Below are 277,746 nucleotides of genomic sequence, written 5' to 3' on the forward strand. Positions count from 1 at the left end.
GAATGAATGGGCATGACGGACCTTCATCATTTTATTTCTGGTGTGTATATTGTGGGTTTATATTTACGCACACACATTGGCAAAAATGGGAAAACACCTTCAAATCTAGGTGAGGACAAGATCTTTCCTTCTTGACATCATTTCTTTATCTTTCTTGTTTAGAAGATAGTTTGAAAGTGTCTATCAGACAGTAGTCTTCTTAATGGAAAGTGACTCAAAATGAAAAAGTCTCAGTTCAAGGCCTCTTTTTTTTACAATCGATCTTAGCCAAAAGCCTGAGAAGCAATCAAGCCCTCTTTTTTTTTTTTTTTTTTTTTTTTTTTTTTTTAGTCTTACACAAAAGGAAGTGAGTATGAAGTTGCTTGCATAAACTTAAAGAACTGCAGAGATGAAACCCAAAGCAGGAAGAAACATGCCACCAATGTACTGGAGGGGAACACACTGTGTCATGTGAATAGACATGACAAAAACAGCCTTCTTTAAATTACTTTTGGCAATTGTGATTGCATTCATTTTAATTTTGCCAGAACATTTTAAGACACCAAAAGGTGAGTACATAATTATAATTTATCTTTTCTTTTTCTAATTAAAAAAAAATTATGATAGGTAACGGTTACAAGGAAAGATCCTCTCTTGGATACACGCTGCCTGGGCTGAAGTTCTATGTCTGAAAAGTTAAGAAAATGAGATTGTAATTTTAGTTGGCTGTTATATAGCACAGTAACCTTATTTGCAGTACTTAATTATTGTGGCATACCGTAGTGAAATAAAAAATGAAAAGAAATATCTAAAATGTGTAGTCTAGATTTTAAACATTGAGTTTACATTCATCTCACATGATTTTGCTCTTTGAAGTAGTTTCCTTCAAAACAGTTTTAAGTATGCTTTTACACTCTAGACTTATTTCACAAAGTGAGTTATATTTGTTATGTTAAAGGTGTTTGATTTCCCTCTACCACAGCTATTTCACACAAATAACTCACTGTTGCTTTTTGAAAAATAAGAGAATTTGAAATAAGATGGGTGCAAATTTCAGCAGGTGTGTGCGTATGTATATTTGTAACTAGAGAAAAAATGGAACAAAATGTCCTCTGCGGATATTTCAGGGATTTGTGATATGATTGTTGGAACCTAGGATAAGAAAATAAATAAATGTAAATTTGAACTATTTTTATATGTCAGTAAAAGATTTAAAATATATATAAATGTGCGTTCAGAAAATAGTTGTGCTCCCTAGCATTTAATAATAAGAAAAAGTAAAAAGAAAACACTATATTCTATCATTAAAGTTATATGAATTTGCTTAAAATCAGGGAAAAGCTTATATTTGATGACATTCTGCCATGATTACTGTTGCATGTACATGATACTAAGTGGCCAGATAACAATATTTTTGCTAAATTAACACTATGTGCAATTTTGTGAATGATTGAATTTTTCAAAATTTTCTTGGTTTTCTGGCATTGTGTTGCTCAGACTAAACAATCATAACATATATTTTTAATTCTTGATTCCACTTAGTGAAAATATAGAGAATAGTTAGAATTGGAATGGAGATAACTTATTTCAACTTTTAAGCCTTTTAAATAGTAAGCTGATTTGATAGTTATCTAAGGTAGGCCATGAAGATGGACCTCACATCTCCAAAAAATCAGGTTCATCTAACGAAAACCAAGTAATCAGCCTCAAAAAAGATTTCATAAACTATTTGCTAACTGTTGGTTACTGTGTTATGAGAACTGGTGATTGCCAGAGCATGTGAAAAGCTTTTCTTTCCTGGGCAGATGTCTTGACAGTAATCAACCATTAATGATTTTTGTGTTTTTACTTTCACAACTAATTACAATCAGCTCTCACTACTACCTATATTGCCTCTGCAAACTTAAAATAGCCACTTCGCTTTTCCTGGTCCAAGAACAGCACAGATAGATATTTCCTTGGACTCTTTAGGGGGATGGATTTATTTGGGAATTTTATTTCAAAGGGACCTTCCTTGGGGCCAACAAACAAAAATGTTTGAAAACCGTCATCTTATCCTGATGTCATTTTGTGGTAGAAGGGATTTTGCACACAGCCACCATAAACGAAAGGTTGATGATTGAGTAAAATATTTTACACATTCAATAGTGCACGTTTTATATTTTATAATGGTTTATGGATCACCAGGAACAAGGTCATATAGCTTCATTTTATCTAGTCTAATACAGATCCAACTAAAGGCAAATGATTATTTCACTTTTTTTCAGTAATTTTTAAATCACAGTTATAGTTGCCTTATGAAATAAGTTGACATCTCATATTTCATAAAATAAAATACCTGGTAAAAATTTTTAGATGTTCAAGAAGTGCTGAAATTAACCTTGAGATTCTCCTGTATAGTCCTACTCTTCTTATCAGTTACTTGTGGGTTTTTTCCCCCATTTTTTTCTTACATCCTATTCACTTTAATTTCTAAGATAAATATTATAAAATGATTTTTACTTATAAATTATTCACTGATACCACGTCGTTAACACATCAAATGAATTCAGAAGGAATCTTAATGAGGAATAATGTATTCATGAGGTTTAATAGATTTGATTTCAAAATAATAAACCCTCTGAAGGCCTAAGTTAAAAATAGAGAACTGTGTTTGATCATTTTTCATCAAGAATGTGTCTGAGTCTCTGAATAATCATTACTCAGAATATTCAATTATCATAATTACACAGTATAAGCTATCTAGTCTAACTTTATTGAAGAAGAGGAACTTCTTCAATGGTGTTTTGGACTTTTAATGAGTTTGCATTGAGCATGCACTGGCAAGAGAAACTATTTTAATACTTCCAGTTTATTTGAAAGACAGCTTATACTAAGATACAGTAGTTAATGTAATGATTTGCTACACTTACATTGCATGTAGATAGTGGAGATAGAAAAGGAATAGATATATTTTGATTCAGAGATGCTTGCAATTAAGAGAGCCTGGGTTGCCCCAAACAGGAGACTTCACCAACCAACTTTTATTGGACTTACAGTGTTTAAGAGAGAGAGAGACCTGCTTAACCCATATCAATCTCAGTGATCTTTTATTTATTTATTCCTCCGGTCATGAACAGTGCCTACCTGTGCTGGCTTCTGCAGCACATATACTGAAATTGGAATGAATAGTGTCTACCTGTACCAGGAACCCGGGGCTACAAAAACAACAGGCAACTCTTCCTTCAAGGAGTTTTCAGTTAGCGGGAGGCCTGACTGGTAAATAATTAAATACAATACTGTAATTACTGAAATAGCAATGTAAAAAGGTACAATGGAAACATAAAAGTTGTGCTTCCAGGCCGGTCTGGGGAGGATGTTCCTTCCATTTTTGTTGCAAAGAGATAACTGTCAGAGCTCTAATGATCAGCTAATATTTCTCCTTACCTGCTTGCACAAGCACTCTCTAAGAGAAGCAATTATTTTCAAATAAAATGTACTCATATAAATATCTCAGAAGTTCTTGAAGCCAGAAATTGTAGTCATACAAATGTCTTACTGATAATTCATGGCAATGCAAGACAGGAATAGCAGAGATAACAACACCTCAAACCTAATTTTATTTAGCTATTTGACTTCCTCGCTTACTTGTAAGAGCCAAACTGACATAAACTATGTTTACCAGCTTTCATTTTCCCTGGCATTTCACACTTTCTGATGGAAATGGTAGTATAATGGACCGTGAACTGCAAGAAAACAGTGGACAAAGGAACTTAACTTACAAAGTATACAAAGTATAGGATAAACCCTGAAGTATTCAAGCCTATGTACACATTACTTATGTCTGTATTATAAAGAACAGTGTTATCAAGAGTAACTGCAACTAATTTGCCTGAAAGTGTTCTTAGTTCTTAAAAATGGGCACTTAATTTTTCTCTCATTAATTGGCTCGTTAAAAAGTTAATCAACAATCCCCAATAAGGTCTGGGATATAGGCTAACAACTATTAAAAAAAATTTTTTAAAATGTAATAAATACTTACACATGTACCAGGTACTATACCAAGTACTTTTACAAGTAATAACTCATTCTGACACATTAAATACTTCATCTCATTTGTGGCAAAGCATCATTCTCAAGAGAGACTATTCTGAAAATATTCAGAAAGAAGGAATAAAACTAGATGGGTAGATTTACTTTGTTGTAACATTTTATTTCTTACGGAATTTTCTGAATCTTTATGGAATGCAAATGGCTACTGATCGACACAATATGTTTACAAATATATTGTAGACATTAGATGCTGGCAAAAAAAAAAAAAAATAGACACGGCTAAATAAAATGCTTTCCACTGCTTTGGCAGAACGGGTTTTATTCTGTTAGATTATATACAGCAACCCTTGCTTGGGATGCTTTCTATTAGGTTCTCATTGCATTGGTAGATGCCCTTTCTGTACACCTTTTTTGTTTTTATAGAAAGACAACTTTCTTTAAAATAATAATGCGGTAATATATCTTACCCTGATACTGCTGTTTCTTTTCTCCATAGCACTCATACCCTATATAACTTACTTATCGTGTGTACTTTTTGCTGTCTGATTTCTCCAAATAGAGCATAAACTTGATGAAAATGAGGTTTTTGTCTGTTTAGGTCATATTTTAAGCACTTAGGACAGTACCTGCCACATTAAGAGGCACTCACCAAGTATTTGTTGATGGAGTGAATTTTCTGACTCATACTGTAAAGGAAATAAAAGTGAAACATTCTTGAAGGAAGCATTTCTTATCTGATCATCATAACCACCTTTTGATTTAGGCAGATCGGGCACTATTATCCTCCTCTTGTATTTTTGAAGCAAAATTTTACTTCCCACCTAGAACTTTTAGGTTGTGCAATGTATGAAATTTATTTCACAGAATCTTTCACTTAAAAGATATGTGTCTGTTTACCCTAGGTTATTTTCCTACCATTTTTTTTTCCCATGGAGAGTTTCATAATGTGCATTTACTTCCCTATTTTGACAAGTAAAGTCAGCAATCTTTCTTATCTCCCACTGTTCCACATACTGTTACCATAAATTAAAAGTAACCCCAAACTTTGCCCCTTTTCCCCAAGAAATATTTTAAATTGTCTTTCCCAAATGTTCTATGAATAAATCCATATCCTGTCTAGACTCCCCTGTTCCTTACCTGGTTAACACCATCAATGTATCATTCATTTGCAACATGATGTATTTTTACCCTTTCCAACTCAATATTACTAGAGAAGCCTCAATTACTGAACCCAAGATGGAAATGTAATTATTTGAACTTTTGCTATTGAAATTGATACTCTTTGAGTCTATACCAGTTGTTAAAGAGGCAGACCTGTAACCAAAGGCAAAAAAAAGTATGTTAACTAATATCTCTGTAATTAGGCAGCTAAGCCATTAGCTTTTTTTCTCTCCTGGCAGCTAATATTTTTTTTAAGTTTATTTATTTATTTTGAGAGAGAGAGTGAATGGGGGAAGTTTAGAGAGAGAGGAAGAGAGAGAATCCCAAGCAGGCTCTGCACTGTCAGCAGGAGCCTGATGTCTGGCCTTGAACTCAGAACTGTGAGATTATGATATGAGCTTAAATCAAGAGTGGGACATTTAACCAACTGAACCACCCAGGCACACTAGCTAATATTTTTAAATTGCTGAATTATGATGCAGAATATCCAATAATGATTAAAGCTATTTAAAATTTTTTAAATGTTTGTTTGTTTATTTATTTATTTATTTATTTATTTATTTATTTATTTGAGATAGAGTGTGTGGGGGGAAGGGCAGAGAGAGACGGAAACACAGAATCCAAAGAAGGCTCCAGACTCTGAGCTGTCAGCACAGAGCCCGACAGCGATCATGACCTGAGCTGAAGTCGGACGCCTGAGCCACCCAGGCGCCCCTGATTAAAACTATTTAGAAACAATTGGAGGTGTTTTGTTTAGTTTGGCTATTTTTTTAAAAGCACAATTTACATACAGTAAAATACAAAGATCTTAAGTGTTCGGTTTTATAAATTTTGACAATCATATGTGACTATGTAACTACAACCCCATACAAAATACAGATTTTCATCACTCCCAGAAGGATTCCTTTTGCTCATTTCTGTCAAATTTTCTCCTATTCCCAAGGCAACTTTCTGACCTGTGTCACCATAGTTTAGTTTTATCCCTTCTTATACTTTATATAGACGGAATCATCACACAGTATCTATTTTTGATCTAGCTTCTTTAGCTTAGCATAATGTTTTTGAGATTCACCCATGTTATTAAGTGCATCACTAGCTCTTTTCTATTTATTGCTAAATAGTCCATTATACAAATATATCGCATTTGTCCCTTATGCCACTGGGTTGTTTCCAGTTATTGGCCATTATAAATGTGCTGCTATGAACATTTTTGTACAACTCTTCATATGAAAATATGTTTTCATTTCTATCAGCTAACTAGTAGTAAAATAGCTCAATATATTTAATTTGATAAGAAACTGCCAAATGCATCTCCAAAGTGGTTGTACTAGCTATGTTTCTGGTGGTAAAAATTGCTTATTTTCTTCAGTTTGTATTTCATATACTGAACCAATAACACTTAGAATATGTATTGTCTGAAAGAATCCATTCTTCTTCCAAAGTTCCTTGACAACTCGTTAACAGAGAAATAGCCTAGGTATTGGGAAAATATGACTTGACGTAGAGTAGTTTCTGGAGCTGCTCTTGTCTGTCAAACAATGAAGATTTTACTGTACATTCTCACTTATTTTTGAAGGTCAACAGAGAGTTGAGACTTCTATTCTTGCATTCAACCTTGAAAAATACTCTTGGCACAAAATATCTAAAAATGTGAGATAAAACATTAAAAACTAAAACATTAAGAACAACAACAAAATATATAGTTGAACTACTAACAAAATAAGAAAACTCCTCAAAGGTGGAAAATGATTATAAATTATGAATTCAGACTGGTAAGCAAGAGTAAACAGATTGGTCACCTGAGTGGCCTAGAGTCTGTTTCATGGGTCATACATGGTAGACAGAAGCCAGAGCTTAAGACTGGGACCCCAAAGGTGACGTGCTCTGTGAAGGAGTAAGGAATAATCTAGGGAAAACTTGTCTGGCTATAAGGAAATTTGTCTGCCTTTACCTAGGCCCTGGAGAGAGTAAGGAAAAAATTTCCCTTGAGAGTTTGTGAACACAAGTTGGCCATAGCTTGGATATTAATGATCATTGCCTCTAAGGTGTGAAAGGCCAAATCCAAGAATTAGGTCTTGTCTTTGTTTTTTTTTTTTTTCTTGTATAAATTTGACATGTGACATTGTTCCCTAGTACTTTGTTGAGGATTTTTACATCTGTGTTCATCAGAGATATTGGCCTGTAGTACTTTTGTGTGTGTGTGTGTGTGTGTGTGTGTGTTGTCTCTATCTGGTTTTGGTATCATGGTAATGCTGGATTCAGAATGAATTTGGATGTTTTCCTTCCATTTCTATTTTTTGGAATACTTTGAGAAGAATAGATATTAACTCTCCTTTAAAAATTTTTTTTTAATGTTTATTTACTTTTTTGAGAGAGAAAGAGAGAGAGAGAGAGAGAATGAGAGAGAGAGAGAGAGAGAGAAAGAAAGAGAGAGGAGGACAGAGAGAGAAAGAGGGAGACACAGAATCTGAAGCAGGCTCCAGCCTCTGAGCTGTCAGCCCAGAGCCTGACACAGGGCTTGAACCCACAGACTGCGAGATCATGACCTGAGCTGAAATTGGATGCTTAACTGACTAAGCCACCCAGGCACCCCTATTAACTCTTCTTTAAACATTTGGTGGAATTTGCTTGTGAAGCCATCTTGTCCTGGTCCAACTTTTTTTTGTTGTTGGGAGTTTTTTGATTACTGATTCAATTTCTTGGCTATTCACATTTTCTATTTCTTCCTATTTCAGTTTTGGTAGTTTATATGTTTGTATGAATTTATCCATTTCTTCCAGGTTGTCCAATTGGTTGGCTTATAGTTTTTCACAATATTCTTTATAATTGTATTTCTGTGGTATTGGTTGTTATTTCTCCTCTTTCATTTATGACTTTATTTATTTGGGTCATTTCTCTTTTCTTTTTGATAAGTCTGGCTTGAGGTTTATCAATTTTATTAATTTTTCAAAGAATCAGCCCCTGGTTTCACTGATCTGTTCTACTGTTTTTCTAGTTTCTACACCATTTATTTCTGCCTTAATCTTTATTACTTCCTTCCTTCTTCTGGTTTTGGGTTTTGTTTGTTGTTCTTTTTCTAGCTCCTTTAGGTGTAGGGTTAGGTTGTTTATTTGAGGGTTTTGTTGTTGTTGTTGTTGTTGTTGTTGTTGTTTTGCTTTTTGAAGTAGGCCTGTATTGGTATAAACTTTCCTCTTATAACAGCTTTTACTGCATCCCAAAGGTTTTGGATTGCTGTGTTTTCATTTTCATTTGTTTCCATGTATTTAAAAATTTCTTCTTTGATTTCCTGGTTGACCCATGCATTGTTTAGTAGCATGTTATTTAACCTCCATGTATTTGTGGTCTTCCCAGATTTTTTCTTGTGGTTGACCTCTAGTTTCAAAGTGTTATGGTCAGAAAAGATGCATGGTATGATTTCAATCTTTTTGTATTTGTTGAGGCCTGTTTTGTGGCCCAGTATGTGACCTATTCTGGAGAATGTCCCATGTGCACTTGGAAAGAATGTGTATTCTGCTGCTTTAGGATGAAATGTTCTAAATATATCTGTTAAGTCCATCTGGTCCAATGTGTCATTCAAAGCCATTGTTTCCTTGTTGATTTTATGTTTAAATGATCTGTCCATTGATGTAAGTGGGCTATTAAAGTCCCCTAGCATTATTGTATTATTATTGATTAGTTCCTTTATGTTTGTTATCAACTGTTTTATATATTTGGATGCTTACATGTTGGGTGCATAAATATTTACAACTGTTAGATCTTCTTGGTGGATTGTCCCCTTTATTTTGATATACTCCCCTTCTTTATCTTTGTTACAGTCTTCGTTTTATTTTTTAAAGTTTATTTATGTATTTTGAGAGAGAGAGAGAGAAAGAGAGAGAGAGAAAGAGAGAGCACGAGCATGAGAGGGGCAGATAGAGAGAGAATTCCAAGCAGGCTATCAGTAGTATACAGCCCAATGCAGGACTCAGTCTCACAAACTGAGAGATCATGACCTGAGCCTATCTCAAGAGTCAGGCACTTAACCAGCTGAGCCACCCAGGCACCCCTCCAGTCTTTGTTTTAAAGTGTAGTTTGCCTGATGTAAGTATTGCTACTTTGGCTTTTTTTTTTTTTTTTTTTTTGACATCCATTTGCATGATAAATGTTTCTCCATCCTCTACTTTCAATCTGCAGGTATCTTCAGGTATCTTAAGTCTAAACTGTGTCTCTTGGAGGCAACATATAGATAGATCTTACTTTTTTAATCCATCCTGACACCCTATGTCTTTTTGTTGGAGCATTTAGTCATTTATATTCAAAGTAATTATTAATAGATACGTACGTATTGCCATTTTATTACTTGTTTTGTTGTTGTTTCTGGAAATTTTCTCTGTCCCTTTCTAGTATTTGTCACTTTTGGTCTTTTCCTCCCAAAGAGTCCCTTTTAATATTTCTTGCAGGACTGGTTTAGTGGTCATGAACTCTTTTGGTTTTTGTTTGTCTGGGAAAATCTTTCTCTCTCCTTCTTTCTGAATAATAGCCTTGCTGGAGAGAGCACTCATGGCTGCAGATTTTTTTCCATTCAGCACTTGAAATATATCATGTCACTCCCTTCTGGCTTGCCAAGTTTTTGCTGAGAAGTCTCCAGTTAGCCTTATGGGTCTTCCCTTGTAAGTTAAGGACTTCTTTTGTCTGGCTGCTTTTAAGAGTCTTTCTTTATCACTATATTTTGCAAATTTAATTATGTCTTGGTGTTGCCCTGCTTTTGTTAATTTTGATGAGAGTTCTCTGTGCCTCCTGGATCTGGATGTCTGTTTCTTTCCCCAGATTAGGGAAGTTTTCAGCTATTTTCTCAAATAAATTTTCTGCTCCCCTTTCTCTCTCTTCTTCTTTTGAGACTCCTGTAATACGAATGTTATTATGGCTGATTGAGTCACTGAATTCCCTAAGTGTATTCTCATGTTCCATAATTCTTTCTCTCTTTTGTTCACCTTCATTATTTTCTATTACTTTGTCTTCTAGGTCATTAATTCATTCCTCTGCTTCCTTCAGCCTGCTCTTCATTGCATCAAGCCTGTTTCTAATCTCTTTTGCTACATTCTTTATCTCTGATTGATTCTTTCTTCACTCTTCTTTCTCTGTGGTAAGGATCTCACTAATGTCTTCTATTCTTTTCTCAAGTCCAATGAGTATACTTATGATTGTTGCTTTAAATTCTCCATCAGGCATGTTACTTATATCTGTTTCACTTAGATCTCTGGCTGTGGCCTTACCTTGTTCTTTTATTTGGCATGAATTCCTCCATCTTGGCATTTTGTCTAAGTCTCTGCCTTCTTCTCTGTGTTAGAAAAGGCAGTTATGTTTCCTTCTCCTAAAAGTAGTGGCTTTATGAGGAGGTCATGTAGTGTCAAGGGCCTGGAGCTTCAGGGAGTGTCTTTGGTGTATGCTGTGTGTGCCCTGCTATTTTGTTTTAGTTGCTCTATCCTTCAGGTAAGTCATTTGCAGAGGCTTTCTTTGCCTGCTGTGGGCAGTGTTTGGTCCTTGGTCTGAATGTGGCAAGTATTAACTAGGTGTGCTCTGGTCTGCTTGTGAAATGAGACCTGATACCACTTCCATCAGAACTGAGACCATGCAGAAATCTCTGGTCAGATGTGGTGTGGGCAGAGGTTTCTGCTGGTCTTCTAGGGGAGGGGACCCTCCATGCTGGGACTGAGGCAAGCTTGACTGAGAAGAGTAGTCTAGTCTGAACTCAGGGGACATGGTGTAAGCAAGTTAGGTAGCCAGTGTCAGTGTTATGCTGCCTCCTGCAAGTGGCTCTGTGTTTATGCTGAGGGGTGGGGAGGGAAATGGTGACAACCAGTTCCTTTGTTACCTGAGAGGCATTTCCACGAAGCTGCCTCTCAGGCATATGCTCTGAGAAGAGCAAATAATCTCCCCGCTGTGTGCCCCAGGCTCTCTTCAGATTATTGTTTCCATGCTGTCTGCCCCTGGGCTGTTTGCCTGCCTTCTCTCCCTGACCCCTCTTGGCTCTATCCCGGCCTAGCCCACTGACCTTTAAAACTCAAAACTTCAAGCCCCACTGGTTGTAAGATCTCAAAAAATACAACCCCTCTCATTTTCCAAGCCAATGGCTATGGGAAATGTTCTCCTTGTGTATTCCCCTCTGTGCTCCTCTCTCTCTCTCTCTCTCTCTCTCTCTCTCTCTCTCTCCCCCCCTTCTCCATTACCATGGCTCCCTCCCCTCTGCAGTATCTGTGATCCATTTCTCCCCTAAACCATAGCTCCACACTTTTTACCTTCTTCAATGTGGACTCTTCTCTCCCTTTGGTTGTGGAGTTTGTTCTGTCAGTCTTCAGGTTGATTTCTGGAGTATTAGGATGATTTGATAGTTACCTAGCTGTGTTCACGGGACAAGATGAGCCTAGGATCCTGGTCCTCCAACTCTGCCACCATCTTCCCTCTCTCATTTGACGTTTTTTAGATTTCACTTATAAATGATATCATATAGTAACTGTCTTTCTTGATCTTATTTTACTTAGGATAATGTACTCAAGTCCATCAATTTTTGTCACAGATGGCAGGATATTCTCCTTTCTCATAGGTGAACAATACTACATTTGTGTATATATAACACATTTTCTTTATTCATTCACCCATTGATGGGCACTTGAGTTATTCCCATATCTTGGCTATTGTGAATAATACTGTGATAATACTGTATGGGCATGCAGATATCTCTGTGAACTCCTGTTTTCATTTCCTTTGGGTATCTACCCAGAAGAGGAACTGCTGAATGATATGATCTATTTTTAATTTTTTGAGGATCCTCCATATTGTTTTCCATAGTGGACAGACTAATTTATACTCTAGCAGTATATAAGGATTCCTTTTTTACCACACCAAGAAATTTAATTTAAAGTGATTTTGAGATAATGTGGTATTAGATACCAAGCAGAGGTAAACAGCAATCCTTTCTGGAGGAAAACATCTTCAAATCAGATCTCAAATAATTTCCCAAACAAAATTCTAAGTAACATGAGCTATTGTCAAAAATCATAAAACACATGAAGGCTTATGGGCACCTAGCTGGCTCAGTCAGAGGAGCGTGTGACTCTTGATCTCAGGGTCATGAATTCAGGCCCCATGTTGGGTGTAGAGATTACTAAAAATAAATAAATAAATAAATTTTAAAAACCCCACATGAACAGACAATAGTCAACAGAGACAAAAATAGCAGAATCAGATCTTTAAAGAATTCAGATATTGGGGTTATGAGATATATCATATAAAGTAAATATTTAGTTTGTTTCAATAAAAAATGGTATCAAATGAGTATGAGTAAAAAACAAGACTATTAAAAATAATCAGGCAGATTTATGAATCACTATATTATATACCTGAAACTGAAATATCATGCAGATTGGAAAAAGAATAACTTGAAAGTCTAATTATGAAATTATAATAAGATGAAGTAGAAACACAAGGAATGGAATAAATGGATCAGACACAACTGAATAATGAATTGGAATATATATCTGAAGAAATTACTGAGAACACAACACAGAGAGCCAGAGAAAGAGCAAATATGAAATAGAGATTAAGAGACATAGAGAACAAAGGGAGAAATCTCTAATGAAGCTATCAAAGGAGAGAAGAGACAGAATGGGGAAACGACTATGTTTGAAGAGATGTGGCTGAGAATTTTACAAAAGTGAAGAAAGACATACATCCTCAGATTCAGGAAACCTAACAAGTCCCTACCAGAATAAATACAAAATTCTCTAGAACATGAAAAAAATAAAATAAAAAATAACCAGAGATAAAGACTGATTTTCTTCAAAGGAAAATTAGGTAGCTCATTTCTTGAAAGCAACCATGAAACTCAGAGGCAGTGGAATAAGCTCTGCAAAGTACTGAGGTAAAATTAATGTCAATCTGGAACTGGTGAGATGTAGATTTTCAGATGAACAAAAACAGAGTTTGTAAACAGCAGATCTTCAGAGAAGGAATTTATAGAGAATTAACTATAGAAGAAAAGATATAATCCTAGAAGGGAGGTCAAACATGCAAGAAATGACAGGGGAAAGACCCTCAATAATTATAACCATGTGGGTTTATCTAAATAAATCTTGAAAATGTTAACTGCATACAACAAAAATAACCACTGATTTGTGTGTCAATGAAAAAACAAGATAGAACTAATATGCTGTACAAAAATAGCATCCCTTTCAGAGGCTGTAGGTGAGAATCCATTTTCTTTTCTTTTCCAGCTTCTGGAAGGTTTCTGCATGCCTTGGTTTGTGTCTTAACTTCCATCTTCAAAGCCAGCAATGGCCTGTTGAGTCTTTGTCACGTTGTGCTATTCGGACACACTCTTTTGCCTCTCCTTTCCATATTTCTGATTATATTAGGTCCTTGGATAATCTAGGATAATTCCCCCCAACTCCCTTTTTTAAGATAAGTGCACCAGCTATCTTCATTCCATCTTCTGCCTTAATTTCTCTTTGGCATGTAATGTAACATATTCACAGGTTCTGGGAATTAGGATGTGGACATTTTTGGCAGGTTATTGTTTCTGTCTATTAAAACTGAATAACAAAAGATAGGCAGACACATTCAGTAATGTTAGGATTGGAAAAGGACACAGTAGAAATTTAAAATGTAATAAGAGATTACTATTAATAACTTTAAGTCAATAGATTTAAAATGTTAAGGACATATTTATAGAAAAATATAACTTACCCAAGCTTACTTAGGAAGAAATGGAAAACTGAAGAGTGGTACCACAATTAAAGAAATTGAACCAATGGGTTAATATTTGCTAAAAGAAACCCTAGATTTGGGTAATTTTACATGCATGTTCTGCCAAACTTTCAAGAAATAGGTTGAATAGATAAAAAAATTTTATAATAAACATTTCCAGAAGATAGAAACAGGGGAGTATTTTCCAATTTATTTTTTAAGGCTAGTATATATCTTGGTACCCAAACTTAACAATGATGGAACAAAAAAGAAAAACTTACAGGCCAATCTCATTTATAAACATTGATTAGGGGGTACCTGAGTGGCTTAGTCAGTTGAGCATCTGACTTTTGATTGTGACTCAGGTCATGATCCCAGGGTCCTGGGATTGAGACTCAGTCAGGCTCTGTGCTGAGCATGGAGCCTGCTTAAGATTCTCTGTCTGTCTGTCTGTCTCTCTCCCTCTGCCCTGTCCCCCATTTGCACTCTCTCTCCTAAAAAAATATTTTTAAATAAAACATTAAGAATCTAATTGGATAGGGGCACCTGGCTGGCTCAGTCAGTAGAGTATGCAACTCTTGATCTTGGGGTTGTGAGTTCAAGCCCCATATTGGGAGATTACTCAAATTAAATCTTAAAAAAAAGAATCTAGAGGGGAAGATGGCCGCATAGAAGGGTGCTGGGCTCACCTTGTCCTGCTGATCACTTAGATTCCACTCACATCTGCCTAAATAACCCAGAAAACCACCAGAAGACTAGCAGAATGGACTCTCCAGAGCCAAGTGTATACAAGAGGCCCATGGAAGAGGGTAGGAACGGCAGAGAGGCAATGCATACTACACGGACTGGTGGGAGGGAGCCGGGGCAGTGGAGGGGCAGCCTGCCCGGCAAGGCAGAGCCCCCGAGTCTGGCTTGCAAAAGTGGAGGGGCTGGACTCCGTGAGTTCTGACAGCCAGAGGGACTTAACATCTGGAATTTTAAAAGTCAACAGCTCTGCTCTCGGAGAGCGGGGAGGGCGAGAGGAATCCAGGAGGGAGAGTTGTTGAGCCTGGGAAGACAGAGCTCAGCTTGGCAGGGGAACAAAGGTGCTTTCAAGTGCCATCTCCCTCTCCCGTCCCCCAGCCTAAATCCCAAAGGGAACCAGTTCCTGTCACTGAACTTGCTTGCACCACGCAAACACCCAACGCTGTGCTTCTGTGAATCCATCCCTCTGATGGGTCTGCTTCCCTCCGGGTGCCACAGGGCCCCTCCCACAGGGGACCACCAATTGAAAGCGAGCTGAGCCTACCCCTCCTGCCCCTGTGCACCTTGCAGATCCACCCCCCTTAATACGCCAGATCCCATCAAAGCAGCACCACAAGCCTGGCAGTGTGGAAGTAGCCCGGACAGGGGCCACACCACTCCACAGTGAGTCCTGCCCCTGGGAGAGGGGAAGATAAGGTACACACCAGTCTGACTGTGGCCCCAGCAGTGGGCTGGGGACAGACATTGGGTCTGACTGCGGCCTGTCCACCAACACAAGTTACTCCAGACAGCACAGGAGAAGTGCCCTGCAGTTCAGCCCCACTCCAGGGGCTATCCAAAATGACGAAACAGAAGAACTCTCCTCAAAAGAAACTCCAGGAAGTAGCGACAGCTAATTGATCAAAACCAACTTAAGCAATACAACAGAACAAGAATTTAGAATAATACTCATAAAATTAACCACTGGGCTTGAAAAAAAGTATAGAGGACAGCAGAGAATCTATTGCTACAGAGATCAAGGGACTAATAAATAGTCATGAGGAGCTAAAAAATGCTATAAATGAGATGCAAAATAAAATGGAGGTGACCACAGCTCGGATTGAAAAGGCATAGGAGACAATAGGTGAATTAGAAGATAAAATTATGGAAAAAGAGGAAGCTGAGAAAAAGAGAGATAAAAAATCCAGGAGTATGAGGGGAGAATTAGAGAACTAAGTGATGCAATCAAATGGAACAATATCTGTATAATAGGAAGTCCAGAAGAGGAAGAGAGAGAGAAAGGGGCTGAAGGTGTACTTGAACAAATCATAGCTGAAAACTTCCCTGATCTGGGGAAGGAAACAGGCATTGAAATCCAAGAGGCACAGAGAACTCCCTTCAGATGTAACTTGAATCAATCTTCTGCATGACATATCTTCTGAAACTGGCAAAATACAAGGATAAAGAGAAAATTCCAAAAGAAGCTAGGGATAAACACGCTCTTACTTATAAAGGGAGACCCATAAGACTAGTGGCAGACCTATCTACTGAAACTTGGCAGGACAGAAAGGAATAGCAGGAAATCTTAAATGTGATGAACAGAAAAAATATGCAGCCAAGAATCCTTTATCCAGCAAGCCTGTCATTCAGAATAGAAGGAGAGATAAAGGTTTTCCCAAACAAACAAAAAATGAAGGAATTAATCACCATTAAACCAGCCCTACAAGCGCTCCTAAGGGGGATCCTGTGAGTGAAATGTTGCAAGGACCACAAAGTACCAGAGACATCACTACAAGCATGAAACCTACAGACATCACAATGACTGTAAACCCATATCTTTCTATAATAACACTGAATGTAAATGGACTAAATGCTCCAACCAAAAGACATAGGGTATCAGAATGGATAAATAAACAAGACCCATCTATTTGCTGTCTACAAGAGACTCATTTGAGACCTGAGGACACCTTCAGATTGAAAGTGAGGAGGTAGAGAACTATCTATCAGGCTACTGGAAGTCAAAAGAAAGCTGGAGTAGCCATACTAATATCAGAAAAACTAGACTTTAAATTAAGGGCTGTAACAAGAGATGAAGAAGGGCATTATATAATAATTACAGGGTCTATCCATCAGGAAGAGCTAACAATTATAAATGTCTATGCACTGAATATGGGAGCCCCCAAATACATAAGCATTGATAAGAATGTGGTAATTTCAGGAGACTTTAATACTCCACTTATAGCAATGGAAAGATCATTTAGACACAGTATCAATAAAGACACAAGAGCCCTGAATGATACATTGGATCAGATGGACTCGACAGATATATTTAGAACTCTGCATCCCAAAACAACAGAATATGCTTTCTTCTTGAGTGCACATGGAACATTCTCCAAGATAGATCACACACTGGGTCACAAAACAGCCCTTCATAAGTATGAAAGAATTGAGATCATACCATGCACACTTTCAGACCACAATGCTTTAAACTTGAAATCAACCACAGGAAAAAGTCTGGAAAACCTCCAAAAGCATGGAGGTTAAAGAACACCCTACTAAAGAATGAATGGGTCAACCAGGCAATTAGAGAAGAAATTTAAAAATATATGGAAACAAATGAAAATGAAAATACAACAATCCAAACACTTTGGGATGCAGCGAAGGCAGTCCTGAGAGGAAAATACATTGCAATCCAGGCCTATCTCAAAAAACAAGAAAAATCCCAAATACAAAATCTAATAGCACACCTAAAGGAAATAGAAGCAGAACAGCAAAGACACCCCAAACCCAGCAGATAAAGAGAAATAATAAAGATCAGAGCAGAAAAAAACAATATAGAATCTAAAAAACCTGTAGAGCAGATCAATGAAACCAAGAGTTGGTTTTTTGAAAAAATAAACAAAAGTGATAAACCTCTAGCCAGGCTTCTCAAAAAGAAAAGGGAGATGACCCAAATAGATAAAATCATGAATGAAAATGGAATTATTACAACCAATCCCTCAGAAATATAAGCAATTATCAGGGAATACTATGAAAAATTATATGCCAACAAACTGGACAACCTAGAAGAAATGGACAAATTCCTACGCACCCACACACTTCAAAAACTCAAACAGGAAGAAATAGAAAACTTGAACAGACCCATAACCAGCAAAGAAATTGAATCGGTTATCAAAAATCTCCCAACAATAAGAGTCCAGGACCAGATGGCTTCCCTGGGGAATTCTACCAGACATTTAAAGCAGAGATAATACCTATCTTTCTCAAGCTGTTCCAAAAAATAGAAAGGGAAGGAAAACTTCCAGACTCATTCTATGAAGCCAGCATTACTTTGATTCCTAAACCAGACAGAGACCCAGCAAAAAAAGAGAACTACAGGCCAATATCCCTGATGAATATGGATGCAAAAATTCTCAATAAGATACTAGCAAATCGAATTCAACAGCATATAAAAAGAAGTATTCACCATGATCAAGTCGGATTCATTCCTGGGATGCAGGGCTGGTTCAACATTCGCAAATCAATCAATGTGATACATCACATTAATAAAAGAAAATGTAAGAACCACATGATCCTGTCAATCGATGTGGAAAAAGCATTTGACAAAATTCAGCATCCTTTCTTAATAAAAACCCTTGAGAAAGTCGGGATAGAAGGAACATACTTAAACATCATAGAAGCCATTTATGAAAAGCCCACAGCTAGTATCATCCTCAATGGGGAAAAACTGAGAGCTTTCCCCCTGAGATCAGGAACACGACAGGGATGTCCACTCTCACTGCTGTTGTTTAACATAGTGTTGGAAGTGCTAGCATCAGCAATCAGACAACAAAAGGAAATCAAAGGGATCAAAATTGGCAAAGATGAAGTCAAGCTTTCACTTTTTGCAGATGACATGATATTATACATGGAAAACCCGAAAGACTCCACCAAAAGTCTGCTAGAATTGATACATGAATTCAGCAAAGTTGCAGGATACAAAATCAATGTACAGAAATCAGTTGCATTCCTTTACACTAATGAAGCAACAGAAAGACAAATAAAGAAACTGATCCCATTCACAATTGCACCAAGAAGGATAAAATACCTAGGAATCAACCTAACCAAAGATGTAAAAGATCTGTATGCTGAAAACTATAGAAAGTTATGAAGGAAATTGAAGAAGATAAAAAGAAATGGAAAAACATTCCATGCTCATGGATTGGAAGAATAAATATTGTTAAAATGTCAATACTACCCAAAGCTATCTACACATTCAATGCAATCCCAATCAAAATTGCACCAGCATTCTTCTCGAAGCTAGAATAAACAATCCTAAAATTTGTATGGAACCACAAAAGGCCCCGAATAGCCAAAGTAATTTTGAAGAAGAAGACCAAAGTGGAGGCATCACAATCCCAGACTTTAGCCTCTGCTACAAAGCTGTAATCATCAAGACAGCATGGTATTGGCATAAAAACAGACACATAGACCAATGGAATAGAATAGAAACCCCAGAATTAGACCCACAAGAGTATGGCCAACTAATCTTTGACAAAGCAGGAAAGAATATCCAATGGAAAAAATACAGTCTCTTTAACAAATGGTGCTGGGAGAACTGGACAACAACATGCAGAAGAACGAAACTAGACCGCTTTCTTACACCATTCACAAAAATAAACTCAAAATGGATAAAGGAACTGAATGTGAGACAAGAAACCATCAAAACCCTAGAGGAGAAAGCAGGAAAAAACCTCTCTGACTTCAGCCGCAGCAATTTCTTACTTGACACATCCCCACAGGCAAGGGAATTAAAAGCAAAAAGGAACTATTGGGACCTCATGAAGATAGAAAGCGTCTGCACTGCAAAGGAACCAATCAACAAAACTAAAAGGCAACCAACAGAATGGGAAAAGATATTTGCAAATGACATATCAGACAAAGGGCTAGTATCCAAAATCTATAAAGAGCTCGCCAAACTCCATACCCAAGAAACAAATAACCCAGTGAAGAAATGGGCAGAAAACATGAATAAACACTTCTCTAAAGAAGACATCTGGATGGCCAACAGGCACATGAAAAGATGCTCAACGTCACTCCTCATCTGGGAAATACAAATCAAAACCACACTGAGATACCACCTCACGCCAGTCAGTGGCCGAAATGAACAAATCAGGAGACTATAGATGCTGGTGAGGATGTGGAGAAACGGGAAGCCTCTTGCACTGTTGGTGGGAATGCAAACTGGTGCAGCCGCTCTGGAAAACGGTGTGGAGGTTCCTCAAAAAATTAAAAATAGATCTACCCTATGACCCAGCAATAGAACTGCCAGGAATTTACCCAAGGGATACAGGAGTGCTGATGCATAGGGGCACTTGTACCCCAATGTTTATAGCAGCACTTTCAACAATAGCCAAATTATGGAAAGAGCCTAAATGTCTATCAACTGATGAATGGATAAAGAAATTGTGGTTTATATACACAATGGAATACTACTTGGCAATGAGAAAGAATGAAATATGGCCTTTTGTAGCAATGTGGATGGAACTGGAGAGTGTTATGTTAAGTGAAATAAGTCATACAGAGAAAGACAGATACCATATGTTTTCACTCTTATGTGGATCCTGAGAAACTTAACAGAAGACCATGGGGGAGGGGAAGGGAAAAAAAAGGTTAGAGAGGGAGGGAGTCAAAACATAAGAGACTCTTAAAAACTGAGAACAAACTGAGGGTTGATGGGGGGTGGGAAGGAGGGGAGGGTGGGTGATGGGGATTGAGGAGGGCACCTGTAGGGATGAGCACTGGGTGTTGTATGGAAACCAATTTGACAATAAATTTCATATTAAAAAAGTAAAAAAAATTAATAAAAAATTAAAAAAAGAATCTAATTGGATAAAAATGATCAAACATGTATAAAGGTGTGTAAAATTATCCAATTAGATTTATACCTGGAATACAAGATGAGTTAGCATTAGCAAACCTAATAATGTAACTCACTGTATTAACAGATTAAAGAAGAAAGAACACACAATCATCTCAAAGTTCTTGAATGAGCATTGAATTATATTCAACAGCCCTTGTAACGAAAAACCATTAGCAAACTAGGAATAGAAGAGAGCTTCCTTAAACTGATCTCCAAAAATGATTATATGAAATATTATTCTCAGTGATGAAATGTAAGTATTCTTTAAGATCAAGAACAAGCAAAGATGCCCTCTCTCAACATGTCTATTCTTCATGGTACTAGGGGTCCTGGTAGTGCAATAAGTAAAAGAAATAAAAGTTATGAGGATTGGAAATCAATAAATAAGATTGTTTTTATTTGTAGTTGGTAAGCATATCTGCATAGAAAGTCCAAAAGATTTATGCAAAATAAAAGTTAATAAGGAAATTTATAAGTGGCAAAAAATAAAATTGATGTTCAAAAGTCAATTGTATTTCCATATGCCACTAACGAACCTAAAACACACCCCTAAACGATACTGTTGGCCCTAACAACAAAAAGTAAGGAACCCAGGAGGAAATCTAACAAAAGGTATATGGGGTATAATGTAGAGAGATCATTGAAAGATATGAAAGAAAGCCCAGATAAATAGAGAAAGGAAGGAAGAAAAAAGCGACAGGAGGAACTCAATATCTTATCTCTCTTTTCCAATGGATTTCAGGGTTCAAGTCAGAATCACAGCTAGGTCCCTCACTGATCTTAACAAGCTGATTCTAAAATTTATTATAAAGAGCAAAGGGCCAAGAATAGCTAAGACACTTTTGAAAGAAATGAACAAGGTGAGTGGACTTTTCCTATCAGATATAAAAGCTTTTTTATGAAGCAAAAGTAATTAAGTCAGTGTAATTTGCCAAGATAGAAAAATGGATTAATGGAACAAAATTGAGATCCCAGAAACACACTCATATATCCATGGGTACTTGATATATGTCAGAGGTGTCTTTATGGGTAGCGAGGAAAAGATAGTCTACCCAATAAATGCTAATGAAATTGATTATCACATATGGAAAAAATTAACGTGGCTTCCTACTTCACACTGTACCCAATTCCAGATAGATTAAGAACAAAAATGTAAAGGCAAAACTTTAAAACTTTTAGAAGTTCATTTAACTTTAAGGGAAAAGGATTTCTTAAGGCACAAAGCACAAATTATAAAGAAATGATCGATAGATTTGCTGCATTCAAATTTAGAGCTTCTTTTATCTAAAAGATCATAAAGAAAATGAATTGATAAGGCATAATCTGTGAGAAGTTATCTTGATAAAATATTTAAAGACCTTCTTAAAATTTTATATAGAAATTTTAAAGAACTCCCAAACAGTAATAAGAAAAAGAAAAACAACCTAACAGAAAAAATATGTCAAAATAGAAAAAACAAGAAAATACACTTTGAAACATAGTGAGATTCTAGTTAATACTCACTGAATTGGCAAAACTTGAAAGGCCTTGGCCAATATGTATTGTCAGTGGGAACCTTTATACATCACACAAAAGAATATAAATTGGTACAATCACTTCATATAACAATTTGGCATTTTCTAGGAAAATCAAAGATACACATACTGAAAACCCAGCAATTTTACTCAGTATGTATACTAGAGAAACTTCTGTATTTTTATACTGGCAGATATGTTCATCAACGTTCATAACAGCATTATTCAAACATAAAATTCACTGAGATAAGACTTACATATAATAAAATGCTCTAATTGTAAGTGTATAGTTCGAGGTTTCACAAATGTTCACACCAATGTAACTACCACCACAATCAAGATATAACACTTTCTAAAACCCCACAAAGGTCCCTCTTTCTCCTCTGCAGAAAAACCCTTCTCCCACTGTCAATATATTTTTCCATTTCCTAAGATTTCACATAAATGGAATAATAAACTATGTAATCATTTGTATCAGGCTTCTTTCCCTTGGCATAATGTTTTGTTTGGATCAGTATTTTCTTGCTTTTTGTTGCTGAATAGTATAGTCCATTATAAAGGTATGCCAGGAATTGCTTATACATTCACTAGTTGTTGGGCTTTTGGATTGTTTCCAGTTCATGGCTATTACAAATAAAAAAGCTGCCATGAAAATTCATGTATAGGTATTTTTATTTCTCTTGTGTAAATTTCTAGGAGTAGAATTATTGGGTCATATACGAAGTATATATTTAACATATAAAAGATGGAAATCTGTTTTCCAAAGTGGTTGCACTATTTTATGTTCCCACTGGCAATGTATGAGGGCTATAGTTCATAGCAGCATTATTCATAACAATAAAAATAGAAAGAATCCAAATGTTTACTGTCAGAAGAATAAACAACTTGTGGTATATTCATTCAAAACAATACTACAGACAATTAAATTAACTAAAGCTATATGCAGCGACATGACTAAAACATATTAAACAAAAAAGGTAAGTCATAGATGAATACATATAGTATATTCCATATATATATGTGTATACACACACACACACACACACACACACACACACACAAACACGTTTCCAAAATATGTTAAATGAAACACTGTTATTTAGGAATATGTACATCTTGGAAAGACTCTAAGATAAAGCAAAGGAGTGATAAACACAAAATTCATGATTGTGGTTAACCTCTTGGAAAGGAATATGTAGGGATGAGAAGGGATAGGGTGCTTCAAAGATATTGGTAATATTAATATCCTTAATCTGCATGATAGATACATGGGTGTTTGTTTATTTTTATCATTCTTCAACTGACACGACACATTTTACATATGCTTATATATGATAAAGCTTTATCATAAAAATTAAAAAAGAAAATAAAGGTAGTTGATGTTTTTATAGCCTTACTCTCTGGCTTTCTTAAAAAAAAAAGTTTGACTTGGGCATTTGTCCTATAGTGTAATGTATTTTTTTTTTTTAAGTTTATGTATTCATTTTGAGAGGGGGGAGACAGAGACAGAGACAGAGAGAGCAAGCATGAGTGGGGTAGGGGCAGAGAGGGAGGGAGAGAGAATTCCAAGCAGACTCTGTGCTGACACAGCGCAGAGCCTGATGCAGGGTTTGAACCCATGAACTGTGAGATCACGACCTGAACTGAAGTCAAGAGCCAGAAGCTCAACCAACTGAGCCACCCAGGTGCCCCTGTAATGTTTTTTCCTAATTCTACTTAATATTCTATATACTTATGCTGCGAGATTGCAGTCATAGTACTGGAGTAATTCTGGAATGCATTTCTATCTCTGGGAGTGAGAATTTAGATGTCTGACTGCCAGCAATATTAATGGCAGTAGTTAAATTCATATATCCTTGTTTATGGAGATGAGAAAATAGGCCACCTGATAACAAAAATGATTGAGTACAATTTAATATTTCTTAAAATTATACCAGGGAAGGATATATCCTCTATTTATTTCCTTTCCAATTGAATTATTTAAAACTAAGGTTTAAAAACCATCATAATTACCTCATAGTCATATATAAAGGATATAGCATTAATTCTAGAAAGCCTAGCTGGTCACTTATTGGATAAGATGATTGTAATATTGACAGCAAAAATTTCTCTATCTAGATTGAGATTTGTGTTCATAGGAACACAAATTCAAGAAATGGAAAATTTTATAAGATGAAAAATGCAAGTAAGTAAAATGGAAACATGGCAAGAGATGTTTTTGTGTCTTTTAATAGTATAAAAAAACTATAGGTTATAGTGTTCCATCAGATAGTACATTTCTTTTTCCTTCCTGGGACATTATTATTGAAGAAAATAGTTTTAAAAATTAGTTACAATTCAATCATAACATTGTTTATAAATATATTAACAAATATGTTAACAAAATTGTGGATTTGAGTAAAATATCATCTCCCCCCCCAAAAAAAAACCCTTTATAGCAATGCAAGTATGAAATGTGTTTATAGCTAGAAATCACATGTGAATCATTATAGAAACAATTTCAAATGTAGAGGACTGAAAACAAGCCTCTAATTTTATTAAATAATAAAAATATAATCATCAGTAATGAGACATGTATGGAATTATTATTTTTTTTTTAATTTTTTTTTCAACGTTTTTTATTTATTTTTGAGACAGAGAGAGACAGAGCATGAACAGGGGAGGGGCAGAGAGAGAGGGAGACACAGAATCTGAAGCAGGCTCCAGGCTCCAAGCCATCAGCCCAGAGCCCGACGTGGGGCTCGAACTCACTGACCGCGAGATCGTGACCCGGCTGAAGTCGGACGCTTAACCGACTGCGCCACCCAGGCGCCCCTGGAATTATTATTAAAATACAAATTCCACAAATAAAAAATTCTTTAATACCAATCGATAGCCTGGTTTTCTTTTAATATTGAGCCAAGATGTATGACTAGTAGTAATCACTGTAAGAATTGAAGTAATTCTTTCATCATACTCCACATTATTTAAAAAATTAAAACATTTATTTTGCCCTATGTGATTATATGAGAAATGGTAAAGAAAGTCACATCAAGGGACAATTGAGTTATTTTTTCCTACTAGCAAATGACTGTCACACTAGGAATACCTGAGAGAGAGAGGTTACCTATTCCTTACATGATCATTACTGCTAAATAGGGATTCTCAGTTTTTATATAGTGAGTTTTAATTACTTATGCGAATTATTTCACAGATAATTCTACCTTAAATGAAAGTTGAATTTTTAATTTTCACTTTGGAATATAGGTTTGAATTTTAAATAATATACATCTGTACAAATTTCAAAAGTGTTTTCATATGTACTATACCACTTGATGCTACTATAACCTGATGAGGTTAGCAGGATCTAGAGGTCTTATCTCTATTTTGCTGATAACAAAACAAGACTTACAGAGATTAAGTAAATTGTCCAAGTATCTTGCCTAATGACAGATATAGCTCTAGAGTCCTTGTCTTATTTTGAATACAATGTTCTTTCTTTTATACCATCATTTCCATATCTAATGTTTATCTTCAGGCAAAAATAAAAATTAGGATGTCACTCTGTTAAATGTCATCTTTGGAGGTTCAGATAGGTTGAATAATGGCTACCCAAAGATATCATGTGCTAATGCCTGGAACTTGTGTTAACTCATAAGGAAAAAAGGTCTCTACAGATATGGTTAATTTCAGGATCTTGAGATGGGGAGATTATCCTGTATTACCCTGGTGGAACCTAAATTCAATCACAATTGTCCAATATAACATGTTATAAGAGAGGCAGAGGGAGATGACACAGACAGAAGAGTAGAAGATAGGACAGAGGAGAAAGCAATATGACCAGAAACACGGAGACTGGAGTGATGTGGCCACAAGCTAAGGAATGCCAATGGCCACCAAAAATTGGAAGAGGGTGGCCAGAAACAGATTCTTCCTCAGAGCCTTCAAAGGGACAGTGGTCCTGCAGACACCCAGATTTCAGACCAATAAAACGGATGTTTGAACTTCTGGTTTCTAGAGTTGCAAGAGAATAATTTCTCTTGTTTTAAACTACTGAGGTTGTAGTAATTTGTTACAGCAGCCCTTAGAAACTAATACAGACTTACTGTTCAAGATTTTCATTCCCTGTTCAATTCTGTGCAATTGACTTAAACCTCTATTTTGGGACAGATGGATTTGGAGGAACCCAAGGTTTGTTCATTAAAACTTTCCCAGAAGAGAGACGGTTAAATGTTAAGGTTTCCAAGAATTTCTCAATTTCTCTTCCCTGAAAATTAATAGGGAATGTTGACAAATTTTTAAAGGAAATATTTAAATGAAATAGATGTTGTTAATTCATGTAAAAACATTCTTGTCACTGACAAGCTGAAATATACTGTGTCTGCCTAAGAAAAACCAGGCACTTGTTATGTATTTACTTGAATGACAAAAACTCAGGATTTCATAGTAAACACATTTTTTTTTCTTTTATAGGAAATATATTGGAGCTATCATGTCTGGAAGTGTGTTTACAACCTAATTTCAACTATTCACTCCCCTCTTTAAATTTTTCTTTTGTGACTTTTCTGAAACCAATAAGAGAAACTCAGACTATTATGGGAATCTTTCTAAATCACTCCAACTTTCAAAACTTCACCAGAATTTGCCAAGGCATCACGAATGAATTTAAAATGTGCTCCTCATGTTTGGCTTGTGAGTCCACAAAGCTCATGGATTTTATTTCTCAGGAACAAACATCAAAAGGTAAAAGTAAAGAGAAAGTGATAATAAAATTTGTCAAGGATAAACCACCTTATTCTGTTAAAAAAGTAATAAACCATTCCATTTTAAATCCAGTGGTATTGGAACAATCAGCAGTGTGGCTCTTGATGAGTGGCTTGCAGGGCTTTGGGACATTACTCGTTCTTGGTTTACTTTACCAAACCAAAATATCTATTCTTAAAATACATCAAAATGCCACCATAATTTATGTAATTTGATGGTTGAAAGATTATTTAGCATGCTTTCTTCAAAGGTATCGAAGTTTTAAAAATTAAAAAAAGTCTAAGTAAACCTATAGGTTCTCACAGTAGAATCAAACTTTGATTCCTTAAGGAGTCATTGAATCCTTGATACATTTGTACCTAGTCCTACCTAACATTTATCCACTGAATATGAATTGTCTTTTCACTTGCCTAACTATCCAGTGAGCCTCCTGATGCTGGAGACTTTGTCTTTGTTCACTATATTTCTAGATCTTAGCAGAATGCCTAACACTAGATGCTTAATAAATATTTGTTTAAAGAATGAAAAAATAAAAGAATAACTGTATTATGTGTAATGTTTAACTGAATCTCACATCTATTTTGAGAATGAATATATATTATTTAATTAAATCAAATCAACTTGTATCATTGAGAAATTAAATAATTCACTTGTAGTCATAAAATACACTAGTGGCCTCAGGCCCAAGCATCAGATTTATTATTTATACCTATTCAGTGACACTGCTGCCTGTATCTCTCCATATTGGCATTTTTTCTATTCTTTCAGAATGGGAATGAGATTTCTTGGTATTGACTTTAGATGAAGTATAAAAGAGGTATCTTTTTCTGGGTTCTTATTCAAGTAGTGCTGCAACTATTGCAGGATTCTAGGTCAAATTCACCAGAAAGCAAGTTGGGAAAACACCTTTATGGTGATAGAGAACTAAGAAGTGTTTTAAGGGTTGGTAACTCATAGATACTACTTCTCTGCCTCCTTGAAATGTCAAACAGTGCATTGATGAATTATTCCAGTTGCTATGGTTGTGGAACATTTTACCTCAAAACCCAGTGGTTTAGAACAACAGCAATCAATTTATTATTTTTCTTTCTTTCTTTCCTTGCATTATTTCTTTCCTTTCCCTTTCTTTCTTCACCCCCCCCCCCCCATTCCTCTTCTTCTCCTCCTTCTCCTCCTCCTTCTTCTCCTTCTTCTCTGGCTGACCAGGGATTCAAAATGGGCATAACTAGGCATTTCTCGCTTGGAGCATTATAATCTGTCGCACAAATCATCAGGGAAATGTTTGTATTTTCCTTGAGATGCCCCAATTCTACTTCAACCCAAATGTCACTGGTTTTCACAATCTTAAAATATGTAAGCACTTTAATCATTATTTTTAGTGCAGGGAGCTTCTCATTTCTACTTTGTTTGTAGAGGAAGTAAGGGATTTAGTTTTGAGTAGTGTGTGCTTTCTTACTACATATTACTATGTTGCAAATAACATTTTCCTAATCTCTTCCTAGTTCTTACCATGAAAGGATCAACGGAAATGAAGGCAAATGACTTTCATTCACCTTGTCGACATTTTAACTTCACTGTAGCTCCTATAGTTGACCACTTGGAAGAACATAACATTACATGTAATCTTAAAACCCGCACCAGAACGTCAGCAATTGTGGAAGAAGGTCCAAAGGAGGAAAAGTCTATGAACCATACTTGTAGGATTATGGAATACCTGAATAATTGTACACACATTTCTCTGCACCTAGAAAAGGATGTCAAAAGTATGTATTTAAGGAAGTTAGAGGGAAAGAGAATTGGATACAAACTTAAATAAAGGCTAACACATTAACTGCACTAAAAGTTAAATAGTTGAATTTTGTTGATGAAATAGTATGACTGGAAAGAATGTTAGCCCTTTTATCTGTTTATTTTTTGCTTTTCATGGGGTCTAGCAGTACCCAGAGGCTGAGGAGGCATCTGTGGGTTGTGATTTGAGGGGCACTAGAAAGACCTCAGAGTAACTTTGGACATGCCTATTAGCTGTGCTTGATGTAACACCACCACACCTAGGTATTAAAGGGTGAAATTTATTTTTAAAGGTAAACATTCATGTACATTGTGATGGCCTGTGAAAACCTTATTTTGAATTGACTTAACATGTTTTCTCCTAAAGTTGAGAATGAGGACTGGATAAAATCGGATTTTTCATGCAAAGCATGGAGAGAAGCAGGGTGCAGGTTAGGTACTCTGGGTCACTGGATGGCTCTGAGGGAAAGGTAGGAGTCCAAAAGATAAAACTTACACATATCTTACTTCCCTTTTAAGCTTATTAGCTTCCTAGGTACCCTATTCTGAATTGCCAGAATTGATCCTTTCTGCTAAGCAGTGTGCCCCACTTCACCCATAAAATCTACTTTTGAGAACATTTTATGATATAACCATTTAATAAGTGCCTACTGTATGCCAAGCAATGTGCTAACATTAGGGACACAAAAATAGATGAATGTAAAGTGGTCAAGCAAGTAAATTCAGTGTGACAGGTGCTATGGTAGAGTAAGTTGCTGTGCTTTTTGATATTTCAGATATATGGAAGCCTTTCATATTGCCTTAGAATGCTTTAAAAGCTTTAATTTTTCAGATATAATTATTTAGAAAATATTATATATATCTTAAAGCAAACACAACTATATAATACATATGCATTTTTAAAGTAAAATATGAGGCTTGAAAGGAATTTCTCTTGTGAGTTAGTCTGCAGGGCCCTACAGCCTCTGCAGTTAGTGGGTATTTCAAGATGTGTGTATAGGGTAAGAGAGAAGATCTGAACAGAGGCGTCAGTTCCCTTGGGTTCAGGAGTGAGATTGGAAGGTAGGCTTTAGAAGGACTGCATAACAATGATGAAATCTGAAAGATAAAGAGGTTTGCATTATAAATATTAAAAACATATTTCTTTCAATGTATCCATCTAATTGCTTTTTATGTTTTCTAAAACATAAAGGAAAAATAAGCACTTCCATAAGTATGATTTTAAGACAATTTTTTTGTGTTAATGAAAAAAATCGATAAATGCTAGTCAAAGTGAAATCATAGTTGACAACTTTTTTGTGTCCATAACTCAGCAAGATAACAGCGGTATACAAGTATGTAGTATTGTATTCTGGAAAAAGTATATCCATTTGTCATGCGTAGAAGATTTAAAATGCATTCATATTTTACTCTGCTGTGCAGAGACTAATTTGATCTCCCTTAAAAGCCCTATCTACCAGGGGGTGAAACTAAATTTAGTCCAATCTGGTAAATTTGTCTCTTCAGACTTTTTTCAGATTCCTCTCTGTTCCCCCTTGATCCTTTCCAAGATGACTGCAGGGATGGGGGGTAGGTGGGCAGCATGGGATGTGGGGAGACACATTCTTCTGCATTTGCACTGGAGCTTCGGTGGGTGTACAGGCAGGCTTGGCCCCAACTGTGGACATTCTGCTATTGTTATACAAAGTTGGTGAATGCGTGGTTCTTTTTTCATAGCTTGATTGGTGCCCAGTGACACCTTGGCCATTGGGCCCAACGTGGCTCTTGCTGGCACTGTAAGTCTTCCATTCCGGTTACCTGCATACTTTTACTTTGCTGAGCAAGGACTGCAAGTTTGCAGCTGAAGGGCTTGGGGTGATTTGGGGGGGGGGCAGTTGCTGAGGGCTGTTGTTCCAGTCAACTTTTATCTTTTCTCCATTCAGTCTCTTCTCTAAATAAATGTTGGATGACAATATAATGTACATCTGCCCATGGGGGTGGCCCCTGTGAGAGGGGTACCCATATCATGAACCTGAACCCCACAAGGGCAAACATCCAAGGGTATAAACAAGTTATATATCCTGCTAACTTGAGTAAGTACTGTGTTTTGTGTGCAAAGAGGAGGGTCTACAGGGTGGCTTGGGAAGTCAGTAGACAGCTATGTCTTGGACATGATGAGGTCACCTTCTGCTATGTCACCAATTCCCAGGTCGGTTGGCCAGTGTCTTTATGGCACCAAAGGAGATGGTGCTAAACTGTTGCTGGCTGGGGACTATCCTTCCCATGAGCCTCATTGTCATTTGAATGAACAAGCTTTTTTCTGTAGGCTAGGGTAACTATCTAATTAATATGTGCACCTGATCTGATCATTGCAGTGAAAGTCTGTGCAGAAAGGGGAGTCTGACTATTTATCTGCTTTGGCCTCTTCTTATATGCCCCATTCCAACCCTTTCTCTTTGTCTTTCTCTTTCTTTTCCATCTTCCTTACGCTCACTGCATCTTGGTCAATTTGAGGACATAATTTTTGGCTGCTTGGCCCAGGGTCACACCTGTTAATTACAAATGGCCCTGATACTGGGACTCTGCTTTTTGTGGTTTTAGCCTAGTGATAGCAACTACCTGGCAACTACTGCTGGCATAACCTCTAAGTGAAATTGAACCTAGAATTTTGGAGCTAAATGAACCCATGGAAGCTCCCTGGTCAAATTTCTTCATTTAATACACCCATTTAATATGTCAAGGAAGAAGTCAGGAGAGCAAATGACTCTGTAACAGTGATGGTTAGATATTTAGCTTTTCAGTTAAGGCTAGAATATGTACTAGAATACAACCACACCGCCATATGGCCTCTCTCTGTTGTATCATTTTATTGTATTTTTATGGCATTTTTTTTCTTTGCAGATTTCACTTGTTCCATGAAGATCACTTGGTATGTTTTAGTTCTAGTCGTTTTTATATTTTTGCTCATCCTCACTATCCACAAAATACTTGAAAGCCACAGAAGAGTGTGGAAGTGGCAGAGTAAGTATCGAGTAAATCTGTTGTCCGGCACAATTCATTTAGGGTCTCATGTATAGATTTACGTTCTTGAAAAAAAAATTTTTAAGGTTTATTTTTGAGAGAGAGAGACAGAGTTCTAGTGGGGGAGGGGCAGAGACAGAGGCAGACACAGAATCCGAAGCAGGCTCCAGGCCCTGAGCTGGCAGCACAGAGCCCGACGTGGGGCTTGAACTCATGAACCACGAAATCATGACCTGAGCTGAAGTCAGACTCCTAACTGACTGAGCCACGCAGGTGCCCCTAGATGTACATTCCTTTTAAAGTTCAGTTTGCCATTTATTGAGCACCCACTGCATGTCAGTGGCAGTTCTAGGTTACCCAAGGAAAAGAAGCATAAGTGAGACACAGTGTCAGCATTCAAGAAGCTTCATGTATCTTTCTCTACTCAGACAAGAGAATAGAGGGGAGGCGAAGCTAGGCAGGAGTTCAAAAGGGCTGGAGGTGGAGCAGAGGCTCAGTGGAAGTGAATGCAGAAGAGAGGTAGAAGGGTAGGGAGTGAGGATAAAGAATTTCAGAGTTGGAGATCTTGAGCAGAGTGGCTCTAGGTGATGAGTGTGTGAGTCACTCTTTCATAAGTAGAAGGGTGTCAGTAGATTTTTGGCTGGGCAAAGCTAAAATGTGTGATTGGAAATCAGGCAATAGGGATGATATTAAAAATATTTAATTTGGGGTGCCTGGGTGGCTCATTCAGTTAAGTAGCTGATTCTTGGTTTTGGCTCAGGTCATAATGTCATGGTTGTGAGTTCAAGCCCCACATCAGGCCCTGTGCTGGGTGTGGAGCTTGCTTGGGATTCTTTCCCCTCACCCAGGGCCCCTCCCCTACCTGCTTACACACACTCTCTCTCTCTCTCTCTCTCTCTCTCTCCCTCTCTCTCTCTCTCAAAAAAAAAAAAAATTTAGTATGACTCAGGCATCCGTCTATCAGGATGGACATTGACTGTAAACTGCTCAGGTAGCCCTAATGGCGTGAACTCACACATATATCAACGCTTCGGGTGTGTACCCATGCGTACACTGGCTCTTCTACTGTGTACCTGTGCATACACTGACACTTCCGGGGTATGTCCATGCCTTTACTGGCTGAATATCACGCCTGAGCGATAGTTTACAATATGAGTAGATGGTCTCTTAAAGACAGTCTAAAATGTATCATTATGAGAAGAGGCTTTGGAGATAGGTAGACAGAATAGAATGTTAGTACTGTCACTCATCAGATATGTGACTTTGAGCAAGGTATTTACTAGATCTAAACGTCCCCTTTTTCCCCTCTGTAAAATAAGAATAATCACCATTACCCCACAGGTAAGGATTGAGTTAAAGAGGTTCTAGAAGAAGTTTATCACAGTGTCTAGCGCACAGTAGTTCTCAATAAGGGAGAGTAGTATTGGGATGGTTGGAGTATTTCCTAAGACTCTTTTTTTTAATTCTTTTAAAGTCTATTTATATATTTTGAGGGAGAGAGAGAGAGAGGGAGGGAGGGAGGGAGAGAGAGAATGAGTGGAGGAAGGGAAGAGAGAGAGAGAGAGAAAGAATCCTAGGCAGGCTTCACCTTCACGTTGTCAGTGCAGAGCCCAACACTTGAACTCACAAACCGTGAGATAATGATCTGAGCCGAAACCAACAGTCGGCTGCTTAACCAAACGAGCCACCCAGGCACCCAAGACTCTTAAATTCTTTGCCAGGCAAGGCTGTGCTGGGCAACTCAGTAGGCAGAACAAATGGTTGCCCCTAGGTTGGGGTGAAGGTACCGTTATCTCTTTAGGCTACGTATTTGTCGCAGGTATTTCTGAAAGCAGTTTCATATCAAGTCTTACCATTGATACTGTAGTATATAAGGCTAATATATAATAATATCATCAACATTGTGTATTTGTAGAATAACCATTTTCAGAGCATTTTCACAAGCTTTTTTTTTTTTTTACTAGCTTCTCAAAGTATGTAAACAGGGTATGTACTATTATTTTCATTTACAGATGAAGAAAACCCTGAGCCTCAGAGAGATTAAACGGTTTTTCCAAAGTTATACAGCTAATAAAATATCAGAATTAATACCTAGGGTTTTCCTCGTTGTTATTGTTTTTTTTTTCTTTTTTGAGAGAGAGAGTGCATGCACACATGTGGGAGAGGGGCAGAGGGAAAAGGAGAAAAAGAATCTTAAGCAGGCTTCCATGCCCAGCGTGGAACCTGATGTGGGGCTTGATCTCACGATTGTGAGATCACGACCTGGGGCAAAATCGAGGGTCAGAAGCTTAACCAACTGAGCCAACCAGGCACCTCAGAGGTCTTTCTGGTTTTAAAAATATTATTTTAAATGAACATGTTATTTGCAAATAGTGCATGGTTTTGAGTTTCTTGATCTGCTTTTCCATATAACTGCATTATCGGGAAAGAGAGATAGTAGTAGCTAGATAGAGAAAATGTCTAGAAAGAAACCAATAGTAGGGAGTGAAAATCTTATGAACATCTACCCAAATGACAGGCTTAGTGACTTTTGAAGGCTTGTCTTACAAAACCAAGCATGTAAAGTAATGAAAAAATATCACACCATTTAGGACATTAAATATGCATTAAAGGGGTGCCTGGGTGGCTCAGTCCAACGTCTGGCTCTGGATTTCGGCGCAGGTCATAATCTCATGGTTCCTGAGTTCAAGCCCCACGTCGGGCTCTGCACTGATGACATGGGGCCTGCTCGGGATTCCCTCTGTTTCCTTCTCTCTCTGTGCTCTCTCTCTCTCTCAAAATAAATAGACATTAAAAAATCAAGATGCATTAAATATTCTGTACATATCTATGTATATATAATAATGTAAATAATAATAACATCCTATACATGACAGCTGGTGCTTTTGCTTAGAGGAGACGGCATGATGGCATTTATGGTAGTGGAGAAACCGCTTGCTTTAGAAAGAACCTGTATTTGCTCATGGAAAATAACTTAATAAGGAAAGCTCTTAACGTCTCGTGGCTCCCGACCCTGTTGTGAATGGCCCATTTTCCTTGGTAATCCTTTGAGTCAACATGGGGAACATATATTAAGAATGTGGTTGTTTATCACTTAAATATTTAATTTCTGTTCTTGGAATAGGTCATAAATACGAACGTACATTTGTTCTCTTAAAAGGAAAGGATTCTGAGAAACTGCGAACACTGAACGTGCAGGTCATTTCAGGTGAGTTCTATGATGTGCAGACAGAGCATGGCTTTGAAAATCCCAGTGCTTCACCATTCCACTGTAGACCCAAGATCGAATGATCTGAGCTCATTTAGATTGGCCTTGTATCTGGAAAAAAGGAGCTGTGGGCAAATGAAATCTAGTTTAATATGTCTTACTATCAGGGGACAGTCATGATCAAAACTAGCTCCTTAAATAATGGAAAGTTTGCCTAATTGGCAAGAAGAAATTCATGTGAGTAGGCAGAGGAGAGAAAGCAATAAGGAATCAGCTTCAGATTTATTTTTAAATGAGACAAGATACTATTATTCCTCAGAATTGCAAGGAGTAATTGCAGAGTGGGCATGGCTTTTGCTAGGGCTTTCACTTAGCAAAGGGTGTCATTGTGTAAAGAGAACTTCTAATAGCCCCAATTAAAAAGTCCCCTGTCCTCTCCCGAGAAACAGAAATGGAATAAGGGAACCCTAATTAGAGCGGCTAAGGGAGCTGTTAGCACAGACGCTGTGGTTCGATCTCCTAATTGTGAAGCCTCCTTCTGAATTCAAGCTGTCAAGTCATATTAAAAAGAAAGAGAGGGAGAATGTGAGATGAGCAAAGTCCTCTCCTTCATCAGGGAGACGTCCTGTCCTCGACTCTTGGAAAACCACAGAATCATGAGTGATATTTCTACAGCTCCTGGCGTATTAGCCAGTGAGCCGGCTGCCTCATACTTTGTGAGAAGTCAGATGAGGGGAAGCTTCAAGTCTGGCGTATAGACGGTTTTCAAAAATGAAAGGAAACTGAACAAAGCCTCAGGCCCCCGCTGCAACTGCATCGCAGCCACATGCAGATCTGTGCCCAGCATTTCCTGGGAACCGTGCTCCCGAGACTTTTCTTATCTACTTAGATTAGCATGTACTTGGACCCCTAGCGTGAGGAAAACTTGGAATGAATGCACCTAAAGAAGTCAATTAAAAAAAAAATGCAGACTTTCTCTTCTCGGTGTGAGCAGTAAAATACTAACCTATGGCTAATAATAAGCAGTTAGCTTAGTGATCATTTGATACTAACCAAATGTGGGTCAGTGTGGTTTGTGTGGTCAGTGACAATTTTGTTGGATTAATGAAATTAAAATCATAAGGTTGTTTCAGATGCCAAAATTCATTTTTATAGGAAGGAAATGGTATTTCCCCTGTTCTTCCTCTTAGGCGGTTCCCAGGCCTGACATTCATATACCAGGAATGTTTTAACCCAGTTCTGCGGAGCTTGTCAGGGGCCTTAGGAATCCTGGTTCTCACTCTTTTCAAGTCATAATTTTGAGCCGTGCAGTTTTGTCTGAGAAAAAGTCAATAGTCCCCCTGCCAACTCATATAATCAGGGGAATCACAAATTTAAAGTACTAGCTAACCACAAGACTAACCTCACAAGTTGTATTTATGAGCCTTTGATTTTCATTCACCAGAGGAAACTGTCTCAGGCATCCGTTCCCTTTAATAGCTCTCATTAAAAATCCTCTAGCTTTATGACCAGGTATATAATATTAATGTTTAGAGTGAGCCAGGGGGTGAAGGCCTTTTTAAAAAAAAAAAAAAAATCAAGAGTCCTTTTGAGGCTTAGCATCTTAAGGGCTGTTGGGGGAGGGGGGGAGGAGAAGCAGGTTCTTTCTTGTTATTTATAATCCTTTAGCCTAAATGCAATTTTTCCTCTCCTATTATAAGTTGCTCTTTCTGAGAGAGAAATGGAAAGGAAATAATGTCTCCCTTGAGTGCCGTTTTTAAGGCCTCTCTTTGTAATGATGGATTATAGGCAGCAGTGAGAATGCAAGGAAAAAATGTGCCAGCATGGTTCTCTGGAGAAGCAGTAACATGAGTAAAAAAAAAAAAAAGAAAAAAAAAAAAAGCAGATTATTCAAAGGGAGCAGTGACTACAGTCACATTTGGCAGAGCGGCTTGCCGTCGTGAATGCCTCTCCAGTTGTTCACGTAGTACAAAGTAAGCGTTGTTACACATGTACACACAGAGATAGATAGGCTCACACCCTCAAAAGGATGAGAGAGAAACAGAGAGAGTACCCAGCCCCTGGCATTGCACAGTGCCCGACCCGCTCTGGAGCAAACACTGGGAGAGTAAGCATATCTCATTGCTGTAGGAAGCGATGGCACGCAGAATCAAATCCTAAGCTTTTATGTGTCTCTAATATTTTCTTCCTGGCTTTGAGAAACGGGATGGCTTAGGTTGCCTGTCTTGACATCAATCTACTTTCCATTTTATTCAGTGGATTGTTATCTTCACACAGGTGATGACTCTCTTATTCAGCTTCGGATCCTTGTCCCTGACATAATATCTGGCACGTAGTTTGTGCACAATAAAAGCTTATTAAATCACAGAAACCCTGAGGGGAAATGAGTATGAAGTAGAAAGAGCAGATGAGCAAGAAATGAATCTTGGGGTTTGGGAAAGGTGAAGACAAAGTGAGAGTGATCAGAGGGCACATAATTCTACCTCATTAAAGAACATATAACTCATTCTGCAGCATTGCTAAGGATATCAAGGAATAATGAAATACATTGACCTTCTTGAAGAAGAAATTTTGAGAACTATGCAAAAGCAACTTTGAAATGTATCCCTAAAACAGTGTTTAAAGGGTTGATCACTGTCGGGAGACCAAAGTCAGGGGCAGGAGCAGTGGCCTAGGACCTGAATCATCAGAGGCAAACAATAGCAATCAACTTGGCTGGGTTGCCAGAAAGGAAACATATTGGAAAACCAGTAGGTAACCCCTAGAAACAACAGACGTGTTAGGCACTCAGAGGTTGCAAAATAGACAAGAGTTAAGGGAGGCCAGGCAGCCAAAAATACAGCCAAAGTCACAGTGGGAGTGGCCTGGTGAGCATGTCTCTGATCGGATCACTACCACTGAACACTCCCTCCGAGCTTCCAGAGCTACCCTTTGACCATTTCAGTTTTGTATCACTGTCCAGGATTCAAAGCCCCAAGGAGGGTTATCTGGTTGAATGAGCGCAAGCCACAGATTGGTACCCTGGAGCCAGGAAGCAGCAGTATCTGCCCTCTGGCCTCCTGCGTCTTTGAGAGCACCCCTGAGATGTCCACATGTTGGATAGCCGATAACTAAATATCTATGACACCAGGTTTCTAGGACTAGAGCTTCTACTCACTCCTGCTGCATAGGCCAGTGAGGTGGCCTATGTCATCTCCCCCTCTGTGACCATTGAAAATGGTGAAATCTTGGGGTACCTGGGTGGCTCAGTCAGTTGAGGGTCCAATCCAGCTCAGGTCATGATCTCATGGTTCATGGGATTGAGCCCCGTGTCTGATGCTGAGCTGACAGTACAGAGCCTGCTTGGGATTCTCTCCCCCTGCCAAATAAATAAATAAACATTAAAAAAAAAAAAAAAAAAAGAATATGGAGGAATCTTTAAAACTTGAAATTCTTCACCTTCAAATATTCAACCCAAATCTACTGAATACCGACTAAGAGGCATGTGTTATGCTAAGCATTGATGGGACAGGGGCACAGACCAGCAGTCTCTGCTGTCACAGAGCTGACAGCACAGTTAAGGAAATTCTACCCCTCGGTGCCTTAGGAGAAGGGAAACCTGATTCAACTATAAACATTTATCAGGCAACTTTCACAGACATCATTGTATTTCATTTCACAACAATGTCGCTTTTTTTCCTGATGAGAAAAACTGAAATTAAGAGGGTTTATGTAACTGACTTACAGGCAGTTCCTAGCAGAGTGAGGGTTCAAACTCAATTTTGTCCAGCGGGCTTTTTGGCTCACCACTTACTGACTATGGTGAACTGAGGAGTTGACTCCTGCTGGGTCAAGCCACAGATCACAACTCTCCTTGTGTTTTTATATTTAACACTGGAAACCGAGATGAAACATTTTCTCTACCCTGTATAAGGTTGTAGGAGCTTGTGTGTGACAGTGTGAGTCTCCCTCAAAGTAACATTTCAGCGTTAGTGATATGTTTTTTGCAGTTAATGTGAGTGGGTTCTTAGGGACCATGAAGGAAAGAAAATGGAATTTTACTGTGAAAGAGAATTACTAAATGCCAAAAGTAAGTGGATGACCCAGTAATTTGTATTACCCCCAAATAAAATGAATGGCAATGTAAAATTACAATTTGCAACATGTTTATGGCCAGCATAATAAAGACTAAGCAGCTTTCGATTTCCAGCAGAAAAGAAGATAAATTACTCGTGCCAGATGTCCAACAACCAAGCAAAGTAACATGGAAATTTAATTTTTACTTGCTTAACTGTAGCATTTACGACTCCTAAACTACGGGTTTGGGTTCATAAAACAGTAAAGGTTGCAGCCATCTGGCGGGTTACAGAATAGATCAGAATGCAGAAGATGACTCTACATGCAGGAAGAATTTCTTAAGTGTGAGGAATCTATAGGCAGAATAGGATGATTTATCTGTTCATCCATTGAATGCCTTTATGTGATAGCCTTTTGTGCTAGGTCTGGAAGAACTGAAGATAAAACACATGTAGATAAACATCTCCATCTTTGCACAAACTTTCCCTGCCTGAACTAGCCACTCCCTGCAGACCTCACCTCCTCTCACTGGCCCTTCCCATCTTGGCTCAGCTAACACCTCCCCAAGGAAGTCATATTGGACCTTGTAGACCAGGGCAATTCCCTATATCACACATCCTCGTAACGCCACAAATCTCGCTTTGTGGCAATGATCGCTATTGTTATTTTATATATTTGTGTTATTGTTTGAGTGATGTGGCTCCCATGAGCCAGTTAGCTCCCTGAGGTCAGGGACTCGACCTGATAATATTCATCACAGCATCCCCAGCTTACACTGTAGGTACCCAATACATATTTGTTAAATAAATACAACTCTACATTGGCTATGTTGAAAGAATGGCTGCAGCTGTCTTACAAAGACCTTTCAAAACCTTTTTCCCCCTAAATTATAACTTTTAAACACTTCATCAGTTTCATTCCTTGGAGTGTGAACAAACTGGCAAGTGAGACAATGGCTCAGAGTACTGGCAGCTGTCTGTTCTCTTTAGTTGTTAATTCTAGGTAATTTTGCAGTCATGTATTTTCCCCGTCCTCATTTGATTTTCACACTGGCCAGATTTGGAACAGCTGAGTGGTTTTAGGATCACTGTTAACAATAACAGATGGAGATTTGAACACAGTAGAGAGTTGGCTCCTTGAATAATGGAAATCTATTTTAAGCTACCATAATTGGTTCTATTAGCCCTAAAAAGCAACTAGCTATCTTGGGCTTGCACAAAAGTGCCAATGTTTTTATGTGATGAAAAGGTCAGAAGGGTGCATAGCGGTGCTGAAGTTCTGCATTCCTAGGGCAATAAAAAGAAATAGGACTGGAAGGTTTTCTCAGAGCCAGATTAGAGAACTGAATAAGAATCACCAAACCATCGGAGAACTTCCGCATCCATCTTGACTACAGTGATCTGTGAAGATTAACTTGCATTCCTTCCTTTCTGGAGAAGCTCCTATAAGGAAAGCAAGTACTTTGTGGATAACAGTTTAGACATTATTGCCATTGTCTCCACGGAGTCATGGCCGAATCTCCCAAAGTACAAGGAGGGGAAGGACGCCCCGAGGTCACCATTTCCAGGGTTAGCCATCCGTAGCCCACCCCTGCTGAGCAAAATGTGGTCCTATTAAATTCCAAGCCCTCTCAAGTGGGCTTGTAAAAATATTCTGCTTTGCACTTGGTAGTGCTTTCTATTTTTCAAAGTACATCAGAATACACCGTTATTACCTCCTTTACCCTTACCTTGAGTTTCTTCCTTTTAGCGTCAAGGCAACCACACTGGCTTTGATGAAGTCACGAGGAAGTTCAGGTGTGAGTACCCACTGCCAGCTGAGGCTGCATGCCTGCTCCACCCGCAAGGCAACCCAGGTGCCTCACGTTGGTGACTTTACCTGGTCCAGAGCCTTTCTTCAGGCCTGAAGGCTCAGCCTCCTGCAGTGGTGGCTCACAAAACAGGTTTATAAGAAGGCCAACGTATTGATTCACAATGAGTATTACAACCGAGAGAAAATACGGACCCAAACACTTTCGACAGCTAACGCGTGTGCCCTCTCTCCTTAGACAAAACCATGCTGGGAGTCAAATCACGGCCAAGGCTTGCTTGGTAGGTCTTAAAGCAGATTCCTTTGCCAACACAGCTTGAAAGGCCTTCTTCCCCATTTTAGGGATAGCTCAGCACTTTTAACATTTAATAGGCTTTGACCTGGGAATGATTTCTGAAGATAATGCTTCTGTTGTGGTTATGAGTTGATTTTATAGGCTAACTCTCAGAGGACAATCTTATTTTCCTTATCTCCAAGTTCCTAGGAGACACCCCAGAATTGACTTCTTGGACAGCTCGTACCCATGCACTTTTATTAAGAAAAATGAGGCACAAAGAAGTTAGACGACATTCTTTCAGTCATTCGACACATATTTTTACCTATTATGTGTCACACTGCAAGGTTGGTTCTCGGGAATATAACTGCATTAAATACAGTCTTTGCACACAAGGAGACAGACAAATAAGCAATTACAACAAAATTGGATAAATTCACTATTGGGGAAATAGAGGTCACAGAATCATATATGGTACGGATACCTAGTCCTGTTTACTATTCCTCGTTTTGTTTTGGTTTTAGCTATTTTGTCTTTCCAATTTCATAACCAAGGATAGCTGAACCGGTAGCTTTGGAAATATGAATATAAAAAATTGATGGGACAAATCCTCTAAGCAGCGAAGAGATCGTGGCTAGGATGAGGAAGTTTTAGAGGTACCTGCGCTGTGGGAGAAGTACCTTGTCTTTGACATGAAAATCATCAGGAACAAAGAGAAGAAAACACCTTGCAAGTTTCTGTTACTCAGTGGGAATCAAATATTACTTTGGAAGGATGAATTGAAGTTACAAACCAGATGTCATAGATATAAAGCACTTCTGAAAAGTGATAGAAATCTAAAAAAAAAAAAAAAGGAGAAAAAGAAAAATATCAGAGACAATGTGGACATTGTCATGGCCAGTGTGAGAAGGGTTTATTCAAGAACACAAGGCATGGAGTTTTATTTTTAATCCAAGTTTCTACCACTGGAAATCCATTTTGTTCACTAGATTCAGGAAGGCCAAAACCCATTCTGAGGTTCCTGAAAAAAGTCAAAGACATGTTTGGTTCAGACCTTTGACAAATTCATGAATAGACTTCTGTGAAGTTTTAAGATATTCCTGACTGCTTCTGCTGCCTTAACTAGTGTTAGTGAATTAATTTTGTTTGAAAGAAACTCTATTTCCCAGTGTAGAACTAGAAAAATATCCCACCCATCTTAGCTATTCTGAAGAAGGCATTAAAATGACATATATTCTACCTTTTTGCTTTTTTATCAATGTTTCAGAAGTTTTCCTATTAGCATATAAGTTACATGTCCTTGGGTACTAGGAGAAACAGAATATAATGTACCACTAGAGAGTTATTTGCAACTAGCTATCATTTTGACAGATAATAGCATTCTGTAGTAAATTACGGTTACACCGTATTATACAACATCAGCAAACCAAATGAATCAGCAAATGATGAATAGTTTGGCTTTCTAACCAAAAGAGCTCTGTTAATTTTCTTTGGTAATTAGTTAATTTCATGAATAGGTTCTTTTGATATTTTAACTTTAAAAAGAACTGTCTCCAAATCTCAACTTCTGAATAGTATCAGATGCTTTGTCAAAGATTGTCTAAGCAATTATCTGCATGGCAAGTTCATTCTGAAGTCTTAATGTGCATCAGAATTAATTTGGATGTCTGTAAAATTTCAGGCTCCTGGACCATTTTGAAGGGAGATTGTAATTCAGTAGATTTGGGACAGAGTTCTATTAACTGCATTTTATTTTTTAAAAAACTTTTTTTTAAGTTTATTTATTTATTTTGATGTGGGGCTCAAACTCATGACCTGACCTGAGCCGAAACCAAGAGTCAGATGCTCAACCAACTGAGCCACCCAGGTGCCCCTAGAACCTTCATTTTAAATCCAGGTTCTGGTGATTTTCAGGCCAAGGTTCTGTTGACCATTTTACTAATTTTCTCTTGTTGTGTGACAAATGACCACAAATTTAGTGGCTTAAAAGAACACACCTTTATTATTTCATTTTCTGTGGGTCAGAGATGTGGGCACAGCTTTGCTGGATCTCAGGGTCTCACAAGGCTAAAATCAAGATGAGAGGAGCCTGTATTGTCATCTGGAGTCTCTACTTCTAAGCTCATTTAGGTTGTTGGCAGAAGTCATTTTTTTGATGTTGTTTTTTGTTTTGTTTGTTTTGTTTTGCTTTGCTTTGCTTTGAGGTTGTTTACTAATGGCTCTGGCTTCTTACTGGCTGTTTACCAGAAGCTGCTTCAGGACCTAGAGGCCACCTGCAGTCTTCTGCTACCTGACCCTTTCCATAGTTCAGCATGGTGGTTTTCTTCTTTAAGCCTCACAAGAGATCCTCTCTGACCTCAGGGAAGGCCCCATCTCTTTTGTAAGGGCTTTTACTTCATTAGGTCAGCCTCACCCAGAATAGTCTCCCTTTTGAATAACTCAAAATCAACTGATTTGGAATGTTAAATACACCTGCAGAAATTTCATCTTTGCCGTATAATGTAACCTACATCCCATTCATGGTCCCGCCCACACTCAAGGGAAGGGGATTAAATGGAGCAATACCCCAGGGGGTGGGAATCTCAGGGACTATCTTAGAGTTCTGCCTACCACACCCACCTCTGAGAAGCACATATTTAGACAAAAATCACAGATTCAGTGTGAGACAAATGGGGATGATAGAACTAGCCCCATAGATGTGGTTGTTCTTATTGATAATAAGGTAAAAATAAAGGATGCTAACAGGGTCAAGTGCAATGGCCCTTTGAGGAAGAGAGCAAGGAAATGAGAGTTTTGTGTCTGTCTAGGTAAAGACTGGTCTCATTTTCTCACCTTTGTCCTAACCAGTCAGGAATGCCTTGTCACTTACCTTTTAGAAGGTTAAATACTCTATAAGAAGGAATTCTAGGGACACCTGGGTGGCTCAGTTGGTTGAACATTCACCTCTTGATTTCAGGTATGAACCCAGGGTCATGGGATTGAGCCCCTCGTTGGGCTCTGCACTGAGTGTGGAGCCTGCTTAAGATTCAATCTCTCTCTCCCTCTGCCCCTCTCCCCTGCTCACATGCCCTCTATCTCTCAAATAATATATATATATATACATATATATATATATATGTATATATGTATATATGTATATATGTATACATATATACACACATACACATATATATGTATATATATATATATACATATATATATGTATATATATATATTTTTTTTTTTTTAAAGGAGGAATTCTAACTTTGGCAGTTATTTTAGCATTGCCACAGGAATGGAAGGGTTGTTAATATCTGTTGAAATGGTTTAAAAAAGGCATCTACTCCTGTCCCTTAAAGAGTAGTTACTACTTTTTAACGTCTCTAATTAAGATCAATAATTTTCTAGAAAAATTTACAAAACCTGATACCAGAAGAAATAGAAAATCTAAACAAAACAATTATCATAGAATAAATAGAAAATTTGTCAGTTATCCCTGAAAAAGTAACAGAAGGAGCAGTTCACAGGGGAATTTTACTGATCTCTAAAAAATAGATATTTCCAATGGTATTTAAACTATTATTGACCATAGAAAAGAAGGATGCTTCTTAATTCTATTTTGAAATAAACATAGTAATATTTATTATTATTATCATTATTATTATTATTTTAAAATGTTTTTTATTTTTTTAAGTTTATTTCTTTTGAGAGAGAGGGAGAGAGCACACATGGGAGGGGCAGAGAGAGAATGAAAGAGAGAGAATCCCAAGCAGGCTCTGCACTGCGGGGCTTGCCACGGGGCTTGAACTCATGAACCGTGAGATCATGACCTGAGCCGAAATCAAGAGTGGGACGCTTAACCAACTGAGCCATTAAGGCATCCCAACATTAGTAATATTTAAAACTAAGAAAGATTGTGTCTAAAATGAAATCAGTGGGCAATCTTATGTATTTCTGTGCAAAAATTCTTTTTTTTTTAATATGAAATTTATTGTCAAATTGGTTTCCATACAACACCCAGTGCTCATCCCAACAGGTGCCCTCCTCAATGCCCATCACCCACCCTCCCCTCCCTCCCACCCCCATCCACCCCCAGTTTATTATCAGTTTTTAAGAGTCTCTTATGATTTGCCTCCCTCCCTCTCTTTTTTTTCCCCCTTCCCCTCCCCCATGGTTTTCTGTTGAGTTGCTCAGGATCCACATAAGAATGAAAACATATGGTATCTGTCTTTCTCTGTCTGACTTATTTCACTTACATAACACTCTCCAGTTCCATCCACGTTGCTACAAAAGGCCATATTTCATCCTTTCTCATTTCTGTGCAAAAATTCTAGACAAATATTAGCAAAATAATCGAGTAGCTCAGTTTTAAAAAAATATATGTATATATACATACATAAACACTTCTACTGTGATAAAGAGGAGCTTATTCCAAGAATACAGGAACAGTTCGCCATTAGGAGATATCTATTAATGTCACTCATAAAATTTGTTTGGTTATCTCCATACATCCTAAAAAATGCATTTGACACACAATAATGCCCATCCTTCATAAAACTCCCCAAAATAAAATAAATAAGTACTTCCTTAACATGATAAAATATATCTGTCTCAAAAACCCAGAATCATATTTACTAGAACACTAAAAGCATGCCTAGCTAAAGTCAGAAATTTTCAAGAATGTCCAATATTTTCACTTTATCTACCACCATCCTCAAAGTACTGGCCAACACAATTAGGTAAGAGACAGAAATACCTGGTTAACAAATTGGAAAGGTAAAATGATCACTTTGCGTACCTGGAAAATTTAACAGATTTCTCTTAAAAACATTCTTTAAAAATAAAATTCAATAGGGATAGGATACAAAATACAAAAAAATCTATGGCATTCATATATGTAAATACAACCAGTTATGCATTTAAAACAACCATAAAAAGATAAAATAGGAATAAAATTAATATAAACATATAAGATCTTTCTAAAGTAAACCTCAGAAAAATGCTCCTGAGAGACATAAAAATGACTTGAACAACAACAAATGGTCTACTATATTCTTGAATTGGAAGATGAATATATAAAGATGCCAATTTTTCCTAAATCATAAACAAGGTCATTTTAATATCCTGATGAAAAATAGGCTGTCAGTAACAGCCAAGAAAAAATTGACATGGAGTAAGAAAGAAGAGAAGTATCTGTTTCACCACGGTACTGGTACATAAGTAGAGAAAAATATCTAATGACAAATTAGAAAGTTTAGGACTTGAGTAAATGATAAAAGGGGCACATCTAATCAGTAGGAAAGAGAAGGGCTACTGAATGAAGGGTGTTGTGACAACTGAATAATCATCTAGAGAAAAAAAAATGTGCTTAATCCAGAGTTCACACTACTGCTAGGGTAAATTTCAAAAGCATCAATAATTTTAATGTAAACATGAAACCATAAAAGTAATAGGAGAAACAACAGTAGAATCCATTTATAACCACAAAGTAGTGCTTTCGATCCATGGCACAAAATTCAGTTAAAAGACTGATAAATTTGACTACAAGGATGAACACAGTAAAAACCGTTAGGGAAAAGTTATTTGCAGTTCATCACATACGATAAGCAATTTTTCCTGGTAAATAAGGAAGTTCTAATAATTAATGGAGAAAAGACCATAAACCAGTAGGCAAATGAGTAAAGGATAAAAATGGACTGTTTATAGAAAAGGAACTACAAATGGCTCTTAAATGTATGAAAAGTTGTTTGGCCTCATTCAGAATAAATTCTTTCAAAAGACTTTTTTTTTTAATTTTTTTATTTTGATGTCTACTATGTGCCAATAATGTTGGCCTTCTGGGTATAGGAGACACAGCAGTGAACCAAACAAAGATCTCTGTTGAGCTTACATTCAGGTGGAAATGAAAATTAAAGCTACACTGAAATGCCATTTTAATCTACCAGATTGGTAAAAATCCAGAAGTTTGACATCACCCTCTGTGGACAGAGGCAGAAGGTGCTCTGCACTCTTATACTTTACTAAGGTAAACCAAGAGGCTAATGTGCTACAACTGCTGTGATATGTAATTTGGCAATAACTATCAAAGTTACAAATGTACAAGCCCTTTGAGCCAGCAATTCTATTTCTAGGGATTTCTCCTATGGATTACTAATATAGGAGAGAAATGACATATATACAATATTTATCGCTAGTGTGTTTACAATACCAGATTAGACACAATCTGACAGGAAGGTGCTTTGATGATACATCCACACTATGGAATACCAGAAAGTTGTAAAAAAGAATGTGGAAGAATTTATGGGGAAAGATCTCTGAGATAGATCATTAAATCTACACACATGTGTATAGTATGCTATCATTTACATAAAGATAAAAATAACATACATACATATAAACATATAAATCTATGTATCTATGTATCTATATCATCTATCTACAAAAAAACTAAAATCCTTGGTTGCCTGTGGCAGAGGAAGGAAAGAAGGGAAAGAATTATGTATGTGATGTGGTAGAAAGTGGCTGTCTGTAGGAAATGGGGTAAAGGGGAATAATATCCCTAATATCCCTCCCTAGTTTATAAAATTTTAATCATGTGACTGTATTTTTTATTCAGAAAATTAAATACAAAAATAAGTCTTATTAAATTTTTTTCTAATTAAAAGAGTATAATTCTGACAGATGGTTTCACAGTATTTCTATTTCGGTAACCTATACCAGTGTTTAATCATCTTCATGGATAAGAAGCATCATAGTCTTTTTTTTTTTTTTTTGATGCATATGGAAATTTTAAAAAATTAAAAAAAATTTCCTTTGATAAGCATCATATTGTTGATTACACTTAAATCTTCCTTTTTGATTTGTCTTCTTAAGAAGCAGCTGCTCAAACTTCTCTTTAAATTATAGGTCACCTCATTTCCATTCATGTCCAGGGCTTTGTATAAAAAGAAGAGACATCTGTGAAGCAAAAACTACATGTATTATGTAAAACTCAAGTTTCAATATAAAAACCAGAAAAGCAAGACCCCAGATCCCAGTGGAATGAAAGAAAGACCATATGCCATGGGTCTGAAATTTCACCTCCTACCTTGAAGTCAGCTGAAGATAATATTAGAAGGACTTGATGTCACATAGTCCTAGAAAAGGAGGACAGATTAGAATTCATCTGATTTGTAACTTGGCTTCTTGCTAAAATTGTCCCTGAAATCAGAGATGTCCTTGATATTCTTCTTAGGGACCTGTTTTAACAAAATGCAAAGAAGGAAATGTTTGTAGTCAGTTTCCAACTAAAGTTTTTTTCTTTCTACTTGGCATTGAACGCTAAGAATGTTTTTCTCTACTTTGCTCCCCCTTTAACTATGCTGCAGGTCTTGTGCTCAGGAAGTGGGGGTGGGGAGGAGAAATGAAAGAAACAGAGTTGAGAGAAATGGGTTAAAGGTGTCACAGTTGTAGACAGGAAATCTAGCAAGTGATGGAAACTACCAATATCCTTGCTAGATGGAGGGCATGGTTCTCTTAGTACATTGGAAAATGTTGTATCTGTTTTTGCATTGCTATTGACTGCATACAGACCAGAACAGCTTTCCTTCTTAAAAAATAGGGACCAAGCAGAGACTGCCCTTGACTCCGGTCAAGAAAGCGCTTCCTCCAATACCAGAACTAGAAGTTACTTCCACGATGCATCTGCAAGATCAGTATACACGGTGAGTGAAGACTGGGCTTTACTGATGATTTGTCTTTATTCGTTATAAACATGAAAGATCCAAGGAGATGCAGTTTACCTCAAACTTCATTTCTATCTGGGTGTAGGAGACAGAAGGTGATGAACTTGCAAAAGTACTTCATATGAATTAGATGGCATGAAATAAAATCACTATTTTCTCCAAGGTCTAGGAAGGACCAATAAACTAATCTCTTAGTCTATTAAACAACATGTGCCCCTGAGATGTCAGCTCATCCCTTGGCTGTTTCCTAAGGTTGGATCATACATAATTCCAGGAGGCTAATCGTTCTTTAGTCAGAACATGAGAAAAGAGAGAATGTAAATTTATAAAGCCAGACTACCCACTGATCCTCAATTACTGAAATTAAAAACTTCCCTCAATATAGGATCTGATAATAAATCTAATGTACATTGATTTTCATGTGCTTGAATCCCAAACTATGGTCAGAAGTGCCTTCCAAATGTATATACAGTAAAACCTTGGATTGTAAATAACTTGTCTGTGAGTGTTCCTCAAGACAAGCAAACATTTCTAATAAATTTTAACTTGATAAACGCTTGAAAAATGAGCGATGTCTTGTAATACAAGTAGTACATGATGCTGAACAAACATCACGTGATTACTGAGCCAATGGTTCTTGAAATTTGCTTTGATATACAAGTGCTTTGCATTATAAACATGTTTCCGGAATGAATTATGCTCGCAAACCAAGGTTTCACTGTATATTTTTTAAGTAGGCTCCACATCCAGCATGGAATCCAATGCGGACTTGAACTCACCACCCTGAGATCAAGACCTGAGCTGAGATCAACAGTCTAACGCTAAACTGACTGAGCCACCCAGGCACCCCTCTTAGAATTATTTTTCATTTATTCAACAAATATTTACTAAGTAGCTGTTATGTTAAGGCACTATTGATAGCTGTGGTAGGGGATATAAAAATTATAACAGGGAAGAGGAAAGACCCTAGCATTTATTAGTATCCTTTAATTGTCCTTGGTGGTGATAAGAATAAATGATCTAGACTTTGTTTGTTTGTTTCAGGTGTAGAATTTAGTGATTCAACACCTCCATACAACACCTGTGCTCATTATAACACATGCACTCCTTAATCCCCATCACTTATTTCACCATCCCCAACCCACCTCCCCCTCCCCTTTGGTAACCATGTTTGTTCTCTATAGTTAAGAGTCTGTTTCTCGGTTTTCCTCTCTTTTCTTTTTCCCCTGTGTTTGTTTGCTTTGTTCCTTAAATTTCACATATGAGTGAAATCATAGGGTATTTGTCTTTCTCTACTGACTTACTTTGCTTAATATAATAAGCAAATTATTACTCTCTAGGTCCATCCATGTCATTGCAAATGGCAAGATTTCATTCTCCTTATAGTTGAGTAATAGTCCAATGTGTGTGTGTGTGTGTGTGTGTGTGTGTGCGCGTGCATTACTAGATCATTTATTCTTTATGACACTTGGGTAATTAGTCAAGATTCTAGCAGGAAACCAATAGTATACTCAAACTGAATCATTTGAGGTGAGTTTAATAAAGGGTCTATTAAGCCGAGATGTGGGAAAACCCAAAAAGAGAGTGCAGCACCCCAAAACTAGTTAACAGTAGGGCACTGCTACTATCCCTAAGACTAAAGGGGCAAGGAACCCAGAAAGATAGGCACAGGCACAGACATACATACACACACACACACACACACACACACACACAATATATGGGGAGGGCTGCCTGATAAGGACTGTGACTTTTGGCCAAGTGACACAACAGCCTGCAATTGCCCTGAAGAGAGAGTAAATATCTCAGTTTGGCTGTTCTCTCTTTCCCCGATGTGCTAGTACTTACCATTGGTCAAACCCAATCAGAGCTAGAGGACAATGGAGCTTGATTGAAGTAGTTCATATAGACTGGCCTCAAGGGTAACTGTAGGGTGGGAAAGAAGTGGAGTGCAGATCTAGAGAGGCAACCGAAGGGATAGACTGTAAATGGCTCAAAATGTCAAACTGGAAACTGAATGCCAAGTATATATTTGTGTTCAGGACTAGAGAGAAGCAGGTCTTAGTGTTTGGGTCTTAGTGGAATCAGAGTCTGCTGTTGGCTTAGAAATTGCTAGGTAGACTTTAATGTAATCATGTGATTGCTTTAATGAAATATTATGCTTGATATCTCTCATCCTGGTCCTCGTTCTGGGATGTTCAACCTTTCATATGAAGAGATCCCCTTTCATTCACCAAATACTTTTTGAGCACCTACTGTATGCCAAGAATTCTGCTGCTCATTGTCAAAGTAACATGCAGTCAGTGGAGAAATCAGATTGAGTGCCAATAACATGATACAGGTATTCATTCATAGGGGACTCAGGGAGCATAATGGAGAGACAGCTCATTCAATGGAAATGCTGCCTAGTACATAATACATGTTCAATAAGTATTTGTTGAATGAATATTAAGTCCCAACTTCTGTGTTTCTTTAAAAGAAACTTGGCGTGAACACTTACACTTTATTTTATAGAAGAGGACAATAACCCAAACATACTGTGGTGACAGAGGCTTAAGGAGACCCTAGTTTCCTGGGTCCTAGGCTGAGACGTTTGTTACCACTAGCCACACTGTCTTCCTAGGTTTATAACGGAGGCTCCATTGTCTACCACAGGATTAGAAAGAGCTCTTAATCAGTGATATTGAGAAGATTTTTGGTGTCCTTATAAGACACAGTTTTAATAAATGGTTTAAAAATTATTCTCCACTAATTCTTTTCAGATAATAACATTCTTGCATGAATAATATTTGTCTTTTTTTCTCTTTATCTTCAGAATATCCCTCTGAATTCCTCCGGACCATTTGGACTAAACCCTTTTGAAGAATACTCATAATTTTATTTCAGGAATGAGTTAACTAGTAAATATATGGGTCCAGCTGAGAATGCACAATGGGAACAGTAGGAATGGTCACTGGCTGATGAAAACTGGCTCAAGAGCATTCATTTGGCCCACGAGATCAAAGAAACCAGAGTTTTTTCAGGAAGCCATCATGAGTCATGGAAAACAAGCTGATGACACCCATAAAAACAGTAATGGGACGCTTCCTCTCCTTGTTTATCTATCATTATACAACTACAGTGGCCTCAAGATTTTGATATTGAAAGGAACCAAAAACCAAGGTCAAGGATGAAAATCCTTTCTCTCATTAGCCCACATTGCAGATTCTGATTTGATGGGTTTCCTATACAGAGGGATTGTTTCTATTTGGCAAATTACTTAAGAGGGCCTGGGTTGTTTGTTAATGTATTTGTTTGGATTTATAAATTTTGTCTCCTTTTGGCACTGAGGATGCTTTAAAAAATTCAAAGATACCAAAATCAAATGACTTTAAGTGAAATACTAAGTGAAACTTGAATATTGAAACATAATAGCAAAATGTTTCTTCTGATTCTTTCAGCGTTCATATCATTTATAGCTATCACTGATGTCAAGAGTAGTTATTAATTACAATAAGAGCACATATAGACGATTTTTAACATTGAAAAATATAAAAACACCTTTCCAGAATTCAGGTGGAATTTAATCTCCTGGCGTCATTATATGGTTAAAATTGCTTTTCTGAGAAGATTTCTAGATTTTAATGGCAGGGTCAGGTTTAATATTAAGCAAACTAACAGGAATGAATGATTCAGCATACAGAGGGTTTTTTGGTATCCTCTCCCTCTCTCCCATCCCCTCTTCTCCCCTCCCCACCTCTCTCCTCCTCTCCTCTCCTTTCTTTTTCTAGATCACAAACTGAGATTCTAATCATAGCATTTAGGTTTTGAAGATTTGGAAAATGGAATTCTACTAGTCTCACTTTTTATTGTCCCTGTAAACTTGATTAATAGGTCAAGTTCAGGTCTGGGACTATTCAGCAGGAGTTGAGGGATATCACACTCCTTGAGGGATAGATATTATATGATTTATAATAGGCCAAATTATTGTTTCCTTGAACATTGCCTATTATGTTCAGACAAATGACTTGGAAATCAATGGGAACTTGGCTTACAAAAGGCATAAATTAAGCTTCAAATTCTGTTAAATTGTGGCAGCTTCCTGAAAGCTAATTTCACTTATTTATTGAAATAATAGACTTTAATAGATATTGTGAAGCATTCAAACATGTGGATGGCCTGGTGTCTGCCTGCAAAGAATCTATACTCTAGTAGAGGAGACAGGATACACTACTCCTAGTTATAATGCTAGACACAAGGGTAAGATAGGGTAAGATAAATGTCATCTACAGGCTCCACGCTTCCTGCTGAGAATTCACAGGCCAGTAGAATCATTTCCAGCTGGGGGTAAGCAGGGTAGGCTTTTCAAGAAGGTGGCTTTAAGCAACATTGAAGATAGTTTTTTTCTGATCTTTCTGGAGAGGTGGAATTTCCCAAGTATATACTTTCTCAGCCCTCATAACCCTTTCAATATCTACTTTTTACAATTATTTTCATGGTTATCAATTAATGTCTATCTCCCTTTCTAGACTGATTCTGCTCACCATAATATTCCTGGAAGCTGGCATGATACTTGGCTTACAGAAAGTTCTTAATACATATTTTTTGGATAAAGAACAATTTACTGAGCCCCTCTGTATGTCAGGCACATGCCACAGATAGCCTCACTTCTTCCTTACAATGATTCCTGGAGACAGGTGTCATTGTCCCTAAGGAACTAAGGCCTGAGAAGCTCACCAATTTGCCTGTGATCTCAGGAACAATATGCAGATTCAGTCCTAGACTGAAGTATGTAAAATATGCTTTTGTACCTAGCCACTTTTGTGGCTAGTATAGCAGGATCATGATTTGAGTGGTTCTTAAGGAGGGGGGAGGAATTGACCATCAGAATCCAAACAGGGCTCTGTAAGCATGGAAGAGGAAGAAGAAGAAAACTGTCAGGTGCCTCTGTGAATGTTTCTCCTCAATTCCAAGGAGATGTGCAGGGAGATGTGTTTAAAAATATAACACAGGCTTGGTTTTTCCCCCAGAACAATCTCTTGAGGCGTGCTAAGGCTATTCTTTAAGCATGTCTCAGTGCCGAAACTTTCATGATGGGTCTCCACAAAGTTGTCACGGCATCATTATCTCTCTCCAAAATTATGTCTATTTTCAGATGGACTGTAAAAATAGCACATCTATTTTCACACAGAAGAGTGGTATCAGTGTGTGATATTACAAAAGCAGGCACATCTGTAATGAAGAGCCACACAGTAGGCATTATATTTCTTTCATAACCGTATGCCAATTTCCTTTTAGGGAATTGCCTTTGACCCATGGAACAATGTCTTGATAGGACTGTTAATCAAAGTTTCTTGCTAATCAGCCAACGGATGACATGTGGCCAGAGCTAGACCAATTTGACCTTCTTTATCAGGACTTTGGTTTATAGGTGCAATGATGTACGGGCAAGAAAAAAATGACTGGAGCTTATTCATTCCAGCAGCAGAGTTGAGTCATTCCTGCTTTTAAACTCCCCAACACACCCCGAACTCCCATCAAACTGCCTTGGTTCTGAGTCTGGTTCTCTAGCCTTCCCTTTGATTCTGTGAGCTACCGATAATATCTTTGTGAAATATCCTTTTCCTGCTTAAGTTTCCAGACTTGGCTTCTGTTGCCTGCTGAATATAACATCTAACATCTATTTTATTTAGTAAAGTCATAGGATGTCTGAGCTGTAGGAAATCTTATAGATCATCTGGCTAACTCCTCCATTTTACAGCTGAGGAAAACCGAAGCCCTGGAGGCTGAGGGTTTCACCCAAGTTCACATCACAGAGCTTGTCAGTGACAGAACTGAGATTAAGACAAGGGCTCGTTTGCCCAGGGAACTGGAGGCTGCTTTTTATTTTAATTCCTTTTTAGTACAAACCAGAGCCTCCTTCTCTGTCTCTCCCCTCTCTCTCTGAAATGCTTAATAGAAAATAGTGACTTAAAAAAACCTTCACTCCTCCCCTCCCCCAACTGACAATTTGCTCTGTTTAGTTTAAACACTTGTTTCAGAGATAGTCCTTTCTGGGATTTGGCATCTGGTAATGACAGGCATCAGTTTGTATCCTTATATGGAGCCTTGATTCTTTCTAGCTGTCTTTAAATGTTTATTTTCCCCTTACATGAAAATGTTGGGACAGGAAGTGGTTTGCTCTAAGGAAGCGTATGGGGTGGGGTTCTCAAAGTGATTATTTTCCACTTCCAAGTCTAACTTCTAGCCATGTGCATTTGGGGAGAGACTTCCTTTACTCACACTAAAAGATATATATATATATATATATATATATATATATATATATATATATATATATATATATCTGCTCTATTTTTTCAGTTGCTTTAGGGCAGTCATAGCTCATACGATCACTGCCAAAAGGGCCAAATGTTGGGATAGGAGTTGGGGAGGGTATTAACAATGGTTCAGTAGTCTCCCCTTGTCTGTGGGGGACATGTTCCGAGACCCTCAGTGAATGCCTGAAACCACGGATAGTACCGAACTCTATGTACACTATGTTCTTTCTACACATAGTTTAATTAATAAACTAGGCACAGTAGGAGGTTAACAATAATCCTGAGAGAACAATTATAACAATATACTATAAGAAAAGTTCTAAGAATGTGGTCCCTCTCTTGAAATAGCTTACTGTACTCACCTTTCTTCTTGTGGTGATGTGAGATGATAAAATGCTTCCTTGATGAGATGAAGGGAGATGAATGAATTAGGCCTTGTGATGCAGTTTTAGGCTACTTCTGACCTTCTGGCGATTCATCAGGAGGATCATCTGCCCTCCAGACCACCGGTAACTGAGACCGAGGAGAGTGAAACCCGGATAAGTGGGAGCGACTGTAGCACTAATTATGTGCCAGCCACTATTTTAAACACTTGGTACTTATTAGTTAATTGGTTTTAATATCATACCACTCACAGCTGCACCTTATATCCCCCCTTTTGGAGCATTTCAATGCACAATCACAAACTAAAATGTTTGTGATGTCCCTATAATTTTTTTAAAAATGTAAAAAAAAAGATTTATTAATGGTTAAACACAGTTTCCAGGAAAATCCTTTTTTTTTTTCCTTCCCAATTATCCCTAAATACCAGTTTTGAATCAGTAGGTAAGGACTATTATCAATCACCCCAATTTACAGGTGTAAAAATTAAGGCAGAGAGGTTAAGTAACTTACTCAAGGTCACATAGCTATTAAGTGGCGGAGTTGAGATTTGAACCCAGGTGGTCTAGGTTTCAAACTCCATGCTCTTAACCCTCTGTTGCATCTTAATCTTGGACTCTCTGTGTAGGGAAGGGAAGTTTCTTTTTCTTGGGAAAAAAATTATCCAATACAAATGCCTTTCATAAGCACTTCTAATGGGGGTTTTATATCATGAATCTCTGTGTTCCAACAATGCTTGGAGGCTACAAACAATACTCTACCACAAGTATTGCTATGCAGCAATGCTTCTCTTGTGTCTACCCATGTATCAAAGTACCTTTGCAGAAATGGATTATTTGGTGGTTGTGAGAAGACTTGCACAGATTGAAGCTTTGGGTTCTAGATGCTCATAAAATAGGCTCAACAGGGGCACGTGGGTGGCTCAGTTGGTTGGGCGACTGACTTTGGCTCAGGTCATGATCTCACGGTTCGTGAGTTTGAGCCCCACGTTGGGTTCTGTGCTGACAGCTCAGAGCCTGGAGCCTACTTCAGATTCTGTGTCTCCCCTCTCTCTACCCCTCCCCTGCTCATCTCTGTGTCTCTCAATAACAAATAAACGTTAAAAATTTTTTTGAAAAAAAAAAAAAGCATGAGATCTTGCCATTTCTAACAACACGGGTCAATCTAGAGAGTGTAATGCTAAGAGAAATACCATATGATTTCACTCATGTGGAATTCAATGAACAAAACAAATGAACAAAGAAAAAAACAGAAAAAAAGGCTCAACAAATAATTGTTTAATAGATTACTTATCAGAGTTAAAATCTTTTAACTCATCTCAAGATCCCCTGTGGTGAAAGATAGTAATTACAATGCACAAACACCTACACATGGATGAAGAAAGGCTGTGAATCGAGTCCCTGGAAAGTTTCTTTCTGCTTACTGGGTTCAAACACATTTTCCTACTTGAAATTTGCTACACAGAGACAGGATATCATCTCTATTCCCCCGCCTATTTTGGCAAACGGATGATACAGGTTTTATTTTTTAAACAATTTATCATAACAAAGTTCCATGATATCAAAACAAACCAACAGTGCTTAATAATTACATCATAGCGAGATTTTCTTTATTTTATGCTTTATTCAGAGTGAAAAATTCAGCAGGAAAAAAAGTATTTTAAAAACTTGTCTATTTTATTCTAGCTATCTAAATAACAGACTAATACTAGAAGAAAAGTTCTCCATTATCCAGTAATCGTTGCTTTTTTACAGAACAATTAGATTAACGTGAGCAAAATGATCTTTTTCAATGGCATGCTTTAGTGCAAGAAATTTCATCAGAGACAGAAATCACATAGGCCATATTCTAGAGACTGTGCTCATTTCGATGGGACGGATGGTGATGGAGGAGCAAAAGGGAGGTCAGAGAAGGAGGCGAGAGGACATTGTCCTGCCTCTCTTGAGGACCAATTGTATAAGCTCTGGGACCCAGGTTGACTTACCTATGCCTGAAACAAGCCAGTGTTTGAGAATCCATCTTTCCTTCCTGTTTAATTAATACCACCACAATACTTGAGCAGTGTAGAACCTCCCCCACCATCTCAGCACCAAGACTTGATTTTTATTACCAGTTTACGGTAAAATTTAATTGGAGTACATTACACATTAAGGCTTTTGATTATTAACATATTGCTGAAGTGGAGGTCTTTTAATTATTCATCCATTTATTAATATAACAGTTACCTTATACCAGGCATAGTCCCACAGCAGAGACAGGTGACCCAGACAGTTTGGAAAGGCCTGGGCTGGGGCTTACTCCTTGAGAAATTGGTTTTATCCATCTTTGAATTCCCAGTACCAAGCTAGATGCCTGATATGGAAATTACCTGATAAGTGCTTGGGGACTCCTGGAACGAGTGTTATGGGAGCCCAGACAAGGAGCACCTAAATGAAGGAGGAAGACAGAAGTGAGGGAAGACTTCCTAGGGGAGGGGATGTAATCTGAGTCTTAAAAGGTAAGTTGGCCAGGGTGGAAGGAACCCATATAAAGGCACTTGAGCAATGATGTACAGAAAGGGAGGCCTTAATTCAAGATCTATGTGTCCTTCAAACACACACACACGCAGGCTGACATGCAGGACACAGAAATATGCTCTCTTTGCAAATAGCAATAACTATGCTACTCTCGGTTTCAAGGACATTGCAATAATTAATGTGTGACAGAGATGGGCTTTGTTAAGCTTGAGAATGCCAGAGTTCTTCGGGGGAAATTGACAATACTGTGATCTATTGTGATATTTTTCACACTATATAATTTGAGCTTGTAACTGCTTAACCAATTAAAGATTAAGCAGGCAGCCCTTACATGCTACTGCACAACTGAAAGAATGATTTATTACAGCAAAGGATATTGGAATAGAGGGAAGGCAGATTGCAATCAGAGGAGCACGACTGCAGGTTGCTGTTAACCGGTACTCTAAAACCAGGTTTCCCTGTTCAACCTGGAGAAAGACTGCACTTTAAATCCACCTTTTGGAGCATTCCAGTCCGTAATAACTAGCTAAAAGGTTTGGGAAGTCCCTACGGTTTATAAAAGGGGGAGGTGGGGAAGGCTTATTAATGGTTAAACACACTTCTCAGGAAAACCCTTTTTTAAAATTTCTGATTATCCCTAAATACCAGTTTTTGAATCATTGCAGTAAGAGAAGATTGAGACACTGGAAGATTTTATGGAATTTCATCCCACTTTTGCAGTTATACTATAGCCAAATTTAAAAAAACAATCCAGTCAAATTTAAGAAACAAAACAGAGGAACATATGGGAAGGTGGGGGAAGAGAAGAGAGGGAAACAGAAACAAGAGACTCTTAATGACAGACAGCAAACTATGGGTTGATGGGTGGGAGATGGGCCAGATGGGTGATGGGTATTAAGAAGGGCACTTGTTGGGATGAGCACTGGGTGTTCTGAATTCTACTCCTGAAACCAATATTGCACTGTATGTTAACTAAAATTTAAATTTAAAAAAAAATGAGAGGAAAAAAAAGTCCAGTCAAAGATAATAAATTCCAGGGATGCCTGGGTGGCTCAGTTGGTTAAGAGGCGGACTCTTGATTTTTGGCTCAGGTCATGATGTCGTGGTTTGTGAGTGTGAGCCCCATGTCGGTCTCTGTGCTGACAGTGCAGAGCCTGTTTGGAATTTTCTCTTTCTCTCTCTCTCTCTCTCTCTCTCTCAAAATAAATAAATAAACATTTCAACATAAATAAATTCCATTACAGCACATTTTTAAAAATGTTTAGTTTTGAGAGAGAGAGTGAGCATGGGGGAGGGGCAGAGAGAGAGGGGGACAGAGGATCTGAAGTAGGCTCTGCCCTGACAGCAGAGAGCCTAACGCAGGGCTCTAACCCATGAACCACGAGATCATGACCTAAGCTGAAGTCAGATGCTTAACCGACAGAGCCACTCAGGTGCCCCTAAAGCACATTTTCATTTGTGCTAATGATACTGTATTGATTTTGGAATGTGTTGTTCTATGATGTCATCAATATTGTTCAATACTTCAATCCATGAAGGTCCTTCATGGGCTCTATCTAGTCAATGCATGGTGGTAGCTGCATATGTTCAATTGCTACTACATAGAGGTTGAGAGGGAGCATGGTGCTGGGGGCAGCCAGCAAGAATCTCTGTGAGTTTGATCCTTGAGTTGATGAGGAACTGATGAAGGTGCTGGAAAATGTAGGACCAGACTGTAAAGGAATGCTGAGGCCATCCAGTGAAGGTTTGGATCGGGGGAGTAACCAGATTTGCACTCTCAGAGAGTCTGTGCTGACACCATCTTAATGGAGGGGGCCTGGGCCTGTCCTGACATCAGGCTGGTGTTGTGGAAGAGGAGAAATCATTTTCCCTCTACCCTTCTGAGTTCTTCACTGAAACCCTTATAGTAAAAATCACATTAACAAGAGAAAAACAAACAGATGTTTACTAACTTGTAACCTCACGTAACATTAGAGATACCCAGGGGAAAATGAGTAACTCAGAGAAGTGGCTTAGAATTCAGGCTTATATACCATCTTCCGAGATCAGACGAGATCGGGCGCGTTCAGGGTGGTATGGCCGTAGACTATACCATCTTAATAGGGAAAGGGGATGGAGATGTAGGCCTCTCAGGGAAAAGTAAATGATTTTTAGGAAAGATAAGTGGGCACTGAGAAGAACAGATGAGGTATGACAGGTTGTTCCAAAGTCCATTTGGATGTGGTGTTACTTCTAGTCTTGTGTCCTGTAATAAGAGTCAATCTTCTCTGATTGTTGAAACTCCAGGGGAAGGGATTTATGACAACTGAGTTTCTTTTTGGGGATCTGTCTTTAGGAAGATAAGGGGAGTTCAGAAAAACTTCTTCCTGCATTTGCGGTTTTTCAAGTGCCTACAGCTCAAAGTAATCAACATACCAAAGCAGCATATTTTGGAGTAGCACATCCTGATCTCCTACAGTCATATACTGGGTGGCATATTCTGCTACCCTTCAATATCTATTACACTAGTTCATAGAACAGATAAGAAAAAAGTGAAACAAGACTGGGGCAATGGAGGGGTGCCTGGGTGGCTCGGTTGGTTGAATATCTGACTTTTTTTTTTAAGGTCAAGTATTTTTTTATTTTGAGGGTCTGAACGATAATTAGCTCAATTCAACCCAATTCTCTGAACGAAAGGCTGCGTCAGTAGCTCAAAACCAGAGATCCCCGTGGTAAATGGCATGAATTTGAGATATGCACATCCAGGTGTAGTTCAAATGATGGCCAACAGGTAACCAAAAGACGAACAACAGACAGAGCCGACCAATAAATCTGTTCTGAGCCACAGATTTTCAATGAACAAATGCCCAGGATAAGATGGCGCCGTTACTCAAAAAATTAGAGTGTGGAAAACGACCACCCTAGCAGATGGTGCATGCGCCCGCCAAACATCTGACTCTTGATTTCTGCTCAGGTCATATTCCCAGGACTATGGGATTAAGCCCTATGCTGAGCTCCACACTGAGTGTGGAGCCTGCTTAAGATTTTCTCTCTATGTCCCTCTGCTTCTCTTCCCCACTAGTGTGCGTGCTCTCTCTCTCTAAAAAAAAAAAAAAGACAAAAAGACAGGGGCAATGGGATGGAGGAAGATACACAAAAAAGTAAGCAATAGCACTTGGCAACTAGGTGTTGACAGTAAAGAGAAGCAGCAGCCTAGGGTGACAGCTAGGCTTCTGGCAGAAGTAACACTGTGCATCCAACAGAGAATGCAGGAGGAGAAGGAAAGATTATGAATTTAATTTGGACATATTCAGATTAAGTTTAGTGGGATACCAAATACTGATGTACAGATGTCTGGTAGGAAGTTGACTCTGGTTGGAATTTAGGAGTGATGTCAGGGTTCAAGGTAGAAATTTGGGTGTCATTAGCATAGAGTAGGGTGTTTGCAGAAACCATGAATATACCTACTGGATTTCTTTGCTCAAACTGATTTACATTATTTTGGATGAGACAAGGGCAAAGTGAATTTCAAATTGAACACACACAATAGATGTTGCGGACCTAGTACAGATATATGAATGGCTGATGACTGAATGAACGAACAGTATGGGTTCATAAAAATCAATAGATGTTCTCTTTACCTCATGACTTGTTTCCATTTTAGCCCTGGAAAGAAAAAAACATGATTACCTCAAAGAGACAAAAAGGCAATATTCGGATGCAAAACATGGAGGACTTTATTCCTGCTTTTAAAAATCAACAAGTCTTTCATTTTTTCAGCCAACTGATTTCAGACCATTTGACATATATTATTCTCATTAGGTATCAATGACCTAGCAATGACTGACCAACTGCTGTGTTTGCAGCAAATCCAGATAGAGATGACCAGCCAAGTGACAGACTGGGTACTGTTCAGCAAGCAAACATGTTATTCTGCACATGACCTCGCTAGGGTAAATGTGAGTCTTTATAATCCTTGCCAAAGACCAAGTGGTTTTAAAAGAAAGAGAGGTATGGCATAGCAGGCATTAACTTATAACACCCATATCTTATATAAATGGTCATGCTATGGTCCCAGGGGCTGCAGAACAGATCAAGACTCCTTAATAATCAATCACAACCTCATCAAGGTAGTGTACAGGGCAGGATGGAAACGAGTCTTTCATTACCATTGATAGATTTTTACCTTGCCAGGGAAAGGTAGTTCTGACCCTTCATGAATCATTGAGGAAATGCCTAAAATGCAGAGTTGTGGCCCAAAATGGCCCAAATGTTTTCACACCTCACTACAGGCACCAAATAGTCTGGGCAATGCCAAATAAGTTACAAATCCATTTTGTAGTTCAAGAAGGTCATTAGGATTCGGATTCGTTATCTACTGAGACTTTGCTTTACTTTCCATTTATTACTCTCCTTTGAATGAAATGGAGCTGTAGGAGGAGAGCAGAGACCTCAATTCATTCAACCCTGACACATTATTCGTGTCTACAATTTTGCCATAAATTTGGAGAGAGACAGAAATTGCAAATGCAGGGATTTAAATCCCCTTGTGCTACACTTGTCAAGAAGAGCAGATTGTAAACTGCCTCTTGCAAATATGATATGCATTTGGGCATCAAGCTAATAACTCTGAACCACAGACTCGTTCATTTGTGTGGTGTTTCCCTCCAGAAGTTTTTGAAATTGCTTCTTTGGCCATTATGTATCTCAGAGCTGTTTGGGTTTAGTAGGAAGATTACAGAGACTATCTGGCTGAGAAAGTTTTTGGAGTCCTTCTCCAATGGGATGGAAATGACAAATTTTTCTGTTTACATCATCACAGCCTTTACAAACTATGCATTTGGGTTGGGCTTCTCTGAGGAAAGGAAAAAGAAATTTGCATGGTCATCAAATTTGTCTTAGAACCTTATAGGAATATTGATGATGAAGAAATCCAAAGCATGTAGATGCCTTCACTGACATTTCTGGCTCTTCTATTGAAAAATAATTTGTGTGTTCTATACTTGAAGTCATTGGCAGGGTCCTATCCCCTATCTCCCTGATCAGAAGCAATTTTCTTTTGCTTCTTGTTTTGATTTTTAAAAATGTTGTTACATAAGTCATCCATTAATACATTTTCATTATAAAAATATTTAATTATTACAAATAACACTGGAGTCCCCTTTAATCACTATACAAAATTCTGAGGTTCTCCTCCACCTTATCACAACCCTTTCCATCCCTGGTCACAAAATTGTTGTAGTTATACGTGTATCTTTCTAGATCTTCTTTAGGGATGTGGGTGCATGTGTTATTTTCGATAGACTTTCTACAAGTGCCATACTGTGACTTTCTTTTTGCGCTGCATAATACATCTTGGAGATCTGTTAGTACAGAGGTCTATTCCATTGTGCTATGGACTGAATGTTTGTGTCCCCCAAAATTCATATGTTCAAGACTAATCCCTAGTGTTTTGGAAATGGGGCCTTTGGGAGGTATTTGGGTGGTAAGAGGGGAACCCTCATGAATGGGACCAATGCCCTTATAAGAAGAGATGCAGAGAGCTTGTTTCCTGGCTCTCTCTCTGCTCTCTGCCATGTGAGGATACAACGAAAAGACAGCCATCTGCAAACCAGGAAGTGGGCTCTCCCATGACACTGGATCTGCTGGCACCATGATCTTGGACTGCCCAACCTCCAGAACTGGAGAAATAAATGTTTGTTCTTTAAGCTAGGCAGTCTATGCTGTGTTTGTTATACTAGTCCAAAATGACTAAGGCATATTCTTTTTATTCTTTTTAACTGTTGCATATTATTCCACAGCATCAGTATACCATAGTTACTTATTTAGGTGGTTTTAATTTTTTTAAGTTTATTTATTTACTTTGAGAGAGAGAGAGAGTGAGAGAGCACACAAGTGAGCATGGGAGTGGGGGAGGAGCAGAGAGAGAGAGAGGAGAGAGAGAGAATCCCAAGCAGACTCCAGGCTGTAAGTACAGAGCCAGATGCATGGCTTGAACTGTGAGATCATGACCTGAGCTGAAATCAAGAGTTGGATGTTCAACTGACTGAGCCACCCAGGTGTCTGGGTTTTAATTCTTTTTAAATGTTTATTTTTGAGAGAGAGAGAGATAGACAGAGAGAGAGAGAGAGAGAGAGAGAGAGATCATGCAAGTGGGGGTGGGGTAGAGAGCATGGGAGAGAGTATCCCAAGCAGGCTCCACACTGTTGGCACAGCCTGACATAGGTCTTGATCCCATGAACCATGAGATCATGACCTGAGCCAAAGCAAGAATCCAATGCTTAATTGACTAAGCCACCAGGGGCCCTTAAGTGGCCTTAATTTTTCATCATAGTCTATCCATGCCTGACAAAGAGTCTTGAAAAATCTCTCATAGAGTGAATTCTTCTAAGTAAAAAATGTAAATTTCATTCACTTTAATGGAAAAAATGTTCATATATTTCTAAGCCTCCAAATCATATCCATTTTTCCTAAAACATCAAATACCATTAAAATGGACACAATTACTTCAATAGTTAACAGTTTATAATGTAACTCAACCAGACATTCTCTCATTAATTGCCCTATAATATGGTTGTTTCCATCCTCTCATTCAGTTTTTACAGACTTTGATGTATTTGTTCATTCAATAAATAATTGCTGAGCACCTACTATGTGCCAAGCACCAGCTTTGGGTGTTGGGAATATGGTAACAAAAAAACAATATCTCTGTCTTATGGAATTTACATCCTAGTGCAAGAGACATATAATAGACAAGTAAGATACAAAGGATGTTAGCCAATGATACATCCTATGGAGAAAAAAACAAAGGAGGGAAAGGGAATATAAAATATTGGGAAGGCTGAAATTCAACCTGAAGAGATCTTGCTGAGAAGGTGGATTTTAAATAAAGATGTGGAACAAGTGAGGGAGGGAGCTGTGAGGCTTTCTGGAATGAAAGTATCCTATACATCCCTGACAGAAGATGCCCTCTAGGACCAAATAATTCTTTCTGACATAAATGGCTTGGCCAGTCTTTCTGCCCTGTTGTTCATCATTTGGTTTCTTGTCCTTTATCACATTTCCTAGTTATGGATTCTTTTTTTTTTTTCTGCAGAGATAGCAAACCAGAGCTTTTCTACACAAGTGTCAAAAAAGGCAATCATTGGTTTCAGTGAGAAATGGATCACTCAATATGAGGTTTATCACATGAGAGAGAATGGGATGTATATAGGTTGCCCACCTTCTCTTGGAATCAGAGGCACTGGCAGGAAAAAAATGTGGTTAGGCCTCTGACTGGGAGATTTGTGGAACAATTTATCTCTGCCTGGAGTCACAGGATGGGAAGAAAAGAGCCCAGATGTTGGCTGAAGGGAACTCAACCCAAGGGAGAGTCCTTTTTATGACCAGATATCTGCTTGTCCATGGGCTCTGTCTAGCATTTTATATAGTGCCCGGACATAAACCTTGGCTCTTCCAATTACGAGTTGGATAACGTAGAAATTATTTAATCCCTTTGAGCTTTCTTTTTCATCTGCAAAATGGGTACGATAATAGTAGCTATCTCATAAGACTGACATTGGGGATTAAATGAGATCACAGAGGTAAAGTGTCTGGAACATAGTAAGCACTCAGTAAATAAGAATGCCACCACTACTGCCATCACCACCATCATTTCTTGGGCTTTGTAGAGAACAACACCAAGTTTAGAGAAAGGAAGGCGTTATTTAGTATATCTTTAAAACATTTATTAGTATCTCACAGCACCTGGTACTAAAGAATAGCTAAACAGCTGCCTAGATGAGTCAATAATCTTCAAGGCAAGGAAAACAAAAAAAGTCCCAATGCTCCAGGCAGGTAGTAAAGGGTTAAGGATTTTCAGGAAGGGAAGGGTGGTGATTTACACGTTTCCCTGGCACCAGGGAAGGGGGGGAGGGGAGGAGGAAATGGAGCCATTTTAGGCATATCAAAGGCACCTGTGAGACAGGATGCTGTGTTGATGGCCAGGAAGCTGCTTGTTGTAAATGTCTGTGAAGCCAGTGATGTGGCTAGCCTGGGGTGAGAATAATCCAGGGGTGACCTTGTGTGGCTTCATTCTGTGTCTCTTTAGTCTCAGTTTGTCCTCAGTTGCATGGAAACAACCAAAGCTGACAACCAAACCTTTCAGCTACAAATCCACCTCATGGTGTAAAGAGAGCTAAACATGTAAGTGTTCAGATGTCTCTAAAAATAACAGATTATGTTTCTTTTGTTTGGAGGCTGTGCATAATACTTTCAGGTGCTAGCTAGTCAGGTCAAACTGCCCTGGGTTTGAATCCTGACTCTGTTTTACTAGTTGTGTAACGTTGGATGAATTATATAATGTCTCTGTGGTTCAGTGTTCTTCTCATTTGGGCAGTGGAGATTGTAATAATATCTACCCAATACTGGAATTATGGAGATTAAATGGGATAATGCTTATAAAACAGTCGGCACAGTGTCCTGCAGATAGTAAATACATATTATTTATTATTATTGCAATCTTTTGGATGGATTGTTTTCTGATGAGGTAATTGGGAAAAGGATAGCATAAACATAGAGAAAGGGAAAGGGAAGAAGAGATATAGAAGAGATAGGACTGTAAAAGCTGATCCTGGAAGAGAGGCATTTACTAACTGTCAAAAAAAAATCCTGAGAGAGAAAAAGGAGAAAGATGGCAGGGACTCAAAGGCAGAGGCTTAGCTTTGCTTTTTGCCAAGGTTCCATCCATCTGGCCTTGGCTTCTACGCTGGCTTTTTCCTCCAAATGGCAGTTCTAGAAGCCCAGCGGTGAAACCCAGGGCAGGGAGATGGATCATCTCTGAATCACCCTAAATTCTGTACTCATTGCAGGCATATAAAAATTGTACATATTATTCTTCTGCAGTATAGAATTCCTTTGAGACTAATAGAAGAGACAGGCCTGTCAAGTGAGTCAGCAGTGACCAAAGGCAGACATAATCCCATTGCTTTTTGGCTGACAACTCATGCAGAGGAAAATATTCTCTGATCCATACAAAGGCAAATGTAGCTTAAATCCCAACACAAAATTCTAACTATATTCATCTTCTATTCCCAGTCGATGAGGACCCTAGATGCCAGAAATAGCAAATACACCATCTCTTACCATTGGATTGTAATAATTTAATAGTTACTAAAGGTAAGATGCTCAAAGGACAGGATAACTCAGATATTTTCAGATCTAAGCAAAAAAAAAGATGAAAAGAATGATGCCTCTCCTCAGATTTGTTTAATAGTGGAGATTGTAGAGGAATATCTATTATGGGTGAACATACAGAAAATGAACATAAACCTGAATAAATCATGAGATATCTAGAAAAACAAAACACATGGTGAACTGCATGATTTTTTCTTTTATGTGAAGGGTGGCTGTGAAGGCAAAATTGCAGTTTTAAGATGGGTTTTCAGTGTGATCTCTTCTGATGTGCCTTCACAAACACAATCATTTAAGAAACCAAGTTGAGCCTGGATCTGAGTATCATAATTCAGGACATCCTTTTTAAATTAAAAAAAAATCTTTCATTAAAAAAGTTTTTTTTGATGTTTATTTTTGAAGGAGAGAGAGAGAGAGAGAGAGAGAGAGAGAGAGAGAGCATGAGTGGGGGAGGAGCAGAGAGAGAGGGAGACACAGAACCTAAAGCAGGCTCTGGGCTATGAGCCGTCAGCACAGAGCCTGATGCAGGGATCGAACTCAGGAATGGCGAGATCATGACCTGAGCGGAGGTCAGATGCTCACCTGACTGAGCCCCCCAGGTGCCCCCAGAATGGAGAGCATCCTTAAGAGGAAGATCAAAGGGCAAATTTTACATTACAAAAATTACCTTGATGCTGAAGAATAATTTCACTTACAAAATTAAACATGGATTGAAATCATGTATTATGATCCACCCCATCTGTTCAGCATACACTCTATCTGCCTACCTACCTACCTACCTATATCTATCTATATATCTATCTATCTATCATCTCTCCCTATTTTTTTTACGAAAGAAGAGAAATAGGTTTTTTGTTTTTTTGTTTTTGTTTTTTTTTTTGCATTTTTGCTAAATTACTTCCCTAAGATGTTATTCCTAGACCTCTGCGATGGCTTTGATTGAAATCTGCCTGCTCTTGTTTCTAAAAAGTGCAGCATGGCTGGCCTGTGCAGAAGGTGACTTTCCAGATAGGAGAGCTCCTGGTGGGTCAGCTGACTTCTACAAAGCACAGGAAATGCTCTCATTTCTGGGTTCAGACTTCTACATTTAGCAGCTTCCTTTAACCCACCCCAGGCTGGTGCTTCTTCATCCCCTCTGAGCTCTGCTGCTGAGGTCCATGGTTCCTTAGCTGGTGTCGCTGAGGCTGCTGCATACCCCAGCTGACTCCTGCCACCGCCTCAGCTTGTCACACTACGCATTTAATCATGAGTGTGACGTGCAGCCCAGTGTGAGACCCAGAGAAAAGACAGAATTCTGTCCTCAGTGGGATAGAATATTCAAGCTTACGCCTCTGCTTTAAGATTTGGGGCTCAATTTTTACCCTTTAGAGCTGTATGTATCAATACCCCAAAGCAATTTTTCTTGGATGCATTTTGCTTTGAATTGGAAATACACTTTTGATGTTTTTTATTTAATAAGGCACAGGCATAGGACTACATTCATTATTTAGACTGGAACTTAGTTTGCACTTGATGTAAGAAAAAAAACCTGGCACACTTGTTCAGGGTAATTGCAAAGAGTGAAACGAACCCAATTTATGTAAAGGATTATTGAAGGAATACAAAACTTCCAAAGTAAGCCTGATAAATCATTCATTCAGTAACTGATTGACATTTGCCCAGATTTGGATCCTGTGCTTTGCTAGGTTTTAAAGCAAAGCGAAGAAGCAATTATTTAAAAGTGATGATGAAAAACAGTATTGAAAGAGCAATCCTGGAGGGTGGATATATTTTAAGTGATTATTCTCTGTTAAATAATGTAATTCACAGACCATTGAGCTAGGCCCCAGGAATCATCTGTCAGCCTATGTTTCTACCTGGCAACCTTTGATATTTTATCATTAAAAGATATGTAAATGAAATGTAAATAATGTCAACCACTTTTTAAAGAACAATTATTTCTTTTATTCTTTTACAGATTTCTATTTCATTTTGTGATTAAAAATTTTTCTATAAACTATATGGGTGAAGTTGGGCTTAAAGCCTGTTTCTGGGAATCTAGTTCCTTTGAAACTACTTGATTCTATTACATTTCCAGTTAACATCTATAAATCCATCTGATGCTAAAAAATCTGTTGTGGAGAAATCGTAAATCTAAGTCCTCTCCTCTGCTCTGTACACAATACCTACAAAATTTATGAAGAGGTAATTGCATTTTTGGCAGTTAATTTTTCTCTAGACTTAATATCAGAAACATTTCAGGCAATCAAAAAACAATAGAAAAAAAAGCATCTTTAATTGATTCCTCAGAGAGTTCTTTTCCAGATTGTAAATAATTATTCTTATGTTTTCTATTTGGTTGTTTCAGGAGATACACAAAATGAAATGTAGGACACAAGTAAAATGCTAATAAGACATAGGATAATATTAAAATATTCCTACTTTGCCTGTATGGAACATAGGCAGTCTACTCTATCAGGGGAGGGAAAGCATATGTGAACAAAGGATTTTCACCCCTATAAAAGTACAAGGTTCATTTGCCTTAGAGAGAACCAGGGAGTAAGACATCTTGTGACAATGACCATCGGGATGCTGATGGAGCTCGGATGAACCCCCACCAGAATGAGTGTATGGAGCTCAGGAGAAGTGTTCACAGACAATGCCTCTCCTGGCCACAGGGTCTTCAGTGAAATCTGTCATGGATCAATCTACCACTTAGTCAAGCCACACATCCGTATTTTCTGCCCTTTAGAAGCGATGATGGTATTTACCACTGGGGAGTGTGATGTGTGTATTTATACAATAGCTTGACTCGGAGTTAAAGATGCAGTCTGGGGGTGTGTTGTGTTCAAATCCCTTTAATTTTCTATTCGGATATTTCCAGGCTTTGTAATTATGCTATCATGTACTTATGGTCACAAAAAGTCTAGTTTAAACTGAATACTCTTTTAGTACCCCCCTTTCATATATATTTTCACGCCATATATAAAGTTTGGGATCAAAAAGTCCAAGGAGTATGGAAAAATACAAGAATACATCGAAGAGCAGAACATTAAAAAGAACAAAAACACTAGTTTTACCTTGCTCATCAAACCTCTTAAGGTTTGGAAAATTCATTAGTATTTTTAAGCATTTTAAGAATTATTATTAATCCTCTTTTAGAGCATCTGTCTAGGGGCACCTGGCTGGCTCAGTTGATGGAGCTTGCAACTTGATCTCGGGGTTGTGAGTCTGAGTCCCGCATTGGGCATAAAGATTACTTAGAGTACCTAACTACTCTTTTCCTGGGTTCAGATCATGTTCTTCTATTGTGAGCACGCAGTAGGAGTTCAATGAAAGCTTGTTTTCAGAATGAATTACTATAAAGAGATATTTATGTTTCTCTTTTACTATAATAGGTAATATCTGTAAGTAGTGTTATCTTTGCCATATTTATATAACAAAACTAAGTTCAGTATAAGATTTGATTTAAAGTAATACCATAAGAATGGGACATTTAAAGGTGGGAATTTAAAGGATTAAATAAAAAGTATAGGATCTACCCATGAATTTCTAAATATAGCATGCTTGACCAGGAAAATGGAAATGAATATTGGTGAATGAACTTCAAATTAAAGGAAATTATCAATATAAAGCCTTGTAAACTTAAATTAACATAAAGGAAATACACTTATTTGTAAAAACAACCATATACATTAAGAGAAATGATATTCTCTCTCAACTTGCGTTCTCCATACTGTCCGTGCAAAATTGCTTGTAGAGTCCTCAAAGGGGCGTCTGTGGCCAGATGTGCAGAGAACATCCCCTTCACTGATATATAACAGAGCAATGTGGCCTGCCTTTTCTTTCACTAGATGGGAGTCTGGCCAGGTCACGGCTGTGCTTTTGAACAACTGGTCTGGATGTGTGAGACCTGCAGCACAGGCAGCAGCAGCTGGAAGGCATCCTGGATGTATGTCGTGCTATTGCAGCCCTGGGAGAAGGGAGAAATGTGGCTCAAGGGTTGTTTGCAGAGTTCAACCTTGACAATCCTTCCAGTTTGATAATGGTCCCTCCTTGCAAACCTCACAATATTGTAAAATATTTTTCCTTTAATGTTGGTGCTTAAGGCAATTGTAAACACAGTCCTTTGGATGAAATGCGTTCAGCTCTTAATTATCTATACTAATAGAAGAATTCACTTCACATGAGGCAAGTCATTTCCATGGACTTTGAGGCTACATCGATATGTGTGTATTCATGACCAAATATATCAAGTCTTCCCTATTCCTCTCCCAGACCAACCCCACTGTCCTGAAATAACACAAAAGCACAGTATGAAGGAAGCTCTAGTTTGCCCTAACCTAGAGATGAATAAACAGGAATGGGCTACATAAAGCGAACTGGAGATAGTACTGTGTAATCATTTATGGCAAATCCTTGAATGCATATGGGTACCTTCTACTTGGTTTGGATATTTGATGTTGCCATTCATGTTCTGTGGTATTGTTTTTTTTTTAAGAATTTTTTTTAACTTTATTTTTTATTTTTTAAAATTTACATCCAAATTAGTTAGCATATAGTGAAGCAATGCTCTGTGGTATTCTTGCATACCGCAGTCGGTCGAGAGGCTATGTAATGTTTCAGGTCACTAAAACATAAGAAAACTCCCACCGGGGAAATAAATAAACACTTGACTTCATATTCTTCATGACTGACATAGTAAATTAATCTGCCGATGCCTTCTGGGTGGCCAGGGGAGACATTTTCTTGTTCCATATTCTGCATCTGACTGCCTGGCTTTCCTCTTAGCTGTGTCCTCCAGAACCTGCCCCTATAGCTCCTTGTCCCTTCTGGTTGACTTCATCCCACTGCATGGCTGTGTCCTAAATGGTAACACTTGATGTCACCACTTTGTTACTTTTGTACCTTGGTAGTTTTCCCTAACAGTAAGGCACAATTTCTACAAACATTATAAATATATAGGTAGCCTTCCCTGACTTGAATTTGGTAATTTCCAAAAGCTGCAATTGACAGCTACTTCAGACAACAAAAAACTACTGTATATGCATTTGCCCGTGTTCAAACTGGTTAACACCCGTGGCTTCAGCTGGGTGCCCTGGGGCTATAGATGTGCCAGGTCCTTATAGCTGGGCCCCTGATGGAAGGTTTTCCTCCACCAGCCACAGGTAGGACACCGTGACTACGACTCGGGAATGTGGCCTCCGGGGCCTCTTCTCTCTTCCATCACTGGCTTCTGGTAAAACCACAGCAGTATCGGGACAGCTTCTTATCAGTGTTACAAAGTCCTGGTGAGCCGACAGGCCAGGGAGTGAGTGATCTCTGAGGACAGTGCCTCTGGTCACTGAACAGACAGAGGCTAAACAGTCAACTTTTCAATATTGTTAGTCTGAAGCTTAGACCCGGCTAAACCAAAGGTGATCGTGAATGGAGACAAGGGCTCATTTTTACAAAAATCACCATTGAGCAAGAATCCCTCATTGCAGCCAATAATCACAGTGTTAAATCTGGTGTCAAACTTGGCAGCAGAAATGTGCTTCTGCTGGAGGAAACAGCAACAGAAATAACGTGCAAGCTTAGCGTTTCTCTTTATAATCAGGAATTCTTGAAAATTAGGTATTGTTGCTTCACCCAAGGGTTTACAGCTGGTTGAGCTACACAAATGTGCTCAAAAGCGACTGTTGATGATAAGATTTAGAACTGGAATAACACTTGCTGCCTGGGAAAAAGACAAACAAAACAAGTAGCTCTAACATTTGCTTTGATTCAGAAGCACTTTCTCTCTGGGGGCCACTTACCTCTAGCAATACACTATTGATCATGGGGTTAAGAACCTCAGCCTTCTTGTTGCTCTGTGGAATCAAAAGGATGAAATTGACAGATTAGGTGCTCATAGTATAAAGCTTGCCACATAAAATGTCATATGATGGCTTTGTAGAGGGATCTCTTAAAGAGGAAGAGGAGAAGTGGAATGTTTATTATAGACCAGACTTCACATTAGGTGCTGCTTCTATCTAATCTCATTTAATTTTGACAGAAATCCTGGTAGGTAGGTAGGTAGGTAGGTACCATGATAACCTAAAGTAAGGATGAGAAAATAGGAATCAGGAAAGTTGAGTAACTTGTTTAAGGTCACATAGCTAGAAATTTAAGCTCAGACATTTTTTAACTATTGAAAGTTTGTAGCACGTCTGGGATTATGGGGAGGTGAGTGAGGCTGAGTTGCCCAAGTATAGGGCTGGATCTTGTCTCTACTTAAAATGTTGATATTTGGTTCATCATGATCTTTTTGCATTCATTTTGATTAAAAATTTTTTATATTTATTTATTTTTGAGAGAGAGAGATAGAGAGACAGCATGAGCATGGGAGGGTCAGAGAGAGAGAGAGAAACACAGAATCCAAAGCAGGCTCCAGGCTGAGCAGTCAGCACAGAGCCCGATGCAGGGCTCAAACTCACAAACTGCAAGATCATGACCCGAGCCGAAGTCGGATGCTTAACCGACTGAGCCACCCAGGTGCCCCGCTTTTTTAAATTGTACATGAAAATATGTATCTAGATGACTGAAGTTGTTTCCTTATCTTTTTGGGGAGGCATGGGGGCAAGGTAAGCTCTCACATTTGTGGGTGAGTTAAGCACCTTACTAGTCTACCCTAGAGCTGACCCTGGTCTAGACTTATTTTCTTTCTTTTAAGTGCAAACATGGGTCTTTGGTTACAGAGTGCGTCTTCCAGATTAGTAGAAAATTAACACATTCTTAAGTATAACTTACAGACAGATCTGGAGATTCCATTTTGCAAAACATGAATATATGTAAAGCACACAAAATACAGAGCCTGATATTAAGTAGGTGTTCAAAAAATGAGAGCTAGTATTAGTTAGTATCATTATTTCCACTATTGGTCTATCAATCAACAGGCTTCTCTATCTAACTGTTCACTTTACTCTTAGACAATAAATAACTAAAGGGACTGGAAAGACAGAGGGCAATCTTAATAGGCTGGTTTTCCTTACTGTATCCAGATGACTTTATGGTAAACAAAAATATATAAATGAGATAGATCTTTCCAGAGCAGCCCACTGTCATTGACACTACTTTACTGAGGGCAAAGTAATGTCTTACTGGGGAGACCATAATGGAGTCTTGGGGAAAAACTCCTTAAAACCCCAGTCGTTTTAGTAACTAACCAGAAAATCCATTATGGTATTTGCTTTCATGTTTATTTGATTATCAATAAACCTCTAAAATATAATCAAAACGAGGACAATAAAATGACATTGGCTTTCAGAATCAATGAGATGTGCAAGCAATTTAAATGGAGTCTGGAGAGCAATACGCACTCATTAACTTCAAGTTATGAATAACGGCTGTTTTAGAAAACAGAAACTTGATATAAATGATTCATCTTAGCACAAGATCAGGGGTAGTGTTGGGATGGGACGGCATTTCAGTAAACTCAGCTTTAGCTTTTTCCTTCTCCAAAGTGGTAACGTGTGTCTTCTTGATTTTGCGCATGCAAACATTTGTACACATGTGCATATATGTAAATGTGTACATATGTATACGTTCAAGTACATGCCCAATAGCTAGAGCCTTGCTGCTCAAAATGTACACTGTGAATCAGGAACATTGTTCTCATCTGAGAGTTTATTAGATATGCAGAAACTCAGTCCTCATCCCCGGTCTACTGACTCAGAACCTGCATTTTGAAAAGTTCTCTAGGTGATCTGCCTTCCCATTAAGATTTGAGAAGCACTGTACTGGAAGATGGCATGTCAAGAGAAATGGGAAGCAGTGCTGTGAATATTACCCACTAATGTAAACAAGTGAATGTTTAATGTGAATCATATACAATATACTACACACACACACACACACACACACACACACACACACACGTACAGACACATATATCCTCATCAGTAGGCAGCCATAGAGAAACAGTTGGCCATCTGTCTCACCCCTTTGGGCCTCAGTTTCCCACCTAGTGAGCTGGGGAAAGAGTCAGAAGCTTTGGGAAGCTGAGTCGCCGAGGCCATGTCATCCTGATTAGGACCTCACACCTCTCTGTGAATCTGGCAGTTACACCAAAGTCCCTGGGTGTCTGTCACTCAGACAACACCGAGCACACACGTGCATTTCATCAAGCCTATCATATCAATGAACTTCTGTCTCCCTCTTCACTCTGTCTACATACAGAAGCTCTTATTGTGGAAGCCCCCAAATTATACAAGTATAAGCGTTGATGTTTTACAAAATAGGAGAAACAAACCAGATTCCTCGACAACAGAATGGATAGGTGGTATGTAGTTCATCCCTGATTAATCGAGTCGCTTACAGAAGTGTGGGAAACACACATTTCCTGACAGGTCCGCAATCATTTCCACTTCTTTTGAGAACTGACCTTGGCCTTGGTGGGTAGCAGGGTGGGGGAAAGTGCACCCCAGCAGCCAGGTAGGTCTGCATGATATGATCCTGTCCCCAGTCACTACGGGTGATACCAAGTGGACATGTGACCCACTGATGAGCCTTTCAGTAGTCTCACCCAGGAACTCAGAATATGAATGGAGAGACATGGGGTCTGGGAAATTCTACAATTGAGTCACATTAATGGCAATGCTTTGGAGAGAGAGGGAATACATATTCTGGTGCTGGATCCCCACAGCTGCTCACATTCCTCTACTGCCTTTAATAAAGTCCCTTTTCTGTCTAGATTACGTACAGCTTGTTTCTGTCACTTCCTGTTATAGATTGAATTATGTACTCCCAGAAAGATATATTGAAATCCCAACCTCCAAGACATCAGAATGTGACCTTACTTGGAGATAGGGTCATTGCAGATGTAATAAGTTAAGATGAGGTCCCACCGGTCATACCTTAATCGAATATGAATGGTGTCCTTATAAGGAGAGAGAAATCTGGACACAGAAATACACAGAGAGAGGATGATGTGAAGGCAGAGAAAGAGATTATAGTTACACTGCCATGAGCCAAAGAATGCCTGGGGCTATAGCTGCTGGAAAAGGCAAGGAAGGATTCTCCTCTAGAGGCTTCTTGAGAGGGCATGTCCCTGCTGACACCTTGGTTTTAGACTTCCGGTCTCCAGAACTGTGAGACAATAAATTTCTCTTGTTTAAGCCCCCCCTTTGCATGGTACCCATTATGGCAACCCTGGAAAACTAACACATTTGCAACCAAAAAACACCCTAACAAAAAAAAGGAAATAAAATTTGCTGTTTCTCATGGCAAGAATCATCTGCCCTTGAATCCAGGGCCTTAAAAGAAAAAGTAGAAAGATTACAGTGGAGGAGGGGAATGCCTGGGTGGCTCAGAGGTTAAGCATCCAATGTCAGCTCAGGTCATGATCTCACAGTTCATGAGTTCCTGAGTTGGAGCTCTGTCTGCATCAAGCTCTGTGCTGACAGCTCAGCGCCTGGAGCCTGCTTCAGATTCTGTCTACCTCTCTCTCTGCCCCTCCCCTGCTCAGTTCTGTTTCTCTCCCTCTCAAAAATAAATAAACATTAAAAAACGTTTTTTTTTTTAAAAGGAGAAACATTTTTTAAAAAAGAGAAAGGTTAAAAAGGAATATTTCCCACTTGTCTTCCCAATCCCACTAAGGTAGGGTTATATAATGTGACTGGCTTCTGAAGAAAATAACCAGAAGCCACACCTCCAAACGCCAAACCTTTCAAACTTGTTACCTTGAGAATAGAAACACTTATGCCAACAGGTAGAATTTTTTTCTTTTGGTTAAAGTTGAAGAGTAATAATAAGGAAACCTCTCACAGTGGGTGGCATAAACAACAGGTTCTGAGGGTAATAGTGAATGTGAGTATTCAAAATTATTTTCATAGGATAGATAGATAGATAGATAGATAGATAGATAGATAGAAAGAATTATATATCACAAGTATTAAGCAATGAAAGGAACCTTTATTTGACTTTTTTTTTTTTAATTTTTTTTTAACGTTTATTTATTTTTGAGACAGAGAGAGGCAGAGCATGAACAGGGGAGGGGCAGAGAGAGAGGGAGACACAAAATCTGAAACAGGCTCCAGGCTCTGAGCTGTCAGCACAGAGCCTGACGCGGGGCTCGAACTCACGGACTGTGAGATCATGACCTGAGCCGAAGTCGGACGCTTAACCAACCGAGCCACCCAGGCGCCCCTATTTGACTTCTTTTTAAACAAATAGAGGAAATGAGGCCCAGAGATGTTTCAAGACCCACTTAATACCTTGTAAGTCAGAGATGGCAGCATCAGGATAGAACCCAGTCAGATGAGAGCCCTAAGTTACCTGTTCTAACAGAAGGTGCTCCTGGCCTGGTTTTAGTAAACATCATGGCGCTGCTTCTGTTTTACGGAGCCAACAAAGAAGGCACTGCACTTCTCACAGCTCCTCATAGGCTCATCTCCCAAAACAGGTGAAAAAAAAATCACTATGATAAACTTACCCCAACAGTGGTTAAAGAATTCGTAAACTTCTTTGATAAGGAGGCCACTTCTTTACACATTGCAGTAGTTAATCTGCAAGAAAATAGGAGGTTTGGGGGGTTTTTCCATAAGATAAAATAATTTAAAAATCAAGAAAATTACTGATACTGATACCATATTCATTGAAAAGAACACACACAAGTTTGAAGATGCTCTGCAGAAATGTTTCCCTCAATAATCTTTCATGGTTCACAATCATAGTTTAATCTAATCCTGGTTTTTCTCTGCATGCATAATTAATGAATAATCACCCTATCTCTTTCTTCCTCCCTCCCTTCCTCTGTCTCTCCTTTTCCTTCTTCCTCCCTCCCTTCTTCCCAGTAGGCTTCACAGCTCAGTGCAGAGCCCAGCTCAAAGCTTTAATTCACAGCCCTGAGCTCATGACCTGAGCTGAAATCAAGAGTTGGATACTTAACCAACTGAGCCACCCAGGCACCCTCACCCTACCTCATTTTAGAATCAAAAGCATATGCAGGAGAATTTGAGGCTTGAGCTCCATAGGTTTAGGGGTATAAGCTTCTTGCCAAGTGGCTTTTCTCTAGCTTTTTGGTCATTTTGAAATAATAATGAGCATTCATTAAGTGTTTTTATATGCATAATCATATTTAATCCTCATAGTGATCTTAAAGATTACATTAATATCCCCATTTTATAGATGGTGAAACTGGTGCTTAAGAAGGTTAAGTAACTTTTTTTTTGAAGTAGGCTCCACACCCAACTTGGGTCTTGAACTCATGACCTGGAGATCAACAGTTGCATGCTCTACTGACTGAGCCAGCCAGGTGCCCCAAGGAGATTAAGTAACTTGCTTAGGACATGCAGTAATAAGTGATAGAGCTGGAATTCAAATTCAGATGTCTCTTAATTTCTTGATTAAGTTTTTATTACCTACCTCATAATAAAGATCCTATAAAATCTGTTTTTGTTTATTTATTAAAAATTTTTAATGTTTTTATTTATTTTTGAGAGAGAGAGAGAGAGACAGTGCATGAGCAGGGAGGGGCAGAGAAAGAAGGAGACACAGAATCTGAAGCAGGCTCCAGGCTCTGAGCTGTCAGCACAGAGCCCGACGTGGGGCTCAAACTCACAAGCTGTGAGATCATGACTTGAGCCGTAGTCAGACGCTTAACTGACTGAGCCACCCAGGCGTCCCTATAAAATCTGTTTTTAAAGACTTCTATCAAAACCCCAAGTTTATTCTAGCCATATGACTACTAGGACTTTACCTCAGGAAAATAATGCTAGACGGGCACAAATATTTAACAAAGCAACATTTGTCATAACATCACAGATGATGACAAAAACCAAAAACAATCCAATTAACCTAACAATGTGAATATTATCTATTTCCTTCTATAACTAGTATATACGACTCTTATGAATAGTGGTTAAAATGCTATTAGAAAAATACTAACTCCAAGTTAAGACTCTTACATGTTAAGATCTAGTGAAGTCAGGAGCAGTGAGCTTGGTTTTGATAAATAGGGGTTCTAAGCTATGTATTTATGTTTGTTGAGCTATATCTATCTGTCTACCATTCCATCCATCCATGCAAAACTTATCTGCAGAAAGGGTCAGAAGAAAGGTCCGGGGATAGCCCAGAGCCATTTTGTCTATGGCCTTGGGCAGGTGGGTGGAAAGGCACTTATTATACAGACACATGTGAGGCCTTACGACCTTTCGCTTGGTGCAGCTTGGTAAGGTCGGGATAATCTGGACTGGAAATCAGAGATGCTAAGAATAAGGTCCTGCTATACATACTTAGGGACTTGTGAACACTCTCCCTTTACAAACAAACACCACAAATATAAAATACCACTTCGATGTCTTCCTCAATATTTTAAACATTTCCTATTTTTCCCTTTCCTCTTCCTTCTATAGACTGAGGTAACTACATATTCTTCCTAAGCCTATTACGTGCAGGATTGTGTGGTTCTTAGATCACCTTTCATTTTCACATGTTTAGATAGGAAAATCTAGACTAGATGACACCTCCTTACAAGTGAGGAAAAATGCTACCAGTAGTACAAAGATGCTAATGTCGACTTTTTGGAAAGTTCTCTGACTAAACATTTGCTCCCCACCTACAATGCCAAATACAGTAATAAGCAAAGACTAGTTAGCTAGCAAAGTGAATGAGTGTATTGAGATGTGTGTGTTGTGTACCTGTGTATTTTTAGGAGGCTCTTATTTCGGCTCCTGTGTCTGTGTAGTAATGAGAAGGTGTTGGATCTGTGCTAATTTTCCACACTACGGCATATAGACATGCGGGTAAAAGCTGATGGCTTGTTTTTCAGCTCCATACCAACGATTTTCATGTGCATACGGTTACATTTTATTCCACTAGATAAACTAATAATAATAGCTACTATTTGTTGGAAGACTGTAACATATGATAGCACATATGCACACACATGCAATCCACAGGAAACTGGCTTGCATCAACAATCATCACTGCCAGAATTCAGAATATGCAGAGGTGGTATAAGTCGCTAGGAACCATGGGGGTGCGTTTGAATATCTTTGGGAAGCTAGCTGAGAAGCTGCATCAAGGTGTCCTTTCTCTATTCTTATGGTACGTTAAAAATGCAATTATCCTCAAAGGTCTGTACTTTTAAGACTTTGATCTATTAAAATAAACACTTATCCTTGAATGATTTAGTGTTTCTTTCCTTAAATCTCTTCATAAATAATCCCTAGAATGTCTACTTAATTGTTCTTATGCTTGTTAACATGATTCAGCAAAGAATCTTGTGATTCTTAAGAGAGTCTATTTTGAAAGATGACCACGGAACAATAGAATTAGTTGCCTTATAATTTAAATCTTTAGTAGCCTAGGGTGTGTGTATGCCTCTATGGGTGTGTATCTGAATGGCACATACATGTAAAATTGGAAAAATAAGAATTAAAAGTAACATTTACTTTATCAGAACTCTTGCTTGGTCCTGAGCTGGTTTTTCCTCTTCCTGCCCATGAAGAACTAACTCTGCTACTTTATGCAGCTGCTCAATGCAACGTGCTGTTACTTCTGCCAGACTTTCGATGGACAGCATGTATACTTCCTGAAACAGATAAACGCAAGTAAGAAAATTATTCATGGAGCAGAAGCTTTGTTGAAAATCCTAATGTGGGGGGCCCGGCTGGCTCAGTTGGTAGAGCATGCGATTCTTGACCTCTGAGTCATGAGTTCAAGCCCCACAATGGGGGGTAGAGTTTAATTAAAACAACAACAACCCTGTAATGAAAAAAAAATTTATATATATAATATATATATAAAATATATATAAATTTTTTCCATATATATAATATATATAATATATATAATCTAATATATAATATATAATATATATTATATATAATAATATATATAATATATTATGTTATATAATAATATATATTATATATAAAATATTATATATTGATATATAATATTATATATTATATATAAAATATTATATAATATATATCAATATATAATATAATATATATAATAATATATAATATATATAATATATAATATAATATATATATTATATATAAAACTCTTGGGGAAAAATGGCCTGACAAGTTTATATATATATATATATATATATATAAACTTGTGTGTGTGTGTATATATATATATATATATATATACATATATATACACACACACACATACATATATAAACTTGTAAAAAATATATATATATGTTTCTTGGGGAAAAAATGGCCTGACAAGTTTACCCAAAGGTGAATGGGTGTATTGGAGACTTTTCTAAGTAGAAAGGCTGCCATAACATGGAGGTGTTGCTGGGTCCCCAGCGACACGGCAACACTTACATCTGTGTCCCTAGTTCTTAGAGCAGTTCTGGGCACACAACAGGCAGCTGCTCAAAAATGCTTGTGGAAGAATGGCTGAATAAGTCAACCTCACTGGACATTTTTCTTTATAGTGATCGAATTTAAAATCTACTTCCTCTAAAATGAAAATTCAATGTAAAAGTGAAGTTATTGCAAACTCATTTTTAAACACAGGTTATAAATTATGCTCACATAAATTTATTAAACTATAGAATAGAAACCATGGCCATGAAGTTTTTTTCTGGAAAAAGCTTCAATTACCTCATTAGTTTATGGGGCATAAAGACCTTTTATAGTTACAAATTTGCATATAAGATGGAGTTTTATCCTAATGATAAATCAACTATGTTCTTAAAGATCTTCTTTCCTTTAAATTATCATTGTAAATCTCTGGAGAAAAACTACAATATCTATGCTAAGTCACGAATTGTCTTGGCATCGAGAAATTTTAGTGTTTATCCCATTAATACTCACATTTCTATAATGTGAAACAGGGTACAAATGAAAACGAAGTGCTTTCTCCTCACTTGAAATTCGGCTACTAGTGAAATAAAGGTAATATTACTGCTCTTTAGGTAATCTCAAATAAATTTACCTCAACTGTCTTAGTTCTTCTCTCTTCCTTTTTGTCTTCTTCGGGATTTTCTGGTTTCTCTTCCTTTTCTTCCTTTTTGGTGCTCTCCTCTGCCTCTTCTGCCATATCTACTGATATGGTAGCTTGATCTTTTCCCACCCAGTCATGAGCCTTCTTCATGGCCTGCAAAGGCCCCCCAACCAAAGCAATTCGTTTATTATGCAAATTGGGAGACGAAGAAATTCCAATCCCCAGACTACAGTAAAGTTGCCCTAAACCTTCAAGGGTGATTCTCTGTACATTCAAAAAGTGATGAGACAGTTCCTTAGTCCCCTTAAAAGCACCTTGTTGGTGCTTTCTGGTGAATATAAAGTAAGAAAAGGGGGCAGAATAGAAAGTATGGCGAGAACACTGCAGGACCTTTTTAAAACACACTGTGAAAGGATACACGGGTAAGAATAAAAAGGACAGTCACCTTGAAAGACCGATAGTATATTTTTCACTTTTCATGACCAACTATAAAAGAATAACAGTACTTTTTTATATGTAGGTTAGAGACTTAGCCAGGGTCATTGCTAAAGCAAATTTCCTCATTTGATAGGGCTCATGAAACCCTTAATGTTTCATGAACCTAGTAATGTATCATGCAGCGAAGGTGAAGGATGGATCTGCTCTCTCTTCCCTCGTCATGGAGACATTAGACCTCAAGGGGGGAGGAGAGGAGCTGTTGGAAAGACCTGGAGCTGCTCCATGACTAGTTTAATCTCACATGAGTGCAGTCTGAGAAACCTGTAAGCCCAAAAAATTATGGCTAAATTGAACAAGCAGAACAACCCCCCTTCCCCATCTGTCATTCCCTGAATTTAGAAAGGGCAGACTCACCGAGTTTTTACATTACGGTTTAAAGCTGTTTGCTTAAGTGAAAGTTGTATCTGAGCTTATGTTAAACTTACTTCTCATCTTAAAGCTTAGCTGACTATGTCCACCTTGGACCAGTGGGACCTTGGAGACACCACACACACACACACACACACACACACACACACACACACAGCAGTGGCAGGTGCTGCACAGAGACCAGTGGGACCTTGGAGACACCACACACACACACACACACACACACACACACACACACAGCAGTGGCAGGTGCTGCACAGAGATAAATGAGGCAATTTCCCACTGTGTTCAAGTCACTGACCTGCCAGAATCGGTGACCTCTATCTGAGATAAAGAAATTACTCATGTCTCCCCCTCACTGCCTCATCCTGCCCTTTCCTCACCCACCTTGATTAAGTGAGGGCCTACATCAACTACTGCTTGCTAAAGAGAAGGGAAAAAAAGAGAATGGGAAAAATAACACAGTTTTAAGTACTTAATATGCAGTGTCTTCATTAACAAACTCCACGGCAAGTCCTTACACTAAGTTGCAAAACATGCTGTGGTACAATTAGAAGAACCCAGACTGAAAAAGCTGGATGGTTCTTAGACTCCACGTGGCACCAGCATTCTGTGTGGGAGGGGGCGTGTGGCTGACCCGGCTGAGGCGATTCTGTCTGTATGATTCTGGCACATCACTGCAGCGTGGGAGGGGAGACGGAGTTTGAAAGACCCCTTGGTGATTCTGTACCCCTTTTCCCTCCCCTATGCTGAAGATACCCACTGCTCTGATAAACAATTCTATTTTGAGGAGAAGTGACTTGTTCAAGGTCACAGGGTCATTACTGGTGAAGTTGCAACTAAAAGGCAGGTCTCCTGACACAGTCTAGCATGTTCTCTCCCATCGCATTTCATTATGTTGCCTCCTGGAATCTTAATTAGTGACCTCATACTCTCCTCCCCCCATCACCATGTGCCATTTGGGGTTTGGGGTTTTTCCATTTCAGGTGGATCTCTTGAATTTACAACCGATAACTTTAAAAACAACAATAAAAACTGAGACTTAGACAGTGCTGACCTTATTGAGTTTGTCAGGCGTGGCTGCAACATGTAATTCAAAGAGAAGCTCTGTAAGCATGCTAGCAAATTCTTCTCCCTTTTCTTCTAAGGCTGGAAATAGAAAATGACAGAAGTAAGAAACGTGATTTATTTTTCCTCCTTCAGAATGTGGCAGCTCCCCGAACCTTACAGCCCGCAGTCAAAGTGAAAGTGAGGGCTGCAGCAGCCTGCTCCCCCGCTGCCAGAGGGCAGCTTATGAGCTGCCCGCTCCCAAGCACCACGATGCTCGGGCAGCCGGCTGCCACCATGTGAGGGCTGCCCCAGCCTCGTTGCTCAAAGCTGTAGCTGGGGTGCCCCCAGGCTGACCTGAAGGCAGCGTGAGGGCAGGAAGGGACCTATCTGTCTTGTTGACAGCTATAGGTGATCGGTAGCTATTTGTTGAAAGAATGACTGAATGAACAAACGAATGGTGGAAGAGACCTGGGACAACACTGTATTTATGACCCGGAGTATTGTTATGCTTAGCACTGCAACTCTAATAATACCCAGGGCACCCTTTTCTGTCCACAGAGTCATAGTGCTGAACAAGCAGAACTAGTCTCGTGGGTCATACACTACTTGATGTAACTACACTGTATCTCTTGGGAAATTTCCCAAGGTTTCAGAGGACACCTGTTGGTCCTATACTACTTCTTAATGGTATATCTTCCCTCCAGAATGGGAGCTACCTAAGGACAGACATGGTATATGTTTTTGCTCATTCCTGAATCCAGAGCATCCAACACAGTGGCCGGGAACATAATAGGTACTAAACTGAGTATTATTAAGTAAACAGTTTGGTGGTAAACTATACCATATAGAATCATGTTATGTATAATATACCATCAAATAAAAATAAATTAATGTCATTGAGGGCCAATAAAAAAGATTAAAAAAATTTTTTTAATGTTTATTTTTGAGAGAGACAGAGACAGATTGTGAGCAGGGGTGGGGCAGAGAGAGAGGGAAACACAGAATCCGAAGCAGGCTCCAGGCTCTGAGCTGCCAGCATAGAGCCCGACACGGAGCTCAAGCTTATGAACCGCAAGGTCATGACCTGAGCTGAAGTCAGATGCTTAACCCACTGAGCCACCCAGGTGCCCCAATAAAAACGATTTTTTACAAGTTATAATCTTACTTCTTTTTCTCATTTATATGTATGAATTGAAACCATATTTAAATTTTCTAAGTGCTAAAGAATTGATTCTACAATGGGTTTACCACCAGTTTGGGGGAGAATAAAAACATCATTAATCTGGCCTGATTACATGATCTCAAAACCCTCTGAGTAGAAAATCCTCTGGTTTGTGTCAGTGGGGAAAGGCATTACCTTCAGGGAGAACTAAGCCATGTGAGAAAAAGTGTATCTAATACTTGTGTGCATGTGCCCTTTGCTGTTTTATAGACAAAATGGCTAATTAGCAGCTCGTGAAGACAGACGGAGTAACTTGTATGTCTTTGTTTAACACATTTGGCTTGATCAGTTTATCATCACCCGAGTTCATATATTCTCAGGGGAGAGACAGATTCATGAACAAAATAGAGAGGTAAAACATATGTGTCAGGTGGAAAGTTTTATGAAGTATAAACCAAGGAAGAGGAATGGGGGTGGCTGGCAGTCGGGAAGTGAGAGGGCAGCTGAGAAGGTGCCATTTGAGTAATGACAGAGGAGGAGATGGTGAGCAACACCAGATGGGGCATGGGAAGAGATCTCTAGGCAGAGACACCACCAACACAAAGTCCAAGAAGGAGTGTGCCCGGCTTGCGCAGGGACAGCAAGGAGGCCAGGGTGGCTGCAGCAGGGGCAGGGAGGTGTGTACCTTGGCGGTAGAGAGAGAGAGAGAGAGAGAGAGATGGCTGTCTTTGTTCAGGATGAAGCTGACACAAGCATCGTTCTAACCCGAAGAGGTAAGCGCACTGATTGAGAAGGCTTTTACAGCACCAAATCTTGCCCTGAGAGGGGTATTAAGAAGGCTTCCTGGAGGAGGTGATTACCTGAACCTAGTCTTCAACCTAATGCCTTCTCATTAGCTACTTGCAAGAAAGGAGAGATGAAGGGCTAGGGAGACAGAGACAAAGCTGAGATTCTCTCTCTCTGCTGGGCAGGGGTCTTGGTCTCACCCTCCCTACGTAGGCAAAGTAAGAGGGGCAGGCACACATCTGTGCAGCATCAGCAAGGGCTCATTGCCAAACTGCCTGGTTCTTCTCACTTCTTGTTCTGTGTGAGGCAATGATGCAGGGAAGTTAGAGCCCTGGACTTAGTTGTGGAAGGCATGGGTTCTACCCCAGCTCCTGCATTTAGAGAATATATGGCCTGGGGCTAGTCATGGGTCTTCTTGGCTTCCATACCCTCCTCTAAATTTAGATAAAAAAACCCATCCATCTCTGCTGTAGCACTGTTGTAAAGATCAAATAATGTAACAAATGTGAAAGTATTTGTAAACACTAAAATTTTATCAACTATGTTGTTATGTGCTACAAAGATAGAAACATAGGGAGACTGGGGTGTTTGGGTGGCTTAGTCGGTTGAATATCCAACCTCGATTTTGGCTCGGGTCATGATTCCATGGTTCATGGGATCAAGCCCTGCATTGGGCTCTGTGCAGACAGCACAGTGCCTGCTTGGGATTCTCTTTCTCCCTCTCTCTCTGCCCCTCCCCTGCTCTCTCTCTCTCTCTCTCAAAATAAATAAATAAACATTAAAAAAAAACATAGGGAGATCAAAAATATTTGGGAGTCATCAATGCTAAATTAGGATGCAAATACTTTGTGTAGCTCCAATTTTTTTTTTTTTTTTTTTTTTTTTTTTTAGAAGCAGGCTCCACATCTAGCATGGAGCCCAGTGCGGGGCTTAAACTCACGACACTGAGATTAAGACCTGAGCTGAGATCAAGAGTCAAATGCTTAACTGACTGAGCCACCCAGGTACCCCTCTCCAGCTTTTAAATGTGCATTTGTTCTATACAACAGAAAAAGATACCAATAACTTTTAGCAGATATCTTAGGGGAAAAAAAGCCACAGAGAAAAATGGAAGTAGAGAAAAACAGAAGTAGATAAAAACAGATGATCAATACTGTTGCAACAAAGAATATCTATTACTACAACTCTTGGTTCGTACATGTGGTCAAGATCTTCACTGAAGCGGTAAAAATAGAAAGTGGCCTTTTAGAACCTCTTCACGACAGTGGTAAACCAAATTAGAGACCTATAGTAGTGTGATAAAATTACACACTGCTGGAAAGACAATCTTGCAAATCATTAGCTAATATTATCAAAGGCAGAGGAGCCTGATGTTGAGTTTAGCTGAAAACGACAATTTGTTATATTTTCCAAGACTTGCAAATAAATTATTTACATGTTAAGGGGCCTTTAGGAATGTAAATGCTTACAAGAAAAAAAAAATGGATGCAAATGCTCTGGTTTCTCTCAGAGTGTTCCTCCTGGCTCGTCCACTCACCCCCACTGATGAGATAACTCTTTACAGCTTTTAGATAATCTGTCCACCTCTATGGAGTTGTCATGCTCCATCATAACTGGATTGATTTAATGGCAACCCCGCTACTCTTTTCTCCCAGTTTTTCTTTACATGTTTTACATTTATCTATTAAATTAATTAAAATTAGTAGTGTTTTGATAATCTGGAGATGCCCTTTGGGAAAATGGATATATTATGGGCGGTAATAGGGTTCTGTCACTTAAGGAGAAAGTCTACCATTTCTTAAGCATGCTGTCCAGGACTTCAATTTTTGTTTTTTGTTTTTGTCATATGAAAAAAGCCCAATTTACTAAAGCTCTGTATTGACTGAAACACATCATATATGGTAGCATTAACAGTATTAACAGTATTGAACCAAGGTTCCTCTCTAAGAAATTACCCTAGTTGGGGATGCAGGGCTGCTTTAAGTTGCACTGGCAACAGTACTGACATTAGGGGAAATCTGGGATCTTCTTTTTGTCGTTCTCAATGACTCCCCCATTAGGATCAAGGTCTACCTTAGGCATCATGAAACCAAAGAGAAATAATGTGGATCTTTCTGGTGATTGTTACTCTGGAAAACAGGCATCCCTGTTGGTTCATCTTGGGCCCATAATACCATGTGCGTGAACTTTGACAGCTAGTGTCTTAGTTTCTCATTATTAAAGCAAAGACAAGGCTGTCATTCTTTGTGACTTTTGTAGAAACACACAAATCTCAAAAACATTCTTCTCCAACAGTCTCTTTGATATTGACTTCTTTCTATTGTTCTGTATAACTGAGTCTTCTATTTTGATGCAATGAGCATAAACCTCATTAAACTGAAGGCACATAAGGTCTCTATGAAGGACTAAAGTGGGAGATGGTATTTAACTAAGTTTGCAAATGCCTAGAATAATCTTGCCCTGAGCAACGAGGCTGAAGTGCTTGGCTCTCATGCTTGAGCCTTGATTAAAGGTAGGTAACACACCTGGGCACAGAACACTTCCGGTTCTTTGATGGGTATGAAGGCACATGATCGCTATGCTGTGTGGGTGATAACAAATGCAATCATAAATAAAAGCTACAATTGATTGTACCTTTACTATTGTCCCGGCATTGTTTTAGCACTTTAAATAACAATACCAGCTAATGTTTTTGAGCAGTTCTGTGTGCCAGGCTCTGTAATAAATATTTTTACATATATTCTCTAACTTGAGCCTTACAACAACCCTTGGGAATCTGTATAATTGTCTCCATTTAGCAGGTGAAGATAACGAGTTTCAGAAAGGTTACCTAACTTGTTCAAGGCCATGCAGCCAGTAAATGGTGGAAATGTTTCAAATGGGACCTTGAGAGAGTCCCAGGAGAAGTCAGCCTGTGTGGCCATGGTTGCCTGCTAGCATAACCTGAACAACTGTGGTTGCAGTGCTAGGTGATGACCTCAGTAAGAAATTACTCTCAGGCAGTGCCTGGGTGGCTCAGCTGGTTAAGTGTCCAACTCTTGATTTCAGCTCAAGTAATGATAGGGTTGTGAGATTGAGCCCCACATTGGGCTCTATGCTCATCTCTCCCTCTCTCTCTCTCTGCCCCTCCAAAATAAATAAATTCTTAAAAAAAAAAAAAAAGAAAGAAAAGAAAAATACAAGAAGAAATCCATGAAAAGCCCTGCCCACTGCATGCAGATACGAAATTAGATATCAGAGCATAAACTCCAGTCATCAGGGCCCTGCTCAGGGCACTGCGTTCTTGGTCCATGTGACCATTCGCGTTTACTGTGCGCCGTGATGTGTCAGGAACTGTGCTGCCCACCAGAGAAATGAAGATGTGTCAGTCAGGAGTTCCCGCCCTACAGATCAATGTGACCAGCTCCTGTAACAAGAGCAGATGTACAGAGTGTTCTGGAAACGAGGAGGAGGGGCACTTGCATTAAATCATTCCCTGTTCAAAGGGCTGCGTTTATTAACAGCCGTTTCTGAAGGATCATACCAACACTTTGTTTTGCTGTTTAACCGGTTATTTTCCTTTACCTTGTTCTTCTTGATTCTCTTCATTCTCCAATTCTTTGGCTGCAAAGATGTCTTTAATGGAAATTAGGTCGTTTTTTAAGAGTTCCAGCTTCTCTCCATCAAGCGATGTTAAAAATGACTGAACCTGAAAACAGAAATAGGTCAGCGTAACTGTCATCTTTTCTTCTCATTAGTCACATTTACACAGGGCCGTCCCCAGTTCTCCCAGGACTCAGGCGATTGGTGGTGTGTGTGTGGGGAGGGGCGGCGGGGGGCAATGCCAGGTTGAACGCTGGATTTACTGCCTATGAACCTTGCAACTTTGGGTGAGTTACATAAGCTCCCTGGGCCTCAGCTTTTACAACTTTAAAGGGAGAGCCACACTTCATTGTGATCCTTTGTGACATAAATGAAATAGTGACCGTGAAGTACGAGACACAGGTGCAAAAGGCAGACGCTAAGTAAATTGTGGTGGTAGCTCTTGTAGCCAAGTGGTTAAAAACACACATGTTGTCAACTCTGAATTCAAAGATGAGCCCCGTGGGGCACCTGGGTGGCTCAGTCAGTTAATCGACTGACTCCTGATCTCGGCTCAGGTCATGATCTCAAGGTCATGGGATTGAGCCCCACATCGGGCTCTGTGCTCTGCACTGAGCATGGAGGCTGCTTAAGATTCTCTTTCTCCCTCTGTCCCTTCCCTGCTTGCTCTCACTCTTAAAAAAAAAACAACAACAAATATGAATCCCTCACTTATGGACTGTGTGACCTGGGATAATTTATTTAACCTTTCCATGTCTTTCCTTCCTTATCTGTAAAATGGGTTCTAATAGCATCTCCCTTGTAAGGCTGTTTTGAGGGTTACATAAGATAATGTATTTAAAAGTACTTACAGTGACAGTCAAGAAATTACATATATGTCATGTATGTTAACATAAAAGAATATTAACATATGTATATATAATACATATACATATAAACAAACACATAAAGAAATGTTTTACATATACAGATATACATACATTATTACTTGCTTGATGTGGGTTATACACCAGGGCTACAAAAACACATGAGACACATTTTTCTTCTCAGAGATCTTGCAGTCTAGAGGAGGAAAGACCAGGCTAACCGCTAACGGCCATGACAGATGTGAATGGAGGGGCAGTGGGGCACCAGGGAGGCGACTTCAGTCCCACTTGGGGAGACAAGAGGGTGGGCAGGGAGACTTCACAGAGGATGATGCTTGAGCTGACAACTTCCCTGTTCATTGTCTTCAGAGCCCCTCTTTTGAAACTGACCGCGGTAAACACTTAAAAATTATTTGCACACATGGCCAGCCATCCTCTGTGAATCTGAAGACTGATTTGAACTTTTAAAATGGCCATAGTGCATGGAAAAACCATACAAAAAATGACATAAGACTGTAAAGTAGTAAAGTTTTCATTCTGCAGGTCAAACACTTGCTCTGGAGCCAGAACCAGCAGAGGAGCCGCAATGCCCCCTGGAATATGTTTTCGTATTCATTATGGTTGTAGATTCACACATCAGGGTAAGCGAGAGGGTTAGAGAGGGCATCAGGGATGCCAGGAAAACATTTTCCTAGAAGTTGTCATGTATATCAGGAGGACAGAATGCAATGGCAAGGAGCTCCGGAAGGAAGCGTGGCAGGAAGGCATCCACATAAACCCATCAGTCATGGAGTTCAGCAGGTGGAGGCAAACGCACCCTGCATGATGGCTGCCCCCACGTCCTTTGGCTCTGACCTTTTAAGAGCTTCTTTTCAGCTCAGATATTCATGATTAGGTCTCAGGGTCCTAGATAGGCCCACATCAGATTCCTACAACTCAGATATATTTTTAAACAGCAGTTTTCAAAGAGTAAAAGAAAAAAGGTAATTATTGAATAAATGTGCTTGAGCACAACACTTAGTGAAAATGTGGGGCATTATGGTTTCCTCATGTCTTCTGGAGGGGAGCCATCCTCTGGGAGGGAATGCACTGGGGTTGTATGCGTTGGGCATCCTTTGGAAAGGATTCTTTTTAGCAAAGGAATCTATTGTCAGCATCTTTCTACTACAGTATCTCTTTTGCTTCCTCCTAATTCATTCCATTATGCCAAGGTGATGAGCATTGAATCTTTATTTCAATCCAATAATAAATAATCATGCGCTCCTCAATAAATATTCATAGAATGCTGACTATATGCTTGGCATTCTGCTAAGTGTTGATGGGAACACAAGGGTAGACAGTCTGCCTTGTAAATCTTTTCCCTGAGAGGGAGTATAGAGTGCCATTTTGAAGATTCTTGCTTACTGTTCTTGTGAGCTATTGTGTATAATAGCAATTAAAATGATTAGTTTTTTTCATAAGGTTTATAGTATATCACATTGTCATGCCTGTTGCCATCCTAGTCAATCTAGTAGAATAGTAATGATAATAATTCCTTATATTTCCATATAATGTGTCTATGTTTTAGCCAATAGCAAGGTCAGCAGAGGTGATGTGTATCATTTTCAGGTCAAGGCTCTTAAAAAATGGGAGTGTACCCTCTACACCTTTCTGTCCTTATGCTGGTGGGATAAAGACAACAAAGAGGGCCTAGAAGATGGTAGAATCCAATGCTCTAGACTCAGACACAGGGGAGTCCACAGGGCCAAAGGGATGTGCCCACCCCGAGCCCACACTCCTTCTTCCAAACCACTCTCTAGGTACTAAAGTTGCTAAAGTTTCCCTCCCTCAGCCTGTATGGATCTCTACTCAGGATGTGCTCCTTATGGCAGGACCATCCACTGGAGGGTGCACCCCTAGGTCTAAGAGGTGGCTGTTAGCAGTGGCGTGGATGGAACTTGAACTAGGGTATCCTCACATGTACATATAAAGCCCTTGAAGTGAGAGATAGCTGGAAATAAAGAGACGAGAGCAGGCAGGAGGGTAGTATGGAAACGTGAGGAGTGTGAGAAGTCTGAATGGGAACCAGGCCTTCAAAGTCATTATAAAAGTGTATTTGTTAGGGTAGGATGACAGAATATATATATTTTTTAACAGTTTGTTTCAAAACTCCTTTAACTTCCAAGAATTTGGTGTGTAGAGGAGGTTTAGTTAAATTTGAATGATGAATATTTTCTTAGTGTGTGTGTCTCAAATATTGCAGAGGACATATTTACGTTAAAAAAGTATTCATTGTTGGGGCGCCTGGGTGGCTCAGTCGGTTAAGCGTCTGACTTCAGTTCAGGTCATGATCTCACCATTTGTGAGTTCGAGCTCTGCATCAGGCTCTGTGCTGACAGCTCAGAGCCTGGAGACCTCTTTGGCTTCTGTGTCTCCCTCTCTCTCTATCCCTCCCCTGCTCATACTCTGTGTGTGTGTGTGTCTCTCTCTCTCTCAAAAATAAACATTAAAAACATTTTAAAAAGAAGTATTCATTGTTTATTAAAAGTTAAAGCTTATCTTGTCATCCTGTATTTTTATTTGCTAAATCTGACAACCCCAGTAAGGATCTCCATTCGTATTCTTGCCTGAGGCAGGTGGACATCAGGACGGACCTAGTGGAGCCATGAGATGGACAGAGCGTGGCTCCTGAACCCCTAATTCAGGAAAGCTGCCTGATGACCAGGCACTCCCATCTTGGACGGTTCTAGAATGAGGATAACGCCTACTGATTTGACCCATATATTTTTAGGACTTTTTTTTATAGCACCCGGTAACGCATTACTAATCCAAGAAAAAGTTCTGCATTCCCTACTATGCATCTATAAAAAATCTCTAGGCTGGGGGAACAAAAGCAGAGCTTGTAGAACAGTGTGTAAACAGAGGGAAATGCATCCCTCCAGGGACCAAACCTCCTTCCTAGCAACGTCAGTCGTTTGGGGCTCTTTTCTAAGGACCTGGGACTCTTTCACAGCTGAAAGCTGCAATGGAACTCTCCAGAATGGAATCTCTCTACCACTGTGATAACTACAAGAGACCACACATCCGTGTTATGTTTTTAATTAAAACAACACACATACACACACATATAAGAATGCATGTAAAAATAAAATGTCATCAACCTTATATACGCATATACACAAACATGTATAAAAAGGCAGCTAACATTTATTGAGTACTTATTATCTATTCAGCAAGCTGCAACTGGCTTCACATGGATTATCTCATTTAATTCTTTAATGCTGCTATGAGGTAGGTTTTATTATTAATCCCATTTCACAGATAAGGAGATTGAGGTAAGATGGGTCCAAAATCATACAGCTACTGAGTGGCATTTGATCGCGTAATGTCTGACTCGAAGCCCAGCTTTTATAGGGAAAGATTTGTGATTCAGTGGAAAACTACATTTTCTAGAGCACACGTTACCAGGTTATCTGATTCTGAGTCTATGGGAGCAACTTCACAACTCTATGGATTGCACGAGCTGAGAGCAGTGCAAAATAATTCTAGTCTATAGACGTGTGAATAGATTCTGTCCAGCAGAGGAACAGCCTCACCTCCTGTGGTTTATGACTATTTGCACACTGGTTTCAAAATTGCTTTACTCCACATAAATATGTGGGTTGGCTTTTCCCCTGAACCAATTATAATATCTGCTTGGTTCTTTCATTTAATTAAGAGGCTAAATAAATTCTTTAATTCACGTTCATTTTGTAACTGTATATGAGGCATGATTTGGTTCTTAAAAAATTACCCCCTTTAACAGTTTAACCACAAGACTGTTCCTGATGGCTCATGGATAACAACAACAAAAAAGAAACAAACACAGAAAAGTGACACATAACTCAATCATCTGGAAGGAGGGGGATTTCCATCCTGTTTGGTTCTTGGTTGCCTCTTATAGGGCAGAGGCCATGTTTCCTGGCTTAGGTGGGCATCAAGAATGTCTGTATCCCCTCCAAGTGCAAACATGGAGGACATGGCCGAGAGAGAGTCAAGAATCACTCCTCTACTGTAAAGCTCACTTCCAAGTTCCTCTTGCCATCAGGGGCCTGCTTGTCCCCAGTGAACGTCACTGAGATGAGCTATGGCCCCTCCCAGGACGTTCAGCGGGTGCTACCCTGTGGCTCTGCCAGAAAAACACCCCAAAGTACAATCAGCCTGACACCAGGCAAAAGAGCTGTATATATAACTAAGTGAATTAATAGTTTTAAAGCACTTAGAATAGTGACTATATAAGTATCACATGAGTATTTGCTCAATAACTACCCTCCCCCACCCCCCATGTAGATCCTTTTAAAAAAAATCCCCAAACCCTGCTGATTTCTACTGTTTCTATTTTGTTTCTTGAGATCACAGTGATGGGGATGTGAATGTACAGGGCTATCAGGTAATTCCCAGGTTTCCATTCTGGAACATTCCCAGATAGAACTTTTTTTTTTTTTAATGTTTATTTATTTTTGAGAGAGAGAGACAGAGTGAGAGCAGGGTAGAGGTAGAGAGAGAGGGAGACACAGAATCTGAAGCAGGCTCTGGGCTCTGAACTGTCAGCACAGAGTCCAGCATGGGGTTTGAACACATGAATGGTGAGATCATGACCTGAGCTGAAGACCGATGCTCAACCAACTGAGCCATCCAGCTGCCCCCCAAATAGACCTTTAACCCCCAGCAAGATAATCCTGCCTTTTGTGGCCCAGGCTTTTTAACGAATGGGTGAACACAGCACTACTTAGCCCATAAAACTCTATTAAAACCCTGCAGTCTGGAAGAAACATCAGCTGCTTTGTTTTCATTGGGTGGATATGGCAATGTGGCCTAGTAGGGCATCGCTGGTCTGGGTACATCACCAAAAGGAAGCACAGGGCCAGGAGCCTGACAGGCAAGTTTCTGAGCAACCTTTGGCACCATGAAGTGTGGTAGTGATGACTCTTATTTTGCTGGCCTTCTTGGGGGCGGGAAGGGGTAATAGCTTAGCATAGGACAGAGAGGAAATAATATGGAGCATGAGGGGTCATCAAACTGTATCATATCTGTGACCCTAGCACACTACTAACAAGGCCCTAAACATGAGATATTTTAACAGCAGATTTTCCAGTTTCTCTCATGTATAAGAAAACAAATTAGTGAACATGGAATTTTATTTTATTTATTGTTATTATTATTTTTTTTTTAGAGAGAGAGAGCATGAGCAGGGGGAGGGGCAAAGGGAGAAGAGAGAGAATCTTAAGCAGGCTCCACACCCAGCACAGAGCCTGACACGGGGCTCGATCTCATGACCCTGAGATCATGACCTGAGCTGAAATCAAGAGTAAGACGTTCAACAAACTGAGCCACCCAGGTGCCCCAGTGAACATGGTATTATACATGAGCAGGGCTGACATACCTTGCTTTCACTTTCATTGGACAGAATTTCCAGGGCTTCCAGGTGTGACAAACCTTGATACTCATCAAACAGCATCCCGTAGTGTGCGGTCCTCTCGGCCGTGAGCTGCTGGGCCAACCTCTGCTTCTCTTTCTCCTTGGCTTCTCTTAACATCTGCAGAAATACACAGTGTTTGTGCCCTGGGTGTATGCTGGGAAGCCTCATTTCCTGAATCAGGGGAGATAAGGGCTGGCTTTGTATTTGTGAAGAGTAGGTTTTAGTTACTTGGGAATTTCTAACACAATGATTCTTTGATTGATCCTACTGACAATTTTTACATAATATTCCACTTTGAGTTTTCCATGTTCATTATATACATGAAAAGACAAAGCAAAAATTCTATGCCTGGGAACAGGATTGGAAAGAAGCACATCAGAAGCTGAACCGTGGTTTCCGCTGAAGTGTTTTCCGTGTGTGATTAATTTTCTTATTTTCTAAAATATCCAAATTATCTATAACGAGCAAATCGATGCACACCAGGAAAGTCTAATCTATTGTGATAGGGTTCACTGCAACTTCGGCACCCAGGCAGACCTCAAGGCAGTCATAAGCTGGTCTGCTTTGATCTGAGTTGCATTATTTTAAAAAATTTTATGTGGGTGGCTATTAACCATCTTTGATGAACAATATTAATAAAATATAAACTCATAACGTATTTCTCATCAGATACTAAGTATAAAGAAGAATATTAGCTTATTGATGCTGGATAAGTAGGACTGTGAATGGAGTTCCTCTCCATGTTGATCATTTCTCTCCAGTTATTTTTTTTGTTGATTAAATAAAGAGAGCAAAGTGAACACCGAGTCCCCCAGTCACTGCCAATTTCCTGCACTTGCTTTCTGTGATTCTAAGCATCTTTTATTTGATTCCTCATTAAGTTTACTGGGCATTACGTTTATAGGGTTCTTTAGTATCTATGGAGAGCACCATAAACACAGTGGCCACCACAAATTCACAAGGGAAAGATCATGGAAGAACAGACTGTGGTTTTTAATGTGCATCAATAAAACAATCGACCCCATTTCTCCTTTTGGGTTCTTGAGGCGCTTAGCCAAAAACTCACTGGGCTGCAGACAGAATTCTCCCCTCTATCTGTCTTTAATATTAATATGTACAAGCTCTGAATTTTAAATTTTCAAAACAATCTCATCAAATTACCACTGGGGATTTAAAAAATTTTTTTTAATGTTTATTTATTTTGAGAGAGAGAGAGAGAGAGACAGAGTATGAGTGGAAGAGGGGCAGAGGGAGAGCCCACAGATTCTGAAGTGGGCTTCAGGCTCTGAGTTGTCAGCACAGAGCCCGATGCGGGGCTCAAACTCATGGACTGTGAGATCATGACCTGAGCTGAAGTCGGACGCTCAACCGACTGAGCCACCCAGGCGCCCTGAAATTCTCCATTTTAGAGGTATGTGAATTTCAGCCAAAGAAGCATAGTTAGCCAGTTTCTGGACTCGGTCACATTTCCCCTACATTATCACCTTCTTAACTAGAATGGAATTTATATCTATACATATATACTTATATATAGACACATATATAGGCTTATATGTAGGTACATGTGTATATATAATATATAGTATGTACGTATCTATATAAATTTTATATATAAGTCCTGTGGCAACAATATTCCTACATGCTAACCAAATACCCTTTCTATCCTAGACACATAGCTGAACTATATTTCTCAGCCCCTTGAGTTGAATTAAGTAGACTCTGTGGAAGTTGTGGCCAAAGGAATGAGGGTAAAGTGACGTATATCACTTCCAGGGAGAAGTCCTAAAGTGTCCTACCTACCTGGCCCTCCCATATTCCTTCCCCTTCTATGAGGCTGGAAGTAAAGATTTTAGGACGGCAGATCCACAAGATATGGACTCAGAAAAGAGCTATCTAGAGAGTCCCTGAACAGGGACATTCACGCTGCAGGAGCGAAAGTTAGATTTTTTTGCTCTTAGCCACATTGATCCTTGGGGGTTGGTGTTTTAGTCTCATTTTCATTTTGCAATATCTGGTATTAATTATCTGATTAGTACAAATGTATTTTCTTTTGCAGGATCGGTAGGCTGGTGGTTTAGATGATCCTGCCAAGTCCTGACCTGAGCTATAATATCAGAGTGGTTACATGAAGGTTACTCTGGAAGAGACCAGAGGAAATAGCTTAAAACAAAAGCTTTTCAGGAACTGCCACTAACATGATGTCAGTGATGGCTCCTTAGTGGCTTCCTAGTGTTGAGCCAGGAGAAAGTATGTTTGTCCTGCCTATGAAATTTATGAAATCTGGGGCTGTATCAGCTGCTCCTGATTTCAGGAAGGCAGAGACAGACCTGGCGTATCTGCCTGTCACGGAGGAAGGGACCAGGAGCATGTCCGCACTGCGGAGCATGAACTGGGCATGTGCCATCTGAAAAAGCAAGTTCACTATTAGGATTTTATACTTGGAAAAGAAAATAAATACTACTTTTAACTTCTTTACTATAGGTAAGCAAAACGGATTAAATTCTTTTTTTTTTTTTTTAAGTAAGCTCTACGTTCAACATGGGTCTTAAACCCATGACCTCAAGATCAAGAGTCACATGCCATAACGACTGTACAAGCCAGGTGCCACAGATTCAATTCTTCATATTGTATTTCCCAAGGAGGGTTGGAAAACTTTAAAACTTGAAGTGTGAGAAGAGAGGCCCATCCTTGCACATAGTAAGAGGACTATAAATTAAAACTCCAAGGAGATGCCATTTCCACCTATTATATTGACACAGAGTAATACAACAACAATAACTACCGTTCCTGAGTGTTTGCTAAGAGTCCAGTACTCTTCCAACTCATTGAATTTTTACGTCAAAGCTATCAGTAGGTATTGATGTTGCACCCAGTGCACAGGCGAGTAAACCAGGGCACAGAAGAATTAAGTAACCTGCTCAAGGTCATGTGGCTAGAAAGTAGTAGAGCTGGAATACATACAATGATGCTTTCAACCGAATGCTTGTGTCCCCCCAAAATTCAGTTTTTAAGTTTATTTATTTATTTTTGAGAGAGAGAGAGAAAGCGTGCGTGTGTGCAAAAGCACACAGTCGGGGAGGGGCAGAGAGAGAGAGAGAGGGAGACACAGAATCTGAAGAAGGCTCCAGGCTCCAAGCTGTCAGGGCAGAGACTGACATGGGGCTCAAACTCACAGGGCTGTAAGATCATGACCTGAGCTGAAGTTGGACACGACCAGCTGAGCCACCCCGGTGCCCCGCTCCCCAAATTCATAGGTTGAGACCTAATCCCCAATGTGATGGTATTTGGAAGTAGGGCCTTTGGGAGGGGATTAGGTCATGAGGGTGGAGCCCTCATGAATAGGATTAGTGTCCTTATAAAAGAGCCCCCACAGGGCTTCTTGCCCCTTCTACCATGTGAAGACACAGTGAGAAGACGAGAAGATGGCTATCTATGAACCAGGAATGGGCCATCACCAGACACTGAAATCTGCCAGCACCTTGATCTTGGGCTTCCCAGCCTCCTGAACTATGAGAAATCAATGTTTGTAGCTTATAAGAAACCTAGTCTTATATTTTGTTGTAGCAGCCTGTGTGGACTAAGACAAATGGCAAAAATGTAATAATCTTCAAGAAATTATTAAGTGATTAAAAAGCAAGGTACAAATGGGTATGGTTAGCATGCTACCATTTGTCTGCAAAAGTATATATGTATCTGTATCTCTGTCTATGTCTATACCCATATCTATAGCTATATGATAATTCTGACGGAATCCATAAGAAGCTGTTAACAGCGTTTGCTTCCCATGAGGAACCCAGTGACTGGGGAACAGGTGCATTAGAAACTCAATTTTCATTCTCTACTGTCTTAGGTCATTTGAATTTAAATCACATGCTTTAAAATACCTATTAAAAAAGATAAATAAAAAGGTATTTACTTTACTGACTGAAAGAAAGGATGGCAAAAGTATATAATCCCACCTGAGATAAGGAAACGGTTCTCTCCATGAGTGTCTTGGTCCGCTTAAAGCCTGGGTCACTCTCCGCAAGGACATTCATGGTTTTCTTACCGATGAATTCCAGAGCGTCCAGACCGCCCGTTAAGACGCTTTTACCCTGCAGATGAGATAATCACATGAGATTAGCTTTTGCCTTTTGCAATTTCACAGCAGTCAGAAACTCGCAAAAGGCACTATGTGCAAATATTAAAATCAATATGAAGTCACAATTTTTTCTCATCAGGGATTTAACATCCTTTTAATGCTGTTTTCTTTTCCTTGGAAGGGCATATGGCATATAATTTATAGGGCATACAATATTATTTAAAAAGGACACTTAGGAAAAACCAAAGCATATTTGGGATTAATTTTTACTGGCTCTATGTGTATGAATAGAATATGTATCTAAGACATGAAATTAATAGGTGATCCCATTACTGTTTTTGTTTGAAAGAATGTTAACCAGAGTAACAGAGTTGTTTGGAGCAGTCTATTAAAATGTCAAATACTCTTGCCAATTTAGCAAATTCTTTAATCTAGGGCCTTGGAGTATGGGACCCTCAGGCTGTTTCAGATGGCCCTTGCATATTTTCAGAAACTAGCATTAACTGCCTATAATTAGTATATCCATGAAATAAGACAGGTTGATTTCCATATACGGCTGCCTTTAGAAACTGTTCCATCAGGGGGTGGGAGGGAGGGGAGGGTGGGTGATGGGTATTGAGGAGGGCACCTTTTGGGATAAGCACTGGGTGTTGTATGGAAACCAGTTTGACAATAAATTTCATATATTGGAAAAAAAAAAGAAACTGTTCCATCATACAATGATCCTGCAAATCCTCTTGTCAGCCATTGTTTTCCTTAAAAAAGAAAGATTAAAACAACCAAGATTTACTCACATAAACTGTTCATATAAATAGAACTGCTTACATTTCTTTACAGCTTCTGTTCAACTACACAACTGCAATTATACTATGCACACATCTGTGTTTTTTCTGCCTTACATGAACTATACACATTATATTTTATTAAGATATTATTGCCTGTGTACATTTTCCAATCTTCATAATTATTGCTTCATTAGCAATATTAGGCTTCGCTGAGTTAATATACTTTAGTAGGCATTTCCATCTTGGACATTTAGACGCTGTTTTCAGATTTGGGGGCCATTCAGTATGCACATCAGAAAACAGATTTTAACACACGTATATTGTGGAAGGACTATGGGATATCACAATTCATACTTTTGCATGATTTGATTTATGTCTTTTAATATTCTACGAGGGATTATTCAGTAGAGAATAAAATGGGAGAAAGAAGGACATGGAGACTTTGATTAAAGGCAAAGCTGGTGGGAGTGTCTGGAACTTGGGAAAAGAAAGTACCAGAAGGTAGGAGAGAACACAGAAAGGAATTGAGGGTGCTGAAGACAAACTCAGAGTGCCCTGCGCTGTCACTCAGGGAGACGATGAACTCATTTCCTATAACCAGGGATATGAAAGAGCTCCGCCCCATCCCCAACCCGACCCCCTCCACATGTAGGCATACTGGACATGTGTTGCTGTTTGACTCCTAAAACACATTTGCTGCTTCTCATTCAGCCTACTTAGTCTAGAGGGCCTTGAGTTGCAAGGAGGAGAGCACGCATTTTCTAATTCTGGCATGCTCTGACCCCAAAGTCCGGTAAGACGACTTCACATGTGTGTCTACGGCTTCCTCTTCTTCCCACATTGCACTGTACTTGCCTTTGAGTTGGCTCTGTCTTCCAGGATGTTGTGCCCTCTTGTTTGTCCACATATGCCCAGCATCTAGCATAGTTCCTGGCACATAGTGAGGGCTGATTACCTTTTTTTCTTTTAAGTTTTTTTTAATGTTTATTTTTGAGAGAGACAGAGCGTGAGCAAGGGAGGGGCAAAGAGAGAGAGAGAGAGAGAGAGAGCGGGAGAGAGAGAGAGAGAGAGAGAGAGAGAGAGAGAATCCCAAGCAGGCTCCAGATTCTGAGCTGTCAGCACAGAGCCTGACACAGGGATCGAACTCACCAACGGTGAGATCATGACCTGAGCCAAAGTCAGACGCTTAACCGACTGAGCCACCCAGGTGCCCCCACCTTTTTGTTTTTTAAATGAATGAATGAATAAATTGGACATCAACTATACTTCTAGAAAAAGTAGTTGGTTGGTTTTTACACAGCAGAAAAGAAACCTTTTCTTCCTGACACTGAAGACCGGCTAGCTGTATCATCTCATCTGGGGTGCCTCCCCGCTTTTTCATTATTCATCAGTGTTTTGCTGCCAATAATAAGCTTCTTGAAGAGGCAGACAGGGATCTGGGGCAGGGGATAAACTTAGGGTTATTTAAGGAATGGGGAGAGTAGGAATGGGAGGTTAAGATGGGGGAAGAATGTTGGTCTTAGTTATCTGGAAACACTTCAGAAACATCTCAGGATGTTGTTTCCAATTCCTTACCAGCATTTTTTTTTTTTTTTTGGTATCTGAATGGCTTTATAATCTTCAAACTGAAGATTAAGAAACATAGACCATCGAAGAAAACCAGCTGTCTCAGCTCTAAGAAAGAGCCCTCTCTCCTCCCCAGCCGGAGGCTATCCTTGCAGCTGTTGGAAAGGACACTGTTACAGCAGACTGAAAACGTTCCTTCTGAGCAGTCCTTTCTTTTAAACATAAAATGTATTTCATTTGCTCTTATTATTTTGGTGCCAAGGTTACGCCTACTCTGTAGGAGAAAGCATAACAAAACCATAGTCCAAAGTTATGAGCAAGACCATCTTTTCTCTGATGTATCTAGGTCACGGGTAAACACAGATATCAAAAGAAGGCGCTGGGAGAGATCAGGGAAATCAGAGGAAGCAGCTAACGACTTACTGTGTTTTGAACCACATTGGTGATGGCGGACAGCATGCCCCGAGACCCGGATGAGGGAAAAGTGGGTGGGCTTTCTGTGGGACTCTGATCTGTGGCCACATCTGCTAGTAAGGAGAGAAACATCCTCTTAGAGTTCAGTCTACTGATCCAAACTTAGAAATCTTTTATTTGCGCACATAGTGCGATACGGCTGAAGTCCAAGAAGCCCCCAGATAAACAGATCGCTCACTTTGAGGGACTCCACTTTCGGTATCAGGTTGGGCCCCTTCAGAAGAGCTGGAGTTTACACCATGAATCCGTAGTGTGGCTCCTGCTTTTTCCTTGACTGCTGTCAATCCATGACCTGCCAGGAAATAAAAATACCGTTCCCAATACAATAGAAACCCACGGTCTGCAATTCGATAGCTCATGTTCCAGAGCTGTTGTAAGCTGTAGGCGTATACCCCGGTTGTAAGAGCATGTAGTGGTTAACAGCATGGACTTTGCAATCCCTCTCATTTGTTTCTCAGACGGTCTGCTTAGCAACCTGGGATTCCAAATCCAAGATATCTGTGAATAGGATCCCTGTCTTTTCCTCTTTACTCTTTTCTAAACTCCTCAAAACAGGCATGCATCATTCAGTTTTGAATTCCTTGCAGGCCTAGCCCGGTCACAGACACTCAATTAATAGTCACCGAACTGAAATCGGGTGAGGCCCAGCATGCTCTTTCAAAGTGTTAGTCATTCTTTCAGTGCGGAGAGTGCAAGGTCTGGAGGTGACATGTCAAAATCAAAAGTCCAATCAGTGAGCAAACCAGGAAGAGCACCCAGTGGCTCTGCCCGTTGTCCTAAGCAGTAACGGTCCGCATGCAAGCTCCTACAGTCGTTGGCCAGGCTGAAGGACACTGGCTTTACGCCATCTGAGCAGGGCCAAGATGCCTATAGTCTCCAGAGCCCAGCACAGTGGGTGTTCAATAACTATTTGGTAAACACAGAGCTGACCTCTTCATCCAAGCACTGTGTGCCACACACACAAACAACCCCTGGCCTGACAGAGACATAGTCTTGGCTACATTTTATTCTGGAGCAATTAATTTTTCTCCTTAGAGGCCCCCATGATGAACCACAGCTTTTCTCAAGTTCCCACTGAACACAAAAATTAATGGTCTACTGACTGTCCTAAAATGGCTTTTTGAGTTCTTTTGGAGAAACAGCCTGGGATGCCACTGTCCCAGCACTCACCTCCCCCTTAGCATCGCAGGAAGAAAGGGAAAACGATTTCACCAGGGACCCAGGCAACATCAGGTTGCTAAAACCAAAGGCAGCAGCAATATTAATATGTGGGGGAAAAAAAATCCCAAGTCATGGCAGGATTTGAGAGCCAAAGAGAACCACCTAGTCTTAGAAAGCACCATTAAAATGACCCACTGTCCATCTCCTGAATAAGAGAAAGACACAGATGACTCCCAAACCCAAATAGTAGTATTTTATCAGTTGTAACTTTATTTATCAGAGTGATCTTAACATAATCAGGGCACTAATATTTACCAGAGGACTAATTACATCCAGTGGAAACCACCTGTCATTATACACTATCTAGAAAACAGGGAAACTTAAATAACATTATTTACAATGTTTAAAACATTAATTTCACAAGAAACATATGTCTATATTCATGCGCAGCTCATTAGATACAGTTCAAATTCATTACCAAGTTACTTGGAACAAACATGACCTATAACTGCTAAAACTAAGGCTTGAACTCATTCTCTTTAGCTTCTAGTAAATTCCAAGCATTTCAATGGAAATTTATTGAAGTTTCAGTCACACCTTCAAGTTACAAGATACCATCTAGCCTATTTACGTATGAGTCCATATTACTTGCCATATTTTAAAAACACACATATTTTCCAAAAGGAAAGAATATACATACAAATCTCAAATAGGATTCTCATTGAGATTTCTGAGGGCTAACATAAAGGCATAACTGAGTTGGAGAAGACAGGGAGGAGTCTGCTACATTTTCTTTGAGAAAGCCATATAAGAAAGATGATTCCACATCCTTCCTCGAGAACATGCAGGATTTAATGGACCACACTGTCATTATCTCCTATTTCACCTTTTATACCCCTTTCATGTGAGGACCATCTCTGATTCTTTTCCTAGGGAAGAACAGCTTCTCACCATCTCAGAACATACATGATTAGGGGTATGTCCGCATAAATTGCCTCTAGAAAAGTTACTTTGTTTCTGGAAGGAAATACCATTTTTGTGTTCAGATAAATGGGATGTGTCTGTTTAATACACATGACACTACGTTGCTACTCCAGCTACTCATACACACACACACACACACACACACACCTATACACCCACAGTCACGTACACACACACACCTACACACACACACACCTATACACCCACACTCACTCACACACCCACATACCTAAACACCCACACACCCACACCTATGCACACACTCACTTACACACACACACACCCATCCATACCCCCCACCCAATACTGCCCACAGCTTTCCTTTGTATAATTGATATACAAAGAATTGCACATATTTAAGTTTGCCCCAATTATATTTTCTGATAAACAATTCTTTCTGAATTCTTTTGTTAGTGAAAGTACATCATTAGTGCATTCTACTAAAATTAGAAAGCTATGGTTCTTCACAGATAAGGTTTAATGATGCCACACCCTACTTTGAAGAATAACTTCTAAAACTTTACTTAGTGTGACATCTAGTGCCCAGAACAAGGAAGTAATATATGGAATCATTTTTGCCTTTTGACTGTGAGTGATTCATTCTCAGAGATACTGATTAGGTTCTACCAATAGCAGAAAAACAACAACAACAACAAATACGAATAATACTATAGTGTATAATCATGGATTCCTCACACTTCATTGTGAACCCTAAGTATCCTCAAAGAAATAAAATTCCTTCAAATTCCATGGGTCTAAAGATGGAATATCCTTTACCCCTGGACTTATTGCAGCAAAAATAGGTGAATATTGCAAAGAAGATAAGAATGTTATACAATGAGGCACCTGGGTGGCTCAGCCAGTGGAGCACCCCACCTTGATTTTGGCTCAGGGAATGGTTCCAGGGTTGTAGGATCAAGTCCCGTGACTGGCTCTGGAGCTGAGCATGGAGACTGCTTAATATTTTGTCTCTCTCCTTCTGCCCCTCTCCCCTGCGTGCGCGCGCGCTCTCTCTCTCTCTCTCTCTAATAAAAAATAAATAAATAAATGAAAAACAAAATAATGTTGTACATATGCTGTGATATGGTATCATTTTAAAGCAAATGTTAAATGATTGGCTGGTGTTTAATTTCTCACCTATACCCTAGTGGTAAACATCTTAAACTTAGGAGTCTGAAGTCTTGTGGAGGAATTTTGGTTCCATCATTTATTAGTTGTGTGATCTACATGAGTTACTTAACCTCTGAGTCTCTACTGTTGTGTCTTCTTTGAAAGGGGGATTGTAACATCTATCTCCCAGGGTTCTATAAAATCACCAAGGAGAAATACATGATACCCTTGGTATCGGCCCACATTTTTTGAACACTTACTATGTCCCAGGCACTGGACTAATTATTTCTAGTAAAGTAAATTATCTCATTTAATCTTCTCACTATGAGATAAGGGATACTATTATGCCTGTTTCACAATGGAGAAAACTGAGATATTGGTGACATGAAATAATTTGCCCATGGTCCCAAACCTGCAGAGGCAGGTTTTGAACCCAGTCCTAACTCTAGAATTTACACACTTAACCACTATGCTATATTAAGAAGGTTTTATATGCCATTTACAGTGGATTAGATGTCATTTTAGTCCCATTTCTATAACTTCTTGGAAATCAGATCCTTGATCTGATTTTTTATTTTTAAAAAACTAGCTTATGCTAAAATTACTGGACTTCCCTTACCTTGACTAGACAGCAAGGCAAAGGCCACTTCTGGAGTGAAATCTTCTTCTAATTTTGCCCCTTTCAGTCAGGGGTTGGCAGGTGTGATGTTTTTAGAATCATCCCCATGCTGTGCAGGCACAGATCCTAGATGCTGTGTGGTGTTATCTTATACATCCAGTTTAATTTTCTTTTCCCTCAAAAAGCACATGATATCATCAAGCCATTATTTTGTGAGTTCCACCAAGATTAAAACCCATTAAAGCGAGGTCTCCCCTCTTTGTGGAGGAAGAAACTAATTTGTTGCCAAGAGGTAACTTAGGGAAGCAAGAGTAGTTCTCTGCAGCACCCTGGATGACTGGCTAACTCTACAAGTATTTTCTTTCTTCTTCTTTTTTTTTTTTTTTAATGTTTATTTATTTTTGAGAGACCGAGTGTGAGCCAGGAGGGGTAGAGAAAGAGGGAGACATAGGATCCGAAGTGGATTCTGCACAGACAGCAAAGAGCCCGATGTGGGGCTTGAACTCATGAACCTTGAGATTATGACCTGACCCAAAGTCAGACACTTAACCAACTGAGCCACCCAGGTGCCCCTCCATGAGTACTTTCTACTGGTCCCATATGGTAAAGCCCATGCACGCAGGGGACCAGCTAATTCATTCAGAGGACTCCCCCTATTTTAATTTTTAATACAATGTTTCCTTCTTTTCCATTTCTTTATTTTTAAGAAATGGATATATATAAAAGAAACTTAAAAAAAAAACTCATAATTTCACTTTCCTGATATATCTGGTTGATTTTTAAAACAAAAACATTTATATGACCAAATTCAAAGAGTTTAGAATCACAGACAACAGAAGGTGGGCCAGCCTCTTTCTCCCTAGACTACTTCTGGTGACTTACTAACATAATAGACAGTAGAGTCTATGAGCTTATAAAAGCCTATGGAAATGTTTAAGACCTGAAAAAAAATGTTGCTTCTAAAAGACAGAAAGGAAAATATGCAAATTGGAAACAGAAATTAATCAATACTTACTTAAATGTATTCAAAATGTGATATTAGGTCAATGGGTCAGCTACAGTTCAAATGAATTCAACTCTTACATAGTCATATGTAAATTATGTATTTATTTACTTTAGAAGTTTTTAATGTTTATTTTATTTTTGAGAGCGAGCGAGCGAGAGAGCGAGTACTTGAGCACAAGAGGAGGAGGGGCAGAAGGAGAGGTTGAGAGAGAGAATCCCAAGCAGGCTCCACACTGTCAGCACAGGCCTGACGTGGAGCTCGATCCCACAAACCGTGAGATCTCGACCTGAGCTGAAATCAAGAGTCAGATACTAACCTGACTGAGCCACCCAGGCGCCCCTGTAAATTATATATTTAATGAGGCATATGGCTGTGTTTCATTACATTTGCTGTGATACAAGAGGAACTTCAAAAAGGAAAAGTGCTTGGAGCTCTTGAAAGACTTTAAGTTACCGTACCTTCCTCTCTGCGCCCCTGGTCCCCCATTTCCTTCTAAAGATAACAACCCTTATTTGTTTCCTGTGATTTTTTTTCATGAAACATTTTTAAAAAGCATATACCTATGTAGAAGTGTTCCGGACCGGGCTTCTTCTACTTCAGAATATACAGCACGTGCAGGTGGTGGTAGGGGCCGAGTGTGGTGCCCTGTGCATTATGGGGGACATCTCTGGAGAGTCATCCTGACCCTACCCCCCACCCCCTCCGCCACTCCCTAGGGGACAAACTGAGGCCTCTGAAAAACGTGCATTGCAGTTCAGCTTCTCTGATGGCCCAGTTCTGCTTCCCAATCCTTCACTCTCCTGCAAGGCTTGATCCTGAGAGCACTTCACAGTGGAACTCCCACAGTCTAACTTCTGCCTGTGTCTCCCCCAGGCATCTGACCTACAACACTCATCTGCCTCATTCTTTTTTGTTTGTTTGTTTTTTTCAGTGTTTATTTATTTGAGAGAGACAGCACACGAGCAGAGGAATAACAGAGAGAGACAGGGAGAGAGAGAATCCCAAGCAGGCTCTGTGCTGTCAGTGCAGAGCCCGACGCTGGGCTCGAACTCACGAACCGTGAGATCACGACCTGACCCAAAATTAAGACTTGGACGCTTAACCGACTGAGCCACCCAGGTGCCCCTACCTCATTCTTTTTAATGGTTGCATAGAGGGGCGCCTAGGTGGCTCGGTCGGTTAAGCGTCTGACTCTTGATTTTGGCTCAGGTAAGATCTCACGGTTCGTGAATTCAAACCCCATGTCAGGCTCTGTGCTGACAGCTGCGAGCCTGGAGCCTGCTTCAGATTCTGCGTCTCCCTCTCTCTCTGTTCCTCCCTCTCTTGTGCTCTGTCTCTCTCTCTAGAAAAATAAATAAGCCTTAAAAAAAGCTTAATGGTTGCATAGATTATTCTTCCGAACATCTACATTGCACTACATCCAAATAGCTAACATGCTCTGTGGATGGATACTTGAGGCGTTTTAAGTTTTTCATATATGCCCGGCCAACTCCCTCACCTCCTTCAGGTCTTTGCTCCGTTATCACCTCCCTGAGACCTATCCCTCACCACCATTTTAAAACCTTAACCTGTGCTCCCTACTCCACTTTATGTTTCTCAGAGACTTACACTTTCTAGCCCTCTATGTAATTTCCTATTTATTATGTATATTGTCTATTGTCTGTCTCCTTCCAGTCATATGTAAGCCCTGCTAGGGCAAGGGTCTTTGTGTCATGTGCTCACTGCCTTATCTCCAGTGCTTAGAATAGTGTCTGGAACAGTAAGCATTTGCTGAGCGAATTCTGTACTGAACATCTTTTTATATATTAATGAATTTTTTCAAAGGATCAGCAGTAGAACTACTGGGCTAGAAGGTATGTGCATTTAAAATTTTACGGATAATGCTAATTGCTCTTCTGAAAGTTGCATCAGTTTAAACTCTGGGTGAGTTTTTGAGAAATACAGCAGTTAAAACTTTTTTTTTCAATGTTTGTTTGTTCATTTATTTATTTTTGAGACACAGAGAAAGACAGAATATAAATGAGAGAGGGCAGAGAGAAGGAGACACAGAATCTGAAGAAGGTCCAGGCTCTGTGCTGTCAGCACAGAGCCTGACACGGGGCTCGAACTCACCAAAGGTGAGATCATGACTTAAGCTAAAGTCGGATGCTTAACCGACTGAGCCACCCAGGTGCCCTGAGAAATACAACAGTTTAAAAATATTGGCTGCATCTCCAACTTCTATCAAGGAATTCAAGACAGTATAAAAAGTCGTGAGTTGTAGTTGTTCAGAAAAACACAGATGATGTTGGCTGTGCTCAACTAAAGCAAACATCAATGCAGCAAAAGGAGGATCCATTCCACCTTCCTTCTGGGAAAGCCTTCCTTCTAAGGCTTGGTGTCCACTCCGTAGTCAGATACTCACTTCTTTTTAGGTTCAAAATTGACAAGAAATGTCTCTGAACCGATAGCACGTGCCTGGCAGTTAAACAGACATTCATTAACCCCTCGGTCTTATTCATAGATTGTGAACAAACTCTATGCACTGCCCTATCATCCTATAATTGTCTGTATTAATGATCCTGGAGAATTTTCACACGATCAGTGATGTCACCTTCAGAAATGAATCCATGTGATATCGATAGTGATTTACCCAGTTAAGGGTTCTCACTGTAGTATCATTTTGACAAGTTTGCCATTCTCTGGAATAAACGCTGTCATTATTTCTGACAGTGCTGGTGGAAGGGTTTCATTAAAACGTGCAAAAGGGGAAAACTGTATAACTTGGAAGAGGATGGGAAAGGGGAACAATGGTAATTTTGAAAAGGTAGAAATATACACATCAGATACACCTCTCTCTCCTCAGGTATCCTGCAAAGGGTGTTTAGACTTATAAAACTGTCAAAACTAGATTTAAAAAAAAAACCATTTAGGACTTTTGTAATATCTAGAAACAAGTTGCTGTATTCTACTATACAATTTGTACCTCGCTCTATCTGTATATGTTTCAGCATTGTTGACTTTCATTTTGATTACCAGTCTATCGTGTAGGAAAAAGTCAGGCCTCTCAGATGCTGGCGGGAAATCACATCTGGTTCTCACAGCATCGCTTTGAAACGATCATCAAAATCATTATTTTTTATATTTTCCTTTTTCATTCCGGCTTCGGCCTGGATCTCAAATGATAACAATTTTAATTTCATTTTATGAACTTGTCCAAAGACACGGGTGGCATGTGATCAAGTCTTCTTAGAACATGATGACAGTGTAGCTGTGGATGGAGCTAATGTAAGAGTTATAGTCTCTCCAAAAACAATTGTTGGCTGAGAACTGTTTGATTTTATATCAAGTATTGGGAGGCCATTTTTTCTCATTTTCCCTTAACCTTGGGGTCAAAGTAGTGAGGCAAAAGACAAAATACGAAAATACAAAGTAGCAAAAAGTGAATCATTTTTTGCATTTTCCCATTTAGCATAGGGGTTATAAATATCTTTCTCCTTCTATATATAGTCATAGACTAACGAATCATCATATTCTGGAAGGTGGAAGGAATCTTAGAATTTCTTAAGTCCCCCCACCCATACTTTTCCAAATAAGGAATCTAATCCAAATAAGGTGCATGGTGTTGTAGTTAGTGACTGTCCTCTGAGATTACAAGTTAGTAACAGTCAGGACCAGGTCTCAGATCTTTATGATTCCTGGTCCAGCGCCCTTTCTAAGAGAGAACCACCTTCTAATGTTTCAATTCTCCAAGTACTCTCCTGCAAACTCTGAACAGTTCCAACTACTGTGACTGCAGTTTTTCAACAAGTGTGAGAAGTATTGGCTTCTATTTCTAGTGCTCAATTGACAGCTCTGTGTTTTGTTACCAACTACGTGTTTTGCACTTCTGTGTCTGCAACCAGAATTACCCTGGGGGTAACATGAGCTTTCTGAGCGGGAGTCAATTTTCTTTCTTTACTTTCCACAGGCAATTTATAAACCTTCAAGAGCTCATCTACTGCTGGGAGTGCTCTGTTTTCCGATGTCTCTTTTCCCTGTGATAATAAACTATTAGTGCTACAAAGTCTTGGGTGGATATTATGCCGTACATAACAGAAGGTGTCCCTGACTTGCTTCTCTCATTCCCTAGGTAGCAGCTTAATATAGACGACAATCCAGGATGGCACCCAGGACTTTTTAAACTCTACTCCAACCCTGTGTTTCAGCCTGTGAGCCAGGCTATGGCACTTCTCCATTTGTGGGACGCTTGTGATCCATATTATCTTTTGGGAGTCAATCTCCCAACTACCACCATTGCCTGTCTCCAGCCTTGGAACCCGTAACTTCAGCCCCCCACCCCCACCCCCTTATGCTACAAGTTTTAGTTCTCTATCACATCCATGGAGATACTTACCCAGTTTTAAAGTATGTATTGCTATTACTTTAGGTACTATTACTACACAGAGTCACAGCATATCTTGGCCAGAAATCTCCAAAATATGCCTTAGGAGTAACTTAGGGATGGTATTATTCAGTGTTATTGCTATTGCATTTATTCGGGGTGCGATGACCAGTGGTGATGGGCCAGTTTAGGCTCTACTCTTCTAAAAATAGTTCCAATTTATCTAATAGGATTCTAAGGAGAAGCATCAACATTTCAAAATTTGCTTGAGCTCCCTCATGTGCCTTTGGGCCATTGCTGGTTGCAAATGAGAAGAATGCCAAGATTTAAATGCTTCTAACAATTCCAGCATGTAGCTAGAGGCACAAAAAATACGAAGTTTCTGGACTTAGTGGTGTAAATGATGAGGATTTCAAACAGAAAAGGGAAATGTGGTAGGGTAGGGTAGGAAGGGCGAGATTCTGCTCCCTGGTGTACACACCCTGGGTAATCCCCTCCCCTCTGAGCACAGCAGGGTCATCGTGAAAATGTTGGGATTTCACTCCCATGGTTAGGTGACAGTTGTATGGCAAAGGTGAAGGGATTTTTCAGTTATAATTAAGGTCCTTAATCCGTTGAATTTGAGTGTATCAAAGGAGATCATCCTGGGTGGGCCTGAATTTTATCAGGTGAGCCTTTAAAAGGGACTAGGCCCTTCCTAACGGGAGAGATTTGAAGTGTGGGTGAGATTATCCTGTTGGCTTTGAAGAAGGCCCTGAAGGCAGCCTGGAGGAGCTGAGAGTGACCCTGGCCAATCCCCAGCAAGAAAATGGGGGTGTCAGCCCTACAACCTCAAGGAATTGAATTTTGCCCACAACTTGAACCACCTTGCAAGACGACCCTGACTATCAAATGAGAATGCAGTTAGCTGGCACAGCTGATTTCAGCCTGGTAAAGTCAATGAGCAGAGAACCCAGGAGTCCCCGACCTGAACTCCTGACCCACGGAAACCGAGATAATTAAGATACATTGTTTTAAGCCTCTAAATTTGTGGTAATTTGGCATACAGCAATAGAAACGAATACAAGAGGTTATACTGAACTTCATTCCGCTATTTTATGGGGCAATGTGCAAATGCCAATCTCAGATGAACCATATCTCCACTAACCATAAAAGAGAAAGTGGCCACAGTGACGGGCACAGCCATCCTGCTGGTCCACAGCAGTTATATCTCTAGGCTTTCTTTTCTTTTTTTAAATTTTTTAATGTTTATTTCTGAGAGAGAGAGAGAGAGAGAGAGAGAGAGAGAGAGAGAGACACGGAGACAGAGCAAGTGCGGGGGAGGGGCAGAGAGAGAAGAGACACAGAATCCGAAGCAGGCTCCAGGCTCTGAGCTGTCAGCATGGAGCCCGATGCGGGGCTTGAATTTACAGATCGTGAGATCATGACCTGAGCCGAAGTCAGATGCTTAACCTACTGAGCCACCCAGGTGCCTCTAGGCTTTTTTAAATCAGTGTACAAAGCCAGGTGAGAACTACCAGAAATTTAAAGTGGTTGTAACATTAACAAGATCCAACATCTATCATCTTCATGGTGCCTTAGACACAGGGAAACTTCAAGAGTAACACCAAATACAAGCATAGGTTATAGATTAACACACTGACTTCAGGTCAAATTAAAAGATGAGTGCCTACCAGTATGGGGTGGGACCTGCCACAAGAATCACATCCTGCTTTTTAAGCAGTAAAGCCAGCATCGTCTACTGGTTACATATGAACTGGGCAACAAATCCCAGAGGCCTTGGAACATAGTCCACTGGACCACAGCTGCACTAGGCTATATATGTGCAAAGGTCAGATTACGACAGGACACCTAAGAAGATAACGGAGTAGTAAGTTTAACAGGCTGGCGGTTGGTGGATAGAAAACTTCATATGGATCCAGTGAAGCACAAAGTCAAATGATCAGGTGTAGCCACTGATTGGTGAGAAACAATGACAGACTGAACTGGGGACAGAGCAGATTCAGGTAGGTGCACTTGTAAGTGTACAAAAAACACCTGAACCGCTCCCCACAGGGCAGTTGATTTCAGTGTTTACTGTGGAAGGAACTTATATTTAAATTTTTAACAAGAAAGCAAATCCTTTGTCTATAATAGAACTTCTCAAAGCACCAAATTCATTATAAGCCAGGGCAGATGTGGACACCATTACCACTATTGGAAGCATCCAGGAGACTGTAATGTTTTATGACATAAACCATGAGGAGAGCTGTGTAATTTGGAAACCATATTATTTACTGTTCCACGATTTAACAAATGTCAACTTCTGGACTTCACATTTTTAGTTTTGGGGTCAGAAAGCATGTCATTCCTACATATTGTCAGTGGCAAGATCCATCTGAGAGCCACTAAAAGCTCAAATGTCTTCCCTAGGAAGCAAGATGGCTGCAGGTACCTGTCTTCACTCTCTTGAAGAGACTCTTTCCTGTTTGGAAAACCAAACACGTTCCTCTACTTCAATTCGGTTGATTTTTCCATCTGTGTATGTAGAATCCACAACATACCTGGCCCCTTAAATCAGCAACAGAAAAAAATCTGCTCTCCGGGCCCTCCCCAAAGGCCAACATTTATTTGACCACCATCTCCTTCTTGCCAGAGTTCCCTGATATTCCAGACACGGAAAGAGAGGAATGAAGTCTATCTAATTCTTCCAGACAGTCTAAATTCTATCAAATTGGACAGCTGGCCCTTTAACTGGGACCATGGTCCATCATACTGGGGCAAAAGACCTTCGACCTTTCTATCCCTCGGATCCAGTGAATTGGACCAATTTATGGCCCATTACAAGATCCTTACAGCCATGGAGTACACCTTGAGAACACTTGACTTAGATGATCTGAAAGCCACATTACCTGCTGCTTCCCTGTCCTGCTCATTTGCTCCACCTTCAAGATGAAATGCCTTTGCTAAATTATCTTAGACATGTTGCTGTTATTCCTTCAGTTTTCATGAAAGATGCACATAAGAAGTGGTCACACGAGGGGCACGTGGGTGGCCCAGTCAGTTGAGCGTCCGACTTCAGCTCAGGTCATGATCTCACAGTTCGTGGGTTCGAGCCCCACATCAGGCTCTGTGCTGACCGCTTGCTCAGAGCCTGGAGCCTGCTTCAGATTCTGTGTCTCCGTCTCTCTCTGCCCCTCCCCTGCTCACCCTTTGTCTCACTCTGTTTCTCAAAAATAAATAAATGTAAAAGAAAAAATTAAAAAAAAAGCATTGGTCAACGAAGAATACTTGCCAAACCTATGTTGATGAAGACACTGTCCATTATATTTTCTCTTTGTACACACAGAGCTGATACAAGAAATGTCTTCAAAAATTTAACACCAGGAAAATAAATTTATCTAGATAAACTAAGTTTTGGTTTATCATTCAATGAAAAATTGATAATCTACTGGCAGCCAAGAAGCTCAGAGTCAAGGTCAATGTTCAATTACAGTTAACTCTATCAGCCTTGGGATATTTACTCTATCCTTCATACCTGCATATTTTATTGAAATACCTCAAATCTTTTCACAGAGTAGGTTAGTTGTTTAAAACATTCTGGTGGGATGATAAGGACAAAACTTTAAGAATATATTATAAGAGCCCAAATCTTACATTTTAAGGGGCAATATAATATAGTGGTTAAATCTATACTACTAGGTTCAAATCTCAGCGCAGCTACTTTTGACTTTGTTTTTTTTTTTAATATTTTATTTTATTTTTTAAGTGGTTATTTATTTTTGAGAGAGATAGAGACAGAGACAGAGACAGAGTGCAAGTGGGGAAGGGGCAGAGAGAGGGAGACATAGAATCCGAAGCAGACAGCACAGAGCCCGACATTGGGGTGGAACAAACGAACCGTGAGATCATGACCCGAGCCGAAGTTGGACACATAACTGACTAAGCCACCCAGATGCCCCCCCAAAATACCTCTTTTGTAGGGTTATTCTGAGGAAAAAATGTATCAATATACATGAAGTACTTAGAGCTGCAAGCACTAAAAATGATTTGCTCTTATTATCTCATGGGCTAATGTTAAACTCTATCAGTACATGGTATGATCAAAATGTCAAATGCTATTATTAGGCTTCTGAACTTTATCCATTCAAATGCAACATATAATTCTTACCTACTGTGGCAGATGCTGATGAGAGCAGAGATTTGCCCCAGGAGCCCCAGCCTGCCCATCCCCCTCCATGTGATGGGGAATCCACAGCCTGTAGAAAAACAAATTAGCCCCAAGGTTAGCAATTCAGTACACGCATGAGTGAAAAAACACCCATTGGTTTGAAACAAAAAGAAAGTTAAAAAAAATAACCATATCTCCCTGGCTTCGCATTTATAAGGGCCATAACAGAATACACCGACCCACATTTCAATGCATCCTTTGGAATAAAATTGATTAGTAGTGGTGTTGGCTTCTGAGGGCTCTGCTTGAAGTAAGTTTGATGTTAACAAAGACCCAAATATCCCATTATCTGGAAGATAGGGATGAGGCTTGTGAGGGGGAAAACATTTACTATATTAGGGTGCAAAGTGATTTGAAAAAGTTTAAAACTTGGGCAACTTTAACATAGGTAAGCAACTGTCCTCTTCCAGGTTAGAGGCAACTAACCTCTGGGGTGACAGGAGGGAGTTCTGAGGGATGACGGGCAAAGTGTCTAGAAGAGCACCAGTAAGCTGGGGGATGGGCAGCAGCAACAGGTAGCCTTTTGAGGTAGATGCCGTTCAAGGTGTCCACTCCACTCACAGTGACCACTGTAACTATATCTCTCACTGTCCCCGGGCTCTGTGGATTTAACTTCTTCTGCCTAAGTATTTGGATTGAGATTGAGGGACCCTGGTTCAGCTTGAGCTGGCTGCTTGAATAGAAGATGAAAAGTCAGGCCGTATAAGGGACCATATTCTATCCATCATGGTGACTACAGATGAAGAGAAATCAGAGTGAGCAGATGAAGGAGATATGCGGAGAGAAGCTGTTGAATTCCTGACAGCTTCTCAGCCCCTGGTTCCTGTCCCTCTTCAAGGCCCTACTGCATTGCTATCTTTGGGTTCCATGAGATTCCTGCATAGTCAGTAAGTCTGTCCGTCTGTTTCTTTTTTAAATGTTTTGTTCACTGGTATATCCCCAGGGCCTGGAAGAGTACATGGCATACAATGAGTACTTAATACATTTATTTGTTGAATAAATGACTGAAATTCACCCATTTTCTTCAATATCAAACACCATCCATCACTGTAGAATACTGGTCAAGAGGAGAGGTTATGGAATTAAATTGCTTGGGTTTGACTCCAGGCTCTCCCATTTTGGGCAAGTTATTCAAGTCTTTCAAGCTATCATTTATTCATTATGAAATGAAAGGTATGGTAGTGTAAGAACCATAAATATAAGAGCCAATAAGCTCACAGGATTATTGTGAATGTTAAAAGAAATAATTCATATAAAACTTTGAGCATAATGCCTGGCACATAATAAAAACTCCATCAATGTTAACTAGTGATCATCATCATCTACATTTTTAACACTAAGAAGCAAAAAAGCTTTGAAAGTTGGCTGACATTTATTTCTGCCTGGAAACAATGAGGAGCTTGTTAACATGAATGGAAATACTCATGATTCATGACTGTCTGCTTTCATTTTTGGTGTCTACATTGATTTACTTCACTTTTGCAATGGAAGCCAGTGGCAATTTTATACCATCATGAAGACAGATGTAAGTTGGTGATTAATATCATTCTTTTACAGGACAAATCACTACCTATGTGATTAGGGAGAGTTAATACACTTAGGGGTGACAGCTTTTGACTCAGATTTATAATACTTAATATGCTCTGACAGCTGGTAATTGACTAGCAAATGAAAATAAATGTTAAATGAGTCTAGAATATTTTGCAGTATAAATGCTTCAATTGCTTTATTAATAAAGCTCCTTTGACATTGAGCTGTGACCTCGTGATCAGCTGCAAAGAAAATCTGTTATCAATGGCAAATACTCAAATGACTAAATGTGCACATTTGATATAAAAACCATATAAACTAAATGTTCAACATGAATTCTTATCTTGGGTATTGTCTCTGCTTTAAATGGCTTATGAGTCTATAAAGTAGGGGGCATGGATCTACTCAGACCTTTCATTAAACAAATATGGTTATTTTAAAACTTTTTTCTCACCTTCACCCCATGTAACCCTCACCTCCTTTAACAGACTGCTTTGGGGTGCCTGGTTGCTCAGTTGGTTAAGTCCAACTCTTGGTTTCAGTTCAAGTCATGATCTCAAGGTAGAGCTCCGTGTCAGGCTCCACGCTGACAGTATGAAGCTTGCTTGGGATTTCTTTTTCCCTCTCTCTCTCTCTGCCCCTCTTCCACACTTGTTCTCTCTCTCTCTCTCTCTCTCTTTCGCTCTCTCAAAATAAATAAATAAACTTAAAGCAAACAAACAGTCAGCTTCACATCCTAATTCACAGAGAACACAGAAGCCACCAGATGGAAACTCTCTTAACTTCCTGTTCCTGCTCATAAACTCTCAGAAGAATGACTTCATTTCAAGAGCAAAACCAGACTTGGCTTGATCAAGAGGGATACCCAAAACTCAACTGGAGATCATTAAAAAATTTTTTTTTTAATTTTTATTCACTTTTGAGAGACAGAGAGAGACAGAGCATGAGCAGGGGAGGGGCACAGAGAGAGGGGAGACACAGAATCCAAAGCAGGCTCCAGGCTCTGAACTGTCAGCACAGAGCCCGATGCAGGGCTCGAACCCATGAACCGTGAGACCATGACCTGAGCTGAAGTCAGACGCTCAACCAACTGAGCCACCCAGGCACCCCTCAACTGGAGATCATTTAAACATCCACAGCTGTTGTGTGGTCCTAAGAATACAAAGAATGCAGGATTCCATCACGTTCAAAGTTCTTTAAGTAGAAAAGATATTTACATATCTGGTGTTCCATTTAAAGGTCCTTATCATTAAATAAAAAATACATTAATTTATTTTACGCTATCAAATTTACATGTATCATTAGGCAGAAAAAAATGTACAAATATTAGAATTCCATTGAATTCAAAGGACTTTAACAATTAGATAGTAACATAGGTACCTGTTGTAAAGATCAAAGATCAACCTGGTTATCCTATGTCTTAAGTAAATCAAGAATTAGGTACTACACACAGCTTGCATCTGTGAGACCAAACCCTTTTTAAGTTTTGTTACTCATGACATAGCTGCTCTAAAAAGGGGCTCAGTGTGACATTCAGGGAAGATGTAAATTGCTCTGGATGCCTGAAGTTCTGTCAACATATTTGCTTAAAAATGGCCTCAGTTATTTCCAGGTAATTTTTTTCCTTGGTGAGTATGCATAATTCAACTCTGAGAATGTTTAAAATTAAATATAGAAGGGTTTAAAGCATCAAAGTCATGCTATTAATATTTCTATGCATATTTGGTCTTTTCTGCACAATTGTTTAAAAAATTAGAGTGAAACTTTAAAAAGACAATTTAAAATGAATAATTGAATGATTAGACTTATGATTTTAATTGAAATCTTCCTAAGTTGATGCATAGTCTTGGCATCTAACAGGTCTTTAGGTCCAACCCATTATTTAATAGATTTATAGCACTTCCTATGCACTCAGCAAGGTTCTGAGTAGATAAATGAGGTACTTAAACAGAAAACAGAATACATTAAATTCATATAGACACAATTTAAAAATATTTGAACATATTTAAGTTGGTAAAAAGGACCAACCATTCATCAAAAGTCCCTTGAAAGTGTTCAATATTGCTAGACTTCCAAATAGAAAAAGATTCGTGAGACGAACATAAAGTCTAGGAAGAATTGCATTTTTGAATTTATAACCTTAATACATTGAACACTAATTGTTTAAAACTAAATTAAAAGCCTGAGTAGTCCTTTTTATGTACAAAATACACACCAGCCTACACCAAATACCCATCTAAATACAAATTCGACCTAACTGCACCCCCCACTCACAATTACTTCCTTCCCGTCTAGCATTATGGAAGCGATGTCTTCTCAGTTAAAATTATCACCTCCACATGAACACCGCTGGGCCTGGATAGGTTGGTCTTCCCTTCTCTCCTGGCTTTTCAACCTTTCTCTACCGCTACTTCCCATATTTAACCATGTACGTGCTTCCTCCGTCTCCAAACCTACAAATGAAAATCACAAGGACAGAAAGTTTCTCTCAAACTTATCTGGTTTCTGCCCCACATCTTGCTTCTTCACTTCTTACAAAAAGTGCCTACCTGCTGTATCTACCCCCCTCCATTACTCCACCTGCCACAGGATTCTCTCACAGCCACCATGCTTCATGAAACCATTCTCATCAATGCCACAATGGCTTTCTTGTGGCCAAAGTCATGGAGTCATTGCAGTCATTTTATTTCTTGACCTTTCACTAGCGTCTGAAGCTTAACTACTTTGACCTTCTTAAAATGCTCTATACTCATGGCTTCCATGCCCTATCTTCTGACTCTTACTTTTTTTGGTCCATCTTTTATGATTTCAGTTTATGTTAGAAAGTCGCCAAATGCATATTGTGATATTAGGGGGAATGCCTTAATTAAGTTACAATCCAAGTGCTTCCCGCATCCTAATAAAATATGCTGGAGTTCAGGGTGGTCAGCTGGCATCCTAATCATGAAAGCCATACTCCAGAGACATATATAATGAGCATTTCCATTATCTGTGTCTTTATTAACAGCTGATGCTTTGCTAATTAGCATACTGAATTGCAGAAGTGGGTTTTAACTGATGAACTATTTATTAAATAGCATTCTGAATATCTGAAAGGGGTTCTACATGGTGATATTAAAGGTATTCAAGGTTTACAAATGGTTACACTTATTTTATAGCCTCTCTTTTTATTAATAGCACATAAGAAAGGTTTTTGCCCTGTGCTAAATGGTGTTTTAGCCAGCTCTGAACATCAGGGAATTCTAGTTTTTGATGCCAGCTCTAAGGGAAGAAAACCCTGCCTCTAGAGTTCTAGGCATTTGTCTTAAGTGAAACTCATTCAGGGTGGTGGCCAAAGCACCTGAAAGGACAGAACGATGGGACATTCTCAAGTCTACATGAAAACAGTTCTCATGATCTGTTTTTAATTTTCTTATTAATTAATGTTCAATTTTAAAATGTCGGTGTGGTACAATGAGATCTGTGATTGATTTCCCTTATAGAATGTGATGGTAAGATCGTGAAGACAAGAGGTAACTCTCGCTGTCTCAACTACTTTACTGGCTACCACAACATATCAAAAAGAATCTAAGAGCCAAGTTGGCTTAGGGGCAGGAAACTTCCTGGGCCAAGTCCTTGGCCTCTGTGTTTCTTTATTTACATATACCACTTAGATAATCTCACCCACTCCCATTTCTTAAATAACATCCAAATATTAATGGCTTCTAAATTTCTCTCCCGGGCTCCAGGCTGTTATAACCAACTGCCCACACAATACCTTCACTTGGATGTCCCATGGCATGTTCACTACTGAACTCACCATCTTCTCATCTCACCCGACTCTTCAACTAGCTGTTTCCATGTCCTAGTATTAGTGGTTCCCAAACACTGGTCTACAGACTGCAAGAGTATCATTTGGAGGAACTTATTAAAAATACAGAGTCTTGGGGAGCCTGGGTGGCTCAGTTAAGCATCTGATTCTTGGTTTCAGCTCAGGTCATAATCCCAGAGTCATGGAATTGAGCCCCGTGTGGGGCTCTGTGCTGACAGTGCAGAGCCTGCTTGGGATTCTCTCTCTGCTCCTCCTTTTCTTTCTCAAACAAATAAAAAACATTTCTAAAATACAGTCTTAGCTTCCACTGTGATCTTTTGAATAAGAATCTCAGTGCAGAGCCAGGGAATCGGAATTTTTAACAAGCTCCCCAGGTTATTCCAATATACCACCAGATTTAGGAGGTACTGCCCTCTATGGCCAAATGGCACCAGCATCCACCAAAGCCAAAAACTGAGTGCCATCAGGTAGAGTGGTCTTCAAGGAGGAAATACTCAAAAACAAAACAAGAAAACAACAACGACAACAACAACAAAAACAGAAGCAAACTCTACTTATTTAAGTGGCAAAAATCTGCCATCTGTGAGTCTTGGTCTATGTTCTCTCTTCTTTGTTTCCCTTGACAGCAATTTTATGGCTCGAAATCTATTCTGTTTTTCCTTTCCTAGGGAGAGAACTAACCAGTGGTTGTCTATGTTTTCCTTTGCGAGTACCTTTAGTGGTAACATTAGAATTCTTTACTTTCATAATTGGACTTATGTATTGGCGTTGAACAGTAGAGATGACTTTTTTCCCCACTCTGGGTAACATTTCTTCGTGTCAAGAACTTAGGGAAATTTGGTCTAGATTGGATCTTACAGGAGCTGATGGGCCAGTATCTAATAACTTCCCAGAAAATCTCTGGAAATAAATGTCACTCCTGACTAGCACTTAAGAAAAACATCTCTAAATTGAGGCTGAAGACATCCCCACCTCCTGAAGACCGATTAAGTGCCCCATCTAAGGCTTCCCTTGTGTCTGTCCTATCTAGTACCATAAGACATGCCATAATTACTTTTATACAACACTCCTTTCTCCAACTAGACTGTAGGCATCCTGAAGATAGTTGCACCACTCAGATTCCTAGGCACAACACGTGGTGTCGTGGGGCTGGTAGAGGCCTTAGAGAGTCTAGTCTAATCTCCAATGTTCAAGTAAGTCTGGGAATCATCACTCATGGATGTTGTAGAGTGGATCCCGCAGGAAGTCTCAACTCAGTGACCTCTAGTCTGTACATCAGAATGGATGAGAAAAAGAAGTAGCATCAAAGACAGAGATGTCTTTTCTGAGTACATAAACTCAGTGGTGTGGTCCTTCAAAGCAGAGGTGCCAGCTAAGCAGCTGGCAGAACCACTGGCTTCTTCCTCTTCTCTTTGTCCCTCCTGGTCACACCACCCTACCTGCCGGGTTACAACCACTGGACTGACTCAGGCAAAGGTGAAGCTAATAATGGGGACTTTAAGGGGACTCAGACCCAAAATAACTATGCAGATACAAGTCACTTAAAGAAAAAATATATACACATCTGAGCATATTTTTGCAAAATCCAGTGTGTCCTAGAAGATACTGGTTTATACATTCTCAAAGGCTATTCTGCCAGGTTTTTTTTTTTTTTCTTCTGTTAAAAGTGTTATTTTCCCATAGAAGCTGTTTAAAGGGATAATGAGATTCTTTTAGGCTCAGATATGCCTGGGATCAAGTCAGCTTTTTTCTTGGGTGTTTTCCTAATGGACCCGCCATTCCTCAAGGGACCTGTGTTCAAGATCCAAACAGCCAACTTGTAAATGAACTTTCAATTCAAGATTTTCTGCAAAATTAATTCTCTTCTGGATCAACAGAAAAATAGTTGTTTTCATCATTGCTAAGGATTTCTTTTAATAAGTATCCAACAAGGGCAATAAAATAGCAAATGAACAATGCTTGAAGACAAGACACAAAAGTGACTTCCAATTTTAATTTAAAAGGGTAGGTTACCAAGAGAGATAGTTGAACCACCCACCCCCTCTCTGGGTAATCCTTAGAAAGAGACTAAATTTGCACCTACTTAGAAGGGTTTATATACGACCTTGGTGGAAGAAATACCCTCTTTCCTCAAGGCCCTCCCACCAGCCATATCGGCTTTCTACCTTCTTAGAACAAACATACTGATGGGCATTCCTCCCACATCTTGGTTTCACTGAGCTTCCGCTGCAATGCCAAACACATACACCCAGAGCCACAGGCCCAACCTGGCCGGCCAATATTTGCACTTCCATCCAGATACTTTTGTGATGCTTCATTATGAAGAAATGCTCTCCTTTCCAAGTCCTTGAAAACTATCAGTGTCGTGTAGGGAAAGGAGGGCAATACCTGTCTACTAATTGGCTCTAACCCTGTGGCATGAAGGAGGTTTACAAAGTGCTTTCAAAAGCAGTGTGCTCAAAAAATTAAGAAGGGGGATAGGTAGGAGTGTGCTGACTTTTTTTTGCTCTAGTTTTATTAGCAGTCTTGTTATCATTATTAGAAGTCTGAAATTGGAATGTATAATCTATCCATTAGGAACATATATACTTTGAATTAGTGGAGCTAGTATAGTTTCTTTAGGTCAGGTCATAATGGTGCAGAAAATATGGTTTTCTTAATGTACAAAGATACTTATTAACGCTTTTATATATAATACTTATATAATGCTTTTATAATAAAAATTGAGAACCAATGTTTCCCACAATAGAAAGCATGCAGGGAAAACAGTCTCCAGAGTCAGGCATATGGGTATATATAGGTATAGGATTTTTAAATATATATCCAATTGGCTCTATTCCTCTGGAGAACCCAGACTAATACAGACCCTGGCATTAGCATTTTTAAATGTTTATTTATTTTTGAGAGAGAGGCAAAGTGCGAGTGGGGGAGGGGCAGAGAGAGAGGGAGACACAGAATCTGAAGCAGGGTCCACACTCCAAGCTGTTAGCACAGAGCCTAACGCGAGGCTCAAACTCAGAAACTGTGAGATCATGACCTGAACTGAAGTTGGATGCTTAACCTACTGAGCCACCTAGGTGCCCCAAGCATTTTTTTTAAACATTTCCCAGTGGTAGGGGTGCCTGGGTGGCTCAGTTGGTTAAGCATCCAACTTCGGCTCAGGTCATGATCTCACGGTCCGTGAGTTCGAGCCCCACGTCGGGCTCTGTGCTGACAGCTCAGAGCCTGGAGCCTGTTTCAGATTCTGTGTCTCCCTCTCTCTCTGACCCTCCCCCGTTCATGCTCTGTCTCTCTCTGTCTCAAAAATAAATAAACGTGAAAAAAGAAATTAAAAAAAAAAATAAATAAATAAAACATTTCCCAGTGGTTGAAATGTTCAACTAGAGTTGAGAGCCTCTGGTCTAGGAGTGCTTAATCCCTTAGGGGGTCCATGGTGGCTCTGAAGTCTGTGAACTCTTGGAACTCACAAACACAATTTTCCTTGTATGTGTACCATATCTCATAAAAACTCTCAGCTGGTCCTCAGATCCCTTCCATGACATCCCTACAAAACCACTGTTTGCTTTTGTGTAAACATCTCCAGACGTGGGAAACCCCCTCCTCCCTGAGGAAGTCCATCTCATTTTAGAACAGTTCTAAAAGTCAAACCCTTTGAAGAAGCAGAGGCACAAGAAGCCTGATATTGAATAAAAGAATCACAAAATATTAGTCAGAAGTATACCTAGTGCTCTTCATGTGCAACTTCTTCATTTTATAGAGGGAAAAACTGAGGCACAGAGAAATTAGGTATCTTGCTCAAGTTAATAGTGTTAATGATAGGTTCAAGAGGGAATGTCCAGCACTGGTTCTCTGTTTAGTTTCTCCCCTTCATTGCATGTAGTAGTGTCCCTTCAAGGACAGACACGGAGGTGGTCTCTGGTGGCATACTTCAGATGAGCAGGGCTGGGGCCTGGTTGAGGAAAACTGCTATTCCCCCCGCCCCCCATCCTGTACCATCACTGTGGAAAGCACAGGACTGGAGGGGAGTGGCCTGCCTCCCTCTTTCATGCTGGGAGCCTCTCCATCCCCACCAGTCCCCACGTGGATGAAGGTAAAAATGCCAAGAAAATCCAGCTCGTTGGTCATACTGACATTGTACAAGGTACCAATTTGGAGACACTGGTCTATCTTAATCCCTCAAAAGACAGATGTGGACACTGAAGGGAAGGGGCAATGAACATGCTCTGCCTCTGGTCCTTTGGAAGGTGGTATAGCTGATGATCAAATAGTGATCTGAATGTTTAAGATCCCACAGTAGATCTGTAAATATGTGTTAAAATTTAAGTGGTATTAAAGAAACACTGACTTCTTTAGGGTGGAATCAGGCTTGTTAATAACTTGGACTCTTTATGTACAATATTTCAATATCTTCCATTTATTACCAAGTAGCTTAATATCTCACTAAGCTGCCTCCTGATTGCCTCGTCTATAAATTAAGGTTAATAATATCCATCTCAAAACCTCAAAGAACTGTCGTATGGAGTGAATTACCTGACCCGAAAGTGGCTAGTGGGGTTCCTGGCATAATGATGTGTCCAGTCATTGGTGGCTGTTATTAGTATTACTATAATCATCAAAATGCAAATAACATAATGACCAATTATTCTCATGTATGCCTTTTCTCACCACCCAACACACTTTTGATGACAGAGGTGATGCCATAGTATATTCTGAATCCCCAACCCCCACCCACGGAGCTTGGCACAAATCTGTGCCCACGGTAGGTGTCGATAAGAACTCAGGTTGAACCGAATCAAATGAACCGCTCCTACCGGATTACTCTGCTCTTTCAGGGGTATTTCAGATCCAGGTTCTGCCTCGAGGCTGACGGAGTCAATGCATTCAGCAAGCGCATCCTCAGTCACTTCTCCATTGGGGGGATGCTGCGTGGCACTGGGGTGTTGGGGCTCAGGGTGCTGAGTGCTTGCAGTCTCTGCACACTGAATGGTTGCATTTTCATGCCCATCTCCTGTGGCGTCAGCTGGTGTTGGCTCATTTGGAATCGTAGCTGAATCACAGTGTGCTTCTGTCTCTTTGGGTAAAAACTTGCTATTGGGCATCTTGGTAATTTCTGCTTTGTCTCCAGTGGCTGAGGTGTCACCCGCATCGTCAGACATTTTAATATCTGTCAACATGATTACAAATACTTTCTGCTTTAATCGGAATTGCTAAACTTTATTCAAAGCCCCCAATAATTAAATCTGGTAGGAGTAAACTTTCTTCTACCAATAAGAAACTTTACATAACCTTGGAGTAGGCTGTATAATGGCCCCCACAGGTTATCTACGTCCTGTTCCTTGGACCCTGTGAATGTTACCCTACACAGCAAAAGGGATTTCACATATATGGTTAAATTAAGGATCTTGAGATGGAGATTATCCTGGGTTATTTGGATGGGTCCTAAATGAAACCATAAGTGTCCTCCAAGAGAGGCAGAAGGAAATATGATTACAGAGAGGAAAAGGTGAGGAGAGAGCAGGAGCAGAGATTGGGGTGATCAAGACGAAGGAGGGGCCGTGAGCCAGGCCAAATATGGGCGGCCACCAGAAGCTGAAAAAGTCAAGGAAACCTTTCTCCCCTCAGAGATGCCAGAAGAAACCAGGCTTACCAACACCTTGACTTTAGCCCAGTGAAAACCAGTTTGGGACTTCTGACCTCCAGAACTGTAATAGAATAAATCTGTGTTGTTATAAGCCACTAAGTTTGTTGCAATTTGTTACAGCAGCAATAGGAAACTAATGCAACTGTGCAATGCTATCTCCAAACTTTCATGGATCTTGTACCTGGTATGCAGGGATATGTATATGGGAACTATGAGTATTATCTGTGTCTGTGAAATTACTTAATATCACTGTATTAATTACAATCACAGCAATAATGAGAATAAGCATAGAAAATACCTGAGAGCTGATCAAAAATGACTTGACATTTAGCTTTGTGATGTCATCAGAGATTCACATTGAGAAAGCAACATATACACATAAGTGTGCTTTGTTGGACACCAGCTGGTGAAGGCCTGGGTTCTGCTGGACAATAGTTGACACAGGGAAACACAGGATGAATTGGAAGGGAAAGAAGTAAGGTATTAAGTCAAATGAGGAATGTCACTATTATGAAATTACCTACAAAGCAGAAAACTCTTTACCAAGTTTGCAAGCTAGTGTGTCATGTAGAACAGCACCGTTCAACAGAACTCTTAAATGATTTAATTTTATATTTTACATAGGCATGTGTGGCTAGTGGCTACCTTACTGGACAGTACAGATCTAAAAGGCTAGCTCAAGATGATAATTTTCATTTTTTAAAAAAATTAACAAATTTTTATTTGAGAGAGAGAGAGAGAGAGAGAGAGGACAGGGGAGAGGGGTAGAGGGAGAGATAGAATCTCAAGCAGGCTCCATGCTCAGCATGGGGCCTGACATGGGGCTCAATCCCACAAGCCTGCGATCATGACCTAAGCTGAAATCAAGAGTCAGACACTCGTGGGAGGGGGGATGAGCTAAATGGGTAAGGGGCACTAAGGAATCTACTCCTGAAATCATTGTTGCACTATATGCTAACTAATTTGGATGTAAATTAAAAAAATAAGAAAATAAAATAACGGTGGAAAAAAAAAAAAGAGCCACTCAACCAACTGAGCCACCCAGTTGCCCCAAGATGATAATTTTCTTAGGCTAAAATGAAAACACAGAGTTCTCACTACACCAGAAGTCAAGTCTCAGTCAAATCAGTGAGTATTTTTGTCGACCTCGGTGTTTACCAATTGGTCAAAACCTCAAGTTGTCACGAAAGCCACAGTATGTAAGAAACCACTTAACATACTGGCCAAATGGAGGTACGGGCTTAGGATCATGTGCACATGTAGCCCTCTTGTCCCCTCACATAGCCATTCCCATGGCTGTTGTCTGGCTGTTACCTTTCCTTGTACTACATTCTCTCCCTTGGTGAATCACATTCCTTTCTCACAGTTTCACACACCACTCTTATGTCGTGAGTTTCAAATATCTACCTCATTCCATTGAGATGGAAAGTAATTTAGTGGCTTCCAGGGACAGAAGGGAAGGGGAATGAGGAGGGAATGACTGCTAATGGGTATGGATTTCTTTTGTCCACAAGGAAAATGTTCTAAAATTAGATCGTGGTAATGGCCATACAACTGTGTGAATATATGAAGACCACTGAACTTTCAAATTCCTTTGAGTGAATTTTGTGGTAGGTGAATCATATCTCAATATATTAAGGATATATATAATACATATAACCTATTGTGTTACATGTTAATAACGCTGTTAATAAAAAAAAAAATTCTAGCGCTCGCTTCGGCAGCACATGTACTAAAATTGGAACAATACGGAGAAGATTAGGACGGCCCCTGCGCAAGGGTGACACGCAAATTCATGAAGCTTCCATATTTTTAAGAAGATGTGGTTCATATATACAATGGAACACTACTTAGCAATGAGAAAGAATGAAATCCTGCCATTTGCAGCAACATGGCTGGAACTGGAAGGTATTATGCTGAGTGAAATAAGTCAGTCAGAGAAGGACAGATAGCATATGTTTTCACTCATGGGGATCTTGAGAAACTTAACAGAAAGACATGGGGGAAAGAAAGGGGGAAAAATAGTTACAAACAGAGAGGGAGAGAGGCAAACAAAAAGAGACTCTTAAATACACAGAACAAACTGAGGGTTGATGGGGGGGTAGGGGAGAGGGGAAAGTGGGTAATGGACACTGAGGAAGGCACTTGTTGGGATGAGCACTGGGTGTTGTATGGAAGCCAATTTGACAACAAATTATATTCATAAAAAAAATTCTACTTCTGGATAAGTAGTTCTAATGGGCAGCTGGACAACTGTTCCCATCCAAAAGGAAACCTGTGGTCTTATTGTTAATACTAGTTCTTCCTGTTGACTTTTGTGTTCCTTTTAATGGTGCCTAGATTTTCCCTATAACCTAAGCTTAAAACCTCAGCGCTGTCATTAACTAAACCTTCACTCTCTCAAGAATATGTAATATCGATACCTATCATTATTGAGCACCTATTAAGTCTAGGCTCCTTACATGTATTCTCTCCTGTGAGTTAGATATTATGAGCTCTATTTTACAGACGAGGCAACTGAGGCTCAGAAGTCACACTTTCAGTGACATATTTGAGATTTGAACCATGTCAGAGCCCAACTGCAGTGCCACCAGCCTCTTCTCTCCCAGTGCCCAAATCCTAGAGGCTCTTTATTCAGAATTTATGCCTTTTCTTTTATTTTTACTTCTATTCACTGCCACCACTCTAGATCAGGGTCTCATTATGGTTCATGTTGATGACTTCAACATTGGACTCAGATCTCTACTGTCACTCTCCCTTTCGCTTCCCCATCCCTCACCCTCCTGTTCATACATCCTTAGGGGTTTCCCACTTACTATTGGGAGGAGGTGAGAAGCTTCAGCTGGCATCCAAGCACCTCTGTACTCTGTTCCCACTGTGTGTATCTCCCACCATTCCCTTCCAAAACCTGGACCAAGACAATGTAAGTATCCATGCAATGCCTGACATTCACAAAAGACCCTCATGTGGCTGTTGGTTCAATACGTTGTCTTAACACATTCAAGACCCAGTTAAGTACTGCCTCCATTCTTTGTTCTTCCCAACTGGATAGAATTTTTCTTCCTCTGAACTGCCAGAGTGCTTTGCATCTACCTCACCTTGGACAGTTATACTTGCCTTTGGTTTAGAGTCACTTGAGTGTTTTCCTATCACAGTATATTGTAAATTCTATGAACACAAGGAGCTCCCGTGTTTTGTTTTCAGATTTTATGCAGCACTTAACATGGTTGTTTGAACCTAGTGGGAAGCTCAACAAATATGAGTGTTGTTTGATGAATATTTTCAGAGACTTGAGATTAAAATGTAATTTGAATTTGTGTTTTTGTATTTTGGGGGCAAATACCCAGTAGTACGATAACTAGATTGAAGGTGTACCCCTATGTTTATAGCAGCATTATTTACAATAGCCAAACCAAGAAAGCAGTCCAAGTGTCCATCAGTAGATTTATGGATAAAGAAGATGTGGCATATATATACTTACATAACTCAACCCCCCAAAAAGAATGAAATCTTGTCACTTGCAACAACTACCTGGATAGAGCTACAGAGTATGATGCTAAGCGAAATAAGTCAGTCAGATAAAGACAAATACTGTATGATTTCACTCACATGTGGAATTTAGGAAACAAACCAAACAAGCAAAGAAAAAAAGAGAGTGAGAGAGACAAACCAGGAAACAGACTCTAGAGAACTGATGATACCAGAAGGGAGGTGGATGGGGGACGGGTTAAAAAGGTGATAGGGATTAAGGAGGGCACTGGCCATGATGAGCACCAGTGATGTATGGAATTGTTGAATCACTATATTGTAAACCTGAAACTAATATAACTCTGGATGTTAACAATATTGGAATTAAAATTTTTTATTTATTTATATTTTTTATTACTATTTAAAAAAATTTTTAATGTTTATTTATTTTTGAGAGAGACAGAGACAGAGTGAGAATGGATTAATGGCAGAGAGAGAGGGAGACACAGAATCCAAAGCAGGCTCCAGGCTCCACACAGAGCCTGACGCGCGGCTCGAACTCACCCGTGAGATCATGACCTGAGCCAAAGTCAGACGCTCAACCGACTGAGCCACCCGCACGCCCCTAAAGTTTTTTTAAATGTAATTTGAAATGAAAGCAAACAGAAAATGCCTTTACCCCATTTACTACTCAAGAGCTATCTTACAGCTAATGGTTCCAAATGATCCATATCGTCTTTCTTTTGTTCCTTAACCTCCAGGTTAACTAAGTTAGAACGTTTTCTTTTATTTTTCTAAAGTTTATTTATTTATTTTTAGAAATAGTGCAAGCAAGTGAGGGGCAAAGAAAGAGAGAGAATCCCAAGCAGGCTCTGCACCACCAACATGGAACTTGACCACTGGGCTGGAACCCACGAACCACGAGATCATGATCTGAGCCAAAGTCAAGAATCAGACACTTAACCGACTGAGCCACCCAGGTGCCCCTAGAAGGTCTCCTTTTAAATAAAAATCCTTGGGTTCAGTAATAACACTCCTATAAACAAGTCTATAGGTGGGAATAGCAAAAAAAAAAAAAAAAAATGCATACTTCCCTTTAGCTGGTATATAAAGTTTAGGATATTTAAGGTTGGAGATGGTGTGTCAATGACTAGCCAATGCCTAGTTGAAATAGTAAAGAATGAAACAAGGCCACTGCCCAGAAAAGGCAGTTGCTGTGGCTCGTGGGAGGAAGGCAGAACTGAGTGATGGTACTTGAAAAGCTGCTGTCCTTTTGTAAACAAATAAAATCTTCTTGAAAATCTCAGAGTCAGGACTGGGTTAGGGCTGGGGGTTGGCAAACTATAGCCTGCTGGCCAGATTGTGCCCTCCGCCTGTTCTGGTAAATCAAATTTTATGGGGACACAGATACGTTCATTTGTTTACGTACTGTCTGTGGCTTCTCTAGCACTACAACAGCTGAGTTGAGTAGCTGAGACCATATGGCCCATAAAGTCGCAAAGCCTAAAATATTTACTATCTGGCCTTTTACAAAAATGTTTGCTGACCCATGGTCTAGAACATTGCTTGGTTTCCATGATCTAGAAATTTTTGTTTTAATTTGTCCTATCCTTGCCTGGGTCCTAGGGGCATTAGGAGAATGGCCCTGTGAATAAATGATGCTTCAACATCACTTTTGTTCCCATTTTTTATTCATCAGTAGCTGGCCATAGACACTGTCTGATATTTTCATTTCTTTGTAAGGTAATTTGAAAATCCTTATTATTAATCTGGATTATTAAGGCACTCCAAACTATTTCACTTTTCTATAAACAGGGACGTAAGGATAAACCTGGCTATAATAAATGTTCATGGGCAAATAAAAAGTGTTTTTTTGTTGTTGTTGTTGTTGATTCTGCTTTGCCCTAAATGTGTTGCAGTGCTGTTCGTAATGTACTCTAAAATACCTCTGCATATATCGTGTGACATGCATGCAGGTTTGCTGCAATTTACAGCCTAGGGGTGGCTGGTTAACACCGCAGTGCCCTATTCAGGAATGTCCTCTCCAGAAGACTTGAGTTAGCATTCAAAATCTGTAATTGGGTGTCCACTTCTAGAGACGGTTTAACCATCATCCCCTTTAATCAGAACCCCAGGATGTGCTAATTAGCACAAGGGATATTAGAAGCCATTTTTCACCAGTGAAACAGAAGATGCCTGAGATATGTGGATTGGCAACTAATAACATACAGGTGCAATCCGCCCTTCTATTACCAGGGCATAAGATTCTATTGGGTTCAGCAGTTTAGTGGTCTTTGAGAGAGAGATCTTCTAGTTATGCTTTTCGGGAGAACCCCAAAACCTGACTGGGTTAGCTGAGTCCTGCCTGTAGAGCAGTCCATGCCAGAGGCCTTAAAGGTCAGAGAGCTTGGACTTCATCAAGCTTCTCAGAACAAGCTGATGGCCAAATTGCCTTAGGTCAATTGTAGAAAAACTGCAAAGACAGAAACCTCTCTTCCCTGGAGCTGCTCTGCATTCCACCAGCTACAGGAAGCCATTCCTTCAGAAATGCCCCAAATTAGCTATAAGGTATTGAACCCATACTGTTTAAAATATTTATGGACAACTTACAAGTTTCAAAAAGACTGTATTTTTACATCCGTTTAGAGAGTCAAAATGGTCACCATAATATTTACCCTACTTTAACTTCTTTTTTTAATGTTTATTTATTTTGAGAGAGAGAGAGAGAGAGAGAGAGAGAGAGCGAGCATGTGTAAGCAGGGGAGGGGCAGAGAGGAAGAAAGAGAATCCCAAGCAGGCTCCCCACTCTGAGCGCAGAGCCAATGCAGGGCTCAAACTTACGAACCGAGAGATCATGATCCAAGCTGAAATCAAGAGTCAGATGCTTAACTGACTGAGCCACCCAGGCGCCCTTTAACTTCTAATTGTATGTATCTTTAATCTATATTGACTTCTGCCTGTTACAGGTCTGTATTTTCTCTAAACCAGAACCAAAACCAAAAATTGTTTCCATTTGTTTGTTCTGATAGACCTTTGTCTACTCTGGGTGTTATGATAGGAGAGATGAAATCAGTTTTAACACTGTGCCCTCTTATCTGAGGCCATTAGAAACTGTTGTGTTTTAAATAGAAAGCTGTGTCTGCACAGTGACTGTCAGAGTGCACCAGGACCACAGCTGTGATACGCACTGTGTTTCCTAGGACAGTCCCCATGTCGGCCTGGGGGCCCCAGAAGCAATCAGACTTATAAATCTCTCCTGATTTATGGTTTGGAACATTGATCACTGCAGCCATGTCTTGTGGCTTTGATGCTAGCAAAACTGAACCCAGAGAAACAAGGAGGCTTCTTTAGAACACTTCAAGGAGAGGAAGAGTGGCATATAAAGGAGCCTTTGTAGGCTGGGAATAAGTTAGTTTTTCATGAGTAAATTCATTCATCACCTAAAATGCTCCCAGAACTATGCTAGGTATTGGAGCAGCAACATCATAGGCTCCAAAAATAAGTTTAAAGAGGGAAGCCATGACTACTATCCTTCAGAAAATGAATAATCTGTTTTCATTTTATTCCTGGTCAATGAAGGTCCAGGAAACAACTTCAGCTAACATGAAATGGGTAAATGATGACAAAAAACGGCACATCCAATAAGGGAACGATGTGCCCGAATTAGACTGACCTTGTGCAAGGGAGAACCTTGAAAATGGTTTTGCTATGGTTACTCAGGCATGATAGGATCAGAGTATGTGCAAATGCCCAGTATCAGGAAGGAATTCTAGATAATCAGGATGAATGTGTGGCTGGGCTAGGAGGCAGCATGGAGGAATAGTGGGGGGAGAGAGAGACAGTATTCTGAGGTGGAAAGAGCATGCCCTGGCCCCACCCTCTCTTTGTGGGTACACAACGCACTCTCGGTGGGCTTCCTCACTTCCTGCTCTTAGACAAACTGGACAAAATGACCTGGATACTTGGTTCCCGAACACCAAAAACGGCAGGACTGGGACCAGTTCCTGATGATAGAGAAAAATGAGGACAAGATAGCAAGTTTTTTTGTCAATCTAAATTTATTAAATTAAAGGACTGCCTTCATCTTGCAAGTTTAGCCTGCGTGCTTTCCTTGGTATTAAAATGTCTTTCATTTTATGAAATAGTAGTGCAGGGGATAGATTTTTTTAAATGGTCTCATTTGGCAAGATATGAGTTTGGTAACAGGATAGACTGTAAAATCACTGCCCCCAATTTTATAAAGGGGCTGGGGTGCCTGGGTGGCTCAGTCACTTAAGCATCTGACTTTGGCTCAGGTCATGATCTCACAGTTCGTGATTTCGAGCCCCGCATTGGGCTCTGTGCTGACAGTTCAGAGCCTGGAGCTTGCTTTGGATTCTGTGTCTCCCTCTCTCTCTCTGCCCTTCCCCTGCTCACACTCTGTCTTTCTCTCTCAAAAAATTAAAAAAAAAAAGTTAAAAAAAATTTTTTAAAGGGGCTGGTCAGTGAAGGAGCAGGAACAAAAAACCTCTGCATGAGAGGTTAATCAGCTTATAAGAGTTCTCCACCTATGGAGCTTAACAAGTGGTGGGCCCGAGCCCCAGCCTCTTTTTCCTCTGGTCTAGCCTCCACCTGTCTCCTACGTATTTTTCTGAAACACAGATGGGACCTACTTGCTCTCGTTTAAAAACCATTAGGTTGAAACACCTTTGCATGACATCTGTGAGCCTTCATAATTCAGCTCCCATCTCTCCACCTCTTGTAACTCTTAATACACCCTACACTCGCCTCACCAGACTTCCCATCATTACCAACAAGCCTGTAAACATTCCCACATCCTTGCCTTTGCCTATCTGGTTCCTCTGCCTGGGCTGCCCTACCTTCAACTGCTTTGCAAACTCCTATTTGTCTCTCCATGTCTAGTGTATTTCTTACTCTGAAATTTTCCTTAATTTGCCCCACTCTTTCCAAAAAACTAATTGCTCCCTCTTCCATGCTGTATGTGTGTGTGTGAGAGAGACAGTGATACTTTGCACTAACTTCTATGGCATTTATAAGGAGTATTTGTTTCTGTGTCATTTTCTCCTCCAGGACTGTGACCAGCAAGCACTTAGCTTGGTTTCTAACCCTCAGATGTTTACGGAATTGAAATATATTGTTTGATATTGATTAAGGAAGAATATTTGATATATGCTGGACTTCTAAATAAAGGGCTACCTATATGAACTGAATCTCTGATTTTCTAGAAGGCCCCCATTCACCCTCAAATTCCTTCTGCACTGGCTTGTGCTTCAAATACCACCCTGGAAGTTTCATTCCTTCGCTCAAAGCTTACAATGTAAGTAAGCAGTTAGCAGATTCTTTCCTGAGCTCAGGTTCTGAGGGAGGAAAGGACAGAGAGAACTGGGAATGAATATGGGTGAGGTCAGAAAGGGGCACTAGGAGGAAAAGAGGACAGAAAGAGGCCTCTGAACAGACAGGCTGTCTCCTTAGTTATCTCAAATTGGAGTTCAAGAGAGACTGATTTTAGAAGCCACCTGCTTGTAACTCTAATTCTCAGGATGGGAATTGATGGGATGAATGGGGCACAGATACTGCTTTTAGCCCAGACAGAGATGTCTTCCTACTCTAGGAAAGGACGGTGAAGTTCAGGTGCCAGATCTGAGATGGCTGGAAATACTCACCAGAATCCATGGTGGAAGATCAGTGAGTGAGTGCGTGGGGGGCTGGGGAGGGGCGGGGGGCAGGGGGTAGGCTCCGCCTGGGGGATGTGAATCCAGGTAGCACTAGTTTAGGGTGTTGGCTGGGGTGGAAGAGCGTGTGAAGCTGAAGGAAGAGAGATGCTGAAGTTGGCTGGGAGGTCAAGGCCAGAGCTCGGTTTTCCGGGGCCAAGGACAGGCGAACCCCAGGATGGAGGACTTTGCCTTATGGGGAGCTGCTCCCTCTGTGCCCCTGGCGGCAGGGATCCTGCAGCCTCCTCTGACTCGGACCTGGGGCACTGGAGAAACTTTTTCAGACTTGCTTGGTGCCGCGACCGGATACTTTGAGAACACAAGGCAGTCTCCGCGGAGGTTCAGGCCGGCCGAGGGGGCAGACCCCGAGTGCGGGCGTGTGGGTGTGTGCATGAGCGTGGACCCGGAGCGACACACACTCACACACACACACTCACACGCCCGCACCCACACAGGGCCCTCGGCCGCGCCTCCCGCGCCTCCCCAGACCTTCAACCCCCAAGTCCGGTCCTCCCGGGTCCCGCGCGCGGTGCCAAGTCCCTGTCGATGGCTTCCCACTAAAGCGGAGGGCAGAATTTGGGGACCAGGACAAGGAGAGACGGCAGGGTCTGCCCACCACCCAGATGCGGCTGTCCTCGCACTCCCCCGCCCTCCCGGGGAAGGGGAAGGGGAGAGGGTGCCCGGGGCTCTTACCGCTCCGGCGGCCGAGTGCGCGCGGGAGCGCCGGGCGGGTCCCGCCCCGCCACGTCGGCAGGGCCGGCGGGGACGCGGCCGGAGGGCGGGCCCGGAGGGGGGACAAGGGGGCGGCCGGCCGAGCTGCCCCGCCCCGCGGTCGGCCCAAGCGGAGCCCCGCCCCCGCGGGCGCCCCGCCCCAGCGCCCGAGCGCAGCCGAGGCGCCCAGGCACCTTCTTCCTCCGGGCCCGGATCCTCGCGGGATAACTAGGCTTTTCCAGCCCTGTGCCCGCAGGAATAGCCGGACGGACGCCCACCCCCACCCTGGGCGGGTCTTGGGGTTCTCCGCATCCATTTCCTACCTTTAAAAGTGCCGGAAAACCCTGCGGGCAGTTTCCCCGGGAAGGGATCGCTCAAGTTCGGCCAGAGTTTTTGATGCCTCGATTGTGCGTTAAACAGCTTTCCCTTACCTTGTTTGTGGGAGTGTCATTTGATTTAAAATCGGCCAACTAAACAAAAAACACTTTCTAGAAGGCCAGTTTGGAAATGGGGATCAGAATTCAAAAGCAGTAGCTTTGGCCCAGGAGTTCCACATCTGCGAATTTGTCTTAAGCCAATGTGCCAGTATATATGTGCAAGGATGTTTATTGCGGTTGTTTGTGCCCGAGAAAACCCGGTCATAATCTGTCCCACAATAAAGGATTGGTGAAGTAAACCATAGCATCTTCAAACAATCAGATATGTTGTAGCCATTAAATATTATAACTCTACATCCGATTTGTTGGCAGCAAAGAAGGCAGGCCATAGCCGAATATTAAGTGTAGGGCAGGGGAAGTTTACAAAAGTGTCATGTATGGTATAAACCTTCTCTTGTAAATATATATACGTGTACATATATTTTATATAAGTTAGGGACAATGCAGTTTTAAAAACGGTGATTCGTTCTGAGTTCTGCAATTGTGAGTGTTAGCAGATTTTGTTTGAAAGGTGTGACAGGCGTGTTTCGGTGAACCATGGACGCAAACACCATGCTTGTGACTTCTGCGCCTAAGGACAGCAAGCACCTTTGCCACACCTGCCCTCCCTGCTGCGCTGAACCGTAGCCGCCGGATCAAACATTCCCTCTTCACGGCTGGTTTCCTTTTCGCCTTTGACCCAAACCACACCTTTCCGATAACAGAATACGGGGCAAGCAACTCCAGCAACAGGTTTTGTTGCTGACTGCAAATTATGCCCTTTTACTGAAATGCTGCTGCTTCTAAGCCCACCAGGATTTATTTCAAAAGTTGTTATTTTTTGCAACTTAAAATTTTTTTATTCATTAAAAATATTTGGGAGTATTAAAGAATAAAATATTCTTTAAGACATATAGGAAAGCAGAGAATAATATGACAAATGTTTGTATAAGAAAAAAGTAGATAATATTATGACAATATGAAGATTGAATAACTTTTCTTTTTTGTCATATTTATTTTAGAACCTTCTTTTATTTATTTATTTTTTTAAGTGTATTTATTTATTTCTTTAGAGAGAGAGGCAGTGATAGGGAGAGGGAGAATCCCAAGCAGGTTCTACGATATCAGCACAGACCCTAATGCAGGACTCAAACTCACCAACTGTGAGATCATGACCTGAGCCAAAACCAAGAGTTGGACCCTTAACGGCCTGAGCCACCCAGGTACCCCTAGAGCATTCTTTTAAAAGAAAAAAAAAATGTTACAGATATGTTTGAAATCTACTCCCTTCCATTCTTCACCTTCCCTGGAGGTCACCACTATCCTGCAGCTGTTGTGTATCCTCCCCACCCATATTTCTATACTGCACATCTCTTTATCCACAAATACTATATTTTTCAAAAATTTTAAATGTTTTTATTTTATTTTTGAGAGAGAGACAAAGCACGAACAGGGGAAGGGCAGAGAGAGGGAGACACAGAATCCGAAGCAGGCTCCAGGCTCTGAGCTGTCAGCACAGAGCCCCATGTGGGGCTGGAACTCACCGACCACGAGATCATGACCTGAGCTGAAGTCAGATGCTCAACCAACTGAGCCACCCAGGCACCCCTCAATGTTTTAAAATTGTATAAATAACATCCTATGTGCCATTATATTTTTGAGAATCATTTATGTTCATAAATTGTAGATCTAGTACATTCATTTTAAAGTCCTTATAGGATTCCATTGTACGATTATCCACAACTTATCAATTCCCCAATTGATGGACATTTAGTGTATTTCATGTTTCACTATTACACATAGTGCTGCAATGGCCTCCTTTGTGTATATTGTCTTATACTGCAGGCTAGAAATGGAATAGCCAGGTCACCTTTTTTTAGATACTTGAAATTGTCCTCCAAGTTGGTTCAACTGAGGGAAGCTGAAGGACTCCATAAAAATCTCCTTCTTGCTTTTTTTCTTGCTTCTATTCTTGCTAGTACCTGCACTCATACGTGTTCCTCATAGTACAAATAATGCATGCCCTCCTTGTAAGGGACAAGGAGTTAATGATTTCTTTAGTCTTCCAACACAATAGATAACATCTAAGAAAGGACTGGGAGAGAATGATCGGATAAACCCATCATGTGCCTATTCCAGACCATTGGTGCTAGACATCTCAATGCCAAGACCCTTTGGCTCCAAGGAATAAGTGAGTTATGGAGGATACCTGGACACTTGTCTTTCTTGTAACCAGTTCTTGGATGCCTGAGAGGACACATACACCAGACCACAGTCCTCAATAAAAACTTCAGGCCGGGAACAAAGAAGAGACTCTCCTTCCTTTTCCTTTCTGCGTCTTCCAGATGCTCTATCTATATGTGCACTGTCTCTGTATCATCAACAAACTCTGCTCTCACTCCATCCTGGCTATTTCTATCCAGTGTGTAGCCAAGGACCCTCTTGGCTGGTCCTGCGGGACCCCCTCTGGATCCATGGCCCCAGCCTGCCTACATCACAACCATTCATTAAACCCAACTTTTTTTTGAGTATGTGCCTAGATCTGCTCTAGCTGCTCTAGAACTTGCATTCTGTTGAAAAGGAGATAGACTCTAACTAGATAACATATCAGATGGTGGCATAAAGCAATGTATAGTGTCCATAGGTCTAGAATATCATGGGTGGGAGTAACCGTGGTCAGGGAAGGTCTTGACAATAAAGTGACATTTCAGTGTAGATTTTAAGGAAGTAAAGGAGTGAACAATGGTGATATGTGGGGACAGTTTCAGGCAGAGAGGACTGCAAGAGCAGTGTGGGGGCATGCTTGGTGCACTCAGAGAATGGTAATGTGGCCAGTGTGGCTGGAGCAGAGGGAGGATGGGGCAGAGTGGCAGGAATGAGGCCATCGAGATAGTGAAGTCTAAAAGATGAGGCAGATAAGGTAGTGCCTTGCAAACCATAATAGGGATTTTGGCTTATACTTTGAGTGAAATGAGAACCCTTACAGATTTTGAGTAGGAGTGTGCCGTGATTCTAGTGTCTGATTGTAATTGGGTTGGGATAGGGTGAAGGTTGGTGGGTAGCAGGAAGGACAGAAGCAGACAGACCAGTTAGGAAGTCATTACAGTTATCTGTGTGAGAGATGACTATGGTTTTGGCCACTTTGGAACGGTGGAGGGCACGAGGGGTGTTTTGCTTATGGAGACGTTTCAAAGAAAAGCCCAGCCAAATTTGCTCAAGGATTGGATGCAGACATGGAGGAAAAGAAAGAAGTCAAACATTAGTCCAAGGGTTTTGACCTGAATGACTGCAAGAACAGAAGTATCACTTATTGAGATCAGGAAGGATGCAAAAGGGACAGGTTTGAGGTTTGAGGTAGTGAAGATTCAAACACTTGAATTGCAACAAGAAAAGTTTAGCAAATGTTTAGCAGGCAGTTGGGTGTAAGAGTCTGGAGTTCAGGGGAGAAGTCTGGGCTGGAGATAGTAACTGGGGAGTCATCAGTAAATCAATAGTTTTGAAGCTATGAACCAGGATGAGAATGCACAGAGTTGCAGAAGAGAAGAGGCCCAGGACTGAGTCTTAGTTGTGCCAAGTCGGAGAGATAAGGAGAACCCAGAAGGAGACTGGGAAGGAATGCAGTGATTTAGCAAGAAGTTGGGAGGGAGGTGTATGCGAATGGCAATGGAGGAGGGGAGTATGGGGTCCCAGAAGCTAAGTAAGAAAACTTTTCAAGATCTTTTAACTGTGTTAAATACTGCCAATAGATCTGATGAAAACTGAGAATTGGTCAGTCCAATTGAAAATTGGATTTGGCAATGTGGACGTCATTGGTGACCTTAACAAGAATGATTTCTCTGGAGTGATAGAGGAAGAAACCTGATTGGAGTAGGTTTGAGAGAATGGAAGGAGACTTTAGAGACAGTGAGTACAACAACTCTTTCAAGGAGTTCTGGTGTAAAGGGGAGCAAAGATGAAGAGACTGAGGGTTCAAATATGAGAGAAGTTGTAGCATTATATGCTAATTAGAACCATATATTAGAGCAAAAAAAAAATGATGATGTAGTAGAGAAAAGATCATTGCAAGAGTGAGAGAGTGATTTCCTTGAGTGGGCAAGCAGGGATGGAAGTCAATGCTCAATGGGGAGGAAGCTCTTGACTGAGTTCATTCAGGTGAACAAAGGAAGACACGTACAACAGGTAGACACATACAAGTAGGCTAGTAGAGTCTTGGGGGAGGATGTGGAAATGCTCTTCTGGTTGCTTTGCTTTTCTGCATGAAAAATGAAGCATCATCAGCTGAGAGAGAGGAAGGAAGGGGGTGTTGGCAGCATAAGAGAGGAAAGGAGGTATAAGGGGAGAGTGAACAGGCTTAGGAAAGGGGGGTGGGTAGATAAGGTAGTAGGATTGCTGCTCCCTCTTGAGGTTGGGATCCAGCCATGAATTTCGAGTAAAACAGTCAGCGTGGGTATTTTCTCCAGCTTCATTGAGCTGCTCAGGCTCTGTGTAGTCCAGTGGTGAGTTGGATTTAACCTGGGTAGAGGAGAGTGGAATAAGGTAGCTGAGCGTAAACGTAGAGGGATGATTAAAAGGATGGATCATGAGCTTTCAGTCCAATGCAGTGGGGCTGAGGACTTGTTGGCAGCAGAGGGAGAGAATTAGAGGTCGTAGCTGGAGAGTGGGATGCTGGCAAGTGAGATTATGGAGAGGGTGCAGCCATTGGCAATAATAATATTTCGGGTATAATGAGGGGATGGATGGCTGAGGTGGGTTGCAGTATAAGATCATTAGCAGAGAGAATATCAAAGAACTAAGAAGCGGGGGGTGTGGAATGAAAGTATCTCTACATAGTTATTGGAATTACTAGAATTATGGCAGGGGTGGTATTGTACTTGGACGGTGAGCATTGCTGAAATACTCAGTGAATGAAGGAGTGATGGGACTCTGGGTGATTGCAACCAGGAGGGGTAGGTTTCAAAGACTGATCTGGAGGTAGCAGTGAGAGTCAAGGACACCTACATCATTTCCAGGCCGTGAGGTGTGAAGGGTGCAGCTGAGGAAAACGGGCCACTAGAGGGCGATGTGTTTAGAATGACATTTACATCTAAGTGCCCTGATCCTTCTGAACTGGATCACCTGGAGAGCTTTTAAAATAATACTGATGCCTGGTGCCATCCTGGACCACTTAAGTCAGAATCTCTGAACATGTATGAGAGTTCCTGTTTCCTCATGATCTGACCAGCATTTGGTATTAGATGTTTTAATTTTTGTCCATCCCAGGTGTGTACAATGGTGTCTCCTGGTTGTCTTGTTTTGTATTTTCCCATATTCTAGTAAGGATTCATTCCTTACTATATGTTGAATCTATTTCTTTTTACTTTTCTGTTATCCATCTGTTTATATCTTTGCTAATTTCCCACCATTGGGCTTATTACTCATTTTCCTATTGGCTTGTAAGAATTCCTAATATATTTTGGATATTAATACTTTTGTGGTTACATGTGTTGCAAATAATTTTTCTAGACTGTGACTTGTCTTTTTTTTTTTTTTAATTCAGCATATTTGGATTTTTTTTTAAGTTTATTTATTTTTGAGAGAGAGACAGAGCATGAACAGGGGAGGGGCAGAGAGAGGGGGCGACACAGAATCGGAAGCAGGCTCCAGGCTCTGAGCCATCAGCCCAGAGCCCGACACGGAGCTCGAACTCACGGACCGCTAGATCGTGACCTGAGCTGAAGTTGACGCTTAACCGACTGAGCCACCCGGGTGCCCCAGCATATTTGGATTTTAATACAAATTTTAAGTTATCAATTTTATTTTTAATGGTTTGTATATTTTATGATATAATTTTAATATAATCTGTTTTTAAAGCTGTTGATGGGGTGCCTGGGTGGCTCAGTCGGTTAAGCGTCTGACTTAGCTCAGGTCATGATCTCATGGTTCGTGAGTTCAAGCCCTGCATCGGGCTATCTGCTGTCAGCACAGAGCCCACTTTGGATCATCTGTCCCCCTCTCTGTGTGCCCCTCCCCAGCTCATGTGTGCGTGCATCCGCGCGCATGTGCGTGCTCTCTCTCTCTCAAAAATAAGCATTAAAAAAAAAATGTAAAGCTGTTGGTAAACAAAAGTAATTGTTGATTGATTTTTCCAGGGAAAGGAAGGCCAGTGTTTTAAAAAGTAAAAATCATCAAAATAATGTTTTGCTTCTCTATTGGGATAGTATATTTGCCATTTTTAGACTGTTATTTTACCTATCCCACTATGACACTTTTGTTTTTAAAAAATAAAACGAATGCATGCAAATAGTAATAAAAAATTCAAAAGGGACAAAAGAGCATAAAATGGTGAATATAAAGCTCTCTCTCTGTTGGTTCTTCTGCTCAAAGGTAACACTTTCTTAATTATCCTCTCAGAAAAAAAAAATATTTTTATGCATATATCAGCATAGGTATGTAGATTCTTGTATCAGTTTCCTGTGGCTATCATAACAATTTCCCATAAAATTGGGTGGCTTAAAACAGACATTCATTCTCTCACAGTTCTGGAGGCCAGAAGTCCAAAATCAAGGTGTTGACAGGGCTACCGGTTTCTGATGCAAAACTCCAATCTCTGCCCATTTTCTAGCCTGCTCCTCTCTCTCTCCTTCCCTCCTCTGTGTGTCTCTTAAGGATAGGTGGAAGGCAGGCTGGGGTAGTGCTGAAGCACACAGATGCTGGTGCTAGACTGCATGTGGATTCAAACCCCAGCCCCACCGGTGACCAGCACGCACAACATTGATTGGACAGTTACCTGATTGCTCCTCCCCCAGTTTAAGTGAGGCTAATGATAGTACTTAACAGCATCTTTATGAGGGTTAAGTGAGGTAATATTTGTAAAGCACTCAGAACAATGCCTGGCAAGGAGATAACCTAAGTAAATAGACCAGATTTTATGAAAATGATAGCACGCTCTCCATACACTTCTGCACCTTGCTTTTCTTCACTTATTAGTATATTCTGAAGTCTTTTCATCTCAACAAGGAAAAACGTAAGGCTTATATAGAATTCCAAAGCTCCTTAGTATTGTAACTTCTCTTGTGTTCCCTGTCCCACCCACTTTATATTCATTATCTTCCCTAAAAATCATAAGTACTCCCATTTTAGATAAATAAATGGAGTCTTTGTGAGATTAAGTAATTTGCCCAAGACCACACAGCTAGTATTTGGCATTGTGAGTTCCGCCCAGTATGATCTGTTCCTCTGCCGTCCTGTCTTCCATGTTACCTGACTTCTGTGGGTTTTGTCATGTCCTTAAAGATGTTTCTCAGAATTATAACAGCTCCGAATAGCAGCATTATGAAATGTCCTAGTGAGGGTTTGTTAAGTCATTATGCAATGTGACCAAATCTGCAGTGATGTGTCTGTGTGTGCGCACATGTTGTGTGTGTAAATACGCGTGTGTGTTTTCTTCAAGGCTTTAGTCCAGTGTTGCTTAAAACTCCCTTAAAACCCCAGCTGGCCCTTTTCTCCTCTGCCTGTTGCACAAAGCTGGTTTCCCAGTGTCACAGATACCCACTACTCCCTCGCTGTTTCCTTTGGTTGGTCCATCAGAGACCCATTGGCTCCTTGCTGACCCTCCCCACCTAAGAAGACTTCCTGTTATGTTTGATGACTAAGAATGAATAGTAAGAAGCTGGCCTTCGCTTCCTCCTGAAAGCAGAAGTGATTCTTATCCAAATGTCTCACTTCGTTATGGGTCAGACTGTAGGGTCTTAACTTGTTTTTTGTATAGATGAGGTAATGCCAGACAGTGATTATAGAATGGTTATTTAACTCATATGTTCATTTCTTTACATATTAGTCTTGATTAAGTGGAAAGTCTGGGGAATTGGATATCCTGGCTGCCTAAAGTATCTGGTTAACCAGACACCTTCTTTTTGTATTAACCTTTGTTGATTGTTCTAAAATTATTCTAAATGGCCTTTAGAAAATTGATTTTTAGTCCTGCAGCATCTGTGTTATTTATTATTCTAGAATTAAGAATTCATGCATTTAATAATACAAAATGTTGGGGGTGCCTGGGTGGCTCAGTCTGTTAAGCATCAGACTCTTGACTTCAGCTCAGGTCATGATCTCACAGTTCATGAGTTTGAGTCCCATGTCAGCCTCCTTGCTGACAGGGTGGAGTCTGCTTGGGATTCTAGCTCTCTCTCTCTCTCTCTCTCTGCCCCTCCCCCATTCTCTCTCTCTTTCTCTCAAAGTAAATAAACTTAAAAAGATAATAATACCCAATGTGGTCAGAATGTGGAGAAACAGGTTCACAACTTCCCCTAGATGTGGCTATATTATGTATCAACCACTAAACTTTCCTTGAAAGTTGATTTTTTAAAAAACAAATCTTGGACCTAAGCTAATTCTGCTTTAGAGTATCTCATCCAGCTAAAATAATGCTCCAAAATTGCTTGATAATGGTGGGTTGCAATGATTTTTGGAAATGTTAAATATCCTGATCATGGAAAACAGGCAGTATTCAATAACTTTCTCCTCTGGGTGACAATTTAACGTTCTGGCTGCACACTTTGCAGATAAACATTACCTTAGAAAAAGCATTTTTTTCTTCACACTGAAATTGTCCTAAGTCGTGTGCTCATACGAATTTAAAAATTGGATTACTGTTTTAGTCTGTAGCCCAGGAAAATCTGCTGGCCCACATGCTTGTCACGTGACTGTTGAAAGGGAAATTCCTGTCTAGGAGTAATTCCAGGAAGGTCCAACAGATGGCAGAAAACGGTTTCTATGGTCCTGCTCTACTTCCACGAAGGACACGCAGTTTGTCAAGCACTTTTATCTTCCTGATCACTTAGAAGTTACTTTCTCTTCTTCTGAGAAGGAAACACGTTGGTAAGTAAAAAGGCTTTTATGGCTTTTTCAAATTGTGGAATAATTACTTCATATATGCAGGAAAATATCAACAATTACATAGGAAACAGTTACTAAAAAATGTTTCTTTGAAATATTTGCAAGATGATTTTAGGTGTCTTTTTAAACATGTTGTGAACGTCCTTGGAATTCACAAGGCGGATAAAAAGTAGGGGGTCTTTTTATGACTGTCTTGAAAAGGTATAAAAATCACTAGCACTGCAGCCATAGTTCAGGGAAAAACAGGATGTTGGTTCTGTTTTCGTCTACATTTCTCATCACCTCTCTCCAGTTGCTCTCTTTCAGCGACATGCGCAGCAGTTTCTGCCGCTCCACAACTTACGTATTTTTATAGTAGGCACGGGCATTTGATCTTCCCCGCACACGGCACTGTATGTGTTCCTTGGTCTCTGTCACTAATGTAGAAGTATTTTGAAAGCAGTCTGTTCACGGTTCTATCCCTGGCTCCTGCCGCCTGGCACAGTGCTGGCACGTAGTGCCCTCTGAATAAACATTTATTAAATGGAGGAAGTGGCAGGGACGGGTCTAGCCCTGATTTCTTCCAGGTCTCTTATCTAAACGTTGACAAATAAAGCAGTGTCTTTCTTGCGTATTTGCTAACTTGACTACGGACTCACACTTAACCTCACTTAATATTTTTTCATCTTGTCTTTTTCATAGACTGAATTTTCATGGATCCTATCCACCACAGTTTCTTCCCCCTTGAAACAGGGCTTCTTCCATCTGTCTTTTTTCTCCCTCTTTTTATTTGATGCATGAAAGAAAAAAAAAACGTTTACCTTTTATCTCTCTTTACTTCCTTTTAAAACAAATGATGAACTCTGTGAACTTCTGCTCCCTTTTTTCCCCTCTCCTTTATTTTTCTTAAATAGAAAAGCTCCTGACTGGCTTGTTAAGTGTATACACGAGGAATCACTTGAGGATATAAATGCCCTTGGAGGAATATTTGTGTTTGGGGGGCAGGATGCTCACAGGGCAGCTGGTCAGCTTTCCGACCAGGTGGCTAAGTTTCAGTCCCCTGAACAGACACCGTGGAGGGACCTCTGGGTGGGTTCCCATCTACAGCGTCAACTATCTAGCATCGTGTGGAAGACGTTCTCTGTATATGTCGATATCCCAAATAATAAAGCATGCTTCTTTAAATATAAAATATTTTTACATTAGCTATATTTTGAGGTAAATCTTTTGAGTTAAAAACAGTTCAAAATTAAAAATTTTGCAAATATACACAAAAGTATAAGAAAGAAAATTAAATGTATCTATGATTCAGAGATGCAGAGATAATGACTGTTAACATCTGATATATTTCTCCCCATTCTTTTCCCCTAGGCTTTGTGTATTTTGTCAGATTTTATCACATTTTACAAAATTAGATCCTCCTACATGTACAATTTTGTATTCTCTTATTCACTTAACATTATATTATTTATAATTTATATTTAAAATAAATAGAAATAGAAATTATATTTATATAACATATTGCTTCAAAAATGCAATATTTGAGGCTGCATGCTATCCCATGTTATAGGTTTAATAATTGATGAAACTATTTTCTACAGTAGACATTATCATTTTTTTCAATTTCTCATCACGCCAAGAGCATTTTCATAGCAATGTTTTTAGGTGTATTTCTGATAATTCCTTTAGAAGAAAATTCTGAAAAGTGGGATTGCTAAATTAAGGGTAGGCATGTTTTTAAGGAACTTATATATGTGACCAAATTGTCCTTCAGAAAGGTTGTACTAATTTTTCATTTCTGCCAGTAGTAAACAAGAGTTCTTATTTTAGTCCCACTTGCCAACGCTGGCTGTTATACTTTTGAATATTTCAAATTTGGCAGGTAACAATAATACCTCTTTTTTTAATCTTTAAGAAATAAAAAATCCCATTTGATTCACTTTATCTTTTTACGGTTAAAAATCTTAAATTATAGACATCCTAACATTCCATCTGTAAGTGCTTCATTTTATATCTCTAAAAGAAGGACATTTTCCTACATGACCAAAGAACATTATAAAAAATTAACATTTATTATTTTTTAATAGAATCTAATACTGGGTTCATCTTAAAATCCTTTCTCCCCTTGTTACTCAAGTGCCTTCTTTGCTGGGTCTGTCTAAACTGATCATGATTCATCTAGATGTTATGTCCTATTTTGTTTTAATGTGCATTTTTAAAAATTGAAGTATAGTTGATATACAATGTTACATTAGTTTTAGGCATACAACATAGTGATTCAACAAGTCTAAATGTTATGCTATACTCACTATAAGTGTAGTTACCATCTGTTACCATCTGTCACCATAAAACCCTATTATAGTAACATTGACTATATTTCCTAAGCTGTACCTGTTATCACCTTGACTTATTCATTCCGTAACTGGAAGACAATACCTCCCACTCCACTTCACCCATTTGCCCATCTCCCCACCCTCTCCCCTCCGGCAGCCACCAGTTTGTTCTCTGTATTTATGGGTCTGTTTTCTACTTTTTGTTTGTTTATTCATTTGTTTTGTTTTTTAGAGTCCACATATAAGTGAAATCATATGATATGTGTCTTTCTCTGTCTGACTTACTTCACTTAGCATTATAGATCCATTCATGTTGTTGCAAATGTCAAGTAATAATTATGGTTGAGTCACAATTCCATTGTATAAATATACCACATCTTCTTTATCCATTCATCTATGGTTGGACACGTGAGTTGCTTTCATATCTTGGCTTTTATAAATAATGCTGCAATAAACATAGAGTGCATTTTTGTTTTTTGTGAGATTGGGCATAATTCATATTATTAACTATTGATTTTGAATTTTTTGGTAAATGTTCTGAGCAAATAATGTGTTCTTCTTAATTTTGATTGTTGAAAATTAAAAAAATACAGGTAACAGCTAAAAGGAAAATAAAATTCCCTTATAATCCTACCATGTAGAGATGATTACTATTAATATCTTGATATGTATCTTAATTTTTCCACATATATCTACACGTATTTATTGCTACCTGTTTAAAAAATAAACTTTATGTCACTTACATAAAGATAGTAGCAATTTCCCATGGAATTAGATTTTCATTATTTTTAAAGGCCATGTAGTCATATTTAGTTAAATGGAGATAGTAATGATTTATTTGACAACCCACTATTTTTAGACAGATTTCTTTTTCAAAAAATAATTTATTTTGTACTGACTGCTTTATCATACTCTTTTACTGGTTCTAACAGTTTTTCCATTACTTCTCTTGGATTTTACACACTAACAATCATATAATCTAAAAAGAGTGATATTTTTATTTTCTGCATTCCTGTATTTCTGTCTCTCATTTCCCTTTCACCTTAATTGCAATGGCTAGAACTTCTAGAGCAGTGTTAAATAACAGTGGGCATCTTTGACATTGAATGTAACAGAAATGCCTTTAAGTTAGATACTTAATATATTTTTCATCAGGTTTTCAAAGTATCTCTTCTTTCTTTTTTTAATGTTATTTTTGAAAGAGAGAGAGAGACAGAGAGAGAGAGAGAGAGAGAGACAGAGACAGAGTGTGAGTGGGGGTGGGGCAGAGAGCAAGGGAGACACAGAATCCCAAGCAGGTTCCAGGCTCTTAGCTGTCAGCACAGAGCCCTATGTGGGCTCAAATTCACAAACCCCAAGATCATGACATGAGCCAAAGCTGGATGCTCAACTGACTGAGGCACCCAGGTGCCCCCATTTTTTTCTTTTAAAAATTTTTAAATGTTTATTTTTTAGAGACAGAGACCTAGCGTGAGCAGGGGAGGGACAGAGAGAGAGGGAGATACAGAATCGAAAGCAGGCTCCAGGTTCTGAGCTGTCAGCACAGCCTGAGGCAGAGTTTGAACTCACAAACCCCAAGATCATGATCGGAGCTGAAGTCAGATGCTTAACCCACTGAGCCACCCAGGTGCCCCTCAACGTATCTTTTCAATATCTACTTTAATTAAAGTTGTATATTTGGTCAAAGATGAATGCTAAATTTAACAAGTAAATTTTTAACATCCATGGAGATGCTCATCTGTTCTTTTCCTTTTATCTATTGATGTGTTATTGTCATAGATTTGCTAATAATAAGCCATTCTTAAAATATTAGAAACATATTAATTAATCATTATGTGCTATTCCTTCAGTACAGTGCTAGATGGATTAGGGTTTCTTCATTCTAAGCTTCTCCCCACCCTCAAATGATTGGAGTTTGTCTCTTTTGTTGTATTTTCTTTTTTTTTTAATTAAAAATTTTTTTTAACGTTTATTTATTTTTGAGACAGAGCATGAGCGGGGGAGGGTCAGAGAGAGAGGGAGACACAGAATCCGAAACAGGCTCCAGGCTCTGAGCGGTCAGCACAGAGCCCGACGTGGGGCTTGAACTCACGTCCTGCGAGATCATGACCTGAGCCAAAGTCAGACGCTTAACCAACTGAGCCACCCAGGCGCCCCTCTTTTGTTGTATTTTCTAATAATTACTCTTAATTTTATAATATACATACTTAAACTTGTATTTTTCTTGAATTAACACTTTGAATTAACTTGTCTCTATCTATAGATTCTCGTCAATCAGGCAAGGATCACAACATACTTGTAGTTCACTCTTTCCCTCTCCCCCACTGTCTACTAATTCCCTTGTAATTATTGGCAATTTTAGTTCCAGATCATTATTAAAATTTTTGTCATCAATACTGATTGGAATTTAGCAATAAACTTTCCTACTTTCTTTGCAAAATATTCATTCTAGCATCCCTGTTATGGCTTTTTGGGGGATGGGGTGATAAAGTTATCAGCTTATTTTTCAGAGGATAGTCTATCCTCTGGTAATTCAGATGGTGGATCTGTCTTGCATGTCTTTTAGTATTTCTTTCATATATTCCGTCTCTTATGCTTCTTGTACTATGTTTTGGGGAAATTCCTCTTTTTGGTCTTCTCACTAATTCTCACATCAGCATTGCTACTCTACAATTCAACTCATTTAATGAGTTTTCTATTTCAATGATTAAGTTTTTAATTTCTATGATTCCTACTCCATTCTTTTTTAGAATTCTTCTCTCTCTCTTAGGATATCATTATCAATCAGTCCTCAGTATCTGAGGATAACATTGATAGTTTCCTTGGGTGTTAACTTCTCTTGTATCTTGAGTCTGGTTACTTTCTATTATGGTGTTTGTTTTGTAAGTGCCATGCTTTTTGATTGTGCAACCCCAAATGTGGTTGAGGCTCCATATCAAACTGCTTCTTGATCTGTTTTCACAGCCTATTTATCAGGAGGGTGGACCAAAGTAGTCTGTATTAATTTTATATTGCTGCTATAGCAAATTACTGCAAACTTAGTGGCTTAAAAAACACATTTATTATCTTACAGCTCTGTAAGTTAGTACTCCAACATAAGTCTTTTTGGGCGTATATAAAGGTGTTGACAAGATTACATTTCTTCCGGAGGCTCTAGAGGAAAATGCATTTACTTGCCTTTTTGAGCTTCTGAATGCTACCTGCATTTCTTGGGTCATGGCCCCTTCCTCATGGCAGCTCAAGTCCTTCTTACATCACATCACTCTGACCTCTTCTTCTGCCTCCCTCTTTAGTTTTTAAGGACCCTTGTGATTACATTGTTTCCACTTGAATAATCCAGGATAACCCTCTTATTTTAAGGTCAGCAGATTAATGAATTTAATTCCATTTTCAACTCAAATTCCCTTTTTCCATGTAATAGAATATTCACAAGTTCTGGGATGAAGAGTTGGACATCCTTTGGAAGTTAGTACTCTATCATAGTCCAATCTGCTTGTGGATCTCAGAGACTTTTCTTGGTTTCAGTTTCCCTAAAGACTTTTCTTTCTTTTCTTCCTGTGTGTGCGTATTTTTTCCACAATCATTCTGGGGATTTAGAGCAAGAGGAGAAGATTAAAGTATGTGCATATCACCCTGTTGACTCTCATACTTTCTAATGTTTGCAATTGAAAACGCAATATTTTTGATGCAGAAAATGTTTAGGACATTTAAAAAAATGGTTTAAAAAGTTTATTGTGGGGTGCCTGGGTGGCTCAGTCAGTTAAGTGTCTGACTTTTGGTTTTGGCTCAGGTCATGATCTGATCGTTTGTGAGTTCCAGCCCCACATTGGGCTTTGTGCTGACAGTGTGTGGAGCATACTTGAGATTCTCTCTCTCCCTCTCTCTCTGCCCCTCCCCCACTCACTCTCACTGCTTCTCTCTCAAAAATAAATAAATAAACTTTTTAAAAAATTTTATTTTTTACCCAAAAATATGACTTTGACAATTTCTGCTTTGGGGTATTTATTAAAAAATTTGACTTAAGAATCAATATTAGTAAAATGCTCCGTGAAACCTGGGGACTTAGATATATAATATACCTTTTTTTATAGAGTCTAAGTCTCTATTAAATCCTTTATTAATTATTTCATCCAAATCCTCCTATGATTGTCTTATGCTGTTTGATCTAATTGTAACCCAAAGAAATGCACTAAATGTTTTCACTATCAATATCTCCTTGTGTTTTTAGCATTTTTACTTTGTAAATTTTGATGCAGTTATTCACTGTGTAAGTGTTCTTATCTGTTATATTTTCATGGTGGGCTATTTATTTTTACCAGCCTGAAGTAGTAGCCTCTTTTATTCTCATTGCCCAATTCTCTGATACTTTGACCTAATGGAGTATTATATATACAAACTGTAATTTCCGATGATACGGCTCCCTAGTGTTCTTATCTTTAACCCCTTTACAAGTATCGTATGGCTTGCACATCTCAGAATGTAATATGTACCCTCAAGTCCCTCCCTACTTCTTTCCCCCCCAGTTTTATTGAGATAATTAACATACAACACTATAAATTTAAGATCTGCAACATAATTGTGTATATATGACCACTGCAAAATGGTCACCACAGTAACGTTAGTTAACACATCCATCACCTCACATAATGATCTCTTATTTTTGGTTGTAAGAATCTACTCTATTAGCAACTCTCAAGTATATAATACACTGCTGTTAACTATAATCACCAGGCTGCACATTAGATCCCCAGAACTCATTCATCCTTATATCTGGAAGTTTTTAACCTTTGACCAACATCTCCTCATTTCCCCTGTCCCCCAGACCTTGGCAACCCCTTCCCTTTCTACTATCTGTTAGGCTTTTAGATTCTACATATGAGTGAGATCATACAGTGTTTATTTTCTCTGTCTGACTTTATTTCCCTTGGCCTAATGCCCTTAAGGTCCACCCATGTTGTCAAAAATGGCAGAATATCTTTCTTTTAATGACTAAATAATATTCCATTATATCTATTTCTATCTTTCTCTAAATATCTCACATTTTCTTTACCTATTTATCTGTCAGTGGATGCCTATGTTGTTTGCGTGCCTTGGCTATTGTGAACGATGCTGCAATGAGTATGGGGATGCATGGTTTTCAAGACAGTGATTTCATTGCTTTCAGATATATGCCCAGAAATGGGATTGCTGGATCAGATGGCAATTCTATTTTTAATGTTTTGAGGAAAAAATTAAACATTAAAATGGAAACTCCTTACTGTTTTCCACAATAGCTATACCAATTTACATTCCCACCACGGTGCACAAGGGTTCCCCTTTCTCAACATCTTTGTCAATACAGGTTACCTTTTGTCTTTTTGATAATGTCCATTCAAACAAGTGTGAGGTGATAGTTCATTGTGGTTTTGATTTTCATTTTCCTGCTGATAGTGACAATGAGCATCTTCTGATATACCAGTTGGCTATTTGTATGTCTTCTTTAGAAAAATTTCTAGGGGCGCCTGGGTGGTGCAGTCGGTTAAGCGTCCGACTTCAGCCAGGTCACGATCTCGCGGTCTGTGAGTTCGAGCCCCGCGTCAGGTTCTGGGCTGATGGCTCGGAGCCTGGAGCCTGTTTCCGATTCTGTGTCTCCCTCTCTCTCTGCCCCTCCCCCGTTCATGCTCTGTCTCTCTCTGTCCCAAAAATAAATAAAAAACGTTGAAAAAAAAATTAAAAAAAAAATTTCTATTCAGGTCTTCTGTCCATTTTTTAATAAAATTATTTAAAAATTTTTATTATTACTATTACTATTATTATTATTATTAGCTATTGAGCTGTATGAGTGACTTATATATTTTGGATATTAATCCCTTTTCATATATTTGTTTATTTTTGTTTTTGTTTCCTATAAAACATAGGCAGATGGTGTCAGATCCAAAAAATTATTGCCAAGACCAATGTAAGGAAGATTTCCCTCCATGTTTTCTTTTAGCAGTTTTATGATTTCAGGTCTTATAGTTAAGTTTTTAATCCATTTGGAGTACTTTTTTTTGTAAGGGGGGTAAGATAGGAGTCCACTTCTTTAATATGTGCATATATGCAGTTTTCCCAACACTATTCACTGAAGAGACTATACTTTCCTTATCAAGTATTTTTAACTCTCTTGCCAAATATTAGTTGACTGTGTATGCATGGGTTTATTTCTAGACTCTTGATTCTGTTCCATACTATTTGTCTGTTTTTATGCTAATAACATACAATACCATACTGTTTTGATTAGTACAGCTTTGTAGTATAGTTTGAAATCAGGAAGTGTAATGCCTCTAGCTTTATTCTGTCTTAGGGCTGCTCTGGATGGTTGGAGTCTTTTGTAATTTCATATGAATTTTAGAATTCTTTTTTCTGATTTTGTTAAAAATGCCATTGGAAATTTAAGAGATTGCACTGAGTCTGTAGATGACTTTGGGTAATGTGGACATTTTAACAATTTAACAATTTGAAGAATTTACCAATTCTGATCCATGAATATGGGTATCTTTTTATTTATTTGTGTCTTCTTCAACTTCTTTCATCAAAGTCTTATAATTTTCAGTATACGGGTCTTTCACCTCCTTGGTTAAAATTATTCCTAGGTATTTTATTCTTTTTGATGCATTTGTAAATGGGATTGTTTTATTTCTTTCTTTTTCAAATAGTTTGTTCATGAATAGATATGCAACCGTTTGTAAGTTGGTTTTGTATCCTGCAGCTTTACTGAATTTAATAGTTCTTGGAGTTTTTTTTTTTTATGAAGTCTTTCAGACTCTCTACATGAAAGATCATACATCTGCAAACAGAGATATGTGAACAGAAAGAGGAATAAAATTCTTTCCCACCCTTTGTCAGGAAGTCTATTTTCCTGAGACAAAGGTAGAGTATACCATGTTTTCCTTAATATATTCCTGATACCTCTCATGAGTGTAGATGCTTTTGGATCCCTCCATTAATTTTCTACCCTTCTTTGTTTTTGGTGGCAAGGTGAGTTTTAAAAGTTTCTGTGTTTTCATGGCTGTTTTGCTGGCAATTGGGAGAGGTTCTACAAGAGAAGAAGTGAGGGACTTTTAACCATATGCCATTTTGTAATGAAATTCTCCAACCCAGAAGAGTTTTACTTTTTTCAAAGACTGGTTAATTGAAACACTACTTATCTCAACTATTTTACTATTTCCAATATACCCTTAGATGATGAACAGTGGGTTCTTTTGTTAATAAAACTGAGCAACAAGTAGTCAAAAATCTGCTTTCAATTATTCCTGCTACACGAGGTCCTACTTAAGAAATGTTGTTGTCTGCTCTTGTCTCCTGGGAGCTTCTAGATGTTTACTTGTGCAGATCACCTCCTGAATGGGGTAGAGTGAACCTCACATTCCAACCATTTGTACCAGTTCCAAGTATGGGGTCTGTGGGTTCATGCACCAGCCTCCACCTGTCAGACAGTAATCTTTCCTCATTCACTTAGCATCAGTGTCATGAATATCATTGTCTGTAATTTGTCATAGTACAGTGAAACTTTCTGGGCTCTGGAAAAGCTGTTATCTCTTATATACAGCAGCTCCAAATTTACATGCTTTCTGACTTCTTCATTGTACTTTTTAATATCTCTCTAGCTTTTCCTGTTTTTTCAGTGTGTCAGCTGTAGGAACTTGATGTATTCAGATTATCATGTCTCTCTCAATTTGTTGCTTTCAGTCTGATATGAGTTGGAAAAAACACATATCCATTTTTATGGGAATTGTGTCAATGAATGAGATCCTATGACTAAAAAAAAAAATTCCTGTGTCCACAAAGAGTAGAGTATATGTTATCTTGTCTACCTTTTCCCGGTTTGTAAGAATACTTCTAACGTCTACCTGTAGGTGGTTCCCAGGCAGGTGTGGTTGTGGGCGCTCCAGTGTATGTGCAGGATGCTGCCCAGGGGCCATCCCAGCTGCCATTGCTGCTTTTAGGATACTGCAGTTGGAGTTAGGCAGCTGTGGAGCCCCATCTGTCCTGCTAGCTTGTGTTCCCTGCAGGAGCTCATAAATTATTTTCCACGCAGATCAGAACTGGAATGGTATAGACTCATGAGTGTATTTCTTAGTTTCTGAGACTAGCTTCTTGCTTGCCCTTTTGCACAATTATATCCCCACCCCTTTGTCTCAGTCACAAGCATGGGATCTGTGGGCTGGTGTGCCTGCTTCCACCCCTTCACCAGTCATGAATGCCCAGTTTGGACTATATTAATCATATCTTTTCAAATGGCTCCATAAACAGTGGTATCACCTGTGCCAGCCCAGCCACAACTGGTTTTGGTGAGGTGCAAGTCATGGAGGTGGAGGGAGTAGGTGGTTCTTCCTTGTGACACAAACTTGGTCTTATTCCAATCTTCACCCTCACAAAAGGACTTATCCTGTCATGTGCCACAGAGATTTAGCCATCAAGCCACAGGTAGATTGGCTTTCCAACCTGTCACCCACCTTCCTCTCTGTTCCTTTTATCTCATGTTGCCCTGGCCAAACTGGGTTGAGGATCTGAAAGTCTGGCCAGTGGTGGGCATGGCTTCACAATGACCACGATGAGTTTTTCTCAGGCTCACCTAGTCATTCAGACTCACAGCCCCAATAGGCCACACTTGGTCCATTTTTCTCAGAAAGATATAGGAGAGGAAATACAACACAGGCTTCCTACTTTTGTACTTCTAGTTCATACACGGTCCTTTTAACATGGATGCTGTTTACCATTCAAGAGTCATTTTACCCAAAAGTAATGTTTTTGGTAACACAGTGGACATTTTACATGTGTCAGATTTTCAGAAAAGAGCTAGAAAGTTAATCCTATGTAAGATTAGTCACTAGAGAAAGAGATAAATGGGTTTGTTAACCCTTCGCCCATGAGAAGTCACGGGTTGTAGCAGATGGCAGAGTTATGGCCAAATTGAATACTGGTGTAGACTCTTGAGAATGTCTTGTAGTTTCTGGCAATAGCTCTTTGATTGCCCTTTTGTACAATTTTAGATTCTCAAAAGGAGTGATATAATATTTTGGAGGGATAAAAGGACTGCCCTTTAAAAGAGAATAAAGTATTCTCTGAGTCCAAAGAAAAGAGACCATAGTCACATAGTTAACTTCTAAGACAGTTGATTTAAGCCTTTGTCTAGTAAGTCAATGCCCATGTTTCTTCAGAAACCATTTATATTAACTTCTTCTCCTTTTTTATCCAATTTTTAAAGTCCTTTGTGATTTTATTTTTGTGTTCGGTGTAAGAAGTGGTCCAGTTTTCCCAACACCATTTGCTGAATAGACTGTCTTCTCCTCATTGTATATTCCTGCCTCCTTTATTGTAAATGAATGGGCCATGTAAATGTGGGTTTATTTCTGGGCTCTCTATTCTGCTCTATTGATCTATGTGTCTATTTTTGTGCCCGTATCGTTTTGGGTTTTTTTGTTTTCTTTCTTTCTTTCTTTCTTTCTTTCTTTCTTTCTTTCTTTCTTTCTTTCTTTCTTCTACTAAAGCTTTGCAGTGTATTTTGAAATCTAACACTGTGATACCTCTGCTTTGTTCTTCTTTCTCAAGATTTCTTTGGCTATTCAGGGTCTTTTGTTGTTCCATACAAATTTTCATATTATTTGTTCTAGTTCTATGAAAAATGATGTTGGCATATTGCACTAAATCTGTAGATTGCCTTGGGTAGTATGGACATTTTAACAGTATTGATTCTTCCAATCCATAAGCATTGAATATCTTTTAATTTTTTTGTGTCATCTTCACTTTCTTTCATCAATGTTTTATAGTTTTTAGAGTGCAGACCTTTCACCTTCTTGATTAAGGTTATTCCTAGGTATTTTATTATTTTTGGTACAATTATAAATGGTATTGTTATTCTTAATTTCCAATTGTACAGCATAGAAGAAATGGATAAAATCCATTTGTAATAACCTACTGAAACAGAATCAGGAAGAAGAAAATGTGAATAGACTGCTAGCAATAAAATTGGATCAGTAATCAAAAAACTCCCAACAAACAAAAGTTCAGGACCAGATGGCTTCACAGATGAATTCTAGCAAACTTTAAAGAAGAGTTAATATCTAGTCTTCTCAAACTATTCCAAAAATAGAAGAGGAAGAAAAGTTTCAAAATTCATTCTATGAGACCAATGTTACCCTGTTATCAAAACCAGATAAAGACACTAAAAAAAGAGAGAACTACAACCCAGTATCTCTGATGAACACAGATGCAAAAGTCCTCAACAGAATATTAGCAAACTGAATCCAATAATACACTGAAAAAAAATCATTGACCACTATCAAATGGGATTTATTCCAGGGATTAAGTGTGGTTCAGTATTTGCAAATCAATCAGTGTGATACATCACATCAACGAGAGAAAGGATAAAACCATAGGATCATCTTAATAGACGCAGAAAAAGCATTTGACAAAGTATAACATCAATTCATGATGAAAACTGTCATCACAGTGGGTTTACAGAGAAAATACCTCAGCCTAATAAAGACCTTATATAAAAAACCCACAGCTAACATCATACTCAATGGTGAAAAACTGAGACCTTTTCCTCTAAGATCAGGAACAAGTCAAGGATGTCCACCCTCACCACTTTTATTCAACATGGTACTGGAAGTCCTAGCCATAGCAATCAGACAAGAAAAGGAAATAAAAGGAATCCAAATTGGCAAGGAAGAAGTACAATTTTCACTATTTGTCATGACATGGTACTATATATAGAAAACCCTAAAGAGTCCAACCAAAAATTACTAGAATTGATAAATGAATTCAGTAAAGTCACAGGATACAAAATTAATATACAGAAATTTTGATGCATTTCTATATACTTCTCTGTTTAAATTAATGGACTCTATTTTTTTAGAGCAGTTTTAGTTTTACAGAAAAATTGAGTAAATAGTTCAGAAAGTTCTCATGTACCCCTTCTCGGGTACTAGACAGTTTTTCCTATTACAACATTTTGCATTAGTGTGGTATATTATATAATAGATGTATTAGTATTAACTAAAGTCCATAATTTACATTTGGATTCAGCCTTTGTGTTATATAGTTATGTGGGCTTTGAAAAATGCATAAGGTCATATATCCACAATTATAATATCATATGGAAGGAACAGTTTTACTGTACTAAAAATCCTCTGTGCCCTGGTTATTCATCCCTTCCTCTCCAAAACCCTAAAAACCACTGATCTTTTTATCTTTAGTTTTGCCTTTTTAAGAATGTCATAGAGTTGGAATTATACAGCATGTAGCCTTTTCAGATTTGTTTCTTTTACTTAGAAATATGCCTTCTGGTTCTTCTATGACTCTTTGTGGTTTGATCACTTATTTCTTTTCAGGACTGAATAACATCCCATTGTTTGGATATACCACAGTTTGTTTACCTTTCAACCCACTGAAGGACATCTTGTTGCTTTCAGTTTTGGGGAGTTATGAATAAAGCTGCTACAAACATCTACATGCAAGCTTTTTTTGTGGACTAGATTTTCAATTCATTTGGGTAAATACCTAGGATTGTAATTGCCAGATAATATGGTAAGAGTGCACTTAAGAAACTGTCAGACTGTCTTCCAAAATGTCTGTACCATTTTGAATTCCCACCAAAAATGAATGAGAATCACTGTTGCTCCATACCCTTACCAATATTTGGTGTTGTTTCAGGATTTTGGCCATTTTAATGGGTGTGTAATGGTATCTCATTGTTTTAATTTGCAATTCTCTGGTGACATCTGACATTGAGTATCTTTTCATATGCTTATTTGCTATTTGATGAGGTCTCTGTTCAGATCTTTTCCCCATTTTTAAATTGTGTTATTTTCTTATCCCTGAATTCAAGAGTTCATTGTATATTTTGGACACAAGTCCTTTATCAGATATGTGTTGTGTAAATATTTTCTCCCAGCCAGTGGCTTGTTTTTTCATTGCCTGAATTGTGTCTTTTGCAAAGTAGAAAAATTTAATTTTAATGAAGTCCAATTTAACAATGTTTTCTTTGATGGATTGTGCTTTTGATGTTGTGTCTAAAAGGTCATCTCCAAACCCAAGGTGACCTAAATTTTCACCTATATTATCCCCTAGAAGTTTTCTAGTTTTATGTTTTACATTTAGGTTTATGATCCATTTATGGCTAATTTTGGTCAAAAGTGTAATACCTGTGTCTAGATCCTCTCTTTTTTTTGTTTGTTTGTTTTTTGTTTTTTTGCATATGGATGTCTAGTAGTTCTAGCACCATTTGTTGAAAAGACTATCTTTTCTTTACTGAATTGCCTTTGCTTCTTTGTCAAAGACCAGTTGGCTATATTTGTGTAGGCCTATTTCTGAGTTATTCATTTTGGTCCATTGATCTGTTCATTCTTTCACCAGTATCATACTGTCTTGATTACTGTAGCTTTATAGGAAGTCTTGAAGTTGGGTAACGTCACTTCTCAGTTTCTTTTTTTTTTTAATGTTTATTTTATATTTGAGAGAGACAGAGCATGAGCCAGGGAAGGACAGAGTGAGAGAGAGAGAGAGGCACAGAATCCAAAGCAGGTTCCAGGCTCTGAGCTGTCAGCACAGAGCCCAACACGGGGCTCGAACTCGAACTGTGAGGTCATGACCTGAGCTGAGGTTGGATGCTTAACCGATTGAGCCATCCAGATGCCCCAGGTAGTGTCAGTTCTCTAACTTTGTTCTTTTCCTTTTTCTCCTATAAATGGGTAATAGTTTATAATTTATTTGCATGCCTCTGTTGTTTAAAGTAGGCATTTTGAATATTATAATGTGGTAACTCAGGTTCTCCTGTCTCCCAGGGTTTGCTGTTGCTGATTGTCATGGGAGTACTGTTGGCTGTTTGTTTAGTGACTGCTCTAAACTATTTTGTAAAGACTATATTCTTTGTTATGTGTGGCCATTGTATTCTGTGCTTGATTCACTTAGTGGCCAGCTAGTGTTTGATAGAGATTTTCTTAAATATCTAGAGATAAAATGAAACAAAACTTTGGATTTTTGTAGATTGGTTCTGTGTGGAAACATTTCCTGGATGTTTATCCAGGCTGTTTACAACTCTGCCCTAGCTTTCACTTTCGGCTTTCACAGAGCCAAAGGTCAACCAAAGGTGAAAGTTTAGGATTTTCTTAGCTCTTTTCTGAACATGCATCCAGCCCTAGACATGGGTGGCTTTCTAGATTTCCTGGTTCACATGGAGATTTCCAAAGACTCTTATCTACCACGTATCTCTTTTGTGAGCTTCTTCCTTCCCTGGCTTTTTGATGTGTGTGCTGTTTGTCACATTTGCTATTCCTTGTTCCAGTGCCTGTGGCTAGTATATTTGCCTATAAAGATTTTCAGTAAACATTACCCAGGAGGTTTCTCCAGCCCTGAGAAAGTTCTGAAAAGAGTGAAACAAAGCCAAGCCCCTGAGTGCATCCCTCAGAGAATGCCTAGACAGGTTAAAACACAGAAGCACAATTTTTTGATGATAAGGTCTGTATTGCCTCCCCTGGTACCAGCAAGCTGCATAACTGGAGAATATATCATATGCAAACAGAAATGACTCTGATAGTGAATGAAAAGATCATTGGGATTTTGTGTTAGGAAGTGGAGGTCTGAGAGCAATCATCCAATATTTATATGTCTTAATGTATATTGTATTTCTAGAATTTGGACACATATCAAGATGCCCTGAAGAACAGCACAACCCTTTGGGGAATAGCCTTTTAAACATCATGACCAAAGACAAAGAATCTATCACCAGAAGCTTTTGCTTTGTGTACATTTTGACCTTAATAGTTGGAACCATAATCCAGTTCTCTGATGAAAGTGAATTTGCAGTAGACATGTCGAAAATGAAACTTACGCATGTTCCAAAAGACCTGTCACCAAAAACCAAAGTCTTAGATATATCTCAAAACTACATATCTAAGCTTCACATCTCTGACATTAGCTATCTCTTACGGCTGGAAGTTTTGACACTTTCCTATAATAGACTCCAGTGCCTCGATTTTAGCATTTTCAAGTTCAACCAGGATTTGGAATATTTGGATTTATCTCACAATCAGTTGCAGAAGACCTCTTGCCACCTTATCAGGAGTCTCAAGCATTTAGACCTCTCATTCAATGACTTTGATGTCCTGCCCATCTGTAAGGAATTTGGCAACTTGACGCAACTGAATTTCTTAGGATTAAGTGGTACAAGGTTACGACAATTAGATCTGCTACCAATTGCTCATTTGCATCTAAGTCACATCCTTCTGGATTTAGAAGGTTATTATGCAAAAGAAAGTGAAACAGAAAGTCTTCAAATTCTGAATACAAAAACACTCCACCTTGTTTTTCACCCAAATCAGTTATTCTCTGTCCAAGTGAACATATCAGTTAACAGTTTAAGGTGCTTACAACTGACTAATATTAAATTGAATAACGACAACTGTCAAATTCTAATTAAATTTTTATCAGAACTCATTAGAGGCCCAACTTTACTGAATTTTACTCTCAAACATGTGGAAACAACTTGGAAATGCCTGGTTAGAGTTTTTCAATTTCTTTGGCCCAAACCTGTAGAATATCTCAATATTTACAATTTAATAATAGTTGAAAGCATTGATGAAGAAGATTTTACTTATTCTAAAACAGCACTGAAAGCATTGAAAATAGAGCATGTTACAAACAGAGTTTTTATTTATTCACAGACGGTGTTATATACATTTTTTTCTGAGATGAACATTATGATGTTAACCCTATCAGATACACCTTTTATACACATGCTTTGTCCTCAGACATCAAGCACATTTAAATTTTTGAACTTTACCCAGAATGTTTTCACAGACAGTGTATTTCAAAACTGTTCCAAACTAGTTAGATTGGAAACCCTTATCTTACAAAAGAATAAATTAAAAGGCCTTTACAATATAGGTCTCATGACTAAGCATATGACATCTTTGAAAATATTGGATGTTAGTTGGAATTCTTTGGAATATGATAGACATGATGGAAATTGCACTTGGGGTGGGAGTATAGCGGTGTTAAATTTGTCTTCAAATATACTTACTGACTCTGTTTTCAGATGTTTACCTCCTAAGGTCAAGGTACTTGATCTTTATGATAACCGAATAAGGAGCATTCCTAAACTAATCATGAAACTAGAAGCTTTGCAAGAACTCAATGTTGCCTCCAATTCCTTAGCCCACCTTCCTGACTGTGGAGCTTTTAGCAGCCTTTCTGTACTGATCATTGACCATAATTCAATTTCCAACCCATCAGCTGATTTCTTCCACAGCTGCCAGAAGATTAGGTCCATAAGAGCAGGAAACAATCCATTCCAATGCACCTGTGAGCTAAGAGAATTTATCCAGAATATAGGCCAAGTATCAAGTGAAGTGGTAGAGGGTTGGCCTGATTCTTATAAGTGTGACAATCCAGAAAGTTATAAGGGAACCCCACTAAAGGACTTTCATGTGTCTCAGTTATCCTGCAACATAGCTCTGCTGCTTGTCACCATTGGGGTCACTGTGCTGGTGTTGACTGTTACTGTGACTGCCCTCTGTATGTACTTTGATCTGCCCTGGTATCTCAGGATGGTGTGTCAGTGGACCCAGACCCGGCACAGGGCAAGGAACCTACCCTTAGAAGAACTCCAAAGAACCCTTCAGTTCCATGCTTTTATTTCATACAGTGAACACGATTCTGCCTGGGTGAAGAATGAACTGGTACCTTACCTAGAAAAAGAAGACCTAAGGATTTGTCTCCATGAGAGAAACTTTGTTCCTGGCAAGAGCATTGTGGAGAATATCATCAACTGCATTGAGAAAAGTTACAAGTCCATCTTTGTTTTGTCTCCCAACTTTGTTCAGAGTGAGTGGTGTCATTATGAACTCTACTTTGCTCATCACAATCTCTTTCATGAAGGATCTAATAATTTAATCCTGATCTTGCTGGAACCCATTCCACAGAACTGCATTCCCAGCAAGTATCACAAGCTGAAGGCTCTCATGACACAGCGGACTTACTTGGAATGGCCCAAGGAGAAGAGCAAACATGGACTTTTTTGGGCTAATATTAGAGCTGCTTTTAACATGAAGTTGACATTAATTGCTGAAAACAATAATGCAGAAACTTTAAAAAAATCAGGAAATTCAATTTAAGAAACCATCATTAACTTGGATTCTGATGAACATGATGATTTTAAGTTTCTGTCTAGATGATACCTCTATTATATCTACACATTCTGGAAGACTAAATGAAAACTAGGTTTTAACGAAGCTGAGGACCAAGGCTGGAGGCTGAGGTGGTGCTCAAACTTGCCTATTACAGGTAGCTCAGTCTCTTCTGGTTCAACCATTCAGTTTTGAGTGGAAACACACAAGTAAATGGTCATTCAAGGACCTTTCCTCTCCCTTCTCCTTTCCCAAAGAGAGTCTGTGTGAGCAGGAGTTTGTGGGACTTTATGGCAGCAAGGAAAGTCAAACTCAGAAGTGTACCCAATGGCCCTTGGAGTGTCCTATGGAGCCTCATTGAACTCTGGGTGAGCTTTGTCATCCTGTTCAACTTTGGAGCTTGGGAAAAAATTAGACCAGTTATGGAAAATAAAGAATTTTTGTTCACATCTGAGGAAATTATTAAATTTCTGACGCTGTCACACAAATATGCAATTAACCAGTGGGGACTCATGACGTAATAATTTATGTATATAAAGGAAAATACAGTTGCCCCTTGAACAACATGGGTTTGAACTACATGGATCTGCTTGTAGTTCTTTTTTTTTTTTTAATGGGCTTTTTACAGTACAGTACTATAATTATATTTTCTCTTCCTTGTGACTTTCTTAATGTTTTCTTTTTTATAGTATATTTTATTGTGAGAATACAGTATTTAATACATGTAACATACAAAATGTTTGTTAATTATTTATGTTATCGGTAAGGCTTCTGGTCAACAGGAGGCCATTTTGAAGTTATTAAGGTAAGTTGAGGTTATTGAGGTAATTAAGTTTTGGGGTTGTTAAAAGTTATACACAGATTTGTGACTACACAGGGGGTTAGCACCCCTAACCCCCATGTTGTTCAAGGGTCAACTGTATAGCCTTTAGTTACAGGCTGTTAAGGACAAAGACATGGATTTATTTGTTTGCAAAGGAAACTCCGAGCCAACTTTATTTGTAACTGGTTATTGAATAGGAGTTTTCTGGTTGTCTTAGTTTTGGCAAATGCCTCAAAGCTGACAAAAGGTAATAAATGCCACCACATTTTAAGTGGAGATACTAGACATAGCCAGGCTGGATGTATTAAAGAATAGCAGAAAGAGCCTTGTAACTACCAACACATATCACCTATCTCCAGAATAGATTCAAAAGGGTGGTTAGATATCATTAAGTAGAGGTTCTAGACCTATGGGGAGATTGCTTTGGATTTCTTCCAAAGGTGAATGAGAGGGTCTCTAAGCATAATATAAAAGTATCCTGGCATCCCACTCTCAGCCTGCAGCTTGTAGAATAACAAGAGTACACAAATTCAGTGCATGATGTGAGAGCTCTTGGAAGGGCCTGATGAGTGTCCCTGGGAGTTTTGTGGCAGGGGTGGGGATTGTGCACATAAAGATTGGTAAATCATGTTTTGAAAATATAGGTGCTTGATAAATTTTGTTGAAATGAATGGATGAGTGCTACCCACCTAGAGAATTCAGTAGGTGAGAGGTTGATGTGGATAGCCCAAAATGGGAATATGAGGAGAGAAGAGAAGCAGTGATTGCAACCTGACTTCCATTTTTTGTCATGGCAAAGTCTGTGAATTTCTTGTAGACCATGTTGACTATGGGAAGGGTAGGTGGGCTTGAGTTGTCATGATGGGACTTCAGCTACCAGGGCAACCTGTTTGCAAAGGGACTATAGTAATAGAAGCCATGGGGTTAGGTGGAAGAGATGTATGGGGGGAATTGCTGCAAGCGATCAGCCAGAGAATATGCCCCCTGCATCAAGGAACTGTGCAATGGGGTATCCACCTGAGACCTCTGAATAACCAACAGATACATCCTGTGAAAGAGACAACAGTTGGACTCTGCCATAATAAGAGCCGACATGATGGCTTGTCTGCCTTACCCAATAGTTAAATGCAGGGATATTTGCTCCTCTTTGTCTAAAATACTCTTCCCTTGAAGTGGTCTGGGCACATCCAGAATATAAAGAAAGCAGAGAAGATGGTGGAAGAAAAAAGAAACTGACCACCCTTATTCCCTGATTCACTGCAAGAAAGACCTGAGATGGAGCCAAGCAAAATTTTAAATTAGGTGTGAGAGTGATATTACTTGGACTGTCCCGGACATTTTAATGCCTGAAATAGAGGTGCAATTATTATAATATGACTTGTCAATAAAATCTATGGCATCTGCCCAAGATTCAGGGTAGATTCTGCATAGATCCTGATAGAGAAAGATTCCACAAAACCTGGTTGTAAGGCAGTGGTTAGAGAAAAAAATAAAGTCCTTTCCTTCTGGAGTTAGCTCATTCAATAACTGAGTTTATTTAATAATAAACCAGTTTCATAATTAATAGTTATAAAGAAATAAGCTTTAAGGGAATTTTATTAGAGTCATCTTTTATTGGCATTAGCCCTCCTCTGCCTTTCAAGAGAGCACTTAATTCTCCTTCACAGGACCTCTCTCAAGTTGTAAATTTTCCTTTGCCTCTGTTGGACTGTTTTCTAAGCCAACAAAACAAAACAAAACAGCAAACAAACTATGTCACACATTTATGAATAGCTCTGAATGGCCACAAGCATAAAATGCCTTTGAAATCCTCATTTTTATCTTAAAACTCCATGCAAATAGAATGTCCCCTTCCTTCATATTTGTGTCATGCCTTTCCATGCTCCAAATCTACTGCCACAAGTTGGGAAGTTTGCCTTAATATATTTTTAGTTATTAACGCCGTGATGAGAATAAAAACTAAGCACGTCAATAAGGTGACAGGTTCAAAGGAATGGGACATGGCAAAGATGATTAGGGAGTGCTTCTGGCTTCAGAGGTTTTGGGCAAGCCTTGTTCAGCATAAAGGCCCTCAGCCTGTGGCGGGGATGGCCCTTCAAAGGGAAGGCACAGTGGGCACAAAGTTGGAATTGAAAGGGAGCCGTGAGCAAAGAAAGCATCCAACTGGCAGCCTTACTGGATGTGTTAGGTTTCCACGGCTGCCATAACCAATTACCACAAAGCTTAGAACACCAGAAGTTGATCTCTCACAATTTTGGAAGCCAGAAGTCCAAAATCAAGGTGTCAGCAGGCTTACTTCCTTCTGGAGGCTCTGAGGGAGAAATGTCCCGTGCCTTTCTCCCAGTGTCTGGTGGTTGCTGGCAATCCTGGCCATTGCTTGCTTGTGGATGTATCACCCCAGTCCCTGCCTCTATCTTCGCATGGCCTTCTCCTGTCTTCTTTTCCGTCTCTTATAGGGACACTCTCATTGGATTTAGAGCCCTTCTTAATCTAGTATGATCTTGTCTTAACTTCTCACTGTATCTGCAAAGACCCTGTTTCAAAACAAGGCCACATTCTGAGGTTCCAAGTACACAGGAATTTTTTTTGGAAGGGGGCATTATTCAACCCACCACCCTGGGGAAGACACAACTGTCTCTGGTGGCTTGGAGACTCAACTGGGTGTGGCAGTAGAATAAATAAATGCTATCTTGGAGAGAGGGAAAAATATGAAAGAAGCAGCTTGGGAAGTCCCGAGGTGCAAACGAGAGATAGTGGTAAAGAGATTGCAATGGAAGGGTGGGGGAGAATGGGAAAGAGATGGTGGGTGACTGGGATATACATGGGCTAGAGTCTGGGTTTTAATGAGAGTGAAAACACAAAAAACAATGCTGAGAAAGGAGGAAGTCAGTTTCTGTCTAGATTTCTTGAGAGTGATTTGATTAGAAAAGAATGAGAATAAATCACAAAGAGACCTGGGGGGATTTCTAAGGCCATAGGGACTTTCTAGAGGTTTTTAGTTATGGTAAGTTTATAAGGAATCTCAATAGAGCCAAGCGTAAATATGAAGTAGTTTTTATTTTTCCCCACTCAGTTAACTGAATTCTAAAGTTCTCCTCTTCTCATCCCTTAGTAATATCTCAAGCAGATTTCATATCTCTCTAGCCCTTCGAGGTATTAAAAGTGCAATCTAGGGGCAACAAGAAGGCTCTGTCAGTTAAGCGTCCCACTTCGGCTCGTGTCATGATCTCACAGTTTATGGGTTCAAGCCCCACGTTGGGCTCTGTGATGACAGTTCAGAGCCTGGAGCCTTCTTTGGATCCTGTGTCTCCCTCTTTCTCTGTTCCTCCCCTGTTCATGTGCTGTCTCTTCTGGACCTGATGTAGAGACCAGGAATGAGGGGTTGGAAGGCAGATGTCCTTTTCTATAATTGTGTTGGTTAAGGTACAGAACAAGGAGACCTCAAACTCAAGGGCTTAAATAAGACAGAAGTTTCTTTCTTTCTTAAATGTAGGACAAATATAGTCAGGAGGTCTAGGATAGGTAGCTGTGTCTACTCCACAAAGTCATTCAAGAGCTCAGACTGGCCAGTTGGCTCTGTTTTCCATAGCTCTTGCCTCCATTCTTTTTACATGGAGTCACCGGGATGAATGAAGTCCTCTTGTGCTTTCTCTGAGTATGTGGACCAAGGGAAGGTGAGTGGAGATGTACCCCTTCTCCCAGGTACATGATCACAGGTCTCTAATTACCTGTTGGCAAGGGTTACTCCAACAGAAACCTCCATGAGAGTAGATACCGGGTCCTCTGTTTAGTTACACTCCTAAACTCCCTGGGAGTTTCCTCAGAGAGGGACAACCCTTGGGTGAGGGGAGGGGTGTCCTGCACATTTGTGTATCAAAGCCAGCATTCACCTGAGGAAACAAATGCTTAGTCTCTCTGTCCAGTCTCCATAAGTGATTCTACTGGCATAGCCCCTTTACCTGGCTTGAAAAGGACAGAGGATGTTACTTCTCCCCTGAGGAGAAGAGGGTGCAGCCTAAGATCATAAACCCTGGTATCCCAGTGCTGCTGACTTGCTGCCGTCCCCAGCCCTCTCAGGTGGCTGGGAAGTATGAGAGTGAGGCAGTGGTGGGGAGGGCCATTGTCTGGTTCAGCTGCTTTTTAGAATGCCCTGATGGAAGTCCTTGGCCTTTGGCAGCTCTCTTAAGAACAAGGGGTATATAACACTTTCTTGTCTTTGGTTTTGGATCCAAATCGTAGGGAAAGTTCCAGTCAATACCCTGTTATGTAATCAGTAGAACCAATAGATGGGAAGGGAAATTGAAATTGTTGGTGGGCTACTGAATTACATAGAAGATGAGCAACTTAAAATTCTATCCTAAATTTGGATTAAATAATCATAAAAAAGACATATCACTCATAGTAGTAGAAGAACAAGCAGAGAATAATAGCATGGATTTATGTCCATTGATTAATAAAGTCTACTTAATGGATATATCCTAAAGAAATAATTGTTCAGACACATCCTAAGGAAATGCATGAAGATGCTGCTTATGGCAGAATTGTTTATAATAGCAAAAATTGAAAACAACTTAAATACCTAACATCAGAAGATTGGTTGAATACATTGTTAATTAAAATATGCATTGTAAATAAAATGGAATGTTATTTAGCCAATACTAAAATTGTAGATGATGAGGAGAACAGAGGCAAAAGAAATGTGGATAAAATTAAATTTCCTCACAACTTGCAGCCTGTTGACAAATATTGAGACAGGCAGAACATGACACTCAAGGAATTCACAACTGCTCTAACTTTAATGCTTTGCTAGAAGCCAAACACCTTAGCTTGACAATAGCCTGATCTCCAGGATCCTGTAAATCTTCTTTAACATATGAAAAAAAATCCTTTTGGAAATTTCTTTATCTTTATCCCCCCCACTTTAAACTATATAATCAATCTTTCCTCACAATCACAGTGCAGCTCTTTCTGTCTACAGGTCCTGTCCCTGTGCTTTGATAAAAACACCTTTTGCAGCAAAAGTGTCTCAAGAATTCTTTCTTGACCATTCACTCCTGGCCCACAATACATCACAGATAGATATTTACTGACATGAAAAGATATTTATAATGTGTTATAAATTAAGAAGAGCAGATAACAAAACAGCATACAGTCTAATGCTATCAGTGTGTGTGTGTGTGTGTGTGTGTGTGTGTGTACAAATTTTCTGTGTGTGTGTGTGTGTGTGTGTGTACAAATTTTCTGAACAGCTATTTGGCAGCAGGCATCAAGAGACTAAATCATGTTCATTTACATTAAAAAAGTTTGCATGGTTACTACAAAAATGATATTGGCTTATCTGTATACAGTGAGATTACCATTGATTTATTTTTTTCCTTTTTATTGATTTATATTTTTTGATTCTATTCAGTTAACATATATTCCTTGGGTAATAAAAAAAGTAAAATAACTAAGAAACTTTTCTTGAGAACACATACACATGTATTTGCTTAACCTTGTCGTAGAGAAGAACTTTCTAAACCTAAAAGCAATGTAACAGTAGTCTGCTGGAACTTGTCTGTATAGATTGTGAGAGCTTCCTGTTAAACATTCAGGAATTTTGCAATCATGTCAGTTGGCAGCTAGAAATCAACCATAGTGGAAATATTTATACTGCAGGTATTGGCAAATGCTACAAATCAGGCTTTTTGGGGGAGTGGTGGTGGTGGTGAGCAACCTGGTTTACCAGCACACAACTGAATGACAGTGATAGCAAAGAGAAAGTCAGTTTTCTTGTTTATATAAAAATATGTGCATTTATTGGTTCAAAAGATCATGAAATGAAAAGTAAACCACGGGGGAAGGTGTTTGCAAAAAGTCTGACAGACAGTGTCAGTGACATAAAATAGAATGCATAGTTAAATAGTAAAAACATAATACTGCTAGAGAAATAGGCAAATGACATGAACAGGTAATTCACTAAAAGATACAAATTGCCAATAAACGTGAATAACTATCTGAGACATTTATAATAAAAGAAAATAAAAATGAAACATAGATATCACTCTTCATGTATGAAATTGTCTCCAAAATGCTACTTTTGTGGAGAATGTGGAGAGTGAGTATTCTGACCCCCTTGGGAGCAGGCAGATTGGCACAAACTTAATGGAGAGCACTTGGCAGTTATGTGTCAAGAACATAAACTTGTCCATGCCCTTTAACCTGTTAATTCCTTTCAAAAATATATCCTAGACAACAGTAGAAAACTCCAACCAAGATTGTGTACAAAGTGCTTGTTGACATTTTATGAAACTGAAAGAGGGAACCTCCTACCAGGTAAATAGCTAGAGACAAGGATGGCCTTGGCCTACCATTTACTCAGGTAGCAGTTTCAAAAATTTGGCTGGAAAACTTTCAGTAATTAGGGGAGAATTAATGAAAAGGCAGATGTCCAGGTGATGCCATTTTTTATTCCTAGCCAGCTTGATAGGACACAATTTGAGCTCTAGGATCAGGTGGGTAGGAGGAATGGTGGTGTGGGGGAGAGTAGGGAGGGAGGGAAGGAAGCAGAGGCACACCCCGCCCCCCCCCCCACCCAAACTAAGGCACTGTGGTCATAGCATTGTTCTTGTCCTTATTGATTAAGAAACCATACTCTATACCCCTTCCTGATAAAAGCACTCAACAAACAAGGACTAGATGGGAACTTTCTCAGCCTGGTGAAAAGCATCAGTGAAACATTCCCAGCTAGCGTCATACTTAATGGTGCAATACTCCACGCTTTGCCCCCTAACATAAGGAACAAGATGAGGAGGTCTGGTCTCATCACCTCTATTCGACATTGTCCTGGAAATGCTAGCCATGACAATAAGGCAAGCACGTGTTATAAAAAAGCATGCATATTGGAAAGAAAGAAGATGACATTTTGCAGATGACACGATCTTGTTTGTAGAAAATATTTAGGAGTCCACTAAAAAACTAATTTAAAAAAAATTTTTTTAACGTTTTATCTATTTTTGAGACAGGGAGAGACAGAGCATGAACAGGGGAGGGTCAGAGAGAGGGAGACACAGATTCTGAAACAGGCTCCAGGCTCTGAGCGGTCAGCACAGAGCCCGACGCGGGGCTTGAACTCACGGACGGCGAGATCATGACCCGAGCCGAAGTCGGCCGCTTAACCGACAGAGCCACCCAGGCGCCCCTAAAAAACTAATTAAAACTAATAAACAAGTGTAGCAAGGTTGCAGAGAAGATATACAAACGGCCAATCTACACATGAAAAGATGCTCAACATCATTAGGCATTGGGGAATTGCAAATTAAAACCATAACGAAATACCACTTCATTCCCACTAAGAAGGCTATAGTAAAAGTCAGACAATCACTAGTGTTAGCAAGGATGTGGAGAAATTGGAAGACTTTCACACTGCTGGTGGTAATGTAGAATGGTGCAGCTGCTTTGGAAACAGCCTAGAACTTTTCAAAAGGCTAAACATAGCTACCAAATGATGCAGCAATTCCACACCTAAGTACATACCCAAGAGAAAATGTGTCCATAGAAAAACCTGTACCCAAATGTTCACAGCAGCATTATTCATAAAAGCTGTTAAGTGTAAGCAACTCAATTGTCCATCATCTTGTCAAGTAGATAAATAAAATGTGGTATATCCATACAATGGAAAGTTATTTAGCAATAAAACATGAAACACTGATAGCAGCCTAATATGGATAAATCTTGAAAACACCAAGCTAAGTGAAGAGACCGATTACAAAGAAGCCCATATTGTAGGTTCCATTTACATGAAATGTCCAGAATGGGCAAATCTATAGGGATTAGTACAATGTGTAGTGGCTTTCTAAAGTTGGAGCACATGCAGGTGTGGCCGGTGGCAGCTAAGGCGTATGGTGTTTCTCTTTAGGGTGATGAAATATTCTAAATGGATTGTGGTAACAGTTGCGTAATTCTGTGAATATATTTAAAGCCATTGAATTGTGTACTTTAAGTGGGTAAACTTTTTTATGGTATGTGAGTTCTATCTCAATAAAGCTTTTGTTTAAAAAAGAAGAAAAAAACAACTATAGGTCATATCTTAGAGGCAGGATATTTACAATGCCCTAGATCCAAAGAGAATGCCTGGGTATGGAATCAGGGATGGGCAGAAACTGCTATTGAGAGAAGGTGAGGAGTGGCCTGGAGTGTAAGATATGGGAGCTCTATTTGAAGTTAGTTCTCTGGGCTGCTATTAACTGGGCTTAGGTTTGTGCTTATTTGCATGGCTGTGATGACACTCCATCTAGACCTGGGCTTTCCAATATCTCCAGCCCACTGAGCACCTGAAGTGCAGGTAGTCCAAATAGGATGTGCTGTAGGTATAAAACACACACTGGATTCTGAAGATTTAGAATAAAGCACATATAAAATATCTCATTAATAATGTTTGATATTGATTACCTGTGGAAATAATATTTTGTAGCTATTAAAGTAAAATGTTAAACATTTTACAAAGAGGGGTGCCTGGGTGGCTCAATCGGTTAAGCATCAGACTTTGGATCAGGTCACGATCTCATGGTTCAAGCCCCACATCAGGCTCCGTGCTGATAGCTCAGAGCCTGGAGCCTGCTTGGGATTCTGTCTGTCTCTCTCTCTCTCTCTTTCTGCCTTTCCCCTGCTCATGCTCTGCCTCTCTCTCTCTCTCTCTCTCTCTCTCTCAAAAATAAATAAATAAATAAATAAATAAATACATAAATAATAAACATTTAAAAAAATTTTTTACAAAGAAATTATATTCCTGAGAATTAAAGTTTTCTTTAGGACACATGGATCAATGCATGGGTATACATGATTACAAGTGTGTGTTCGTCCAATGGCGATAGGGAGGAAAGAAGGAGGTGGGTGGGCAATCAGAGTGGTGGGAGGAAATCTGAAGGGAATCACAGGACTTCAGAGTGCTCACAGGCTTTGCTTCCTGCCCTGTGGGCTTTCCTCTCCAGACCTGGTTCAAAGTCAAATACGTCTGGGAGCTGAATTCTTACTCAGAAACCACCCTCGTCTCCAGTGAAGGGTCTGAGGGAAGAAATGGTAAGAGTGGAGGAGGGGGAGGTTCATTCTTGCAGTTTCAGAAATATATTTATAGATACATTTCCCCTATTAAACAAAGTGTAGGGGCGTGGTAGGAGGAAACAGAGAGATACACAGAATATTAGAAGAACCCCAAGTTCTGAGTTAAGGGAAGTTGGCCTTGCTCACTGGGGAAAAAGAAGCTGATCACAGCAAAAAATTGTATCCAGTCTGTGACTGCCCGTCATACAATACTAGGCTGGGGACAAGTTCTGAGGCAGACAGCTGGCATTTCTTAACCTTATTTGCCCATTTGTGGTGGTTGCTGATGAGGTTTTGGGGTGATGGTGGGGGGTCCGGAGCTGACAACCAAGAACATTCTTGAAGACGTCTTTGGTGCAAAAAAGATGATTTTATTAAAGCATGGGGACAGGACCCATGGGCAGTAAGAGCTGCCCAGGGACCATGAGGAGAGACTGGTTATATGTTAGGGAGTTGGGGGAGGTAAAGTCCAGGGGAAGTTTCCGATGAGATTTTCACATGCTAAAGATCCCAGGATACTGGAGGCCTAGCTATTGTCAAACTAAGGTTGTTTTCCCTCTAGCGAAGCATTAGCATTAAGACAATAGGGAGTCCCTGGAAAAAAAGCCTCAAGTATTTGTCTGGGCTGCAGGTTATAAGGAAATTTAATTTTTTCTGCCATTTCTTTCTGCCTTTGTTTCTCACATCAGTTGTTGCTTTTGTTATGTTAAAAGAATGGCACTATCAGAACGAATTCCTAGAGTGTGCAGACAACTAACCAGAAGGAGATGTATTCGACTTTACTGTTAGATAGTATGTTTCTCACATGGAGTTTTAAAAAATAACTTAAGTTTATTTATTCATTAGACAGAGAGAGAGAGAGAGAGAACTTGACTCGGGGCTCCATCCCCTGGAACCGGGAGATCATAACCTGAGGTGAAATCAAGAGTCAGACGCTTAACTGACCGAGCCGCCCAGGTGCCCCTAAAAAAATCACTTTTTGATTAAGTTTGAAAATATCAATGGCAAAAAATTCAAGCACCAGACTGTCTCGGAAAACAAGTTTGTTAAAAACAAGGGACTAGTTAGCATCCATTCTCTATTAGCACATGAATGATCTTCTCTCTCTAGGAGTTTTAGCAGAGTGCGGATCTTGACCCCTCCCTCTTTAATGGGGGACTGATCAAAACGCAAGAATAGAAGCAAAGCATCTGAGACACAGCCAGGTTTGCTCTTCCTTTCTCAGCCCAGCCGCCACAATATGCATTTTGAATTCAGCCAATAATCATCTGTGGTTTATCAACAGCATGTTTTTCACTTCGCACAGAAACAGCAGTCAGCTGTCTAGAATGAAGGAGCCACAGAAATTCTATTTTAATACAGGCCTATCAATTAACCCACCAGCCCCTATTCTACAGATGAATAGGAGAAAATTGGTTTACACTTCCTGTGTAATTTCAGTGGGATTCAGTAGATGGCATAAAAGAGCTTTTCTTCCCACCCCCAACATTTAAATGTAGTTGCTAGTGAAACAAATGTTCCAGGAAGTACTTAAATTTCCTACAGATTGCCAATGCGACCGGCTGGCAGGTTTGTTGGTAAGCAGCAATATCTATTTTTTTAATATCCTATAGAAAGAAAATAATGGTTTAACTAGTGATCAGACACAAAAATCTCAAAAGTCTCCGTGATTAAGAGACACTGTGGGTTTGGGGTGTTTTTCTAAGTGGGTTATTTCTGATGCGTACTTACTGTGGTTTGCACTAGCGTTTAATTATCAGCTGCTCATCCTAAGTCAGAGAAAGGGTTTTTTTGGCGTGTCTTTGTTTTTCTTTGGATGACACCTCATCGCATGCATGGCTGGCTCTCAGGAGACGTATGTGAGTTGGAGGATGAATATTCCAGTCGCAAACACCTCAGGGTTTTCTTACAGAGCTTCTCTCTGTTGGTTTCAGATGGCATGGTTCTTCTTCCCGTCCTTCCCCGTTTCTCCCTTTACAATGAGAATGCTGCGGAAAAGGGGGGTGTAGGTAAATTAGTCCTGGAGGTGGTGCTGTCCTATAACCCCTCTGTTTTATGGGCAGGTTTATTTTATTTCTCTGGGCTGTTCCACAAGATCTTCTTTTCTGTTTTCTCAAGCCACCGAAACCATTCTGGGTGCTACTAGTCAGACGGAATTGTAGATCTTGCAAATGTTTCCCAGGCTACACCCTCTTTGATCAAAAGAGTCGAAAGTAACTGCATCTTGGGACTTCTGGGTGGCTCAGTCCGTTAAGCTTTTAACTATTGATTTCAGCTCAGGTCACGATCTCCTAGTTGGTCAGATGGAGCTCTGTGTTGGGCTTCAGGCTGTCAGTGCAGATTCTCTCTCTCTCTCTCTCTCAAAATAAGTAAACTTAAAAAAAAACAAAAAAAAAAGGAAGTTCATCTTTACAATAAAAAGGAAAAGTTTGCAAAACCACTTAGGAAACAAAGCCAAAAAGCTCTTGAACTGGTTCTGATCTTTTCAACTTAATAGCTAGTTGGCCTTGTGTAGAGAAGATTTGTAAATACTATTTGTGGTGCCAAACTTAATAGTGCCAGATTGATTGTATGGATTTTATCCATTCAATTTCCCCAAAGTCTCTAAAGATAATTCAAATGTATCGATGCATTGTCTCATATAAAGTGAGGCTAAATCTATCTTTTTAAAAATGTTTATTTTTATGGAATACTTGGGTGGCTCAGTCAGTTAAGCCTCTGACTTCGGCTCAGGTCATGATCTCATGGTTCATGGGTTCAAACCCCATCTTGGACTCTGCTGACAGCTCAGAGCCTGAAGCCTGCTTCGGATTCTGTGTCTCACTTTATCTCCGCCCCTTCCTGCTCGTGCTCTGTCTGTGTCTCTCAAAAGTAAATCAACACTAAAAAATGTTTTAATGTTTGTTTTTATTGGTGTATAGAAATGCCGCAGATTTCTGCATATTGATTTTTATACCCTGTGACTTTCCTGAACTTCACGTATCAGTTCTAGCAGTTTTGTGGTGGAGTCTTTGGGTTTTCCACATAGAGTATCATGTCATCTGCGAAGAGTGAAACTTTGACTTCTTTCTTGCTGATTTGAGTGCCTTTTATTTCTTTTTGTTTTTTGATTGCTGAGGCTAGGACTCCTAGTACTATGTTAAACCACAGCGGTGAGAGTGAACATCCTTGTTCCTTAGGGGGAAAGCTCTGTTTTTCCCCTTTGAGGATGAGATTAGGGGTGTGTCTTCCATATATGGCTTTTATGATCTTGAGGTATGCTCCTTCTATCCCTATTTTCTTGAGGGTTTTCATCAAGAAAAGATGCTGTATTTTGTCAAATGCTTTCTCTGCATCTACCGAGAGGAGGTTCTTGCTTGTCCTTACTTTTATTGATGTGATGTATCACATTGATTGTTGTGCAGATATTGAACCAGTTCTGCATCCCAGGTATAAATCCCACTTGGTCGTGGTGAATAATTTTTTTAATGTATTGTTGGATCTTATTGGCTAGTATCTTGTTGAGAATTTTTGCATCCATGTTCATCAGGGAAATTGGTCTATAGTTCTCCTTTTTAGTGGGGTCTTTGTCTGGTTTTAGAATCAAGGTAATGCTGGCCTTGTAGAATGAGTTTGGAAAATTTTCTTCCATTTCTATTTTTTGGAACAGTTTCAAAAGAGTAGGTGCTAACTCTTCTTTAAATGTTTGGCAGAATTCCCCTGGAAAGCCATCTGGTGCTGAACTGTGGTTTGTTGGGAGAATTTTGATTACTAATTCGATTTCTTTACTGGTTATGGGTCTGTTCAGATTTCTATCTCTTCCTGTTTCAATTTTGGTAGTTTACATGTTTCTAGGAATTTGTACGTTTCTTCCAGATTGCCCATTTTATTGGCATATAATTGTTCCTAATATTCACTTATTATTGTTTGTATTTCTGTTGTGTTGGTTTGTGATCTCTCCTCTTTCAATCTTGATTTTATTTATTTGGGTCCTTTCCTTTTTCTTTTTAATCAAAGTAGCTAGTGGTTTATCAATTTTGTTAATTCTTTCAAAGAACCAGCTTCTGGTTTCACTGATCTATTCTACTGTGTTTTGTTATTGTTGTTTTGATAGTATTTATTTCTGCTCTAATCTTTATTATTTCCTGTCTCCTGCTGGTTTGGGGTTTTATTTGCTGTTCTTTTTCCTGCTCTTTAAGGTGTAAGGTTAAGATGTGTATCTCTGACCGTTCTTCCTTCTTTAGAAGGCCTGGATTGCTACATACTTCCCTCTTCTGACCACCTTTGCTGTGTCCCAGAGGTTTTGGGCTGTGGTGTTATCATTTTCATTGGCTTCCATGTACTTTCTAATTTCCTCTTTAGCTTCTTGGTTAGCCCATTCAGTCTTTAGTAGGATGGTCTTTAGTCTCCAAGTATTTGTTGTCTTTCCACATTTTTTCTTGTGGTTGATTTCGAGTTTCAGAGCATTGTGGTCTGAAAATATGCACAATATTATCTCCGTCTTTTTGTACTTGTTGAGGGCTGATTTGTGTCCCGGTATGTGATCTGATCTGGAGAACATTCCATGAATGTGTATTCTGCTGCTTTAGGATGAAACGTTCTGAATATATCTGATAAGTCCATCCAGTCCAGTGTGTCATTCAAGGCCATTGTTTCCTTGTTGATTTTCTGTTTAGATGACCTGTCCATTGTTGTAAGTGGGGTATTGAAGTCCCCTACTATTATGGCATTGTTATCTATCAGTTTCTTTATGTTTGTGATTAATTGATTTGTATATTTGGGTGCTTTCACGTTTGGAGCATAAATGTTTACAATTGTTAGATCTTCTTAGTGGATAGACTCCTTAATTATGATATAAGGCCTTCTTCATCTCTTGTTACAGTCTTTATTTTAATGTCTGGATTGTCTGATATAAGTGTGGCTACTCTGGCTTTCTTTTGGTGACCATTAGCATGATAGATGGCTCTCCATCCCCTTACTTTCAATCTGAAGGTTTCTTTGGTCTAAAATGGGTCTCTTGTAAACAGCATGTAGATGGATCTTGTTTTCTTATCCATTCTGTTACCCTGTGTCTTTTGATTGGAGCATTCGGTCCATTGACGTTTAGAGTGAGTGCTGAAAGATATGAATTTATTGCCATTATGTACCCTGTAGAGTTGGAGTTTCTAGTGGTGTTCTCTGGTCCTTTCTAGTCTTTGTTGCTTTGGTCTTTTTTTTTTTTAAATCTTTTCTTCCCTTAGAGAGTCCCCCTTAAAATTTCTTACAGGGCTGGTAAGTGGTAAAGTGGTCACGAACCACTTTAATTTTTGTTTGTCTGGGAAACTTTTTATCTCTCCTTCTATTTTGAATGACAGTCTTGCTGGATAAAGAATTCTTGGCTGTATATTTTACCAATTCTGCACTTTGAATATATCCTGCCACTCCTTTCTGGCTTGCCAAGTTTCTGTGGATAGGTCTGCTGTGAACCTGATCTGTCTTCCCTTGTAGGTTAAGGACTCTTTTTCCCTTTCTGCTTTCATGATTCTTTCTTGGCCTGAGTCTTTTTTGAATTTGGCTATGATATCCCTTGTTGATGGACAGTTTTTGTTGAACCTAATGGGAGTCCTCTGTGCTTTCTGGATTTTAATGTCTGTGTCTTTCCCCAGGTTAGGAAAGGTTTCCACTATGATTTGCTCACATAACCGTTCTACCCCTTTTTCTCTCTCTTCATCTTCTGGGACCCCTCTGATTCTGATGTAGTTCCTTTTTAATGAGTCACTGATTTCTCTAATTCTTAAATTGTGCTCTTTTGCCTTAGTCTCCCTCTTTTTTCTGCTTCATTGTTCTCCATAAGTTTTTCCTCTCTATTGCTGATTCTCTGCTCTGCCTCATCCATCCTTGCTGCTGTGGCATCCATCAAGATGGCAGCTCGGTTATAGCATTTTTTATTTCATTCTGACTAGCTTTTATCTCCGCAGAAAGGGATTCTAATCTGTTTTCAATCCGAACTGGTATTCTTATTATCGTGATTCTAAATTCTGGTTCAGACATCTTGCTTGTATCTGTGTTGATTAAGTCCCTGGCTGTCCTTTCTTCCTGTTCTTTCTTTTGGGGTGAATCCCTTCATTTTGTAATTTTGAAGGAAGAAAAGGAATTAATAAGGTAAAAAAGATTAAAATTAAAAAATTAAGAACAACACAAAAAAATCAAATAAAGGATGCTAAATCTTAGGTGTGTCCTGATTTGGTTGTTGAAAGGAGCTTGATAGGTTAGAGAAAAAAAAGGGAAAGAAAAGAAAAGAAAAGAAAAGAGGAAAATGCTTGCAAATTTGAAAAAAAATGAATACAATTAAATTGAGTAAAATGAAATAATGGAAGTAAAAAATAAAATTTGAAAATTTTACAAAAAAGTAAAAAGATATAGTAGAGAAAAATTAAAGAAAAATATTTTTAATGGAATGGAAACTAAAAATATTTTTTTTTCTCTTTTTGTATTCAAGAATAAGAAAAGAAAAAAAAATTGGATAGATGGACCAGCAAAAAGACTGAAGTATGATTGAAATTACATCGATTTCCCCTGGAAGTCGAACTATGAAGCACTTTATAATCTGTAAACTAAGCAGGTGGAGAGACTTGTATCGTTCTTGAAGAGTGAGGTTGGCCAAGTTGGGCAGAGCTCAGTGTAATGGCTCCATTTTCCGCTAGAAGGCACTGCGTAGCTTACTGGGATGGATTGTTGTGGCACTTGTAGGTGTGTATGCACATGCGCAGGAGGGGTGAAGATGGCATCACCCAGCTGCCCAGTCTCTAGTATCAGAACTCTGTACTTATAGTTTGTCTCTGTACTCTTTCCGACCAGCAGTTGCACACCCTTCCTTTGTCTCCAGCTTTCCCCTCCCTGTTTTTATATTATTCTTGCTTCCTTTCCCTTATGTTCATCTGTTTTGTATCTTAAATTCCACATATAAGTGAAATCGTATATTTGTCTTTCTCTGACTTATTTCACTTGCCATAATACAATCTAGTTCCATCCATGCTGTTGCAAATGGCAAGACTTCATTATTTTTCATTGCCAAGTAACATTCCATTGAATATATATGCCACACCTTCTTTATCCATTCATCAGCTGATGGACATTTGGCCTCTTTCCATAATTTGGCTATTTTCGATAGTGCTGCTATAAACATGGGGGTGCAGGTGCCCCTTCAAATCAGCATTTTTGTATCCTTTGAATGAATACCTATTAGTGCAATTGTTGGGTCATAGAGTAGTTCTATTTTTTTTTGAGGAACCTCCATACTGTTTTCTAGAGTGGCTGCACCAGTTTGAATTCCCACCAGCAGTGCAAAAGGGTTCATCTTTCTCTGCATCCTCACCAACATCTGTTGTTGCCTGAGTTGTTAATTTTAGCCATTCTGACAGGTGTGAGGTGGTATCTTATTGCGGTTTTGATTTTCATTTCCCTGATAATAAGTGATGTTGAGCATTTTTCATGTGTCTTTTAGCCACCTGGAGGTCTTCTTTGGAAGAAGAGAAGGAAAGAAAATCTTTTGCCCATTTCTTCACTGGATTATTTGGGTTTATTTGGGGGGGGGTGTTGATTTTGATAAGTTTTTTATAGATTTTGGATACTAACCCTTTACCTAATATGTCATTTGCAAATATCTTCTCCCATTCTGTCGGTTCCCTTTTAGTTTTGCTGATTGTTTCCTTCGCTGTGCAGAAGCTTTTTATCTTGATGAGGTCCCAATGGTTCATTTTGCTTTTGTTTCCCATACTTCCAGAGACACATCAAGTAAGAAGTTATGGGACTGAGGTCAAAGAGGTTGTTGCCTGTTTTCTCCTCTAGGATTTGGATGGCTTCCTGTCTTACGTTTAGGTATTTCATCCATTTTGAGTTTATTTTTGTGTATGGTGTAAGAAAGTGGTCCAGTTTTCCCAACACTATTTGCTGAAGAGATTTTTCTTTTCTATTGGATATTTTTTCCTGCTTTGTCAAAGATTAGTTGGTCATAGGTTTGTGGGTCTATTTCTGGATTCTGGAAAACTATTCTGGGTTCTTGATCTATGTGTCTGTTTTTGTGCCAGTACCAGACTGTCTTGATGATTACAGCTTTGAAATACAGCTTGAAGTCTGGAATTGTGATGCCTCCAACTTTGGTTATCTTTTTCAGGATTGATTTGGCTATTTGGGGTCTATTATGGATCCATACAAATTCTAGTATTGTTTGTTCGAGCTCTGTGAAAAATGCTATTGGTATTTTGATAGGTATTGCATTAAATGTGTACACTGTTTTGGGTAGTATAGACATTTTAACAATATTTATTCTTCCAATCCACGAGCGTGGAATGTTTTTCCATTTTTTGTGTCTTCTTTAATATCTTTCATCAGCTTTCTATAGTTTTCAGTGTATAGATTTTTCACCTCTTTGGTTAGGCTTATTCCTAGGTATTTTATGTTTTTTGGTGCAATTGTAAATGGGATCGATTCCTTGATTTCTCTTTCTGCTGCTTCCTTATTGGTGTACAGAAATGCAACTGAGGGGCACCTGGGTGGCTCAGTCAATTAAGCATCTGATTTCAGTTCAGGTCATGATCTCGCAGTTCGTGTGTTCAAGCTCCGTGTTGGGCTCTGTACTGACAGCTCAGAGCCTGGAGTCTCCTTTGGATTCTGTGTCTCCCTCTCTCTCTGCCCCTCCCCTGCTCATGCTCTGTCTCTCTAGCTCTCTTAAAAATAAATAAAACATTTAAACATTTTTTTATAAAACCACACTAAAAAAGTGCAACCGATTTCTGTAATTGATTTTATATCCTGCAACTTTCCTGAGTTACATATTAGTTCTAGCAGGACTTGATAAGAGTCTTCTGGGTTTTCCACATAGGGTATCATGTCATCTGCGAAGAGTGAAACTTTGAATTCCTTCTTGCCAATTTAGATGCCTTTTATTTCTTTGCATTGTCCAATTTCTGAGGCTAGGACTTCTGGTACTATGTTGACTAACAGTAGTGAGAGTGGACATCCTTGTCGTGTTCCTGACCTTAGGGGGAAAGCTCTCAGTTTTTCCCCATTGAGGATGATATTAGGGGTGTGTCTTTTGTATATGGCTTTTATGATCTTGACGTATGATCTCTCTATCCCTACTTTCTTGAGGGTTTTTATTAAGAAAGGATGCTGTATTTTGTCAAATGCTTTCTCTGCATCTCTTGAGAGGATCATGTGATTCTTATCCTCTCTTTTATTAATGTGATATATCACATTGACTGATTTGCAGATATTGAACAAGACCTGCAGCCCAGGAATAAATCCCACTTGATCGTGGTGAATATTTCTTTTAATGAATTGTTGGATCCAGTTTGCTAGTATCTTGTTGAGAAATTTTCCATCTATGTTCACCAGAGAAATTGGTCTATAATTCTCCTTTAGTGGAGTCTTTGGTTTTGGAATCGAGGTAGTGCTGGCCTCAAAGAATGAGTTTGGATGTTTTCCTTCCATTTCTATTTTTTGGAACAGCTTCAAGAGAATAGGTGTTTACTCTTCTTTATATGTTTGGTGGAATTCCCCTGGAACGCCATCTGGCACTGGACTCTGTTTGGAAATTTTTGATTACTGATTGAATTTCTTTACTCGTTATAGGGTCTGTTCAAATTTTCTACGTCTTCTTGTTTCAGTTTTGGTAGTTTACATGTTTCTAGGAATTTGTCCATTTCTTCCAGATTGCCCATTTGTTGGCCTATAATTGTTCATAATATTCTCTTATTATTTTTTGTATTTCTGAGGTGTTGGTTGTGATCTCTCCTCTTTCATTTGTGATTTTATTTATTGGGGCCCTTTCCTTTTTCTTTTTGATCAGTCAGGCTAGGCATTTACCTGTTTTGTTAATTCTTTCAAAGAACCAGCTCCTGGATTTGTTGACCTGTTCTACTGCTTTTTTAAAAATTTTGATATCATTGATTTCTCCTCTAATCTTTATCATTTCCCTTCTTCTTCTGGTTTTGGGTATTATTTGCTGTTCTTTTTCTGGCTCTTTAAGGTATAAGATTAGGTTATGTATTTGAGACTTTCTTCCTTCTTTAGGAAGTCCTGGATTGCTGTATACTTCCCTCATATGACTGCCTTTGTTGCATCCTAAACGATTGGGGCTGTTGTGTTTTCATTTTTATTGGCTTTCACATACTTTTTAATTTCCTCTTTAATTTCTTGGTTAACCCATTCATTCTTTACTAGGTTGTTCTTCAATCTCCAAGTATTCATGGTCTTTCCATTTTTTCTTGTGATTTGTTTCAAGGTTCATAGCATTGTGGCCTGAAAATATGCAAGGTATGATCTCGATCTTTTTTACTTGTTGAGGGCTGATCTGTGTCCCAGTATGTGATCTATTCTGGAGAATATTCCATGTGCATTTGAGAAGAATGTGTATTCTGCTGCTGTAGGATAAAATGTTCTGACTGTATCTGTTAAGTCTATCCAGTCAAGTGTATCATTCAAAGCCCTTCTTTCCTTCTTGATTTTCTGCTTAGATGATCTGTCCATTGCTGTATGTGGGGTGTTGAATTCCCTGCTATTATGGTATTGTTATCAATGAGTGTCTTTATGTTTGTGATTAATTGATTTATATATTTGGGTGCTTCATGTTGGGGACATAAATTGTTACAATTGTTAGATCTTGGTGGATAGACCCCTTAATTATGATATAATACCCTTATTCATCTCTTGTTACGGTCTCTATTTTAAAATCTAGATTGTCTGATATAAGTATGGCTGCTCCAGCTTTCTTTTAATGACCATTAGCATGATAAGACTGTTCTCCATCCCCTTCCTTTCAATCTGCAGGTGTCTCTAGGTCTAAAATGGGTCTCTTATAAGCAGCATATAGATGGGTCTTGTTTTCTTATCCATTCTGATACCCTATGTCTTTTGATTGGAGCATTTAGTTTATTGACATTTAGAGTGAGTACTTAAGATATGAATTTAGTGCCAGTGTGTTGCCTGTAGAATTGGTGTTTCTGGTGATGTTCTCTGGTCCTTTCTAGTCTTTGTTGCTTTTGTTTTTTTTTGTTTTGTTTCATCTTTTCTCTATTCAAGGAGTCCCCCTTAAAATTTTTTGCAGGGTTGGTTTAGTGGTCATGAACTTCTGTAGTTTTTGTTTGTCTGGGAAACTATCTCTCTTTGTATTTTGTTTGCTTTTTTTTTTAATTTTTTTAATGTTTATTTATTTTTGAGACAGAGAGAGACAGAGCATGAACAGGGGAGGAGCAGAGAGAGAGGGAGACACAGAATATGAAACAGGCTCCAGGTTCTGAGCTGTCAGCACAGAGCCTGATGCGGGGCTCGAACTCACGGACTGTGAGATCATGACCTGAGCTGAAGTCGGACGCTTAACTGACCAAGCCACCCAGGCGCCCCTCTCTTTGTGTTTTGAATGACAGTCTTGCGGGATAAAGAATTCTTGGCTGCATATTTTTCCTCTTCAGTACATTGAATAGATCCTGCCACTCCTTTCTGGCCTGCTAAGTTTCTGTGTCTAGGTCTACTGTGAACCAGATATGTCTTCTCTTATAGGTTAAGTACTTTTTTCCCCTTGCTGCTTTCATAATTCTTTCTTTGTCTGTGTATTTTGTGTATTTGACTATGATATGCCTTGTTGATGGTCAATTTTTGTTGAATCTAATGGGAGTTCTCTGTGCTTCTTGGATTTTGGTGTTGGTGTCCTTGACCAGATTAGGAAAATTTTCCACTGTAATTTGCTCACACAAACCTTCTGCCCCCTTTTTTCTCTCTTCATCTTATGGGACTCCTATGATTCAGATGTTATTCCTTTTTAATAAGTCACTGAGTTCTCTAAGTCTTATATCATGCACTTTCGCCTCTGTTTCCCTCTTTTTTTCTACTTCATTACTCCATAATTTTGTCTTATATATTGATGATTCGCTGCTCTGCTTCATCCATTTTTGCCATTGTGGCATGGATTTGAGATTGCATCTTGGTTACAGCATTTTTAATTTCATCCTGACCAGATTTTACTTCTTTTATCTCCACAGAAAGTGATTCTATGCTTTTCTCAACCCCAGCTAGTATTCTTTTTGCCACCGTTCTATATTCTAGTTCATACATTTTGCTTACATCTGCATTGATTAAGCCCCTGACTGTCATTTCTTCTGCTCTTTCTTTTGGGGTGAATTTCTTTGTTTTATCATTTTGGAGGAAGAAAAAAAAACTAATAAAATAAAGTAAAAATTAAAAAATTAAAAGCAAAACAAATCAAATAAAGGAAACTAGATCCTAGCTGTGTTTTGGTCTGCTTGTTGAAAGAAGCTTGATAGAATACAGAAAAATTGGAAAGAAAAGAAAGAAAAGGAAAAAACGTTAAGAAAATTTTAAATTCAAAAAATTATGTAGTAAAATAGAATAAAATGAAATCAAGAAAATGAAATAGAATAAAAGTTTAAAAATAATAAAAAATAATGTAAATAATTAAACATTTTAATTAAAAAAATAAAATAAAAATAAAATTTTCTCTTTATACAAGACAAAGAAAAAGAAAAAAAACAATTTAAGCAAAAAAAAAAAAAAAAAAAAAAAGAATAAATGAACCAGCAAACACAGTGAAACTTGAATGAAATTAAATTCAGTTTCCCCTAGAACTGAAACTATGAACTATGTCCTAGAACTGGACACTTTGCAGATGGAGTGACTTATGCTCATCTTCTAGAGGTTGTTCTTGGAGAGCACAGTTGGGCGGGGCTTGGTGTAACATCTGCCTTCTCCACTAGGTGGTGCTGCTTAGCTTACTGGCGTGGATCAGCATGGCGGGCATGCTCATGCCCATGTGCATGCATGGGAGAGGTGGAAATGGCTTCACTCAGCTCCCTATTCTCTGGCACAGGAACTTCACGCTCTCACTGATCCATAATCAAGCACCCCTTCTTTGTCTCAGACCTCTGTCCATTCCCTGCCTCTAACCTGTCAGTGTCCAAGCTATCCACCTCCCAGGTGGCACCTCTTTCCAGAGTTTTATCTTAGATGGGGTTGTGTTTCAAAACCCCACACTTCAGAGATCTATGCAGCTTGGATCCACACTGACTCTCTGGGGGAGGGTCTTGCTGAACAATGGCCAGGTACCGACTTGCCCCAGAAAACATTCATGAGATCACACAGTGGCAGAAGTTCAGAGATTATGGTATATCACAACACACAACTAGTGCCAGGTTTCATCCCACTCTGGAGTCATTTTCCCAATCCCAGCAAACATGGCTGCTCTCCAGGGTCCGCTGGGAACTTTGCCTTTGGGGAGGCTTTATGGCCTCTACCAAATGGTTTCCAAGCAGGGGAACCATTTCTCCCCATTGCACAGGGACTCCTCAGAAGCTGCTGCCTGCATCTGGGGATTCACCCTACTTCCTTACCGGAGCATCACCAGGCACTGAACTCCAGAACTTCAGACTTTGTGCTCCATTGTTTATAGAATCTTGGTGTTATTGAAACTCTCCTTTCTCCCCATCAGTGGTTTTGGGTAACACATTTCTTGTTCAGTCCTCTGTATTTCCACTCTTTCTCTCTCTCTCCTACTACTTTCAGGCAAGTATTTTTCCTTCACTCTCCTGATGCACTGCAGTCTCCTCCTTTCTCTATCTTCTGTCTGCAAAAAGATCTCCTTACCCTCTGTGGCTTTTCTCTCCCCCAGTTCACCTCTCCACACCGTGTACCTGCTGAGTTCTGTGGCTCAGGTTATGCAGATTATTGTGTTAATCCTCAGATCAATTTTCTAGGTGTACAAAATGGTTTGGTGCTGATCTAGCTTCATTGCAGAGATGAGACAAGCTGAGGGTCTTCGTGCTGCTCCACCATCTTATATCCTCCCTTCCTACCATTATTCTTGATTCATTTACTCTGCTTAAGTTTTCCATGTCATTTACTACTCCGTGAAATTACATTTAGTCATTTGTTTTCTGTCTACCCACCAGAGAATAAACCCCTTGAGAATTAGGGCTTTATTTTGTTCACGGCTTTATCTCTAGTTCCTAAAACATGGCCAGTAGATTATCAATAAGTACTGGATGAATAAACAAATGGATGCATAAATGGATTTTGAGAGACCTTTAGTTATCTAATTACCTTTTGAATAATACCAAAGTTAGGCATGAAGCCATGTGTAAATAGTAGAAAGTAATGCAAGAAAGCCTGAATTCAACCCCATGTGAAAGGAACTCTTAAGAAAGCCATGAGGTGGTGCATGTCAAAAGTAGAAAACATATCAGCTGTGAATCCTAGCTTGAATTCTATATGATCTTGGGAAGGTTGTGGTCAGTGGACTTTCCATAAATATGTAAAACTACCTGTATTAGTTTCCTGTGGCTGCTATAACAAATTACCATACACTTGGTGGCTAAAAACAACAGAAATTTATTCTCTCATGGTTCTGGAGACCAGAAGTCTAAAATCAAGGTGTTGGTAGCACTAAGCTCTCTCTAAAGCCTCTTTCAGCTTCTGGTAGCTGTCACCATTCCTTGGTTTGTGGCTGTATCTGCTCCAATTTCTGCCTCCGTCTTCAGATGGCCTTCTCTGTGTCTCTATTATCTCCATCAAATATCCCTCTGCTTTTCTCTTATAAGAACGCTTGTCACTGGATTTAGAGACCACCTGGATAATCCAGGATGATCCCCTCATCTAAAGATCCCTAACTTAGTCATCTCTACAAAGATCCTTTTTCCAAATTAGGTAATATTCACAGTTTCTGGTGATTAGGACAGAGTTACAAGGTGTATATCTTTTGGGTGACATCACCATTCAACCCATTACACCATGCATATTAAAAGTTATTTGATTAGAGGTAGTATAATTGTTTATCAATATGTGTATTTCCCTGGTTTCAGATTGTGTGACTTCAAAGAATGTAGACTTCATTTTATGAGTCCCTAGGAAAAAATGTTTCATGCCAGTCATGCCTAGTTTAATACAATTATTTAAAGTGGATTTTTTTTTTCTTTTTAGGATTTGTACCTGTATCAAGATGCTCTAAAGGATAACAACTATTCTTAGGAATGTCTAATATTACAAAATGATGAAAACTAACTCTAGCATCTTCCATTTTGCCATCATCTTCATGTTAATACTTGAGACCAAAATCCAACTGACTGATGAAAGTGAATTTTTGGTTGACAGATCAGAATCAAGTCTCTTTCATGTTCCCAAAAACCTATCCCTGAAAACAACAATCTTAAATATATCACAAAACTATATATCTGAGCTTCGGACTTCTGACATCGTATCACTGTCAAAGCTAAGGATTTTGATAGTTTCTCATAACAGAATTCAATATCTTGATATTAGTGTTTTCAAATTCAACCAGGAATTGGAATATTTGGATTTGTCCCACAATGAATTGTGGAAGATTTCTTGCCATCCTACTGTGAATCTCAAGCATTTAGACCTCTCATTTAATGCATTTGTTGGCCTACCCATATGCAAAGAGTTTGGCAATATGTCTCAACTAGAATTTCTGGGGTTGAGTGCCACACAATTACAAAAATCTAGTGTGCTACCAATTGCTTCTTTGCATATAAGTAAGGTTTTACTGGTCTTAGGAGACACTTATGGGGAAAAAGAAGACCCTGAGAGCCTTCAAAACTTTAATATAGAAAGTCTACACATTATTTTCCCCACAAGAAAAGAATTCAGTTTTATTTTGGATGTATCAGTCAGCACAGCAGTAAGTCTGGAACTTTCCAATATCAAATGTGTGCTAGATGATAACGGGTGTTCTTATTTCCAAAATGTTCTGTTAAAACTTCAGAACAACTCAAGGTTATCAAATCTTACTTTAAACAACATTGAAACAACTTGGAATTTTTTCATTATGATCATCCAGTTGGTTTGGCATACAAGCATAAAGTATTTCTCAATTTCAAATGTAAAACTACAAGGTCACCTTGACTTCAGAGATTTTGATTATTCGAACACTTCACTGAAGGCCTTCTCTATACACCAAGTGGTCACTGATGTGTTCAGTTTTCCACAAAGTTATATCTATGAAATCTTTTCAAATATGAACGTCCAAAATTTCACAGTGTCTGGTACACATATGGTCCACATGGTTTGTCCATCCCAAATTAGCACATTTTTATATTTGGATTTTTCTAATAATCTCTTAACAGACGTGGTTTTCAAAAATTGTGGAAATTTGGCTAACTTAGAGACACTTAGTTTACAAATGAATCAATTAAAAGAACTTGCAAGTATAGTTTATATGACCAAAGAGATGAAGTCTCTACAACAATTGGATGTTAGTCAGAATTCTCTAAGGTATGATAAAAATGAAGGAGATTGCTCTTGGACTACAAGTTTATTAAGTTTAAATATGTCTTCAAATATACTTACTGACTCTGTTTTCAGATGTTTACCTCCTAAGATCAAGGTACTTGATCTTCACAATAACCAAATAAGAAGCATTCCTAAACCAATCATGAAACTAGAAGCTTTGCAAGAACTCAATGTTGCCTCCAATTCCTTAGCCCACCTTCCTGACTGTGGAGCTTTTAGCAGCCTTTCTGTACTGATCATTGACCATAATTCAATTTCCAACCCATCAGCTGATTTCTTCCACAGCTGCCAGAAGATTAGGTCCATAAGAGCAGGAAACAATCCATTCCAATGCACCTGTGAGCTAAGAGAATTTATCCAGAATATAGGCCAAGTATCAAGTGAAGTGGTAGAGGGTTGGCCTGATTCTTATAAGTGTGACTATCCAGAAAGCTATAAAGGAACCCCACTAAAGGACTTTCGTGTGTCTCAGTTATCCTGCAACACAGCTCTGCTGCTTGTCACCATTGGGGTCACTCTGTTGGTGTTGACTGTTACTGTGACTGCCCTCTGTATGTACTTTGATCTGCCCTGGTATCTCAGGATGGTGTGTCAGTGGACCCAGACCCGGCACAGGGCAAGGAACCTACCCTTAGAAGAACTCCAAAGAACCCTTCAGTTCCATGCTTTTATTTCATATAGTGGGCATGATTCTGTGTGGGTGAAGAGTGAATTACTACCAAACCTAGAAAAAGAAGACCTAAGGATTTGTCTCCATGAGAGAAACTTTGTTCCTGGCAAGAGCATTGTGGAGAATATCATCAACTGCATTGAGAAAAGTTACAAGTCCATTTTTGTTTTGTCTCCCAACTTTGTTCAGAGTGAGTGGTGTCATTATGAACTCTACTTTGCCCACCACAATCTATTTCATGAAGCTTTTGATAACTTAATTTTGATCTTGCTGGAGCCTATTCCACAGTATTCCATTCCCAGCAGCTATCACAAGCTCAAAAATCTCATGGCACGAAGGACTTATTTGGAATGGCCCAAGGAGAAGAGCAAACATGGACTTTTTTGGGCTAACCTAAGAGCAGCTATTAATATTAAATTGATGGAGCAAGCAAAATAAATAGATCACACATAGATCAAAAAATATATGTGTGCTGCTTTTGGAAAAATGTTGCTGCTTTTGGAAGTTCCAACAATGACTTTATTTTCATCAACACAAATCTAAATGCAATTTTGAATGTGTGATGCAGATAAACACATGTACTTTCAGGCTCCAGTTCACCATTTACATATGGCAATGAAAATTAATGAACTAATTGTAAACAGTTAATGTCTAACACATGAAGAATTCATTTTTTCTTTTCTTCTCCCTCCCTTCCTTCCTTCCTTCCTTCCTTCCTCTAGCCCTGAATTCATTGAATTTGTCATGTAATCAAGAGAAGTAGCTGTTTATACAACTTTAGTTTCTATAGCAGATATCTATAGCTGTTGATGCCCTTCTCACTTCTACTCAAGTTTGCCCCTGCGTGTTGAAAGCTACTTATTGCTAATGCTGTAGGCTCTTTGCCTGAAGGATTTTCTCCTGGCCATGGTGGCACTTTGCTCACACAAAGGGCAATTTAGAAATGCTGGATATTTTTCTTGGAGGGAGCTCTCAACCAATGTCAGGAGAACTGGCAGATAAATACCCCAAATTTCTCACCCATTTTGGGGATAAATCTGGGGTGTGCTTTATACTATCCCTGAGTTCCCCAGTAGAATGGAATTCTAATTCTCCATGGTAGAAACAGCTTAATAAATGTATGTTTTATTGGCTTCCTTTCTATGCTTATCTCATATCCTCATTTCTTCAAGGGTGTTTCCTGAGATCACCTCTGAAATAAACTACTTGTAGTTGAATAATTGTCTCAGGGTCTGCATTTGGAGGAACCCAAACTAAGACTGAGTTACATCTCAGGTCAAATGGAAATTCTGAGTCTGTTTTTTTTTTTTTTTTTTTTTTGTGGCTGGATATCTTGCTGAGATTCTAGCTGCCTAACCTAGCATGCACGGGTGACTTTACTCCTTTGATCAGAAGGAGGAATACAGTCCACATGTACTGTTTCTATACATAGTATTCTTGTCTTTAGGAACTATTAAACTAGGGCATGAACAGATTAGAACATTGCAAGGAATGGGCCATGTTAGATATGTTTTCTAGCACAATTTTATCAGATTTTTTTAATATTCATGAATAATTCTCCCTGTCTATCCTTTTAGTCTAACTGCTAGCTCTGGGCAGGTGTAGTCAGAGAGCATCTTGTCATAGCTGCACCATGTATCTCTCAGTTTATGCCCTGTGGCTTCATTAGTAGCACTGCACATGATATTTGTAGAAGCCTGTTAAACCATTCTGATAGATGCATAAACCTGGAAGTGCCAGAGATATGCCTTGAGGAGATTTTTTGACCACTTAAGGGATGGGACCTATTAGATAAATATTGCTGTCTTTTATTCTTGGGTAAACATAATTATGTTCTACACCATTCCTCGATGAGTTCCTGGTGGGACTGAGGCTTACTCACTCTGAGATTTGCTTTTCTTTCTTCTTTGTTTCATTCTTCTCAGTCTCCTTACTCTTGAGCCCTGAGACTACTTCTCCAAACAAATGACCTGCACCCAAAGCTCTTATCTCAGTCTCCACTTTTGGAAGAATAAACCAAAATAACACTTACCTGTACTAGTTGCTTCTTGCCCTAATTTACTTAAAGTCGATAAGAGCATATTACATAAAGCCAGAGAAGTAAAATAAAAATCAATGAAGCAAAAATATAAAATGGTATTTCAGAACCATTTAGATTCTTAGAAGTGAAGGTTTTTTCACTGGGCACTGAAGGAAGACTTTAACTTTGGATTTTTCAAAGTATGATGATGAAGAATGGAAAGGCCATTCTAAATAGAGAGATGAAGAGAACAAAGACTGGAATACCCAGGCCTATTTTGGGACTAGTGTCCCAATTTGACTTGGTCATGTAATTTATGAAAAACAACAGTGAGATATAAGCATGAAAAGTTAGACTAAGATCATGTCAAAGATCCTGAAAAGTTAAGCTATGGAGTTAGAACTTAGGGATATAGAAAAGTCATCATTTAAATTCCTATGAGGTATTATAGCAGAAAGGAAACTAAAACCATGAAATATATGCTTAAAAATGTATAAAAGCTTTTGTTCTCTAATGGAAATTGCAACAGTTGTTAGGACTGAATTTTTCTGTTTTCTCTAGGATGATTGCACTTCCTGTATTGAACTTCAAGATTTCATAACCAAGCTTCAATACTTAGCACTAGTTGTGTATTAGTTTGCTAGGGCTGGTGTAAAACAGTGCTACAATCTGAGTGGCCTAACCAATAGAAAGGTACTGGCTCACAGTTCTGAAGGCTTGATGTCCAATATCAAGGTCTTGGCAGTGTTGGTTCCTTTCAAGGGGTGGGAGGGAAGGATCTGTTTCAGGCCTCTTCTCCTTGGCTTATAGATGACCATATTTCTGTCTTTGTCTTCCCTCTATGTCTGTCTGTTTCCAAACTCCCCCACACCTTTAAAAAAAAGATTTTATTTTTAAATAATCTCTACACCCAATGTGAGGCTTAACGTACAATCCTGAGATCATATACTCTACTGACTGGGCCAGCCAGATGCTCCAAATTTCCCTTCTTTTAAATAAGGATGCCAACAATATTGTATTAGAGACCATTATAATGACCTCATCTTAACTGATAACATCTACAACAACCTTATATCCAAATAAGGTCACGTTCTGAGGTACAGGGGTTTAAGCCTTCAACAAATGAATTTTGGGGAGCAAAATTCAACCCATTGCATCTTGCAAGTATAAAAAATCCTTAAAGAGAGAAATAGAGTCAGTTAAAGTTTATCTAACAAATTCAACATTTTAAGAATAGCAGTTATGTCAGTCCTGAATATAAATATCTAATCTCATAAATATTTTTAAGGGGGCTGCTAGAAGTTGAAATTGTATTGGTGGAATCCAAAGAATTCCAAGTTGGAAGATGAAGAATTCAGGTCAGGTCAAAGTATGAACAAATATATAGTAATGAAAATAATAAAGATTTCACAGGTAAATGAGAAAAAATATTGCAGAATGGGTAAATATTCAAGCACTGATTCAGAACATTTGGGTTTCAGTTCTAGCTCATTACTTCCACTGCTTACTTGCAAAGACCTTGAACAATTTACTTAAACTTTCTAGGCCTAAATTTCATTATTTGTAAAATATGCCCTTAGAGTACCTAGCCAAGACCTTTAGATTTTGGTATGAATTAAAGACTGGTTACAATATGTGCCCCAACTGCACAGTTCACCTGGGCAAGGTTTCCAAATGGTTCTATTGAAGCCTTTTTCCTAGGATTGAGGTAAGAGGGAGCACATCTGATCTCTTCTTCAGGATAAATAGAACTCATAATACACCCCAAACTCTCCAAAAATCCTCTTCTAATCTTTAACTCCTCTCAGACTCTCCAACCCCATTTATTGGCTATAAGTCAGCAAAGGGTTACAAAACCAGTTATCTAATCTCACACTTCACTCCAGAAGCCTTAACCAAATTGAGATTAAAATAGTACCATTTTTATCAGCCTGTTATACTAATGAGATTGCAGTCAAATGGGCATTTTATATAGTGATAATAGGAGGGCAAAGTTTTTTGGGAATATATATTAAGGGCTTTAAAATAATCATGTTCTTTGACCTGTAATTATACTTCCAAAAATCTAGTCTAAGGAAGTAAGTTGAAATGTGGACAAAGTATGTTAATTGCAGAGTCATTGTTAACAGCAAAAAATTTGAAACATTCTAAATTTCTAACAATGGAGGAATATACTGTGTTTAGTAACATATTTTATAATCATTAAAAATAGTGTATAGGGTTAAGATGATAAATTTTGTGTTATGTGGTTTTTACCACAATTTGAAAAAATAATGTATAGGAAGTTGTTTTTTTATTAATAGAGAATGCTTATATTACAATATAAATGAAAAACACAGGATACAAAATATATGTATATCAAGGTTTCATATGTTAAAAATATGTAGAGAAAGAGGTCTAGATGAAAATATACAAAACATTATCATTGCTTACCTGTGTTTGGTGCTTATTTTTGCTTTTATACTTTTCTGTACTTGAAAATTTATAACCAACAAAAGGAAATTATATCAAAACTAAGTCTTAATCAGCTCCCAGATAGAAGGCAAGAAAACAATCTGGGGAAAGACAGTGTGGAAACAACAATCTGAAAATTGTCCAGGGCACACAGAGGGGAGTTATTCCCTATTCTAGAAATGCTCCTCTGAGAGGCAGCATTCACAGAGCCTCTCCAGGAACAAAGGAGATGACTTTCCATTTCCCTACCCCGTCCCTCAGCATAAACACAGAGCCACCTGAGGGAAGCAGCTCAGAGAGGACACTGACTGTCTAACTTGCTTACACCAAGGCCCACCCCTCTGTGCTGTTGCAGGACTGTTCTCAGTTAGGCTTGCCTCAGTCCCAGTAGAGTGGGCCCCTTCCCCAGAGGACCAGCACAAACCTCTGCCCACACCATATCTCCTGACCAGAGAGTTCTGCAGGGCCTCAATTCTGGTGGAGTTGGTGTCAGGTCTCATTTCACAAGCAGACCAGAGCACATTTAGTTAATACTTGCCACATTCAGGCCAAGGACCAAACAGTGCCCATAGCAAGCAAGGAGAGCCTTTGCAGGTGACTGGCCTGAAGGATGGAGCAGCCAACACACAATAGCAGAGCACACACAGCACACACCAGAGACACTTCTTAAAGCACTAGGCCATGGGCACTATATGACCTCTCCTTCACAAGGCCATTACTTTCATGAGCAGGAGACAGAACTAGTTTTTCTAATACAGAGAAGAAGACAGAGATTTATTCAAAATGCCAAGATGGAGGAATTTATCCCAAATAAAAGAACAAAATAAGGCCACAGCCAGAGCTCTAAGTGAAACATATATAAGTAACATGTCTGATGGAGAATTTAAAGCAGTAATGATGAAGATACTCACTGGGCCTGAGAAAAGAATATAAGACATCAGTGAGACATTTACCACAGAGATAAAAGAGTTAAGAAAGAATCAATCAGAGATGAAGAATGCAATAAATAAGATTGGAAATAGGTTACTGCAATGAACAGCAGACTGGAGGAAGCAAAGGAATGAATTAGTGACAAAGAAGACAAAATAATGGAAAATAATGAAGCTGAACAAAAGAGAGAATGAAGAATTATGGAACATCAGAATAGATATAGGAAACTCAGTGACATTGATATTACAGGAGTATCCAAAAGAAAAAGAGAGAAAAGGGGGGAAGAAAATTTGCTTGAGAAAATAATAGCTGAAAACTTCCCTAATTTGGGGAAGGAAATGGAGATTCAGATCCAGGAGACACAAAGAATGCCTATTAAAATCAATATAAGCAGGCCAAAAAGAAGACATATTGTAATTAAATTTGCAAAATATAGTGATACAGAAACAATTTTAAAAGCAGCAAGACAAAGGAAGTCCATAATTTATAAGGGAAAATCTATAAGTCAAGCTGGATATTTCTCAACAGAAACTTGCAAGCAAGAAGGGAGTGGCATGATATCTTCAAAGTGCTGAATGGGAAAAGTCTGCAGCCAAGAATGCTCTATGCAGCAAGGCTATCATACAGAACAGAAGGAGAGATAAAGTTTCCCAGAAAAACAAAAACTAAAGGAGTTTGTGACCACTAAACCAGCTCTGCAAGAAATATTAAAGGGGACTCTGAGCATGAAGAAGAGACCAAAAGTGACAAAGACAAGAAAGGATCAGGAAAAATCTCCAGAAACAACAACAAAACAAGTAATAAAATGGAATAAATACATATCTATCAATAATTACTTGGAATGTAAATGGACTAAATGCTCCAATCAAAAGACATAGGGTGTCAGAAAGGATAAAAAAATGACCTATCTATATGCTGCCTATAAGAAACTCATTTTAGACCTGAAGACATGTACAGATTGAAAGTGAGGGGGTGGGGCGCCTGGGTGGCTCAGGTGGTTAAACGTCTGACTTCGGCTCAGGTTACAATCATACAGTTCGTGAGTTCGAGCCCCGCATCAGGCTGTGTGCTGACAGTTCAGAGCCTGGAGTCTGCTTTGGATTCTGTGTCTCCCTCTCTCTCTGTCCCTCCCCAGCTCACTATCTGTCTCTCTCTCTCTCAAAAATAAATAAATCTTAAAAAAATATTAAAACAAAAAAGAAGGTGAGAGGGAGAAGAAACATTTAACACTCAATTGGTTGTCAAAAGAAATCCAGAGTAGCAATACTTATATTTGGACAAACTAGAGTTTAAAACAAAGACTGGGGGCACCTGGGTGACTCAGTCAGTTGAGCTTCGACTTCGGCTCAGGTCATAATCTCACTGTCTGTGAGTTCGAGCCCCGCGTCAGGCTCTTTGCTGATAGCTCAGAGCCTGGAGCCTTCTTCGGATTCTGTGTCTCCCTCTCTCTCTGACCCTCCCCCATTCATGCTCTGTCTCTCTCTGTCTCAAAAATAAACATTAAAAAAAAATTTAAAGAAAAAGCAAAGACTGTAACAGGAGACAAAGAAGGGCATTACATAATCATAAAGGGAACAATCCAACAAGAAGATAAAACAATTGTAGATATTTATGCACCCAACATGAAGCACCTATATATATAAAACGTTAACAAAGGAACTAATTGATAATAACACAATAATAATAGAGGACTTTAACACCCCACTTACATGAATGGACAGATCATCCATATAGAAAATCAACAAGGAAACAATGGCATTGAATGACACACTGGACCAGATGGACATAACATATATTCAGAACATTCCATCCTAAAACAGCAGAATACACATTCTTTTCATATACATATAGACCATTCTCCAGAATAGATCACATATTAGGTCACAAAACAGGCCTCAACAAACACAAAAATATTGAAATCATACCATGCATCTTTTTGGACCACAACACTATAAAACTAGAAGTCAACCACAAGAAAAAATCTAGGAAGACCACAAATATATGGAGGTTAAATAACATGCTAGTAAACAATGAATGGGTCAACCAGGAAACCAAAGAAGAAATTTTAAAAATACATGGAAACAAATAGAAATTAAAACACAACAGTTCAAAATCTTTGGGATGTAACAAAAGTGGTCCCAAGAGGAAAGTATATAGCAATACAGGCCTATATCAGGAAGCAAGAAAAATCTCAAGTAAACAACCTAACCTTACACCAAAAGAAGCTAGAAAAAGAACAACAAATTAAGCTTAAAGCCAGAAGAAGGAAGGGAATAATAAAGAATAGAGCAGAAATAAATGATATAGAAACTAAAAAAATGCAATAGAACATAACGATGAAACTTTGGAGCTGGTTCTTTGAATCAAAATCAATAAAATTTATAAACCTCTAGCCAGACTTATCAAAAAGAAAAGAAAAAGGACCTAGATAAATGAAATCACAACTGAGAGGAGAAATAACAACCAACACCACACAAATACAATTATAAGAGAATATTATGAAAAACTATATGCCTACATTTTGGACAACCTGGAACAAATGGACAAATTCCTAGAAACATATAAACTACCAAAACTGGGGGTGTCTGGATGGCTCAATCGGTTGAGCAGCTGACTTCGGCTCAGGTCATGATCTTGCCATTTACCAGCTTGAGCCCCACATCAGGCTCTGTGCTGACAGCTCAGAGCCTGAAGCCTGCTTTGGCTTCTGTGTCTCCCTCTCTCTGCCCCATCCCCTGCTTGCCTGCTTGCACTCTGTTTCTAAAATAAATAAACATTACAAAAATTTAATTAGTAATAATAGTAAGAATAATAAAAACCCCGACAAACAAAAGTCCAGGGCCAGATGGCTTCACAGGAAGAATAAATACTTCTCAAACTGTTCCAAAAAATAGAAAAGGGAGCAAAATTTTCAAACTCATTCTATGAGGACAGCATTACCCTGATACCAAAATGAGATAAAGACTCCACTAGAAATAGAACTATAGGCCAATATCCCTGGTTAAGATGGATGCAAAAATTCTCAATAAAATACTAGCAAACTGATTCCAACAATGCATTAAAAAAAAAGTCATTCACCATAATCAAGTGGGATTTATTCCTGGGTTGCAAGCGTGGCTCAATATTCACAAATCAATCAATATGATACATCACATTAATAAAAGGAAGGATGAGAACGATATAATTATTTCAATAGATGCATAGATAAAACATTTGACAAAGTACAATATCCATTCATGATAAAAAAAAAAAACCTCAACAAAGTAGGTTTAGAGGGAACATATCTCAATATAATAGAGGCCACATATGAAAAAACCCACAGCTAATACCATTCTGAATGGGGAAAATCTGAGAGCTTTTCCTCTACAGTCAGGAACAAAACAAGGAGATCTACTCTTCCCACTGTTATTTAACATAGTACTGGAAATTCTAGCCATAGTATTCAGAATACAAAAGGAAATAAAAAGCATCCAAATCAGTAAGGAAGAATTAAAATGTCCACTATTTGCAGATGACATGATAATCTATATAGAAAACCTGAAAGACTCCACCAAAAAAATTGCTAGAACTGGTAAACAAATTCATAAAGTTGCAGGATACAAAATCAATGTACAGAAATCTGTTGCATTTCCATACTCCAATAATGAAGCAACAGAAAGAGAAATTAAGGAATCAATTCCAGTTACAATTGTACCCAAAAAAGGTAAGATACCTAGGAATAAACCAACCAAAGAAGTATAATATCTGTACTCTGAAAAGTATAAAACACTGATGAAGGAAATTGAAGATGACACAGAGAAATGGAAAGAAATTCCATGCTCATGGGTCGGAAGAGCAAATATTGTTAAAATGTCCCAGAGCAATCTACACATTTATTTTTTTAACGTGTATTTATTTATTTTGAGAGAGGAGAAAGGACACAAGCAGGGGGAGGGGCAGAGAAAGAGGGACAGAGAGAATCCCAAGCAGGCTCCATGCTGTCAGTGCGGAACCCAACATGGGCCTCAATCCCATGAACCATGAGATCATGACCTGAGCCAAAATCAAGAGTCAGATATTCAACTAGCTGTGCTACCCAGGTGCCCCAGCAATCTACACACTTAACGCAATCCCTATCAAAATACCACCAGTATTTTTCAGAGCTAGTTCTTTTACATAAAGAACTAGTAGAATAAAATAGAAAAGCACTAAATCCCAGTTGTTATATTGGCAATAAGATGGACAGTTCAAAAGAAGATTCGGTTGGAAAACAAACCAATGAAAAACTCTGACCTTACTAATGCAACCCAAATACCACTATAGTTTCTAGTTTTTCCTTTTATTTTCAAGTAAAACCATTCAAGTCCCCAACCTGTGTAGTTACAGGAAAGCAGTCCCTCCTGAGGATTTCAGGAGTGTGCTGAATTTCCTGGCTACCTCTTTTTGAACTTTCTGTGGCTCCCCAGCACTTTGGACCTGCTCATCCCTGCTTTCCTTCACTGTTCCAAAGCTCTCTGATGGACTTCATTCTCATACTAGGACACAGTCACTTCTTGAATTCCACAAATTAACACCCATACAAGTGGATGGCCACCCTTAATAAAGATCCATTATCAAAGTTAATCAACAAGGTCCCAGGCGCTATGTATTTGAGAGTCAGGGGAAGGAATGCTGCATGTTGATGATGTGGTTAACAGGCAGGCCTACAAGGATGCTGACCTTTCTTCCAAGACAACTTGAAGATACTTCTTAGAACTTAAATAAGATAGCCCTGTCCCCCAAAGAAATTGAAGACTTGGAAAATATGCTAAGGGAAGTTTTAAGGAGTAAGAACGAAAGGATTGGGGCACCTGGGTGGCTCAGTCGGTTAAGCGTCTGATTTTGGCTCAGGTCACGGTCTCATGGTTTGTGAGTTGGTGTCCCACATTGAGCTCTCTGCTGTCAGCACAGAGCCTGCTTCAGATACTCTGTTCCCTCTCTCTCTCTCTGCCCCTCCCCCACTTAAGATAAATAGACATTTAAAAAAAGAACAAAAGGATTAATTGCCAATGTAAGAGAAAAAATAAGAAATAAGAGCCTAAATCTGGGAAGTCCACCTACATCTAATAAGTATTCTAGACAGAGAAAATGGAGGGGGAGACATTGTCAGAGTAATAAAGGAAAGATATTCCATTGAAAGACATGAAACTCTTAACTATACCCAGCAAAATTAATGGTACATGGCACCACCTCTTGAAATTTTAGGATAATTTTAGAATAACATTAGACAATGATCCAAAAATTTTCCAGAGAGAAGGAGAAATGCATATACAAGGAGTCAGAAATAAAGATGGAATTACACTTCTCAATACCAGAAGCTAGAAAATAAAATTGTGTGGGGAAAATTATTTGGAACTTAGGAATTTAGATACAGCCAAACAATCGATCAAATATGAAGGAGGACATTAAGTTCCTGCTCTAAATTAACCCTCAAAACACTTTTTCTTAGGAAATTACTCGAGTATGTGTTCCACTATAGCAGGTAAAAACCAAGAAAGACAATGTTATTAATTCTCTATGGTGTTTCTGCTATACAGATATAAAACACATAAATAACTTTAAGAACATAATAAATAGTAAATATCTAAAAAATAATTATGAAGTGATAAGTTTTGAGTATCTATTATTTTGTTTTTAATGTAGTTTATTTAATTGCAAGCATATACAATTTAATTTTTAATAATAGTTGTTTTGGGCAACTGTTTCACAAAATTCTTAAAAATTAAAACTTTGCTCTTATGAGCTGGTATAACCCAGCTCTAGCACACCACTGGATGTATTGGAAGATATCTGATTCAGTGTGTAATTTTTTCATATTCAATCAAAACATTGTAAGAATTTGGTTGAAAACAAAGAAATCTAGGGAGATTTCTCCTGTTGATGTGTCTTACAGGATGTTTGTTACATTATTGTGTTTCTCTATAACTTGGTCTAAAACAAACATTAAGTGGGGCGCCTGGGTGGCTCAGGCGCTTAAGTGTCTGACTCTTGATTTTGGCTCAGGTCATGATCTCATGGTCATGAGATCAAGCCCTGTGTCCAGCTGTGTGCTGAGCGAGAAGCCTGCTTGGGAGTCTCTCTCTCTCCCTCTCTCTCTATCCCTCGCTTACTCATGCTTTCTCTCTCTCAGAATAAATACAGAAACATAAAAAAAATACAACAAACATTAAGCAACCTATTAATAAAGCTATAATAATAATGGGCACCTGGATGAGAAATCCAGACTTCCCTCCTTTCCTTCTCTACTTTTTTTCCCTTTGCCGTTCCCTTCTTTAGCCTATAAATTTTATTCCCCCCACCACTTATTTTTGATCTCCATTCCTATCCTGTCCCTTGTCTTCATCCTGATTTTCTCCATTTTGTTGTCCCCTGTTCTTTCCCCTATGTTTTTGTTTTCTCCTTTAGATTTGCTACCTTTTCTGCTTTTAAAAGCCTTCCATTTTCTCTCTTTCCTTTTTAAAATTTTTTTTAAAAGCTTATTTATTTTTGAGAGAGAGAGAGAGAGAGAGAGAGAGAGAGTGAGGGACAGTAGTATGAGTGGGGGAGGAGCAGAAAGAGAGGGAGACACAGAATCTGAATCAGGCTCCAGGTTCCACGCTGTCAGCACAGAGCTTGACATGGGGCCTGAAACCATGAACCGTGAGCTCATGACCTGAGCCAAAGCTGGATGCTTAACCAACTAAGCCACCCAGATGCCCCTCTCTTTCCTTCTTTAATCTTTCTTATTTGCTTATCTTCCCTCTTCTTTCCCCCATTCTACCTCTAATATGTATATGTATATGTATACATAGGCTTATCCCTAATGCCTTTGGGGTAATTTCTGAGGACACAGGTCCAGATAGATGTTTCTACAATAGGGTCATTTGAAGAGTGAATAGGATTATTTGAGAAAGGGAGCAGGAGTTGGAATTAGAAGAGGTGAGGAAATGAGAAATATCAATATTTTGCATTAGTGGGGAAAATTCTGTGGGTGAACAGGAGTTCCAGTTTGTTGGCTAATTATAGGATGGTCATTAATTAGCTTAAGGCTCTAGCCCTATTTGTTCAATATGGTAACCACTAGCCATATTTGGCTGTCAAGTGCTTGAAATGTGACAAGTCTGAGTTGAATTGTGGTAGAAATGTAAAACACGTAGCAGACTTCTAACATGCTGTATGAAAAAAAAAAAGAAATATCTTAATAGTTTTTATATTGACTATATGTTAATATTTTGATACAATATATCAATTGATTCAGTATATATTGAAACTAACTTAACCTGTTTCTTTTTGTCTCTTTAAATGTAGTTACTAGAAGAGCACCTGGGTGGCTTAGTCAGGTAAGCATCAGTCTTCAGCTCAGGTCATGATCTCATAGTTTGTAGGTTGGAGCCCCATATCCGGCTCTGGGCTGACAGCATGAAGCCTGGAGGCTGCTTTGGATTCTGTGGTCTCCCTCTCTCTCTGCCCCTCCCCTGCACACACTGTGTCTCTCTCTCTCAAAAATAAATAAACATTAAACAAAATAAAATAAAATAAAATAAAATAAAATAAATATAGTTACTAGGTAACTTAAAGTTACTTGTGTGGCTTTCATCATCTATATTCTATTGGACAGTGCTGCTCTACTCGTTGATCATGAAGTATTTACCAAATCTCTGCAAAGTCTTTCTTTAGGTTTCCATTACATATTTAGGACCATTCAATTTATTTGTTCAAACAAAAATTTTTTCCCTTCCTTATACTTGTCAAGTATAGTAAATGAATGATAAAGTATTAGAATTTCCTAACCATGTGAGAATTTTGTTACCTTTTATTTTTGAGAAATATTAATTCAGAAAAAATACACTGTGTCACTATTTTCTCTTACTGATATTTATAACTAAACTAGAGGAACTTTACTCAACACATACTCAGTACTAGACTATGAGCTAGCCTGCGGTGACTTTAAGCAACCCCAGTCTCTTCCTTCCACCAGCTGGAAGCCTTGAAATACAGGACTTTCCTACCTGCCCAGATCAGGGACCTAGGCCTTGTCAAAGGCAAGATGTAAAATAGGCCAGTATACTATCAGATATGGGTCCTCTGCCAAATAGAGGTACTCCATTTTGGAGCTCCTTGGATACAAAGATTCAATAAGATTTCTTACCTTTGGGAAGTACCCTCATTATGAGCCTCTGTCCTGCCCATAAGCTATAACACTAAGAACAGGCTGTAGTAAGAAATAGAAGCAAAGGCAGCAATAAAGAGAAGCTGGCAATAGAAAGAGGAGCAGATTAAGAAAGAGGAAGAGTCAAAGAGAAGTTGACTCATTACTAGAGTAGAGAACAGCCTTTGCCCACTTTGGAGGATACAGTAAGAGGGTCCAACCAGGGCTACTGTGGCAGCCATTTTTTTTTTTTTTTTTTAAGTTCTCTGTGAGATCTGGTAGCCTTCCTTACTTCTGGAGTATCTTTAAAATAAACCTCCAACCACCTAAGGTAACAAAGGGTTCTCTGTTCACTGAAACTTATATATGAAGGATATCTTAAGAGGGGAAAATTATGCGAAAGAGAGAGTGTATGTGTTTGTATGTGTGTACGGAGGTGTTACCATGGCAGATATCTCTGAAGCTCAGAGTAAGAGAAGAGGGGGAAAAAGGGACAGATAAAGGGGAAAGATTTTTGAAGAGAATAAAAAAAATTATACCCCCAAATTATCAGTGAATATGGTTTTGAGCTTACTGTTACTACTGCTAAGTGTAAATAAGGATTTAAATATTTAGAAATTCCAGATGAAGGCAGAGAGAGTAGTACATAAACTTTTGGGCACCTGGAATAGTGAAAACACTGTGGCCTTTGACTCAGACAGGCTCAGTTTTGAATCTTGACTCCATTTCTTACTGGATGATTACCTAGGGCAAGTTTCTTATTCTCTCTGGACTAGTTTCATCATCTGTCAAATGGGAATTATACGCAAGTTTTATGGAGTTTCTGGTGAGGATTAGCCAATATCTTGTATGTAATACTTCCTATAATACTTCCTGTATTTACTTTAGAAAAGTAAATCAAGCTATCATGATGATGATGATGGTGATAATGACACAGAATACCGCTTTAAAAAAATATGTATTTATTTTGAGAGAGACAGAGTACAAGCAGAAGAGGGGCAAAGAGACAGGGAGAGAGAAAATCCCAAGCAGATTCCGTGCTATCAGCACAGAGCCTGATGTGGGGCTCGATCTTACCAACTGTGTGATCATGACCTGAGCTGAGATCAAGAATTGGATGCTTAACGGACTGAGCCACTCAGGTGACCCCAGAATACTACTGTTTAACTGGGCTCCACTTGTTTTTGATAAGTAAATTAAAAAATAAGTAAAGAAGGGGCACCAGGTGGCTCAGTCAGTTAAGTGTCTGACTCTTGATTTCAGCTCAGGTCATGATCTCATGGTTAGTGAGATAGAACCTGATATCAGGCTCTGCACTCACAGCATGGAGTCTCTGTGGGATTCTCTCTCTTTACCCCTCCCCCCTCTCAAAATAAACAAACTTTAAAAAATAAGTAAAAGAAATTCCATTCACCGGCAGGGCAAAGTGTTTAAACATTTTGAGCTCTGAAAAAGGAAGAATATGTCTTTGGACAGCAAAAAAATATATAAGTAATTTTTTCCATAAGAGGACCACAATAGAATGTGAGTGTCCTGATGATAGTGGTTTGAGAACTTCTGAAATGAAAGAGATTTTAGAGCTTAGTTCATCCAACAAACTAGGAATTCCCTCCCCACACTCCTAATGGGTGTGCCTCCAGTTACCTATTTTTATAGACATGTTTGCATATGTTTAGTGTGCAGTAGACTGTTCATTTTCTGTTGTTGTTTTTCTCTATGCTGTTATTTATTGTATGGTTTCCTCCTAAAGTATGTGCAGAAATACATGCATTACATTTTTTTATGAAAAACCCCAATGTTATTATTTTGCTTTTGTTTTTATTTTTTTTTTTAGAGAGAGAGAGCACAAGTCAGGGACAGGGGCAGAGGGAGAGAGAGAGACTCTTAAGCAGGCTCCATGCCCAGAGCAGAGCCTGATGCAGGGCTTGATCCCATGACCATGAGATCATGACCTAAGCCAAAATCAAGAGTAGTTGGATGCTTAACCAACTGAGCCACCCAAGCATCCCCCACCAATATTATTGTTTAAAAAAAAATCTCATTTTTAAGATTTTATTTACACTAAATATTTAGGTGACACTGCTGGATATCACTAGTGAAGATAAAAACTTCCAAATGGATTGTCCACAAGAGGAATGGCCAATTAAAAAATGAATGATTATAATAGGTTTATGTATATATGAAATTGGGAAGGGAGTACATTCTTAGAACAAGAGTTTTTTTTTTGAAGTTTATTTATTTATTTTGACAGAGAGAGAGAGCACATGCAAATGGGGGAGGGGCAGAGAGAGAGAGAGAGAGAGAGAGAGGGAGAATCCCAAGCAGGCTCTACAATGTCAGTGTGGAGTCCAAGGAGGGGCTTGATCTCACAACCACGAGATCATGACCTGAGCCGAAATCAAGAGTCAGATACTTAACCGACTGAGCCACCCAGGTGCCCTGATCTGAACTTTGCAGGAAGGAACCTTCAAATTGCTCTAAAATGCTTTGGGAAACAATATGGCAGTTCTGGAAAAAATTAAACCAAAAATTGCCATATGATCCAGCAATTCCACTTCTAGGTATAAACCCAATAGAATTGGAAGCAGGGACTTGAACCCCCATGTTCATAGGAATATTATTCACAATAGCCAAAAGGTGAAACAACCCAAATATCCATTGATGGATGAGTGGATGAAGAAATATGGTATATACACAAAATAAAATATTACTCAGCTTTAAAGAAAACAATTCTAATATATACTACAACAGGGAAGAACAGAGTCCTGCCTTACCATTCTTTAACAAGAGTTAGGAATAATTTTTTCTTTAACAAAACTTTCGATCTTGAAGTCAGAGTGAGAGCAGTTAGAGAAAGAAAGATACATAAAGGAACCAGAATGACAATGGAGGGTACATCACTGAGCCTTACCACCACTGCTATGTAGTGAGAAGGATTTCTTGAAGAACAGGTTTTGATCATGGAGACCAGACTAGTCCAATATGAAAGGTGAAATGAGATATGTGTGGACCTCACTGTTTTCAACGAAAGTATTAGAAACCTTTTTGGTTTTTTTGTTTGTTTTAGTTATTACTAGACCAGAAAGGGTAACTGGGCCCCAAAGAACTCTCATCAAGGGAGGTGAGATTTCAGAGAACAGACTGGAATAATTTCCACCTTGCCACCCCAACCAGAGAATGAAGTCTCAGGAAGCTGTAGAGATGTGCCCTCTTAAAAGGTTAGATAAGGAGTCAACAATAAGTTTAATTGGGCAATCACCCTTTAAAGACTGTGACAGTTACACCAGGTAGTCACGCAACTGTGGCCAGATTTGAGGCAGGAGGGCTGAGATGATGAGTGTACAATGCTTCTAGCATTACCAGTGAGTTTTGAGGTGGCTCAGTTATTAGAAGACAGACAGACAGAGAGAGAGAGAGAGAGAGAGAGAGAGAGAGAGAAGGAAATTCTGAGACACATTACAACATGGAAGAACCTCGAAAACATTACACACTAAATAAGCCAGTCACAAAAGCACAAACATTGCATGATTCCACTCATATGAGGTGCCTAAGGTAGTCAAATTCCTACAGAGAATGTAATAGTGGACCCCACGGGTAGAGAGGAAGGGGAATGTGGAGTTATTGTTTAATGGTCTAGAGCTTCTGGTTGGGAAGATGAGAAGATCTACAGATAGACAGTGTGATGGTTGCACAACCATATGGATGTAGTTGATTGCACCACACTTAAAAATGGTTAGGGGTGGGGGCACCTGGGTGGCTCAGTCAGTTAAGCGTCTGACTTTGGCTCAGGTCACGATCTCACGATTTGTGAGTTCGAGCCCTGAGTGGGGCTCTGTGCTGATGGCCTGGAGCCTATTTCAGATTCTGTGTCTCCCTCTCTCTCTCTTCCCCTCCCCTGCTCATGATCTGTCTCTCTGTGTCTCAAAAATAAATAAATCTTAAGAAAAAAATTTTTTTAATGGTTAGGAGAGTCAGGGTGACTCAGTCGGTTGGGCATCTGACTCTTGATTTTGGCTCAGGTGGTGATCTCACAGTTCGAGAGTTTGAGCTCTGCATTGCGCTCTGCTCTGACAGTGCAGTACCTACGTGGGACTCTTTCTCTCCCTCTCTCTCTGTTCCTCTCCCACTTGTGCTTGCTCTCTCTCTCTCCAAATAAAGAAACTTTTAAAATGGTTAAAATAGTAAATGTTATGTATGTGTATTTTACTGCCATTTTTTAAAAAAGTGCTTGAAGATTGTAATAAATTCATGCAACGTGTAATGCCACTAACATGCAGTAGGGGGCAAAGGAGCTTAAGCTTCACTGAAAAGCTTGATTCGAGCACTCCTGCAGCCAGTTCTGGTCCAGCCAACAAATCATCCACACCTGCAGCTTTGCTAGAGTCGCTGCAAGCCAGGGGGTAAGAACTATTAGCCTTGTTTGCTCTAACACTCATGAGAAAGAAATAAGGGTGGGATGGGTCTTTTCTAAAGAAGAGATCATTCGAACACATGTACATGGGAGGAAAGTAGCCTTACTCAGATTTTTAGTATTTATTATTTTGCCTATATTCATCTAAAGATTAACAATTAATGAGTGATGTTGGGGCTACTGATCTAAGGACTTGAACTGTCTTGTAGGTGCTTGAGGGTTTGGATTTTCTTTCACTGGTCGCTGATTAAACCTGGTCAGTTCTTCTACTCAGAATGGATGATCCCATCCTTGTGGTGAGGTTTCTCCAGCTTTTATTTTCCTGTAGTACACGTTAATATCATCTGCTTTGGCTATTTAAAGCATATTTGTTGCTCCTTTACTAAAGTTCTGCATTTGTGTTTTATGTCAAAAAGTAGGAGCCCATCTAATAGATTTTGTACAATGTAGATATCTTGTTCAGTTTCCTGCAAAAGTCCACGGTGGCTGAAGATGGCCATGTGGCCACTAGAGAGTACAGGATGATTAATAGCACCTAAGCACCTGATTCCTAGAAGAGCTTTACCACAGACCACCTATACTGAGTGATGAATTGAAGTTCTGTGTACGGTCTAAGTTTTATTTCAGTTCTCATGAGTTCATAATTTAGGAATGGATGTAGACAAAGTCTCTTGAGCTTTGTGATACCTAGCAGAGTGACCCCTAGTAGCTGCATGCCACTTCAGAGAAAGGCGCACGGGGTGGGAAGGGAGGAAGAAGCCACCATAACAGCTACCGCTGAGAATGGAATCAACATTGGTAATCACATCCTAAAAAACTTCATTTCACAGTTTGAAAAGCCTTCAGTTTGTGTGCCGGAAGGGACTAGATAGGTCTGGGTTCACATCCATACTCTGTGACTTATTCACTGAGTCACTTTGGGTAAGTTACTTAACCTCTGAGTTTTGGCTTCTCCATTTGTGAAATAGGGATAAAAATGGCCACCATTTGGGGTGCCTGGGTGGCTCAGTCGGGAAAGCGTCCAACTTCGGCTCAGGTCATGATCCTGTGGTCCGTGAGTTCGAGCCCCGTGTCAGGCTCTGTGCTGACAGTTCAGAACCTGCAGCCTGCTTCAGATTCTGTGTCTCTCTCTCCTCTCTCTCTCTCTCTCTCTCTCTCTCTCTCTCTCTCTCTCCCCCTCGCCTGCTCATGTACGCGCACGTGCTGTCTCTCAAAAATAAACAAACATTAAAAAAAACCTTTTTAAAAAAGGCCACCATTTTGTTAAGTTATTGAAGGGATCGAACAAGATAGTGAATGGAAAACATTTAGTTCTATGCCAGGCACATAGGTGACACCCAAAAAATGTCATTCTTGCTCTTTCTTATGTTGCAAAGATTGTACAACATGCTATAGGTTTTAACCCTTTCTCTACTTTTTTGCACCACTGGGAAAAGAAAAGTTAGATGGTTAAGTATTCTTTGATAAATCACTAACAGTCATTTCATAGTGTCTTTTGATTTGGATTTTTAAATCATAAGCTATTAAAAAGTCATTCTCTTTTTTACCTATTTTCAGCAGAGTAGTAATAGTAGGAGGAGTATGATAAAAATATGCAATACATATTGAATGCATCTTTCATAAAAAATTTATGTTATACTTTTTAAAATGTTGTAATGAAATGCCATAGTGCACATGCATTGACTGAGAGATAGGACCTTTTTATTTTCTTACATTAAGGAAAGTTCAAAAGAGTTAGTTCCTCTCCCTTCTTTAGAATAAATTACAAATGAGGTTGTGGTATTGGGTAGGGAGAAGAAGTGAGTAATGTATAGAGATCATGACACCTCCTTTCAGGGGATTCTAGAAGTAGCAACTAGGTTAGATATTGTCACATTTTTCAAGGGCCATAGCCTCCGAACCCAGGGGCTTTAAGTTAGTTGCTACCAATTTAATTACTCTGTGAGATGATGATGTTAAAAACACTTTTTTGAGTTTAATGACTATAATTGTCAGTGTCTTGCCAAGCCACATTGGATCCTGAGACAAAAGCAAAATTCAGTAATACTGATCCTGTCTTCATGAAAAATTTTGATATTTTGTTCATTGTGAATTTTTATGTTAAAATTAATTTTAAAATATTCCATTAAAACATTGTTTATCTTGATTCTTGAATTTCTTGACACTCCTTAAAATTTGTGTCTGAAATCACCCTACCCTTGGCCTAGATAACTGCTACCATTTGAATAAGCCACACATGGTAACAGTGATTTATATACATGATCTCTTTTGTGCCTCTGCACAAAATTTATTTTATAGATGAAAAATTGAACCTTTCAGCAGTTAAATAAATAGTCTAAGTTAACACAGGCAGTAAATGACCAAGATAGGACTTGAACACAAATCTATCAGTCCCCAACACCAAACTCATGATCTGACCATCATGTACTACACCATATCAGGAATTCACAACACAATTCATTCATTCAACACACATTTTTGAGAACATATTATGTGCCATCATGTGCTAAGAGATACAGAATTGAATTTATTTATTTATTTTAAAAGACTTTATTTTTCAAAGTAATCTCTACACCCAACGTGGAGCTCGAACTCACAACCCTGAGATCAAGAGTCACACACTTCAACAACTGAGCCAGCTAGGCACCCCTCATTCATAGATAGATTTAAAAAGTATTTACTGAGCATGTGCTTTGTGCACTATTCTATTAGGTGGGGATACAGAAGTGAAAAAGCTCATCAGCTCCTTTCTTCTCTCATGGGTATAAGACGTGGAAGAGACAGTCAATAAACAAGTGCTCTGCTTTGAAGAGAAATAAAATAAGGTGATATGAACTAATAGCAAGTCTGGCCACTTTAGATTAGGTAGGTGGTCAAGTCAGGACTCTTAGAGAAGATAAACTTTTTTTTTCAAAAATTTTTTTATTGATGAGAGAGAGACAGAGTGTGAGCAGCAGAGGGGCAGAGAGAGAGGGAGACACAGAATTCGAAGCAGGCTCCAGGCTCTGAGCTGTCAGCACGGAGCCTGACGCGGGGCTCAAACCCACAGACCGTGAGATCATGACCTGAGCCAAAGTCGGACGCTCAACCAACTAAGCCACCCAGGCGCCCTTAGGATATAAACTTTTTAATCCAAGATCTAAATGAGAAGAGAGATCCAGCCAAGGAAGGGTTGGGAAAGAGTAACCCAAGGGAGAGGGGGGCGGGAAATCCAGTGCAAAGTCCTAAGGTCAGAGTGAGTATAGTTGTGGCCAGGGAGCAAAAAGAAGGACAGTATGACTGGAGTGTAGAGGGCCAGGAGAAGGGTGGTATGAAGAGAGATCCTAGAAAGAAGCAAGAGCAGCTCATGGAGGGTGTTATAAACCAATTTCAGGTGTTTGGGTTTTATTCTAAATGTAACAGTATGTAGTTAGGACATAGGTTGGCTGCTGTAACAAAATATAGTGGCTTAAACAAGATAGGGCTCAACAAAATGGTTCAGTCCATGTCAGTCCTTATAAGTAATTGATATAAAACCTAAACTGTGTGGCATTTGCAGACTTACTCATTAGGTTCCTTGGACTCTATGATGGGAAAGTTTAAAGAATCAGTATGACTTAGTGAGATACAATTTTGTTATTAGGTTATTACAAGATATTTTGAAAACAAATTTGCCTTGACTCACCCTAGAGAGACAAGGTAGCTGAGGGGCTAAGACACCAGGCACTGGACTCACCATCTATTAACTTTGTGACTCTGAGGCAGTCATATGACCTCTCTAAGCACCACCTTCCATATCTGTGAAAGGTGAACTGCGGTAGCACTGACCCTGTAAGGCTGTTGTTGTAAGGATCAAGCTATATAAAATTAGTATTACATAGCTCAATGAATGTTAGTGGTTGTTATTAAAAAGACATCAAGTGGCCACTGCCTCATTTGCATGACAGAGTCAGTATGGAGTGGAGATGCTATCTGCCTTGAATAGATATAAATGTATGGATTCATCACCCAGGACAAGTTACTAAGGTCATCCTAAAGGTGGGTAATGGATTAATGTTATGGTACTGGTAACAAATTTATTTTCCCATATTTTTAAAATCTGGAAAATTATCATGAACATAAAGTTGTATTATAGGGGCTCTTTTTTTACGTTCGTGGTTTGTTCTTATATTGATCATTGGATGCTATATTAAGTGTCATATAAAAAGGAGTGACCAAGAAAAGGCTACCTGGGATAAATTGGAAGAATATTCTCAGTGGAAAGGTGAAAACCCCAGGCCAGTTCCAGGTTACCATCTTCCCAACCCCATTCCCCACCCAGTGTCTTTTGTGCTTTCTTCCCCTGAGCACACAATGGACAAGGAATATCAAAATCAAAGTTTTCTCTTCACAGTCATGTCACAAGATGGTCAAACATTTCTGTATCCATTTTTCTATATTCTACAAAATAGTTTTATAAAGTATTGCATTTTTAAGTTATTTTGGGAAATGTCCACATTTTCTAGAATTTCTAAACAACAACGACAAACTTAGGCAGGTTCTAGAGAAAGAAAAATCTAGATGAGCATGAGGTAATATTCCAGGTGTCCTCTTGTATGAGTTCTGCCTGTTTTGTCCCCCCACCATGCCTTCATACATATTATCTCATTTATTTATCTTGAAACTCTGGGAGGGGAGTACTATTTTCTGCATTTTACAGATGAGGAAACATGGGTGCAGAATTCTGAGGACTTTGAGAGAAGAGTCAGACTTCAAGTTGTTTAGACACAGAACAGAGGCAATTAAAGAACTAAGATTTTCATAATATTCATTATTCAATATATTTATTAAGTACCCACTCTGCTGGGAACTTTTCTGGGCACTGGGGCTATAGCAGTGAATAAAACAGATAGAACTTCTGTTCCTACATAGCTTACATTCTAGTAAGGGGTAAGAAAGAGAGTCTATAAAAAAATAATAAAAGCGCATGTTAGGTGGTGAGAAGGGCTAGAAAGAAAAATAACTTTTTGGGGCACTGGGTGGCTCAGTCAGTTAAGCATCTGACTTCAGCTCAGGTCATGATCTTGCAGTTCACAACTTCAAGCCCCGCATCAGGCTCTGCTGATAGCTCTGAGCTTGGAGCCTGCTTTGAATTGTGTGTCTCCCTCTCTCTCTCTCTCTCTGCCCCTCCCCTGCTCATGCTCTGTCTCTCTCTGTCTCTCAAAAATAATGAACATAAAAATGTTTTTAAAAAAAGAAAAGAAACATAAGTTTAAGATAAGGAGAATAGAGAGTGGGGAGTGATATTTTGTAGAGGGTGGTCAAAAAAGTCTCTCTGATGTGGTGATCTTCATGCAGAGATGTGAAGGGAGTGAGGGAGCATGCCACTTGTCATCTAGGGAAAGTGTATTTTGGAAAAAGAACAGCAAATCCAAGTTCAAAAATCTGATGTGGGAGCATGCTTGGAAAGTGTAAGGAATGACCAGACTAGAGTAGGAGAAATGGATTGAAGATGTCAGCTGTTGCAAGGACTCAGGATTTTCCTCCAGTTGAAATAAGAAAATAGTGGAGGATTTGGACTAGAAGAGGGGCAGATTCTGATGTACATTTTAAAGATTCCTCTGTTTGTTGGGTGGAAATGACTGAAGAGGCACAAGGTTGATAGGAAAGACCTCCTGGGTCTCTATCAAGAAGTGGTTAGATTCTAATATTAAATTTGTAAACTCTTAAACTTTATTTCTTCCTACACCATGCACTAGGAAAACACCAAGGCGAGGTAAGTAGCTTGGTTAGAGTTTTCCTGCTTAATACATGCGTGTATTTCCTGCTTAATACATGTGCCCAATACACACCAACCCTCACTTTCCTCAGGCTGGTCACTCCCACAGAACAGCAGGAGGAACAAAAGATATAATACTCCATGGGAAGATATGGTGTAGTGAGATCTCTCTGCTGTTCATGCTATCCCATTGTTCTGAGAAGCTATGTGTGTGTGTGCCCATGTACCTGTGCAGACATGGTGTATATATTTTGGCACTGTAGAAAGCCCCCAAGAAATGGAAACAGTTTTTATCATTATTTCTCTTATTTGTCAGTGATCCAGATTGCTGTTGCCACCAACCTGAAGACATATGGAACCATAAGGACAGGAACCATTCTGTTTATTTCTGTTTTAGACCTTCCATGTGAATGGGTAAGCATTGTTGAAAATCAGATATTAGCTCAAAGGACTCTCTATGTCCACAAATGTAAAAGTTGAGGAACAATTCCTTGATGTTAATTCAGGAGCCCATAGTATTTGGTAATAAAAAAGTACTTTCATTGAGAGTTTAAATCTTGCACAAAAACTGCACATAGATGTTTATAGCTGCTGTATTCATAATTGCCAAAACTTGGAAGAAACCAACATGTCCTTCAGTAGGTGAATGGATAAACAAACTATGGTACATCCGGATAATGGAATACTATCCTGTGCTAGAAGGAAACAAACTATCAAACTATGCAAAGAATGGAGGAACTTTAAATGCATACTAGTAAGTAAAATAAGCCAATCTGAAAAAGCTATATACTGTATGTTTCCAGCCAAATGACAGTCTGAAAAGGACAAAACTATGGAGACAATAAAAATATCAATGGTTCTAAAGGGTTGTGGAGTACAAGGAAGATGAATAGGCAGAGCATAGAGGATTTTTAGGGCAATGAATGTATGCATAATGATGAAAGCATGCCACTATACGTTTGTCCAAACTCATAGAATGTCCAACACCAAGAGTGAACAATAATGTCAATTGTGGACTTTGAGTGATTATACTGTGTCAATGTAGGTCCATCGATTGTAACAAGTGTGCCACACTGATGGAGGATGTTGCTAACTGGGGAGGCCATGCAGGTGTGGGGTTGGGGGGATATGGAAAAATTTCTATACTTTCTCCTCAATCTTTCTGTGAGCCTTAAACTTCTCTAAAAGAATAAAATCTTAAAATTTTTCACTTTCAATTTTCTTAAAGCCTTCAGGCTATCCAAATGGGATGCAAGGGAGTGTTGAATATGGCCTGGCAATGAAATTCCGAAGTTGAACTGGGAGAAAGGCACTTCTGCCAACTATTATATATATCCCTTCTGGGAATTCTGACTTGCCTCAGTGATGGGGATATGCACAGCAACTGGCTTGGAAATCTGTAAGCCAAACTCTCAGATCATGTCATGATCTCAGATCATGTCAAAGACTCAATATACAGGTTAGAACTCTGTTCCAAACTCTTGGTGAATATAGTGAATTTTGGGCATCAAAAATAATCCTGTAGGATTTAAAAAATGACATAACCATTTAACATTATATATCTTTCTAGGATTTTGAACTCATCTTCATCATTCATATGAAGGAACCAAGTGATTGAATCCTTGGAATTACAATGACACTTATCAGAAGTATTTATGTATTTTGTAGTATTGTTATGTCAGTGCTGGGCTACGTGTCAAAGCCGCCAGAAGACAGGGAATTGACAACCAACTGCTCCAACATGTCCCTAAGAAAGGTTCCTGCAGACTTGACCCCAACCACAACCACACTGGATTTATCCTACAACCTCCTTTCTCAACTTCAGAGTTCAGATTTTCGTTCTGTTTCTAAACTGAAAGTTTTGATTCTATGCCATAACAGAATCCAAGAGCTGGATATCAAGACCTTTGAATTCAACAGAGAGTTAAGATATTTAGATTTGTCTTACAACAGATTGAAGATTGTAACTTGGTATTCACTGGCAGGTCTCAGACATTTAGATCTTTCTTTCAATGACTTTGACAGTGTGCCTATCCATGAGGAGGCTGGCAACATGTCACATTTGGAAATCCTGGGTTTGAGTGGGGCAAAAATACGAAAATCAGATTTCCAGAAAATTGCTCATTTGCATCTAAATACAGTCTTCTTAGGATTAAGAAGTCTTTCTTATTATGAAGAAGGTAGCCTGCCCATCTTAAACACAACAAAACTTCATATTGTTTTACCAATGAACACAAATTTCTGGGTTCTTTTGCGTGACGGAATCAAGACTTCAAAAATACTAGAAATGACAAACATAGATGGCAAAAGCCAATTTTCAAGTTATGAAACTCAACAAAATCTTACTTTAGCGAATTCCAAGACATCTATTCTATTGCTTAATAAAGTTGATTTACTCTGGGACGACCTTCTCCTCATCTTCCAGTTTGTTTGGCATACATCAGTAGAATGCTTCCAAGTCCAACATGTGACTTTTGGAGGCAAGGTTTATCTTGACCATAATTCATTTGATTACTCAAATACTGCAATGAGAACGATAAAATTGGAGCACATACAGTTCAGAATTTTTTATATTCCACAGGAAAGGGTCTACTTGCTTTTTACCAAAATGGATATAGAAAACCTGACTATATCAGATGCACAAATGCCACACATGCAGTTTCCTAATTATCCTACAAGATTCAAACATTTAAATTTTGCTGATAATATCTTAACAGATGACCTGTTTAAGCAACCTATCCAATTGCCTCATTTGAAAACTTTAATTTTGAAGGGCAATAAATTGGAGACACTTTCTTTAGTGAGTTTCTTTGCCAACAACACATCCTTGAAGCACTTAGATCTCAGCCAGAATCTGTTACAATATGAAAATGATGAAAATTGTTTTTGGCCAGAAACCTTGATCACTATGAACCTGTCATCCAACAAATTTGCTGATTCTGTTTTCAGGTGCTTGCCCAGAAGTATTCAAATACTTGACCTGAATAATAACAAAATTCAAACTGTCCCTAAAGAGATTATTCATCTGAAGTCTTTGCGAGAACTAAATCTCGCATTTAACTTTCTAACTGATCTTCCTGGGTGCAGTCATTTCAGAAAACTCTCAATTCTGAACATTGAAATGAACTTAATTCTCAGCCCATCTCTGGATTTTTTCCAGAGCTGTCAGGAAGTTAAGACTCTGAATGCAGGAAGAAATCCATTCCGGTGTACCTGTGAATTAAGAGATTTCATTCACCTGGAAAAATATTCACAGGGCATGATGATTGGATGGTCAGATTCATATATCTGTGAATACCCTTTGAATCTAAAGGGGACTCGGTTAAAGGATGTTCATCTTCCTGAATTATCTTGCAACACAGCTCTGTTGATTGTCACCATTGTGGTTATCATGCTAGTTCTGGGGACAGCTATGGCCTTCTGCTGCCTCTACTTTGATCTGCCCTGGTATCTCAGGATGCTGGGTCAGTGGACACAGACATTGCAGAGGATTAGGAAGACAACCCAAGAACAACTCAAGAGAAATGTCCAGTTCTATGTGTTTATTTCATATAATAAACATGATTCTACCTGGGTGAAGCATGAATTAATTCCCAATCTAGAGAAAGAAGAGAACTTGATTTGCCTTCATGAAGGAAACTTTGATCCTGGTAAGAGCATTACTGAAAATATCATGAACTGCATTGAGAAAAGCTGTAAGTCCATCTTTGTTTTGTCTCCCAACTTTGTCCAGAGTGAGTGGTGCCATTATGAACTTTACTTTGCCCACCAAAATCTCTTCCATGAAAATTCCGATTACATAATTTTTATCTTGCTAGAACCCATTCCACTCTACTGTATTCCTACCAGATATCCTAGGCTGAAAGCTCTTATGGAAAAGAAAGCATACTTGGAATGGCCCAAAGATAGGCGTAAATGTGGACTTTTTTGGGCAAAACTTAGAGCTTCTATTAATGTTAATTTATTAGAAACCAGAGAGATGTGTGAACTACAGACATTTGTGGAGTTGAATGAAGAGTCTCAAGGTTCTGTAATCTCTCTGATAAGAACAGACTGCCTATAAAAATCCTCCCTTCCCATAGGGAAATGGGCCTTGCATACACCGTGGGGATAGAAATTGATACAGCCTTTATGATGGTTATTTGGCAATATCATTTAAATGAAAAATGACTACTTTTATGTCACTTCCTCGAAGGATTTCTAAGAATGTATCCTACAGAAATACAAGTTTGCAAAGGCTTCTATAAAACGGTGTTCATCCCAGAATTATTTGTAATACTGAAAAATTGAAAACAGCTCATGTTTCCACAGAATAAAAACGAATTCAATAAATTATAGTTCCTTAATGCGATAAAATGTTACACAGCCATTAAAAAGAATGAGGTAGTTCTATATTTACTGGTATGGAGAAAATTATATTAATATGGTGGTTTATATATTGAAATAAAAGTCTAAATGAATCTATATTCAGTACTTTGGCATACTTTGGTATACTTTGGCGATTTCACTTTGGTATAGTAACAGTGTTTTAGGCCTGGGAGGTTATATTACAGAAAACTTTTGGTTTCTATGTTGTATATTTCCATAATGTTGGAGTTACTTAAGTGAATCTATATTTATTAGGTAGAAAAAACAAAAAAGATAATGTTTAAAGCCTATGCATCCTACTCATTTTGCTTGATTCTTCCTTTCTAGTCTCCCCAGTCATAGAAAGAAAACAAGCTTTTCTAAATTTTGCAAAATTATATTTCAAAAAATGTTACCTCCTTCATTAGAAAAATTTCTGTGACTTACCCACCTGATAAAGGAAGAAAATGGCCATGCTTGTTTAAGATCTGACACCAATCTCCTGTTACCTTCCTGCCTCCTATCATTGAGCCGTATCAAGTTATTGGCCCTTTTCCAGAACATCCAGTCTCTTTCTCTGCCCCCAGACCCTAACATATTGCATGACTGACTGTACAATCCAAATGTCAACTTTTTTTTTGAAAACTTCCTCACTTCTAAGTATGATGCCCCTTGATTCTCCATAACACTTCAAATATATTTATATCACAAACTGATCATATATATTTTTAAAGTTTCCCATTCTCATTAGAGTATGAGCTCCTCAAAGGCAAGGACAGACTTCCCTCTGCCCTTATATCAACAGGTGTTTACTCAGTCCTGGTTCAGAGAAGGTGTCAATAAGTGTTTATGGAATGGATGCCAGGTAAGCTAGAGGAACTTAGCAGGGACTCAACCAGCTTCAGGATAGAAAGTCAGGGGAAAAAGGCAGAGAATCCAGAATTGAAGTATTTCTGAGTATAGCTTGAATTATGTGAAATTGCCAATATGTGGTTGCTCTTGACCTACAATGCCTACTTCATCTCATTCAATCTAATAAAACTAATATCCTAAGTAGGGTAAAATTAGGCTCTGCATCTACCTTATTTCCTTATAGTTGTGGTCTTATGAATTTCTCATGCTAGCAGTCATTTGAGAAATTGTATTCAAGATGGTCAACTTGAGAGTATAGAGACAAGGTTGGGTGTCAATCTCCAAGCCAGGTTGTGCTACCATTTGGCCAATGACCAGTCTACTTGGAGGAGCTAGAGCTCAGCAGCCTTGAGGCTGAGTGTCTCTTCTTCCTCCCTTATGAGCTCATGGTCTGTTTGGTAAAAGGGGAAACCCAAAGAAACCACAGTGCAGCAAGATCAGAGAATGGGGAGAATGCTTTTCCAACCAGGCTTTTTGCATCTGGGCCATTGCTATTAGTGTGATTCATGGCTTCTTGAGGAGTCAGACAGACACTGTATGAGTATTTTTAAATCTTGAGTAAATTTCTCAGTGTGAGACATTTATCTTTAAAGATCAGTTAATTGAGAACATGTAAAGTAGGTAACATTAGTCCTGAAGTCAATAGGGTTGAGTTATTCCATGGTAGAATCCTCAATTTAATAATGTGGTTTTAAAAATAGATGTATGTTGTCACAATTAAAAAATAATACATTAGGTATACCTCTAGGCAACTTCTTGTTTCAGCAGCTAGACTACCATGAAATCTTACCTATCAGACCATTGTACTGTTCCAGAAACTTAAGATTTTCCAGAAAATTAGAACTTCCTAATTTGCTTGGTTTTGAGTCTTATTAGGTATATAATATTGACTCTTGTGGTATATAATAGAAAATGAATCATACATAGGTTTAATATTGGGACATGAGATTGAAGTAGCACCTAGCCTCATGCAGAACTGAGGATATACTTTTACCCAAGAAGTTTTAGATTTCATTGAGGGACCCACTCTCCTCAAGCATGACATTGATGAGGAAGTAAGCATACACAGACTGCATGCTGTAACAGAACCCAGTGTAATGAGTCTGATCATGTTTTGAAAATGATTCCAGGTCTTATGAAGTTGCAATTTCCTTCCCATTCCCTTGCCATTTGCCAACCTGGAGCTTCTTCCATTTTTTCTCAAGGAGATTGAGCTCTGTATCAATATTGTTCAAGTCTTCTGCGGATTCTTCAGGATGCCTTCCCAACCACTGTGCATCTCTACAGATAAATGACACTATTTTCTGGGTGTCAACAGTCCAGTGTGGATAATGTTCTATATTCTATAAAAGTGGCAAAGAGGTCTATGATAAAATGGGATTATAATCCTCAAATTCCAAATGGTTTGGAGGGAGATGAGTTTTAAATCTAATTTATGGCAAATTTTCTCTGAGGTGCAACTCCTTCGTGTATTATGATGAACCATTCAAGAAAAGCATAGATTAGGAATGTAAGTCTATGAGTGAGAGTTTAGAACCTATCAGATATAACTCTCACTTTCAAGTGGGAAATTGCATCTTTGGAATTTTAAATGATTCACCTAAGCCCGAGGTCAAACATTGATCTTTTAACTCCTACACTGATGAGACTTTTCTTTCCAATCCAGGACAAGATGCCTCTTACTTTTTGTATTTGATTTCATCATTTTGATCCTTTCATTTCCATTCTCAACAACAGAGCCTTGGATTGGGCCCCTTGCATATCCCGCTTAGACTGTCCATAATTATTTGTGGCTGGACTCTGCAGTGTCTCCCCACTGCCTTAGACCCCTTCCTCCATCCTGGCTACCAACTCTTTTGAAGGGCCTTTGTTGAATTTCTAAGTCCTTCTTAGGGTCTGGTACTACCAAGACTGGCAGTGTTCTTCAAGTGAGATATCCCTGGCCCAGATCCAGACCCATATGGATCCTGGTCTTCATTTGTCCCCCTCAAGATGCTGTCTAACCCACTGCCTTACACATGAAGTCAATCAGATATCCTGAGGAGCTCTAGAACTCATGCCTAGGGGGCCCTCTCAGAGTTTGGTTGTTGGACCCCAATTTGAGTTGGACAATCTGGCAAGCAGATCACTGCTGCTGGCTGAAGCAGTGTGGGACTACCCAAGATTGGGCCAACAGAATGGTGCTAACATGCTGATTTGAGATGACTCTCACACTGAACACAAGATGACTTCAGGGGTCAAGGCTATCAATAGTCTACCACCAGCCCTTAGACTTGAGCCACCAGTGTGGGCTTGTGTCTATCTGTGTTTTGACTATAGTGCCGCCTCTTGTCTATAGCACCATAGGACGGCAAGCATGGCAGCAGGTGTCTTTCACCCTGCACTCCTCCTCTTCCCCCAGCATCTGGCATCCAGGGTGATAACTGCCATTGCTGTAGGTTCTATGTCATGTGTTAGGCAGTCTTTCAAGGATGGCTTTCAATATTGAACAAAAATGGGCCTTATAATCAATGTCCTCTTTTACCTTCCACTGATGTAGTGACATTGTGCTCTCCCTGTCCTAAGCCATGTAGAAGAGGGAAGTACTTATCCTGGAAGAGTGGGACTGTGCTTCTCTCTTCACACATGAACCCCTCACCGACCCTCCCCCACTGGTGTTAGTGTATGGAAGGCAAGGGTCCATTCAGCATCAAAAGAGCTCCCATTCTGGGAATGCAATGATTACTACCTCAATAGTCCATGGGAAGACAAGACTGGAAAATGCCTTGTTCTATGTTTATACCATAAAATTCTGAATGGTAAACTTAATAAGATCAGAAAAGGAATATTGGTTCACATTGACCTGCATATTTTGGGGGAGGCTTGCATCAATGAAGCACAGTACCAACCATTGAGAAAGAGTCATTGGAAGGCAGTGTGGACAGATGATGCAGTGTCACGGCTATTAATGTGACCAGTGTTATAGACATACTACTAGGGAACTGAAGAGGCACAAAGAGCTATACTGTTTAATGTAAGTAGGTTCTGAAGACCCGTGTCCTTGTGATTAATTATAGCACTACTACCATTTTCTCCTGGTGGTACATATAAAATTAACCATGGAGGGTGCATTGGATAATAAAATGCCTGAAGAGATGGTTCTTGGATTTGAAACAAGAAGACATGGTGCTTGGATCTCACAAAGACTCTTTCAATGAACCACCTAGAAAATAAATGATACATAAGTAACTCTTCTCTATCCATCTTCATTAATAAGACACCAAGCCTCCCATGGGTCCGTACATTTTGAAACATTTTTAAATCAAATTATTTATATAGACACGAGTCTATATATATATAGACACGAATATATATATATATATTCCCAGAGCCCTGCACACCCTGGAGGCAGCTCTGAGAAGGAAAATATCCTGGCTCATGTGGCCAGAACTTATATTGCTTCTTATTTCTTGGCTACTCAAACTTGTTTTGGTTTTAGCAGAAGTCATTGAGCACAGGAGAGTTTTGTCTCAAGTGCTATGGCTCATGTGGTGAAATTCAGTGGTAAGACTAATGGATCTGACAGATTGGCAAAGGCAAATTCTAGTAACACAATATTAAGGTTATTGGAAGTTTCTCCTACAGTTTTGACAAAAAAAATTGAAGGAAGGGATGCATTTCTTATTTTATATCAGGATGGGTGAAAGCTCTACATTATTAGGTTCTGTTTTCTCTGTGGAGGAAGTTAGATTTTTAGTTGTGTCTGGGAACTTTCTAAACCTAGTGACCTGAAGTATTTAACTTCCTGGCAGCAGCACCTTTGGCCCTGGGGGAAAAAATAGGGCAGAAGAAGAAGCTATATATACCAGTTAGCTCTAATTGTCCATTAGGCCCAATGTCTTCTTTTGATTCCTGGTCTCATTAGTCCTGGGGAGATCCAGAGACCCATTAGCCCTCAACCTTCTCCTGGTTCTTTGATTTCTGGAAAAGAGTTGAGTCAGTCTCCATGATACTGTTTTTTAGTATCGTGGCCCTGTGTGTAACAATACAAATTCTAACCCTTCTTGAGGTTTATATGTGCCAGCCACTGTTCTAAGGATGTTGTGAGTTATACTTGCTAATTGTCATAGATCTATGAATTAAATTTTATCATTATTCTTATGTAACAGATTAAGTACAGAAGGTACCCAAAAGTTAAGGTTTCATGGCTAATAAATGACAGAAATCCAAGGTAGTCTAATTATAGCGTCTGCTTTCCTGTGTACTATGCTATGCCGACTCCAAAGAGCCTGTTAACTATTGGGTTCACTCATATTTACATTCACCATGAAAATACTTGTTCATGCTAGACCATATTTTTGAATGGAGGGGTCTTGTTGCTTTAAAGTAAGTCTCATCATTTAGTATATAACTCAAATGCTGCCAGTCCTTACTGGCCTATGGCTAAAATAAGGCACATCAACATCAGTGACCCCAAGTTTTTGTTCTTGGCCCACCGGCTTATGCAGGGCTTCTGGCCTCCTGCAAAGGTCCCATGAGTAATTCTAGGAGATCTCAAGGAGCCTCAGTTCTGCTCGCACACCACACTGACAGCTACACTCCCCATTTGCCACCACCATGGCCTGCCCACTGTAGCTAACTCAGGTGGCTAGACCTGGGGCCCTTCAAAGCCCTTGAGAGAGCCTTGCACTATTGACAATGCTGAATGAAGGTGCCTCCTAGATGATGCTAATGTCTGCGCTGAGGTGTTTTCTCTCAATAAACCCAAATTCATTTATCCTTGAGGTGAGGAGCCATGCTGAGTTCCATGCAGTAGTAGGAGGTTCAAAATCTCTCTTCCTAAAACAGGGTAGGTATCAACATCCCAGCATTCCAAAGCTGCAATGCTGGAATCCAGAATCTCACCAAGTCAATATGCTCAGCATCACTAATCATCAGGGAAATGCAAATCAAAACCACAATGAGATATCACTCACACCTGTTAGAATGTCCATTATCAAAAAAAACAATAAATAACAAGTGTTGGCGAGGATGTGAAGAACAGGGAACCTTTGTTCCCTTGAAAAGGGAATTCCTTGTTGGTGGGAATGTAGATTGGTGCAGCCACTCTGGAAAACAATATGGAGGTTCCTCAAAAAATTAAAAATAGAACTACCCTATGATCCCTCAATTCCAAAGAAAGTGAAAACATTAACTAGAAAAGATATGTGCACCCCCATGTTCACTGCAGCATTATTCACAATAGCCAAGACATGGAAACAACTGAAGTGTCCAGTAATGGATGAGTGGATAAAGAAAATGTGGTATATATGTATATGTACACACACACACACACACACACACGCACACACACACACAATGGAATATTATTCAGCTATTAAAAAGAAGGAAATCCTGTCATTTTTGACAATATGAATAGACCTTGAAGACATTAAGCTAAGTGAAATAAGTCACACAGAGAGAGACAAATGCTGAATGATCTCACTTATGTATGGAATCTAAAACACAAAACAAAAACCAAATACCAAACTCGTAGATACAGAGAACAGGTGGGTGGTAGCCAAAGGCTGGTGGGGGGTGAGTGAAATGGATGAAAGGGGTAAAAAGTTACAAACTGCCAGTTACAAAATAAATAAGTTCTGGGGATATAATGTACAGCATGATGACTATAGTTACTAATAATTTATTGCATATTTGAAAGTTGCTAAGAGGGTAGATGTTAAAAGTTCTCATCACAAGAAAAAAAGGTTTTGTTACTAGGTATGATGATGGATGTTGTGGCAACCATTTCATAATATATACAAATTTCAAATCATGTTTTATGCTTGAAACCAATGTAATATATTTCAATTATGTCTTTAAAAAACTGGAGAGAAAAATAAGACAATCATACTAGTGCATAGAGTTCATTTAAAAATAACTAATAATTTGAAATCTAATGTCATATTAAATGACCCTGTTAGAAAATAGGTAAATAATTGCACACAAATATTCACTATAAACCACCAAATCTATAAGATAACATAACTGCTTAAAAAGTAAAAAATGGCTTATATACACAATCTCAGAAACCTCCATCATTAAAGAGGAACTAAAGAAAGAGGAAAAACACTGCATATTCATTACAATAAAAATAGTACCTGGGCACCTGGGTGGCTCAGTCGGTTAAGCATCCCACTCTTGATTTCGGCTTGGGTCATGATCTCACAGTCAGTTGTGGGATCAAGCTCCCCATCCGACTCTATGCTGGGTGTGGGATCTACTTAAGATTCTCTTCCTCTCTCTCTGCCCCTCCACCTCTCTTAAGAAAATAGTACCACGTGTATGTGTAATCAACCTAATGAACTGGTGAAAAATTTCTGTAACTATTATAACATGAAAATTTACATTTCTATTCATTTTTAAAGCATTGCCAACTATTTATTTGGGCTCTTTTCTATAATATTTTTCTGAAAAATAGAATTGAAAAAATCACTAAGTCTTTTGATGCTTAATAACAAATTTATGAGTGTGAAATTGTGAATAATCAGCCAGTTGGGCAAAAATAAATTTGGTCCTTTGCTGCTTGCCTTTCAGCTTTTGTACAGTACTGTTCCAGGGTGCACAATTGTGCAAAGACCACAAACTCATGTCATATCTCTTGGCCTTTACAATTTATATGGCAAAGTTGAATTAAAATTTAAAACCATTTTATTCTTTAGAAAGTTCAGAAGATCAGCTCCCCCAAGCCAAGAATGTGGCTTATATAATCAAAACAAATTAGTTGAATTACATGTGTTATGCAAGATTAAAAAAAGAATATATATATATATATATATACACACACACACACACACACATGTATATATATATATCTTCAAAACCAGGTGTACAAGGGGGCGCCTGGGTGGCTCAGTCGGTTAAGCGGTGGACTCTGTTTCAGCTCAGGGCATCATCTCAAGGTTTTGTGAGTTCCAGCCCCTGAAGGGGCTTTGTGCTGACAGTGTGGAGCCTGCTTGGGGTTCTCTCTCTCTCAAAAATAAAATAAACAAAACTTAAAAAAATTAACAATGCACATGTCAGCACCCAAAGCCTCAGTGCTGGGATCCATAGTCTTACATGAAGTCTGTTTGTTCCGCCCTTGCTGTTAACCTTTGTAGGAGCCCCAAACCCTTCCGGAGGCAAGGAGTATGATGAGCACCACATTCCTCCCATTTTCATTATTCCTTCCCACCTGTCATTTGCAACCCCCCCTCAACCATGTACTCTTTCCTCCTCCTACCTATGCCTATCAATATATGCATATTAACTGGGAGGAATGAACATCATTCAAATAGCCCAACTTTTAGTCTTAGTTTAGATTCAGTTACAACACACTGCTACATATTTTATAAATCAAATTGGATGGGGAGGTTTGCCCCATAAGGAGGCCCAGGAGAGGATGGAGGGGGGAAAGGAATATATTTTCCACTGTCAGAACCTTAGAAAAAACTTCGACCCGACATCTTCCTCAGTCTTCACAAGCGGGAAGCTCAATAAGCTTGAAACTGATTTGATATAATAGCTAAAACCCGAATAGAGAGAATTTCGTTTTTAATTTTTAAAACTTGGCCTCAGGTACCAAACGAAAAAGGACAAAAAGGATATACGACGGTCATTAAAAAGGAAAACCCAAACCGAACAAAAAAAGCAAAAAGAGGAAAGGTTCAAGAGAAGAAGAAACAAACACGGCAGGCGCCAGCAATAATGCAACTTCTCCTTTAGCAGTGTGCGGCTAAGCTTCAGGCCAGGAAGTCAAACGCCCCTCCGCCACCCCCCCCCCCCCCCCCAACCGGGTTTACTAAGAGTTTCACTTCAGCAGTGGCTCTTTTCCCCCTCCCCTGCGGGTGTGGAAAGCAGAAGTTCACGACATTAAAATAGATCCCATTGTGCACGCAAGAGTAATGCCATCAGCAAAGCCTCTCTTCCTGTCAGTGCACTTCAACTCTCAGCTGGCGCCGTGGAAACCCTGCCTTGGCTTGGGTGGGAAGCTTCCCAGTGTTCGCTGCAGCATTTGACCACCTGGTGTTCTGTAAATTCTGCAATACATTCCTAAACGAGCCCTTGTGCCAGAGAAAGAAGGGAAAAACCATTCTGACCTTCTCCGGAGCTCACCTCGAACCGGGGCACCTGTCACATCAGTCATTCTTCAGACGCCGGGGGCGTAGCTGCGAGGGACTCAGGACATGGGATGTCACAAGAAAGCTGCCCTGATTTTTCTTTTGTTGTTTCTCATTTTTCTTTTCTTCTTTTTTTTTTTTCCTCCTCCACCGCCTCGGAAAGCCATAGAATGAAGCCACTTTTCGGCTCTACTTCATTCTTATTCCTGTCCCAAATCAGGGGAAAACGGTTGGGAACCAGGGGAAATCGCTGAAAGCCAGAACTTCGCTGCCCCATCAGCGTCACCTGAGAGCTTGTTAGCGGCCTCACCTGAAAGCTTGTTAGAAATGCAGTCTTTCAGGATCCATCCCAGACCTACTGAATTAGAATCTGCATTTTAGCAAGGCCCCCCGCTGATACCTGTGTACAATAAAGTTTGAGAAGGCTGGGAAAGAAAACTTTAAAAATGAACTGGAGTCTTGCCCCCAGGGGCGTGCCCTCGTGTGAAATTTTGGGGTCACAGCGACACCCTGTGGTTGCTTTGGTAGTTGCTGTTGCGCTTTCCGGTGGGTAAGCTGTGTCTGACAGCAGTTAGTTCACGCATCACCGGAGCAACAGGTGACTGTGTGGTACCAGTCAGTGCCCAGAGGCCTCTGTGTTGCGCCTCTCTCCACCACTCTGTCAGATGAAGAGATATGGGCCCTCTTCCGAGGATGCTTTCTACTGAAGCTTACGATGGCTTATAGGCTTAGCCATTTTCTGCGTTTGAAACAGCGGGACAACAGATCTCAAAGCCTTTCTTTACCCACCAGATTTGTCACAGAATTCACAAAGCCATAAAAACTCAGCGACACGAGATGGTTTTAGAGATCATCCAGATGAGTGGTCCTTACCCTTCATGGATGACGATCACCATGTAATAATAGTTGCTTTACTGCACTTTTACTTTGCTTCAAGCACTGGTCTAAGCACCTGCATGCATTCAGTCATTTAAACTTCACAGGTCAGTGAAGCAGGTGATACATATCACCTCTCTCTTGTAGATCCTTGTCTGATAATTTTGTCAGTAGTAGTTGTCGATTGAGAAAAATCTATACTAGTAAGAAACTGTTAGGATGAATCCAGTAACTCTAGAAAATGCATTTGCATTGAATTAAACCCAATGGCTTCTATATATATTTTGGGAAGAGTAGTGCAGATGTATAAGATATGTTATTTACCCAGCCTCGGACTGGGGTTGGACACGGACTTGGGTCCCCTTGTAACAGCTCCAAGGCTCTCCAAAGGATTCATAGCTCACAGGCTGGGAATCCCCAATGCAGAAGCATGCCCCAAATGCTTTGTCGATGCCATGCCATACGATCCTGAACACACCTGATTTTACCTGGTCTCTGATGCCTAGCAGGAACAGACCTGCCTTGGCCTTGGATGGCAGACTTTGGGGAGTAGCAGATGACGAAACTGACTTCAGGGAAGTTGCCTATGGCTACACTTCTAGCTTGAAAAGCTACAGCATAGGGACAGAGTCGTGGCCAATCTCTTTCTTCTGTTCTCCAACCTGTATACCCTAGGAAGAATAATTTTCCTGAAACACCATTATGTTTGAGTTATTCTCCAACTCAAAATAACCCCCAATTATGCCCAGCTGGTTATGTGAGATAAAGCCCATTCTGATTGCCTTGGTTCTCAAAGCAAAATCTTGTACCAACTAACCTGTTTGTTGCTATTCCTTTCATGTCTCCCATGCTCTGTCTAGACTATTCCTCTTGTCCTCTGTATTGTCAGTGGAGAATGAGGGTCTCAGAAGAGATCCCTAGGAGGCCAGCGTTGGCTAAGGTGACTCTCCATGGGAAGCACTGCTTTGGTTAAGTCACTTGGAATGCAGATAGATCCTTCATAGACACAGGAAAAGTTATATGGCCTTCTCTCGAGAGTAAACACAAGTTTACTGTAAAAAATACAATTACTGATTTGACCAGGTAAGTGCATATACTGGTGGGTATTCTGTTCTACCGGCCCTTATTGGAATAAATAGCATAATCAGAAGGAAACTTGGTCAGCATGAGTCTTAGCCATCTCTTGTTTCTGGTTGCCCAGTATCAACTCCCCCTTCCTAAAAGTACATTATTTCCTTTTGAGGCATCCTTTTTCCCAGATATAGTCTGGGAGACAGTGACCAAGATTCGGGCACTTGCTGGTTAGTTGGTAGAGTGGTGGCCCAGACTCTTAGAACAGTAGACAATTGCGTGCTCTCTTCCTGGTATTTCAATCTTGACCAGAGGATCAAAGAAATAGAAAAGAATTCGATTCCATGCCCACAGTGGTGCCCTGGTCTTCCGGAGCCTTTGTTTAGACCCCCTGGTGGTCTTCAATCCTATCCTCCAGGAATATCCTAGTTCCTGCCTGTTTCCCAGCTTCCACCTCATTGATTCTTTAAGCGTCCAACATCCTTCAAAAAAGAAAACAATCTTTTGATTAAGTCAATATGCTAGTCAACTATTGCTAGCACGTGTTGTATTGAAAACAACCCTCAAAATCTCAGTTGTTTGTACCAACCAGAATTTATTTTCTAAACTCACAGTTCTGTTGGTCGGCCAGGGTGGTTGTGTCGGGCTTCAGTTCTGGTTAGGTCTGTTCCAGGTACCTCTCATTTGAAGCAGTGACTCAGGGCATGGTCTTCTCATGGTAGATGGAGGAGGACAAGGTAGCCCACACAAGCACATTTACATGCTCTGTTAAGCATCATATATGTTATGCTACACTTTGTTGTCCAAAGCAAGTCACACGGTCAGACTTAAACGCAATTGTGTGGAGATGTGTATTCTGCTTACTCTACAGGTGGGTACTGCAAGGTCACCATTGAAAGGGGATCGATGTAATTGTGTTCTGTTACAAGGAGAGGGTGCAAGGTTAGGACCATTAACCTACCTTGGTTAGCCACAAAATAATAAAATGTTGACAGATTAATTTTAACATAGTTAATCTTATCAATCTTTGCCTTAATGGCTTGTGCTTTCTGACTCTTGTTTAAGAAATTTCTGGTTCTCGGGGCACCTGGGTGGCTCAGTCAGTTGAGTGTCTGACTTTGGCTCAGGTCATGATCTCTCAGTTTGTGAGTTCAAGTCCCACATCGGGCTCTGTGCTGACAGCTCAGAGCCTGGAGTCTGCTTCAGGTTCTGTGTTTCCCTCTCTCTCTGCCCCTCTCCTGCTCGCACTCTGTCTCTCTCTCAAAAATAAACAAACATTTTTTTAAAAATTAAAAAAAAAAAAAGAAATTTCTGGTTCTCCGGGCGCCTGGGTGGCTCAGTTGGTTAAGCATCTGACTTCAGCTCAGGACTTGATCTTGTGGTTCATGAGTTCAAGCCCCGCATCGGGCTCTGTGCTGACAGCTCAGAGCCTGGAGCCTGCTTCAGAATCTGTGTCTCCCTCTCTGTCTCTGCCCCTCCCCTGCTCACACTCTGTCTCTCTCTCCCTCAAAATAAATAAACATTAACAAAAATTTTTAAAAAAGAAAAAAAAGAAAAAAAAGAAATGTCTGGTTCTTAGACCCAGGCAGGTCATAAGGATAGTCCTCTTTATTTTGTTTTTCACACATAAGTCTTTAGTCCACAGGACAGCTGAGGCAGGAACCCAACTTTACATCTTTGCTAATGGCTGACGGATTGTCCCAGCATTACTTATTTCATCCTATTCCCACTGATCCATAATGCCTCCTTTGCCAAATGCCAAATTTCCCTAAATGCAGGAGTGTCTTTCTGGATCCTCTCTTATTTCATTGTTCTGTTCATCAACCCTTGTGCTGATATTGCACTTCTCAATTATCCCATCTTTAATCTTCATTTAGAATCAGCTTGTCAAGTTCCACTATACACACTAAAAATACTGATCAAAATTTTGTTTGGAATTTCTTTGAAGTAAAGATTAATATGGGGAGAAAGAGGGTTTTCAAGATAGTAAATCCTCCTCCGCATGAACATGGAATATTTCTTCATTTATTTGGGTCTCTAATTACATTCCACAAAATTTTATAATTTTCTTCTTATAACATGCACACCATTTGTTAGATTTATTCCTAGAAATTTTATTTTTATGTTGGGATTTAAATGTGATCTTTTAAAAGTTACATCTTTTAACTCTTTGCTGCCTATCTATGCAAGCCAGAAAATTTTATCATAATAGCAACATTTATGTAACCCTTACCATGTGACAAGCACTGTCCTAAGCATTTTATATGTGTGGAATTCATCAATCTCACAATGACACTATGAAAGAGGTATTTTTATTATAACTATATATGAGGGAATTGATGTCCAGAGAAGTGCAGAGATATTAAATAAATTTTCCAAGATCATAAATGGTAAAGCCAGGATTCAAACTCATTGTTCAACATCCAGGGCTATAACCACAACACTGTATTTGCCTCTTAACCTTGTTAAGCTCTTGCATTAATTTGAATGATTTGCTTGTCTATTCTCTTAGGCTTGACATGCAAACAACAAAAACAATAAGCACTTTTTGGAAAAAAACGTTTATTTATTTTGAGAGAGAGAGAGCACTAGCAGAGGAGGGGCAGAGAGAGAGAGGGGGAGAGAGAGAACCCCACGCAGAGTCCTGTGCTGTTAGCTTGCAGCCCAACTCAGGGCTCGAACTCACAAACCGTGTGATCGTGACCTCAGCCCATGTCAAGAGTCATATGCTTAGCTGACTGAGCCCCCCTAGAGCAATAAATACTTTAGAAATCAACTAGCAGATATATGGTTAACACCCTACTGAAGTTGTGCAAGGGGTGCACGTGTGTGTGTGTGTGTGTGTGTGTGTGTGTGTGTGTTGGGAGGAAGAACTTTATTAAGAGCAGCGTTCTCAGAGAGAATCGAATTCCCCACACCTTTGGGATTGCTGGTGGACTTCACAGAGGAGCCAGGCATATCGGGTACTGAGGCACCAGCCAAGTCAGGGCATCCTCAGGGAGGCCTGAATGGGGAAAGAGGCCCAGGGCCAAGTGCAACAGACAGTGTCAAATGACAGGCCTTCTCCTCCCCCCACCTCCAACCCCAGATTTGGGCAGAATCAAAGGGCCATTCAGGCCCCTCCCTTTCACAGACCAAGGCCAAGGGGGCTGTCCCTCGAGGCTGAAATGTAACAATCCCATGGGCTTCTGCTCCAAACAGGCTTGTGTTTGAAACCACAATATACTTGGCTCCGGTTTTTACACGCATTAGTTTCTGGTGCTGGAAAAAAAAAAAAAAAAAAAAAAAAAGGAACTAGAAGAATGAAAGGGGAGGTCTTGAGGGAGGAGGAATTCTTTTTCCAGTCTAGTGAATGAGGTTAATAAGTGGAAAAATAAAACTACTCTCTGTGAAGGGTATTTGGAAGGGTTACCAGGCCACAGTAATTAAAAGCAAATTAAAAGGCTATATCATTCATGCAGCCTCAATGGCTTCTCTCAGCGCTAAGGGAACTGAATCTACCTCAGGGCAGTGGAGGCAGAGTGGGGAGGAGGGAGAGCAAGGAGGAGAAGGAGGGGGAGTTGGGGAGGAGGGAGAGCAGGGCGGAGGAGAAGAAGAGGGAGTGGGGAGGAAAGGAACGGAGAGGAGGGGGAGCAGGGAGGACTGCTTGTCCTCCCATGTGGGGTGGCAATCCACAAGCAGCCAGGACACCCACCTGTTTCTCTCTGTGGCATCCCAAATGCTAATTCATGAATTAGGGAATTGATGGATAATCTTCCAAAACCCCACTACAAATTGGACATTTGTTCACACATTTCAAAGGAATGCTTTCTAGGCCTTTGCATAGTGTGAAAAAAACCCCACCAGACCAACCTTAGGTTTGGTCATCTTGAGTGAGTCACTTGAATCTCTCTGACTCTCAGTTCCCTCTCTGTAAAATATAGGTGCAAACTAATCTATTTTGTCCAAATAGTGCTCTCCTGAGCCCTCTCTGAAACCTGGAACAGGTAGAGGGAAGGGAAATGGAAATATTCATTAAGCAATTCAGCCCATTGCGCTTCTGTCATTTTTGACCTCAGACCATTTTCAACACCACCTAGTTGAGCAGTTAATTCTAACAAGCCTGTTTCTGTGACATGGTAATGTTGTGTCAACAATTCTGGGTGACCGCGAAGGTCAGAGGCACTGCCTCTCATACTGGTTTGGCCCATATTGCCACCCTGTGGAAGGTGTGGAAGGTTCCAGCCAGCATCAGGTCTTTCTCAGGGAAACCTTTTCATAGGCCTGGGGGGTGGTAAGTACTTGCAGGTTCTGTGCTAGCGGACGTAGCCCTGTGTGGCCTGTGTTGAAGTGGACTCCCACAGATCTACATCGGTGTTTTCACAAATGCAGGTGAGACTTTGCATGAGATTCTGCAACAATTTCCCTGTGAAACCTTTCTTGAAATCCAAAGTCAGGTTATGATGTTGTCCTATGTTTTCCAACGCACCCTGGCTACTTGCTACCCTAGAACTTAAAGTTGTTAGGGGTATTGCCTGTTTACCCACTCTTCCTGTACCCTTTCCCTGGTTAGAAACCATAGCTTTTCACTAGGAATCCCCAGGGCCTAGCAAAGTCTTTGCCCTACAAAGGCGATTGTATTTTCTGAAAATAGCAACAGCAATATTTCCGGTTTCACGTGTTCTTCTACAAACTTTCCACTCCCCATCACAAGGCAGAATCTATTTCTCCTCTGCTGAGACCCAGGGTAGAGAGAGGACAGGCTCCATGACTGCCTCAATAAATAGAATCCTGCAGAATGCTTGACTTCCAAGGCTAGATTGTAAAAAGAAATAAGGCTTCTGCCTGATGCTGTCTCCCTTGGGATGTTCACCCTTGAAACCAGCCACCAGGTTGTGGGGAGCAAATGATGCCCCCAGCTGATAGCCAGCTTCAACTGCCAGGCAGATGAATGAAGGGGCCTTCAGATGATAGCATCCTGTAGCCTTCAAGTGTTGCAGTTGAGGCATCAGACATTGTAGGGCAAGACAAGGTGTCTCTGGTTTGTCACGTCCAAATTCTTGCCCCCCAAAATCTGTGAGCATAATAAATGTTTGAAGTGCACCACTAAGTGTTGGGGTTATTTGCTACTCAGCCCTAGTATTTGGAACAGTGGTCAGTGATAGACACTAAACACATTAGTGAATGGCCAGACAGTGTTCCATGAGATCCCTGGACCCTCCCAGGAGGTAGAAAAGAGATACAGCTATTCCAGGAAATAAGTGGGAATGCATTGTGTTTCTCTAAAGTTTTAAGGCATAAATATCCGTAAATACCTACTATACTATAATAGAAAAAATTCTTTTAAAAATCAGGATATAGGGGTCCTATCAATCCATGAGATGGAGGAAACTTACATGCATTTTACTAAGTTAAAGAGGCCAATCTGAAGAGCCTATAGATTGTATGATTCCAACTAATGTGACATTCTGAAAAAGGTGTAACTATGGAAGCAGTAAAAAATATCAGTGGTTGCAGAAGGTTGGGGGGAGGGGATGAATAGGCAAGGGACACAGGATTTTTAGGGTACTGAGACTATTCTCTATGATACTATCATGGTGGATATGTGTTATTGTACATCTGTCCCATAGAATGCACAGTGTGAAGCATGAACGTTGATGCAAACGAGAGGCCTTGAGTGATATGTCAGTGTTGGTTTCTAGATTCTAACACATGTACTACTCTGATGCTGATGGTGGGGTCAACTGCGTTGGTGTGGGGACAGGAGGTATATAGGAAATCTCTGTGGTTTCTATTCAGTTATGTTTTCTTTCCACTCAATTTTTCTGTAAACCTAAAACTGCTCTAAAAAATAAAGGCGAAGGACACCCGGCTGGCTCAGTGAGTAGAGCATGCAACTCTTGATCTCAGGTTTGTGAGTTTGAGCCCCATGTTGGGTGTAGAGATTACTTTAAAAAAATAAATAAAAATGAAAAAAAGGCTATTTTTTTAAAGGGGTCATTTAAATATGGTCTTATTTAAGAGCCTAGGGATTCCTTCTTCCCTCTCCCCAACCTTCTCACAAATAAACAAGCTGTGGATTTTTAATGTTTGCTTCACTGCATTGGAGCTTGAGGGTAAAGTCCAACCATGTACATCAGGGGTACCTCGGGACTTAGTCTTTCCCTTCCTTCCTCTCTTTGGTGGACTTTGTGTTATCTAAGTGTGTTTCTAACATAGTTTAAGGAGTCCTCTGTTTCTACCTTGAGTGACAGGGAAAAAACCGTGAGCCCTAAAAGGCACAGAACTACATAAATGGCTTAGGAAGAGATTAAACAAGGATCCTAGGGCAGTTTGAGTAACAAATAAAGTCTTCATTATTCTTGTTTCTCCAACATTTATTAATTAGTAACTGTTTTCCATAAAAGTATCAGCAGAATCATCATTCTTAAAACTGACCAACATAAACATGATGTTTAATTTTGTGTTGTAATTCATTAGATGGCATAATTGGCTCTTACTGTTATGTCTATTTGTTTAATAGACATCTCCTCAGAAAATACAGCAGGCGACCATGTAGTTTCCAGATTATCTGCATGGAAGGTTAATGTATGTGTACCTGTGTATGTGCACACACTTGCTACACGTCTTAGAAGAAGAGTGGTTTTCTCTCTGTGCCACAGAACCTTCCACCCTCCAAGGAGCAGAGGTTATTTTTTCTATTATTTATTTTTTATAATTTACATACAAGTTAGCAGATGGTGCAACAATGATTTCAGGAGTAGATTCCTTAATACCCCTTACCCATTTAGACCATCCCCCCTCCCACAACCCCTCCAGCAACCCTTATTTGTTCTATATATTTAAGAGTCTCTTACGTTTTGTTCCCCTCCTTGTTTTTATATTATTTTTGCTTCCCTTCCCTTATGTTCATCTGTTTTGTATTTTAAGTCCTCATATGAGTGAAGTCATATGATATTTGTCTTTCTCTGACTGACTAATTTAGCTTAGCATAATACCCTCCAGTTCCATCCACATAGTTGTCAATAGCAACATTTCATTCTTTTTGATTGCCGAGTAATACTCCATTTTGTGTGTGTGTATGTGTGTGTGTGTGTGTGTGTGTGTGTGTGTGTGTGTGTATACCACATCTTCTTTATCCATTCATCCATCGATGGACATTTGGACTCTTTCCATACTTTGGCTATTGTTGATAGTGCTGCTATAAACATTGGGGTGCATGTGTCCCTTTGAAACAGCATACTTGTATCCCCTGGATAAATACCTAGTAGTGCAATTGCTGGGTTGTAGCAGAGTTCTATTTTTAATTTTTTGAGGAAACTCCATACTGTTTTCCAGAGTGGCTGCACCAGTTTGCATTCCCACCAGCAGTGCAAAAGAGATCCTCTTTCTCCACATACTCACCAACATCTTGCCTGAGTTGTTAATGTTAGCCATTCTGACAGGTGTGAGGTGGTATCTCATTGTGGTTTTGATTTGTATTTCCCTGATGATGAGTGATGTTTAGCATTTTTTCATGTGTCAGTTGGCCATTGGATGTCTTCTTTGGAGAATGCCTATTCATGTCTTTTGCCCATTTCTTCACTGGATTATTTGTTTTTTGGGTGTTGAGTTTGATAAGTTCTTTGTAGATATTGGATACTAACCCTTTATCTGATATGTCGCTTTCAAATATCTTCTCCCATTCTGTCAGTTGCCTTTTAGTTTTGCTGATTGTTTCCTTCATTGTGCAGAACTTTTTATTTTGATGAGGTCCCAACAGTTTGTTTTTGCTTTTGCTTCCCTTGCCTCCAGAGATGTGTTGAGTAAGAAGTTGCTGTGGCCGAGGTCAAAGAGGTTTTTGCCTGCTTTCTCCTCTAGGATTTTGGTGGTTTCCTGTCTTATGTTTAGGTCTTCCATCCATTTTGAGTTTATTTTTGTGTATTGTGTAAGAAAGTGGTCCAGGTTCATTTTTCTGCATGTTGCTGTCCAGTTTTCCCAGCACCATTTGCGGAAGAGACTGTCTTTATTCCATTGGATATTCTTTCCTGCGTTGTCAAAAGTTAATTGGCCATACGTTTCTGGGCTCATTTCTGGGTTCTCTATTCTGTTCCATTGATCTGAGTGTCTGTTCTTGTGCCAGTACCATACTGCCTTGATGATTACAGCTTTGTAAAACATGGTGATGCCTCCAGCTTTGGTTTTCTTTTTCAAGGTTGCTTTGGCTATTCGTAGTCTTTTCTGGTTCCATACAAATTCTAGGGTTGTTTGTTCTAGCTCTTTGAAGAATGCTGGTGTTATTTTGATATATATTGCATTGAATATGTAGATTGCTTTGGGTAGTATTGACAGTTTAACAATATTTTTTCTTCCTATCCAGGAGTATGGAATATTTTTCCATTTTTTGTGCCTTCTTCAATATCTTTCATAAGCTTTCTATAGTTTTCAGTGTATAGGTTTTTCATCTCTTTGGTTAGACTTATTCCTAGGTATTCTATGCTTTTTGGTGCAATTGTGAATGGAATAGATTCCTTGATTTCTCTTTCTGTTGCTTCATTGTTGGTGTATAGGAATGCAACCAATTTCTGTGCATTGATTTTATATCCTGCAACTTTGCTGAATTCGTGGATCAGTTCTAGCAGTTTTTTGGTGGAATCTTTTGGGTTCTCCATATAGAGTATCATGTCATCTGCGAAGAGTGAAAGTTTTACCTCCTCCTGGCTGATTTGGATGCCTTTTATTTGTTTGTGTTGTCTGATTGTTGAGGCTAAGACTTCCAATACTATGTTTAATAACAGTGGCAAGGGTGGACATGCCTGTCTGGTTCCTGACCTTAGAGGAAAAACTCTCAGTTTTTACCCATTGAAGATGATATTAGCGGTGGGTCTTTCGTATATGGCTTTTATGATCTTGAGGTATGATCCTTCTATTCCTACTTTCTTGAGGGTTTTTATCAAGAAAGAATGCTGTATTTTGTCAAATGCTTTCTCTGCATCTACTGAGAGGATCATGTGGTTCTTGCTTGTCCTTTCTTTTATTGATGCGATGTATCACATTGATTGTTTTTGCAGATATTGAACCAGTTCTGCATCCCAGGTATAAATCCCACTTGGTCGTGGTGAATAATTTTTTTAATGTATTGTTGGATCTTATTGGCTAGTATTTTGTTGAAAATTTTTGCATCCATGTTCATCAGGGAAATTGGTCTATAGTTCTCCTTTTTAGTGGGGTCTTTGTCTGGTTTGGGAATCAAGGTAATGCTAGCTTCATAAAAAGAGTTTGCAAGTTTTCCTTCCATTTCTATTTTTTGGAACAGCTTCAAGAGAATAGGTGCTAACTCTTCTTTAAATGTTTGGTAAAATTCCCCTGGAAAGCCACCTGGCCCTCATCTCTTGTTTTTGGGGAGATTTTTGATTACTAATTCAATATATTTACTGGTTATGGGTCTGTTCAGATTTCTATCTCTTCCTGTTTCAGTTTTGGTAGTTTACCTGTTTCTAGGAATTTTTCCATTTCTTCCAGATTGCCCATTTTATTGGAGTACAATTGTTCCTAATATTCTCTTATTATAGATGGTATTTCTGCTGTGTTGGTTGTGATCTCTCCTCTTTCAATCTTGATTTTATTTATTTGGGTCCTTTCCTTTCTCTTTTTAATCAAAGTGGCTAGTGGTTTATCAATTTTGTTAATTCTTTCAAAGAACAACCTTCTGGTTTCATTGATCTGTTCTACTGTTTTTTTGTTGTTGTTGTTTTGATAGCATTTATTTCTGCTCTAATCTTTATTATTTCCTGTCTTCTGCTGTTTTGGGGTTTTATTTGCTGTTCTTTTTCCTGCTCTTTAAGGTGTAAGGTTAGGATGTATATCTCTCACCGTTCTTCCTTCTTTAGGAAGGCTTGGATTGCTACATACTTCCCTCTTCTGACCGCCTTTGCTGTGTCCCAGAGGTTTTGGGTTGTGGTGTTATCATGTTCATTGGCTTCTATGTACTTTCTGATTTCCTCTTTAGCTTCTTGGTTAGCCCATTCAGTCTTTAGTAGGATGATCTTTAGTCTCCAAGTATTTATTGTCTTTCCACATGTTTTCTTGTGGTTGATTTCGAGTTTCATAGCATTGTGGTCTGAAAATATGCACATTATCTCGATCGTTTTGTACTTGTTGAGGACTGATTTGTGTCCCAGTATGTGATTTATCCTTGAGAACATTCCATGAGCACTGGAGAAGAATGTGTATGCCACTGCTTTAGGATGAAACGTTCTGAATATATCTGTTAAGTCCATCCAATCCAGTGTGTCATTCAAGGCCATTGTTTCCTTGTTGATTTTCTGTTTAGATGATCTGTCCATTGTTGTAAGTGGGGCGTTGACATACCCTACTATTATGGTATTGTTATCTATGAGTTTCTTTATGTTTATGATTAATTGATTTGTATATTTGGGTGCTTTCACATTTGGAGCATAAATGTTTACAATTGTTCGATCTTCTTAGTTGATAGACTCCTTAATTATGATATAAGGCCTTCTTCATCTCTTGTTACAGTCTTTATTTTAAAGTCTAGATTGTCTTATATAAGTATGGCTACTCTGGCTTTCTTTTGGTGACTGTTAGCATGATAGATGGTTCTCTATCCCCTTACTTTCAATCTGAAGGTGTCTTTAGGTCTAAAATGGGTCTCTTGTAAACAGCATATAGATGGATATTGTTTTCTTATCCATTCTGTTACCCTGTGTCTTTTGATTGGAGCATTCAGTCCATTGACGTTTACAGTGAGTGCTGAAAGATATGAATTTATTGACATTATGTTCCCTGTAGAGTTGGAGTTTCTAGTGGTGTTCTCTGGTCCTTTCTAGTCTTTGTTGGAAAATAAAAATAAATTTTTTCTCTTTTTGTATTCAAGAATAAGAAAAGAGAAGAAAAGAAAAGAAAGGAAAAGAAAAGAAAAATTGGGTAGATGGACCAGCAAAAAGACTGTAGTACAATTGAAATTACATCGGTTTCCCCTGGAAGTCGAACTATGAAGCACTTTATAATCTGTAAACTAAACAAGTGGAGAGACTTGTGTCATTCCTGAAGAGCGAGGTTGGCCCAATTGGGCAGAGCTCAGTGTAATGGCTTCATTCTCCACTAAATGGCACTGCTTAGCTTACTGGGGTGGATTGTTGTGGCACTCATAGGTGTGTATGCACATGTGCAGGAGGGGTGAAAATGGCATCACCCAGCTGCCCAGTCTCTAGTATCAGAACTCTGCACTCTCCCCGACCAGCAGTGGCGCACCCCTCCTTTGTCTCCAGCTTCCATCCACTCCCTGCTTTTACACTGTCCGTGACCCAGCCGTCAGGTTGCCAGGTAGCACCTCCATCCTGAATTTTATCTCAGATGCGGCTGTGTTTCCCAACACTCACTTCTGAGGGACTGCAGGTTGACTCACTCAGACCTTCTGGGGGAAGGTCTCATTGAGCAATGGCCAGGTGCCGGCCTGCCCCCGGGAACGTTTGGGAGACCATGCTGATGCCAATGCCCAGAGACTGTGACTAGGTGCCAGCCTGGCCCAGAAAAAGTTAGTGCAGTCTTATAGCCGCCGCATTTCAGGGATTATGAAAAATCACAACACATATCTGGCACCAGGCTTAACCCTTAACGTCCTTGTTCCAGCACCAGCGAATGTGGTTATTTTTCAGGGTCTGCTGGGATCTTTGCCTGTGGGGAGGCCGCACCGCTTCTACCAAATGTCCTCCCAGCAGGGGAACCACCTCTCTCCATGTGGTAGAAGGACCCCAAGGACCTCACTCTCTGCTCCTGGGGATTTTCCCTTCCCACCACAGTACTGCCAGGAATCGAGCTGCAGAGTTTCAGACTCTTGTGCTCCCCACGTTTATAGAGTCTTAATGGAATTTAAACCCTCTCTCCTTTCTCCCTTTGTTGTTCAGTCCCTTGCATACTCTTTCTTTTCTATCCAGCTGCTTTTGGGTGGGGGGGATGCTTTCTGTACTCTCCCTGCCCTCACCATCTCCATCTTCTCTCTGCAAGCAAAAACAGCTCCCTGCCCTCCATGGCTTTCTCCCAGTTCACCTCTCCACACCATGCACCTGCTGAGTTCTCTGGTTCAGGTTGTGCAGATGGCTGTGTTAACCCTCAAATCAGTTTTCTAGGTGTGCAGGATGGTTTAATGTTGATCTGGCTGTATTTCAGGGACAAGAGACGCAAAAAAACCTTCCATGCTGTTCCACCATCTTGGCCCCTCCCCCTCCACGGAGCAGAGATTTGATGGCAGTTTCAGCGCCCTAGGACTCCACAGGACAAGGCTGACAAGAGGGAGGTCTGAGAGCTTCTTTCTCTGAGTTTTTCATGTACAGATGATTACAACAGGTAGTCTTTTTATTAGTTAAAAATATTTTAAGAATGTGCATTTGTTAAATGGTTTTTTAGTTTTGCCAATGTTCAACACATATAAAAGTTAACACATCAAATGGTTTTATAAGGCTTCGCTTGAAAACCAGCCATTCTCTACTATCCCTTTCCCTTCCTGCTTTCCTCTCCATAGAGATGATCACTTCTAGGTTTTTTTTAAGTTTATATATTTTGAGAGAGGGACAGAGAGAGAGTGAGCAGTATGAGCAGGGGAGGGAGAGAAAGAGAGGGAGAGAGAGAACCCCAAGCAGGTTCTGCACCATCAGTACAGCACCCATCATGCAGCTTGATCTCACGAAATGTGAGATCAAGACCTGTGGAGAAACCAAGAGTCAGTCACTTAACTGACTGAGCTACCTGATCACTTCTGTGTCTTAAAGCTGTTTCTTCTGGAAACTGTCTTCAGATTTCTAAATTATGTGCTCATACTACTATTTTTCATACCCTTACCTGTAAAATGGGTTTAAAAACCTCAGAAGTTTGGTGTGGGCTTTAAAAGGAATTAATTCAGGGACTGGCACAGTCTGTAGAGAATGTGACTCTTAATCTTGGGGTTGTGGGTTCAAGCCCCATGTTGGGTGTACAGCTTACTTAAAAAAATAAAATAATAAAAAAAGGAATCAATTTATAAAAAGCACTTTTAACAGTGCCTGGAACTGTTGTTATATTAACTTTTTGGTTTTAGTTATTCCCTATTATCTTCTTACTATAAAAACATTATGTTTAGCTGTGTTACAACACCCCCTTTACACGCACAGTTTCCTCTCCTGGCCAGTATTTTTTTATCATACGTTTTTAAGCTCTATATTTAGTGTTTGCATAATTATAATCTTGAATATATATGGTTGAACCACATAGAATATTATGACTACATTTTCTTTCTTACTGGAGTTAATAATTATCTTTTTTTCTTTACTTGTTTGTTTGCTTAGTACAATTAATTGTACAATTGGAACTGACACCAATTCCAATGTCTGTGTTTTTTTCACACCAGCAAAAAATTCTCTGATACCAGTTGAATGTCCTACAATTCAATTCAATTCTGATACTAGGTACCTGGAGATAGTGCCAGATCCCACCAGTTAAGGGCTCAGTCCCACAATACTGCCCCCTTCCGCACTTCAGATGCCAATTCCAAGTCCAGGTTGTCACCTGTGCTTCTGACCCCTGGGTATAAATCAGAGGTTCCCACTACCCCTTCCTTGGATTAGATTAATTTGCTAGAGTAGCTCACAGAACTCAGAGAAACATTTTACTTATTAGATTACCTTTTCTTCAGAAAAGGATATAACTCAGGAACAGCCAGGTGGGACAGCTGCATAGGGCAAGGTGTGGAGAAAGGGTGTAGAACTTCCATGCCCTCTCCAAGCCTACCATTCTTCCTGAATATCCATGTGTTCATCAACCAAGAAGCTTTCCAAACCCACTCCTTTTGGGTAATGATGGAGGCTTTATTACCTAGACATGATTGATTAGATCATTGGCCTTTGGTGACTGATTCAACTTCCAGCCCCTCTCCCCTCCCTGGAGGTCAGGGGGGTGGGACAGAAAGTTTTAACCCTGCAATCATGTGGTTGGTTCTCTGGCAACCAGCCCCCATCCATATTACATATTACATAAGGACTGTCTAAAAGTCATCTCATCAGCATCACAAAAGACACTATCACTCGTACCACTTAGGAGATTCCAGGGGTTTTAGGAGCTCTGTGCCAGGAACAGGGACAAAGACCAAATATAGATTTATTATAAATCATAATGTCAGACTTCACTTTCTGTGTACCCTACTTAAGTCATTCCCAAACTGTCCACCAGAAATGTAAATCTCTTCTCAGTATGTTGAGGGGAAGATATACTTCCCAGTGCTCACTTTCCTCCTTCCCTACAGTGACTGGCTGTCTCTAAGTCTGCTGCACAGCTGTCACCCTGGGGTTGTCTTTAACTATCAATTCAAAATCCCTTTCTGTTCTCCTGTATATTAGATCCTCTTTTTTTTTTCCTTTCCATGAAATCTTTCTTGCTTTACCATTTCATTTTGAGTGAGCACATCCTTCAGTACCTTCTTGGTTACAAATGTTTAAAAAATTACCTCACGTTCACACATGATTGACAGCTGGGTTGGGTATAGAATTCTAAGTTGAAAATATTTTTCCCTTAGAAGTGTGAAAGTATTGTTTTTTTTTTTTTTAGCTCTCAGTGCAGTTCTTGAGAAGTCTGATATTTTTTCTTTTGAATGAGGCTTGTTACTTCATCTCTGCATGTGTTTAGAATCTTCTCTTTGTCCTTGGAATTCCAAAAATGTATAATTACGTGTTTTGGTGTGGGACTTTTAAAATCTATTATGCAGGAAACTCAATGAGTCCTCTCAATATGAAAACTCATGTCCTTCAGTTCTGAGGATTTTTTAAAAATTAGTTTTTGAATATTTCAATACCTCTATTTTCTCTGTTTTCTCTTTCTGGAACTTCTATTTTCTTCAAACATTGTAATTTTTGGTCTGGTCTCCAAAAATTTTTTGTGCTATATTTCCATGTCTGATATTTTTCTGCTTTCTGGCACATTTCTCAAAATTTATCTTCCAATCTTTCTGTTATATTTTGCATGTCGGTTGTCATAGTTTTAATTTCTAAGAGCTCAACAGTTGGTCTTACAATGAACTTTTACATAATGTCCTAATTTCCTTCTCTTCTTTTCCTCTGAGCATATTAATAATAGATTTCTGAAGTTTTCTTCTGCTCCTTGCATTGTTTCTATCTATACTGAGCTCTTTAAAAACTTATTATTTGTTTTGATCTGTTTTCCAATTAGAAAGTTTTCTCAGATGTTTGATCATCCTTAGCTCCCATCTCACATATAAGAATGAGACACTAAATGGGGGACCTGTGTGGCTCAGTTGGTTAAGCATCCGACATTGGCTCAGGTCATGATCTCACAGTTCATGGGTTCGAGCCCCAAGTCAGGCTCTGTGCTGACAGCTTGGAGCCTGGAGCCTGCTTTAGATTCTGTGTCTCCCTCTCTGCCCATCCCCTATTCATGCTCTGTCTCTCTCTCTCTCTCTCTCTCTCTCTCTTAAAAATAAATAAACATTAAAAAACATTTAAGAATGAGACACTAAAAAAATCATGGGAAGCTGTGTGGGATGTGTGTGTGTGTGTGTGTATGTTTGTGTGTGTGTGTGTGTGTGTGCACATGTGGTGTTGCAGGCTATAGGGAACTTGCCAGTGGCAGGAATTTTCTGGAGGGTGATCTTGCCGGGCTGTCAGCAATCTGAGACTGGAGTGGAGGAAAGGGGATAAGAGTCCACAGTTTAGGAAGTAAAATTCTACTTCATCCTCAATTTTCTGTATGATGCTCTGGCCTACCTTCTTCAGAGAGCCAGCCTCCGGATTTCTGGGGTGGGAGTAAACAGTTGGCAGATCTCAGTGTGAGTGTCTGTGTGCTTCTTGTACCAACTCGTAACCTTCTGTTCTCAGCCTCACTTTCACCACAGAGCCACCACCTCCAGAGCCTTTTCCAAGGTCCAGTGACTCCAATCAGCCTGCTCCAGGCTGCCCATTGTTGGCATTGGTTCAGCTTCCTTTAGTTGGCTAAGTCAGGAAGTACTTGTTCATAAGCCTTCCAGCCTCCAAAATATTTCTTTCCTTTTTTGCTTTATTTTCTCTTTATGTGGGCATATGTGGTCATATGCCCACTTTATTTCCTGTGGGCATATATGTATACACACACACACACACACACACACACACATATAACCATTCGCTGTCATTTTGGTGGGACTGGTGGTGGGTGGGGTAGGGGAGACATAAAACTGTAAATAATATTTTCAACTTGCCATTTTTTAAGTTTTTTTAATGTTTATTTATTTGTGAGAGAGAGACAGAGTGTGAGCGGGGGAGAGGCAGAGAGAAGGAGACACAGAATCTGAAGCAGGCTCCAGGCTCTGAGCTGTCAGCACAGATCCCGATGGGGGGCTTGAACTCACGAACTGAGAGATCATGACCTGGGCCAAAGTCGGACGCTTACCAACTGAGCAACCCAGGCGCCCCTCAACTTGCCATCTTTAGCAGGAGTTTTGAGTGATAGAATTCAAACAATGTAATGGTAAAATCTAAATGGAGCTGCATTAATTTAATTCCTATTGGATTCAGTGTTGACTTTTAAAAGGGGTTGGTAAATCTGGCTGTTTTCATAGGGTTTTATATTTCCATAGGTGTCCTATTTATGTTGCATGTTTAGATCAGGAAAAAAAAAAGAAGCACTGGAAATCAATAAATCATCTCAAGCATTAGAAAAAGAATAGCAAATTATACCCAAGGAAGCAGATGGAAGGCAATTGCAAAGATAAAGTCAAAATGAACTGGGAAACAATGTACAACACAGAAATTCAGCAAAGTAAAGTAAACCCTAGTGAGACTGATCATGAGCAAAAAAGAGAAGACCTAAATTACCAATATCAGAAATGGGGGGGCGGGGAGTCTTCACCTTAAAGTCCAATATATTATATTATGAACAATTATGTTTTCAAAAATTTTATATAAGCTGGACAAATTCTTAGAAAAAATAACCTGCCAAAATAGACATTAGGAATCTGAATAGCCCTTTAAATATTTTTAAAAACTGAATCTGTAATGTAATCCTTCCCACCAAAAAAAAAAGAAAAAAAAAACAAACCACAAAACAAAACAAAACAAAACAAAACAAAACTCCTCCAGGCTAAAATGGCTTCACCAGAGAATTTGACTAAAGCTTTAAGAAATTAGACCAATTTTTTACAATCTCTGCCAGAGAACAGAAAAAGTGGAACAATTTGCAAGCTGTTTTAAGAGGCCAGCATACCCTTGGCACCCAAATCTGACAAGGACATTATAAGAAAAGAAAATTACAGGCCAATTCTACACATACATGAAAAACATCCAGAATAAAATATTAATAAGCTGGATGTAGCCATGTATGAAAAATATAAAACATCATGAACACATTTATTTATTAAGGGGCTTATACCAGAAACCCAAGGTTGATTTCCTCCCAAATATCAATACAGTTTATCACCCAGCAGAAGAAAAGCCACATTTGTGTTGAGGTGACTGTTCCATATGCTCTCCTCGCAAGCAGAACTTTGAATACCTTGCTATTTTTCTCTACAATGCACTAATCAAGGCAGAAGGTAAGAAAATCTGTCCAAAATCTAGCTAGGGCCTGTTCATTGGGATGGGAGCAAAGAGCAAGGCAAGCCAGAAAGTATGAAGTTCTGGGTCTAGATCTGGACAATGAGGAAGCCGAGGAGGGCAGGGAGAGAGACCACAGTATCTGGAAAGTAAGGTCCTCGGTAGGTAACAAATTCCCCTTCCTTCTGATACATACAAAGCTTTCTGGAAGAGAATCTACCTTCTGATTTTCAAAATATATCAGTACAACCCAAGAAGTATTCAGTGTTTAATAATAAGTACCCGGTCCAAATTCCTTTTGATAACATCACAGTCGGATGTTCCAGGTTCCATTTTTCCCAGGGTTGAAGGTGATGGTCATCTCTGACGCACTGACCCAGAGGAGAGTGAGGTTGGGGCTTGCAGAAAAGCATTCAGAAATGCCAGTCTTTTCTCCGCTCGGTCACACGGGTCAGTCGTGAGGGATCGACCTCTTTGCAGTATGATTCTATTTGAAGTCAGCTCTCCATTGCTACTTCTTAGAATCTTGGGTTATTCTTTTTTTGTTTGATTGTTTTACCTACTCATTGTTTTTCTTTTTCTTTTTTTTTTAAAAAGAGGTCTTACTCTATCCCAATGGTTAAGAGCACTGCTTCTGGAGACAGCTCTGGGTTCAGTATTAAAGATGAAACTGAATCAATGTAATCAGACACAACCCTTGGTGTCTTCTGTTGTGACAGCAGGGTTCAAGTAGAAAAGCAAGGATGAGTGACTCCCTTCTTCACCACCTCACTATCAGGTTATAATTCTGCCACATAGATATTTATTAAGCGAACATCTATTAACAAGCAGGTACTGAACCGTTTGTGTAAACTGTTCTTTAGTCTGAAGGAAGGCTCAGCTTTCTGTGCCTCATCTACCGCCTGGTGTGATAAGGTCTTTCAAAACAGACTCACCAAACCCCCAGAGACAGGGTTCTCTTCGCTTGAGAGCTGGTGTTTGGCTTGAGAGCGAGCCAATATCCTCAGAATCCATGACTGTTAGGGACTTGGCCTGGAGCTTTACACTGAAGGGTGAAAGCCACAGGAGTCAAGGGTCCGTGTATTTTATTTGTGTAGTTGTGGGCCGTGCCTCTAGAAGAGTTTAGTTAGGCCACATGTTTTCAATACCTTTAATTTCTCCACACAAAACTCGTTTCTTTTTTTTAAAATTTTTTTTTTTTTCAACGTTTTTTTTTTATTTTATTTTTGGGACAGAGAGAGACAGAGCATGAACGGGGGAGGGGCAGAGAGAGAGGGAGACACAGAATCGGAAACAGGCTCCAGGCTCCGAGCCATCAGCCCAGAGCCTGACGCGGGGCTCGAACTCACGGACCGCGAGATCGTGACCTGGCTGAAGTCGGACGCTTAACCGACTGCGCCACCCAGGCGCCCCACAAAACTCGTTTCTAAAACCCATGGGGCTATTTCGCCAGCCACTATGATCACAAATGAAAACCCATTTCTGACATTCTCTATGGCAGTTGGCAAAGCAGTAGATGTGGACTGAGGCACGTGTTGTAGCTGCCTCCGGAGCACAGCCTTCCTGATTAGAATGTGCGCTGGTTGCTATGCATTACAGACCACGTGAGTTGTTGCTTAACCCAAGTAATACATATATCACATTGCATATATGGAAGTATTTAAAAGCAAGTTATAAGGGTGTCTGGGTGGCTCAGTGGGTTAAGCGTTGGACTCCGGCTCAGGTCGTGATCTCATGGTTCATGAGTTCAAGCCCCTCATCGGGCTCTGTGCTGACAGCTCGAAGCCTGGAGCCTGCTTCGGATTCTGTGTCTCCCTCTCTCTCTGCCCCCTCCCTGCTCGTACACTGTCTCTGTCTCTGTCTCTCTCAAAAATAATGAATAAATAAATAAACATTAAAAAAAAGTAAGTTATAGACATTGAAACAGCCATCTCTGCCACCTCCTGGGCAAGGCATTCAATATCTCCATGCCTCATTTTTCTTCTTTGTCTGCACACATGAATTGTTGGGTCAACCAAAGGAAATAACGCATGTAAAGTACTTAATATTGTACCTGACATAGAAAAAGCAACTAATAAATGTAAGTTAGTATTATAAGCGGTATACTATATGCCACTACATATCTTTCTGCCTTTCAGAAAGCCCTGGCTCTCAGTCCACGTTGTGGTAAGAATCGGGGTCCACCTAGGTATGTTGGATGTGACCACGCGTCCGGGACTGGATCGTCACAGTGAAGTGGCCCTCAGCTTACCAACCAGGAAATTGTTCTTCCTTAGTATTTCCAGAGATGACTCATGATAATGAAGCTCATTAGAGACTGATGTATAAATCCAACTTTCAATTTATAAATCATAATGGGAAACATAGCTACCGAGTACATTGGTTATTTGAGTTCCTGAGAGTCAGTGATGATATCTTTTGTATGAGTCCATTTTTATGAAATGGATGAATTCCTGAAGACTTTGCATTGTTCAAAACTCACGTAATTCAAAGCAAACATTCCCGTATTAATAAATTTAAAGAGTACTTTATGTCCCAGAGCACATAAATCTACACCCATTGGTGTATAACTTCATTTTAATGATGTCTTTCATTTCTTCAGCATGACCTCTCATATTTTGTAGAAGCGAATCTGCTAGGTTCTAAGCATATCATATCATCATGGCTGTTAGGTCTTCTTCAGAGCCTTTTTATGATATCTAAAGTCTGTAATAAATGCATTGCTCTTGGTGCTTTTCTGCACCACCACATCATAAATGCTCTGATGACATGGTTGTAGGATACGAAAAAAACATTTCAAATTATAATAACCGCACAATCGTCACCAAAATCACTTGATGAAGTTCTAAGCCATGTGAATAGCAACATAGTTTATGAGATACTAATAACAGGAAGAGAGGAGTTCTGTGTTAGAACCAAGTGTTACAGTTTGCGATTCACTTGTCTGAGCAGGTTCAAAATTGAGCAATTCTTCGTTTCTTTTTTAATTTGGGAAATTTGCATGGTTTCTCATTTTGAGCACCAAATAAAACCTTGTGAGTGTTTTGTATGACACAATTACATGTAACTCCAATTCCCTTAAAATGTAATTATGGTACTGACAAGTTGTTGTTTGGGAAGGTCTTTTTCTTTTCAAGGAGGGTTTAGCAGAAAAACCTTGGCTTTGAAACCACCAGACAGATTGAGGTCTAATGTAGTTTTCTTTCATATATTAGCTGTGTGGGACTCAGTTTCCTTATGTATAAAATGGGAATTATAAATGCGTGTTATATAGGGTGATTCTGGATTTGAATATTAATATTTACTACCTATTAAGCATTCTTAGTGGCTCAGTCAGTTAAGCATCTGACTCTTGGTCTCGGCTCAGGTTATGATCTCACAGTTCTTGAGTTCGAGCCACACTTTGGCTCCATGCTGACAGTGAGGGGCCTGCTTGGAATTTTCTCTCTCTTTGTCTCTCTCTCTGACCCTCCCCTGCTCACTCTCTCTCTCTCTCTCTCTCAAAAATAAATAAATACTCTTAAAAAAATATTTACCACTTGTGAGAGGGCTTACCATAGACCAATCAATTCATATATATTATTGGATTAACCTTACAGAAATTCCATGAAGTACAAATTGCTATTCCACTGAGGAAAAGGGCTTGTGAAAGTTAAGTACACATGACCAAAACCAAATAACCAAAAAGCAGCAGAACTGGATTCAAACTCAGGTTTGAACTGACTTCACATCAAGAGACACTACTCTTTTTTCCTAGAACTAAATGAGATGATATTTTTAAAATGACCAAGAACAATATCTTACACAAAGTAGATGATTAATAAATGGCAATTATTGTTACCATTGTTTTCAAATGTTTATTTATTTCAGAGGAGGGGAGGGGAGGGAGATGCATAGTGAGAGAAAGACAGAGAATCCCAAGCAGGCTCCGTGCTGTCAGCACAATGGGGCTTGATCTCATAAACTGCAAGATCATGACCTGAGCTGAAATGAAGAGTCTTGCTCAACCAACTGAGACACCCAAGCACCCCTATTGTTACCATTATTATGGGCACCTCCTCCCTCATGTCCAAAATACACACTCACACACTCACACACACACAAAGAATCTGTATACTACAAATTGCCTTAACCTTCTTCCTTATTCATTTGATCACTCATAGCATATAAACATATAATATGAAAGGACAAACGGAGTCTTTAAGGCCTTTTTAGAGAGCTTACAACAACCAAGAAAAATACCTACTGCTTTTCTTCCTGGAAATAGATGACTCAGGCAAAGTCACCAAGTTATCTGCCAATAAACTGAGTCTGTATTAGTTTCCTATGGCTTCTGTAACAAAGGAACACAGACCAGGTAACTCAAACAACAGACATTTATCGTTTCATAGTCTACAAGCTTCCTTCCATTGGCTGTGAGAATCTATTCTCGTCTATTCTGAGAGAATCTATTCTGCGTCTCTCTCCCAGCTTCTGGTGGTTTGCTGTCAATCTTTGGTATTCTTTGGCCTCAGAAATATCACCCTGATCTCTGCCTTCTTCTTCACATGGTGCTTTCCCTGTGTCTCTGTCTTTTCACACTGTCTTCTCTCTGCGCATGTACATCTTCGTGTCTAAACTTCCCCCTTTTATAAGGACGCCGCTCATATTGGAATTAGGGCCCACCGTAATGACTTCATTTTAACTTGGTTACCTCTGTTAAAGACCCAATTTCCAAATCAGGTCACATTCTGAGGTACTAGAAGTTAGGACTCCAATGTATCTTTTGGGGGAGGGTTACACTTCAACCAATAACAGTGTGTACAAGTGTGCATGTGTGTGTGTGCATGCATGTGTGTGTGTGTGTGTGTGTAAGAGAAACCATGTAAGCAAGGCTAGCACTGGATGAAAGAAAATTGGAAGAGGGAAGGATTGTTGTTGGGGACTGTAGACTTACTGGCTACATGTCTCCTGGCCTCTGTTACGTTGGATATGTCAGGTCGTGACTCTTTGGGTTACAAGTGACAGAGACTCAACTTGAAGTAGATAAGCAAAGGGAGAAAGTGTTGGCTTATGTAATCAAACTACAGAAATGGCAGAAGAGGAATGGCCTTAAGAATTAAAGGACTTGAAGGCCATCAAATCTCTTTCTCATCCTCTGCTCTTTTTCCTACACGCTGCTTTCATTCTTCTGGCTGTTTCCATGAGGCTGTGGGCATGATGCTAGACCACTCCACACTTCCATCCATACTGCCTTGTAACCAGAGAATTAAAAAGTTTCTTAGTGGGGCGCCTGGGTGGCTCAGTCGGTTAAGTGTCCGACTTCAGCTCAGGTCACGATCTCACAGTCCGTGAGTTCAAGCCCCGCGTCGGGCTCTGGGCCAATGGCTCAGAGCCTGGAGCCTGCTTCCGATTCTGTGTCTCCCTCTCTCTCTGCCCCTCCCCCGTTCATGCTCTGTCTCTCTCTGTCTCAAAAATAAATAAATGTTAAAAAAAAAAAATTAAAAAAAAAAAGTTTCTTAGTTGGTAAAAGAAGGGTGCCAACAGGCTCTCCTTGAATCACATGCTCTTCTTTAAACCAACCCCTGACTCTGAGGGGATGAGGAAATATGATTGGGTCCACCTGGAATATGTGCCCATCTCCAGTCATGGGTCTGGGCTACTAGGACTGGCAAGTTGAAATTCGAAGGTGTAGTTGCCCAGAGAAGAGGACAAAACAGTCAAGGTCCTCATCACAGAAGGGCTCTGGGCACGTTTTCAGCTTGAGGTGCAGCTAGAAGTTTGGCTTCCTACAAGCTTCCCTGGGGACTCATGTCTCCAGTGAAGGTCTGACCTATGCTTTTGCTCTGTCCTGGGATCTCACGTTGAAGTCACACGTTGAAGACGGTGGAACCACAACATGGAAGGAGCATAGGCTCCTGAATCCCTGCTTGGAGGAGAGCCGCCAGCTCACTGGGAACCCGATTTCAGACCTATCTGAGGGAGAAGCGAACTTCCATTATTGGAACAATTACACATTTCAGAGCTTTTCACAGCCGCGAGTGCTGCCCTACCAAGACATTCTTCCCTCTCTTCACCATTGGTGTCATTATCCCTGGCTCCCCAAACAGCGGTAGAGGAATCCTGGAACCAACAGAGCTACGTTGGGATCCAGACTCTGCTGCTTTCCAGTGCTGTGACTTCAGGCAGGTCACCCATCTTCTCTGAGGTGTGGTTTTCTGATCCGTAGAATAACTGTGCCAACTTCACAAGGCTGGAGTGCAGATTGAGCTACACAGAATATATGAAAATAGTTGTTGATTCTAGGTGTTGCTAGTATATTAAAAAAATTTTTTTAATGTGAGAGACAGAGAGGGGGTGTGCATGCCAGTGCATAAGCAGGGGAGAGGCAGAGGGAGAGAGGGAGAGAGAGAGACAGAGAGAGACAGAGAGACAGAGAGACAGAATCTTAAGCAGGCTCCAGGCTCAGTGCAGAGTCTGACATGGGGCTTGATCCCATGACTCTAGGATCATGACCTGAGCCAAGATCAAGAGTCGGACGCTCAACTAACTGAGCCACCCAGGCGCCTATATATATATATATATATATATATATATATATTTTTTTTTTTTTTTTTTTTTTTAACTGCCACAGGGTGACTTCATCCCAAATGACTTCCCACCAGGCTCTGGATGCACTGGGAACTATCTTGTCAGTAAGAAGATTCCTCAGTCTCAGAAAAAAAGCCTTCATGACTTAGAACACTAAATTATGTCCTTGGGCTGTGGTAAACTGCTGTCGCCACTAATCCTCTTTCTACCAGGAGGCAAACTCCAGCAGATAGTAAGTCCCAGGCCCTTGTGCTGCCTCTCTGGAATGCCTCAGGTAGGAATGCTTCTCTGTTCTAGGCTCACGCCCTTTGCTTCTCTGATTCATTTACTCATTCATTCATTTGTCCATTCCCGCCTGTGTCCATCCGTCTGCTTATTCATTCAGACCTGGAACAAATATTTAGTGCATGCCAGCTCTGTGCTGGAGATTCAGGAGTGGAAAGGAAAGACATGGCTTCCTCCCCATGAAGCTCTCATTCTAATGAAAAGTCCGAGAAGAGAGTGGTGAGTGCCGTGGCTGGTACAGGATGCTTCTGAGGCTCAGAGGAGGCACGTGGTCCCGGCATTGGGGTCAGCAAAGGTGTCCCACGAGTAGCAATGCCTAGCACAAAGCTTTTCCAAGCAAAAGGATGGCAAAGCTCTTTCTACCATGACTGCTAGCCAGCTACCCCCGAAATCAAGCTACTGGGTCTTCTGCTTGCCAGCAGCATCACTTAGATATACCATCACCACCAATCACCACCACCTCCCTTTCCAAGCCCTGCCCTGCCCAACTTCCAAACTTTTTAAGAATACAGTGGCCGGTGTAGTCCTGTAGCTAGCAAAAAATTCTTCTATGCCTCACTTCTTCCCCACAACTGCCAACATTCCACTCAAAGAGGCATGGCTATCAGTAAGGCATTCTGTATGGATGTGTATGTACACATGTATAGTCTTTAAAGTGTTCATCATACATATGCAAATGCCTTAAGATGTAAACTATAAGTATACATGTTTTCATACATATACGCACAATGTGTGTGTGTGTGTGTGTGTGTGTGTGTGTGCACGCACCAATATACCTGTGTATATTCACCAAATTTCCAAGAACACTAATTGTTCAGTTGGGGTTCCTGTTGCTACCTCAGACACCAAACTTTATTAAATTTCTCCAACAGCAATAGTAAAAGGCGACTCACAAGTTATTTTGCTATCAGAAAACAGCCAACAAACCCAACAGACTTGGCTGGCCGGCTGGAAGTGCCCGGCTGATACATGTTATTTTACCTTTCTCCTTCGAGAAAGCTTTATTGTTGGAATAGTGTTAATGATTTCTTCCCTTTCTTTGGTGTCTAGAATAATGTGTGCTATCATGCACGCCAAGGTTTGGGTGACTAACGGCTGCCAGTAATTGCATATTTATTGAGGGGTGGAGGGGGAGATGTATTTTATATGTATCATTATCTCTACCATATTCCCTCTCTGAGCTGTCTCCATTAGGGAGATTGTTAGAAGTTGTTAGAAGCTCTAGATGTTCTAGATTGTTAGGAGTTGTTAGAAGTTCTAGTTGTTAGATTGTTAGAAGTTCTGATGGCTATGAGAGTGACATTTAGGGTTGAGAGAGAGGAAGGAAGCTTCCTCGTAGGTTTTATTAATAATAATAGTGAGAATAATGATGATAGCAATTATAATAGCAATTATCAATACATATATAATTAAGAGCTATGCTCTTTTACACATATTACCTCATTTATCTCTCAGTGTTTCGCATATTACTTCATTTATGTCTCATAACTGCTCTTTGAGGTAGATTCTAGTATTATCCTCCTGATTTACAGATGAGGAAGGTAAGGCATAGAGAGGCTTAATGATCTGCCCAAAGTCACACAGCAACGGCAGAGATAGGATTGGAACTCAGGCAGTCTAGTTCTGGGTCCACCTTCCTCATCCCTAAGCCATGTTGCTTTTTCACTCCTTATGTGCACTTCAGTCCTACAAGGAGGAGAAGGAGAGCCAGGTATCAGAGGGAAGCAGGAGGTACTCAGGAAAACCCCGAGAAGATCGCTGGCTCTGAACTCCACCCCCAACGTCTGGGTCCACCCCCTCCAGCAGGGGGCGCCTATAGTCCACGTTTTCTGTGTGCCCTCTTAGTGACAGCCTCCTCAGCTGTTGAGAACCAGAACTCCTGACCCTTATCAGAAAAAGCCCTTATCTTAAAACTTGGTCTATCATTCTTGAAGTATTTATAGTGTACTAATCAAAGGAATGATCCAAAGTGTGGAAATACTCAAGGAATGAATACAGGGCATTTCTTGGAGGACCTTTAGTGGCCATTGATAACCACAAGCCCAATAAACCTGCATAGGACCCAAGCTTATGCAGCACTTCCTGGCTCTAGATAAACCACAGAGACATTAGAGGTAGGGATTTTTCTCACCACACTCAGAAAGCATGTGATTCGAACAAGCCGCAGCTCTTGGAGTGGCCTCGAGCACGCCCCGTCCTCCCACCTGGTTTGTAAGGTCATGGAGCTTGTGATGTACGCACTACACTGCCCTTTGGAACTTAGGTTGAGGTGTTTTCTCTCTAGCGACCTTTGTTACAGGCCTCGTAGGAGCTAGCTCAGAGGAGCAACCGAGAAGGCCAAACTTCAACCTGGTCATGATAGATAGGAGACCGGGTTTGACAGGATTTGTACCTTTCGTAGTGGTGGGAGGAGAATGGTTCTGCCAGGGGTCCATACCCTCTCTCAGGCTCTGCCTCCACTCTTGTAATACTCTGCAATAAAGACTGCGAGAGGGGCCTCACTTTCAAGGTGGCCTCTCAGACTAGGAGCAGGAAAAGACTTGATTGCTCTGAGAATGCCAGCTTCTCCCACCCTACATATTCCCTAGCAGCCAGGGACGCTCCCCAGCCAAGTGATCCCTTTTCTGAATATACTTTGGTACAAGAAATCTGATTCAAAAAATTTTTTTAAATTTTTTAATGTTTATTCTTGAGAGAGAGAGAAAAAGACATAACATGAGTGGGGGAGGGGCAGGGGCAGAGTAAGAGAGGGACACAGAATCCGAAGCAGGCTCCAGGCTCTGAGGTGTCAGCACACAGCCCAAAGCGGGGCTCGAACTCACAAGGCATGAGATCATGACCTGAGCCAAAGTCGGTCGCTTAACCAACTGAGCCACCCAGGCGCCCCGAAATCTGATTCAAATTAAATGAGAGGTAAAACAGGAAGAGAAATAACCCAGTGCCAGCCTCCCTCCAGGGAGGGGCTAGAGATCTCCTGGGCTCAGATTCTAGTTATGCTTCATAGAGGCTGGGCAGCCCCCAGGAAGTTTATTTACCTTTTCTGTACCTGGCTTTCTCACGCGCAAAAGGAAGAGAATAAAATCCATCTCATAGGGTCGTTGAGTCTAGTGAATTAAGGCATGTAAAGATTAAACACAGCGTTTGACATGTAGGAAGCACTCAATAAACCTTAGCTGTTGTGGTCAAACCTATTCGTGCAAACCAGCACTCCTTGGAAAAGGAATCTTGCACTCTGTCACCACTGTGACCCTTGTTGCTACCAGGGCAGTGTTTTCTGTTCTGGGCAAGCTTCCTGTCTTCCCCCCAGAACATAACGCCCCCTTCACGTCCTCCAAACTGCAAACTCCCTCCTTCAAGGTCGTTGACTAGATGCCAGGCGGAAGTTTTCTCTCCTGGAATTCGGTCCCTGGGCATTTATCCTCGTGACTAACTGGCTTGGGATTGAGGTCAGCTGAAGTTCAAGAGGGCCTCAATTCTGACTTTTACTGTTATTGATTTGTGGCATTTATAAGCCAAAGTGCACGGCCTCCAGGGCCAAGACTGCAGGCACAACAATGCGTCCCTTCTCTGGTGGCCCTGTTTACCTTCCGGGAGCGGGCAGGGTGTGGCCAGAACTTCTGGGGTGGCAAGAGCACCAGGGTGTGGTGAGAACACTGGGTGTGGCTGTCCAGGACAGGCCTTGGAGAAAGGAGCTGAGCCACCAGTCACGGTGGCCCGGGTTGAAATGCTGAGGCCACCTGTGGGTCCTGCTCTGTTGTGGAACAGCTGTGGGGACTCGGATTCTCTGCTCCTCAAACACAACAACAGCAACACTAACAGCATGCCTTTCCTGGGTTCTTGTTAACCATATATGGCACTCCAAGTGCTCCCTAATCGTTAGGATCATGGGCTATGTGGGAGTCCTGGAACCACCACTCACTAGCTGTGTGACTTTGGGGACTTTACTTAGCTTCTCTATTCCTCCACATCCTCATCTGTAGGAAGTGAGGTGGTTAAAAGCACCTTTCTCGAGGGCAGGGCTTGACCCCACAGCCACCATGCTGGAGTCCAGGAAGCGGAAGGTAGAATTAGACCATGCGATGTTGGGGTAGGGGAATTTATCTTCGTGACTTTAGGATGCTGGGTCCATGTAGGTATAAGTATGCGAAGTTAAAATCCAGGAAAGAATCTCCAGAGAAGGAATTAAAAATAAGATTTTATATGAAAATATCCACCTTGATCCTGAGAGACAATAAACCACCTGACACCAGTAGTAATTGAGCAGAGTCTTGAGCATTGAAAACCAAAATAGAACTCACTGAAGTCAGCAGGAACGAGGCTGAGGTCAACTATGGAAAACATGTTATGTCCTATAGGAAGGCTTTCAATCAAACAAATAAATTATGTGTAAATTATAAGAAGAAGCAGGAGGAAGGGGAGGAGGAGGGAGGGGAGGGGGATGAGCAGAAAAATTACCTTCTTCCTTGGGTTGTTGGAGGATTAAGTGAGAAAGTCCTAGAATAGTTTCTGGCCCAAGGTAATGTTGAGTAAGTATTAGCAGTTGCTAATGTAAATTTCACATGCATGACTTCATGCCGTACTCATAACAAACCTGAAATAAGTCCTCTACTGAGGAAAGGCTTAGGGCACACTGAAAGAAGCAAGCAAAACTGGGATCTGCTCCCAGGATTATCTGATTCTGAATCTCAAATCCGGATCCAAAATCGATGTGTCTTACTGCCTTTCATTTGCCAACTTCAGCCAAAGAAATCTTGCCTGAGCATCTTACTATGAGCCAAGCTGTTGTGACCTTATTTAATCGGTTGAAAGATTCCAATTTGCTGAGTTCATAAGCACTTACAGAGCTCTTCTGAGTGGGCACTGAGCTGGGTCCTGGATCTACCTCCGTGACTGAGATGTCAGTCTTGCCCACGAGGAGCTCCCCGGCCAATCTGCAAACAGAAAAGCCCCTGTGTGGTGATCGAACACCTTTAGAAGTCTAAGGATTCTCTGTGCTTGCAATTCCATTTGGACAGTTTCTTGAACCTCCTTACCTCTTTTGAGGGCCTTAGCTAAAAACATCTACCCCGTTTTGCTTGAAATTCCCACATCTAGATTGAGGTTTAAAGTAGACTGTTTAATAAGATGAAAAAAGGAGTAAACTGGGGGAAACTGACCATCCTTTGTCAGTTATCAGTTAATCCTTGAAAGACTAGAAAGATTTGGTAAGGGTTTGAGAAAAGGAAAGACCCCTGTGGGGTACACATCCCTCTGGGCTCAGGCCTTCTCTAAGTAGTGGATTTGGAAAGTTGCATCCAGATTCTGGAAGAGAGGTTGGGCAAGTGTTACTCATTGAGAAGCTAGGGAGAAAGTAGTAGATGAGATGTGCTACCCTCAGGTGTAACCCACCCCCAAGATGTGCTGTAGGTAGCTGCCCAGCGAGACTTGAAACACCAAAACCAAACCCGTGCATTTATGAAACAGACCTTGACAGAATACTCAACAAGCACTATGCAAAACCGTGGAGATTTCAGATAAAACCAACCCCAGTCCCTGACCCCAGGTGCCAGTATAATCTGGGACTAAATGTAAAAAGAAAGGTGTAACCCAACCAATTGAATTAATCTGAGTGTTTAAAGCCTTGATGTGGCAATAAAAGTGTGTGGCCAGCATAGAGTCCCAGAAAGAGAGCATTTGAGGCCACTCCCTTAGTGTTTATCCAGCCCCTGGGAGGGCCCAAGTTCCAATCAGGAGAGATGTGAGCTAGTTGCCTCGGCCAGAGAAAGCTTTCCTGGGCTCTCCATACGGGGTCACGTTGGTACTTACAGAGGCTTCCTCTGTGCCCAGGGCTATTCTAGGCACTTGATACCTGATGGTTCATTTAATCCTCACAATTAACCTATGGAGTACATGTTCGGTGCCCCTCAAAACTCCAAAACTTGAGGCCTTGAGAGATGGAATGATTTATTCAAGGTGACTGTATCATACAGCCAGATAGATGGCAGAGAATGACAATCTGGCACCGGGGCTAGAATGAACGGCATGAGCAATTCTTCCACAGCAACAAAAAGTCTTCTCATGGGAGGTTTGGGTTCCTTGGTCACTTGATCGTGGGTGGGGAGGATGCACTGCAGGCATGCCTCTCACTGCAATCTGATTATATGGATTGGGCTTGTGCTCTAGTCTCAAATAAATGTGGGCCTCAAGAATCAGTTTCCCTTACCCTGGTAGCCTCAGGGTGCACAGAAGAAAATCTAATTCCCTGCTGGGAACAGGAAAGGATCAAACCCAAGAGCAAATGAATCAGAGTTCCGACAGGAAACATACAAGATCTTACGGTGCGAGAATCAGGACTAGAACCCAGGGTTTTTGGCTTCTGTCATGAAACTTTATACTTGGACAGTAAAAGAAAGGAAGACTTAATACAGGAATGAGGTTCTGAGGACATCAAGCCACACTTACAAACAACACTTATGAGAAGTACCTCTGGGGCATCTGGGTGGCTCAGTTGGTTGAGCAACTGACTCTTGGTTTCAGCTCAGGTCACGATCTTGTGGTTCATTAGTTGCACCGCCACATCGGGCTCCACGCTGTCAGCACAGAGCCCACTACGGATCCTCCACCGCCCGCCCCCATCTGCTCCTCCCCCACTCGTTCTTCCCTGCTTCTCTCTCTCTCAATATAAATAAGTAAACTTAAAAAAAAAAAAGAAGTATCTCACAATTGAGGAGTTAAATGGGTACTGTGGATCTGGTTTTCTATCAACCGTCTCCACCCATGGGGCAGGGGCTCCTTCAGCGTGGGAACTTTGGGAAAGCCCTGGGGTGGATCGGGTGGATGCCAGGGGTTAACGAGAGTGGGTAAAGTCGGGCCACGGGCCTGGCAATGGGGCTGAAGTTGGGCAAGTCCGGTTTCAGAATCTAGAGGTAAGCGTTTGAGAGCAGGTAGACTTGCAGAACCCCCAGAGTTTGAGAGAGGTTGCGAAATGGGTTGAGTTAAACCGAAACTGGATACTTGATAGCCTCTGAGAGTGGAAGTTCTTAGAGTTTTTCTGTTAGCGCCTCAGGACTTTCTGTGGTTAGGAAAAGAAGGGCCCAGGGCCCCAGGGGCGTGGCCTGGGTGCTGTCGGGAGTGTGCCAGTTCAGGAGGTGAGTGGATGGTAAGGCTTCTGACCCCATCCACTTCCAAGCCCTAGAGGTTTTGGAGCAGGACCCAAGGATGCAGTTATTCAGAAAGGGCTTGGGTTAGATCTTACTGACAAAGTTTCATGGGAATAGGGCTTCCTGGGGAAGAGGGTGCCTCTGGAGCCCAGGAAATCTGAAAAACCATAAAGCATTTACTGTTTCCATTCCATTCAACTCAACTCAACTCAACTGAATTCAATGAATTCAACTAAATATGTACTGTGCTCCAGAAGCTGGGAATACAACAATGCACAAGATAGACACACTCTTCTCCTGCCTGCACAAAGTGTATAGTCTAAAGGTAGACACAGATAAAAACACAATGAAATCAGTATTGAATTATAAGTTGCAGTGCTTGCCAGGAGACAGAGGGGACAGAGAATAGTGGAGATGAGCTGCTTTACAGAGAAAGGGTTCTCTAAGGAAGTGACTTTTCCTCTTCAGTTTGCAGGGCTTCTCTCCTCCCTGCAGTTCTCACCTTCTCCAGAATCAGCACTGCCTAATCCTTCTTGCTTCATCTAGACTGATGCTTTTGAAAGCTTTTGTTTCCTGCTGTATCTAGATTTTCCAGTTTTTTTTGTTTTTTTTTTTTTTTTTTTTTCCTGGCAGTAGCTTTGGGCTACTTTAGCCCACATAGAGGAGGAATTCACAGCCCTTACTTTCACACATTTCTTTCTTTTTCTAACTACACAAGTTGTACACAAATACAATATCCTTCTACAAATTAATTTGAAATAATTAGCAGTACAGCAATAGAGTAAATTGTGACAGTTCTCTTTGCACCTTTCCAAGACTTTCTGCCAATAGGTAACAAATAAGGATGAACTCTTCTTACCCTCTTTGATGTCTCTCCTCCATGGGAAGCTGTGACACTCGTGTCCTCTCTTTCTCTCACTTTCTGGTGTGTTCAGGGGAGGAAGGAGGTGGCTGCACTTAGCTGGTGAGTTTGGGACGAGTACTGAATGTGCTCAGCTCGAGTTTTGCCTTTCTTCCTCCTGGGAGTGAGCTGTCTGTAAGAAAGGCAACTTCTCTGCCCGGAGTGTTACCCAATCCCACCACCCCTTCTCCGCAGCGGGAAAGCCACCATCAGTCACATACAAGGCAGGTATGTCAGCCCAGTCCTGGTCTTCAATTGATAGGCCATCTGGACCTCACACAAAGCATGCCCTCCACCTTAGCCTTTTTCCGTAAAAAAGGGAGTATTTTGAACCACATGTGATATGCCTTTGGTGGGATCGAATTTCCATCCCAAATCTTAGCTGCAAGACAGTGCAGGAAATGTAATTTTTAGTTTTCCAGACTCTAGTCCAAGAAGGCATGTTAGGAAAAGGTAGCATGAATGTGGAGGGCTAGTTCACCCTATTCTTCATGAGTGAGAGAAGTGTTTGTGATAGTGTATCTTGTGTCTACACTGGGGAAGCTCCTTAGTCTTGGAAGCACCCTAATCAGATGCCCACAGTTCAGGTATGTGGTTCTATGTTAACGTTCTATTATCTACCTGTACTCACTGGAGTCAACTGATTTTTACCAAGAGCACCTGACAGATGTGACTTAATCCAATTAGTTTAGATCAGTTTGCAACACATTCCTAGAAATTACTAAATGTTGATGAACACTTTCAAATTACTTCCAAAAAAAAAAAATATCAATCCTCTCATTAACAGGGGTCAAGAATGTCTTTTTCCTCTCACCTTAACAGCTCTGGGGTCTCTTTCCTCTTTTCATTGGCATGGCTTCCTATTCATTCTGAAAGCACAAATAGTAATGGAATGAGTGCAGTAACTATGGTTTTATGGAACAAAACTCTACATTGCACTAAACGCTTTACAAACCCGATTTCATTCCTTTCCATTCAACCCTGTCACATAATATGAACTGCCCCTATTTTACAGAGGAGGCAAGTGAGGTTTGGGAGGTTAAAATGCTTGCCGGGAGTTCAGAATGGCAAGGGATACTGCAGGAATGTGAACAGGAGCAATCCCCTCTTTCTTTTATTTTTTAATGGTTTTGAATACAAAGCAGGGTCCAGGCTGTGAGCTCTCAGCACAGAGCCTGACGTGGGACTCGAACCCAGAGCCATGAGATCGTGACCTGAGCCAAAGCCGGAAGCTTAACCCACTGAGCCAGCCAGGCACCCCAGGGCAATCCCCTCTTGAATGAAGCCAGTGTGCAGAAGTGTCAAAAAAGAAGAGACTTAATGGCAAGGGTTCTTACTGTTTTAATAATAGTATTTGATTATTTCAAATAGTCTCTCAAGGTCAGAGTTGTGACTACCTCCAGCGGTGCAGAAATGAAGGCTTATTTGTTAGAAGGAAAATCATCCTTAGGATTTAAGCAGCTTTCTATGAATTCTAAGGGGATCCTGTTGATTTAATTGCTCACCTGAACTGTCTGTATGGGAGAGGAATGGAAGTACTATTGCCTCCATTGTTAGAACACGGAAAACAGACCTTCCAGTTTGCAAGTAGCCAGTCCAAGATTCCATTGGATAGACTCGGCTGTTGACTTCACGTTTGCCTGTGGGGGTAGCTTGGAGGAAGATGTAGAGGGCGCATGCGCACATGCCTGCGTGCCCTTGCCTCATTTACAAAAGCTCCGAATCCGAGTGCCCAGCGAGAAGTAGAATGTGTATGTTTGTGGCGAAAGGACAGTGCTAGCCATATGGAGAAGCTGACCCTGGCCGTCGTTTCTTGGAATACCAGGAGACTTTAAAAGCTGACAAGCAGGTCGTAGGTTGCCAGGATGAGCCTTGGGGATCATGGTTTCTTCATTTATTGAAGATTAGCTAATGAGGACTCGGTAGGTTCCCTCTGTCCTCTCCTCCCCCCCACCTCCACGTGCACCTTGCCCCACCCCACTGGGCTTCAAAGCACCACTTCCACTACTGAGTCGGAGTCTCCAGAGGTGAGAGTTTAGAATGTGCGTTCTCTAACAGGGTCTGCAGATGAGTTCTCATCAGCCAGGTTTGCAGCCCGATAGGGTCCGACGTGGATTTACGATGAAGCTTCAAGGGATTCACTCGCATGAGTCCTTCTAAGTTATGGGAAGGCACCAGTGGCATGCGCCCTTGCCATTTGTTTTTGCGAAATGTGCAATAGTGCAATATTTTAACTGCGATCGGTCCAAGTTGCTCGCTGACTTCTGCTCATGTCAATGGGACTGAAATTGCTGCAGGCAGGCTCTTTAGGGATTCACCTAAAGGGATGTTATCTAAGGAATTTCATTTTGTTTGGGGTTAGTAGGATGCATTCGTGTTTTCACACTACTTCTAGGCTGAGTTATTGTCAGCTCATCCTGGTATGGGAATAATATCCAGGAATACTTTTATCACCCAGTGGGCTAACTCAGCCTGCATGGAAACTTGCTGCAGGGTCAGAGGTCGTATCGCAATAAGATTGTGTCCTGTGGCATCTGGCCCAGATACGCCAGTGGAAGAATGAGGTTTGAAATGGACAGAGTCAGAAGCCAATCCATAGAAAATTCTTCCAGTCATCAGGGCACGTAAAATCATAAGCAGGGGACTCAGTTCTCATCAATACCTGATCCAAACAGTTCTTTCCTATCAAGAATCTACTCTTTTTTTCTTTGTTTGTTCACTTGTTTTGTTACTTAAATTCCACATATAAGTGAACTCATATGGTCTACACAAAACCACACTGTTGAATACAGAGAACTGGTGGTTGCCGGAGAGGAGGCAGGTGGGGCAGTGGGTGCAATAGTGAAAAGGGATTAAGAGTACACTTATCATGATGAGCAATGAGTAATGTATAGAATTGTTGGGTCATTATATTGTACACCTGAAACTGATATAGTACTGTATGTTAATTAGATTTCAATAAAAAAAACGAATCTAGGGGCGTCTGGGCGGCTCAGTCAGTTAAGCATCTGACTTTGGCTCAGGTCATGATCTCGCTGTTCGTGGGTTCAAGCTGCTTGTTCGGCTCAGAGCCTGGAGGCTGCTTCAGATTCTGTGTCTCCATCTCTCTCTGCCTCTCCCCTGCTCGTGCGCTGTCTCTCAAAAATAAATAAATGTTAAAAAAAATTTTTTAAAGGAATCTACTCAATAATGCAACAAATTATAAATGAAGCATATGTGTGTGTGTCTGTGTGTGTATATCTATATCTATATCTATATCTATATCTATATCTATATATCTTCCCTTTTTGAAGGAATCACATGAAATAGATTTTTTTTCAGAATTTCTGTATTTATAAGGCACCAAGCTGTAGCAGTTTTATGCAAGTGAGTACATTGGTGTGCAAAGTCACATGTTTTATGCATCCAGTTATTAAAAGTAAATACCAATTGTAATCAACCACACTAAAGACTTGCTTGTCTTTCTATTCTCTCTCTAAAAAAAAAAATATATGAAATTGTTGTCATAGAAAGAGGCTGTTAAAGACTATGCATCTAACAGGTGTGCTGTTTCCAAGGAACACGTGCACCCCATGTTTATAGCAACACTATCCACAATAGCCAAAGTATGGAAAGAGCCCAAATGTTCCTCGATGGATGAATGGATAAAGAAAATGTGGTATATATACACAATGGAGTATTACTCAGCAATCAAAAAGAATGAAATCTTGCCATTTGCAACTACGTGGATGGAACTGGAGGGTATTAGGCTAAGTGAAATTAGTCAGTCAGAGAAAGACAAAAATCATATGACTTCACTCATATGAGGACTTTAAGAGACAAAACAGATGAACATAAGGGAAGGGAAACAAAAATAATATAAAAACAGGGAAAGGGACAAAACAGAAGAGACTCATAGATATGGAGAACAAACTGAGGGTTACTGGAGGTGTTGTGGGGGGGGGGGTGGGCTAAATGGGTAAGGGGAATTAAGGAATCTACTCCTGAAATCATTGTTTCACTATATGCTAACTAATTTGGATGTAAATTTTAAAAAATAAAAAATAAAATAAAAAAAAAAGTGATTCAAAAAAAAGAAAGACTATGCATCTAAAAAATGCAGAATGTAAGAATTGTAGAGATGGTCAGGAAGTTTGCTAAGAGTTACTATGATATTTTCATAGATTTTATAATGTTTAATGTATCTATTGGATTTAAAATTTTATAGTTTATTTGGATTCAGATTTCTTTTCTCATTTGAAATAAATATTCACAATCATAGCTGATTTTGTGTTTGTGTGTTTTTTAAAAAGTTTATTTATTTTGAGAAGGGGGGGGGCGGAGGAGCAGAGGGAGAGAGAGAGAATCCCAAGCAGTTTTCCACATTGTCAACACAGAGCCCAACACGGGCTTGATCCCACTGTGAGATCATAACCTGAGCCCATATCAAAAGTCAGGTGCTTAACTGGGCCACCCAGGCAGCCTGTGTTTGTATTTTCATATTCTTTTTTAAGAATCCCTTCCCTTCCTGAATAGGGAAACTTCAGGTCTCACAAAACCTAGATCTACCCCCGACTAAATTACACTGCATTTCTGAGACTCACTTCCCGCATGGCTGCCTGCCCATCTCTGCCAGCCCATCCCTCTTTGTCCTGCCACTCCTTCCAAGAAGGTTGGATTTCCCCTTGATTTTTTGTCATTCTCACTTACCAAGATAATCTTCTATTTAATCCCAGCCAACTTGTCTGCCCATGTATTAAATTCTTGTAAAATCAGCAGCAGAGATTTTTGCAATGCCTGGCAGGCAAAATACTTGTAGGCATATTACATTTAGTCTAATTAAAAGCTCAAATGAAACCAATTGTTTCACTCCGTCCTTTATGGGGGAAGAGAGGCCTTTAAAGGAAATTAGCCAGATGCTTCTTTTCATTTCAAACATTCAGTTCAGCCGTTTTCTCACATTTTAGTTTTAGTAAAAAGAAAATTCCGATTAGTAAGGTTGAAAGCTTCTGTTTATTTAAAGAAAATATATGTACAACAAACCTAGGCTGGGTTGCAGTCTTACATGATTTTTTAAGGTAGTGGTGGAGGAAGGCAGCTAACAACTATACAGCTAGTATACAAGGTACTAGACTAGTCTACGTTTTTCTGTGTACGGTTGAGTTACTCACGCATACACTAAAGATGACCTTAGGCTCTGAGCTGAAGTCTTCCTTCCCTTTCTCTTCCTTCCTTCCTTCCTTCCTTCCTTCCTTCCTTCCTTTCCTAACTCCACTGAAACACAATTTAACTTGTGGCCTTAAATATGTATATATATATATATATATATATATATATATATATATGTTTATTTTTGAGAGAGAGAGCACAGGGGAGGCACAGAGACAGAAGTGGACAGAAGATCTGAAGTAGGCTCTGCATTGACAGCAGAGACCCCAATGTGGGGCTGGAACACATGAACTGTGAGATCATGACCCGAGCCGAAGTCGGATGCTCAACCAACTGAGCCACCCAGGTACCCCAATATGCATGTAATCTCTTTTTTTTAAAGTTTATTTATTTTTGAGAGAGAGAGAGCATGAGTGGGGGAAGGGCAGAGAGAGAGGGAGACACAGAATTCAAAGCAGGCCTAGGCTCTGAGCTGTCAGCACAGAGCCCGACGCCAGGCTTGAACTTGTGAACTCCAAGATCATGACCTGAGCCGAAGTCGGACGCTCAACCAACTGAGCTACCTAGGAGTCCCTGCATGTATTCTTATAAAACATGTAGTTTTGTTTTGTGTATATATGTGTACCTAATTTATACGAATGGTGTGTGATATTAATGTTGTTTACTACTTGTCTCACACCATCCTGTTTTTGAGATCTATCAATATTGATTTACATGTGTTCTCTGTATTGTTCTTGTAAAGATGTTGGAAATATCTTCTTCCATTCTGTTAACTACTGTTAACTTCATTGAAAAAAATTTTTCTGGTGCAATCAAATCCATCAAAACCTTGCCATGAGGTTTATATATGTTCAGTCTTGAAGAAATCTCTCCCTACCTGGAGTTCACAGTGATGGTCTCCTACATTTCTTCCTTTAGTTAGCTTTTAGTTTTTTTCTTTATACCAGATATCTGTCTTTGTATATGATATAAGGTAGAATATCCAGCTTATTTTTTCTCCAAATAGTTATTCAGTTCTTTTCAAGTCATTTCCTAAGTGGTTTTTCATCCATTCATGCGTGGTACTGCTGTTCTTACATAGCAAGTATCCATATGTGCAAGGATGTATTTCTGACTTATCTGTTCAGTTTCATTGGTCTGTTTTCCCCTTCCTTCTCTAGTGTATTACTAAATTGAATCACAGATATCTGGAAACTGAAAAAAACACCACTAAGTAACTCTTGGGTTAAAAAAAATAAAAATTATATGAACTCCCAGGGCATGCAGGTGCATGGACCCAACTCTCATGGGAACCAAAAGCAGCCTTCATTACAAGATGACTCCAGGAATCCTTCAGCAGCATTTGGTTTTCTTCTCTTTAAAGGAGACTTTCCACCAGGGAAAACGTAAGCCTGCACTAGTTAAGCACAGATCTCCCGGTTCTTTGTGTTTATACCCACTAGTCCCCAGGTGTACTTCCATATTTTCTACAGTTTTCAAAAGAAGGTATAATCATCAGTAACACTTCTCCCACTTTTAAAAATTAAAAATACTAAGTGGCAGAATGTAGAAAAAAAGTCGGACTTTGGAATGTGTGGGAAGAAAGAAAGAGAAAAACCAGGATTTAAGTTTTTAGGGACTTATTTATATTCCCATATATTTAGTTCTTGCTTAGTTCATTCATATGATATTATCCATTGAGCCCTTCCCAGAAAGATCACTAGTGAATTTATTTAAAAATTTTGTTAAAATGTTCATTCGAGAGACAGAAAGACACGGTGTGAGCAAAGGAGGAGCAGAGAGAGAGGGAGACACAGAATCCGAAGCAGGCTCCAGGCTCTGAGCTGTCAGCACAGAGCCTGATGTGGGGCTCGAACCCATGAACCATGAGATCATGACCTGAGCCAAAGTTGGACGCTTAACTGGCTGAGCCACCCAGGCACCCCTGATCTCTAGTGAATTTAAATTAATTCTTTCGGAAGCATTTTTGAGATCCTGCACTTTTCCCATAAGTAATTTAAAATTCTTGCCTTTTTCAACTCTTCCCCATAAATAATTTATTAGTGAATAAAAATGTGACATTTAGAAAAAAAATAAAGAAGACAAATAACAAAATACTTGGAGCTGAGCAAGCAACAGCCCCATCTCAGATGCCCCCCCCTCTATATGGCATCTCTGTTTGAATCAGAAAGAGGCAACTGTTTTGGGCGATCTCAACTGTGAGGGGCTATGAGAAGTCAGTTAAAGGTTCCTTTATGCAAAGAAACAACATTCCTTCCTTTCCTAAGAACCTCCACTCACCCCTTCCAGGCCTGATGGTCGCTGAGCAGAATGTATTACACTATGGGGCTACTCTGCCTGTGTGCCAAAATTTATGGAACCCAATTAAAGCAGAACTTGGAAAGAAATTTATAACTTTGAATACATTCTAAAAACAAGGAAACAGGGAGATTGAAAACAAATGAGTTAGACAATTTTCTCAAGCAGTTAAAAAATAGCAACAATGCAAACCCAACCAGAAGGAAGGAAATAATAAAGATAAAGAAATTAATGGAATTCAGATACTAACAAAACTAACACAAAGCACTCCAGAAGATTAATTAACAAAACATATTTAGCTGTTTGAAAAAATTGGGATGATAGACTTCTCTCAAGACTGATCAAGAAAAGGAAAAAGAAAACAGAAATACATAAAATATATAATAAAAAGGAAAATAGCTATAGACATGGAAATTAAAAGAATTAGAATATACTATTATGACTGTTTTCAAACAATATTGACTTTCAAGAACCAGATACATTTCTGAAAAATGTGAAAGTGAAAAATTGGTGGAAGAAAGAAAGAGAACAGTTAAATAGAGTAATGATTATTTAAATACCTGATTATTTAATAGTTATTAAAAACAAAGACCTCCACTGTCCAGGATTTGGCTCAGGCAGTTATTCATAGGAATTTTACCAAACTTTCAAGAATTTCTATCTCTTATAAGATATTCCAGAAAATTGAAAAGGAAGGAAAACTGTCCAACTCCACCAAAAGTCTGAATATACAAACAGATAATGTCCAGATCATTGGTAAAAATGGAAGTCTGGCCCACAATATGCAATAATCAGCCCAGGAAACGAATCCGTTATTACAGTAACGAGCCCAGGAAGCCAATGTACTATCTGCAAGTCAGATTCGTAGAAAGTCTCCATTTCTAGTGAAGTACTACATGTAGGAAGTACTATCTCTAGTAAATAGTCCAGGAAGTCAAACAATAGCTCCTATAATGATTATTCCCAAATAGCCAAGAGTTGATTAATAATTCCTGATTATTGTCCCTGATTTTTGTCCCTACTTCCAACTTAGGACCAACTGGAAAAAACCAAATATATCACCCTAACCAATCAGAATACCCTGCTTGTACTTAGCCCTCCTATGCCTTCCCCATGTCAATAGCCTCTAATCAAGGCATAGCTGAGGCCATTTTTTTAAGCTACCATAAAGCTTTCCCTCTTTTCTACCTGCTTTTGAGTCTCTGCCAAAACCTAAGTGATGGTGGCTAACTCTCTTGCTGTACTAAGCTCTGAATAATAGCCCTTGCTTGTTCTCATCTGGTTGGTCTTCATTTATTCCCACGTGGTTTAGGAAGCTAGTGAAACTGATCAGGCAACTGTAAGTTCGTTTTGTATTGCGGTAGATGTAAAATCCTAAATAAAACATAAGCTACACAAATTTTACATTTTATTAAAACATGCATATTTATATATCCCATTTACAGGCAGGCTTTATAAGAGAAATACAAGACCAGTTTCACGTGAAAAAAATCTATCACTGTAACGTCCCATATTAATGATCTAAAGGAAAAAAACCACAAGAGTGTAAACAGGTGAAGAACATTTGTTAAACTTTTTGCCCAGATAAAAAATCCTGTAACAGAAATCATGCTTAGTGGAGACATTTTGGACACATTTCCATAAAGATCACAATAAGACAAGGAAGCCACTAATGCTTAACACAATATTGCGGAATTCGGCCAACACCATAAAACAGGAGGAAAGCATGCGAGGTATGAGGATTGAAGGGGGAGAGTAAATAGTTATTATTGCAGGCATTATAGTTATCCCCATTAAAGAAAACTTGATAGCATCAGCAAGCAAAGTAATAGAACTAATAAGATAGTTCAGCCTGTTTGCCAGATACAAGATCACCTCATAAAACCAATAGTGCTCCTTTCTAGTATAACAGAAATAAAGAGAGATGAACAGGTCCACTCCAAACATTTGAGAATACAAATGAAAACCACATCACAGATTTAAATATCAAAAATTTTAAAATCAAAGCTATTTAAATTAAGCTATGAAATGGGAGTATATTTGGGGCGCCTGGGTGACTCAGTCGGTTGAACATCCAATTTCGGCTCAGGTCATGATCTCATGTTTCATGGGTTCAAGCCCCGCGTTGGTCTCTGTGCTGACAGCTCAGAGCCTGGAGCCTGCTTCGGAATCTGTGTCTCCCTCTCTCCCTGACCCCTCCCTGGCTCTCTCTCTCTCTCTCTCTCTCAAAATAAAAAGAAACATTAAAAAAAAATAAATAAAATGGGAGTACATTTAACAATATCTATCAGCAATCTGTCCATCACTATTTGCTGGTCTCACTACACCACCATCAGAAGGCCAACATTTCTTTCTGTCACTAGGCTAAATGGCACATGGCCAGGTCAGGATCCGTGGAAATATACTCCCAGAGATCTGCATGCAGATGACTTAATGGGGAATGATGCCTATGATATAGAATGAGACTTGCATGAGAGTGAGGGAAACAGGATTTGGGCAGAGGGAGGAGCCGAGAAATTTTATTTTATTTCATTTTTGGAAAAGCTCATGAAATTTTATTAAATTTTTAATAAAACAAAACCATTACAATTCTAGTATTTAATATCCACCCAGTTGCCAATGTAAAAATTTAATATCACGCTTCATGCATGTTAAACCTTACACTGTTTTTCTTTGTCTTTCATTTTTCGGTGGTTTAATGATGATGGGTCCAGGAGTGGGGGGTGGAGGACGCACATTTCTTTGGGTTTATCTCAAGACATTTTTTGGGAATTGAGTCAGCCACTTGAATCTGATGGGGTTTTGCTGTGGTGGTTACTGTTTGTGTTTTTTGTCTTTCAACAAACTGGGGCGGCGGGGGGTGGGGTTCAGACATTATTTTTTTCAAATATTTCTTCAGCCCTGCATTTTCTTCTCTCCTTTGGCACTCCAGTGATATGAATGTTAGATCTTTTGTTATTCTCCTTCAGGTCCTCCAAGGTTGTGTTCATTTTTTTCAATCTATTTTCTCTATGTTGTTCAGATAATCTATTATCGATCTATCTTGAAGTCAACTGACCCTTCCGTGATCTCTGCTATTGAGCTCATCCAGTGAGTATTTTTATTTTGGATATTGTATTTTTCATTTTTAAATTTGTATTTGATGCTTTTTTAAAAAAAGATATCCTCTATTTCTTGGCTGAGAATTTCTAGTTTTCATTTGTTTCAAGAGTATTCATATTTGTTTTTGGAGATTTTTTATGATCGTTCCTTTAGAATCTTTGTCAGATAATTCCAACATTTTTGGGGCATAAGTATCTGTTGATTTTTTTTTTTTTTAATTCTCATGCAAGATGAGATCTTCCTGATTCTTGCTATACCAAGTAATTTTGGATTGTATCTTAGAAATTCTGTGTATTATGTTATGACACTCTGGTTCCTCTTTAAATCTTTTATTTTAGCAGGCAGTCAACACATTTAGATTTAGGACACACATCCTGGCCCACTTTTGTGGGCTGTGGTTTATATGTTCACTTAACTTTTGAACCTTTGCGGTGCCACTCTGTTCTGCCCCACCGCACACTGCTGAGGGGCCAGTCGGTAGCCTGGGTGGTATTCCACATGATAGTCAATTCTCAAAGCTTCTGCTTTGTTGATTATGGTCAATGTAATGCTGGGCTCACTCAGTGATGAGCCTGGGACTTCATACTTAGATTCAAAGCTCTCTTTTTCCTGCTCCCTTCTCTCCATAATCCTCTCCCAACTCTCTAGTTGGAAAAGGGAGAGGATGCTGCCTCTTTGCTGCATAGGGTGGGGTGGGCATTGTCAACAGGGCTCATCCACATGGTCTCCACTGCCACTGCACCACTGCAAAGGGAGCCACTTCTATGCTGACATCCACTTCGTGCAAAGTAAAAGATGGGGATTGGACTCCATCCTATAGACTCTGCAGCATGGTGGGCAATGGAAGAGCATTGCGTCTCTTATGGTACTTGCCTGCATGCACTTGGACAGTTATGGTCATAAAGGCTCCATCCTGTAGATCTGTCCTCTTCTTGGTTCTTTGTTGAAAGGGAGTGGGTTCTCCTTGGGTCTTCTTTTTTTTTTCTCTCTCTTTCTGTCTCTACCTGGTAGTGGTTCCAGGTTGTGGGCTGTTCTAGTTTCCAGACCAGGCTCTATGGCAGGAAAACAAACAGAAAACAACCCCAAGGAATTTGCTGCGGTGCTTTCCCTCAAGTCCTAAATTCTGTAGCTAGTCCACCATCTTCTCTTCACCCTTCAGAGTCTACTGAGAGTTGCTTTCTATGCCTTATTTTAGAGTTTTCTGTTGTAATTAGCTGGAGAAATAGAGTGGAATGCATGTATTCATACCTTGACTAGAACCAGAGACCCTTTTCTTACAGCTTCAATTAATTCTATTACATCTTTCAAGGTACTTATTTTAGAGTTTGTTGTGGACAGTTTCACCACATGAATTTCTTGTGTTGTGCCATTTTGCAGGGACAACTGACTCTTGCATCTAGTGCATATTTCCTCGTGTGTTTTGTTAGTTTGGCTTTGTAAATCAACGTAGGGCTTTCTCTGGGTCATGGGTTACGGGTATGTCCTTCCAAAAGTATTTTGTGTTTGCTCATATCCAGGGATTTATACAGGAAGTCTCAGTTTCAGCTACTGTAATTAAAATCATGTGGTGTTCGTGAAAGGATGGACACACAGAATAGGGAAACCCAAAGTCCAGAAATTGATCCATATGTATATGGTTAGATGATTTTTTTGACAAAGGTGCAAAGACGATTTAAGAGAGAAAGACTGGTCTTTTCAAAAGTGGTGCCAGAACAATTGGACATTCATATTTTTACAAATGGACCTTGACTCATACATTATATACAAAAATTAACCCCCAATGAGTCAAATGTAAAACCCCAAACTACAAAACCTCTACAAGAAAAAATAGGAGAACATTTTTGAGACCTTGGGTTAGGCAAAATTTTCTTAGAATGCCAAAAGTGTGATCCATAAGGGAAAAAAAAACTGATAAATTGAACTTCATCAAAATTAAAAACATCTGCTTTTCAAAGGTACTGTGGAGAGAATGAAAAGACAAATCACAGACTGGAAGAAAATATTAGCAAAATAGCACTGACGTAGAGACTTCTTACAATTCAATTATAAGAAAACAAACAACCGCCAACCCCCAAATGAGCAAAAAACTTAGACTCTCCATCAATGAAGATATATCGATGTCAAATAAGCACATGAAAATATGTTTATCATAAGCCATGAGGGAAATAAAACTTAAAAGCACAATGATATACCGTTCTACCCATTAGGATGGATAAAACAAAACAAAACCCTTGACCTTACCAAGTGCTGGTGAGATTGTAGAGTATGCCTTGCTGGTTGAAATGCAACATGGTACAGTGACTCTGGAAAAGAGCTGACTGGCTGGTTGTAGAGCTCAACATTACCTACCACACAACTTAGCAGTCCTACTCTTGATCATTTGTCCAAGAGAGGTGACGATTTACATTAACTCAAAAATCTTTATGTAAATATTTGTAGCAACTTTATTTATAATTGCCTCAAACTGGAAATAATCCAAATATCCTTCAACTGGAGAATGTATAAGCATATTGTGATACCTCCATATTAAATAATTAAAAGGAACCAACTACTGATGCATGTAACCACATGGATGAATCTCACATACTGCCAAGCTATAGAAGCCAAACCCAAGAGGCTACAATCCATTCTGGAGAAGGCAAAAGCACAGGGATACAAAATAGACCTGGAGGTGAGGACTGACAGCAAAGGGGCATGAGAGACTATTAGGGAGGGTGGAATTGTTCTATGTTAAAAAAAATAATAACAATTTAAGTATAATCGGCATGCAGAGTTACATTAGTTTCAGGCGGACAACATAGCGATTTGATAACTCTATGTGTTATGCCATGCTCACTGCAAGTGTAACTACCCTCTATCGCCATACAACACTATTATGATACCATTGACTATATTCCCTATGCTGCACCTTTCATCCCCGTGATTGATTCATTCCATAACTGGAAGCCTGTATCTCCCACTCCCCTTCACCCATTTTGTCCATCCCCCTCTTCCTCTTCCCCTCTGGCAACTACCAGTTTGTTCTCTGTATTTATGTTCAACGTCTCAATTGTGGTGACTGCATGACTGTATGTGTTTGTCAAAACTCATCGGAATGTACACTAAAAATAATAATTTTACTTTCTGTAAATTATACCTCAAATATACTTGGCCACTTAAAAAAAAATGTTATCAAGCCCCATTTTTGGAAATCAGCAGAATGTCCTCCACCTTTACAACTTGGATAGTTCTGGCTGTGCAATTACGGAATTAGTAGTGTTTTTCCAGTTCAGGGGCCTGGGATGGTAGGGGAGCATCCAAGAAGATGGCTCCATATAAGCAAACACAAGCATGTGTGGGTGACAGTTTAAGAGAAGGTGCCAAAATGGCCTGGAGGTCACCCAGACCAGAACCTGTGTATTGGTTAAGAGAGCAGTCTGTCATGATTAAACAGCCTGAACTTGAACCTGGCTCTTCCATTGCCTATCTTGGTGACCTTGGGCAAGTTACTTGATCTGTCTGTGCCTCAAACTCCATCTTTACAGAGAATGATTATAGTTACATGCCTTACAGTGTTAAGAGGCAGATAAATAATTAATACTCACAAAGTGCTCAGAACAGTGCTGAGCATACAATAAATGCTCAGTTAATGTTAGTTACTATTACCCACTTCCTCCTTCAAAACACCTTCCCTAAGTACCATTTTGTGTCCTGCCCTGAGACTGAACATTGCACACCTTAACTAGACTCATCTTTGGATGATCTGAGATCTAGTGAGGGAAGGTGGCAGACAGGCAAACTGACAATGCAAAGTATTGAATGCTAATAATTGAGGAAAACACAAAGATTATGGGGACACAAAAGGAACTAGGGAGAGAATATCTTCAGAGGTGGGGAGGATTCACCCAAGGAAAGCCCAAAGGGAAGGTAACTTTTGAGTGTCATTTGGAAAGGTAAGTAAGAGTTTGGTGAGTATCTTCCTAAATGGCTTGTGCACCTATCAAGTCAGAATCCGGAGAGTGTTTGAAGGTGCTTCGGGAAAAAAGAACAAGGAAAAGAAAAGTTTAATAATTATAGGTGAGGCTTTAAGGGGAGTAGGGCTGAATTAAGAAACCAGAATCACATGATCAGATTTTTGTTTTGTAAGGATAGTCCTGGTGGCTGGTGTGGAGAGGATGGTCGGAGTGAGATGGTGAGTGAGGGACTCCACTGATAGTCCCAGAGGCCTGGACTAGGGCAAGGGACCAGCAATGGACATTCAGGAGAGGTTTCAGAGGTGGCTAACTGGATGTGAAGGGGTGAGAAAAGATGTTAGTGCCA

General features: G+C 39.6%; 5 protein-coding genes and 1 non-coding gene across 21 annotated transcripts; 5 read left to right on the forward strand and 1 right to left on the reverse strand.

Moving 5' to 3' along the window:
• The first annotated feature begins 376 nt into the window (after positions 1 to 376).
• On the forward strand, positions 377 to 52,259 carry TMEM156 (transmembrane protein 156). Of its 4 annotated transcripts, none has more exons than XM_042984718.1 (8): positions 377 to 548; positions 26,485 to 26,754; positions 28,278 to 28,538; positions 31,444 to 31,563; positions 34,688 to 34,771; positions 40,875 to 40,917; positions 48,490 to 48,592; positions 51,429 to 52,259. In XM_042984718.1, the coding sequence occupies exons 1-8, from the start codon at positions 461 to 463 to the stop codon at positions 51,486 to 51,488; spliced, it is 1,029 nt and encodes a 342-aa protein (XP_042840652.1). In that variant the 5' UTR covers positions 377 to 460; the 3' UTR covers positions 51,489 to 52,259. The 4 variants fall into 4 exon arrangements, with proteins under 4 accessions (XP_042840652.1, XP_042840653.1, XP_007098926.1 ...); XM_042984719.1 differs by having other exon boundaries at positions 34,724 to 34,771; XM_007098864.3 differs by lacking the exon at positions 40,875 to 40,917.
• A 16,770-nt stretch (positions 52,260 to 69,029) lies between these two features.
• FAM114A1 (family with sequence similarity 114 member A1) lies at positions 69,030 to 176,809 on the reverse strand. 7 transcript variants are annotated; one of them, XM_042984728.1, is made up of 14 exons: positions 176,242 to 176,809; positions 126,140 to 126,492; positions 115,928 to 116,015; positions 102,713 to 102,826; positions 102,484 to 102,584; positions 99,588 to 99,722; positions 95,593 to 95,745; positions 89,308 to 89,431; positions 83,803 to 83,894; positions 81,870 to 82,031; positions 80,354 to 80,493; positions 77,392 to 77,464; positions 72,737 to 72,790; positions 69,030 to 70,911 (listed from the first exon to the last, which is right to left on the reverse strand). In XM_042984728.1, the coding sequence occupies exons 2-14, from the start codon at positions 126,482 to 126,484 to the stop codon at positions 70,810 to 70,812; spliced, it is 1,683 nt and encodes a 560-aa protein (XP_042840662.1). In that variant the 5' UTR covers positions 126,485 to 126,492; positions 176,242 to 176,809; the 3' UTR covers positions 69,030 to 70,809. The 7 variants fall into 7 exon arrangements, with proteins under 7 accessions (XP_042840662.1, XP_042840660.1, XP_007098925.2 ...); XM_042984726.1 differs by having other exon boundaries at positions 102,484 to 102,587; XM_007098863.3 differs by lacking the exon at positions 176,242 to 176,809 and adding an exon at positions 136,842 to 136,874 and having other exon boundaries at positions 102,484 to 102,587.
• LOC122238190 lies at positions 128,678 to 128,784 on the forward strand. The gene has a single exon (XR_006217152.1). It is a non-coding gene; the product is annotated as a U6 spliceosomal RNA (small nuclear RNA).
• On the forward strand, positions 146,045 to 189,532 carry TLR6 (toll like receptor 6). Of its 3 annotated transcripts, none has more exons than XM_007098861.3 (2): positions 146,045 to 146,131; positions 162,115 to 165,187. In XM_007098861.3, the coding sequence occupies exon 2, from the start codon at positions 162,183 to 162,185 to the stop codon at positions 164,595 to 164,597; it is 2,415 nt and encodes an 804-aa protein (XP_007098923.2). In that variant the 5' UTR covers positions 146,045 to 146,131; positions 162,115 to 162,182; the 3' UTR covers positions 164,598 to 165,187. The 3 variants fall into 3 exon arrangements, 2 of the variants coding, with proteins under 2 accessions (XP_007098923.2, XP_042840655.1); XM_042984721.1 differs by lacking the exon at positions 146,045 to 146,131 and adding an exon at positions 159,964 to 159,976; XR_006217043.1 differs by lacking the exon at positions 146,045 to 146,131 and adding an exon at positions 189,457 to 189,532 and having other exon boundaries at positions 161,126 to 164,977.
• TLR1 (toll like receptor 1) lies at positions 146,054 to 193,486 on the forward strand. Of its 2 annotated transcripts, none has more exons than XM_007098862.3 (2): positions 146,054 to 146,131; positions 189,457 to 193,486. In XM_007098862.3, the coding sequence occupies exon 2, from the start codon at positions 189,524 to 189,526 to the stop codon at positions 191,891 to 191,893; it is 2,370 nt and encodes a 789-aa protein (XP_007098924.3). In that variant the 5' UTR covers positions 146,054 to 146,131; positions 189,457 to 189,523; the 3' UTR covers positions 191,894 to 193,486. The 2 variants fall into 2 exon arrangements, with proteins under 2 accessions (XP_007098924.3, XP_015400596.2); XM_015545110.2 differs by lacking the exon at positions 146,054 to 146,131 and adding an exon at positions 175,430 to 176,087.
• A 10,120-nt stretch (positions 193,487 to 203,606) lies between these two features.
• Positions 203,607 to 221,023, forward strand: TLR10 (toll like receptor 10). 4 transcript variants are annotated; one of them, XM_042984723.1, is made up of 5 exons: positions 203,607 to 204,196; positions 209,626 to 209,712; positions 215,470 to 215,567; positions 216,382 to 216,612; positions 216,724 to 221,023. In XM_042984723.1, the coding sequence occupies exon 5, from the start codon at positions 216,787 to 216,789 to the stop codon at positions 219,214 to 219,216; it is 2,430 nt and encodes an 809-aa protein (XP_042840657.1). In that variant the 5' UTR covers positions 203,607 to 204,196; positions 209,626 to 209,712; positions 215,470 to 215,567; positions 216,382 to 216,612; positions 216,724 to 216,786; the 3' UTR covers positions 219,217 to 221,023. The 4 variants fall into 4 exon arrangements, with proteins under 4 accessions (XP_042840657.1, XP_007098922.2, XP_042840658.1 ...); XM_007098860.3 differs by lacking the exon at positions 203,607 to 204,196 and adding an exon at positions 209,194 to 209,405; XM_042984724.1 differs by lacking the exons at positions 203,607 to 204,196; positions 209,626 to 209,712 and adding an exon at positions 209,194 to 209,405.
• Positions 221,024 to 277,746: the final 56,723 nt, after the last annotated feature.

This window comes from Panthera tigris, chromosome B1 (genome assembly GCF_018350195.1).
Source record: "Panthera tigris isolate Pti1 chromosome B1, P.tigris_Pti1_mat1.1, whole genome shotgun sequence".
In the NCBI taxonomy this organism is placed as follows: domain Eukaryota; kingdom Metazoa; phylum Chordata; class Mammalia; order Carnivora; family Felidae; genus Panthera; species Panthera tigris.

What these genes read in the sequence shown, in the direction of transcription:
- TMEM156 (XM_042984718.1), top strand. Translation starts at nt 461, where the DNA reads ATGACAAAAACAGCCTTCTTTAAATTACTTTTGGCAATTGTGATTGCA. An exon ending in AAGAGTGTGGAAGTGGCAGA is followed by an intron (nt 31,564 to 34,687) that starts GTAAGTATCGAG and finishes TTCTTGGAATAG; the next exon opens with GTCATAAATACGAACGTACA. An exon ending in GAACGTGCAGGTCATTTCAG is followed by an intron (nt 34,772 to 40,874) that starts GTGAGTTCTATG and finishes CTCTCTCCTTAG; the next exon opens with ACAAAACCATGCTGGGAGTC.
- FAM114A1 (XM_042984726.1), bottom strand. Translation starts at nt 126,484, where the DNA reads ATGTCTGACGATGCGGGTGACACCTCAGCCACTGGAGACAAAGCAGAA. An exon ending in ATCAGCATCTGCCACAGTAG is followed by an intron (nt 102,827 to 115,927) that starts GTAAGAATTATA and finishes ATTTCCTGGCAG; the next exon opens with GTCATGGATTGACAGCAGTC. An exon ending in CGCCTGACAAACTCAATAAG is followed by an intron (nt 82,032 to 83,802) that starts GTCAGCACTGTC and finishes GGGCCTTTGCAG; the next exon opens with GCCATGAAGAAGGCTCATGA.
- TLR6 (XM_007098861.3), top strand. Translation starts at nt 162,183, where the DNA reads ATGACCAAAGACAAAGAATCTATCACCAGAAGCTTTTGCTTTGTGTAC.
- TLR1 (XM_007098862.3), top strand. Translation starts at nt 189,524, where the DNA reads ATGATGAAAACTAACTCTAGCATCTTCCATTTTGCCATCATCTTCATG.
- TLR10 (XM_042984723.1), top strand. Translation starts at nt 216,787, where the DNA reads ATGACACTTATCAGAAGTATTTATGTATTTTGTAGTATTGTTATGTCA.